At 40.5% G+C, this 234,005-nt stretch overlaps 6 protein-coding genes and 1 long non-coding RNA gene across 24 annotated transcripts; 5 read left to right on the top strand and 2 right to left on the bottom strand.

The window, feature by feature from the left end:
• Nucleotides 1–12,538: 12,538 nt before the first annotated feature.
• Nucleotides 12,539–40,938, top strand: TTLL12 (tubulin tyrosine ligase like 12). Of its 2 annotated transcripts, XM_051641756.1 has the most exons (14): nt 12,539–12,686; nt 19,225–19,400; nt 21,060–21,258; nt 23,149–23,308; nt 23,943–24,076; nt 27,200–27,276; nt 33,188–33,304; nt 33,414–33,608; nt 35,100–35,211; nt 35,997–36,148; nt 36,235–36,316; nt 36,755–36,823; nt 39,044–39,182; nt 40,408–40,938. In XM_051641756.1, the coding sequence occupies exons 1-14, from the start codon at nt 12,567–12,569 to the stop codon at nt 40,557–40,559; spliced, it is 1,884 nt and encodes a 627-aa protein (XP_051497716.1). In that variant the 5' UTR covers nt 12,539–12,566; the 3' UTR covers nt 40,560–40,938. The 2 variants fall into 2 exon arrangements, with proteins under 2 accessions (XP_051497716.1, XP_051497799.1); XM_051641839.1 differs by lacking the exon at nt 33,188–33,304.
• A 1,740-nt stretch (nt 40,939–42,678) lies between these two features.
• TSPO (translocator protein) lies at nt 42,679–55,070 on the bottom strand. 4 transcript variants are annotated; one of them, XM_051642088.1, is made up of 5 exons: nt 54,982–55,070; nt 54,298–54,469; nt 47,608–47,808; nt 44,330–44,468; nt 42,679–43,429 (listed from the first exon to the last, which is right to left on the bottom strand). In XM_051642088.1, exons 3-5 carry the CDS (start codon nt 47,793–47,795, stop codon nt 43,253–43,255), a joined length of 504 nt encoding a protein of 167 aa, XP_051498048.1. In that variant the 5' UTR covers nt 47,796–47,808; nt 54,298–54,469; nt 54,982–55,070; the 3' UTR covers nt 42,679–43,252. The 4 variants fall into 4 exon arrangements, with proteins under 4 accessions (XP_051498048.1, XP_051498330.1, XP_051498143.1 ...); XM_051642370.1 differs by having other exon boundaries at nt 54,298–54,461; nt 54,982–55,044; XM_051642183.1 differs by lacking the exon at nt 54,298–54,469 and having other exon boundaries at nt 54,982–55,059.
• Nucleotides 55,071–55,078: 8 nt separating this feature from the next.
• MCAT (malonyl-CoA-acyl carrier protein transacylase) lies at nt 55,079–57,837 on the top strand. Its single transcript, XM_051641951.1, has 4 exons — nt 55,079–55,719; nt 55,864–55,951; nt 56,330–56,547; nt 56,755–57,837. Exons 1-4 carry the CDS (start codon nt 55,264–55,266, stop codon nt 57,175–57,177), a joined length of 1,185 nt encoding a protein of 394 aa, XP_051497911.1. The 5' UTR covers nt 55,079–55,263; the 3' UTR covers nt 57,178–57,837.
• A 9,340-nt stretch (nt 57,838–67,177) lies between these two features.
• Nucleotides 67,178–98,500, top strand: TTLL1 (TTL family tubulin polyglutamylase complex subunit L1). Of its 6 annotated transcripts, XM_051621379.1 has the most exons (12): nt 67,178–67,637; nt 72,575–72,639; nt 81,499–81,616; nt 82,082–82,214; nt 83,972–84,180; nt 86,000–86,180; nt 87,897–88,031; nt 88,193–88,301; nt 92,672–92,815; nt 94,418–94,504; nt 95,689–95,852; nt 97,371–98,500. In XM_051621379.1, the coding sequence occupies exons 4-12, from the start codon at nt 82,102–82,104 to the stop codon at nt 97,498–97,500; spliced, it is 1,272 nt and encodes a 423-aa protein (XP_051477339.1). In that variant the 5' UTR covers nt 67,178–67,637; nt 72,575–72,639; nt 81,499–81,616; nt 82,082–82,101; the 3' UTR covers nt 97,501–98,500. The 6 variants fall into 6 exon arrangements, with proteins under 6 accessions (XP_051477339.1, XP_051477354.1, XP_051477363.1 ...); XM_051621360.1 differs by lacking the exon at nt 67,178–67,637 and having other exon boundaries at nt 72,477–72,639; XM_051621369.1 differs by lacking the exons at nt 67,178–67,637; nt 72,575–72,639 and adding an exon at nt 77,762–77,830.
• An 860-nt stretch (nt 98,501–99,360) lies between these two features.
• Nucleotides 99,361–106,446, bottom strand: LOC127387628 (uncharacterized). Its single transcript, XR_007890175.1, has 3 exons — nt 106,196–106,446; nt 99,726–99,819; nt 99,361–99,505 (listed from the first exon to the last, which is right to left on the bottom strand). It is a non-coding gene; the product is annotated as an uncharacterized LOC127387628 (long non-coding RNA).
• Nucleotides 106,447–107,190: 744 nt separating this feature from the next.
• On the top strand, nt 107,191–169,901 carry PACSIN2 (protein kinase C and casein kinase substrate in neurons 2). 6 transcript variants are annotated; one of them, XM_051629456.1, is made up of 11 exons: nt 107,191–107,323; nt 142,045–142,155; nt 153,775–153,931; nt 154,681–154,916; nt 155,584–155,739; nt 156,833–157,008; nt 159,696–159,816; nt 161,903–162,027; nt 162,694–162,807; nt 163,730–163,926; nt 168,065–169,901. In XM_051629456.1, exons 2-11 carry the CDS (start codon nt 142,096–142,098, stop codon nt 168,175–168,177), a joined length of 1,455 nt encoding a protein of 484 aa, XP_051485416.1. In that variant the 5' UTR covers nt 107,191–107,323; nt 142,045–142,095; the 3' UTR covers nt 168,178–169,901. The 6 variants fall into 6 exon arrangements, with proteins under 6 accessions (XP_051485416.1, XP_051485069.1, XP_051485492.1 ...); XM_051629109.1 differs by having other exon boundaries at nt 162,691–162,807; XM_051629378.1 differs by lacking the exon at nt 107,191–107,323 and adding an exon at nt 107,832–107,849 and having other exon boundaries at nt 162,691–162,807.
• Nucleotides 169,902–178,097: 8,196 nt separating this feature from the next.
• ARFGAP3 (ADP ribosylation factor GTPase activating protein 3) lies at nt 178,098–211,955 on the top strand. 4 transcript variants are annotated; one of them, XM_051628837.1, is made up of 16 exons: nt 178,098–178,330; nt 184,035–184,153; nt 185,352–185,424; nt 187,725–187,856; nt 189,769–189,852; nt 190,836–190,923; nt 191,325–191,381; nt 192,966–193,012; nt 195,179–195,324; nt 198,797–198,922; nt 200,472–200,588; nt 204,039–204,176; nt 204,886–205,009; nt 206,024–206,114; nt 210,082–210,203; nt 210,886–211,955. In XM_051628837.1, the coding sequence occupies exons 1-16, from the start codon at nt 178,262–178,264 to the stop codon at nt 210,901–210,903; spliced, it is 1,551 nt and encodes a 516-aa protein (XP_051484797.1). In that variant the 5' UTR covers nt 178,098–178,261; the 3' UTR covers nt 210,904–211,955. The 4 variants fall into 4 exon arrangements, with proteins under 4 accessions (XP_051484797.1, XP_051484709.1, XP_051484876.1 ...); XM_051628749.1 differs by having other exon boundaries at nt 198,779–198,922; XM_051628992.1 differs by lacking the exon at nt 178,098–178,330 and adding an exon at nt 178,619–178,802 and having other exon boundaries at nt 198,779–198,922.
• The last annotated feature ends 22,050 nt before the right edge of the window (nt 211,956–234,005 follow it).

Below are 234,005 nucleotides of genomic sequence, written 5' to 3'. Positions count from 1 at the left end.
ACTTCTATTTGTGGGCACATTAGTAATGTTATCTTTACTTACTGTAAATAATATTCATGCTTGAATCTTTACTCGCACAGACTCTATTTACTCATATCTATTTGTAACTTTGCTTAGTTGATTAAATAACTTCTCCAAGTGCTTGTCACTTCTGTTAACACCAAACTGAAGCCTTTTGGAGTTTTATAATACTGGATCATGGTTTATTATGGGACAATTTCTTCCAACATACATTATTCCAGAAAAAATAACATCAGTTAGGATGCAGCTGCTGTCCAGTAAAGGGTCAGCTATTGCCTCTTCCTTGGGCACTCCTCACATGCAGACCAACAGAGTTTCCCCTGAAGACAACATACCTGACAGGAGCTCACCAAGGAGGAATTTGGGTTGGACCTGCCATCTCTAAAACGCTGGGAACATACCTGTGTCACAGGCCCAGACTCTGAGGGGGGAGAGTGGGTGAACAGGAGGACATGGATTTGCAGATGAGTTGGAGGGTAGGCCCTGCAGTCTTCAGAGTTATTATCATGAATTTGCAGCCATAGTGCCCATCAACCATGAGGCCTGTATGGTCTGCAGAGGAGCATTGTTGTCGTGGTCTGGCCTTCCTCACAGAGTGACAGGTACTGGTGGGTTAAGATGATGATGAATCCTGTGTTTCCTGCTGTTTCCTGGCAGAGGAGCTAATTTCAATGACAGAGTAGCTTTTTTAATTAGTATTTCAACCTCTTTAAGTCCCTTCCTCTTGTATATCCTTTTCTCTTTTAATCCTACAAGTTTATTACAGCATCCTTTCAGAAAAAGATCACACAGTTTTGCTTGACTGCATTTTTTTGCATATCTGTTATGTAGTTTGACATACCCTTGGATGCTCTCAAAGACATACATTCATGGTGGTTATGGTTAACTTCTTACACTTTCTTTTGTCTTTGAGCAAGTACTGTTTAAATTTACCATGTTGTTTTCTCTTGGCTACAAGTGGTTGAATGTTCTTAAGTATTCATTTGAGTTTTTCTACTTAGTCATGTTGTAATTTTGCTTGTCTTCTTTCCTTTTTCTGTTAAAGAGTATCATTTTCCTTCTTTCTGTGCCTGAGCAGTTTCAAGTTAGGCCTAACACTTTTTTGTTGTTGTTCATGGATCTTAGGTTTTTGACAAGCTTTCTCTATAATATATATATTTATATATATTAATCCTCATTTGAAAATGTAACATCTCCATAAAAGTCCTTTTTTAAAGGCTGGTAATATCTAACTTCTTGTGAGGATGTTGAAACTACTTTCAATAAGTGTTCATTATGGTTTTTCTAAAGGTGAACATTCAAAGAACACATCATCAGTCACAGATTCAGTGAATGCCTAGACTAAAAAAAAAGTTACATGTATTTTTTTTCCTTAACAGGAGTTATTTGTAGGAAAAAAATTAAACCTTACAAAAGCAAAGTATTTTAGATAGTCATGTCCAAGTGTATAGCTAAAAAACGACTTCAGCCAAACAGCATTTCAAAGTCTGATAGGTTATGCAGAATGATTAGAATGGGTCAGGACTGCACCCATCCTGCTGAAAGATATGAAGGAAAAGAGGTGAAAGAGATGGAGAAAAATTAATTGCAAATAGTGACTACGAGAGGGACAGGCCCCAGGTGTAGGCACTGTTAGTGGGACTTTGGCACAACTGTGAGAGGTGGGTACAGGAGGGACTAGCTGCATTTAGTTCTGGTACAACTCGCCCTGACTTACAACCACTTTAGACAGAACAAGGCTTTTGTCTAGTTCATCCTGACAGACAACCTGAGAGCGTGTGTTAGCTCAGGTTCCCTGGAGCTGCGTCAGGGCATGGACTCCACAGTCAGGACAGGGCACTCAGGGACTTCTGTAGCAAACAAATGCAGACTTCGTGTTGCTGAAAGCAGGGAAAGAAAGAGAATAATTTGACCTTCAAAATATGCAGAGAAATGCTTCTGAATATATAGGGGTTTCATATGTCAGGTATTTAGAAAATGAGTCAAATTAGAATGTTTGCAGCTCTGCATGGAAATGCCTTCAGATACGCAAATTTCTAATTAAATAAGTATTGACAAGTGGTATCTAGGACTGACTGAACCATCTTCGGCCGATTTGTACAACAGCATAGAATTTTTACAGCAACTCTAAAAGTTAAAAGTGTTTTGATTTTCATACTAGATTTTTTGGGTACATAAACTGGCAGTCATCAAATAGAAGGTGAGCTCAGCTCTTCATTACTTAATGTAGGTATAGGATGTCTAGGAGTTAAGAGGACATATTGCTACTACACAGTAACAGTGCAGCAAGAAATGTCTCTGGCTATGGGGAAGGCCTAGACACATTTGGGAACCAAAAACCATTCACAGAAAAATACAGCTGCTGTTAAGGAAACCAACTTCATTAAATGAATCGATACATTGCAGAATATCAAATTTTGGCTTTTTCCATAAACATGATATATTGCATTTAAATATTCAATAAATACAGCCTTGTACCCGTTCTTACGGAGTTACACAGTGCACGGGGGGATAGGTGCAACAGTGTGTTTATGTGTTATTTCAGGAAGGCTGAAGAAGTGTCCCTCTGTGATTGCCCCATTCCCCATCACAAATTAAGCTTTTCTTTTCAACTTGCAAATGCCTATATGCTGAAAAGCTGCCCCTGTAGCACTTAGCATTTTAAGCCTCTCCTCCTGCTTTAAATGCTGCACTTATTTTTAGTGAGGTGGTGGTCAATCATCCCTAAACACCTTCATGTGCCACCAAATCACCACCTGCATACTTGCCACAGTTCAGGAGACTGCAACAATCAGAAGCTACTAATCAAGCCATGAAAGCACTCATTTGTGATTGCTGTGATCAGGGTGCATGTGTGTGTCATTTGAATATGGAAAGCATCAGAATTCAATGTTGAATGTATCTCCAACTGTATCTTGCCTGCAATAGCAAGATTTTTCTGCCTGAAGATTTAGCTCACTGAAACTAGATATAAAGCCACTGAAATCTTCTTTCAGCTCGTTTTCTTGCCGTGCCTTCCTTTCTCCATCATACCTTAGATTTTTACCTAAAGACCACCTTTCCAAAAGCAACTTATTTCTTCATTGTGCTTCCCTCTTAGAATAGTTAAATCACAGTGTTTTATAACTACTGACAAGTTAGAAGGATCTTTCCTACACATCAGCTTCCTACTAGGGTTACCTAGGCTTGGTTACCTAGTAAGCTAGGTTTAATTTAGTTTAAGTTTAGTTGCCTTTTAGACTAGTTTAAATAAATACAGGCCTGCTGGCAGAATTTTCAGAGAGTCAGCATTCTGAGTTGTCTGTTGGTTTTAAAAGAGCAGAGCTCACCTGAGGTCCTGTGTCTGTAAGCAGAGTGCAAGAGAAGGAGCAGTTTGCTCACATGCATTTAACATCCAAAGAGGAAAGCCAAACCCCACCCCACGTGCCTTTGAAAGCACATCCAACAGATTGACATTTCTTAGGTCAGTCTTACCTATAAACAACACAGTTTTAATCTCGCTGATAACAAGTTGGTGAACATCAGGAGCACAAGTAGAGGTATGATTCTTACATAGGAACTTGCTGACAGACCTGCAAAACCTAACTGCTCTGTGACAGTTCCCTTGCCTGGACTCCACATACCTTTGAGTGCTCTTTAAAAAGCAGCTGGAGTTAAATCTTCAACAACTGAATCCAGTGGCAAATCTCTCAGCCGTCTCAGGGGTCTGGATTTTCTCTTCTCTAATGCTGGAAATGAGCAACACATGCAGTTATTTGTACCTGTGTCATGAGTTCAGTTAGTTGCTTTTTTTTTTTTTCCATAAGTTAAAACCACTGATTGACAGAAATGGTGGTAACTGGAGAAGTTCTGCAGACTCTCAAGACTTTAATGAAATATTTTTCTAGGATGAGAGACTGTTGTAAGCACTTGGGGGAAAAAACATAATTTTGTCTCCCATAAGAATTTTTGGAAGAAGGGAAATTTCTCTAAGGTAATATAAACATACTCCTCAGTATGAGACTTAGAGAGAAGTCTCATGTTTTATCTTAGCATTTTTCATATTAATAGAAACAAACTGGAAAATAAACTCTAAATGTCAAAGAACTGTTATCTAAGTGTCTGAATATATACAATTCCAGTTCGTTATTTCATTTATTTATTCTGTTTCATCACTAAGCTTTTAATCTATGAAATTAATATGTAATATACAAGAGTAAAATGTACAGAAGTACCTTTAGATGTAATAATTTAAACCACCTGTATTCAGAAAGCATAGATAACAAGTTTAAAGAAGATAGAGAAACAATTGCAATTCAATTTTAGTTGAATTTCTCAACATCTAGAAAAAGAAGCAGCTTTACTTAATTAAACTTTATTTTAATGATTGTGAAAATATCTTTTTTAGAGGTTTTTTTTGTTACTTTTTTAATTAAAATTATTTTGTAAATATTGTTTTTGATGTTTTATACCTTAGAAAGGCCGTTAATTTGCATTGACAGCAGCAGATATTCAACATGATTGAAAAGGTACTTTAGAATCCAGGGGGGGGCATGTGGTCAGTAGTGTGATTCCTCCTTCCAGATTCCTTCTCCTGTTATTTCTGCAGTCTCACTGGAGTCACAGAAGAGTTTTCTGGGGCAATTTAACCTCCTAGTTTTCATAGAATTGACTCTCAGTTGTCATTCTGGAGTGCTTACTACCTTCAGAATATATCAAGGACATGTATTTTTAAGTTAGTGCTAGTTCTTCTGTTGTTAGGATAAGAAACAACACAAAATTCAGAAACAAAAGGGAAATTCAAAGAATTATGCTCAAATATTGTGTAAAGACAAGGAAAGGTATGGTATCTCTGTCTGCTTGGGTAGCAGCAGAAGTGATAAAACCTCATGTTAGAGGGGACCATAGAGTCTGTTTCAGGCTAAACTGCCACTGAGGTCAGTGGCAGTTTCGCCTCCATAAAGTTCACTGTGATCATGCCCATCATCTGTTAAGTGGGAATTTCTGGTAGAGTAGATTTCAGGGGGAAATACCTGTATGTGTGATACTGGTTTCTGTATCCGTTTGCTCTGTGTAAATCAGTGGGCACAGTGACATCTTGAACTAGACCCTTGTAGATGCTGCTGGGACTTCTAAGCTTTATTATCAATGTAAATTATGTACAAACAGCTATTTCCATATGAAATGTACCATGATAGTTTAGAGCAAAGATAGTGAATAACTGTAAAAAATTTGATACTTAGAAAATGAAAGACGGTGGTCTAAGCTTTACCAATATTTTAACAGTACTGTCGGATTTGTAGTAGAAAACGTTGTTGTAAATGTACCTTACAAGAAAATACATTTCCTTTTGCCTCTGTATATTAATAGCTTTGATTCCTATGTCAAAGCTCAAAATGAAGCATGTAATAAAACTTTTGTTAAAATCACTTTCGTAATAAACATAAAATGGAATGGATACACCTGCCTGCCATTTCTTTGTGTATATGGAAAAGGCTCCACGAACCAGTGTCATGCAGACAGAAATCAGAAGGTAACTTCTTCACTGTGATAGTGTTTATGTATTTCAGTCTAATGTTCAGAGAGGTTTTTCTTTCTTCTTGAGCAACTGGAAATTGTGAATGCTGGGAGTTGAGTTCCTTCCATATACACTTCAAGGAGAGTGTTTCAGAGTAAGAGGAAATCCTAGCTACGGAAAAGCACCACATCACTTTCAACCATTTCTTAAAATAACTCTGACATTACAACACATATCATGCAGGTGCCCTTCTCTATGCCCCTCTATTGAGAAACTGCTCAAACAAAAGCATGATTGAGAGATCAGAACTGTCCTTTCCCCCTCTAGCCCTGCTGTAGAAAAAGGGTGTTTGCCCAGACCCTCCGTGCTGCTGCATTTTGTGATGAGAGTTACACTTCTGCACCCCAAGATTACAAAGGAAGTAAAATTTGTATAATCTGTGGCCTAAGTGAAACTCCTGATGCTGGTAAGGATGAAAATGGACAAGAAAATACACTATCTGGTGACAACAATAGCTCAGTGCCAAGGTTTCATTCTGGGCCAGCAATTAAACAAATGACACATGCTTTCTATTAACCCCTCTCCCTTCCCAGAAAGGGAAACGGAAAGAGAATAAGAGAGAGAGATGGGTGAGCTGGTAACTAAACTACATAGCTTTAATGAATAATGATGAAAAAGAAAATAATTAATTATGTACAAATATATACAAAACCAGTATCATGCTCCCCACCCCCAGTAATGTTCACATCACCACCAAGGCTGCAGGGCAGGCCCTGGAAAGTCCCAGACTGGACTCCTGGACTCAGCGACAAGACAGGTGCTGGATGCAGGAACACACAGTTCAGGGTCAAAGGCAGAAGAATGGATGAAGTCCTCCCAGGATACCAGCCATGGACAAAGAGATCTTGACACTTATGATCCCTCAGATGTGTACTGCATATGATGCATATGGGTTGGAATACTTCATTTGGTCAATTTGGGTCACCTGTCTGGTCCACTCCTCCCCACAGGAGGGTCACAGGTGTGAACTCTTTCCTTCCTTCTTTTTCCAGTGCACAAGAAGCTTAGCAGAACCAAGCAGTGACCTTGGATCTGGATGTCATTCTCCAGCAAAAACTATAAACATAAAGCATTATCAGTCCTAGAAGCAGACACTGACTGAAAAACATGCTGTTAATTTCAGAAAGCGCAGTTAATTAGAAGAGACTTAACTGAGACATAAAATTGCTATAAAGAAATTTGGTTCTGTCCTGGCTCAAACTAGGACACTAAGATCTGAATTAAATAATCTTTTTCAGTTTAAGAAGATGTGCAAGTTGTCATTAAGGGTACATAGCACCTTTATTAATTTAACTGATAACACCTGGTAGCAGGTTTGCCACTCAGCAGTGCTGGTAAGGAGATGAGCACAGCCTGCAGAGCAGAGTTAATGCAGCAGCAGCCACCAAGCATAGAACAGATGGGAGACCTCATGTATCAGGATGGTGTGTGGTGCTCTGCTCGTATTCTCAGGTAAGCAGTTTATCTTGTTAAGAGATAGCATTTATCATTTTACATGTGTTGTAAATGAGGGTGGCTGTTGGTGTCAAGTCACTGATGAGTTTGAGAGACATAAGGGTGGTCACAGCTACATACTGACTGGCTGCAAAAAATCAATTACTGCTTTTTATCTAGTAGCAATCCACTTAGGTAACGGGAGCAGTTATCCTCATTATATTCCAAGAAGGTGCAACATCGCTTTTATCAGACTAGACATGGTATCATCAGAGGTGGTCCTTGCTGTCTGTAGCTTCAGAGCTTTAACCGAGTAATAGGAAAAGTCATCGCCTATCAAAGACAGAGAAAAGCTGAACTTGAAAGTTCCTGAAGGTCCTTGAAAGTCAAATTAATTACTTCTAATGAAGTATCTGTGTGAAAGGGTCAAAAGCTACTGAAAGTTTAGCAGTCATGACTGCACATTTGAGTATGAGATTCTTGTGCTGAAATAGACATTGCCTGGTGAGAATAGTAGAGGAATCTGGTCTCATTTCAGATATTTCCATGACTTCCCAACAAGCTCACAAAATAAAACAGCCTGATGAACAGCACTCTGGTGTGGCCCAGCAGGTAAGTGAAGACAGACTGGGCATTGATTTTTGTGGGTTTTTTTTGTTCAGTCATCAACAATGGTGTCATAGAATGGGTCTGTCCTGTACAATCATAATAAATGGCTATTTTTGCCTCTTAAAAACAACATCTAAATGGGTAGTCAGTTGTGAATCACTGGCAACAGATATCCAAATCTTAACCTAAGTTGCAAACCAGGCATCACCTAGCACATTTTTAGAAGACATTACCCTGCCCAGGAGCGTTTTCTTTCTCCCTTCATTTTAGGTAGCTGTGCTTGAACTCCAGTAGCACATGAAGCTAGCGAAGGGCTGCAGTCTGCTTTGTGCTGCCTTGGAGTGCGTTCTGCTGCTTCTGTCTGTGCCTTCTGCCCCAATCCTTCTGTCTTGTTGCTAGACAGGCAACATAAACGTATGTGCACAGTCTAGATTAGTTTTGCTAGAAAATGTTTCTGTGTTTAAAACACAAACCAAGGTAAGTACTATAAGTCTCCATCTCTGCATTTTATCCAATATGGTATTTATTTAGGAGTCAGCACTATTGTCAGCCACGGCTGTTCTGTGATCATTTGAGGAGATCCCTGGCACTGCCCAGGAGGTGGATGCTGGGCACCTGGCCTGTCAGCATCTTGAGCCACTCCAGCATGAGGGTGACACATATACCAGTCGTGACCGCCGCCGTGACTGCTAACGCATGGTGAGATACTCCACACTCCAGTGGCACTTACTAATGTGTAGAGTAACTTGTAGAATAACATCACCCCCAGGTCACTTGTACTTCAACACATACCGTACCCATGGTGTGAGGGCAGCCTCCCTCCATTCAGTTCTGCGTGAGCAGGAGAGAGCATCCTTGAAACGGTAACACCTGCACTTAAGTGTGTGTTATGTCAGCACATAACATAAATGCAGTAAATACATCTCGGGATACAATGAGTAAAAGGATTGTTTGTGCCAGACAGTTTGTTTGGCTTATTATCCTTAAGACACTGATCTCTTGTCAGACCAGAGACTGAGTCCAACCTGCTAAGATCATTCATTCACCTGCAAGCTGCCCTCCATGGTTCTTTTTCTCCAGGGCTTTTTCCAAACTCCATGCTTACACAGGCACCCATCCCAAGATCAAAACATGGGTTTCCCTGCCCACTCAGATGCCCATCCAGCCACACAACAGGACAGTGCAGCCCCACTGTCACACGGTAGCCAGGTTATGGAAGGAGACTTCGTATAAGGCCCTTGATGAACTCCAGCTGACAGGTTGGTGTTGCAAATTGAATTGCGTGCTTTTTTGAAATGTAATTTTTTATTTTGTGTTTACAGCTTTATTTATGCTCTCCTCCTTCTGACAGAGGTTCAGCTTCTAGCCATGGCATATATAGACATCTTTTCTACAGCTGTACATGCAGCATTTGTGTACAGATACATGCCAAGACATCACTGGAGTTCCAAGCCCTGAGCTGATAACCCCACATCTGTCTGAGCCTTACATGGCTCATCACAGAGTCATGTCCACAGCCTCTGCACAGGTTCCTTGCCAGGTGAGTGCAAAACACAGTCCATGTAGCAAAAGCTACACACAGTCATTGCTATTCTGATGCAGAATAATACATTTTGCTTTCTTATAACAGCATCTATGAGGTTTTAGCTCACAGATACAGTTATGATAAAGTATTTATGGCAAGTTATGGTCCTCTCATCTAAGCTCCCATTTCAGGTCTCCATGCTTAGAAGTTCTAGTTTTACTGTTGAGGAAGTTGTTTATTTGAAAGCAAATTATTTCATTGATAACAAATTACAGCATTTATTGTAAAATGCACCATAAATATGTCCCCTCATCTCTTTTTTATTATTATGTTAAGGGTCTCTTCTGCCTCTTTCATTGCTACCTCTCCTCCTGAGAAGGTTTCCATTATATGATGCCAAGGAGGAAGGTTCTCACATGGAACAACAGGAAAATCAAGTGGGGAATGCATGTGAGATTTATTGGGATCAGATAGCCATAAACATTTGGAAGAAAGCCCGAAACTGCCAGGCTCACAAAACTTTGTAAAACTCTTGTGTTTGTTGGTGGCAAATGCTGCTTCACATATGCTAATGCATGATAAATTGCTGCTACAGGTCAGGAACCAACTGAGGTAGTGATGGGTAAGTCATTGGGACTGCTGTGACAGAGAGGCACCATGGCTGCAGGGTCTGGCCCCCTAAAACAGTGCCAGAAACCTAAATCCTCTTATTTTAGACTGGGGTAGTGCTAGTAAGCTCAGCCTTGCTGAGAGTTTGTTGCATTCTCTGCAAATACCTATGTAAAGTTACCCATTAAATTTAACAAGCACTTTGCCTGAGTAAGGACTGCATTGTTCAGACACTGTAAATTAGTCACTCTTCCTAACAAAACAATAAGAATAACACACTGTGGTAACTTTTTCTTTACAAAGATTATCCACAAATACCTGCTTTCATAATGAGAGGCTGACAGTGGTATCTCTGGGTTACATCTCTAATCTATGCCATAGAGTGGGAATGATGACAGCTCCTGAAAGCCTCACTATGCAGCTGGCAGCTGAAGCAGTGAACAGAGAGTGGTGAGCTCTGGACTCAGGTTCCTGCTCCAGGAATTATTCCTGTTGTGGCAAACCATTAAAAAAAAGTGGGGTAGGCTGCCAAAGACAGCAGCTGGATAAGATCACATTAGGTAACTGTGGGACAAAGTCAGGGAATAGCCCACTAAGAGTTGCTTCAGTGTCTCAGGGTCTTAATTACTCCCAACCCCAGTGATTCTGCCTGTGTTTTATTACTCTTTGGAGTTTATCAGCAGCAGTGTAGCCTGCCCCCAGACCTGCAAGCTCACCCAAACAGCCTGGAACCAGAGACAGGTGGCTAGTGGCCAGAACTCCTACCCAAACTGAAGTGGAAGTGTAAACAAGGACTGAAAATGCACCTGCCTACACTTGAGAACACCCATTATGTAAATCTCATGTTGGAGCAGGATCATGTTCCCCTTACCTCTGGAGAGGGCATGATCAGTGTGGCACTACTGAACAAAGAAATGAAAATACATCCCACTTTTCTTACTTGGTCTGTCTAGGGGAAAAAAGACTGACTTTTTTTTTTTTTTTTAGATAATTAAAAAGTTTGACTTCACTATAAAATTATTATGTATTTTCTGGGAACTTTCTTATTTTTATGGCGTCAGCTGCCAAAAAAAGAAGCAAACAATCAACCAGTTCAAATTAGCAGCAGTAAACACTCCTGACTTCCCAACTGGAGACAACATTTAGTGTAGCGAGGAAAATCTATGCAAAAAAACAAGTTGTTTAACTTGATATCCTTGACATAGACTGCACAAAACTGTATCATGCGTGTATATATAACATGCCACCAGGTATTGAGTCAATGGCAAAAACAGAAATGAGGGAAGGGTGGCACTGGGAACCTCTTTGGTAAGCAGGATCCCCATGAGGAGTGGCAAGTGATCTGATTTCCACATTTTATAAAACTAGAGCAAGATCACCACCACAGCCTCCTTCTCCAAACCACAATATTAGCAAAAATGTCCCCGAACTCACAGTAGCATGGCAGCAACCCAGTCAAGGAACACTGGAAATACAACTATTTTTTGATCTCTGGCTATTTAATCAGGTAGGTCTCCTTAGTAAGAGCCTAGTAAAGCCTTTATGCTGGGCAAGTGTGGGAACACAGCACAGGGTGAGGCAGACACAGGCTCAGGCAAAAAAGGAAGATTTGCCTGCATTTACTATTCAGATACCCAACCTGCAGATTGTGCTAGGTCTTCAGCTGCAGAACAATGATGTGCAGCTACAGCACGTAGGCATAATTTTTATTTGTCCCTGTGCCTGGCCAAACTATTGCAGCACTTTGTAGACCCTGCCCTTGATAACTCTGATATGTTGGATAGGGCTTTGAGCAACCTGGTCCAGTGGGAGGTGTCCTTGCTCACGGCCTGGGGGTTGGATCTAGATGATCTTTAAGGTGCCTTTCCTACCCCAACCAGTCTGTGATTCTATGTGGAGAGAGGGATTGCTGCTCTGGGTAGTTATATTGGACACCAGTCCAGCAACTCCAGATAGGACAGTGAGCAAAGAGGTGTTTCTTCAACATGGCATGCATGTACGTTATCCACTGACTGCACTCTATTAATTTGAGGCTTTCTTGACCAGCTGCTGACCCTACATACCTGTTTCTAGAACCTGCCCTAGTCACTTCCAGGACTGTAGGGCCCTCCCAGCACGGTAACGTGCTGCCAGCAGGAGCAGCGTTGCTCAGATCCCAGGTTGATTTGGGAAGAGGCTGGCAGGAAAAGCAGTTGCCACAGTGCCTGGAGCAGACAATCTGGAGAAGCAGCAGTTCAGGTGCCCTCAGCAGCAGCTCTCAGCTAGCCACGGCAGCAGGCACAACAAAGCCCCAGCCTGCGCTTCAAGCAGCTGCCAGCGCCAGGTGCCTTGCTTTTGCTCTTGTAGCTTTGTGACCACACCTGAGTTGAGAACAGATCTACCAGTCATGTTCAGGGAGCCTCAGGTTAAACGGGTTTAGGCTCTTCCCTACAAAATCTGAGAAGGAATGGATTTTCTTAGAAATGTCTTCTGAGCAACCCGAGGAAAAAACCAATAACAACTGGGAAGCCACCTCCCTGCTACAGGCAGCTGCGAAGAACACACCTCCCTGTCACACTGACAGACGTTTGTGAGAGGCCTGATGCCAAGATTCACTTAGAAATTATTCAATAAAATAAAAGCTTCGACTTCGAAAAGGACCGGCAGGGACGGCGCTTCCCGCGGCGGGGCGGTGACCGGACCCCCGCCCTGCCCCTCCTGAGGGGAACGGCCGCCCCCAACCGCCTCCAACCGCCGCCCCCAACCGCCGCGCCAGGCCCCGCCCCCCACACCCGGCATCCTCCGGCCTGCGGGGAGCGGCGGGCACCGGCCATGTCGGGGGACACGGAGGAGGAACTGGCGGCCTTCCTGGCCCTGCACGGTGCTGCCCTCCGCGCCTCCAGGGTCCCGACGCTCTACTGGGAGAGCCTGTGCCGCAAGCTGCGCGGCGAGGTGGGTGGCTGTGGGCTGGTGCCGCTGGGAACGGCGCGGAGGGAAGCTCGGTTCCCCCGCCCCTGGCCTCCCGCGGTGCTTCCCGCCGTAGAGGCTTCCCTGGACATCCGTGGCAGGGCGTAGGGACCCTTCTCCTCCCTTTCTTGGGTGGGAAGCAGCCCCGCCACGGTGAGGGGAGGGTGGGGGGCTCTCCTGACGCGCTCCGGGGGAGCGGGTCCCCCTCTGGCAGCCGGGGTGAAGGAGAGAGCCAAGAGGTTGCTCTGTAGGGGAGGGTGGGAGAAGCTTCGTCCCGGTCGTGTTACTGCAGCTTGAGACTGTAAAAGAGATTAGGTGTATTGTGTGTATCTCATTTCGTCTTATTGTTGTCAGCGTAGAGCTTGAAAGCGTTTGGGGATTCTGGTAACTGGAGATCCAGTGTTGGAGAGCATTGATGGATACGTGCTAAGGCATTCAGACCTTTTTACCAAAGAGGAATTGAGAAAAGCAACAGTGGTAGTAGTAAAGTTAAGATGTTGTCATGTGTTGTTGTGTTATGGTTTGGCTTGACTTTTATCCGATCTTTTTTTTTTTCCCTCTGTTCTCATCACTTCCACATGGGTCTACCCTGTTATCAGTCATTCATAACAGTGCAGGGCTAACTCTATCAGCTCATCTTGTGTATGCATGAGTTGCTTCTCTCTGGATGTGTTCTGGAGTGGCTTTGTCCTGTTGCTTTGATTATTTATTCCCGATCTGAGGAAAAGTCGTTCATCTCTTGCAGAGACTGGTGATAGTGATAGAAAAACCTTCTGGCAATAGCTAAAACAGTCACAGTGTGAGGGCTGCCTGTAGAGCGTTTCAGAACAACAGTGCTGTATGTCTTTTTCAGGCCCAGTTTTGGGCAAGTTCTAAGCTTTTGCAGAATCCCCACTCAGATGCAGTTACATAAATTTTGGGGACATTGATCTTTGTGAGCCTTTTTGAGTTCCCCTGTCATAGCCTTGCCCTGGCAGCATAGAGACCATCCCTTTGCAGGGGCTGGGTGTGTTTCAGCTGAAGCTCATACCAGGAGTTTCTGGTCCTGGCCTTGAGCTAAAAGGAGAATGGGAGCACAGGCACACTCCAGAATGGATAATCCCTTTTCACTGATATTTTTAGCAACCATCCTCTTGATCCCTGGAGATCTGTGATGAGAAGTTGAGGAAAGGAGTCATTGTGGATAAAGAGCTTGTAAAGATACAGTCTGCATTTGGATTTTTATTTTTTTTTTCTTTTCATTTTTGCACATAGCCATCCTCAGGGGTGAGGAAAGCAGTCTTGGATTTGTTGCAGTAAAGAAACTAGAAACTGAGGCAGGAAAGAGACACAACCTGAAACTAGTTGTCTGGAGACTTGAGGGTGCTCCAGGGAGTCTGGAGGAGTTTACCTGAAGAAGGAAATAAGAATGAGGTGAACTTTCAGTCCTGGAGAGAAAAAGAGATCTGATGGGAACCTCAAGGTAGGAGGAGAAAAGAAAACTAGCCATGGGGTGCAGGAGGGTGTGATGAGCAGTGGAGAAGCAAGCAAGATGGGATAAGTTTGAGCAGGAGGTGTAGGTCAGTGGGGAAAGAGAGGGGACTGTAGTTTAACACACATGTACAAAGTAAACTAATTTCTACTTACTTTAATTATTCTTTTCCCTGTCTCAACTTTAAAGTTGGGACAACATGGAGTCATAGCAAGTCATGAAATAATCTGAGTGTTTATAGCACATACAGTCAGGAAGGGTCCAACTATGTTGCTGCTGTTTTCCAACTGTTGTGTGTCTGGTACTGCTAATAACTGGAATATGTGTGTGTAACAGAGAAAATAAATCTACGTTGACTCAAACATATCCCCAGTCACAAACTCCCTGTTGTATTATACCTCTCTCAACAAGCATGTGTGCAAGTAACTTGGAGAAGGGCATATCTTCTGCTGTACTTAAATAGGAAGGAGTGAAAAGGGATGTACTGGAACACAGTGACACAGAGGACAGTATAAAGATTATAAGGAAACTCAAAGTTGCAAGCTGTTGCATTGCTATATACCAGTGTTATGAAGCTGGAGGTAGCTGGCAAACTTTGGAATTGTCCTGTGACATAATGCAGACTTAAGGTTTGTGTTCTGTGGCTGAAACCCTTGCACGTTACCAACTTTGTTGGGGGGTGTGTGAAATTTAAAAGGTAAGATAGAGTGAGGAGACCCTAGTCCTGATCCTTTTACAGAGGCTGGGATGGAGAAAGGGTGGATGAAGAAAGCACATGCCCTAAGGTGGCAGGCAGCTCCTTCTGTTTCATTTTGCTTCCAGCAGTGGCTGGGTGTGTTCTTTTGTAATAAGTGTTCCAGTGTGTGTGGAGAGAGAGATTTAATTATTTCAATGTGCTTAGGAAGATAAATTAGACCGCTGATGGTGCTTGTCTCCACTGTTGCAGCTTCTGGCTGTTATCTAGAAGAAGGGCAGAAGGTCATGGAGAAGAAGGGACTGTCCAGAGAAAATTGCTGTGAGGAATGGGATGAGCTCTTGAGGAGGTAGAGAGCTACAGTACCTTACTTAGAACTGGATAATGTGGAGTGGCTGGAGGAGCAGCAGTAAAGAAAGCAAAGGAGGTGAAGAGAAAGGGTGACAATATTTTGGGAGTATGCATAATAAAGAATAACTGGAGAAAAAAATAAGGAAAAAAAAAAGTGCAACCTGGAGCTTGAAATGAGTTTCCTTGCTTCATGTGTGAAGGTAGGAGGATTTTTTCATTTGTCCTAACCTGTTGCAAAGATTAGAACTTTCTAACATTGAACTTGGAATATTTGCATCCATAATACAGATAAAAATCTCTTTTACATCAGTACCTCTAGAACCCAGCCCAGGCAGCTGTTTTCCACCACAGACACATGCTTCAACATACAGAATAAATGCAGTCACCCTCCTATGTGTACGTTAAAGCCTGCAAGAGAAGTGGAGGGTTGTTTTTTTCCCATTTATCTTGAGATCTGCTGGGGCACTTTTCCTTCTGAGAGCATTATGTAACCATGAATTAAATTGGTTTGCTTGTTCAAAACATGGTATCTCTATTAGATCAAGAAACCTGTTTTTATTTATTTGGTTTGCATTTGGCATACATGTCTGTTGGGAAGGAAGCTTTTCTGCATTTTTGGCAGAAACTTGAAAAACAAAACACATACATGTGTAATAATTTACTCTAAACACAAAAATTCTGATTCCAATGTAACAATTGTTTCTTCTGTTACTGGAGAAACCGTGCGTAGTCTGGTTATAAGCCTGGGAAATGCATCCAATTTTATTAATAGTATTGTTGTTTTTTTTCTCTTCCAGTCATATGCTAAGTTACGTGGCAGGCTTCTGAGTATTGCAGCATGATATATGTGGCCCCAAGATGTCGCTGGCAAAGGGCTACATAGTGTTTCATCCTGGTTAGAAATGAAGGCTTTTAATTAATGACTAGGAGGAATGCAGCATGTTCAATACTACTAGACTTAAGCTTCAGAACAGGAGAGGACAGGCTCTTGCTCAGACTCTACCTGAGGCCTTCAAAGCAGTTTGCATAGTGCCTAAAAGTAATTTGTTCAAGATCCCTGTGTGTGGTAGTTGTCATGACATGTGCCTGCTTTGCTATCACATTCTCTGGTTCATTACGTTTGTTCAGTTGGAACTGCACCTGAGTTTAAGAAGGAGTGATTTTGCCCAAGCATGTTTTACTTTCAAAGAGTTGTGCCACTGAAATGCATGTTTTTTGCTGTCTTCTAGAGTCTGTTACTCTGCTGGGGTACTTAATGCAAGCTCTACCTATTCTGTTTCAAGGAAGATGTTATACTTTTCAAATTGGTGGCATGATCTTACCCAGCTGTTTTGTTCTTAAGTAGCTAAAGATGTCTTTTATGGAGTGGCTGCATTAGTAGTTTTACAGTGTGACAGACCCTCTCAAAGGGAGGGAGAGAGGAGGACAACAGTGTTGCGTCCACCTCAACAGGCTGTGTACACACTGCAAACCAGGCACTTCTGCCAAACCTGTCAGTTCACTACTGAACTGTTTGCATTGCCAATTACAAATTTCAACGAACAACAAAAAAACTCACAAAAAAACACTGGTTAAGTTGTTCTTGAGTTGCTGTTCCAAGAAGCATGATTGCTTCAGATGAGAAATACACCCAGTTAACTTTTTAAATGTTATAAATCCTCAAGGATATTATTTATTCTTGCTTAAAATACCAAAAAGGTATTAAAAGTAGAGTTTTTGCTGACTGCAACTGCTACAGTCTCATGCAACTGATGCTGTATTGGAGGGAGAGGTCACAAGTTTGTCTTAGAAGATCTGGAGTTCCTTCATTTTTAAGTTCTGTGTTGATACTTAATAAAATATAAAGCAAACACCTTCCCTTAGTTGTAGAAAGACTTGATATTAACATTCATCATGGATGTTCGGTGAATGGGTGGAACCTGTGGCAAGTGAAGGCTAATCTCTGAGTCACTAGCTGGCTCACATCACAGAATCCCCGCTCTTACACACTCTTTCAGACAAAATGTCAAGTGTTGAAAGCATACATAGTGCTGTACGGTAGCAGGTGTGAAGTGGACTCTAGTGAATCACATTGTGGTTTTAGTTTTCTAATGACTGCTAGTCACTTAGCTGCTCTTTCTTCTGCTAGCTAATTACCTTGATGAGGACACCTCTTGATCCAGCACCACTTCAAGGAGGAGTGAAATGTGTGTGCTCTGATGCACACGCTTGTCATGGACTGAGTTTTGCACTTGTGAGGTGAGCCGTATCAGGGAGCTGATTCCAGGGTTAGCTGGGAGCTAACCTGATGAATAAAAATTGTAAGCACCATTGACAGCTGCACAAGGAGGGACTCTTCCTTTTGTTGAGACATGCCTGTGGTTACCTCAGCTTAGAATGGCTACGAATTGTCTCTGCTTGGGTTGCATGTACCTAAATAAATGGTGGTGGTTACTCATGTAAGAAACAGCAAGAGGTCATGATACTAGTTACTGTTCAGTAATGTTATCCTCTTCTAGCAAAACTGGAAAACTAAGAATAAATTAGATTTGCTATCTGTTTTGATGCCTGCTGAAGCAGATGATATTAAGTTAGTTTCTAATTTTTAAGAATAGGTGTATTTTTAATCTCCAGTGAGGTTGTTGAGAAAGTAATTTTCTTTACCTTCAGAAGAATGTCTATGGCGACTTTGCCAACACATTGTTGGCAGTGTCTTTTTCTTACCCCCAGCCCAAAGGAAAATGCCAACCCCAGATCCTGAGAAAGTAGTTTAAGGTACTTCGCTCGAATCTGGTCTATGGTATCATACTGTGGCTTAAGGTCTGAAGGAGGTGGTGTTTCCTCACTGTGTTCCTCCCTTGCTAGCTGTCGTTGGGCAGCTGTGTCATTTCTCTAGGTGGCCTTGCTTTACAGTTGTGGAGTTGATTTCTTCCCCTCCTTATTGAGGCTCAACAGAAATAATTATCCTCAAGTAATGCTCACTTGAACAAATAAAAGCTTGTCACTACCTCTGGAACTATACAGCTAATACGTTGTCAATATCTGGAAGTAATGACTTCTAATAATGTGGCATCAGAGGCTAGGTGAACCTGTGCTTGACATGTTAAATCAGTAACTCTAGAGGTCACAATTTTAGGTCTTCCTGGTACTTTCTGGTGAGATTAGATTGAGACAAAGGATTTGTTTGCTCCTGCCTGATTCATTGTCAGCGACTTAATGAAATAACCCCCTCTGAAAACATTTGAAAAGTTTTCTGAGATTTTACACATTTCTTTCTTTTTAAAAGCACCTGCTCAGTTTGAAATCTTGAAAGTTGCTAGCAGAGTTGTGGTTTTGCAAAAGATATGCAAACCAACCATTTGCCAAGTTTTTGATAGGAACCTTTTGTAGTGACCTACTTAATTTATGTAGGTTCTAGATCAAGGAGTTGTCTGGAGTAGGCAAGAATGCAAACAAATCCCTTTCAGCACATCAGTAGAGGAAAGTGTATAGACCTTAAATTGCAGCACTCTGAGGAACCTCCCAACTCATCCAGAGGTGAGTGAACATGGTCAGTTCCTTGTTGAGGGAAAGAAGAGAAGGGGGAAACATGCTGAGATTTCTTGACTTTTTCAAAACATGAGTGATAAAAGCTCTCTTTCTTCAGGGGCCTTAATGTACTTCAGTACGGTTGTGTAGTCTGGATATACTTGCTTTTGCAGGTCTTAAATTGCTGATTTTAGCAAAGATATTCTGTTTTCAGCTTCTAGAATTCTGTGTGAGATAAACTAGCAGATAAACTAGATGATCATCCAAAGAAACCAACAAAGCTTCCTGCCAATATTAACTAAAGAAACTTCCCAAACAAACATCTCTATTAGAATGTGAAAGAATAAATACCATTATTCATTTTACTGTTAAGTTTAGAATGCCAATTTTAATTGAGTTGCGGGCCAGAATTGTCTGTAAGTGCCTTCCAGTGTTGCATTATGCAAATCAGGGTACTGCCTCAACAAACTTCTTGATATTTTGTGCACTTTCAATCTCAGATATTTGATGCTGGAGACTACTTCGGTATAATGCAAGTAGAAGAGGTGGATGAGGAGGAAGAAGGTGATGAAGAAATGGAAGAAGAATTTAAAAAGAAACCAAATCCTGGAAATGAACCTTGTTTCAAAGTTATTGTAACAAATGAGAACGGGCTTCAAGCATCCAATCCCAATAGGTGAGTAGTAATTTCATAACAAGAGTTGTGGTCTTAAACCATAAATGATATGTACAGTTTGCTCTAAAACTTTTTGATCCTGTTCAAAAATCCTGTTTTCTTACTACAAGACATAGCTGCCTGTTTGAAGAAAGATTCATGCTTTGAGGCACATCTTCCAAAGGCTGAATGGGACAACTCTACATTACCAGCAAATGTTTTCAGAGGGAGTTATTTCATTAAGTCGCTCACAATGAATCAGGCAGGAGCAAACAAATCCTTTGTCTCAATCTAATCTCACCAGAAAGTATCAGGAAGACCTAGAATTGTGACCTCTAGAGTTACTGATTTAACATGTCAAGCACAGGTTACCTAGCCTCTGATGAAGATTTAAGCACAGTTTTGGTCAGTTCTACTCAACTTATTTTGCCAGAACTTTCATACTTCTTAGGTCTTAGGTAAACATACAAAGTCTAAGAATCTCAATTTAGCCTTGGTGAGTAAAAGCAACATAGAGCATAGGTAACTGCCGTTATATGCCTTCTTTAACTTGAGTAATTGCCTTTCTAAATCTGAGAACACACTTAAATTATAAAGTTTACAACTGCTCCTGTGATAATCTTGTGCTTCCCTGCAGCATTCAAAGGTGTGGGAATGTAGGAGCAGAACACCAGCGCACCTATTTTCAAACAGATTTCCAAAGACCTTGACTGTAGCATTCTCTGGAGTCTTTAATTTTAAAATTAGATGACGTTTCTACTGTATATGGAGTCTGAGATACAATAATTGTTTGAGGTTACTCAATTTACACTACAGCTGACATGTTTTTAGCATTCTGAAGTATGGTTGGTGGGGTGGTTTTGTTTTGTTGGGGTTATTTAGCAAGTATAATCCAGATTCCTCTCTGACTTGGTTCAGTAAGAGCATATTACGAAAATGTCAAGAAGCCTTCTGTTTGAATAACTATGTTTTTTGTAAAAATCATGCAGCCTAAACAAGGGTTACGTTTGTCAAGGGAAGCTGAGCCAGTTGTGTATGATTTGTTTTGGATAAGATTGGTAATTCATTTTCTTTTAAAACAATGTTTTTTTTCCAAAAGACCTGAGGGAGGATGGGTGGAGGTAAACATCCCCAAAAACACGCAATCAAGATAACTTAAAACTTAATCTTTTTTTTTTTTTAATAGCAAATTATTCAAGCCATGGATGATCAGATCTCTCCACCTAGTTTTACAGATGATGGTAGATGTCACAGAGCTTGTGTCTAACAAGATCCTTGAATACTTTTGCAAAATAATGTATTGTTTTCCTTCTTCAGGCAAGAATATCAGGTTGATGCAGTTGAGTTAATGATTAAAAGGGAAGAAACTCTTGTGTTCCTAGCCTTAAAGGGAACTAGGCTTACAGAGTGTCCTGTTCTGTTTTTGCTCCTTGTTTTTGTGGAGATACTAATGCACAATAAGCTTTCTGTCAAAAAAACAGTTTGTAAGTTAGTACTGGGAAGTTGTTCCTAACCTGTAATGTTACAATGTGTACTCTGGCAGTGAGCACTCTTGTTTGGGAGTAAGAGAAGATTTAGTTATCAAACCATCTGCAAGGAACTGTAGCTGTTATTTACAGAATGTTTGGGTATGTATGTGTAAAAATATGCTGTTGTAATGAAACCAAAATTCTCTCTAAGCATTTTCCTCATCGACCACGCCTGGACGTACCGCGTTGATCATGCCCGCCAGCAGCTGCTTCATGTACCCGGCTTACTGCACAGGATGACAAATCTCATGGGAATCGACTTTCATGGAGAGATCCCAGATGAGGGCAGTATTGAACAAGTATTACAGGAAATGTGGAAATACAATCAGACCTACCAGCTTTCTCAAGGGGTAAGTCTCTGTCACCATTTGACTCTGGTTTGACAACAACTCTCTCGATCCCCTCCCCCTCCCACCCAGGTAGGGAAGGAGAGAGAGAAAAAGAGAGAGACTTGGCTGGATTGAAAACTAAACTACACAGCTTTAATTAAACACTGATGATAAAAGAAAATATATGCAATTATATAAAAATATGTTCAGATATGTGCAAAAGCCTCTCGCTCCCCCCCACCCCCAGCAACTCCCACAGCATCTCCTGAGCTGGAACAGTCCTGAGAAATCCCAGAGCTGCTGGAGAGAGCACAGAGTGATGAGGGTCAGAAGAGCTCGAGCCTGGGGGTCGACAGGGATGGATAGATGGTGTCCTCTCTGGATGCCAGCCATGGATAGAAGAGAAGGGAAGAAGAAGCAGGAAGGAAGTTGTCTTCTGTCATCTCTGACCTTTCTCTGAGCATATGTAGATATATGGAATGGAATATCTCTGGCCAGTTTTGCTGTCTAACTCATCCTCCAATGGGGGGGTCATAGATCTCCCCGTAGTGTCTGAGCCAGCAGAGTAAAAGGTGTGACCTTGAAGACCCAGCAGTTAGAAAAAACGTTCCACTGTTATCAGTCTTAGTTGGAACACCCTGCTACTAGTTAAAAGAAAGCTTACTGAAGGAAAAAAAAAAGTAAAAGGAAAATTGGCTTCATCCTGGCTCAAACCAGGACAGTCTCTAAAGCCTTATTAGAATCCTAATAGTTCTGAGCAATCCTGAGTGAAGACATTCACATACAGCTATTAATAAAGATATGTTTTCAATACAAAAAAGGCCCTTTACAGGCATTTCAGAATGAACTTCTGTGTGGAAGAACAAGTGTTATGTAGGTCTAAGATGTATAGCAACTTGCTATAAGCTTTCTGATGAGAACTTTGAGTGGGTTTTTATAGACAAGGGAAGGGTCTGCTGCAAAAGAAAGGGGCTAGAAGGGGAGATCGGCTTGTATGGTATGTGGGTTTATTCTCTTCAAACTTTCTCATATAGAAGGAGATAATCTGTTATGAATCAACTGTCTCACATAAAGTATCAAGCCTGAAAAATCACTGAGAAAGGGATTTGTTGTGCTTGCTTTCTCTTTTTCTTTAGATAAAAGGGAGATTGAAACGGTATCTCTTGATCTTTCTACCCTATGTCTTTGTTTCCCATCTTTTTGCCATGAATGGCTTGTACGTCAGGCGGGATTATGTGTTACCACTTGAAAAGTTAATTCCTGGAAGGCAATTAATGCAACCTGTAGTTGAACTTGTCTTCTTTTCCCTTTGCTAGTACTAGTCTGCCTTAATATCTTAAGTCTGATCTCTGCTCCATTTCTGCATCTGTAAAAAGGCTACCAAGCAATTTAAAGTGTATTCATTCATTTGAGATTTTATCATAACAAGTGTTGCAGGAAGGGGTGCTTTGATGCAACCCAAACATTCTCACAGCAGCTGTTGTTGAAAGAGGCATTTATGCTCTCCTTCACTCTTAAGATGTAAACTTCAGACTCCTTTTGGAAAACTGATTCTTAGAGAAAATGAAGGAAAACTAATCCTACCAAACAGCCTTCTGCTGGTTTAGCTCCCCGAACTGGCCAATTTGGTACAGGAGAAGCAGGTCTTGTAGGCAATAGCATAAGAGAGAGGATGGGGCTGTGCTGTTGAGATGGGAACAGGCTGTTCCCAGCAGCGGCTGGATGCTAGTCTGGCTTAGTCTCAGAGTTGCCTGGATGAGAGTGTTACTCTGTACCTAGCACCTCCTCACCATCTTAGCTCGAGTAGGAAATGGAGAAATGGTGTAGGAGGTGCTTCCAGTGCCTTCTGTCTTGCGGTGCTTTTCTAGCAATTGATATGTTCAGGATGCCTCACTCTCTTTAATTGTACAGACTGCAGAGGAGAAGGTTCCTGTCTGGTACATTATGGATGAATTTGGATCACGCATTCAACATTCAGATCAGCCTAGTTTTGCAACAGCACCTCTGTTTTATATGCCTCAACAAATTGCTTACACTGTTCTCTGGCCTTTGAGAGACCTTGAAACTGGTGGTAAGTGTGTGTCAAGGTTTATTGAGTATTTTTATGCGTGCAATAGAAGATGGGTCATATTCTTACAAAATATGAGCACTTCATTGTAGAGCAAATATTTCAAACCGAAATGACTGTGTATTTTGTAGTGCTATTGAATTAAATTATGGAAGTGCCAGGCACAGAACTTTTTATGTGATAGAGGTCTTTATCAGTCAAAAAATATTGACAGACAACTTAAATCTTGCATGCTGTGTTGGAAACCACTCATTCACTCATCTGAGAATTAAAGAAAAAATGCCTTAAGTTACACATTTGTAGCTTTGAGTCAGCAAGTCAAGTGCTGGAAGTTGAGAGATGCCAGGCCAACGATTTACTCCTGGAATCCTGGTTGGGGAACTGCCTTATGCCCCCAATATGTGAAGAAGTGTCCTGCTGTCTGAGTAAACTGACATGTCAGATGGTTCTGGGCTAATTTTTGCATCCTAAATAATACCCTTTTAAGGTAGTTCTTTAATTATCTCTAATTTTACACTTAAATAACAAAAGTTGTACTGTTAATGGTTCAACTGTCATTTATGTGATATGCCATGGGTAAGATTTTCAGTGGAGAATGAGAGGCAGTTCCTGGAAGGTTCTCCTTGTTTTGCTGCAGATGAAGTGACTCGTGACTATGCTTATGGGGAAGCAGATCGCTTGATCAGGAAGTGTGTTTTGTTACCATGGGTGCCTACCGAAGTGCTGGATGTCAACTCTTTTACTCCAGAGCCATCAGATGAACACTACCAGGTAAAATTTCAACAAGTTCATCTCGTATGTTATCTCTTCTAAGAAGAGAAAGTGTCTAAAAACATTGTGGTGTTCTGATTTTGCTTCTCTTTAGACTTAAAGATTGATTAAGAGTATAGCTGTCAAATAAAAAATACAATTTCAAAGAAAGCATGGTGACACAAGAAATGTCTTAATAATATTTAATTCTTTGAAAACTGAAGAATGCTAGGGGTACTTCATATGGAGTACCTGTCTTCCAGTTAGATATTTGATACATTGTCTAATAGGCTTGCTGATTAGGTTTGTTACTGTAGCACTTCTGGTCAGTCTTGAATTATGGAAGTATTTATTTTAAGGTCTGTCTACTCATTTAATCTCATGGTTTAGAACCATTAAATATTGAAGCAGAGATCATAAGGTCATAGAAGGCCAGGTTGGAAGGGACCTCAAGGATCATCTGGTCCAGCCTTTCTAGGGTGTCTGTCTTTAACTGGAGGACACTGTTGCAAAGTACTGATCAATTTTGTTTTGAGCTCTCCTTTCTACTAATGTTTTGTGATGTTTTAAGGATGTGAAATTAATGTTGTCTGGATCATTATGGACCAAGTCTACATGAGGTTCTTTTTAAAGAAAAATGAAGGATCCTGATGCCTATGAGGGTGCTCTGCTGGCCACAAACAGCATTTCAAATGCAACTTCTAAAGATAAATCTCTACCCCAACTGTTTCTTATGATAGAAGATAGGTAGAAAATGCTGGATCAAGCTTGTAACTAGCAGTATCTAGTCAGAAATTAAGTTAACCTGCTTTTGCTGAAGAAAGGTATACATTCAAAATAGCTAGGCTGTCTCGTAACCTAAGTTAGATTGGTTGGTCAGGATTTTGCATTTTGGAAGAGGGATAGATGTATTTGCATTTACAGATGAGGAGCAACAATGCACCCAGAGTTCATGTCTTATGGGTGTTCCCTTGGCAAAAATGCCTGGATCTCAGATACGGCAAAATTTTGCCTGTGTTTTAACTCTTTTGGGATGATCAATTTGAGTTAAAGAACTATGTATGGCAAATGGGCAAACGGTATGTTTCTTTACCACTACACCTTAAAACATCTCAAAGCATCCTGTGTTTTCTTTGTGTCTCTGCCATCCAGCTGTTGAGAAAATACGACAAATATTTATTACCAACAGAGCTTTTTTTACACTTCAATGTTTAGTTCTTCACTAGGGTCTTAACTGGTGACAGAGCAGTAAAGAATAGCTTAGGGAATAGCACAGCCTTAAACACCAAAAGTGAGATATCTAGAAAGAAATATGTTGCTGACACTTCTCATTCCCATATGTTCACATAAGCAGAGGTACATGCACAAAAAGGTACAGACAACTTCAGAGATCTCTTTACAGCACTGGTATGGCAGCCACCAGTTCTGCAGGGAGATACAATTGTGTGAAAATGTTTCTAAATATTTGTGCAAGTCATACTGTTTCAAAATAATTTGTTGCTATCACTGTACAATTTCTGCAACTGCTTTGTGCAAATAATAATTTGTTGTTAAATGGGCTGTGTTATTTGTTTTTACTATAGCTAAGGCTATTAGATTTCTTATTTGAATTTTCCTTTAAAGAAACCTGAAGGCTTTAGTGTTCTATTTAAAAGAATCAAAGTTGTTACAGCAACATTGTGGCTTAACTTTTACCTGGTTTTTGTTCTGTTACCTAATTCTAGTCTCCAACCCAGACCACAAAGGCTGTAACTTAAACGGTACTATGGGTAATGACGGGGCAGGGATTGCAGAAACCAGTGTCAGGGGAGGCAACTTCTAATGACGTGTCTGGGATGGAGGGAGTATCTCTTGGTGGGACTACAGTAGTTGCTGTTCTGCAGCAGCTCCCTGCATTCAGGTTGCAGAAAAGACAGTAACCAATCCTCTGGTACTGTTCTGAAAATTGTAGTCTTCTCTTAAAAGTGCAGGCTCCCTTCCTATTCTTAGGTGACTGCAGGAAATATTTTCTGTTTGTATCTTCAATTACGATTGTGGTTTTGTTCGCGCTTTCCGGTTACGTATGATTGTATTCCCTGTAACAGCCTGAAAGCTATAGAGGTATGGCTGTGGCTGGGCAGACATTTCACCACTGCAAGTTACCAGGACAGCCTGCAGCAGCTGGAACTCAGGGAGCTGTTGCAGAACAGCAGCTACTTTATCTTCTGAAAATGCACTTCTGTCCCAGAATTTCTGGTTTCTGTGAGCTGTTTCCTTGAGCAGGGTATCAGCAATGATCCTAATGTGCATTTCCTTTTATTGGTCAGAGGTGTGAGATTTTTAAAGCATGTTTAGTGTTGAAGACTGCAAAAAGCCTTTTGTTCATTTTTTACAGGAGCAGAATTAGATTCCAGTCTCCTGTGATTTTATTTTTTTTTAGTTACTGGTAATAAAACATTATGGCTAAATGGTCAGTCTTCCATTTTGTTGGAAATGCAGTCAAGTTGTCTTTTACTGCATATGTGTTTTGGTATTTTGTTTAATGCTTTGAAGAAACATGAGTTTCTCAAGTGTGCTTTGACAGTGTTGGTAAGACCTGGTGTTGAAACTATATTTCTTTATGCTTTTTTACTAATATCCTCTTACCACTGATGCCGTTCTGCTCTAGTACTGACTTTTTTTCTGAGCAGCATATTACACAGCACAGTATGTTTCTGAAAATACAGCTTTGGTGGAATTCACTTGCACCAAAGACAACACACCGAGGAAACATGCAGATGGACTGTCATTTTTACTAAGACTACAAATGCACCTATATATACATATATATATGCATTTAAGTGCTTATATGGAAGTAAGAAATTGCAGAAAATTATCTGTAAAGGTTTACAACTTGAGAAAATTTTAACAGGCTGAACTTCAACAGGCTGTTCCTCATAGAACACTTGGGTGAACATTGGGCCATACAGAATATTTTACTTATAGGTTCTTCTTAAAGATTTTGTTGTTTTTCAGTCACATATTTTATAAGCCAGATTATGCACACTTTAAAATTCAGTTTGGTCTAAGCTGCTGTTCATATCCGCTGAATATTGCAGAGGTTGACCTAAGGCTGCTCATTCATTCTGCCTAATATTAAATATTTGTGTTTTTTTTTTTTTTTAGGCTATTTTAGCAGAAAACAAGGAAAAACTGCCTATAGCAATAAAGCCACCAGTTTATGAGAAAGACAAAGTTTTCAAGTACGTATCTACAAAATCCTTTCTCACCAAGATTAAGTATAATTATTGCAGTGTGCTGAGGTTGAACAGCTTTTTCCAGCGTTGAACAAGAGGCAAGTTGGAAGTTTGTTTAGATGTAGCCACTTGAGATTCTGACACAAGTTGTTCTTGTTGGATTCTTCGGAGTAAATGGCTTGTCACTTACAGAATTAATTGGTTTTTAAATTAGAATATTTTTTTTTTAACTTAAGTGCCACGTTCTGGATGAAGAAAAAGATGTATAATGTTGTAAGACTGTTTTCTCTAAGGAGTGTAACTCAATTATACAAGAAAGACTCCAAGATTTCTCTTCTGCATTATAGCATGTATGTCCATAGGGGTACATGTACTGCTCTGTGATTGTAACAGGCTGTTCCCCTTCAGATTGCCAAACAGGAATTTTGTCAAAACCAGGGACATTTTAAGTTGGATAAGTCAGTTGTGCCTGACTACAAAAATGGAGTGCATGGTGTTAAAATATTTAGGAAGAAAGCTGGGAGAACATGGCAAAATAAGAGCTTTTTATGAGCCAAAGTGGTGGTACTGCATGGGTAGACTGCCTTATTACTAGTTTTATTCCAGAAGAACACACTTCTATGTAGCATTTCTAAGAGTTCCACTCCACAGTGTTTGTAGTCTTGACTGTGGAATCATTCTTGCTTGCAATATTTTGCTTAAGGGATGAGATTAGGCTAAAAGGTATTTGGTAGGCATACTCGCATCCCAGCTTCTTGTGTTGAGGGGGTTTGTTATTCACCAGATTAACTTTGCTTGAGAAGAACTACTGAAAATCAGAGCCACTCTGAGTTGAGAGGCATTTGTTAACTTGCTCAGTGATAGTCTAGATTTCATTACGCAGTTGAAAACTGGTTACAAGAATGTGAGGAGAAGCAAAAGCTATTTTTTCATCCAGGGTACTTGACTCTATTTCAGATAATATATTCAAAGCTAGATGCATTATAATAAAAATGGAAAGAAACAATGAGAAAGTTGAGAAATGTCAACTTATTTTTCACTGCTACCTCTTTATTTTGCATCTTATCTTTCAAATGAATGCCATTCACATTAGGGAGGAATGGAGGGTGGGGGAAACAGATGCCAAATCCTTCCTGTCTCATGTCATCAGCACCCTGCCCATGTGCTCCTAAGGGTTTTCCTCTCTTCTTTATCCCATTCCTGTCTGGAGAAGAGAAAGTAGTGCAGGTTAGCCTCCACAGGAGGGAATTTCATTTACTAAAGTTCCTGCAGGAGCAGGGTAGTGTCTCGGGGTCCAGATGGCCTGGTAGGAGTTGCAGTCTTCTGGTGCTGTTGCCATCTTTCGGAGCTTCAGAGGTTTTAAGGCTGTCACCAGGGACAGGCAGATGAGAAATCATGAAGCTGGGTAGTTGAGTGTAGTCTGTTTGTGTATGTGCTCTGTCTTGTATATTGCCAGTGTTCTAGGGAAGTTGGAAGAAATTAAATGCCTGAGGTTGCAGTTTAAAACCTGGCACAAATTTGTAATGACCTTGTTTCCAAGTAGAATTAAACAGAGAATGGGAAGATAAACTATGTGTTTCACCTGAATCCTGAAAAGCAAATTATAGGTTTGGATAGGTCTTACAGCATAAATTGTAACTGCTGCCCTTAGGAGATTGTTCTATGCAGCTATGCTGACTGCTGGTGGATAAAAGAACTGAATGTTTCAAAGACTAATTTCATACAGAAAGTCCTTCCAGTTTGTGTTGAGCTTGATCATCTCTTTTTCTCTTGATCTTCTCTTTCATGTTTCTCTTCAACTACATCATTTTTTTGAAGATGCCCAAAGAGCTGTTATGAGATGACAACTCCTTGTTTTGATTGGTCTTGTCAGCTCTGTGCTTTGGGAGTTGATTCTCATAACTGCTTTTTAGCTTTCAATGCTTTGAATAAATTAAGTAACATCCAATATGTTTTACCTTATTTGCACAATTCCACTGAATAATATATTCTTTAATCCAAAACTTTGTATAGCATCCCTGCTAGCATTTCTGTAGGACAAGGTGGGAGGGAAGTAATTCAGGAAGTATGGTTAGCTGGTTTCATTATTTCCATGTGTCATTGATATTAGAGGGAAAGGTCCAGAATAGGTCAGCTGATACCACAGTGTGCAATGCAGTGGAAAGATTCTGTCATCTCTCAAACTCAGAATGGAACTTCGTGCATTTCTTGTCTGTCTGTATTTTTATGTATGTATGTGGATGTGTAGCGTCAGAGTAAACGTTGGAGTGCGTGCCAACTTATTTAACAAAAAAATGAGGAAATACCATAGAATATCCTATGTGCTTTTTAGGTAACAACAAAAGAATTGTCCAGTTGTTGTCAGGTCCTTGCCCTTATAGTCTCTGTTCTTCAGCGCAAAAGTGGTTATTTGAAATGTATGTGTTGATACTGTATATACTAAAGTACCTAAGGGAATCTGACCACTAAACTCCAGCGATAGGTGTTGGCAGTGAAACATTAATTTTATTTTGTGTTTCTTTGAAATCTTCATTCTCAATATTAAATTGTGTGCCTTCCAGAGCTTTGGCTTTTCCATTACTTTTATGGTAAGAGGATTGTGTATAGAATGGATGGAGTAACTTCAAAACTTGGAACAAGTGGAATGGCCTTATTTTCCCTCTAACCCTAAATTCCATCAGCTTGTTTTGATGGTCTTCCTGCACTTAGCAAGAATAAATTGAGCTCTTCTGTTTCTTTTGTGTTGCATTTTTGTGTTTGATAAGCAAGCCTTAACATACATTATTTAGAGTATTTTGGCACACGAGTTTCTTAGTAAGACTTCAAAATTAAGAAAACAGGCCTTTTACTGTTAATGAGTAGCACCTCTGTGAAATCTTGTGTATATCTTTAAGATATTGGCAGAGGGAGGGAAATCTAATAGTCCTTTAGTCTTTGGTAGCTATATATTATAGAAGATACCAAACTGTAAAGGCAGGTCAGTGTTGTAGTGGGAGTTTTTTGAAGGATAAGAAGTATTAGTTTTTTAGGAAGGGAGTTATTTATTTTTAATAGAGGAGCAAGTACTGGAATCTTTCCTTAAGCCTGCTGTTTGGAGTGACTGAATGCAGGTCACTACTTGTCTATCTGTGTGATGTAGAACTTATGTTGAGAGCTTAAGTGAATTAACACTGAGAGAAATGAATTTTTGGGTGTGCAACAGGAGGAGATCCACCTCTCAGCTGAATCCCTAACTTGTGTAAAGAACACTGCTCTTCAGCTGGGAGAGGTAGCTGGTGTCCAGCCAGCAGTGGCAGTTTATTAGTAAATGATGTATATGGAAACATGGAATAAAAAGAGAGTGGGGAGGAGGGAGCCTCTGACTGATTAAATTATATCAAGGCAATGATGTGGAATGAAATTTATTGGAGTTATCAGATGCTGCCAGGCTCTTCAGATGTCCTTCCATGCTGTGTAAGGCCAAATGCCTTAGTCTCAGGCCTGTGTTACAGTAGCATTTTTCGTACTATTGTCTCTTTCTGACAGGAGTAAGGAAATTTGCCACAGAAATTATATTTGTTTGGCCTTAAGCACCAATTCATCTGTTTTAACACCTTCAATGTGTTACCCAGTTGGAAGAACTGTGAGAACCATCAGTTGATGAAACAAAGGTTTCAAAGGTATTTGCTGTAGCTGCAACTGGAGAGGAAGGAAGCTTTACTCTTTTTGCTCCTGAAGGTCCTCTACTGAGTTACTTCCACTAATTTCAGTAAAAAACCCTTTCTTTCAACTTTACCTGTAAGTGCATTCAAGGTCTCTGATGGTTCATATGCAAAGGAGTCTCTGGCTCTTCATAGGTCCAGTGTGATGCTGATTTTGACCCAAGGTTTCACCTCTGTCCTGGCAAAGCAGCTGTAACTGGACTGTTTCTGCAGACAACTAACCAAATTATTGTACTACCTTAGCCCAACTCTAATCATTCCTTTACTCCAAATACATGACATTATGCAAGTTTTATCGAACCACATTGCATTTCAGAGAAAGTGTACCCAACTCTGTGCTTGACTGTGCTACTTTTACCTTTTTTCGTGAGCTGGAAACCAGATAATGCTCACATAACCTGGACCAGAAGCTGACAAGGCCAGCATCCCAGCACTCTGCCACAAAAAAATTATGCCGTATAGTGTCAGAATATTTCCGTGCCATGCTAAATGAGCTTAATCACAAGAAGGAAAAAAAACCCAAGCAAATAAAAACCCAATATATTGCTGCTCTCCTTTGAGTTGATTCAACAAGCAGAATAGCTCCATTTGTGTAGATCTGATGATCCTGTTGCTGGTATGATCTATTAGCTAGGTTTGGATCCAGCTACACAGGACTAGTGTCTTTGTGGGACAACAAATTGTTTTGTAGGGCATGCTTGTAATGGACTGATGTGGGCCTGTATGAGCAACTTAAATTCCAGTATTTCTTGTGTTGCATGTGTTTTTGTCTGCATGTTTTTGTGGGCATGTTGGGTGCTTGAAGACTTTGCTACAGCATTATAAGGCTTTTATTTTCATGCCACCACTTTGATTCCCTTTTGCTTCACAGAGGACTAAAAGGTGCCTCCAAACCAGTGCGTATTTGGATAGCTTGTATGTGAAATGGGTTTGACAGAGCTTGTACTGGATCCAGTAGAACAGATTTGGTATTGTACTTTCCCTCAGTGTACAGATTCATAAGGAAAACCAAGCCACATACTGCAGAACAAAATGCCAGTGGGACTGTATGGAAATACTAACTTTTGTTGCAACAGTGGGAAAAGACTGGTGACTTCTTTCAACAGGGATGCCAGGCTGACTCTCTTCATCTGCAATAAAGCATAAATAGTATAGTCATTGTAGTATGTCTGACATGAAGCTATGGAAAATATCTTACATACTTTTCTTTTTAAAGAATGTATTTCCCCTGTGACTTGGGTATTTTTACAGTTCATTTCAGAGAAGTCTCTCCCAGGGGAATGTATCTTCCAATTGGTTAGTAGCAGAGGAGGAGAGGAAAGTTACACAACTAGTAAGAATAGGTCTGGAGAGGAGGAAGAATATAGTGGCTTCTTACAGGAAATATTAGCAGTTGCTTAGTCTGTTTAAACATTCTTTCACAATGAGAAGTGTTTTCTATGACACTGTCTCATTTTGAGTCATCATGCTGAATTCTGAATTAAGTGACCTCATGTCAAGCTGTAAAATGATCAAAATAGCCTATATTTCTGTCTGCTTGTTTTAGTATGTCAGATAAACAACTTACTGATTTTATTTGAGGGGAGTTTCCTCAGATGTGCAACATTTGGCCTCATTCTTGGCTATGTTCTATAATGTGTGTGGGTTTTAATGGGGCTGGGAGAAGATTCATATTAAACTTCAAAGTTGTGTACTTTGTGCATATAGGTAATATGCATACTTCCACATGTTTTGATCATTTGGAAATGTTTCTGTTCATGTGAAGTTCTGAAAATAGTCTTTGGAAATTACTGAGTTAAAATGACAAGATTTCCTATTAATATATTTCCTGTGAATGACAACAGATTGAGTTTTAGGGCTCTTCCAGCAACACAGGCATTCACAGGGTCTCTCTCACTTACGGACTTTTCATCTAGAATAGTGAATTTATGTTAGTGCTTCACTGTCAAGGACTCAGTCACTGGCTTCTGGATTCTTACTTTTGTGAAAGTTAGAGGAGATAAACTATATTTGAGATGTCTGTCTCAAAATTCAAAATTTCAATCTGTCTCTCTTCAATTTAAAATGTTACTGTGTATTGGGGTTGTCACAGACCATGTGTATTCGTAAAGCATAATTCTGTAGGAAGCCAAGCTTAAAACTTTTTCTGTTCATGCATGAGTTGATCAGTTTCAGAAACCAAGCTGATGTGTTTTTCATATGCCTTTTTCTTCTAGGGTTTTCACAGACATTCAGCAAGTCCTCAACAACCTGACACATCCCAAATTTGTATTCACAGACAACGAGGGAGAAGCAGACATCCTCTACAACTTCTCACACTTCAAAGATTATAGGTTGCGGTCATTCCCCTGATAACACAAAATCTTTTGTTGCTATAAAAACTGAGCTCCAAAAGTCATCCCCAACCTTCCTCCCTCACCCAACAGTTTCTGTGTTTTGTAGGAAACTAAGTGAGGAAAGGCCTGAGGTAATGCTGAATCAGTTCCCATGTGAGAACCTCCTGACTGTCAAAGACTGCCTGGCATCCATCGCTAGACGAGCTGGAGGACCAGATGGGCCAAGATGGTTGCCTCGTACTTTTAACCTCCAAACAGAGTTGCCTCAGTTCATCAGCTACTTTCAGCAACGCAACAGGAGGTGGGATGTGTTTCCGCTTCCTTGCATTTTATGCTTTCTTCATCCCGCTTTACTCAGTCATCGCTAACCTGTATTTTGGGCTTGCTAGCCGTTACACCACCATGAGTTTGCTCTTGCTGCATTTGTGTTCAAGTGGATTTTGTGTGGGAAGTGTGAGCTTTTTAGGTATTTTCTTCACTGCAAGAATGGTTAAACAACACATTTTGAAACACAGACTTTGCCATGATTGAATACAGATTTGAAAGCTGTTGCTTTTTCTATAGTCAAGGTCTTGCCTCTTGTATTTAGCAGATACAGAAAACATCAAAATGTTGTTTGCAACACATTTGTTTGTGTTTTGTTTGGGTTTTTTTTCCAGGGGACCAATAGCAGTTATTCTTGCACTGAAACCAGAGTGTAAAATGTTTAGAGTTAATGTACTTGGGTTCTGTAAGACTGTGAAAGTAAAACTGAGTTTTAATGTTAGCCTAAAGCAGTTGTGGAGCTTTAGGGTTTTAAATCCACACTTTCTGCTGCTAGCATGGACTATTTTGGTTGAGAGGTTGATTTTTTGGTGACGCTTGTTTGTGGCGCCCCCTGCCAGGCGTTTCTTTTGGCCATTCTTTGCTCTACGTATTCTGTTACTGACCAGCATAACCAGGAGACAGTGCTCCTTCTATGTATCCCTACTGTGAGGTGTTTTAATTCTTTTTTATATATCAAGGATTGACCATGAATGCAGTGTGTATGTAGAGAATGTGAAGGAGGGGATAGGAATTTTCAAATAAATAAACAAAACATACCCTCTTAACACTGCTAACTTCAGCTTGGTTTATGCTGTTTATCACAGAGCTCAAGAAGTTCCTCAGGATGCTTTAATAGATTGAGGAAAGGAGGACATCCTTTACTCAGAAAGATGCGTTGAAAGACCAGCACGTTGCTTGTTTTCCTCAAGGAAATGTCAAGTAGTTTTGCCCCTTGAGGTAGCTATAAAGTGAGAAGATGATGGTGCGCTTTCACTTTCTTGCAGTAGGAATTGTTGAGATATTTTGTGATATCTTCCCAAATAGATGAGTTATGATGTTTGTGTGAATGATTTGGAGATGTTACTAGGGAATCAACTCAGAAAGTTGCATGATGCCGTGGTAGAATGTTCTCAGACTCCGGGCAGTATGATTTCTGCACCATGACCTTTGTGTATTCTTGATGATGCTGCCCTGTTGATGCATTGTTTTCCCCTTTTGAAGGAGTCAGATGCAGAAGGAAATGAATGATGAGAGCATGCTAAGCCTTAACTGAAAAGATCAGTGAAAGCTTCTGCTGCCTTTTCTCCCCTGTAAACCTACGGCTTACTGCTCCCAGCTGTCAGTCAAAAGTCCTTAGTTTTTGCACTGATGCCCACAGCTTTATAATGTATTTATTCAGGGGAACACATACATCAGTTCAAGTGGATGTTCAGACAGATTAATGAGTTGGATACTTAATCTCTCTCTCTCTCTCTTTCTCTCTCAGAGGAGAAGACAATCACTGGATATGCAAACCATGGAACTTGGCCAGAAGCCTGGATACCCACATCACCAACAACCTTAACAATATCATCAGGCATAGAGAAAGCAGCCCAAAGGTAAGAGACCCTAGTTTTGAATGTGATTTAAAGGGGACAGCTGCAAAAACCCTTCTTAGAAGTAGTTCTAAAAATACTAATTTTCTTCATATGCTGGCCACAGGCATACAGTTTCAATCAGTTCAGAATTGATTCATATGCAAATTGGTCAGCTCCACTGGTTGCAGTGATTAACTCAGAGCCTGGTGGTTTCTTATTTAAAAAATAAAATTTGCCCTGACAGCAATGAATACTCCAGTGTGCTGCTACTTTAACATGAACACACAGTAACTATGCTTAGTGTTGGTCATAAATTTTGGAACATTATTACTCTGTCTTCTGGTTGATATTGCTGAAAGTACTGGTAGGAAGTACTGTCTTTGCCAACAGTAGATGAATCATGGAGTTTTTTATAGGGAATCTGCAATTTGTGGTCATATGTCAGTGTCACTTCACCTTTATTTCTCGTGCTCTGTGGACTGCATGTTTTCTGGAATGCAAAAATGCACAGGGAATTGCTTCAGTATTCTAGTTCCCAACAACAAAGTCACTGAAATTATAAATAAAATTATATTGTGGTGGTTTTTTTTCAAGCAGTACATTCTGCCTTCGCTCTTTCCTCACCCTGATGTCAAAGAGTTTGCTAAAAGGTACCTATTTGCATAGCAACATTGTGTATTTGTGCACACTTCTAAAGAAAACCTGAAATGCATACAAGAGTAGCTTAAATAATCAAGATCCAGTGACACTTTGTTTTCACTTCAGTTGAACTGCATTTACTGTGAGTGGTTTTTGCTTTGTTGCAGGTCGTGTGCAAATACATTGAGAATCCAGTGTTGTTTCACAGAGAAGATGTGGGGATGGTTAAATTTGACATCCGTTATGTGGTGTTGCTGCGGTCCGTAAAGCCACTCAGGCTGTATATCTATGATGTATTCTGGCTACGCTTCTCAAATCGGTAATTAAGTGCCCTTCATTCATGTGGGGAGGGGCTTAAAATTCAATCTGATACCTTGGGAACTGAGGAGTTCTTTTATTCTTTAGGGCATTTTCCCTTGATGACTTGGATGACTATGAGAAGCATTTCACAGTCATGAATTATGCTCCTGGTGTGACATTAAAACAGGTAGGCAAACGGCCTAAAACATTTCCTCACCTTTCTGTTGTTAGAAAATCTTCCAGTGCCTCCTTTGTGACTGTTCCCAAATAACCTATTTCACATCCACTTAAGCAGTGAGGCTGTAAAAGTACCCTAAGCCAGTATTTTCCTAGACTCTTCCCTCTCTGGACCCATAATCATCTGTGGTTATATAAGGTGATGCAAACCTACATCCTGAATATAACTCACATTGATAAGAGATCAATAAAAGAATTATAAAAGTGATAGCTAATAACTGTCAAATATCCAGTGTGGTCTTCTATAACAAGAAATACTGGATCAAGGAAAGTATTCAGGAACTGTTTAATTCCCTAGTTTGCTGCCAGGGTTTCTACGAATGGCAACAAATATTTGATGTTTCATTCTCTTGTCATCTGATTGCTCAGTCACTCCCAACTGTTTTAGGTACACTGTGAAGAATTTATTCCTCTGTTTGAAAAACAATATCCTGAATATCCTTGGCCAACAGTACAAGTAAGTCAGCACTTCATCTTTCTCATGTAAATTATTAATTTATTAATTTTTCTACTCAGCAGACTAGCTTTTCCAAAAGTGGTACTGGCTTTTTTATTCATAAGATATATTTCATGTGTATCAGTTCCACAAAGGACAGAAAATGTTAACTTTTACTTTAGAAGCATTTGTTAACTTAATGTACTCCCTCTCAAATATTTTGTTGTTAGCATGTGTGAATTCTATTTCATGATTACGCTATGAGAATTCTTTATATTGGACTTACTAATCAAGTAGGTCCTGACTACCCATAGGATCCTGGGAGTAGAATTGTTTTTCATGTCCTTCCATCTTTTTTACAGAAGGTTGCTAATAATCTAAGCCCATGGCTGTGAAGACTTATTATTTCATGAAACATGTCAGGGAAGTTGAGAATATAAATTGTGCTGATCACTACAGATGTTGCTTGCGTGACTGTGGAAAAGTTGTTTTCAAAGCCTTCAGCAGAATATCAGCTCTGATCCTGAAAAACTGAACTACTGTGGGATTCAGGCTCTGGCTTCCTTTGTTGCAAATGGCTTCACAAAGATAAGGAGGTGTCAGAACAAGTAGGACACTAAAGGAAATAGGAAGTTACAGTATATAGTGGTCTCAGTAGAATGGCATCACAGGTTATGATCTATATCTTTCAACTAGAGCTGTCCATCTAAAGATCTATGTGTACACTTTCACGTTAGTTTGCTGTGTAGTGCACTAGAGCTCACTCACAAGATAAGGATGTGCCCAGCTGTGCCCAACTTGCTGATAGAAATAAGTTCTGCTACTGCTTCAGGGGCACTGTGCTTGAAGGGTTACACTGCCAGACTGATGGTGCAGAAGCTGCATTTGTATACTGTGGCATATTTAAAAATAAAAAAGTTAGGCTGGTCTTTGCTCTTTCCTGAAGGACTCCTCCTCCACTAATATTTTACCTCTGAGCTAGTCCGTTAGAAGCCCTGTTTGTTAAAATACATCTTGCCTTTGAGACTCCAATGCAGAATTTCCAGCTGCTGCCCCACCTTCTCTGCATTAGTGAGCTGGCCAGAGCCCTGTCACTGGTCATTGCATGAATGACTTTTCATAAGAAAACATATAGTTCCCCAATAATTGGGCATCTTTTATCGGTGAAGAGGAAGCTCCAAATACTGTAGTTCCATAAAACATACAGGAAAGCAGATGAGGGCCTCCTCATTTATTTTTTTTGCCAGTAATTTGTGCTTGAAATAAAAAGCTTAACATGAAGGGGTGGTTCAGAAACATGCACAAAACTGAATTGTTGCATTCTTACATATTTATCAGGGGGTAAAAGATGTAAGATGAGCAATAGCTGAGCATTTGTTGGTGCATATGCTTTCAAAAGTGAATACATTACCCAACTGTGGGTTGATTTCCATAAATTAATTTATATAGTTTTAACTAGGACCTTATATCCAATCAGTGATACTCAAAGTGTGACAGGTTTTGCAGCATTAGGTTAAAAATTGTCTGAATAAACTACAAGGGGTGAAAAGAGAAATGTCAGAACATTACTGTAGGTTACCCTAAGTAGTATTGTGTGCAGAATAGGAAGTATCACACCATGTTTTTATTTGCAGAAGAAATGGTTCACTGCGGGATAAACTAAATGCTAAAATTCACACCTGCATGTTCTTTCTGGTTTATTTCACTTTCACATTGGATATCTGTTTCTCAAAATACCAGTGTAGTATGTTCTTAGAGTCTCCGTGTCCCCATCACTTTTTTTAGAGGTTTTAAGTGGGTAGAAGATTTTTCATTGCAGAACAAACCAAAATGGAGCTAGAATGGAACTTAATAGGCAGGAAAAAGCCAGAACTTCACAGTTGCACTGCTGGTGTCCACAGAACTCTCCTGACACACAAACTGTATACTGTATTGCAACAGTATACAGTGCAATAGTGTTCATAATGCCTGAGAAGAGGATTAATTTTAATATTAAATGCACTGTTTCCAGGATTTCTGTAGCACTGATTTGCTCCTTAGAAAAGTCCGTAGATATTGCCAGGTGCTCAGCACTTTCACTGTAGGTCTAAATACACATTTTGAAGCTAATGCTGTGCAGTTTTTCATCTGTTGGCTAGCGTAATTTATACAAAGTCTTTTAAAAGCTGTGTGAGTGAGGTGATTAAAAACATGTTTATTGCTTTTATGGAATCTCATTCACGGAGCTTTTTCTGTTATTAGGAAAATATTTTTAAGGCATTTGCTGAATTGTTCCAAGTTGCTTCAGCTAAACCTGCACCTCTTGGCATCTGTGATTATCCATCATCAAGAGCAATATATGCCATTGACTTGATGCTAAAATGGGACACCAGCAGAGATGGTGAGAACCTCCTTTCTTTGAATGTTGAATTCTTTATATTTGTGGACATTTTCAGAAATGTATTTCTTTTGTCTGAACTCTTACTGTTTTACACGCAGTGTGAGCTGCATGCTCTGTGCCTCCCACTGACATCAAAGTGGATCTGGAGTTGGAGATCTGTGTAGTTAGCATCTGCTGTGCTGGTTAACAGTAATGATGGGAGAGTGTTAACTATGCCTGGCTGAGTCCTTGCTTCCCTTATGACCCTGCTACTGCCATTCTCTGATTAACAAAAAAACAACAAAACAAAACAAAAAACACACACACCCAAAAAAATGCAACTGTATAGCAATCTAGTCTCTCCAACAGCAACAAGTTTTCTTTCCCATTTATGGTGAGAGAATGTCTGAAATACCTGTCTCTTAATGAAAACCTTAAAAAGATAATTTTACTGTCTGTGGCTTCCAGGCTTGGCCCAGTGTCTTCAATGTGCAATTACTTTTTATAGCAGGGAAGGGACCACTTTCACCATTTCAGTGGTATTCATGTCCTCAGGACTGTCACTCAGTTGTTGCCAAGTCTCTGCAAGAACATGTATATGAAGCTGCTTCATGTTACTGCTACGCATGGCTAACAGCTACCTGGAGCCTTCCTTCTAGCCAGTTGTGGAGCACTGGTAGCAAAATCTGGGTGAATTCTTTATCTCACTAGGAGGCTCAAAAGTGTTCTGTAAGCATGCCCAACCCAGATGCATGTCTCTTCTATGTAGAAGAGCAGCAGAGGCACCAAACACAAAAAGGACTCCTGGGGGACTATTAAAGAGAATGGAGTGTACTCTTGTGCCCTTGTGGTCCTTGGGACACAGGGAAAATACACTGTGCCCAGGTTTCCTGGAAGAGTGATTAGATGTTGTATGTTGGGCAGGTGCCCCTAGCCCAGTCCTGCAGTGGCTGCAAGGGTCAAGCAAGACAGCTGTATCAGGGAGATCCTATTCAATTGCTGCAAATATTCTAAATGAGGCAATTAATTAGAACAATGATTGTAGAATCCGTTGGATTATGGTCCTCTGGTGGTGGAACAGACCTTTGTTCCTCCAGAAAAACCCAGACCCACTGAAATAAAAACACCCTGCTGGCTTGCCAGATGGGAGCGTTTTCCAGTCATTTCATATATTCTGGCTTAAAGACAGATTCAGGATCTCTAAAGAGCTTGTAGTAAGAGGCAATGTTTGTGTTCCCCTTTACAGGGAAAAGAATTATGCAGCCTCAGATCCTAGAGGTGAACTTTAATCCCGACTGTGATAGAGCCTGCAAATACCACCCTACCTTTTTTAATGATGTCTTCAGCACCCTATTTCTGGATGAAACAGACAGCTGCCATGTGACGAGCATTGTCTAGCCACACGAGGCTTATCTCTATTAATAATTTCCTTCACAGATATGCTTAACAGCAAGATTTATATTTCAGTTCTATGAGCTGCTGATGCAACTATTTTCCTATACTGGTAACCCAGGAAAAAAGAAATTCTAATCAGAAGAATATGCATATACCATATATTGTATTGATAATTTTGTCTGTATTTTCCTTGTCTTGCTTAGTTCTACAAATGATCAGTTTGTGTTGACCAAATATCTTGTTTACTGAATATGGGAGACCTCAAAATAGGACAGTAACTGGAGCAATTGACTTGTTTCTCAGGTAGCCTGATTGCTTGCTTGCTTGCTGGGAAACATTGCACAAGTTCCTCATGTCAACATTAAAACTGTAATTTACTGAATCATGTTGGAGTTTGTATATCTTTCTTATCTCTCCCTTTGTTATACAAAGATGTAAAATGTTCTGATGGGAATATGGTATTTCAGTGCAATGAACTACTAGGGTCATGAGATTAAAGACGTGATGGCTCTTTCCTTTTTTCTTATTTAAAAAGAAAATCCACAGCATTTAGGAACCCTATACTGCTGGCTGTCATGCTTAGCCTTGCCCCTTAAAGAAAGTAGATTTGTGAGAAGTGGTCAGGCAGGGATTGAGAAGGATGCAATGTCTAGAGCAGCATAGGAATACAGAAGAAGCCCAAAGGAATGAAAGGGATCTGAAAAACTCTGCTCAAAGGCCAGGCAGTCTTTGGACTTCAAAGCTTAGGCTCTAAGATAGAGATATTTGGGAATGGGGTGTCAGTTTGAAATAAATCATTCCTAATCTTTCCTCCCTTCTCAAATCAGGGTAACTTGCTGAAATTTATGAATTTGATGCTACATGTATGTTGCTTTGGCTATATGTACAAGTTGCAAAAATTCTGCTGTCAGGAAATATGTGAGTAGATTTTTTTAATCTAGTTGCAGCAATCGGGATCTGCTTGAGAGCAATGTACAGCTATAAAATTGTATAATGTAAACTTTCCTTACTCCAAGCTTTGCAAATATGCAGCATGCTATCTCTCCTGATGAGGGAGCAAGAGGGATATTTTAGGCTACCTCAGGCCGGTCTGCAGAAGCCTGCTTCTTTCCACTGACTGGAACATAGGCTGGAGAAATAAACCATCTGTCTCCTATGGAAATTTAGTCACTGCACAGGTGGAGCAGAAGGGAGAGCTGGATTGCACAGTCAGAAGTGGTGTGACAGCCTGATCACAAGTCAGAACTTTTTTGGATTCCTTACTTAAATGTGATTAAAGAAACATGGTGGAAGTGTTAACATAGATGGTGCAACTGCTTCTGATGCAGGGAAAACATTTTTCTGCAATATAGAATATAGTAATGGGTGCTTGAAGACTGGATGTAAGGGGATATGCAGTACTGTTCAGCAGATGTCACCTGTATGAGAGCAAAAGACACCTTCTGCTTTCAAAGTACCTGAAAACATGTAACAAAGGGCCTAGGGATCTAGAATAAAGGGGAACTTTTCCCTCATCACAAAGAAGAAAGTGATGTCACACTTAGCAAACCAGAAGAATGACTTAAAAAGCAGTAAGACTTGTGCAGTGGGACCATAATCTGTGGGCAAAAATAGTCTGTTGTTGTGCTGTTAGACAAAAAATGTTTTTCTCTTACAGGAAGCAACTGTTTGAACTAAGCATCCCAGATCTTACTATGTCAGCTACCGTAACTCTGAAGAGGAGAAATCCTTGTTGCTGTTTCTAAGCAGTTAAAGTGAGGAGGGGCAGGTATGAGCCCCTAGTTGCTACGGTGTATGTATTGCCCTGCTGGGTAACTGACCCACCTGTGGCTTGGCTGCCAGCTCCACTGTTAAGGTCTAAAGGTGAACTGGCATCACACTGAGGGCCAAGGTATGTTAGTGCTATTTGGGCAGTGCTGCTGGTGATGCTTCAGAAGTGTGTCCAGATATTTAGATCCTCTTAGTTTCTCTCCAGGTGTTCTGAATTTCCTGTTTTGTCTTGCCCATTGCAATGGTGAGAAGAGACAAAGGGGCAATCTTTGAGACTGCAGCATCCTGTTGCATTCAGTATTTTTCAGCTTTAAAACCATTTAAAACAATAAAAACAGATTAACAAGGTTAATAAGTTTACATGTAGTTTAATGCATTTAGCTAACAATAGATTGCACAGTGCTGCACAGTGGGAAGGCACAAATTGTGAAAAAGATCTTGAAAAACATTTCCAGAGTACAATGACCAGAAGATAAGTACCTGACAGCTGTAGTGGGACACACCATACATTAAAGCTCTGTGTCTAGTGGTAAATAAGAAAGATTAAGGCCACAATTATGCCTGTCACTGTTTGGAACAGCTTTCTGGAAGCTGTGTTAATATAAGGCTGGGTTCTTCTTCTGAACATAATGAAGTTGGAGCTTGTGTATTTCTGGTAATAGTTAAAATGCTGTAGTCATATAAAGTGTAATGCTGTAGTACAGAAAACTAGTACTTTTCAATCAGCATTATTCTCTTTGTTTGCTATAAAACCCAGTTACCCTTTGTGACTTGCCAAGTAAAGACACTTGCTTTAAACAAATACTGATTTGTCAACTTGTACTTAACAAACTAGTGGTGTAAGCAGTTCAGCTAAAAACAAAATAAGGCCGTAACTTCATTTAGAAAAATTCTTGTGGAAAAAAGTTGTCTTGGCTGAAAACCATTTATTCATATAGTTTCTTTTTGCGATTGTCCTTCCAGACACGGTAATTGAGTGCAGAAGCCATGGTTAGCCAAGCTAAATAAGGAACCATCAAATAAGCTGCTGTTTTGTTGATGTTATACCAGGAAGCAGTTGTAGCTGTTGCCATACCAGTGGTGAGCAGGAGAGTGACCAGCCCCTGAAACACAGGGAAGTGTTGTGTTATTTTCACTTGTCGAATTTTCTTGACTAGATAGTCTTTGTGTGGCTTTTTCCACTTATCTCTGGGATTTGTTGGATCCCTCCATGAGTTAATTCCTTCTCAGAAAACCAGCCAGCAAAACCGAAAAAGACATTTCTGATGAATTACAAGTTTAATTGACTCATAAAATAAGAGTCACAGAGATGGGCACTGCAGCTGGGAGCAGAAGAGGGAGAAGAAAATCCCTCTCACCGATACCCTCTTTTTTTGACAGCAGGAAGTGCTACACTGAGTACAAACCCAGTGCAACACTAAGCAAGTCACTTAGCTAAGTAAACTTACCCAGTCTTTTCATCTCATAGATGCTGCCTGAAGAGATGCCATGTAAAAGAATCAGTGATAGATTGCAAAGTTTTCCACTGTTACAGCATTGCAAATATATATTAAAAGAACCAGGGAAATATTTTCTATTTTTAATATTGTTTTTATTTCTGAGGCAAGCTGTTTCTCTTCAGACTGCAGAAAATTAGTCTTGTCTAAAAGTGCATGCTAATTACCTGAGTAATGCTATCATAAGCTTCTTCTCACTGCTGTTTGCCAGAGATACCTAGGAATTTTAGTGAGGCATAAATCTGCATTTTCTAATCACACAAAGCCCTTGTCAAGAGATGGCAGAAAGAGCTTCTTGAAATCTAAACATTTCAGGATGTTGTAGATAATGTAAATTCTCTCAAGTGGCTGCTGGGATGTATTAAAGAGAATTTAAAAAAACTTCTGCAAGCCATATTCTGTACTCAGCTCAATTTCAGGGAGAAAAGATTATGATACAAAACTTTAGTCTTTCCACCTTGCAAATGATAGCAGAAGCCTGATTGAGAAACTTGCTTTTCCACTTACCCATCCCATTTTGTGTGCTCCAAAAAATATTGGAGTCCATGCCCAGTTTAGTGCCAGCTGCCCTGCATACAGACCTAGCGGAACCATCGATTCTTCATTGAAGCCCCCCAGTTCCTCCCACACCAGGTAGGAGCCGTATCTGGAGAAAGCAAATAGAAGGTGTCATTCAGTACTTTGGTTAGAAAGCAACCACACATTCTTAATCAAATAAAATTACTTCAGTGCTAGGGTCTACATTAATTTGGAGAAGTAGATATACAGGTACTGCTTGGAACAGTAACTGCCTGCACAGAGTTGATGACCTGCTTCCTGCAGACATCAGTATGGAGGAAGAAAAATTCCCTATCCTGCCAGAATTCTCACTTCTTAGGTGCAGAGAAGCAGATGAAACACTGCACTTCAGTCTTAAAAGACACTGAAATGGAAGCAATGATAAAGGTAAAGGTCTAAAGAGTGAAGTACCTGTTAATTTTGGTACTAAGAGGTGGTGCTTTAAAAATAAACCCACAAGCCACCAACTTTAAATTAATATAGGAAAGATAAGAAGAACGACATCCTAAAGGCAAGTATGGGGATGGTTAGTGTTAGAGGAGGAACCCTATAGTCACTTCTCAAAAGGAAGGGGATAAGGCTGAGGTGAACAAAGATTTCCAGACCCTTCCTTTCTGCAGGATCCTGGATACAGAAAGATCTTCCAAAAATGTTTTGAAGATTTTGAACAGATCATCTTAATGCCATAGAAGAACAGCTCACTGGAGGGATCCCAGAACATAAGCTGCTAAAGACAGAATTCTCAGGATTTAGGAGATTTACTAATGTAAGATTTAATTTTGCCTTGAAGGAGCCTGGTTAGAACAGGGAGCATTTGACACCTAAGACTATTTCTCCTGCTCTTTGACTTTCCCTTTAAACATTAGCTAGATTTCAATCCAGATGACTGCACAGCTATTCCAAGTGACTACAGTAGAATCCCATGGATAAAATGCCAGCATCTGGAACTATACCCTTGTTTCAAAATTAGTAACAAATACTGATCCCATCCTGGTAGGCATGTAAACTGCACAGTGCACTATGCTGGACAGCAGGTGGCTCATATGTATTTCTTTGGGCAGCGGAGCCAAGATGAAGACCAACTTGTAAGCATTATTTTTTCAGGAGCAGACAAACATCCATAGGAGTAATTGCAAGGAGTTCATAGTCTTTTATAGCTCCTACAAGAAGGATTTTCTTTTTTTCTGCTTAACCCAGTTAGTGACCAAGCTTCCTTCTTGGCCATTAGTTTCATAAGGACTGAACAATGCAGCTTTCATATCTTGGCTGTTTAATTGCAGAGAGTATTTTAAAAAAAGAAAGGGGGGGCAGGGTAAGAATTAGAAAGCTTAGAAGTTTATCTTTGTAAAAGGCATTAGGACCCATATCTGTTCCTAAGTGATTTACAGAGCCAGAAAGTGGACTTACAGTTGTTTGTACATCTAACTTTGACTTCAGATCAAGATCATGATGTACAATCCGCTAGGAAGCTAAATGGCAAAGACATGTATGTAAGCTTATTAAATCTTGCTTTGAGTTATTTCTTGCTTTTAATATATTCAAGAGATCCTAAAGGCATGAGGGTTCTTTGATCTTCAAGGAATGTGTGCCCATGATAGATTACAGAAGAAAGTTCAGGTAATAAAAATGATCTTTTCTCTGAGCTAGATGTATAGTACATTACTGGGACCGTTCACCTCGGAATATACTGGTTCTGATATTATCAAAGTAAGTTATAAGCTGTCACAATTTCTATTTAAAAAAAAATCCTGATATCCAGGTTTCTTATGAGGAATCTAGAAATGGGGTTTCAAATGGTATTGTCAAATTGAAAGAAGTCCTTCATGGGAAAGCCACTCAGCTCTTGTCTCTTTGTTAAGACTTTTTTTTTTTAATTCACAGGACAGTAATGATCTGATTCAGCTGCTAATTAATTACTGGAATATACACAAGTAGAGACCAATTTTTAGAAATACTGTGTAAGAGGATGAAGAAAAAAGAATACTGATGGGAAAGGAGGGACAGTACATGAGGCTTCCAAAGCTTTTCTGGAAAGAATATTAAACCAAAATGGGGACAATGTGTGAGAGCTAGTTTAGCATTCAGATACAGTTTCAGACACCACATCATTGCTATATTTGCAACAGGTGGTGTGGTATTTAAGGTAACCTGCAAGTTGACTACGTAATGTTAACTTGGAAAAGATCTGGTCTCTTTGAAACTTCATAAAGTTAGCCAGTGCTCTCTACAGACTACAAATCACTTAAAATATGTCACAATGGAAGAAATGGGAGGGGTAAGCTATAAAAAGCATATTGCAGCCTAAAAACTATTACTATTAGATTAGCAACACTGTGTTCTTGTCAGCTAGGAAAAAACATGCTCAGTTTTAGTCTGTAGCTAGTTCTTAATGACCAAGTGCAGAAAAGACAAAGCATCACTGTTTGTGGGCTACACCAACCTTTGAGGCTCTAGGAGCAGAGTGCTACCTCTTCTCTGTGGCACAGCTCACCACAGTTGACATAAAAGTACATAATGTTGGGTGGACAGCTTTTAGAGCATTTTGTGAGGAGTATCAAAGCTACCCAAACAATCTCCTGAAACAACCTCCCTCTAGAAATATTTTTGCTACATCTTATTCAAAGCAACAGCTGCCAAAATACACTATTATTAAACTTTTAAGGTACCTGTGGGAATGGTATTTAGCCTTGTGATTCTCTGTTCATTTGACAGTAATTGCTGTGCTGCCAAGTATTTTAAACTAGTTAAACAGGAGACAGTAGATGGCTTCAAACATTTACAGTTCAACACCCTGGCAGTTTTATTCAAAAGGAAATGTGTATTTTTATTTTGGTTTCTTTTAATTGAGCTCTGTTATAACAGTTCTCTTTCAGTCCCATCATTCCCCCCTGCCTCACCCCCACCTTTCTTCTTATTTTCCTAAAACTGCTGAAGGATATAGGAAGAAGAAATCCCAGTGCTGCCTTGCTCCATCACTGCCAGCTTAACAGGTCTTCCCCTTTGAATGAATGAGGAAAGCACAGTAATGGCAGCTTTTCAAACTCCTGCTTACAAACGTATCAAACCCACACACAACTCCCCAAACATGTTTTTACCTGTTAAACAGGCAGCTTGACGCAGCTTTTTACAAACTTAGAGCCACAGGAATACAGTAGTTTTCTGGTCTAGCATTATACAATAAGCAACATTGAGATCAGGTAAGTGTTAATACAATATGAAAAACATACCCCATAGATGTATAGAGTGTTCCCCAAACAGGACCAAACACCCAGTTAGGTGGACACCAGGATGGCTTCTGTAGATATGCATACCACACTGGAATTTCTTTTCTGGTTATCCTGCCTCCTAAAAATCCTCCTACATTGGGCAGGAGTGTGAAACCCACTACTGGGGCCCAGGCTCGTACCACTTCCATTGAGACAGTCAACCTGAAACAAACCCAAATGTGGTGGTTAGCAGAGCAATTTTTAAATGAAACTACAACAATACTCCATTTTTAGCTTATTTTAGAAATATCTGTGGGTAGGATCTGATTCACAACCTAGTTCTGTCACTCAGACTGCAACCAAAATGAATGGATCTTGTACCAGGTTCACGGGACAATACTCACCCCCCACAAAGGAACGTATAATTTACAGTGAGGGGGGAGGCCTTTACTCACCTCAGCTTTGTGCACTAAGATTATTGAATTTTACCTAGATATTCTCACCCATAAGTATGGCAGAGAAATAAAGCTGTTTGGTATTTACTCCGCTTGGGAGGGAAAATATGTATGAAGGTAGGTGTATTTCTGTATTTTTTTTAAAAAAAAAGCCCATTCACTCAATGAAGTGGCATAGTCAAGAGTAAGAAAAGACTAATTTCCTGTGCTCAAGCAAAATAACTATGTGTTGCGTTGCATTTTTAGCCTCAAAAGGGTGCTGAGGATGCTCCATGGCATGAGGGATGTGCATTAGTAGCAGACACTTGAGAAGCTACCTCAGAAAATTAACACCAGGGAGGACAATGAGAGGCTAAGTACTTAAATCATGTTTTGCTAAACAAGGAAGGAGATCTCTGTGGATAAATGGGGAGTGCACCTGTGGCTACTTTATGAAGCACTCGGTAAGTTGCAGCAATTTTAGCTGCCAAGACCATGAAGTGTATTGGATTAAATTTGCCTACAGAAGTAAGACTGAACACTGCCTTGTTCTGATAGGCCACACTGCTTTAGTTAGAGTATGGGCAGCAATAAAAAAGCAAGCAAGGAAGCAGGAAAAAGCTTCATTGCAGATTTTCTGGCTAAAAGCCAAATGCTACAGAAGAGCCGTGTTTAGCTTGCAAAAATGTAAACAGATTAGAGGCATGATAAAAAAAGGGCAGAACAGAAACCCATTCTTTTTTTTCAAATACACAGTAGGCAAATACACCCAATTCCTGTTCATCTGTTATGCAGGACAGGGAGACAGGAGAAAGGAATCCTAAGAGAGGTTGCAGCAATAGGGAAAGAGCAGCGGTGGAAGCCTCAGGAGAGAAAACAAGGTTTTAGAGCAACCAGTATTTCAGAGGCTTGTCAAAGAAGTGCCTTATTGACTTGGCTGCTGTCTTGGCCTATGTTTAAAAGCTTTTATTGCCATAGTTGTGGCTGCTGGAATGAGGAGGCAGGGAGTAGGAAAGCAGAAATTCCCCTTGTAACAGATGTGTTTAAACTGGTAGAACTGTTGCACAGATTACATTGCATTGTGGCAATTCTGCTACCAGCAGATTTCTGTTTGGAGAACAGGTATAAATTTGTCCAGCAAGGGAACTCTTGCATCACAGTTTTGTCCCTGTACTCAGGGGTCTGGCCATACAGTTATGCAGATTTCATAAAAACATTTCAGTGACTGGAACTACAAGCCAGATTGCACAGGATTAAAGAAAAACTGGGGTGACAGAAGCAGAGTAGAATTGTGAAGCAAAGCAGAATTTAGAAGACAAACCAGAGCATGGAGGGTCTGGTAAAGCATGCAGGATTAGAAAGTCTGTAAGGAGTAAACAAGAAGGGGCATGCAGGCTGCTGAGCTGTGGGCATGCCTTAGGGGAGAGTCGTGGGAGGGCACTGAATAGGAAAGCACACAAAAAAGGCAGAAAAACCATACAACAGTCAAAAGTCGAAAACAGAACAAAAGAATGGAGAGTGAAAGAAAAACTTAAGCAGGGAAGAATTCAGAACTAAGGCTGTGAAGATGTGGCAGATGTGCTAGTCTGCTGGAATAGTATCAATTAGTTCTTGGGTGGAGGATGAACAACAAAGAGGGGAGGAAAAACCTGCATAGCTCATTGCTGCCGTCCTTCCTGCCTAATGGATTCTACTTGCTATTTACAAGGGAGCGTCTTAAATGGAGCAAAGGAATGACGTGTTCTCCTATGCCTAAGTGTGTATTGTTACCCTGCTGAGGGAGCAGACAGTCAACTGCAGTGTACACTGCTTGTCACCCCTACTGACAGCATGAAAGGGTCTGCTTTTACTGGGATGTGAAGGAATTGCGATGTGCCGGAGCAACAAGGTGTAATGGGAACAAGAACTCCAACCACAATGATTCTCTTTGGATGCCTTCAGATAAGTAATTCCCAAAGGTTAAAATTAGAAATTTAAAGTTATTAAGATCTCGTTAATTCTTAACTCTGTCGCTCTTGCTTTGCCTACAGAGAAAACACTAGTCTTAGTTCTCTACACAGGCTGTAAAGTGCTGATCATTGTGCAGCTCTAGTGTGGTTGTCACATGCTAATTGTATTAATTTTTTTTCAAGTGATAAGCAAGGACCCAAAGGGATTTATGCTTTATTTGGATGTAACAGTATCAGGGTGGTTTCCTGTAGGTGTTAAGCAACTAGGCCTTGTCAGGGGTTCTGACAGTTTATCTCAAGGGAAAAAAATCTGAGTGTTCTGCAAGCGGAAAGTGCTAAATGCTGTCAAATTGGAAAAGTACTGCTCTGCTGCAGTCATTAGTGAATAAATGATGTAGCTACACGTCCATCCCTCTGGGTGTTGGAGGGCAAATGCTGAAATAATTCTTAAGTGACAAAGAGAAAGAAAATCAGGCAAACAGAAACTGGGAAGGCACAAAGCAAAGAAACAGGGAAAACAAAGCCATACATGAACCAGGAAAGGGGAAGAAATAGAAATGATTGAACACACTGGCTTGAACTGAATACTAGTATTTTGACTACTGTTGCTACTATTTATATACTATGCTTTCCAATAGTATTTCTCAGGACTTCCCAAGCATGGCAAAATTCTCTGTCTTTCATAGTACCAAAGAGGGACAAAGCCATGCAGCAAGATCAGAATGTGCTGGTAGGCTCAGCCTAGTAGACCACAGCTGTCCATCAGCAGTGGGAGTTCCTGTATTTTAATTCCCAAGAAATGAAATACTAGTATCAGTTTCCCATAAAAAGCAGTAGCTAACTCAGGGAGCACCACTAGTTAATTTTGGAAGAAGCCATGTCCAGCGCAGAGCCACAAAGATGATTAAGGGAATGGAACATCTCCCTTATGAGGAAAGGCTGAGGGAGCTGGGTCTCTTTAGTTTGGAGAAAAGGAGACTGAGGGGTGACCTCATCAATGTTTACAAATACGTAAAGGGTGAGTGTCAAGAAGATGGAGTTAAGCTTTTTTCAGTGATGACCAGTGATAGGACAAGGAGTAATGGATACAAATTGGAGCATAGGAGGTTTAAGGTGAATATCAGAAAAATTTTTTTTACTGTGAGAGTGACAGAGCCCTGGAACAGGCTGCCCAGAGAGGTTGTGGAGTCTCCTTCTCTGGAGACATTCAAAACCCGCCTGGATGCCTTCCTGTGTGATGTGCTCTAGGTGACCCTGCTCTGGCAGGGGGGTTGGACTAGATGATCTTTCGAGGTCCCTTCCAACCCCTAGGATTCTATGATTCTTCTGGTCACTTGGTGCAGGTCTTTAGTGAGAGAGGAAGTAAAAGGCAGAAATGTGCTAGCAAGTGGGTACATTCAGTCAGTGCTGCAGCATTTGGTTAGGTGTGCAGCATGAGATGTGTGCGATGTTTATAGAACACCCAGGACATTTTTGAAAGTAATGTAATCACAGAGTATATAAAGGATTACAAGCCCTGGCTTCTTCTAGTATATAGCTGGTAATCCTGAAATTACTTGGTGATAAATTACATGGCACAGGTTTGCTAACACAGCCCCTCTAGCTGCACCTATATTGCACAACCTAGAAATAATTAGTACTTTCCCAATCATATCCCAGGTTCACTTCAGGGTGAGAGCTGATTGCACAACGTTCTTGCACCCTGATTTTCATACTGAAGAAACCCGGAGGTCTATGGATCGTATCTGCAGCGTGCCTGGCAGGTACCTGCCTCTAACAACCACCACAGCTGGAAATCTCTTATCCACACATATGCTGAACTTGTTTATTGCTGTTTCCACCTCTTATCTCTGTCCTGCAACATTTCCTTAATCACCCTGCCCATCTTCTGTTTAGCCCTAGCCTGACTTCAGGCAGTCACAGCAGTGCAGTGAGGGCTGCAGCAGGCCAGTTTGTTTTACAGAAGTGTTAAAATAATTTTTCTAGGTATTCAAAGCATCTAGCTTGCCCAAAGCTGGTTTCAGCTACATGAAGTAACAGGAGGAAAAACCCTGCAACTTGCTGCATAGTGGGCTTCTATCTTTCTGCAAGTTGTTCCTCTGTAGCAGTGCAACTTGCAGAGAATCAAACAGAAGCTGTCCGTGTCCTCCTCTTTCTGGAAAAAAACACTGCACACCCAAAAAAAAGGGATGGGGTGTGCTATGGGGCAGGACTAGATATATCATGATAGAGGAGCTGGTTTCCTTCAGCCTGATGAAAAATTAACTAAACCCCCTTCCCTTTGAGCAGGTCTCTGAAAGGCAGGCAGGCCCCTTCTCCAGGCACTCCCAGGGACAGCTTGGTCAGTAGGAAGGAAAGAACAACTACTTTCATTGCATATTCTTATATTCCTGTGCTGATAAACCTCTGCCTGATCCCTTTCTTGTGCAATTTAGGGCTGACTACCCAATCACATGGGGCTTAAATTATAGCTATCGCATTATAAACACAAAGGAAAATCTCTCAGCAGGGCTAAATCACCCAGGCAGTTCTGGGGCTTCTGGTCCCTGCTGTTCAGAGGGTAGGCTGACAAAACTGACCAAGCTGTGAGAGCACTGGAGGTCAGGGGTGTTCCCCCAAAGTGTACACTCTCCCTCTTGTCCTCTACAGTACATTTTTTTTGAGGGCAGGTAAGGTGCTACCTAGGTCTGACAAGCAGCAAGCAGATTTTCCCTAAGGAAACACCTTCTTCCTGAGGTAGCTGTCTGAAGAATTAAGGGGTACAAATTTCAGTTATATTGATAAACTATGCCTGTTGTGGCTTTAACTCCTGGAAAACCACAACACTGAAACTGAAGTTCTATCACAGTCTGTGACACAGAATACAGCTACCACAAAAAAGCAGTCTTATCTTTGTTGTCTTTTTAAATTGTATGTATTATATAAGTATCTAACAAATATGTGTATAGTATATGTTTATAATATGTATTTATAACTAAAATTAAAAATTACTGTATTTATGTAAGGACATAACATGAGGTGTATTCATCAGATTTAGAGACAACAAATCCCACTGCAGAGGTTATGCTTCCTTTGAAATGGCAGAGCACAAACTGTGCAAAAAAATCTATGATTTGTGGAAGATTCATGAACTGGGACCTGAAATGTACCCTAGAACAAAATCTTCCCAGGTGATAGTTTGCCATTTACTGGCAAATCTCATTTTCTTTATGTACGTTTGCATAAAATCTTCTGCACACAGTGCAGTTTAAAGGCCAAATGTCCCCTTGACTACCTTCCTTCTAAACAGGTACTTTCCAGGTATTCTTTTAACCACATCCAGGGGGTGCTTTAATAGCCACAAGAGAACGTTCATGGGGCATCGCCACCGGCAAGTCTCAAGTGCCTGACAAGCGATCTGCGCCCTGTACAGCAAACCAGAGATAGAACAAGCACCACGGTGCCCTCGCAGCCACCGTATCACTCCCTGGTCTGCTACTGTAGTTTGCAGGAACTGGGCTTTGCCTCTGAAAGCATCAAGCACGAAGGTCAGAACCACGAATCTTCCCTGGGCTTGACAGGCCTCCGGTAGGGGGAACTGTCATCTGGCTGCCTGGTGCAAAAGGGGGCAGCCCTTCCTGTCAGGCAGGTGGGGCAGCTGGGATGCCCAGGAGCTCTAGGGCACAAGCTCAACAGGAGAGCAGCAGGTACTCAGCAGTACTCACTCAGGTACTGCCTCTCAGCACAAGAGGCATTACTGCTGACATTACAGGTAGAGACAGCCACCGAATGGGATGTGGTCATGTATTTGTCATATAAATCATGTATTACTGCCCATATATTTCAGCTAACTTGACAGGCTCACAGGCTCTGCCAGGTATTTTACCTGGAGGCTGACAAAAATGGAGGAAACCACCTTATGGAGCAGCATAGGAGAGAGATCAGAGATGTGAGCTAAATCTGCTCGCTGTGATCCTTTTGAATCGGCCTGAATAAAAAGGCGACAGGATTTCTTGCTATTTTGACCCATTTTCCTTCTCCTGAGTTCAGCTAATGTAATCTCATTCATTAAGCTGCTGCTCTGGGAAGCCTGGCTGCTCAGCACTCTTTCATAACCCGAAGTGATGCAAGGGCATTGCACAACTGCAACTTCGGCATGGCAACTTTCACCGTTTTTTTGGATGCTTCAGTTAGCAAAGTGCATCTTGTGCTGATTTGTCAGTGTTACTTGGAAATTCAGGAGGGGGGGGGGGGGGGGAAACAAATAAGAACAAACAACAACAAAAAAAATCCTTTAGCTCTTAAAGAAATGTTTCATCAAAAGCAGATTCCAGCGATACTTAGAGTACCTTTTATTTCAACAGCAACCTGAAATAACCTTCACTCGAGTGCGGGGTGCGGGAAGGCTGGGCTGCGGGCCCCCGAGGGACCGGAGCCACATCTGCTGCCAGGCACCGCGTCTGGCTGAGAGCGGCAAAGCCGGCTGCCCGCACAGCTGGACAGCTGCGAACCGCTGCAGAACTCATACGCGAAAAGAAAATCACAGTCAGCTGCTGCGTCGAGTTCCCTTTTTACAACAGCAACCCCAAAAAAAACCACTTTCCATGGCGAATACCGGCACGGGAAAGCAGCCACGCTTCACCCGACCGAACCCCCTCTGCCCGGGCGGTGCCGATGGCCCGGGCGGTGCCCCCGTCCCGCGGCCTGTCCCCACACACCGCCCGGCGGGACCCGCTGGCCAGGGCTGCCGGAGCTGCCTGGCGCTCGCCACACGCCGCTTTCCTCACACTCCTCCGCCTGCCCGCGCTCCGCCCCGGGGGAGCCGCGGCGGCTGCCGTGGCCTCCGGAGCGGTGCCGCCGCCAGGACCAAAGCGGGGGCTGCCCGGGGTGAGGCGGGGCCGGCCGGGACCCGGCCGCTGCGCCGCGCCGGGCCGCGCTGCGGGGCTGCGCCGCTCGCACGGGCCCTCCCGCTCCCGTCCCGCTCCGTCCTGCGGGCAAGGCCGCGCGCGGGACGCGGGGCAGCCCCGCGTTACCTCCGCTCCCGCGCCGCCTGTCGCGCCTCCTCCGCCGCGAGCCGCCGGTGCCCGCCCCCAGCGCCGCCCGCGCCCAGCGCCGGCCGGGCCCGCCCCGCGGAGGCAGCTCCGGCGGCGGGAGGGAGGAGCGGCGTGGCGAGGCGAGGCGAGGAGCGTGGCGAGGAGCGGGCCCGGCGCGGAGGGCGCGGCTGAGGGCGGCGAGCGCCGGGGCCGCCCGAGCTGCCTGCCTCTCCCCCGCCCGGCGGGGGGGTGGCTGCCGGCGGGGGCCGCCGGGCGGCGGCCATGGGCAGCTGGGCCGCGGCGACATGGCGGCTTGGTGGCTGCAGCGGGCGCGGCGCCCTCCGCGGCGCACCTCGGCGGCGGGGCAGCTCCCGCCCCGGCGATGGGCACCGGGCGGCGAGCCTGAGCGACCTGCTGCAGAGCTCGGTGGGGGCCGAGGAGCCGGGCGCGGCGGCGGCGGCGGCGGCGTCGAGTCGGGAGCGGCCGTGCCCCCGGGAGGGCACGGTGCTGCTCTTCCCCGGGCAGGGCAGCCAGTTCGTGGGGATGGGCCGCGGGCTGCTGGGGTACCCCGGCGTGCGGGACATGTACCGCCTGGCCGAGAAGGTGCTGGGCTACGACCTGCTTTCCCTCTGCCTCGAGGGGCCGCGGGACGAGCTGGACCGCACCCAGCGCTGCCAGCCCGCCGTGTTCGTCGCCTCCCTGGCCGCCGTGGAGAAGCTCAACCACCAGCAGCCTGAAGTGAGGGGCGCGCTGCGGCGGCGGGGAGCGGGGCGGGGGGAGGCCGGCCCGGGGGGCCCGGGGGGGTCTGGGGCCTGGGCGCGGCCTGCGGGGCCTTGCCGGCAGGGCCGGGCTGATGGCGGCCGCGGGGCTGTCTCCGTGCAGGTGGTGCAGCGCTGCGTGGCGGCGGCGGGCTACAGCGTGGGGGAGTTCGCGGCGCTGGTCTTCGCTGGAGCCCTCAGCTTTGCCGAAGGTGCCCGGGAAATGTGCTGAACCCCTTCCCCCACACTCCCCCACCCCCTCCCCTCCCCTTCCAGTAGGCTCTCCCACCCCGTGCTTCTTCCAAAGCCCCGTTACCGCTGTTTCCCTCCTTTTTTCTTTATTTTTTTTCTTTCGGTGTGTTTTGTTTTGTTTTTTTTTTCCTATTATATTAGGATCGATTTCACTTTCTATTTCCCCTGTTCACTTCAATACGCGTAACTCGGCATTAAAAGCATTGACGTGTCACGAAGAGTGAACAGCCGCCCTTTCTTGCGCAGCAGCAGCCGCAGCCCGGGCGCCTTCAGCGGGGTCTCCCCCGGCTCTTGCCCTTACCCGGCATCTCTTGTTTTTTTTTCCCCCCCTCCCTCAGCGCTGTACGCGGTGAAAGTCCGCGCCGAAGCCATGCAAAAGGCGTCGGAAGCTGTCCCCAGCGGAATGCTGTCGGTTATCGGTCGGCGAGAGGCAAATTACAAATTTGCCTGCCTGGAAGCCCGTAAACACTGCGAGTCGCTGGGTATAGCCAACCCTGTGTGTGCCGTCTCAAACTATTTGTTTCCAGACTGCAGAGTCGTTGCAGGACACTTGCAGGTACTTCAGAGTCACTGGTGCCTTTTCGCTCAAGTTAACTCTTGGTTTTTCAGACCGCTTTCTTGGCGCTTGTGCCTGGAAGTTAAGTAGTTCGCCCAAGCCCAGAGTGTTTGATCGGTGGGGTTTTCTTCCGGCGTGTGTGCTCCGCGGTTGGGTGTGACTTGAGTGCTGTGGTACAAGACTCTCACTTCTCTCTCTCTTTTATAGGCTTTGGAGTTTTTGCAGGAGAATGCCCGGAAATACTATTTTACACGTACAAAAATGCTTCCGGTCAGTGGGGCTTTTCATACCAGACTTATGGAACCAGCAGTAGAGCCTTTGGCTGAAGTCCTAAAATCGATTGAGATTCAGAAACCACTGGTCTGTGTCTATTCCAATGTTGATGGCAAAAAGTACATGCATTCAAAGCACATTCAGAAGCTGTTAGTGAAGCAGGTGGTTTCACCTGTTATGTGGGAACAGACCATGCATTCTGTCTATGAAAGAAAGCAAGGAACAGAATTTCCTTACACGTATGAAGTGGGACCCGGGAAGCAGCTGGGAGCCATTCTCAAAAAATGTAATTTAAAGGCCTGGAAACAGTATAACCATGTAGATGCCCTGGAAGATGAGGAAGCAGCAGAGACCTAAGTAGCTTTTTGAGAAAAAATCCTCGCGACTTGATTTTTCTGTCCAATTTTAGAATTGTGCTCCCAAAAGAGGAAGTCTTGAACATTTTCATGGCTTCTGATGATGAAAAGGGCGCCGCGTGCGTAGGCGCAGCGAACGTTTTCCTTCCCCGGGTGCCTGAGGTGTGGAAGGGGAGAGCGAAGTCGGGCTCTTCCCGTCGGTGTCAGGACTGCGGAACGGCCAATAAATGCACCAGATTAGCCTTCTGTTGGGCTGACTCAATCCTGCAAGCAACTTCCCCTCTCTTCTTTCTTGTTTTTTTCTTGTCCTTTCTAACGTTTTTCCAGGGGTGTGGATTCAAGTTAAAGTTGGTAGCCGTGGCTATCTGGGGCAGGGTTGTTCCGCCTGGATAGAACTGGGCGGTTGGCTCTGGGTTGCGGAGGGCTCCACACGTGGGCGTGAGGGTGTGTTCAGGGGAGCTGTTTGCTTGGCACAGCTTTTGGCGCCTTGATGTTCCGGTTTTCTAACTTGTCTGACTTGTCAGGACGTTCTTCGGTGTAAAATCCTGTCTTATTTTGTCCCCATGTTGCTAGGTAGCAGCCGGGTAAGGCAGAAGATGTAATTAGGAATGTGGTTTTCTGAAGGTTAAACTGTCAATAAATGATAAAGCTTGTTTCGATATTTCTAACGCTGTGAGGTGCATCATTGCCGGCCATACACGAACGGAAGTAATTTTCCTTCTAGTTGTTGGGTGGCACGGTGGTTGTGCTCAGTTACACAACAAATGTTTCACTGAAAGAAAAAGCCTACCAGAATTGCCCAGCTTCCCCGGGCCATGGGGCTTTTGTTGTCTCTGGCCAAGCCTCTTCAGGCTGCATAGGCTGGATTGGCCTTTTGGGTGACTCTTCTTGATGGAGCAGAAAACAGCAGCACTGGAAACTTTGCAGAAAGGTCTTTTAGGGGCTGCCCTCGTACACAGCTGAATCCTGTGGTAACAAGAGTGCCAGGGAGGAGGATTTCAATGCTGGTATTTCAGTTCTCTCTGTATTCTTGGCTGTGTTTTGCCAGCCTGTATGTTTTCTGGCAGCAGGAAATGAGCTGGAGAGGTGTGGGTTGTCCCAAGCCCTCCTGGAAAGAGCTTCCTGGTTCCCTTGTTGGCACTGACTGTTGTTGGATGGGTGAGGGCTGGTAGCAGGTTCCTGGGCTGGCTGGCTGACTGCAGGGGAGCACCCGCTGCCTCCAGCACCTTCCTTAGTGCCTGCAGAGCTCTAGGTAGCACTTGTAATGGCTTTAGCACCAAATCCACGGGTTTGCATTGTGTAACCAACCCCTGGCTTATTAAAATAGGTACAGTTGTGCCACATGCTGCTGCCTGGGCAAGATATCTGCAGGGTGTGCAGAAAAGGTGTGTTTGCTTTGTGTGCTATTCATCTGCAAGAGGTACTGAAAGCTTTAGGAAGTAAGAGAGAACTGTATTTGCTGGGGGATCGTGTACAAGCGAGCAGGGAGAGGTTACAGAAAAGCTTCAGCTGAACCCTAGCTGTTCTTCTTTTTAATTTTTTGCATTTAAATGGTTTGTTTGACAGATATATAGGAAAAAAATTATGATATATTACTTAAATGACCATGCCTGTCTTCAGTAATTTATGAAATGCAGAATAACTTCCAATTGCAGTCTTAATCATTTCATAATATCACATTTCTGAAAGGTAAGGTGAATTGTAAAATACTAGCCTTAACTATGATTGCTTTGTGGAGTATATTATTAAGCAGTTCTTTTGTGGACTGAAATTGGCAGCTGAGCCCACCTTTTACAGTACAAATTCCACTTTTGGTATGTGTAAATATTAACTGTTGGTAAAATAGAAAAGAATTTCATAGAAGCTGTCAGCTCTTGGAATACTGGAGGCTGCCAGTTAAGGGCTGGGATTACTGTAAAGAAAATTGTTTCAGTGAAAGCTCCTATGTTACAGGCAAGGTGCTAATTCTTCAATAAAGCATACCAAAGTTGTCACTACGTGGTTAGAGTATCTCAAATAAATCCCATTCATCTTATTAAATGCTGAATTAGGTGCTGTGTTAGAACTTTCAGACTACATCTTGTAAGACCAAACACAATGTTATTGACTTTGAAACCAGCTTTTATGGTAGTTGGAACTGAGCATGGCATGTTGGTCGCACCGATTTTGGATTTAGTATAGTGCTTTACAGTTTCTGGACTTTTAATTATTTCTCCTTTTTGTGGAATTTTTGGAGACCTGTTTTCTATTTGTATTGTTCTTACAATATTTTTTTTTTCCACCGTCATTTCATGTTTTGCACGCTTTGCCTGGAATAAAAGGGCTTTGGGAGAACCATGGTTAAAATCTGTTTGCATATGCAGAGTATTAGATAACCTTTGCATCTTGGTCAGCTGCAGAGTGCCAAAGGGGTGTCTGGATCCCAAGAGCATCCTGCTCCTGTGGGTCCTGTTGAATTAGTGAGGAAAAGGAACCGTAGCCACTGCGTGGGTGTTTGCTTTTTTTCTGGGTGGCAGTTGAGCCTTAGCTGAGGTAGCAAAGCCTGCACTGCTGAGGCTGCTCCTCAGTGAGCCTCCTGTTTTCCAAAGCAGAAGCCAAGTGGTATCATCCTTGTGTTGTTGCTGCAGTTTATACCAGCTAAAAAAAAAGGTGGGATGGATGTCCTCATACCCCTGTCTTGAGAGCGCTCAGGGCTTGCTTTCGTGTAGCGCCTGGCAGCCTGGTGTCACGTTGGGGTATGGCTGCAAATGAGCAGGAGGGTGTCCTGTGTGTTGCAAAACTTGTCTATGGCCCTGCAGAGAGTGGCGTGCAAACTAAGATTTCTAGATCTTAGCACAGTTACCTGCCTTCCTTTTATGTGCTTACTCATGTATCCCTTCTGCTTCTGGAAACTGAACTTTTAAAATGTGTAAAGTCAGCACAGTCCCCTTCACCTAGGAACAAGCAGAAACGGGATGTAGAAAAAAAGTGCAGTAAACTGTAACATGAGGAAGTGTGCAGTTACAAAAATTAAAAAAAGGTAATTACAGTTTTGTCTCCTGAGTCACAGTGCAGAGCCTTAACTGGGAGACTCATTGTTCAGCTCCGCAGGTGAGAGGGAGCCTGGTTATTACCGCTCACTGCGGGAACTCCAGTTTGCGCAAATTGTTGTGGGTGCTGTTTGCTTTGTGTTTCACTTGCTTCATGGGTGTGATTACATTTTATAGTCCTTGAGACTGCATTTTGCTCTGTACATGCTGAACATCCCCTTTTGTGAATCATAGTATGACATTACTGACTGCAAGAGGAATTGCAGAGTCATCCCACGCGGCTCTCAGATGGAATAGGCAGTGTGGCAGTCTCCTGTTTATCACTGCTCCCCTGTGAATAAATATGATTTATCTAGAAATAACTGAAATTGTTTTGTAGTGTTAAAGTGATTCAGCTGTGAATAATCCATTTTCGGCAGCTGGTATTTCTATTGCACGTGCATTGAGTGTTTATTAGACACTCTTGATGGGAATTTTTACCCTTCACTGAAAAAACAGTAACACATTTTCTGTCACGCTGCTGTTGTGGAGTTAAACAGAGCAGTCAACTCACTGAAAACTGAAACTTTGGTCTGTTGTTTTTTGTTATATGGGCAAATCAGTTGGCCAGCTCCTGAGACTCAGGTTCCAGATGAGCTAATTGTGCTTTTTTAGAAAAAAACTTGCCTACCTGTTGCTGAATGGCAAATTGGCCCAAGAGCATTTTGAAAAGAGGTGACACCTGAATACCTACTGCTGCTCCTGCTTGAACTTCCAAGGTGTGCTGGAGCCATCCAAGGTGTGCTGGAGCCATCACCTGGTATGTACCTTCTTTGTGTACCTTCTTTTTGCTCTGAATTTCAAGTCAATCAAAAATATGTCTGAAGTATTTAACATTAAATGGTTGAGTGAAATATTCTAGTTTAACCTTTTTTTTTTTTTACTTTTTTTTTTTTCTTTTAATCCACCCCCACTGAATAATTTTTTGAGGTGGTTAGGATCATAATGGGATTTGGGCACCATTCGGAAAAAGAGAGAAAACACATTCTTCAAGCCACCCAGACTTGACTGGGTTTGGCATTTGTCTCCACTGAAGAAAATAGTGCTTCAGATTCCTTGTCTGGTGGAAAGCAGGGACTCAAAATTGAAACTCCAACCTCTCAGATAAGTGCTGAAGTCACTAGGCCACTAAATATTGTATTTTCCTGTTTCAAAATTGTGCTAACCGTAGTAGTCACTTGACTAGGCAGGAAGCAGGTATTCCCTCTGCTGAGGGGAATACCCAGACCACAGAGATGCACTTTCATTTTCTCTCACTGAGAGAGAGTCTGTCACTGTATACAGTGAAAAGTAGCTTCAAAAGCAAAGGGTAGTAGGGAAGATGCACCCAGATACAGAGAATAACTTGGTACAGGTGGGGCAGGGTGTGTTGTCAGAGAGAAGAAACCCCATTGTGTCCCAGTGGCACCCATGGGGTATGCAAGGGTGACACCCTCAGCAATCTCCATCCTGAAAGCTGTGCTCAGGTTTCCCTTAGTCATCTATTTCCCCCTAAGTACATGCCTTCTAAAAAAAAAGTGTTCTAAAAATAATCCCTTTTCCAAATTCAATCAAATTCTTGAGTTTTTTGGGGCAACTCAAAGTTTTACTTTGAAAAGAGGCAGAATATTAAGATTTCTGAAAACATTCTGGAAAAGTGGCCCTCAAGTACCAACGCAACCCACTTGCTCATTTGAAACTCTCTCCAATAAGCTATCATTTGATATGCTAATTTTACTACATAAGAATGAAATAAAGCTGTCCCATGGTCTTAGCAAAATGTACACAACAAGATACTGTTACTAATGTGTGATAGCACCATCTTGGGAAATAAAGTAGAAAACACTACAAAACATTTGAAGCAACAATTTAATTTTTAAAAAGTATAATGGTTTTAATCTTCACTATTGCTTTTACTGTGTTAAAATTCAAAGGCTGTCCAGCATGCCTTCAGTATTCCCTACATCCAGAATCTCTTTAAGAAACTTGTTTATATGAAATAGACACTTTATATCGCATGAAAACAAACACAAAAAAGACAGACTTCCTAATCGCCTGGAGTCACATTTCGAAACTAGCAAGTCAGGCAGTTATCCAGCAACAACCTCATTTTAAACATTTTTCTTTTTTAAAAAAGGTATGAAACAGCAGTGACCCAGCACTAGCCTAGGTTTTAAATATAAAAGAGATCTTTATCAGTGTAAATTTGAAAAACAAACCAGCTGCCACCACCTGGGTGTTAATGATATTGGTCAGAGTCCAGCAATGACCTCCTGTTGTAATTCTCTCTGTTAATTCTGCAGTCCATAATTCATGGCCCACCAAAAGGCAACAACAAGCAAGGCTGCAGGCACCAGCTTCTGGCAGATACACCTGAAAGGAAGCCTGCAAATCTGTGGGAAGAGAAGGGAAGGTAATTAGAAATAACAGGCAGCAAAAAGATGGTGCAGAAAAGCCAACAAGAACCCCTGCGTGTGAGGTTAGTGTGAAATGGAGAATACAGTCCTGTCCTCTAGAAATGAGCTTTGGGATCTAGGTTTGCTTGTGAGTACTGTGACTGCTGCAGTGGCAGCATCACATCCAGCCTCTAAAGAATCCTCTCTTCTTGGGGGTGACCACTGGGTAAAACTCTGCCAGGAGCAGACCCTTGCAGCTTCTTACAGTGGGAGAAATCTTCCCTCTGCATGGAACCCCTGGGAGCTGTGTGGGACTTGGGCAGCTGTTTGCAGACATTTGGCATACTCTGTCTATAACAGAGAAATTTTAGCCTAAAAAGAAAAAAAAAGGAGCAATGGGAGGACACCAACAAATGAAGGAATAAACCCAAACCTGAAGCTGCATTATATGCTTTACTCGTTGATACATACATGGGAGTAAACTGTTGCTCCTACCTACTTGACAATGAAAAGGTGGGAGAAAAGGGAAAGAGCATACCCAGCTTCCATAACCAATGATCCTCTTTGTCCAGTTATTGTTCAAAATATTTCCAGAGCTTCTTATAACACTTTTAATAATATTCCATATCTGGAAAACACTGATAGCAATGCTGATGATTTAAAGAAAGAAAAAAGAAAAAAATTAAAAAATAAAAAAATAAGCATGGGGATAGAAAATTTATTCTAAAAATTGGCAAATAAAATACCCAGGTTTAGAAAACTCCAAAAATAAACCCAAAACTCTAGTGTTATTTCCTGAAAGTCTACGTGTACTTCTATCTAAATATTTAGGACTAAGACCTGGCAACTTAGTAGAGCTTTGAGTGGTAAGGGTAATTTGGTTTCAAAATGAATTGATCACTAACATCGCACAAGGAAACATGCAGCAGACCTCCTGAACAACAGTTTTGTGCCTTTGCTCTTGTTTCAAACTTGGAACAGCACAACCCAATGGGAGCAGTTGATGTCTAGTGAATCGGAGTTTGAGGCAGCAATACAGGAGTGACACAGCAATCCCCCAGGGTCCTTGTGCAGCATGAATTCAGCTTTCCTGAGGTAGAAGTTGTATGACTCTATGCTGCATCCAGGAGTGCAGCTGTAACTGAACTGTATGCTCTGTAAGTCTGCAATATGTGACTGTCCTCTCCCTGAAGCAGGGAGAGAAGAGGTAGAGCTGCGCTTGGGGGTTCAGGCCATGAGTGCATGTCAGTTAACCTGCAGTTAATAACAATCCATGAAAACCCTGTCAACTCACAGCAGATAAGAGGCAATCCAAAGTAGCCTGGCCACGTTTTCTTTTATTGTGGGTGCGTTATTTGACATGCAGTAACATGTTAATCCCCAAAACATCACCCTTAACTAGGCTGAAGACTTCTCATCTTTCACTTGTGTTTAAGGACACTGTTTATCCTAGAAAACTATAGGGCTACTGTGAATTTAAGTACCAAGGAACTATGTACATCTTTTGACTAAATGGCTGTAGTCCATGGAGACAATTCACATTATAAAGCTACAAGACGCAGTATCAGTTTTGATTGTTTGAGGTTCTGTGTGAAGCAGCAGTAGTAGCAGTAACATTTTTTTACTTGTTGTACAGAAATACTGTTGTTTATCTAACATTACAATTTATCCATCTAACATGGTTTCTAAAAAGATGTGACAGTGCCAGGAAGGTAACTTACTGGTGTGCCAGGTGGAGCAGTGTATCTCCAAACTTCCTGTGGTATGTCCTGTTCAGTTCATCCCCTATCAGAGCAAGCTGATGGCCAACCTGGACAGCTGAGCTGTAAGGTGTATGAGGATGGGCATGTTAGAGGAAAATACTGCAACAGAAATTCTCTGAAGAGCACTCTGCAAATGTCAGGCACAGTTACTCCCCTAACAGTTGGACTAAGCTGGGCAGGTAAAAGCAAAATGTTAATGTTTTTTTTTTCCTGTTACTTACGGTTTTGTTGATTAGGCATCATACACCCATATTTATGTGTGTACAGAAGTGCTTTGTTGCTTTCAATAAAAAGCTGCATATTTGGCACTTCAGAAAAAAAATTTTGTTTTTTTAGGTGTCTTATTTCTTCATAAAAGGCAACAGAAATCTGGCTCATTGGGGTTTTTTCCCCCCACATTGTCCCAGCCCTCCTATCATACCTTTCAAAATATTTCCTCTTACAGAACTGCTGGCTTTTTCATCCAACAGATTTACTCCAATGATTTCCACAATGCAGTGCAGGTCTCCAGCTAATGGGTGGTGCCAGGGTATGAACTGACCAAATCCTAAAGCTCTTAGGGAGGTCCTGGGGGTGTGCAGAACCTTGAACTACATGGCTGATGTCAAAAACTGGGTACACTTTCCTGATTAAAATTTTAAATTAGATTTAGCTTCTCTTAGACACTCAGGTTTGGTGGGTTTTTTTGGTAGAAAAACAAATGACTACACATTTGTATTTAAACTTGTATTTCTGCTGAGATCTGTTGATGAGATCTGCTGAATACTAAGTGGGCTTAAGAGCTTAAGTCTAGAGATCTGCTTAAAAAAACTTAGGCTTGGTTTCGTCAGTCCAACAACAACAGAAAAAAAAACCCCACAGAAAGGAATTTTCACAGACGGGGAAAGGCAGGCCCTGACTCTTGAACTGGAAAAAATGTATGTATGGGATTAAGAAAAACCCAAAGCAGCACTATCAGTTTGTTGTGAGAGGCGCCTAGAGAATTATGTAAAAATGGCTTCCTCAGCTGCTTGCTATAACAGGTGGATTTCTAATGAAGCCACATCTGTGTCCCTGTGCAGGATACAAACTTGCAGACATTTAATGCAGCATAATCTTGCATGGTCAGTATTAATCACTACAGGTTATCTACACTTGCATCTATTCAATTTCCAGTATCACTCCAAATAATTCAATGATTATTTGGCTTAGCAGAGTCGTCTGAGAAGTCTGAGGGTTTGCACTGGGGGGGGAAGAGGAGGGGAAGGATGGGGAAGACAGAAGGAGTATTAATGCAGCATGATACCTGATATTAAACTCCATTTGCTGTGTGGTGTCTGGAATTGTTCGGAGGTTACTGTAGGTTTCCTCTTCTGGTGCTCCATTGGGGTAGCCAGAGGGGACAAAATGCCTGGGGCTTCTCCTTGTTTGAGACATCTTATTCTGCAACGAGTCATGAAAGACAACCCTGTGGCTCCTTGTAACACAAGATCTTTTCAGTTTAGATGGAAATTGTTTAACGTGCTTTTAACATTACCCTTTTTATTTCTCCAGTCAGAACGCGAGCGTTGCTAAAATAGCTATTTTGAGAGCAGTCAAAGGAAAGTTTCAGTGACCCAACAGATGTGCAGCAATGCAAACATGCAGCATTTAGATGGCTGCTGCTTCGTATTAGCTCAAAACAGCCTAGAAATTGGAAAAATCTAGATAAATATAGCTAATGTAGGTAAGTATAGCTTCTCAGTAGTTTCACTTAGTACAAAATGCTTTCCTGTGCTGATCACAACAGCCTGCCTGGCATTAAATCACGGCAACTGGTGGAGATCCCCAGCAACAAAGTGCCTAAAAGAGACAACTTGAACAGACTTCCCTAAGTCTTTAGTTTAGGTCCGAGTTTACACATCTTCTTCTGCTGGATGCTGCCACCATGGAAATCACAAGCTCACCATAGAAACAGAATATTAAAAAAATTTAAACAGATTAATAGCTTTCCAAATGAAAGAGTAGGCAGTAGGAACCACTAAAATCATAGGAGCTGCCTGCTCATACAATGGGAAAGTCCTTCACAACCAGCAGCCAGGCTCTAGCAGGCAAGCACCTCACAGAGGGTGGTCCTCAGCAAAATAAATGACAAAACCTAACAGGTTTCAGCGTAAGTGGCACATCTCTAATATTGCCAGTATTTGGATAACACATCTCTGAAAGCATTGAAGAGATTCAGTTCACCAGCAGCAGGGCTTGGACCAAAGCTGATGTTATTGTAGTCATTACAATTTTTCTTTTTGGCTTATCAAGAGAAAGGACATCAGAGCTGTGGACAGCGGTTATTTCAAACTACATACACGTCCCTGGGTCACACTCCTGTCCCTTGGACATTTGCTGCAGCAGAAGGCTCTGCCCATTGTCTCAAGGGAGCCTGATGATGAACTTAATTACAGTCTTGTAGAGATGCTCCATTTCTATCTGGCATGTTCTTGGCCATCTCTGTCCCCCTTTGTCAGCCAAGTGGCCTCAGACAGCAGTGAAGGAGATTCCCCCCAGCTGTAATATCTTCTCCTTTTAAGCATGCTCTCTGCAGGTCAGATGAATAAAAAACTCACATAAAATATTCTCAGAAACAGAGCTAAACCCTAAGCAAAAGGATCTGTCATAACATTGCTTGGCAGGGATTTGCTTTACCATGTTTCTGCAGTCCTGTAAACTTTAAGTTTTACACTCAGGATGAGGTTGAGGCCTTTGTGCCCCAAGTAAACCTTGATTTTCTTTCAATATTTAGATTAAATTTACAGTTTCCACAAATAAAAAATATTAGTAATTAATCTGTATGCATTATTACGTAAGCAAACACACAGAAATGTGATAATAAATTAAAATATACTTGATTCTACAGAATTGAATGCTCCCCTAACCAATGTTTAATGTGGATGGAGTAAAGCATGCTACAGACTAGTTTTGGCTGGGTAGATAGTATTGTGTGTCATACAGTTTGTAGATTTAATATTCTGGTATTTTCCTTGTATTTGTAGCATTTCTGCTTTACTCATATAAAGGTTTATAATTTAGGATTTTAAGCCCATCTGGGTTTCTGAAGAGCTGTGTAGTTTAGCAGCGACAAAGAGGAGCTGAGGTCATGCCTTCTGAATTTTATTGTGACTACTATAAGGGAATTGTGTGAACCAACTCTGTTCCAGAGGGGAAAATACCACAGTCCTTTCTTTCAAGGGGACACCTATGGATTTGTACCTAAGACCAGCAGAATCTGAACATATTTTGCAGGTGAGTTAAAACGCTTAATTAAATAAGAACATATTTTAAAAATAGATAGTAGTTTCAGATGCTATTATTTGCTGCAAGAGATGCACTGCCCTGTGTTAAAAACTTCCTTTATGCATTGCTGTATGTCTCTCTCCCCAGCCCAAACAAAAATAGTGAAAAAAAGGGTAATGTCCATTGAGGGACTCTGGGCGTTCCAGCATTACATCTGATTCCCAGGTACCCAGTCCCCCAAGGACTTGGGAGCTCTGAATCAGGTGCCAAGGTTCTGTACACACCCTGCAGTGAAGCTGTATCACTTGAACTGACTCCTCCATTTCCCAGGAGACCATCTAGATCACTGGGTTACTGGGTGTAGGGGTGATCAACAGCCGAACACATTCCCACAAGTGCATCCCTGTCTGTTTTTTGTGCAAGGTCCAGTGTGACACCGACCCAGTTGCAGTACTGACTGGGTGACTCAGGGCAGCTCCTCACTTGAAAACTGCAGCAGAGCTCAAGCAGGAGCTCTTGAAAATCCACAAGTGAGAAACTGTGAATGGCTGAGCAAGGTTTAGAGGATCCCAGGGATGCTGAAGTACTACTCACTGGGACACCCAATGTGTCAGTTCTCTGGATGCAGTTAAGTCTCAGTGGGCTGCACAGAGAAACAGTCAAAGCACACACAGTGTTGGACTTTTAGAGGTTAAACAGCCCAAGTGTGTACTCATATGTACAAAGTAAACATCTAAGTATGTAGTGATGTATTCCTGTAGCCTGTAAGCACCACAGGAAAATTTGGACAAATGGCAATGGGTTTATCGTGTTTCTTCACAGCTTATAAAGTTGTTAGAGATTTCTAGCAAAACAAGTACTATAGTGGATAAAATGTATTAAAACCCAGCATAAAAAGTCAGCTGTCTATTGCACATGTATATTAACTATTTTTAGCCATTACAACCATGCGCTGTGAAAAAAATCTAAAAAAAGGTATTTTCTTTCTGTTTTTTTGGTTTTTCATCATTTCTAGACTAGATGCTAGTTTCACATTCATGGGACCACACAATGGGAATGTCTATATCTGTGAGAGATGAAAACTGTGTTCTGAAAAAGACCTATAATAAGTCAATGCACGACAGAACTCAGTCATGTAAACAAACCATACAATACCGCGACTAAAGCCCAAAGCACAACATATGCTACCTCACACCTGTTCTGATACCTTCCTCCCACAGGCTAAAAAAGAAACTGTCATAGCTGTTATGTCATGCTCTCCACAACTCAGCTGCAGCCTGGTACGCTGGCTTTGCCCACCAGTTTGTCTCAATGTAAAGGCAATCCAACAAAGAGGGGATTTAGAATGTATTTTGCAGGACAGACAGTGTCCCTCTGGTTAGAGCTATTTTTTAAATCTAGGTATATATAGAAACACATGTAAAAACTGCATTAATATGGACCTGTTCTGTTCCTTGAGTTGGGATCCATGCAGAGCTGGGCAAGAGGAGTGTGTATTACACTTCACAGGCCCTTCTGGTTCTCCAAAGCAGGATGTGTTAATCTTCTAGCACCCATCTCATGCTTTCCTGCTTTTCTCATTTATACAGAGAGAAAAGGCAAACTGATTTTGGTTTACAGAACCCAAGAGGTTGTATGTGTGCATGTGTAACGGCTTGTCATTTAGAGAGCAAGTGACCACAACCCAGGCCTCTGAGGAGGTGGCAGCAGGCTCCCATGCCAGCAACTGAGATGGTTTCCAAAACAGCAAGCAGATCAAAAAGCTCATGCTTCTCTGTAAGGCTTTCACCAAGTAAGCTGGAAGCTTAGTTTAAATGGTGAAATGCCTTCAGCAGAATTAATAATGTATTCAAGCTAAATATATACATAACATTTTCCTGAATAGAGGCCTAGATCCAAATTTTTAAAAACAGCCCTCTGGATGCATATTTATATGATGGAAATTATGGCTCTTTATGAACACAGTTACGTTGAATAATGAACATCTTTGGTAGAAAGAGTATGATGACACTATTTTTACTCTGCATTGTCAGGTTGTTCTATTTCTGGCTTTTTTTTAATTTTACCTAGCAAAAGAGAACAGAAATTCTTCCTGAAAAAGGAACATATGTTTTAACAACATTGTTAAACCAAGTATGCCAGCAGGTGAGTTGGCAAAGATGAAAGGTCCTAACATTTATTTGTAGTCCGTTCAATTAGATTTGCTGTGGTAATACTTTTTAGGAAGACAGGCATGATGATACTTCAGTATAATGCACTGACTGCTTTAGTTACAGTTTATGAATTCTCTTTATATGTTTTATGACTTATCTATAGTGTAATTTGTGTACTTTGTGGCTTACACATACAATCTTATGTACTTTACGCAGTAAAGCTATTCATAATTACAATGGGTGGTTTATTAAGTTTTAAAGCTGTTTATGAAAGTAGAAACTACTACTGATAATCTAATTCCCAGCACCTACCTACATAAATATGGATTCCCAGATAGGACGCTCGTCCTTTACCCCCGAGGTATCAAAGTATATCTCAAACTGTTTCAGATTCTACCAGCTGCCCATGCAAACTAAATTTAAATGAAAAACAAATAGAGGCTTGGTTGTTTGCATATATACCCTCCAATCCATAGCCAGCTCTTTCAAAACATGACATCATCCTCACTGTTGCAAATACAAATCTCTATGCCATTTTACAAGGACAAGTCTTTGATAAGATGACTGAGGATTAAGAGCTAGTTGCCATTTCAGAGAAACAGGAATACTGGACACCAAGGGTGTTGCAGAGAGGACGAATACACTCTTTAAAATCCCAGGCGTTTTGTTTTGTTTTCCTGAGGTTCTGGGCTCTCCTATGACCCCTGCCAGATCAGCAGTGCTTGCCCTCGGCTGTTGACCCTCCGCCCTTGCACGTCAGAAGCTGTAAGCCCTGGGCAGCACACAGGCGGTGGGAACCACAGCTGTGGCTACAGGATATCTCTGCCTCTTTCCTCCTAGAGACACCCGGGCTCCCACTGTCCTGCCTCCTGAGCCACCACAGCTCAAGGCAAAGCTTGGCCAGGTAGCCATCAGCAACCTCAGCTTCTCTCAGAAAGATGAGGGGTTAAGTCAATGTTACTCGTTTTTGAATCAGGCAGGCTAGTTAACCCAGGTTGCTGGATTAACTCTTAAACCATTACCAGGTCAAGGAGCAAAGATAAATTAATTCTTTGTCTTATACAGTGTTCCCAGTCAGCTTAACATCAATGACCTTGGAAACTGTTTACACATAAACACCTCTTAATATTGCCTGAAACAGCTATTAAGGGCACACTTCTGTAAATCTAAAAAAATACTCAATTTCTTACATTTTATTTAATTTACATTTTTATCCTCAGTAAGTTAGTATGAGAACATGCCTTCACTGAGAACACAGGCTCTCCCACCTCAAAACAAGATAGGAATAATGTGTTTGATTATAATTAAAAATGTACTCCTTAAGCAAGTCCTGTGACCTCAGTAGTAAAATAAATGCATACAGCAGACTTTAAATGCAGAAAACCTTTTGAAGTAAAGAGCTTGCACAGGTATCTTAAATTTAAGTCTCTGCTGAAAATTTGTAAGGGGCTGTGATTGAAATTCTGAGTCAAAACTTTGAGAACTTCTCAAGATTTTTGTGTCATCAGAATTAGCATGTTGTCTCTTAGAGCACTCAGAGAGCACCAGTCCTTACTATGACTTTTAACATGACTGTACAGAATAATAGGTTTCCACCTTAAAAAGTAGATAGTACAGCCATTTTATAAGCTTACAAAGTATTATTTTCCTTGAAGAGTCTTAATGATTCCTTCAGTGCTCACAAGCCTATTTCAATGGCTTGTAAATACTCAGAGAAAAAAAAGTTCTGCTGTTTTTCAAAAGCAAGACATTACATTCCCAAAAAGTTTTATGGGAAGAACTAAGAACACTAAAGATACAAATATACTGATACCAAGCTGAAACTAACCATTTTTGTTTAAAAAAACAAACAAACCACCCAACATTTTTTTCTGCCACGCTCAGATTTTTGTTTCGTGACAGCACCACATAGCTCAGGCATGTCGCCTTTGTTCTGCTTGTTCACAAAGAGTTAAGGTTTAGATTTAGTCAGAAGGCTTCTGCTCTAACATTTACATTTCCTTTTCAAAACATCTTCTGCCCTTTGCACTTCTCAGTCTCACCAAAAGGTCAGATTCTTTTATAATAAGTAAGAATTTGTTTTAAATTGTTACTTGAATTGCATGGCCGAGTTGCAGGAGGTAAGTACAACAATGTATATAGTTCACTAATCCATAAGTGAACCATGAAGCTATGGAAAATGTTTATTTGTTCACATTTATTCTGAAATTTTGTATCTTAGATTTTTTATTTTTGAAAGCTCCTAAAATAAGCAATGCATTTAGAAGAGTTGTTATTGGTAGTCAGAAAAGTTCCTGCAATGCTCATTAACACAGTTACATAATAAATTTGGAATATTTCAATCTCACATTAACATCTGTTCGATGACATTGAAAACAGATAAATCTGATGTACTTAAGAGACCTTGTTCTACCATCCCATCCACTCCAAGGGTGAAAATTACCTGCAACGAGCCTGCTGGCATCCTCAAGCAATTACGAATTCATGCCCTGATATTAAATTCAGGATTAAAGGATGCTGATCACCAAGGTCATATAGTTTAAACAGACCAAATAATATTGTTATTTTAAAGGTGATCATTCATATTCTTAAAAAGCTGGCACATTTGGGATAGCTATGGGCTGCCATTTTCCCTTCCCTGGCTGCCCTTAGTGCTGTGCAGCACAGCACACAAGCTGTTGGGTATTGCCACCTGGCACCTGCATCTTGTCCCATTTAACAGGGACACTTTATTGGACTTGTGGTCAGAAAACTCAGCATCTTCCATGACCTTTGATGGACTTTTTCCTACAGGAGCCTGTGAGATCCCACTTACAGCTGCCAGATTGGGAAGATGAGAGCAACTGATGGATTTGCAGGTATGGTGTAACTGTAAGTCTAAGAATCCAAATTTAACTCGCTGTTTATCCTGTCTCTCTTGTTCTGCACATCTCTATAAAGCATTAAAATGCCACGCTGTTCTCAGTTTTACTTAGGCTTCCTGTATTGGTAAAATGCCAATAGTAACAGTGTTACAAACACTGTAATAATAATACTATGAATTAAAATCTAGTTCAACTACAATATTTTAGTGGTATTTTTATATACAATAAAATTACCAAGTTAACATTGGTGTGATATATTCCACACATCCTGCAGGTAGTGTAACCATAAAAATAGTGCCACTATAGTGTAACAACAAGAGTCATCTTGCTCTGATGCAGCACTGTATTTCTTCCAGCACAATGTGTTCTTCAACCCTTTTCTTTTTGTCGATTTGTAGCCCTTACTCATATACAGTTTGATTTCAGTATTTGCCTTCCTAGTTTCATTCCAGATCCATACTGCATGAGGAGGGGTTTTACTACTCCCTTTGGTAACTGTGGGATCAAGCTCACAGTCAGTACCCTGCTCCAACCAGCTCTGGCTTTGGCTGGCAGGCTGTTTACCTGCAGGAGCTGAGTGCATTCCCATTTCCTTCGTCCTCTCTAAATGGTCTTACGGCCAATGGCCTGTTGATACAGAAGTCCTTCAAAAGAACTACCACAGACACCTACAGACCAGGTGAAGCAGGCAATTTTCTTTACTTTCTCCTTTCAAAAAGACAGGGTCTCTACAGCGGTGATGTTTTGACACCAGAAGAGATCAAGTACCTTGGACAAACTGATTTTCTTCATCATTATACTCAGTCTTATCTCCCATTCAACTGTCATGCATTAATTGGCAAAAAAAAACCACCCTAAAACAAAACCAACCACAGACCCACAGTATATTAACTCAAACTTAACTCAAACTAACTGTCCATGTAGCTGTTAAGAGAAAATTGTAATGGAGACCACTGTATCTTCTTGTTAGACACACAACTTTATCCTACAGCCTAAAGAAGCAGACTCAGGCTAACACTCACTTTGTAATTTAAACACCTAGAAACGTGCTTAATCACAGAACTCACCACGCTCCTGTAATCGCTTCTTCTGAAATGACTTAACCGAGTATTTACTGCTGTATGGATTTCTTTATCCAGCTCTCCTGTTGCACATCATTCCCGTTATCAGTAGCATTGTTGTAAGCGCACACCCAGATACCAAGCGGGTTCTTCAGGAGCATTCAATATGTTTATCGGTGGCACATTTTGCTGCACATCTTCGACTTATTTTGAGGGCTTATTTCCTGCTTCGCTAAGAGTGAAAGTACACGTACTCCGCTCCTCATTTGCTTAGCAGACAGCCGCCGCGTACAAAGCACGCAGCTCCCCGCAGCATCACCCGGAGGGGCACACGCGTGGCCCCCGCGGCCGCGCCGCCGGGACAGGACGGCTCCGCAGCGCGGCGCTCCCGCCCCGGCCCAGCGCCCGCGGGCACGGCGCTGCCTGCAGCCGGCGGCTCCGCATCCGCTCACCGGGTTCACCCCCGCCCGCCGTGGTTTTTAAACGACATCCATCCCCCCACACACTCCGGAGCCCAGCGATGCTGCGGCACCAGACCCGGTGGAGGTGCCGGGGGGCGGGCTTGCCTGTGCAGCCGTGCCGGGACACCCCCGGGGGCCGGGACACCCGCCTCGGGACCGGGCGCGCAGGTGAGGCGGCAGGTCCCGGGACCTCCGCCCGCCCTCAGTCCCCCGCACCGCCCCGGGGCCGCGGTCTGGGTCTGCCCGGCGAAAGGCGGCCGGTTTCCCCGCCGCGCCGCCCCTCTCCCGCCGAGAGCCCGCCGCTCACCTCGGCCCGGCTCCTCTCGGTGCCCCGCGCTGGAAGCCACCGCCGCCCTGCGGGCACGCAGGCAGGAGTCAGGAGAGGGGGGTCCCCGGACCCCTGCCCCGCCCCGGCGCGGCCACTCGCCGCGGCGTCACTCGCAGCCTGCCCCTATTGTCCGCCCGCCCCGCCCCGGACCGCTCCGCGCCCCGCTCCGCACCGCCCTGCCCCGCACCGCCCTGCCCCGCACCGCTCCGCGCCCAGCTCCGCCCCGCAGGCTCGGAGCCGGTGGCCCGGGGCGGCCGCTGCCGGCGGGAGAAGCGCCTCGGAGGGAGCGGGGTGAGGCCGGGATGGTCCCGTGGAGGGGCGGTAGGACACCGGCCGCCGCGGTGGGATGGCCCCGCCACGGTGACGGGACGTGACGGGACACTGGGCAGCCAGCGGCGCGACCAGAGCCGGCGGGCCCCTGTTGCCAAGGGACCCCTTTGCCAAGCGGCTTCGCTGGGCTGTGTGTGCGTGGGGCCGTGTGTTTGTCGCCGCAGCCCGAGCGTGCCGGAGCCCGCAGCCCGGCTGAGGGCTTCGGCGGGGTTTTGTTCCCGGTGGCAGAGATGAGGGCTGCTCAAGAACCCCCGTGGGCTTCAAGATGTATGTCGTCCTTTAAAGATAGTCTTTAAAGCGTTGGAAATGTTGTGGCGTTGTTGGCTTTTGAACAAGGAGGATCAGGTGTTGCTTTGCGTTTGCTCAGCTCAGCAAAAGCCACTGAGACACGCACCCATCCCCAGCTGCCCCCAGGGCACCTGGGGAAGAGCTTGGGTGCGGAGCACGGGAGACGCCCTGGCGGCACAGCCAGTGCAGGGTTACTGAGGGGTTAAAGGGAGGGATGTCTGCTGAAACCCTCCTGGCCTCTCGCCCGAAAGGTTTAGGGAGGTCACGGGACTTCCAGTGTTTTCCTTTTGTGCTGTTGATAACAGCGGGGTGGGGGGTTCAGGCTGGATCACCCATCACTGGAGAGCTCGGCTCGCTGCAGAAGAGCTTTGAAGAACCAAAACCCCCTGTTGCTCCACGCTTTATTGTCATGTCAAACAGGAGACTTTATCGGGTCATGCCTGAGGGTGGACTTTGCCCTGTTTATAGTATGATTTCATCTCTGTGTGAGGGAAGGTAAACACCAGGAGAAAGAGAACGAGTGGCATAGATACTGCCCTCCGCCTGGAGCTGGGATGGCGACAGGCTTTCGCGGCTGCGTTTCCAAAGGTAGAAAAGTGCGTGTGTGCCTGTGTATACACACTTACACACACCGTTTCTTTTCGCACGACGTGTCATAACCCTCCTGGTAACAGGGATGTTTTTCCCTCATCTTCCGAGCTCCATCCATGAGGATTCCTCCTCTGTAAAAGGAACGTGGCAAGGCTTATCTGCCAACCCGTGCCAAGGACTGTGCCGCGAGGACGGTGTTTACCGTTCACATGTGCAACAGGCTAGATGGAAATTGCCTCGAAAGTACAACATCATAAAAGGGAAATTAACCTCAGGAGTAACAGTGCTTGCTGAGACCATGCCCTGTTTTTACCCATTCCGATTATTTCAACGTTCCTGTTCTGCTCCCAAAAAAACAGGGTTAATTTTGCACACACAGGTCGTCTTGCTTAACTCAGCTGAAAATAAGAGATGCCAATTTCACCGTAGGAGTGATTTCTGTCACAAAGATAGCACACCGACGTTGCTACAGCATTTCCTGATACAGTAACAGTAAGCATCACTGAGCTGCTCTCCCCCACTTCTCTCGTTGGAACAATCATGTTACAAAGTGGAGATGCATTAATATTAAAAACGGGAACATCTATTATCAGCTGTGATGTAATACTGTGGGTGTAGTTTCCAGAGAGACAGCAAAACAATAGCTTTTATACCATGGCACTACAACTTTGATTAAGGATTGCTGCATTAAGCTAAGAGACTCTTACATAAAAAAAAAAACACCCAAACAACTGCTTCTGTCCTTAATGAATTATTGAACACATTTAAAAAGTGTACTTTTTCAGCTTTCCCCTGAGGTGTGATGGATGCAGGGACACAAAAAAAAGGATTGATAGCAGGAAGATTCAGGTTCACTTCCCTTGCTGCCAGCTGTCACAGCAGACAGACCTTCTTGGTTGGAGGATGGCTGTGAAGGCTGCTCCCTGCTCTCTCCTGCTGCCAGGGGTTTTGTGGTGCCAGGAAATTCCCACTGCACGTGACCAAAGGAAGATAGACTGCATTTTGTGGCCGCTTTCGTAGTTTAACTAGGGAATATTTAATAGGTCCAGTTACATGAAGTTTCACTGTTTCTTTGTAGTTGCATCCTTGAAATGGAGCCTATTGCCATAGGATGATCTGGTAAAGCATATTTATTACACTCAGATTATTTGGGGAATTAAGGCTCTTGGGGAATATAGATTTGTATCAGTTATTTACTGTACACCAACACACTGCTCATTTCGGCTACTTTCTTGGTGGTTCGATTCTTTAGTAATTTTTCTTACAGAATGAGTAACTTATTTGACTTTTAGTTCTTTCCTCAGAGACTCTCCCAATCTCTGGAGTTCTGTGTGTAACACCTTCATGTTTTGCATCAAGCCTATCACAACACGTCAGTAACCCGTCCGGTGTCTTTAACGTCATCTCTCATTTTGCAATGAATTTTGTATGTGTAAATCAGGCTTTTTTCTACACAGGCACCATAGCTCATTCGGTGCTATTTGTCTCACTTTGTTTTTCACTGTAGATTATTGTTGTTGATACTTTTGGGGGAAAATTTGCACAGAACAGGATCGGTAGAAAAAAAAGTTACATCTATATATATTTATTCCTACAGCCATCTGGTGGTGGACCTCTTAGCACCTGATGTGTTCAAAAAGGGACGTGAGCTTTGGTTTCTGAGTGACCCTGGGATTTTTTAGGTATTCTGGTCACACCCAAGCGGGCTCTGTCACGCGACGACCTTCCACAAGCTTCCGTTTACTCACGATCAGGTGCTTGTCAGGGACTTTTTCTCTGACGACGGGGCTGGCACAGGCCTGAAGAGGCCAGTGGACGATGGCGGGGTGGCTGGGCAGGCGTCTGGACCCTCTTCTCAGACGAGCAGCGTGCGGACGGTGACAGAGAAGGGCGGGAGAGGCCCAGGCCCAGCGAAGCTTCGCAGACAAGATGGCCGCCCGCGGGGCGGGGCAGCTCTGCGTCTCCATAGCAACAGCGCTCCTCCCCCCCCCTCCCGCCGCCGCCGCGGCGGCTCCGGAAGTCCCGCCCCCGGCGCGTGGCGGTTGCTAGGGAACGCGCCGGAAAGGGCGGGGGGCGATGGCAGCGGCCTGCGGAGCGGGCAGCCGGGGCCGCCCCTGCCCCGGCAGGTGAGCGCGGGGCCCCGGGTGGGTCGTCCCGCACCGACATACACGTGTGCGGGCTGCAGCCGCCCGGCACCGCGGGAGGCGCTCGGCTTCCCTACCCCTGGGGGGTGTCGCGACAGCTGAAGGGATCTGTGGCATCGTGAGCCTCCCTGGGAAGTTGGGGAGGGGGCGGGGGGGAGGCGGTGGTCTCGCCCGGTTACCTCCTGCGGGCCGGCTCTCGGAGGGTGCCTGGGAGGAACGGGGCGGCCTCTTCGCGCGGCTGTCGCGACATGGCGCTGGTGGAGGCCTGAGCCCGGCGGTGCCCGCTGCCGTGCCCTGCGGGAGCGCGTGGCAGGCGCGCGTGGCTTCCAGGGCATCCGGCGGCCCTGCCGCTGCCCCGGCTGCTCCATCCCAGCAGCTCAGCCCCCCGGCTGCTCCTTCCCAGCAGCTCAGCCCCCCGGCTGCTTCGCTCTCCGCTGGCTCCCTTTTATCCCTGGTGTTTCGGGAGTCTCTGAGGCCGGCCTCCCGCTCGCCTCGGATGGCACAGCTGCATCGCCCAAACTGGGTTTTCCGGTAATAAGCTCGGTGATGACCCGCAGTTACGCTTTCAACTGCTAGCAGCGAACAGAAATGGCCAGGTCAGGTGCCACAGACACCGGCACCGCTGACTTATCCGTATTTTGTAGTGTGAAAGGATGGTCTGCCACCAGCACGGGTGGTTTCTGCAGCGCTGGTAGTGGCAACCAGGATGCTTTTGGATCTCGCCAGCGCCTCATGAATTTGTGACAGGGGAAGAGGCCCTCACCTTGGATTCGTCTGCTGCCCCTGGCACCAGTCTGGGCCATAAAGGCAGTGTTTGGGGAAGTCTCAGGCCTGCTGTGCCTGTGTTATTCATCTGCCTCCTGACTAGGATCGGGTGGTTTCTGAAGGCTTTGACTTACTTTACTGTTACCCTACTACATGCAGGCTGGTGCTGTGTGGTACACAGCTCCTCTATGATGTTTACCAAAGCTAAGGATCCCAGCTGACCAGAAATTTGAATGCATGGTTGTCTTGTGCCATCTCATCAGGTTATCTAGAACACCTAATTGCCAAATAGAGGATTCCTGTAAAACGTTATATTGTATTAAAATTATATTATTAAAAATAAGAAAAAAATTTGGTACAACTTAGTATAGGTTATTTTTTTATTACTTCTTTTTTTGTGGATTTCAATAATCAAATTACACAAAATCAGAAGACTTTATTTACAGGCCAGTTAAACATCATCTGAGCTTATCAAACTGTCTGCATAAACTAATGATAATTTTCAGTCTGCTGTCCTGTTGCTATAATTTCAGTCTTCCTGTAACAGGATGGATCTACCTATAAGGCCTGAAGTTTCCAAAACAGGAAAAAATAATAGAATTTATCTTTCTATTTGTGGTAGAAGTTACCTTGAATTTTAGCTTTGGTTTAGTTTTAACTTGCCTTCCTGTGGGTGAGTCTTCTGTTGAGCTGTCTTGTGGCTTTTGAAATCAAACCAGTGCAGTCTGGGAGTCAGCACAGCCAGTCATGGAGCAGTCCCACCTGCTACCACAAATCCACTTGCTGGATCAGTATGTGCAGGCTTTCAGTGTTCCTCGCTATAGGATGTGTAGCATGTGTTGCAATGTCTCATCAAGAATCCTATAGAAAGGATGCAGTGATAGCTGTTGCATCCCGGGGTAGAAATGAGGTTGCAGTGTTGTAAGTGTTGGCAAAGTAGCTCTGCTTGTGGCAGCGCAGCCGATCTCCTAATGTTTGCCAGGCAGCAGCTACATGCTTCTATAAAGACAGAGGCACAGGCAGCTGCATTTGTCTGATGCCACATTTCTGGAAGCACAGTCCCTGAAGGCAGCTGTTGCTTATGTACTAAGGATGCTGGAGTGAGGCACAATTGGTAAGTAGGGAGCAAGATCAGGAAGTCAGCTAACAGAAACGGGTATAATGTTGGATGTTGGTAAAACTAGTGGGATAGCTTCGAGTTGTGGGAGGACACGTATTAAGGTGTTTTAAAAATTTTACGTTGAGTTTGGTTAATGTTATCATAGCATTTAATGCATTTCCCTTTGAAGGGACAATTGTATTCCAAGCTGACTAATCCCTGAACTTTTATAACCACAACAAGATGCTGTGTGGTACTAGTGAGTCACTGATTGTGAATCATACGTACTTCAGTACAAATAAATGAATCCCTTTGATTTATTTTTGTTTTGGTCATATCTGGTGTTGTATATGCACACACAAATGGACAGACCTCTAGCCTTCACACCCTCTACTGCTCCCCCTGCATATCTTTTTGCTCTCTTTTACTCCCTTGCATGGCAGGTTTTGTTCCTAGGAGAAGCCCGTGCCAAAGAATCTGTTTTTTGTTTTAAGAGATTTTCTTCTGAATCAGCACTTGTCTGCAGTTGTTCTATGTGAAACATAACTATGAAAATTCAGTAGGCTGCAATTGTAAAACTGATTCATGGAATGAACTGCAGAAAGACTCAACAGCGACGCTGAAACTGCTCACCAGAGCTGTCTACCCTTGACTTTATCAGTTATTATCATTTTCTCATTAATATATATTAACTTGCTTAATAGTTGTATAATAATCAGGCCTAGATCCTGGGAGGCTGGGCTTCACCAGTTACTTAGAGATGGGGTAAATACATGGTTTGTTTTATAGTGTTCTGACCATGTCAGCTGGGCTGTAGGCTTTTGGCTCGAGACTATGTATGCATGAAGGACAATATGCTTCAATTCATGTTTCTTTGCCCCCATCTTAATTGGTATTACATTGATGCACAATATGAGACACTGTGTGAAGGGGATCTCACCAAAGAGCCCTTGTAAAGCAGAGTGCAAGCGGATGGGTGCTTGCTACTGACAGAAGGCTTCAGCCTGCCCTTCAGAGAGGTAGGAATTAATTGTGGGTGTAGGGTTTGTCCTCTCTCCTTCTTCAGTTTGTTGTGCATTCCCACCTTGCTAGGCTTGGCTGTCTTTCTCAAATGAAAAGGGCAAGGATGTAACACAATATTCCAGAGGACTGACAAAAGTAACTTGAGCCCCCCAGCACAAGACCAGCATCAATAAACTGGAGCTGAGGGTTATTACCAAGATGGTCGGGGCTGAAGCGGTTGTCTGGTGAAGAGAAGCTGGGGCAACTGAGCTTCTTCAGCCTGGAGAAGAGACGGCTCTGGGGACACCTAATATATCAGCGTGCTGCTACCTGTGAGGAGGTTATCAAAAAGATACACCTGGGCTCTTCAGTGTGGTGAATGATGGGAAGATGAGAGACAACAGGCATAAGCTGAAAGAAGAGGGGTTCAGAATATATGGAAAAATATGTGAGGATTATTTTTTTTTTCCCTGTGAGTGAGACAGGATGCCCAGAGAAGCTGTGCTGTCTCCATCTTTGGATGTTTTCAAAATGTGGCTGGATAAGGCTCTGCGCCACCTGGTCTGATCTCATAGTTAATCCTGCATTGAGCGGGAGGCTGGACAAGACACCCCCTGAGGTCCCTTTCAGCCAGAGTGATACCGTGATTCTAACAGAAAAGAACAAGTGAGAGCAGAAAGTGACACCTAGGCGTCATGAGTTGAAGTGCAGCCTGACGACCTTGGGTTTGGGGAAATCCTGCTGTTAAGGGTTTAATTATATCAGCTGATCCGTATCCCCACAGGTAGAGGGGCAGGCACAATCATGGCTACATGAAATCCAGAGAAGACAGCACAAAGTTGGTAACATGACTTTGGTTCTCTTCCTTGCGGTGTAGGAAATTGGGATTCTTGACAGAGCAGGTAAGGGATTTCTCTTGGAAGTGTTTTCTTCTCCAGTCACTAAGTGAGACATATGAACTCTTTTACTTCAAAACAAAGCAAAAAAGTACATGCATGTACAACTTGGTTTGAAATAATAAAATGCCCATGCTCTACTTTTGGTTTTGTAAACATTATCCGTCAAGTGTATGATAGTGATTTCTGTCATTAGTGTATTTAAGGGAAGATACGAGTTGTGTATCCATTCATGAAGGTGGATTCGCTGGGGAGTGGGAAAGGTCCTTGTGCCTAATGTCCTTATTTGCAGTGGTCCAGTTGACAAGTGCAGGGTTTCAGTCTGGACCCAAGATGTTATTTTCCTTGATTTTTGAATGAATTTACTTTTCTATTTTACTTATGTTAAAATGTCACTTTGCTTTGACTTTCTTGCTTTGTATTCTCCCCTGTTTTCAACTTCACATCTTTAAACTTTTGTTTTACTTACAGGTTGATTCTGCTGTAGAATAATGGCAGGAAAGGTAAAGTGGGTAACTGACATAGAAAAATCTGTTCTAATAAACAACTTTGAAAAAAGAGGCTGGATTCAGGTGGCAGAAAATGAAGACTGGAATTTTTATTGGTAAGTACATTAAAAATACCAATTGCTAAATTTGTGAAAGCGTTTTAATATCTTGTGTTAATGCATTCATAATATAACAAGATGCATATTGAAAAACGAATGATGAAGAAATGATCATTGATTTACTGCAATGCTCCTAAGGGTGTAACATTTTTTTCCTCGCTTCTGTAATTTCTTAGGCTACTGCTGGGCTTCTGCTCAGATTTGCATTGGTAGATTCCTGTATCTGTACTGGCCTGCTAAAGCCACTGGGGTTCCTTGGGGCAGAAGGTCCCATCTGCATGGAACCATTCTGATGCTACTGATCTCATGCAAAAAGTGTTGTCAGGGAGTGGGAAGTTAGTGATCTAGCAAGATATTGGTCACTTATGGGAATACCCATTGTAAAAAGCCCAGGGGAAAGGCTTTTTGTTTTGAAATGCGATACCTGATTTTACTGCATTTTTTTTGTATGCATTAAGCAGAATTTTTCCTTTAGTGTTGGAGGGGATTTGTGGCCCAAGGGCAATCTTTGAATGTATCTTTTCCCAAAATTTTCTGACAATGCAGCATAAGCAAAATAATCCAAGAGTACAGAGTTCCAGCATATGATAAAATAGTCTTTTACTAATGTAACAGAGGCTTGTCCTGTTACCAGAGGCCAGGCTCCCATAATAAAGGCCTTGAGAACTGTATTTAACTTCTCCTTCAAGATAATGATTTATATGTAGACTCGTTATTCAATATTTCAATACTGAGAGTGAACGTGAAATTAAATCAAGATAATGGTAAAATAGCTTCTTATTTGGCATTTGTCTAATATAAGACCATGAAATGCCATCCTAGAATGCAGTAATCTATTAATTGGCAGAAACAATACTCTTTAAGTAAACCAAACAATTTATATTGTCCCTTTCAAATACGACAGAATGGTGGTTTGTGCTGCCAAGTGTACCCTTTGTGAACCACTTATTTAAATGGGTAGGAATCTAGTAATCTGCTCATGCTTTTGGAATGCAGTTGGGGGAGAGCAGGGTGACAGGGCACTCTCGGAAACTGTTGTGTGACTGGTTGTTTTGTTTTGGGTTTGATTTTTTTAATTTTTTTTTTGTTCCTTAAATGATAAAGTAGCAGATTGATGGCATTCAGCAGATATTCTTAAATTTCCTATGTAAGACATGTAATGCAGAAAATTCTTCATGTCTGTGTCCCTGCACTTCTGTGAAAAGTGAAGTGGAAGATAACTGACTTGATGGCTTTGTCACTGCAGGCCTCTGATCCGGCCTTTATGGGTGTTTTTAGCAAGATCTCTGAATCACTGTCTTCAGCTCACATGAAGTGCTTTACAATCCAAATGGCAAGGTAGTCAGTAGGAAGTTGGTTTTGTGGCTTTTTATAAGAGGAAACCTGAGTTTCCAGACAGTGAACTAAAAGATTTAGAAAGATGCTTCTGTAGCATTTGGCGTACACTGCTGTAATTTTTAGTCCCTGCTAGGGGTTAACCCAACAATCAACAAGCCAGGGCCAAGCTGTCATCTTCCCTTCCTCACTTCCTACTCCAATTTGAGTGGTAGTACAGGGATAGATAAAATCTTCAAAAACCTTGGTTTTGCTTATGGAAGTTCAGGATATATTGGATTGTCACTGCAGCAAAATATAATACCATGAAGAGAAGTGAGGTTGAGAGGAGATTAAGTGAATGTAACAAAAGATTTCAACTTTGTCCCCCTGAATTGTGTTAATGGGAGAGATAATTTGGTACCTGTTTTGGCTTTCAGGATGAGTGTACAAACAATCAGAAATGTTTTCAGTGTGGAAACTGGTTACCGCCTCTCTGATGACCAAATTGTCAATCATTTCCCAAACCACTATGAACTGACCAGAAAGGATTTGATGGTAAAGAATATCAAGCGATACAGGAAAGAACTTGAGAAAGAAGGAAGTCCTCTTGCAGAAAAGGATGAAAATGGGAAATATATTTATTTGGGTATGTGATTTTCACCTTCAGCATTAATCTTTTTCCCTATGTAGTCGGTAACCTGGAATTGAGCTAGCTTTTCTGTGCATAAAGTACTGAACCTTTGAAGTATTAGAATATTGCAGCAACTGCCTTGAAACCTTCATCCCTGTCAGTTAAAGAAACTGCACTTTACCCTAAAATTGATTGCTGCACTCTGGAAACCTAACAGTCTTCCCTCTCTCTGTCTTCTCCTCTGTTTTTCTCCCCTCAAATCTGCCATTAGAGCATAAGGAAACACCAGAATGGGGGAAGTGATAAAAACAGTAGTTGTGAATATTTCATATGAGATACTATATCTTCAAAGCTTTTCACAAACCTTGCTTTGAAAGACAACGGCTAATGTTTTACAAATTGAGAGAAACAGAGGAGATGCCACTCATTCAGGAACTTAGTTGAAATTAGAGACAAAGTAGGAGTAAAATATTGAACAATTTTGTTTCCCTGTCATATTACCATAGCACTAAGGCCCAGTTTTCCCATTTTTACTTGTTAATATTTAGCAATATTCAAGGAGCAGCACAAATCCAGTTTGTGTGCATGGTCGTTATGTTTAGACTTAGTTTTGTAAGTAGTAAGGTTCTTAAAGAAGACAACTTAAAAGTGCAGCATTAGCTGAAGAAACATTGAATGAAGTAATAACGGAATAATATTTTTTAAATGTAAGTGTACAGAGATACATTTGTAACTAGGCTTTTTATGGTTGGGGGGGTTTTGGAGGAGGGGTTGGTTGGTTGTTTTTTGTTGGTTTTGTTGTTGTTTTTTTAAATTATTTTGAAGAGGGAAAATTGTGGGATTAAGGTACTTTGCAGTAAGAGTAGGGGTTAAACCAAAGGGCTCTGGAATTTCATATGAGATGGGGTTGGAGTTTCTTTAATTATAAAGTGAAAAAACCTTATCTGAAAGTCTTACACTGGAGCGAAAACTGAAATATTTTTTTGCAGAAGGGTTCTGGGCAGAACTGAATGAACAAACTCCTCAGAGGAGAAATTTGGAGGAAGTTGGAGAAAAAGTAATGACTACTAGGAAATAAAATTTTAAACAAAGAAAAGCCCTAAAACCAAACTGGGAATAGATTAAGAACGAGGAGAGCAAAGTTGTTTTGAAGGTCAGAAAGCACTGGAACGAAACACAGATGGGGATATGTTGAGCTGATTTGCATCTTGAGAAAGTGAAATGAAAGCCCTTTTCATCCATGTAAGAGAGAAGCAGCTCTGTACGGATGGAAGTGAAGATAATCTAATAGCAAAAGGCGAGAAATGCTTTTCTTTAGGTGTCAGTGAGCATGGAACACTGAGTATGGGAGCAAATAAGAATGACTTCTGAGAGTTATGTGGAAATAAAAATTACCACATCCAAAGGGTAAGCAACATCAGCATTCACCTTTTTGCGTACGCAGAGGATGATAATGTGGTTAGCCAGATAGTAAAAGCTGAGATAGGAAACTGAGGAAGTTTGGTAAATTTAAGTTGCTTAAATTTAAGTGTGCGACACTCTAATTTCACAGCATACAAACAGAAGAACAAAATGTATTTATTTGAATTAAAATGTATTAATCTGAAGTTAGCAGTATGCAATATTTTGCAATTTTTTGCTTAAGTAATGCAAAAAAACCCCTAGAATTTAAATGAGATAAAAATCAATGTAATGTCTTAATGAAGGCAGAGTTTTCCAGACTGGAAAACTGAAAATGCAGACTATTTTTTTTTTTAAATCTATATTTGTAAATAGCTTTATCAGATATAGTGTCCTTAATTGTGCACTTTTCTTTTTTTTGTCCATAACTCAGATTTTGTTCCTGTTACTTTCATGCTTCCTGCTGATTATAACCTCTTTGTTGAAGAATTCAGAAAAAATCCCTCCAGCACTTGGATTATGAAACCTTGTGGCAAAGCTCAAGGAAAAGGAATATTTCTAATCAATAAACTCTCCCAAATAAAAAAATGGTCTCGAGACAGCAAAACATCTTCGTAAGTTTTTAAAACCCAAACCCTTTCTTGTACTTTCTGAAAGAAGGTGAACCCCTTCAACATGCTAATTGCTTGATGCATGGGAAAATTATTCCATTATTATTGCTTTGTCATTATATAGTTAGTTCTACGTTTAATCTCAGTTGTTATCTGACTTCCTCCTTCAAGCAGGTTTTAATATGATTTGTTTTGGTATGAGGTGGCACAAAGAACTGTTCAATTAACTATTCTTTTAAAAAATGCTTTCAGTGTTGCTGGGGAAAAAAATTGCAGAAAAATAAATTGTTCTGCTTCATAGTATTAAATAACAGGAAACAAAAGAAAAATATTTTCCTAAGCAATTTCCATAATTATTTTCTTTAGTAAGTATTATATCACTTTTAAAATTATTACAAAAGAAAAATGCATTTATGTGGAATAAATACATTATTTGTTTGGAGCACAAAATAATACACCTTATGTTGGTGATCTACTTCCAAATGGATGAAACAGGTTAGAGATATGTTTTTCTCTGACTAGTAAAGGTTTTGGTCACACAACTAATTTTATTTTTTTGGTTTTGCTATACAGAGACTGGTTGAATATCACTGGAGTTGTTGGGGTTTTTTGCCTGTTTGGCTTGGTGTCTGAGGAATGTCACAATCTGAAAGTTATCTTAGCTTTTCACAGTGGTTTGCAATTGCACACCAAGCATAAATACAAATATTCTAGGAGTATAAGACCTTGACTAATGAAGTTAATGTAATACATAGTCCTTGCTCGTCTGAACCATGCCAAGCTCTAAGTGCTCTCCAAGGAAAAGACCAGCTTGTAGAACTGCATTCTGAATGGCTCAGTCAGCTACCCTGTAAACTTCAAAACTGAGACTGTTTCGTAATTTTAATTTATTTTGGTATCTAATGCCTAATGCCAAGTGTCACGTCCTGCAAGGCGGGCACGGCTCCCTAGAGATGGGGGCCCAAATTAAATATCACGTCCCACAAAGTGTTACCCTTATGTGGTCAGAATAAGGTTAGAAACAGAGAGAGAGAGATGAAGAAAGAGGAGACAGGAAAGCTAACACCACCCTTGGATCCAGCAGTGATCTCAGCATGACACTGTGGTCCTTGGGTGGCAGGCGCGCGCCCCGAGCGTTTCAAGTCTGCCTCTTCCATGGCACCTGGCCCTGCCTCTCCTGGTGAGGCTCAGCCCACTTTGCACAGATTCAGTGTTGGATTCGGGAATGTTTTGGAAATGAGTCAGTGGGGCCCAGGTGATCACTTGCCGCCCCCCCCCTGCCCCAATCTAGGTTGACCAAGCAATGACCTTTATTTTTACACATGGCTCTTGAACAGGACAGTGGGCTTTGGCAAGGGGGCACTGTGCCTCCACGGGGCTCCTCTTGCTGGACACTGCTCCTGATCAGATAAGGACAGTGTCCAGTTTACCAGGGTGGTTACTGAATGAGGAGCTCTCCTTGCAAGAGCAAGGTCCAAGTGGCTTATTGAATGAGGATCCCACGCAAGATCAGTGTCCAGTTTGTGAGGGCAGCTGTTTTGATACAATTACTCCTTTTGGGACTCTACACCGAGTGTGTATTATTAACCATTACAACTTTATACACTGTCTTGATTTTAGTCAATCCAAAATTAACAACCTGCTTCTAAAGAAGAAAAAGACTTACCAGATTATAGTATTGCAATCATCACATTCTGAAACATGATTTGTGTTTTTCAGGTTTGTAGCTCAGTCTTCCAAAGAAGCCTATGTGATTTCTCTCTATATCAACAATCCATTACTTATTGGTGGAAAGAAGTTTGATCTTCGTCTGTATGTTTTAGTATCTACTTACCGTCCACTGAGATGTTACATGTAAGGTTGTATGTATTTCTATTTTATTTTCAGAGAATGTTTGAGGTAGTGAAAATAATGTTGTGCTTGTTGCACAAAGAAGTTTAACTTGTATGTGGGTACTCTTCTTTCCTTGTTTCTTATTGGTGTTTAACATATTTCAATTACTTTCTGCATTTAAGGTATAAACTTGGATTTTGCCGGTTTTGCACAGTAAAATATACACCAAGTACAAGTGAATTGGATAACATGTTTGTACATCTTACAAATGTTGCCATTCAGAAACATGGGGTAAGTGTACTGAGTTCTTATGTGCTTTTTTGTAGCAAGACTTTAAATTGTCTGAAAAACATGGAATATAAAGATCTTATTTGTCATATTCTTCATCATCTTGCAATGAAAATACTTCAACTTTAATTTACAAATAAATACATTTCAGAAGACTTCAGATCAAAAGTATGCAAGATAATGAGTTGCAGCTCTGTAATAGCCTGTGATATCTTCAGTATTGACTTGCAGTAGTTGAAAGCAGGGTTGATTTTTGTTTTCTTCAAGTCTCTTGTCATTTAAATGCTAATATACTCAGTTAGCAATTGATTCTGTGAGCATTGGAATTAATGAAGCCTGGTTCCTGTGGATTTGTGTTTTATATTGGCAGTTTAATATCGCCTTCCTGATCTCCTCTTCCCGCTCTCTCTCTCTCCCATGCAGTTAATTCACCTTTCCTATTTCCAGCACTTACTCATCACACAACTTTCCAGCTTCTTCCTATGTTTCACCCCCTGTCCCCACATACCTTCTCTGAGTAAGAAAGGGAATGTGCAGTTGCAAGCTTAGGAATAGATGTTTGCTGCCTGGCTAGCTGGTGGCTTCCTCCTGAATGGACAAAGATGGAGTTCTGTCCTGTTGACATTCATAAAACATGGAAACCTGATAGCTTTGACAGCACTTCCCTGTGTTGAATAAGGCTGAAATTCACCATTGGGAGGAAAGGCTAGTGGGTCAGGGGTTACAGGAACAGATAGGCATACACTTTTGCTGCCCTAGCCTTGTTTCTTCAGGGAATCCACTTGATGATTGCTTCTGTGTTTTTGGCGGATGTCAGTGATTTATAAAACATGCTTCTGTTACAGTAATTAAAACTCTATTGTCGCACTTCCTAATTCCATAGGTTTTATTTTAAAAGCATGGAAAATAAATGCGTATGTACACACATGCACACATACACTCATGCATACATACTCGTATGTGTATGCACATACACTCACGCAAGATTCACACAATGTATCTTAAATTGCAGCCTTGCTAAATGTGCCTTGTCTATTACTGTTTTGGAAGATGTGAAGCATAGCAGAGCTGTTTTTATCTAGATATTCCTGTAACAACAATGTAAACTATAAATATAATGGTGGTAGTTATAAACTAAAGTATCAAAATGTGGTATTTTTCAGTACTACATTTTCTTGCTCAGGTGCTGATTTGTAAAGGGGTTCAAACACATTATGGTTTGATAGGGCACACTGAGAATTAGCTGAGGTGAAAACAGATCCCATACAACTTAGAGCATAAATCATGGTTGTGCTGGCAGTAACAGTGAAGAAGTGAGGCCTGTAAAATGTTGCCTGTTGCATTACTATTCACCCTTTCATCTTGTCTACCAGTTAGTGAATGGCCTTCAAGATTTCTCCAAAATAAAAGTTAAACTGAAAGTAGTGGTGAGGTCACTTGGAGAGAAGAAAGTAGAACAGAAATAGGTATAGAAGTAGCAGCTTTAAAATGTGGAGTCATTACTAGAGTATTTGAAAAACATTTTATAAATTCTGAACCACTAATATCTGTTGAGTTTTGCAGAAAGAAGTGAGAGAGGTTTGATGTAAAGCCACTCTGTCCATCCTGTCTCTTCTGTTCTAAGTGTGTCTGCAAATTTGGAGGCACTGTACAGTTTTAGAAGAAGAAGAGCCTAATTTGAACTGTCAAGTCATTTATCAAAATTATGATGAGGTCTGGAAAAGCTCTGTAAGTCCTAGCTTACAGTCTAAGCCCTATGTGAACCATAGAGTTCCTGTGTGTTTGTGCCCTAAAAGCTCATGGGAAAACATTCCTATTTTGAAAAGTGTGCAAGTCACTATCAGGGAGAAGGAAAGGGTAAAATGTAGGAAGGAAGGTATGTCAGCATAGCAATTTTAATGATCATGCTGGAAAATACAGTTCTAAGTCATTATACACTGCATGTGTAATACCAACAAGACAATGGTAATTGTTCTACTTAATTATTTTCAGTTAGTGATCTTCTATGTAGCCTGCAATGTTCTACTTCGGTTTAGTATTTTTAATTAAACGGCTGTGATTGTGTAAAGCTCTACCCAGTTGCAATCTATTTTGATTTGAGTGCTTGTTCTGAAATGCAAAGAGGGTTGAAACTTTGATCTCTGTTCTCTTGCTGGAATTTGGTCTCAAGACATTTTTTCCATGCAGCAAGGCCTGAGAACCATGTTTCAAATCTTTATATTTGTACAGTCCAGTTTTGCAAATTCACTTGAGGGGGGAGCTGTAGAAAAAGCCTAAAAATAGATGAAGGCTTCTCTGACCTTATCTTAGAGGACAACAGATTTAATTCCTCTGAGAACTTTTCTGCTCTTTGCATTCTGTGTTTTATAATTTAGCAGGCATAGAATTATTAATTCTTACAAATACTTCAAGAAGAACCTTTGTAAAGGGACAGAGCATTTGTCCTGAGAGCTATTCAAGGGCTGAACATGTGTCTTTCCATCAGTAAGAACACTCTGTTTGCTCTTGTCTTTCTGTTTGAAGAGAATATAGTGCAGAGCCTTGATAGCTTCTGAAACAACAAATATAAAGCAACTTTTTTTCCTCTGTTCTATATTAGTAGCACTTAGTATTTTTTCTATATCAAAAGACTGAACTACTTGAAAAATTAACCTTTAAAACTAATTCAGGTGTCATTTCACTGTCTTGAATGTAACTGCTGTGAGTAACACCATTAAGAAGATACCATGACTGTGTTTGCTTTTGACAAACAGACAAGTTGCATTTTAAATTAATAAGCACAGACAAGCACTTTGAAGTGCTGCATTTTAAAACAGCTAACTACAGTGAAATTTAGCTATTGCTCAATTATTTCTCCCTTATCCCCAGAGAAGGAAAAAATTGGGGTTTTTTCTTTGACATTTTAATTTTATATTTCCAAATAATGAGCCATGTTTTACTATGAAACTGTCAAAGTACTAGTTGTTTTTTCCTTCTAAGAAAGATTTATTACTTGATTTGCAACGTGTGGCATAAACTTACATAGCTATAATACGAAGTTATTTATGTAGAGGGCAGTTCAAAGTAAAGCTGAAGTCTTCATAGAGCTGTAAAATAAGAGTAAAAGCAACTTGCTGAGTTTGTTTTTAGAGCACTACTTGTATGTAAGTTTAAGTGGGCTTTTTGTGTGAATGAAACAAACCAGCTGTAGAGCTTCAGAATCTTGAACTGAATAAACTCCTTAAATCTTTTTGTAAAGCATTTGACACTGTCTCCCACGGCATCCATGTAGATAAGCAGAGGAAGTGTGCTCTTGATTATCAGGTGGTGAGGTGGATCATGAACTGGTTGAAAGAAAGAAGTCAGGGGGTTGTGGTCAATGGGATAGGATCTAGTTTGAGGTCTGTGACTAGTGGAGTCCCTCAGGGGTCAGTACTGGGACCGGTGTTGTTTAATATTTTCATCAACAACTTGGATGAGGGAACAGAGTGTGCCCTCAGCAAGTTTGTTGGTGACACTGAACTGGGAGGAGTGGCTGACACACCAGAAGGCTGTGCTGCCATGCAGGGAGACCTGGACAGGCTGGAGAGTTGGGCAGGGAGAAGCTTGATGAAATTCAACATGGGCAAGTGTAGAGTCTTGCAGCTGGGGAAGAACAAGCCCATGCACCAGTACAGGTTGGGGGCCGACCTGCTGGAGAGCAGGGTAGGAGAAAGGGACCTGGGGGTCCTGGTGGACAGGAGGATGGCCATGAGCCAGCAGTGTGCCCTTGTGGCCAAGAAGGCCAATGGCATCCTGGGGTGCATTAGAAAGGGTGTGGTTAGTAGGTCAAGGGAGGTTCTCCTCCCCCTCTATTCTGTCTTGGTGAGGCCACATCTGGAATATTGTGTCCAGTTCTGGGCCCCTCAGTTCAGGAAGGACAGGGAACTGCTTGGAAGAGTCCAGCGCAGAGCCACAAGGATGATGAAAGGAGTGGAACATCTCCCTGATGAGGAAAGGCTGAGGGAGCTGGGTCTCTAGCTTGGAAAAGAGGAGACTGAGGGGTGACCTCATCAATGTTTATAAATACGTTAAGGGCGAGTGTCAAGAGGACAGAGCCAGGCTTTTTCCAGTGATGTCCAGTGATAGGACAAGGGGCAATAGATACAAACTGGAACATAGGAGGTTCCACATAAACATCAGAAAAAACTTCTTTACTGTGAGAGTGACAGAGCACTGGAACAGGCTGCCCAGAGAGGTTGTGGAGTCTCCTTCACTGGAGACATTCAAAACCCGCCTGGACACGTTCCTGTGTGATGTGCTCTGGGTGATCCTGCTCTGGCAGGAGGGTTGGACTGGATGATCTTCCGAGATCCCTTCCAACCCCTAAGATTCTGTGATTCTGTGATCTTCAGGATGATTACAATCATATCCATGGAGGCAAGTGGACAGTGAGTAACTTACGCCTGTATCTGGAGAGCACCCGTGGAAAAGAAGTCACAAACAAATTATTTGATGAGATTCACTGGATCATTGTGCAGTCACTGAAGGCTGTTGCGGTAAGTACCGTTCCTGGAATGTTGTCAGCAACAGCGTTACGGCTGCGGACTTCTCAGCTCAGGTGGGTGGGTGAGCTGTCTGTGCATAGTGAAGAAGGGAATTAATCTCTTTCCTTGAGGGCTCTGTGAACTGTTTAATATCACTTGATACTGCCCTTTGTGAGTAGTATTAAGCCCTGCCAAGGCGTGTGACGTCATTTCAGCAATAACAAATGTGTCAAAGAAAAAATAGCTCTGGAGGACAATTTATCAAGGAAAACATAAGGCAGACTTACATAACTTACTTTCACCTCTTTTATACATGAGTCACTTAGTGATAATGACCTCTTATTTAATTAAAAAAGTAGCAACCTGTTCTCAAGTGATTTTCTAGTGTTTGGGTAATATCCTGAGATTACATTAGAGAGCAGGTACCGCTCTATGGGTCAGCTGGGATAACTGAAGAGCTTACTGGTGCCAAGGACTGCCTTGTTTCCAAGTACATGGTCCTGTCATCTCTTTGGGTTGGTCCTGGCACTGTGGTGAGCTGAATCAGCTCATTCACCCAACTGACAATTACTGTCTTGCTTTATTGATGAGTTAGTATTCTGCCAGGGTAATAAGCTGAATCACATCAACAAAGGACCAGATGAACACCAGAATCGGCATGAGGAAGAGGGACAAGGTTATGAAGTGGGAATGGGGAAGCATGGCTCAACTCAGCCTCTGCTGTGCAATCAGATTTGAAACCAGATGTGAAAAGAAAAGGGATTTAATCCAGGTGTTAGAACCTGAGAAGAGAAAAAGTGTTGAGAAAATTTGGTGTGAAATATTTTGGTTCTCTGTCCTTCTGACAGTGTAAATGTAATGTGAGATGCTTCTTCCTCCTTCCTTCTTTCACTCCCTGAAGAACTGAAAAGCTTTCATGATTAGTCTAGGGGAAAACATCTCACTAAACTGTTATGAAGGTTTCTTTAAAAGATCTGATGAGATTTGCATAGAAGAAAAGTCTTGCCATGCATACTGCAGATGTTTAGCAGATGCTGGCAAAGTACATATTCTCTAGAGGATGTTCATCTAAGCATATCTTGGTCCTTGGTCTCTTGGCTTTCAGGATCATAGTTGACTTGAGCTAATTATAATTTTTAAATGTATCTGGTAATTGTTTGACCTCAGGTTTCTGCATAGTTATAGCAGCATAATAAAATAAATGTATTTGAGTAAATCTTCCTTTTCTGAAGTTTAAAGAATTCACAATTATGTGAAGCTGTGTTATATAAATTTTAAAGCTTCCTGATTTCTTATTGATGCATACAGGCTTTAAATGTTTACTACTTTTGCAAAATATGAAAACACTTTTATTTTTACGCTGGAAACATAATGGAAAATTAATGTAACTTAGTACTTGGCATTAATGCAATCATCATTACTGAAATATTTACTTACAGCTTGGAAAAAAAAGGCAATATTGAGCTTACTAGTTAGCAAGCTTATATTGAGTTATAACACTAAAAACTGTTGTATAAGACTGATAATGTAATTGCATGTGGTTCCTAGCAAAGCATGTAATCAACTTATTGAATTGTTTATCGTAATACATATTGTATTTATTTTTTGTTTTAGCCTGTAATGAATAATGATAAACACTGCTTTGAGTGTTATGGATATGACATTATCATTGATGACAAGCTTAAACCGTGGCTAATTGAGGTAAATTTACATAAAATACAGGGGAAAAAAAATCCTTCTCATTTCACAGAATAAAACTTCAGTAGATTTCAATGTAGTCTTTCCTATTTTGAAACAGTATTTTTGTTCCTCAGGTAAGTGCATTCAGAAAAATGTTGGAAAGTTAAGGAGGCCATGTGATGACTAAGACAGCATATGCTTTTGTTTCCTATTTGTTTGGTGTTTCTGTTTCTGGCTTTCTGTTTTATCTTATAAATCCAGTGCATCCATACAATTGGACTTCAGAAGCAGTCTGAATGTTAGCAGCCCTGTATTAGTAGCTGGAAAATTGCCATTGGCTTGATGAAGCATAATGTCAAACTTAAGTTTTAAATGCTCTCATGGCCTTACTGTTGCAGGTTAAGAGGAAAGAAAAGGGGCACACAAAGGATTACTGGGATATTTAGAAGGCTTTCCCCCCTCCCCCAATAAATTTTTCTTCAGTGTATTAACTTTGGATCTGTATCCTCAATGTAAATTTTATCCAGCCTTCCTTCTCAGTCTTCTCAAATTGAAAGTGAAATTTCAAAGGTAATTGTAGTTTATAAAAATAAATAAAACAATCTGTTTATTGTTCTGATACCACTTCTCCATAATAAATGTGGAACACAAGAGATATGCTAAATGAAGCTCGGTTTTATTTACAGCAAGATGCAATGTAGTTCTTTGAATAGACAGTACATATGTTTTTCTCCAGCTCACAATTGAACAATTGAGAACTCAGATAAGGAATATAAATAAAAGCTGCTTACCTAGAAGAAACCCACAGATTCCTGTATGTAACAGCTGTTAGAGTGAGCCAAGAAAATTGTAAGCACTGAAATATATGGGGTTTGTATCCACATAAACTTAGAAAATTCAATATTTTTTTAGAAAATTCTTTAGAAAATTAAAGAATTCTTGTCTGGTTAACCTTGGTGAATCTAGTCTCAACAAAAGTCTTCAAGCTGACACTAAGGACTCTTAGCAGTGTGGTGCTTTTGGTTTTTAAGTAAAAAGAAAAATGCCCAGTGGGGGGATTCCTTCCAGTGTCTGAGGAACTGAAAGATGTGCTTTGAGACGCTGAGTGCTAATTTCCCAAATAGTACCCATAGTCATCACACATGCAGTTTAGAGAACTATATACCACTCAAAAAATTGATGCTGACTTTTGTTTTCTTTTGTAGGTTAATGCTTCCCCTTCTCTTACTTCTAGTACTGCAAATGATCGCATCTTGAAGTATAATCTTATTAATGACACCCTTAACATTGCTGTGCCCAATGGGGAAATTCCGGACTGTAAATGGAATAAGTCTCCACCAAAAGAGGTTCTTGGCAATTATGAAGTCTTGTAAGTTTTATATAAATGCAAATGTTTTTCGGTCACCTCACCTTTTTAATGTGTAATATAGACCACAGAGATAAGCTGAACTTAATTTTGATGTGAAAAATGGACACAAGGTATGGCTTCATTTTTTTGGAGCTGCAGTAGCAGCCTTGGAAGTGGGAGTGCATTAAAGAAGAGTTGCCTCACCTCCTCTCTGGGGGCAATGTTGCTTATCTGATAAGCCCCTTCCTGCACCCTCTGATCTTCCAGCAGCTAGATTTTGAAGGATAGAGGCAAAGAGAGTATCTTCTACATGTATAGAACTTTAATTGTATTGAGTGTAATATATAGGTAGTAGTTGAATAGATATATAATATTTGATACAAGTTTTCTCTCAGTTCAAAGAACTGATGCCAGTTCACTCCTGTAGTTCATGGATGTAATAATAATGAGTTGTCAGATATTTTTTAAATTCCCCAATCTGTATTGCAAAGAGGGAAATGAAGGAGGCAGAGATCCTTATATTGGAGTGTTTGAAGGATTTATCTAGGATTTCTTAGTCTTATGCAGAGGAATATTGATTTAAATACCCTACTGATGATACAGTTTCTTATGTTTTGTGAGAAAATGTTCAGATAGGTTCTCTAGTAGGAGTGATACAATAGATAGATATTAAGATAGATAGATATTAAGAATGTTGTTATGTACACAGTTGATTCACTAGTTCTCACTGATTTTAAATACTTTCTATGTACTAGTAAAGACAGTTAAATATGTACATGTGGATGAATTGTGCATTAAACTTTAATGAATGTTATATACATAGTAGCTGCAAACACCTATACAGTAGTGTAACTAAGTATATATTATGACTGTTCTACAAAATATTATGCTATTATTCTTTTTTGATAGTTACACTTAGGCTCTTATAGCCTATTTCTGCTCAGAATGTGCGTAGCAGCTGAGAGGTGAGTGTATACTGAGGTTATCTGAGGCCATAAGGACTTAGATATTTAAAGAACTACTCAGTGAAGTGGTTACTGTTACAAAATACATGTCATCAGATGCATTTAATTTAAGCACAGTGTTGTTTGTCCACCTCATTCTTTCTCTACTCACTTTCTGATGCAACAGTGGAGTTTTTTAACACAGCAGCCAACAGTCAACTGTTTGAAGCAATAGCTTAAGACTATTAAAACTGTCAGCTCTCTGATGTTCCTGCTTAACCACAAACCTATATAGTGAGGAGAAATACAGAAGTACATGTGAAATTGCACAAGTGTAAAATTTCACAAACTCAGAAGTTTATCCAAAGCTGCCAGATTCTTTCAAAAAGTAGCTGAAGATAGTTCCCTTGGTCTGTATTTTAACATCATGTGGTAGTTTATTTCCTTGAATAATAGCTGCACATCAAACTATGCATATATAAACCTATGTGTAGAGCAGCTTGTATTAAACTTGGGTGGCAGAATACAGAGGACCCACTCTTGTTTGTGTAGTGAATAGCAGGACAAGGCATTGAACAGGTTATCTTCTTTTCAGATATGATGAAGAGATGGCACAAAGTGATGGGCCTGATCGCGACTTGCGAAGTCGTTCTGGGCAATCCACTGGAGTAAAAGGAAATCGTGCAAGAGATTCAGGGAAGCCTGTACTAACCACCTGGAAGTGAGAAGAGGTAAAACAGCTGCACTCTTGGTAGGCAGACGTCATGAAGAAAAATTAAGTTTTGTAACAGGTTCCCCTATTTTGCTGCGTTGCTTGTGGGGAATACTAAAAGAGGACAATACAGCCTCTGAAAGATGTGAAACGCTCTAAAACCAGGAGCTGTACTAGATATGCACTGACTTAATGATGATTACAATAATTTATGTAGTATGTATATATAAGTTTTATACATACTTTGTATAAACTAATATTCTGTCAGTAATGATTAAGAACTTTCTTTATAAAGATGACAACTCAATATCTGCATTCTCAAAGAAACCCCTTGCTGTTCTGGATATAATTTATTTCCTATAGTAACCTGCCCCATACTCCCTGTAACAAATGAGTTGTGGATTGTGTAAAAGGGTGTTAATATTGTCACAATGATGGTTCAGGTTCTTGTGGTAAAAGAAGAGTAGCTAGAAAAAGTAGCAGTACATGGAGTTGGGGCTGTTGTCAGTTAACACAGCTGATGATTTATAAACAGTATTAAGAAATTGAAAAGCAACTTTATATGCTGAAGGTCGAGTTTTTAAATTTCTTTTAAATGTTTTCAGCTGCTAATTCTTTAAAGGTAGAAAGTTTCATGGACTGTTTCAGATGGTATATTGATGCTTTATTTCAGTAGCCATTAATTTTTATTTCAAGATAATGCATGTCTGGAAAAACAGACAGAACAACTACAGACTGTAATAAATCTCATGGCCTGAAGCTGATGATAAATCCCTATTTGCACCAGAATCTCTTTGTGTATTTATGCATGTATATAAGTACAACATCTGTATATTTTTGTATATTTGGTGTACACTATAACAAAAATGTTGTTGGACATGGTAAGCTATTTCTGGTAGCTCTGATAACAAAAGTTGTGATGATTAGCTTACCAAAATTTGTAGAGCAAAAGTTAAAAATAAGTATTTCAGTCTTCTAACATCATAGCATATAAATAAACTAGTTGAGTTTGTCATTGGCTCTTGCTTCCACTTGCAATGTGCAGTTCTGGTTGTCTTTATTCTCTTTCTCCCTCCTCTCTTTTTTTTTTTTTTTTTTTTTTTTCCATGGCAGAGTACTGCAGAGAGGAAGATGAAGGAGGCTGAGAGTTACAATGTCCATGTAACCATAGTACACTCTAATCTGGATGCCACTAGTGCAGTGGCAAGAGTAGTTTGGGCTGGGGAGGGAGGGAGGATGTGGGCTGGGCTGACCAAAATCCTTACACGTGATTGGGGATTCATCCTTACAATAAGGAATGTTATACATAGACTGAATGAGTCACTCCCAATATAATCCTTATCTTGCCTAGTCTTGTATATTCCATTAAAATAGAGACCAGACTCTGGTCATCAGACTTGAGTCTTCTCACTGGGCTCCATAAAACATGTTCAAGTTGGCTCTTGAAATAAGGCTGAGAAAGTATTATTATTGCAGTACAGTAAGGCTATAGTTCCAGGCCTCATCATTTTTGGGGCTGGGGTTTTGTGTTTGTTTTTTTTCTGGGTTTTTTTTGGTTTTAGTTCCTAAGTGTCTGAGTCTTGCTTGTGTGTTTGAAACTTTACAGGTAAGCTACTCTTTAGTAGATCTGTGGTCAGATATGAAGTGTTGTTTAGTGGGCAGATATTTCCGGTTATACCCCCAACTGCCTGTTAGAGGTAAGGTAGGAAGTGGTGACAGCCTTAGGAACTATGAGGCTGTAGTAAATTGTATCCTATGGTACGGTTCTATTTCTTACAGACAGGCAACACAACAAGGATACTCTGATAGAAGGAAAATGGAGCTTTATCTCATTTTTGTTTCCACTGCTCATAATTAGTTTCTTCAGTAGCTTGGACAAAGGGGGTTGTTGTAGTCTTGTTCTATAGTAACAGTAGCACTGGCAAGGGTGGCTACAACAGAATGATTACTCCTTCCCTTCTTTGCTCTTGGTGCTGGTGAGATTTTATAGGGAAGAGATATATTGAGAAATGCAGATTCTGGTAAAAAAAAATTAACTTCACACTGTTAGCATTTTGATTATGTAAAAGTCGTAACATACTAGCTGAACTGCAGTGACTTTCAGTATCCTTTTCTGCAAGGCTTAATGTGAAAGCAAAACCAGGTCTGAGTTGCTAGGATTTATTGCTTTTTAAAACCTTTACAGGTTTTGGGGACTTAATCTAGGGGGTAGTTTTTATTCACCAAAACTGATGGTACCATCTAAATAATCTTGTTCTTCCAAGCTTCTGTGTAGGAGTACTCTGTGTTGGCAATGGTGTCTTTATAGCTGGGCTGCAAATTGAATCAGGGCCTGTAAAACACAGATTGACAAGACAGATTAGGAATGGTGCTACCTGTAATAGCACTAATATTGAATATTCTTATTTATTAGTTTGAGGGTTTTTTAATGGTTTGGAAAGTGTCAACTCATTTGAGTTTGTTGTTACTCAGTGTAATAATGTATCTCTTCCAGTCGTGACTTCTGAAAAACTCATCACTTTAAGTCAGTGGAAGTCTTATTATTGTTCTCCAAGAATAAGGATTTCTGTCCCAGCATGTAGCAGGTATATGGACAATATTTTTGTGTCAGTGCTTTCAGTCTGGAACACACAAATCTTTCTCTCTGGCCACTGTAGTATTGGGAAAGAGTATTTCAAACATTTAAGGGTGAAATATCTCTGTAAAATATCTAGTAAGTTATGATTACTACCTCAAAATAAAAACATTCAACTATTACTAATAGGAGAAAAAGACAAAAAAAAAAAAGATCTGATGGGAATCTTTGGTTATGTAGCACTTAGTCTCAGAACTAGAATTTAGATTTCAGAACTTGATGTCACATTTTACACATTTAAATTTCCAACCAGTGTATTCCTAGTAATTTATCCTGCTGACCCAAAGATGAATTCAGTAATGCAGTCTTCTTTTTTAAACAGTCAAAGAGACTGCAGATACTGTGACCCTTTCTTCCTGATCCCATTCCACTTTCTTTTTAAAAACAATAGACTAGTGATTAGATACATCAGACTCCTTTCTCCTTATTTCCTTTTCTAACAGGCTTTTTGCAGAGCTATAAGTTTGAAGGCTTAACTATGTTTTTACTTCCAAAGCATGAAAAACCTTCATGGAATTATAGATTACTAAGATTGACTTTCTGATTGTCAGTAACAAACAAACCCCCCAAAACCTGTAAGCAAGAAGTCTTCATTTTCTATAAAGAACTTGAAGCCTTATGTACATAAGTGAAAGGTTCTTGAGGCAGTAAAAATTAGGAATATCCATTGCTATGTAATATCTCTTCTTTTCCACATAAGACCTGTTGAAAAAATACTGTGCTTCTTTGAAGGAATTTTAATAAGGAAAGGGGTCATGTTCAGTGTTAGCTGTAATGAGTCTTCTCTGTGCATGAAGCAGCTTGTCTGCAGACTCAGAAACAGGAGGATGACAAGGAAACAAAAGCAGTCATAGCTAATAGTTCTGGGGGAGGGGGAGGAAGGTAGTATGTAGATATATCACCCTGCGAGATGCTTGTTTGTGCGTGGCCTTGAAAGGTAAAGGTGAAAATCTGGTAAGGAGGAAGAGAAACTGGAAACAAATGCTTTAATTGCCTACTCAGGAATAAAATCTTAAACGTTTCACTCTTTTGTCCTTAACTATTGCTGTAGTAGGACAGAACTAATGGTACAAAGTGGTGTACAAACTGATAACAGCCTGGGGTGTGCTCTGCTATCAGCTGGAACTGAGATGATTAGAGAGATGTGTACACACAACCTGGGGCATTCATCTACTATAGGAGTTAAAGGGAATTGACTGAAGGAGTAATGCTAATGTGTATAATGAAAGATGTTAAACTTCACATGGATGCTCTCATTCAACAGTAGTAACGAGTAAGGTAGCTCGTTTTCCTCTTCTCCAAAAGATTAAAGACTTTTACCTCTGACTGAGAGGGCTTAAGTGGGCTTAAACGTGAGTAACTGTGAGCAAACAAGCTCTTAGTTCTGAGTAAGTAACTGTGGCCCTTGGCCAGTCATCCTCCAAATGTATCTAACTGTAGGATAAAGAAACTGCTTTGGCTTTCAGTGGAGCAAAACAAATCAGAAATAACAGTTCTCAAAAGTTCTGACTTCAGCTAGTGTAATAACTTGCCAGGCAGAACTAAAATAAATGTGTGTCTCAGTCTTAAAACACTGCTCTTCATATGCTCAAGTGATCACTGGCATAACGACAGTATTGTATGAAGAAATAAATAGACAAGCTCTAAACAGCTATGGGAATTGTTCTAATGACAGCAGTGTAGAAGGAGCTTATTGCTAGAGTTGAATAGTGGGGCTTGCTTCCTGGGCACTAACCTTTCTCCCTATTAATTCTTTGACATGGAAGGAATTAATAGATTCTCACAGAATAGCTTCTTTATATGGCTTTAGGAACTTAATTAGAAGAAAAGAAACAGTATTACCCCTAAAGCTACTTTGTTGCTGTTGACTTTACAATAGAACTTCTGCCTGAAATGTCCCTGTCTCCTGATTCACTTCCTGCTATAAACTTAGCAAAACAATAGACATTTCACAGAAGATATATAGTCCTGCATTTCAGCAGCAGAACATGTCAGGCAGAGCTCATTTATCTGTAGTAAAGGAAGGGCTTTGCTCTGTCATTATAAACTAGTGCTGTTTCTGAAGTAGTTGCTGTTCAGTTTATTTAGGTGGAAAAAACCAAAATGCAACTTGCATTTGGTGCTTGCTTCATTAAAATGGCTCGCTCTAACCCTCAGACTGGTGGGAAGGACTCTGTGCCATCTGGTGTGTAGGTATCCAAATATAACACTGGTCTCCCAAACTAGTTATGCTAACCTGTGGGGTTCCTTAACAAAAACCAACAAAACATTTATTCCTGTATTCCCTGCAGAAAATAAATTGCCTGTAGCTGGGAAAAGCTAACTTAAGCCACAATTTTGTTAAAAATGTGATCATTAAGAGGAAATAGGAACATCAATTAGTATCTTGGAAAAACTGATTGTTTTTTACTGAATAGCAGGAAGTTGTTTGTGCTAGACTTATTTTTTACCCACTTTTTTTTAAGTTGCCATCAAAAATTAGGCAAGCTTAAACAAACTCTCCATACTTCAAGAAGTCCGTAGCCAGGACCTTCCCAGTTGTTAGGACACAGAGATATCTTCACCACTGACAGCCTTCTGTGTCTTAGCTACTCTCAAATTTTGTACCTGTTAAAAACATGTAACTCATACCTGAGATCATCTTAGACAATTGTGAAATAGAAAAGTTTGGACTGTGTAAAACACTAATCAATATTTTAAATTAGTGTGAAAAACAAGGAGGTAATCAAGAATATGTCAGATTAAAACATGTCCAATGTGTGAAAAGCTCTTTCCCAGTGAAGTTGATGGATTTGAGTGGAATTAAATTTAGTATCATAGCGTCATATTTTTAGTACCAGTGTCATTGGTTGGCATATATAATCACTACTGGCTTTATATTTGCAATCAAGATACGGTTCAGGATTTACACTTAGATTTAAAGTGTAAATAAATATATATGACACCTGGGCTTTCTGAGCTAGAAAGAAATGTTTGGAAGAGAGTGCTGAAATGTTACTGCAAGAGTCAAGAAACACCAAGAAAATTTACATGGAGTGAAGACAAGAGACACAGTTTCTTTACAGAGAAAGTACTAGTGCTTAAAAGGACACATGGGATTTCTGAGGACAACCAAAGACACAAGAAGCATATTTAAAAATAGATTGTGTTAAAAGCAAAAATAACCGTGGGATACTTACTTAAAATGAGAGAGGAATTTTTGTTTTTTTTTTAATTATTTTTCAGAAACTTCCTGTCCTGTTCCTAACAGTCTGAATCAAATGCTTGCCAGCGGGACTGCACAGAGTGTTAGCCTTTCTTCTAAGAAAAAAGTTGGAGATAATCTTTCCCAGGATGCCACATTCTGAATATAACGACTGAATTTTAATACTTAGGGGGAAAAAAAAAAATCAGAATACTAAAGTGAAAATTAGTAATGTCATCATGCTGGGAGGTTGCATGACTGATGATAGATATAATTAGACCACTAGTCTCTTTTAATTCATTACCAGAAAAACTTAGTGTTTGAATATGCATAAAGATATTTTACATTTTAAACACTGAAAAAAGTAGTACCTTATTAATCACTGAGGTATATTTCTCCAAGGAGTTTTTCAAGTGCATATATGTATTTATTCAGTGAATGTGGCCTCAAGCCTGTATATATTTATACATACATTAACTGTGTTACTGTAAGTAATGAAGTCAAATGACTGCACCAGCATGTATATTAACCCCAATGCAGACAAATTCTGCTTTCACATATAGAGGTAATTCATGGGAATATCAATAGTGGTGGCCCAAAAAGTAGAGTAAGATGACTGTAATAATATTGCTTCCATATTGTTTCAAATGGTACACTTGGAAAAGGAGCACAAGCTTTACAATTAAAAACATATTTTTTGAGATTCTGATATCTTTTGTCTCACTGACTTCCAAAGGTGTCTAAAATGTAAAAAGCATAGGAAGCACCTTGCAGCCAGAAGAGGATATTCAGCAGCTTGAAAATACTATTCCCTAAAGTGGTGCCTAGAGAAACCTTCAAATATTTAATTAAAATGTTCATATAAATTGTACTTTGGTGAACTTTCCTTTTTCCAATTAGTAGTCCTGCCTTTACATTTTTATCTTTAATTATAATTTAATTATTTAATTATAATTTCATAGCATTTTTATAGATGTTAATAGATTTATAAAGATGCCTATGTGAAAAGTTGGAGAACAATTGTTATTTCTCAAGTTGTGTTAAAATCTGAATCCAGTTGTTAGTACCAAAATATTGTGCAAATTCCTAATTTCTGATCATCCTCCATTACCTTGGAAGGCAGAACCAGTTCAAGATCCGTATGAAGTGGACTCCCAAGAGCACTGCCTTTGCACTGACACAAGGGCTAAATTTACTGTACTTATATGTATATACATATTTTAAATATGTCAATACGTACAGTAGTAAAATATATATAATGCACATATACACACAAATAATGTAATGAAAATTATTGTAATTAAAACTAATATCTAAGATAATAAATAATATATAATATGACAAATAAATTTAAATTAATAGAGTAAAATAATAAAAACTGAAAGAGGGGAGATTTAAATTAGATATTAGTGTGAAGATGGTGAGACACTGGCACAGGTTGCCCAGGGAAGCTGTGGATGCCCCATCCCTGGAAGTGTTCAAGGCCAGGCTGGATGGGGGGCTTGGAGCAACCTGGTTTAGTGGGAGGTGTCTCTGCCTGTGGCAGGGGGGTTGGAACTAGATGACCTTTAAGGTCCCTTCCAACTCAAACCGTTCTATGATTCTATTTGATACATAATGGAGAAGCAGTACAGAGGCCTAGCAAAGTCCATGCATGGGAATAACTGATTTGAAGAAAAAGACACTGTTTTTCCCGTTGTTATAAGACTTACAGGTTTTTGCAACCAGTCCCAGGGTCTGCATATGCAACTGTTGCTCCATTTACAGTAATTGCCCCTATACTGGCCTAATATAAGAATGTGAGCCCTGGTTTTCATGTGCTGTAGCATATATGTGATTGGCACTGTTTTTGTGCACAATGAAGTAATTTTGTGGGTATAGGATGGTTGGTATTCAATCAACTCTGCGTGGAATAGTTGGGGGTTTTGTGTGTCAGTCCATCAGAGGCTCCAGGTTGAACTTCTGTCCTCTGCCAGTATGGAATTCCCTTTCATCACAGTATGAACTTAGTTCTACCAAGGGAGTGCTGTGAATTCTTGTTCTGTTGCTTCAGTCTTTGAACAAGTTTGAGCATTATTTGTCTGTACTAATAGATGAATAACTGTTTTGATGTTGAGGTTGAAGAAAGTCTAAGTGTTCTAGCAGGGAGGATTTCCAGCTTTGACAATGCTCAAGGCTAAACAGAAGCTCAATTCGTGTCCGTACAGAAAGAGCTGTTATTTATTATTATATATATCACTTGTAACCTCCTGTAAAGAGAGCAAAGCTTGATATCATATTTAATGATACACACAGCGTGTAAAACTAAAGTGCATCTGCGATCAGGAGTTAGAGAAGAAACAACAGATTTTAAGATTCCTCCTCTCAAATGGAAACTTTTAACTTTCAACTTAGGAGAGAGAAGGAAAGGAGATTAAGGAAGGGAGAAATCATTTAAATTTTAGAAAGCTAACCAACTTGGGCAATTTTTCCTGTAATTATAATTAACGTAATAGCATTTAATTAAAATAAGTTTTTAAAGGATGTTTCTTCAGAAGGTAAAGTTTCCCCCAGTGCCACGGTCTCGCAGCCCTACCGAGGTAATCTGAATTCCCGGTGAATTTAAAACTCCTCAAGTTAATGAGTCACGCACTTAGTGAAAGAGTACAGGAAGACTTGGCGTCTCTGCTGATTATATGCAGACTTGCATAAGAAACATGGCCAAGAGGAAAGTACTCTTAGGACTGTTTTGCAGCCCTACCCAGTGATCCAGAACTCTCTCTGTCCTCAAACCAGGCTGTCCCCTGGGACAAGGCTGGAGGCAGATCCGTGATGAGAAGGGCAGATGGGAGGGAACTGCTGAAGCTGGTGGAGGAGAAGGCAAAGGCTGAAGGAACGAAAGAAGGTTACCGTGATGGCTGCTGCTCGGGACGTGAAATAATTCACTGCCTAAACCAAACGAAGTCTGAGAGACGGGGAAAGGCTGGAGTAACAGTTCTGCCGGCGGTGCCATCGCAGTGTCGCGTCCCTCTGCGCACAGAGGTGTAACCCCGCCGTTTGAAGGTGTCTCTGTCCTTGAGCCGCCTGGCTCTCCAGCCAAGCCCGCCGAGTCCTGCCCTGCCCGCCGCGGCAGGACGGCCCCGCAGCGGACAGACGGCGGCGGGAGCAGTGCCGCACCGGCGCTGCCGCAGCGGGAAGTTAAGAGGGCACTGCGTTACACGGCCGGGCTGCCGCGGGAGCGGAGTTAAAAGCCTTCGTTAAAAAGTCCCTGTCACTTCTCGGGATCTATCACCTCGCTCAAGTTCCGCCCGGGGAAACCAAATCCCCTGCTCCCCCGCAGCCCCCCGCGCTGGCAGCGGAACACGGGCGCAAGGTTCCGAGCCGCCTCCCGCCCTGCCTGCCACGTTCCGCAGCACTGACTGCCCGCGCCTTTCCCACCACGGACATCACGCCTCCCTACCCCTGCACAGCGCCTGCCGGGCAGGCGCGGGGCGGCACGGCCGGGCGCAGCGCCCTTACCCCGCAGCGCCCACAGCCCCCTCAGGAGGTGCTCCCCGGAGCCGGGGGCTCGGCCATGGGGGGGGGGAGTGGGGTGGGGAGGGTGGGCGCGACCCCACTAAACCGCACCGCTGGGGAGCTGGCGGGCACGCGCCCCACCCCCCCCCCCCCCCTTGCCGCCCCGCTCCCGCACCCGCTCCCGCACCGCCCGCCACCTTTGCCCCCACCGCCCCTTCCAGCCCCCGGTTAGGAAGCGGCGTGGACTGGCAGCGCGGGCAGCCAATGGGCGGCGGCGGGGCGGGAGCCTGCCCTGCGCGGCGGGCCAATCGGGAGGCGTCTGGGCGGCGGCCAGGAGGCGGGGCGGGGAGGCGGGCGGCGGCAGGAGGGCGCGGGGGGCGGCAGGAGGGCGGCGCGGCGGGGCGCGGGTGCAGCGGCGGGGGCTCCTCTCGCCTTCCTCCGCGCTCTTCCGCCCTCTCGGCAGCCCCTTTCCCTCCTCTGCCGCCGGCGGGCACGGCAGGCACGCAGCTCCCGGCGCTTCAGGTGAGGGCGCCGCCGCCGTCGCCGCCGCCTTGGGCCCCGGCTCCAGCGACGAGGCTTGCGGTGGGGAGGCCGGGTCTAGACCCCCGGCGGAGCCTCTGCTGGGAGCGCAGGATGGCGGGCGGCGGGATCCCGGCGGCTGGGCCCCTCGCCCCGGCCCAGCGGCTGCCGCTGCTCCGTGGCGGGGCGGATGGCGTGCGGTGAGGGCCCGGGGGGGCTGGGTGCCCCCCGGCGGGGCGGGGGGTGGCAGCGCCGGGGCGCTGTGACGGCGCGGGGGGCGTCGGGCGGGAGAGGAGAGCGCGCCTTGGCGGGGCGGGGGGGGTGCGGGCTTGGCGGCCCCGCCGCGGTGTCGGGGCTTCCTCGGTGGCGGGGAAGGTGAAGTTCTCCTTGCCCGGCGCCTGGCGGGGAAGGGCAGGGCTGGGGCTTGCGGGGGATGACGACACGGGCTGCGGGGAGGCTCGGTTCCTGTAGGCGGGAAGAGCTGGCTTGCTCGGGGGAGTTTCGTGACCCGCTCGGTGGTGGTCACGGCGTAAGTTGTGTAGTTTTTTGTTTTTTGTGGTTTGTTTTTTTTCGGGGGGGGGGGAAGAGAGAAGAAGGCGAGGAGGGAGACCTAAAATTGAGCCATTGGGTTTTTTTCCTTTGAAACCCTGGCTCCCTGGATGATGGCAGGTAACGATGCTGACTTGGTGGGAGGAGGTGTTTCTCCGGGGGAGAGCGAGGTCTTAAACGGCTCACAGCTTCCTCAGTGCCGCTAACGACACAGCTCAGTCAAGCTTCTTGGTCTCGCCATTGCCTTCTGCTCTCTTGGCTTTCCTTTTTTTGGCTTGTGGAAAGAGTATCCTCGTCTCCCCAAGTGAAATGCCTGTGTGAGAGACAGAAGTCTCTTTATGTGCATCGAGGCTACCTGGTTAGAGAGAGCCTGGGTATCTACAGTGACTGCCTGGCTTGCTGTACCCATCTTGCCCAGCTGCTTGGCTGTCTCTGGTTGGAGTGACTCAGAAGCTGATAGACGCAGCCTTCTGAGGCTTCATCCTTTTGCCCTAGCACTGAGGGAAGCCAGAAAGGTGCAAGTGACACCCATGCTGTCCTTGGTAAACTGCACCTTTGCAAAACTGAGTACGTGAAAACTAAATGTAGTCTTGCAGTTTGTTCAGTTTTCTAAGTAGCCATTCTTGATTAAAACCGTAGATTACTTAGGATGATTTAAAACAAGTACACCATTGCTCATATTTCCTATACCTGTTTCAGTGAGTTTGATCAGTTGTATGAGACCCAGGCGTCATAAAAAATGAGCCTTTGGAAAAGAGTGCTGAACACTTTTGCTTTCTTCTGTTGCACTGCACGACCTCACAACAGACTGCTTGAAAGGTTGCCCTAAGACTGTTTTCTCTTGCTACAGGGGGGGATTTTTTTCCCTTCTGCTAATGTGGATTTAATTCCAGAGTTTGTTCAGCCCTTCTCTAAAGACAGGACCTTTCCACTACTTAGAAAAGGTAAAAACATTAACAGTGCGTTATTACAATAGCTGTAGTGAAGGCTGCATTATGTAAGCAGCTGAGTTTTCTTTCTGGTTTTAGTGCAACAAAAAAATATCATTCTCATTTTTCTGTGGTGAGACCAGTATAAGAACCTTGCTTCGTTACTTTCTGGGGTGTGAAGGCTTGCATTTCTGCTTAAAGGTGAGAGGTAACTAAAAGAGTTCTCCAGCTGTTTTTCAGATGGGCAACACTTCTTAATTGTGTTTTTAACTGTTAAGGTTATTAGCACCATGGGCTAATGTGCTCACTCTTTCATACGTGTACCTGCCTGAAATGATATTTTGTTGAACTTGCAATTTGCCTTCAGAGATAGTAGAGTTGTATTCTGCCAGTTATGACAGAATCAGCTTATACAGTAGCAGGTTATTGGTACACGGGGCATGTCTAATTAGCACAATACAGCATCACTTTAGAGATCTCTGTTCATACTATGCCACAGCTTAGGCATGGTAAGCAGGAGAGGAGCTCAGGTGCTACCATGTCCTCTGTAGTGTTAGCCTTGGCATGGCTGTTCAGCATTCACGTGCTCTAAACTCCCCATGGTGCATAGTTTACAGTTCTAGAGTCAGTTTCTTTGGCTCAAGGTCTGTGTGTTGTGCAGTGTCATACTAGAGTAAACATTAAAGAACTGCTAGGGGGGTGGTTATGCTGCATACCACACATCAAGCAACAGTGTCAGTGTTCAAAGGAGGATACATAGCACAATTTAGTTAGCAATGAAATAGTTTTATTAATGGCTAATAGGCAAAACTGTTCTGTAATTTTTTTTTCTGACTGTTTTCTCTCATTTTGAAGATGGTGTTCTGCAAGTGGATGGAGTAGTTAATATTTAGCTGACAAATTAGATGGCATTTACAATTTCTGGGCTTGGTGTTAGCTGTATGCATCTTTGTGGATGGTCCTTAAGTGTTCTTTAACTTTCTTTTAAACTGCTATAGGTTTATTATTAACTCCACGATTAATCTCTAACAAAAACTTCATTTTACTTTACAGTGTATATTTAATTGTATTTTTCTAATTTTTCTTGTTTATTCCTTTGGTATTTGAAATACCATTACAATAACTTGTCTTTCTGACTGTGCAGTGTTATTCTGGGCAACATTTTGATCTATGACTGTTTGTAAGTAATCCTTTCCAAATTTACTTAGATGATATATTTTCCTAGTAGGTAGATATCTGCTTTCTTTTGTTTTAGTGGGACACTTGAATGTTAGTCTGAAAATTAGTGTTGTGAACCTGTTATATCTTCTTGTGGTCTGTTTATATAGCATATAGGTATCTTTTCCATCTGTTAGTGAGCTGCTCGCTTAAAGATGTCCTTATATCAGTTCTGTGCTTCCCTGATTGTGGTTAGTATGACCCTGAAGGTCACTGTAACTTGAGTTGGTAGCCTGTAAATGCAAGACAAGACACTTCTGTTCTTGTCACAGGAATGGCAAAGGATAAAACACGTAGGGGTGCTGATAGTCAAGAATTGCCTGTGGGAGTACTGCAACCTAGCCAAAACAGAGCTTTTGCTGGTTTTCTCAGTGTGGGAGTAACAGGTGCATGGAAAAAGTTGCATCTTCTTACACAATCATCCAGGAGAACAGTAGATGCAGGATGAAGGTTTTTTTTTTTTTTAAATGGATTTGTTTAAACATGCATGTAAACTAATACATTGGAGTAGTGTTTTGTTGTTTCTTGGGATCTCTGCTTTTTAAAATAAATTCTGAGATTTAATTACTTATTCATTGCCTGAGACCTGGAATGAAGTCTTTAATATTTTAATTGAAAACTAGGCTATGAGGTGAACAACTTTTTTTGTAACATAGCATTTAATTTGTTTAATCCCTGAAAACTGAAAGAAAAGACGTTCCTTTCAACGAGTCACTGATTTTTGGCTGGACTTAATGTAACGATTAATTGTTCTCAGGTCGTGAAAGGGAAGAAAGCAGGAAATAACAGTGATGTAACTATACTGAGATAAACTGAGCTAAGTATTCTGAGTCTGTGGTTGAACAAAATGTTATACTTAATATGAACGTTACCTGGATAGTTGAGTCACTGGTGTTTGGAAGAATAACCTGAAATGAATAGTAAAAAAGCTGTTGTATCCTGGGGTTGATTCCCAGTCTACAGTCATAGTTAATTCTGTCATGAGACTTGAATGACATTCCTTTATGGACTCTCCTGCAAGGTACCTTGCTTGGGGCAAGGGAATGTTCACAATTTCTCTAATGGTTTTGGTCTAGCATCTGCCTTGATGTGTGCTTCTTGAAGAGTGAGTGATTCCACTTGAGCCCCTGTGAACTGGTGTTCATTGGTAGAGTCCTGTGAATCTTGGTGGATAGGATGTGTCAATATTTGAGAAGGCACCCAGCCCTAATTAGTAAATAGGGATAAAGCTAGCAGGGATATTGTAACTGCACAGTAAGTGACCTCTGAAGCAAAAAGAAAATGTCTCTAAAAGCTTTAAGTGATGTAGTTTGGTTCAACTTTAGAATACGCAAATATTCAAAAACTGTTCTGGCTTACACAACAAGTTGTAAATATTTTAACAGTGTTGGAAACCTGTAAGTCACAGTATCTGTTTTTGGGCCAATGCATGTTAGTAACCCTTTTTGCTTCTGTAGGACTCTGCTGTAAGAGTTCCAAGCCATTTACAGCCCAGAAATTGTAAGCAAGCTTCTTTGCCTTTTATCTTACACTGTAGAGCAGTGAATAACAAACCAGACTACAAATAGCAGCAAAAATGCTGAGGGCAAGAGCAGCCTATAAAATCATATAACTGAATACTTGTTTCAAACAGTTTTACTGAAACCAAAAAGGCAAGGTTTTATGCAATCTTTTGACATAAACTTGTAGGTGCAGTACAGCAGATGCTTTGAGAATGAGTGCCATGCAGGTATTAAGTGACACTGAATTCAGAGGAATTCAGAAGTATGTGCTTTAGGTATCTTCTCATGCCTGTTGTGATGTATCACAGAATTGTGATGTATTTGATACCTCTTAGCTTTTGATTATAAAGTAGTGGGTTGTTTGCTAGTATTAAAACTGTATGACTGTGGTGTTTCTGTAATCTTCATTGTGAAGTGCCTTTTTGCATAAATATGATATTCTTTCTTCATGAATAGCAGAAATAGGACTTGTAAATCTGATTTTTATGTGTGATAATAATCTCCCCTGAGTATCAGACTATTGCATTGGCAGCTGGTGACTGTGACAACAAAAGGTGTATATCGACTGAGCTCTGAAAGGACTAGTGGAGTTCTCATGCCTAGTGTCTCAAACTCTGCTTTCTGAGCTAAGCCAAAGGCTCTGGCTTCAAAATCAACCTGCACAGAACTTCTTACTTAGCGTAGTAATGGTAGGTGAATTTTGAAATAAGAATTCTATTTGTTCTCAATAGCAGATACACAGCCATACTTCCCTGTTCTTTTCAGCTTATGTGGTTTGGGGTTGCTTTTTTTTTTGTTTGTTTGTTTTTAATATTTCTGACTTAATAGGTCAAATAAATGGTGCGGGGTGAATATGCTTAGTGCATCCTTGAAAGTGGTAATGTGAAGTACAGATGACAATAAATGGTCTGCTATTAGTCATAGGACAAATAGGACATCTTTTTAGTTTGGCTTGTGCCTCTGATCCTCTCTGTTAATAGAAGCATTCTTGGCAAATTGACAGATACCTGGATCACTGCTGAGTGGAACAATGCTGCTTTCTTGTCAGAAGAAATGATAAATCTGCAAGAAACAGGTCTAGTTATATTAAAGCAATTCTTTGTATTTAATGGAGCCACATGTATACAATGTCAACTTGTAGGTGTGCTTACTTCCACTTTCCTTGAATACAATTTTAAAAAGCATTTTTCTCTGAAAGTCTTTAGGTTCTCTCTGCCCCTTAATAGTCAGAGATAAAAGCTTCAAAATTCCTTTTTGTTTTGTTAGATTATTTAGGGTAAGCAATCTTAAGTAATCTAATATTTGGCCAACATACCATTTTCCCAATTTGTAGGAGCTACTGAGCAGCTTGGTTAAGATTTATTCCCAAGTTCTTGCTGGGTTGAGGTGATGGTTCTATTCCAGAATGTGAGCACTCTTTAACATGTGAGAACTGAAATGGAATAACTGTTTCCTTTAAACTACTTTTCTTTAATCTTTGTGTTAGAACTTCGTGTAAGAAATGCTGTCAGGCTTATGTAATTCAAATACAGTGAGAAATAAATTGAGTGTTTAGCTGATCTTCTCTTGGGCAGTTAAATTAGAAACTGTTATGCCCACAGCTGGGAGTTTTGCCATCTCATTGATTATTCGTATTGGTCTACTATTATGTTAAGCCACTAGTGGTTTCCATTGGTTTACACCAAGTTTAGTATCTTTTACTGCCATTCTCCTTTTTACTAGCAGGTGTTTTTGGCCCAGGGGAATCATTCTTGCTTTGAGCTGAGTTTTTTGTCTTTTTTGAAAGTAGGAGAAAGCAGCATGTATGGATAAAGTACGATCAAACAATAACATAATTCATAGTACCAGTTCCCAAAGCAAACTTTCATGCTGTTTTAGGTAAAGAGAGTCCTAAATGCAAAGATAAATGAAGCAAGTTGGCTGGATGTCAGGTGCCCACTGAAGCAGCATTATCACTCCCCTCCTCAACTGGATAGAGGAGATAAAAGATAACAAAAGATTAATGAGTTGAGATAAGGACAGAGAGCAGTCACTCTCCAACTACTGTCACAGGCAAACCAGACTTGAATAGGGGAAATTAATTTATTGCCAATCAAATTACAGTAGGGTAATAAGAAATAAAACCAAATCTTAAAACACCTTCCCTCCACCTCTTCCTTCTTCCCAGGCTCAGCTTCACTCATGATTTTACTTTTATCTTCTCCCCAAGTGGCACAGGGAGACAGGGAATAGGGTTGCAGTCAGTTAACCACGTTGTCTCTGCCGCTCCTTCTTCCTCATGATCTTCCCCTGTTGTAGTGTGGGTTCCCTCCCATGGGAGACAGTCCTCCACAAACTTCAGTGTCACTCTGGTTGGAAAAGACCTTCAAGATCATCAAGTCCAACCACTACTCTAACTCTGCCATTAAACCCTGTCCCCACATCTGTCTTTTTAGCTGTCTCCAGGAATGGTGGCTCAACCACCTCCTCGGACAGCCTGGATCACCAAGTCCAACTCTCACCCCAGAACAGGACAATCCCAGAGTTCACACCATGTCCCTTAGGGCACTGTCCAAATGCTTCTTGAATATGGTCAGGTTTGGTGCCATTACTGCTTCCCTGAAGAGCCTACTCCAGTGCTCCACCACCCTCTGGGTGAAGAATCTCTTCCTAATGTCCAACCTAAACCTCCCTCTGCACATCTTCCTGCCATTCCCTTGGTCCTATGTTTGCTCACCATAGAGAAGAGGTCAGCACCTACTCCTCCTCCTTCCCTAATGAGGAAGCAGTAGCTGCGATAAGGTCTCCCCTCAGTCTCCTCCAGGCTAAAAAGACCGAGTGCCTTTAGCTGCCCATCATATGGTGTCCCTTCTAAAAGCCTCACCAACCTCATGGCCCTCCTCTGGACAGTCTCTAGTAGCTTTATATCCTTTTTGTACCATGGTGCCCCAGCCTGCACACAGTACTCAAAATGGGGCCACAATGTGAGCCTTCTGACGGGCTGCAATTCTTCACAAACTGCTGCAGTGTGGGTTCTTTACACAGAATGCAGTGCTTCAGGAACAGACTGCTCCAGTGTGGGTCTCCCACAGGGCCCTGGGCCCTGCCAGCAAACCTGCACCAGTGCAGGCTCTTCGCAGGGCTACAGCCTCCTTCAGGTGTTAAACTGCGCCGGTGTGGGATCCTCCACAGGCTGCAGGTGGTCCACCACTAACCTCCACGGGCTGCAGGGGGGGTCAGCCTGCCTCATCGAGCTGCAAGTGAATCTCTGCTACAGCACCTGGTGGACCTCATCCCCTTCCTTCACAAACCTTGCCTGCAGAGTTGTCTCTCGCACAGCAGCAGTTTTTTCCCTTTCTTAAATATGTTATCACAGAGATGATACCACCTTCTCTGGTGGCCTTGGCCAGCAGTGGGTCTGTCTTGGCGCTGATTGGCATTGGCTTTTAGCTGACATAGGGGAAGTCTAGAAGCCACCTCTGTAGCCTCACTTGCTGTGAAAAACCCAATACAAGACCTAACAAGGAATTTGATGGCAGTTGTATTATACCAGAATTTTGATTTAATACATGCAATGATTTGACTCACTTTTTTTTTTTTAAGATACTGTAATGAGATGTACCATGTTGTCTGCAGGATAGGTAAACTTATTTGCAAATTTAGAATTAACTTGTTATTCTTCTGTTTCTTCCTTATCATCTTTTCTGGTAATTTTGGATAAATCCTAGGGAGCATGTTTTACAGATTGCTTTAACAAATAGGCACCTTTTAATCTGCAGATCATGAATTGACATTCTATAGACTTCTAAAGAGGTGATCATTCATTTAAACAGATTTTAGTTGCTGCTGCTCTTGCTGTTAAAATAATTTGATTACGGACTTGCTAATAGTACACAGTATAAATGCTAAAGAATGATTAATATGTTTAAATCCAGGAAGGAGCCATTTGTAATTATTTGGTCTTACCAGAAAAAATACAAGCCTTAGGACTTTTTTGAATGAATCCCCGTTGGCATTTTATATAGCTGCAAAGAAAACCTCCCATTTGGGAAAAATGGATATAGGGTCCACCACAACCTTGTTAGTTGCCCAGTTGGCCGATTAGTCTTGCTGCCTGAAATGGGGTACTCTCTTGGATGCATAGTCAGATAACATACCCTTCTGGCTGCCTACCCCGCAGTGGTTGATATCCTTCGATTCATTGAGCACGTTCAACTGAGCATTCCTCTCCATTTCAGAATTCTTCAAATGTGATGCTTAGAATATTAGGCCATCTTTATGAGATAGGAAAATTAAACTTTGTCTTGGTCTAGCCCAACATGAATTCCAAATTAGCATCTTTAGCTTGTGCTCATTTCGACGAACAATCCAAATAGGTTTCTCAGCACTGTTTTTCCTGTTACTTACTGTTTCCTCAGGCTTTTTCTTAAATCAGATGTGCAGTAGATAAGTCATGATTCCTAATCTTTTTTGAGGTCACTGATAATAATGGTAAATAGCTCAGCAGTAGCTTGGTGGACACATCCTGCTTCATAATATTTCTTGACTCTGTAATTTGAGAGCTTACAATAAATGGAGTATCAGACTGAGCTTGTATCTCAGCAACCTAGTTCCTCAAAATAGTCATTATCACTCAGGATGGTGACCTCATAAAAAGAGGATGCTGTTAAGCAGTTGGTTGTATTGATTTTTCTTTTTTCCTAGATAATAATAGTCAACTTGTTATGCTCAATTGCCATCTTATTTGCTGTATTTTAATTGACTTGTCTGTAGTCAACCATGTCTCTTTGAAAATGCTTAGGTGATATCAGTGTTTCTCTAGCCTTCTGGAACTTCCCCATATTCAGAGCTTCTTAAATGTTTGTGACTTAGAGCCCCCCAAAAGATATTTTAATTTCTTGGACAAAAGCTAATCTGAATGTACTTTTTGGCACTTCTCAGCCCTTTGGATTTCTAATTTGGGGGCTAATAATCATATCACTCAGATACCACTATTTGTCAACATAGATATATTTTCTGCCTCTGTTACTACATTAAAATGTTGATATCTTATGAATGATAGCATTGTTGCTAACATCATTACAGTAAGGATAATAAAGGAGCTTTAAATACACTTGTGGTCTACCACTACAACTATTTCTGTTATTTTTGCTGTCTTTCATCATTCCTAGCTTTTGTTACATTTGTTGCCATGAGTTTTCCCTCTCTTCCGCTGGGTTTTGGGTTTTTTTACTTTTAATATGGTTTTTGTTGTATGATTCCCTGTGATTCTTGCATGCTAAAATAGTATTTCATCACATTGCCAAATCTGAGTCTTCTCAGCTGAAGCTGAGTCTGCTCCAGACTGGCAGGCAGCAACTCACTTCTAGTGCTGTCATGTGTTCTCTTTTCAGGTACAGCATACATGGAGTCCCTTTGTGTTGAGTGCAATGTGCCCTTTGAGTTTGGACATCATTACCTATAATGTAGGTGGAATTCCATGCCAGTTTTGGAATTGGGAAAGTGAAATATGGAACTTCGTGTGAGTTGGTCCAAAGAACCCCACAGTAATGTGATATTCTCCTTCACACAGCAACTTGCTGTAGGAGGAGCCGCCTGCCATGTTGCTGGTAGATACCAGTTAGTGCATATGTGGAGCATGAGCTATTGCGAGATGTTCCAGAATGTCTGTGGAGTGTTAGTGTATTTTATGGTTGTTAATAATTCAAATGAGTAATGAATATTAGCGTAGAAGTGTTGCCACTCCTTTCTTGACCACTTAATCCTCTCTATCTCCATTATAAGCTCTTACCAACTTTTGAGTCGTGTGATTTGCACAGTGAGGTTTCAGTGACATTACATTAGCTTGATTTATATGCTCAAATGCAAAAATCTAATCTCTTGTGTGCCTACCACTTACTCATAAGCAGTAAAAATACCTTTTTGCCTGTGATTTGGGGTTTCAGGCTTTCTGGTGAGCATCTTTCATCATGTCATATGTGTACGTGCTTATTCCTTTTGTTAGCATAACGTCTTGTAACTTGTTAAACTAGCTCAGAAGCTTGTTGCCACTTCTACTTACAGTGCTAAGGCACTGACTTCAAAACCAGTGACAGTTTGTGTTGCTACTAAAATGGGAAATCAGGTTCCTTCCATTGTTGCCAACTATTTGTTCTTGCTATGTCCTCTGCATTGGTTCTATTTATGTGTCTGTTGTGTCACCCAAGTTGGTACTCTGCTCCAGCAAGAAACTTTTTTTTTTTTTTTTTTGGCAGAGTAGTTGTCAGCTGGATAAAGCTTAGCACCTGGCTTCCTGAATAGAATTTGTGGGATAGGGATGGGTCAAGATAGTGGCTGGGGGTTTAGGAGCAAGACCAATCTTTGCCAGCAGAACAAATTTATACTGTCATAAAGCAATCAAGCTAGATCATGAAGTGAGCAGTACAGTGAATAATATCTATAAAGATGAGTTGTTTACATCCATCATTCACTCTACAGGTCTTTGTATAAGTGCTTTTGCAACCCCATGGATGCCAAAGGTGATCAAGATGTAACACAGGAAAATGTTCTGTATATAAATGGAACAGTGTTGCTCACCCTAGCAGCTGAAGCTGTGCTACCTGAGCTGCTGAAATACAACTGAGAAAGATTTAACACTTATTGCCTAGAGACTGTAACCTTAAACTACTTGTAGTTAAGGGAATTGAAGATTCATTTAAACTTATACTTCTTGATTTTTACTAATTTTAAGTCATGCCTGAATAGAAAATAAGTTTCAAATTTGCCCGAATTCATAAATTTAAATATAGACTTGTTATTTTTTCTTTAATTTTTGCTTAAAATATTTTGGTGCGGAGTGAACGTGACATAATTGAAATACTTTTCAAAGTCAGGCAAGTTTCAAGTAAAAGAGCTAAAAGTCTTTGCCTTTTGACTTCTAAAATACTCAGGTGTAAGTGACTTAGATGTTACTAATGTGTAAAGCTGTATTTACAAAAAAGTGAATGCTAAATAATTTTTGAAACTCCTAGCAGAAGATTTTAATTAATTTATTTATGCTTTATTGTTACACTAGGTTTTGAATAAAGAATTTTGAATTCCAACTCAATATTTAATTTCCAAAATTCAATTAATCTTGTGGTAAGAATCAAGTGGGTTTTTACAATGTAGTACTTACTATTTTTTTACAAGGAAAGTACAGGTGTAGACACAAATCATGCCAGCTCTTACTTCCTAGACTGGAAAAACTGCTTCCTGATCTTATAGTAACCTGTGCTGTTGTTTTTGGTTTTTTTATCTCCTGCAAAAATAATTGAACAGAATTAATTGGATCCTCCTGTAACTACTGTTCTGTGATACTGCCCAATCTGCTTTCTTAGCTATCTGCAGCAAAGTGCTGTTCTGCTTGGCATTTTTGAAACAAGTTCACAGATTGGCTAGCAGAGAACAGCTTTCCAAGCCAGCAGACTGAGCAGTATTGCAGAACACAATGTGCTTTCCTTGGTTTAATTGTTCACTGCACTGGGAAACATAAATGTTCATACTGGTTATCATGAATGTCTTGTCTGTTCATTGAGGTAGGACCCAATTTGTTACTTATGTTGCTAAATACAAATTTGAAGAGATTAAAGGGCAAGCCATATAATTTCAGAGGATCTGTAGGTGAACCTTAACATTGGTTTGAATTTGGCTAAGTAGTATTTTGTCCAAAGTAGTACATAAACAGCTGCTTCTGCTTTGGTTTGTAGTATCTCTGTACCAGAGAACAATACATGAGTCTAGTCTGTATCTAATTACTACATTTTTAGCACTTGATTTAGATCAAGCTATGATGTAGTTTCTGGTAGAATGTAAATCCTGTGAGCGGTGTGGGTATCATGAGTAAGATCCATGCTGTGCAGTTTTAATCATTGTCAAGTCAGAAGCAGTTAAATAATTGAATATAAATAAATTTAATTCTGGATATAGTTTAGGGTTATGCAAGACAACCTGTAGTGTCTTTGCTTTTCATTTTGGTCTGTCTAAAAGTATGAAGTTGTTTAATTTTTTAAAACTTTCTCTAAGGATCCAATTAACTGAGGTTTTTTTAGTAGTCTTGTAGAGAAACTGAAACTGCAATTGGGTATCTTTGGTATTTCTGCCCCTTTTTTCCCCTCCTCCCCTTTCTGGCAAAACAGGCTAGATAGGAAGCTTCTTTGCTTTTGCATGTTATTAAGTACTGCAGAAACACTTGTGTCTGTGTAATTAAGGACAAACAGTGCTAAATTTAGCATGTAGTGCCTACCAGTTTATACTTGAACAAGATTACTAGTTTTACAATAATAATTTTAGCAATTTTTATCCCATTTCCAAGGGATCTTACTACACAGCAAGGAAATATGGAAAGGAGTTGACAGGCTTTGATGTTTTCAAGTCCATCTAAAGGTATTTCCATTGTGCACATTTTATGGATTTTTTGCATTTGCAGTGTTTATTTCACACTTCATACGTATGCATAAAATACTACATTTCAGAATGAATAATGCTGTACTAGTAGAATATCTTTTGAGATTGTAAGAGTTGTGAATGCTGTTAGTAGTTTAACTGTGAAGTTTATAAAGTTTCTATGATATTAATATTTAGGGATATGTATCTAATTTGGCTAGAATATTATCTGAAACGCAGGTAGGAAAAAAAGCCATGAAAAGCTGTTGTACTAACAGGCTCTTCAAAGCTGAAGATTTTATAAACCTTCTTATCTCAAAATGTGTTTTGAATTTGTCAAGGAAAAATGTATCACATGAATCTTTGAATTAAATTTGAGCTAATTTCTCTAGTTAGGCAGCTGTGCTGGCCCATGAGAATGATTGGAATGTGTGAAGTAAAGCATATTGCACCTAGGCATTTATATTAGACTCAGTGTGCATGTTTAAATTTGGAGTACTGTGAAAAATCTCAATCTGGCTATGGTGTTGGCCCTAAAAGAGGAAGGGATGCAAGTCATGTCTTACATGTATTTCACCATTGCCCATTTTCAAGTATGTAACTGCTTTCTGTAGCTATGAATACTAAAAGGGATGCAGGAAATCTAACTAAGTAAGCTTAAAAAACCATACTTTAAAATATTTTTTCTCAGTTGGACAACTTTCTTTATGAATGTTCTTTTCTGTTTTAAGAAAAAAAAAATCTTGGATGAAAGACAAGTACAAGTAGAGATTTGGCATACATATGTTGAATGCTTAAAATGAAAGCAGAACAATGTAGTTATCCTACTGAAACTTAAATATTGAAGCATGTGAGATCTTACCTACTTGAAAATCCACTAAAAATTTGCTAGTGGTTTTTTTTTCTCTGATTTTTGTCTAGAATTTGAAACTTGTTACAGAAATACTAGTTATCTGTGTTAAGGTGAATAAATTCAGATGGTAACTTGCATCCAGATCCTGAAATTGTTGAATAGATTATTGGGATGTTACTTTTGAGATACCCTAACTAGAGGACTGTAAAAGATGATTTTTACAGACTTTCAGAATTTGAAACAGCTTTCAGTGTCTTTATCTTATTGGCAGAAGTGTTTGATTTGTACTTGCATATATTGGATGTTGAGCCAGATGTTTTTTGTGTCGATAAAAGAGCTGTTTCTGTAGAATTGTATTGCGATTATTTTGTGTCAGTTATAATAATGGGACTTTTTTCCTCCTTTCTACCTATCCTACTTGTATTGGTGCTAGCTTCTGTTGACTTAACTTTCCTAGACACTAGAAAATGGACAGTGGTGTTGTGTTTTGATTTATGTCTGTCAACCGGAACCATATGGAGTTAGTAAAACTAATTTAAATGTTAATTTTGCTAGGACTTGGTCAAAGCTGTGGGTCCGCCCTACCCCGATGCAGATGGCCTTCTTTGCTGCATTATTTTTAGGTTTTTAGAGGCTATCTTTATAAACTTCTTTACTTGATGAATACTCTAGGAATATAGTTAATATACTCTCATACATGCGATCAGGGAAAACTTAGAACAACCTTTGAACTCTTCTGGTACCACACAATACATCTTATGTTGCAATTCTGAATTGTTCCAATTAGTGCCAGCCATTGTTACTTAGAGCCTCAGACTGAAGACCAACAGAAGATTTGTGTGTCAACTACTGTACTTTGTTTTACTAAAAGCTCTTAAAGTTGAACTACAGGTGGATATGATACTCGTAACAAAGTGTTGGCTACATTTAGTCTGCTTTGGTGTCATGTAAACATTTCTGAAAGAAGAGTTGCCTTCCTTTGAAAGGAGTGTCAGCTGCCAGTGGTAGAAATAGAAGACTGAAATATTTTGGCTTTATAGCTTTATCTTTTTTTATGTAGTTGTGCGTTGCTTATTACTGAGTTTTTTTCCACATTCTTGTGATTCACATTGAGAATTGTAATGTTGAATTGCCTGTGCTCTTAAAGCAGCATTAAGTACAGGGTCAGATAATTGAATATTTAATAATTGTGTGAGGGTAATATGAGATAATAATGCAAACACTGGGGGGAGAGAGTGTAATAAAGAGAACAAACATCATGCCAATGAATGCTACAATAAAAGCATATTCATATGATAAGAAACAGATTATTATAGCAGAACATGACAGGTCCAGGACAAATACTATTTTTTTTTTAGTATATGTGTACCAAGTGAGTGGTCAAGCTATTAGTTGTTACTTGCGTATTTGCAAAATGGACTATGATGGTGTCATGATTTGGGCAGTTCTATTACCCGACCCCACCTGAAAAAGGGAATGGGGAAGAGGAAGGGAGACCTGTGGGTTGAAATAAAAGCAGATTTAATAGTAACAATGAGTTAATATGAACCCCAATGCTAATATAGTTATACTTGGCTCCAGACAGCAGCTGGGAGCTGTCTGCTTCCAGCAGGGCAGGCTGGATGCCCATGTGCCAGCACCTCAGCTGCAGCGAGAACATGATGGGCAAAGCAAGTGGAGAAGGAGGCCTCAGGCATGGAACAGCCAAAAAGGCAGACAGGACCCTCTCAGGAAGGCAGCCATGGTAGAAGAAGAAATGTCCCACCAAACTTCCCAGTACATAGTGAGGGTGACATTTATGGCATGGAATACTTGGGTTGGCCAGCTTGGGTCAGCTGCCCTGGGCATTGCCCCCCCCCAGCCCACTGCACCTACTGGTTCAGAACTGCCCTCAGCCTTGGTCACTATAGAAACCTGCATACCAAAGCTGGATATCAATGAAAACAGCACATCTTATCTCTTCTGTTCTCACAGAATTGTACTCTGCAGCCTCTGAAAACTACAGCTTGTCTGAGCAGAAAAATTAGTTTAGAACTCTTTCCCAGCAAAACCAGGACAAATGGAAAACCTGTATCATTACATTAATTACATCTAGCTTAAAATTTGTTGTACCAGAAGAATGTTGTGCTACCATGTTTTTTTCAGGTATTAAAATTCACAGTTAAAGGATTAATTAATGACTTTAGCTGCAAGGTTCAACTGTGTAGCCTTCTACTGTAGCATAAGAAAAAAAAGGTGGACTAGAATTGTGTGTGTGTGCTGGAGGTAAACAAGCAAATGAAATCTCACTGTCTGTGAGAACAGTGCTGTTGTGGTTGTGATCTAGTTGTTGTTTGGAAGTTGAATGACTGAAGATGCCTGGTGAATTGTTACTTGCCCATTGTAATGCCTCCATTACTTTAAATTTTCAAGATGTGACTGGACAGGGTGCTGGATAAATCTCATCTAGACTGCCTTTCCCACAAAAGACTGGCCCAGATGATCTTTCAAGGTCCCTTCCAACCTAGGGTGTTCTGTGATTCTAGGATCATTATAGATTGACAGATACTCAGCTAAGTATTTCTTATGGGATCTGATTACTGTAGTAAAGAGTGGCTACTGAATGCTCTTTGAAGACCATCTTAACATACTGAGTAGTCCAGCCTCATCAACTCTAAGGACTTATTAACCTTGTTTTCAGGGTCCCTATGACCCTCACTATAATCGTCATATTTTGCCAATCTAATCCATTATTCCATTGACTTCCCATAAAATCTAGTGTTAAAAATGTGAATAGATCTGATCTTAGTTGAAAATAAAGTCTGGTAGACTGCCCTCTGTGACAGTTAGCTAGCTCATTGCTTGTCTGAGCCAAGTGGAGCAAAATGTTTTTCATGCTAAAGTGTTACCAGTCTGTGAAGGGATCAGTAAACATTAGCAGCATTTGGGTTGGAATTATGGCTACAGGCTTTTTAAGATAAAGTGGCAAATGTAGACTAGGTAATAAAAGTGTTTTTCTTCCTATGAAACATACAGAATATTCAAATTCCTTATAGCAGTTATGAGGAGAATAGGTAGGCAATTTGTATGAAGGTGTCAGAGCTGAACATAAGTTCATTTTCAGTTTCATAACTTGCAAGGTACAGAATAAATGCACAGTGTCTAAGGAATCAACTTGAAGTTATTAAGGTCTTGAATACTGTGTATAGTGCATTCTTTACTAATGCTGATTTTTTTAGATGTGGTAAAATACAATTGTTTTAAGTATAACACCTATTTTTCTTTTGGATGGCTCTGATGCATGAAAGCTACAGATATTTTGCCTCAATGAAGCAGCTATGATTTTATCTCTCAGATATGGACACTTATACAAATTCTTTTTATATAAACTGGATTTCAAGATAATATTAGTATTCCTATTTCTGCTGTGAGTTTAGCCTCTTTGTTACAGAAGGAAAGAAAGACACTTTGTTACACTGTGTGTGGAGCTTTCCGATAGTTGTGCCAGGGGTTAATAATATGCAATAGCAAGAAAAGCATTAGCTGGACTCACCATCTCTTTCATGCTTTTAGCATTCTTTTTATTTTTCATTACATGTATGTCTGAAACACTCCTTTGCATGTTGTGAAATAACCTTAGTAAATCAAAGTGTACATCCCACAAAGTATATTTTTAGAATATATTTGAAATTACTTTGTTTTTCTGAGTCCTTTGTACCCATAAGCTGTAGGAGTAAGGACAGTTGGTTGCTCTTTAAAATAGCAGTGATCTGAGACCTAGCTTGATTGTGTGAATGCTACTTGTGACAATGACTCTTCAGCTATTGAGCTGCTGCTGTTTAAAACAAACAAACCTTGCCAAGAGAGTAGCTGTAGTTACTGGAAGGACTTTCTTAAGAGTGGTAGGGAAACCTTAGCTTACAGTGAATGACTGAGGAGTAATCATGTGTACTGTTTGTTAGTAGAGCTTATATGTCAGTGTCATGGGTATAGCTGGGCTTCTGTGAATCTAGAGGCTGCTAGATTTGGTACACTTTGCTATTTGGGCATATCAGTTTCCCTTTGATTTATGCTAAGAACTAAAGGGAGATTGCCTGCCCTTCCAGTAAAGCCATTGTATTTTGAAGTAATGAAAATAGAAAATTGGTGTGCGTAAACAAGAAAGAAGGAGGTTTTAGGAAATCTTCTACATGCAAGCTTATTTTTTCTACTGCTGTTTGTATTGGGTGATTACATTAAGGCTTTAAGCCTCCAGAACCAGAGGTGGAAAATGCCTGTACTTAAGTTTCACATGTGTTCTCAGCTGGTGTTCTTCATTTGAACTGTAACATTGAAGAGTATGATTATGAAAAAGATTGTTACTTGTAAATATTTTAAGCAAGATATTTTGGATGTCAATTTTTATCTCATTTTCTTCATTGCCTTTGTCTAAGCTTTTTTCTGCAGTATTTTAAAACCTTATATACCTTTTATTCTTCCCACTAACATATGGTAAAGGTAGTGAAATGTGAACTTTACTATTCATTGAGTAAGCACATAGCTTGGCTTTCTTACTCTTGGGGAATATTTGGTCAAATAGAAATATTATTTTCAGTGACACCTATAAGGCATTTCAGCATAATTGAAGCTTTCAACTCGCAGCTGTTTCAGCTGTTGAACCATTCAGTCTTTTTTTATTTCTTTGCTGCTCAGCCTCTTAACTGACAAGTCATACAGTGTTACGGCTTTATAACCATCATCATATGTAGACAGGTGACTCATTTCGGTAACCACAAACTATTCTAGAACATTGGCTGAGATATTAGCGTGACCAGGGACACAGAGCCCTGCCTTTTTTAGTGTCCTGGTGCATTTCTGTCTATATGTCATTGTCCCCCTGCCTGGTCCCTATACTTGGAAATAAGCATAGTGATACCATCCTAGCTGTCAGCTCAAATACGGTGCATTCAGATCTTGGAAGACAAATATGGTATGTAAGCTATTAAAATATTCGAGCTGTATTCATAAGCACAAGATGACTAGCTACTTAGTAAAATCCTGAGTTGAAGGTGGACCCTGGCAGCACCTTTTACAAGATTGCTGAAAATTTCCAATGTGCTAAACATAGCTTTAGGCTAAGGGCACAAAAACTCTGTAGTACTGAGGAGAACTGCTTTTCCGTTCCTGGCTGGTTTTATGTGTGTGTGCGCATATAAACTATATATAAATGTATTGTATATGCACAAAGTGCATTTTAGAGATTGGGCTTAAAACATTCCTTTTGAGTGTGTGCAAGTTTGATACTTAAATTTCAGAATTTATTCCACGGTACTAAACGTTTCTGTTCTGATTATTTCATGTTACATGCATCATGCAAAAATACCAGTGGAATTATATTTTAATTTAAAATGGGATGTTGCATGTGAATATAATGACTCCAGACTTTACGGTGTCTAATGTTACACAGTTTTTCAGTTTGATTTCAATGTGCAGAATTATTTCAATTTAAATAGCTTAGGAAATTTGATCACTTTATTCTGAAGCTATTTGTGCCTACTTTTCTCAGCTGTTTCAACTGTCATACCGCTAGTTTGCGAGTGTAGAGGTTACTGACTTATTATTTTAGATTAAGTTAATTCATAAAGTAAAAAAGGTCTGTAATTCTACCTGTAGTAAGGATTGTATTTTTGAGAATCATTGTAGAACCATTTAAAATGCTGCAGTTGCTCAGAAGTGTGTATGACAAAGAAAGCAAGTTGTGTATTACGTGTTTTTCCTAAGGTTGTGCTTCAGCACTTTGATCCACTTTGGATCATCTGCATCCGGTTCTGGGCTCCACAGTTCAAGAGAGACAGGGAGCTACTGGAGAGAGTCCAGAGGAGGGTGACAAAGATGATAGGGAGATTGGAGCATCTCTCTTATGAGGAAAGGCTGAAAGAGCTGGGACTCTAGCGTGGAGATGAGAAGGCTGAGGGGAGAGGGAGACCTTATCAATTATCTAGGTATCTAAAGGGTGGGTGCAAGGAAGATGGAGACAGGCTCTTCTCAGTAGTTCCCAGTGTTGGAACGAGGGGCAACAGGTACAAGTTGGAACACAGGAAGTTCCATTTAAATATGAGGAAAAACTTCTTTACAGTGAGGGTGACAGAGCACTGTAACAGGTTGCCCAGGGAGGTTGTGGAGTCTCCATCTCTGGAGATACTCAAAACCCACCTTAGACAGTCCTGTATAAGGTGTCCTATGTTATCCTACTTCAGTGGGAGAGTTGGACCAGGTGATCTCTAGAGGTCCCTTCCAACATCAGCCATTCTGTGATCTGAACCATATATATTTCTATAAGTAGTCTTGCATACCTGAATTTTCAACACTAGGATTTTCAGGGCTTTAATCTTGAGGGAGCACTAAATGGAACTTTGTATTATTTACCTCTCTCCTTTCTGTCTTTTATTTGTTGCTGAGGGGCAGGTTAAAGACTGCTGTTAAAATGCTCTGTAGTCAGTGATGGCACAGCCTTATTAAATGAAAAAACAATAGTAATTGCAAGTGCAAGAACTGGTATCTGATGGGGCCTCTTGTCCCAGTTTCCTTGAACTTCAGTCAAATTTAGTTTGTAGAGTAGATAGCTGACCTACTTGTACTTCAGTCAAGCATTAATTGAAAATGGCACAAAAAGCTTTCCTTTTCCTTGAAAGCGGGAGAAGGTAGAAAAGACCAGTCTTTCTGAGATTAGTTTACCAAATCAAGCATTCATTTCACATTATTGCTTTTAAGGATTCTACATTTGAGTGACTGGTATGTTTGAGGGCTATATAAGCCAAAGTAAAGTGTATCCAGTTCTCTGAAAATCATGGGGAAGACTGGCTATGCTGTTGTGTTGTTTTGGTGGTGTTTTTTTTTTTTTCTAAACCCTTAATAAGATTAGGGAAGCCATGAGAAGCAAAGAAAAATTTCCACCTTTTTTGCCTAACCTTGATCTCATCTGCCTGTTTTAAAGCTGTACCATGTTTTGCATACTGAAAACTTTAGATTTTTGTCTGTGTTAGTGTTGAAGTATACAGTATGTGATTTTAAAAAAACAAGAATACCCCACTGTTAAAAAAAAATTAAACTTCTGGCATAGCTTGTCAAATTATGTGTACAAGGAAGGCCATAAAATGAGATCTGTAACCTTAATGCTTGAGAGTGATAATTCCAGGTAGCTTAGACAATGGTAATAAGCCAGTTTGTTGTATTTATTTGGAAAGTAAGTGGTTTTAGGGAATATTTTATTATACTAGATCATCAGCCGATGTTTTGTAGATTACTAAGTGTTAACCTTGTCTTTGTTGCAGTAATTACCATTTCAGGACCAGAAAATTAAATTGCCTAGAAACATGAGGAGTCCTAGGTACTTTACTTCAGATTCACTGGCCTGAAAATCTGTTTAAACAGAATTCAAGAGTTACTTTTTTCAGTGACCATGGTAATGAAACTAAGCATTAATCAACCTTCTCCCTGACCTTAACGCAAGCAAACAATTTAAATGCTTCAGACTTTTCTTTAGAAGCTAATTCAGTTTGCTTTAAAATATTAATTAATCTTATTTAATCTGAAATATGAAATACTGTCACATGGTCTTTTATAATGTTACAATATAGCATTGAGTTTGAAACACTTGAACAGATCTTTTATTGTTCCTAAAATAATAATTGTTTCTTTAATGTACTGGAAAGAAGGATAGTCAAAGCTATGTGTGCCTGTTGGTGTTTTCTTTCTGAATTTATGAATTGCATTTTGCAGAGGTCTGTAAATTCTGTAACAGCTCAGAAATGGCACTGCTGAAGTGATGCATGAAGTTTGTATGACATTGATCACAGCTGAAAATACTGCTTTTAAGTTGTAAGGCTAGCTTCATTAGCAATTTTTACATTCATAGTGTTTTCCCCAAACACTAAGCTACCCTTGAATGTGTTTTGAGAACTGAGGAATGTTGCATGATGATTTGACCCACTTTTTGTCAGCAGGGCTATGACAGGGGATAACAGCTGCAAAAGAATTGGTAGTAATTGAAACTGCTGATTTAGAGCTGTTTCACAATTCTAAACTAAGCCAACAGTTATGGGGTGGTAATTTCATTTTTGCTTTAGCAAGGTTTCCAGGGTGCAGTTCTGTACTAGCTTATGGTGTTCCCTTGAAGAAAACTATACTAACAAAACATTTCTGATGTTATGGGTGTTATGGGATGTTTCTGTTACTCTGTGTGTGTTGAGTAGCTATCCTAGAAAGCTAGTGGTTTTGTCTAGTAGAGAATAATCTGTTCAGCCCTAAGGAGTCCTGTGTGGAAATGTGATGCCTCTGCATTGTTTTAAATTAAGTATAGTACAAGAGATTTCTGGTCTGAGAAACTTGAGTTATTTTACTAGATCTTGGAGCCCTTTCCTCTATTTAATCTTCAGTAATGTCCTTCTGATACACTAGATAGGAAGGCCTATTTTTTTTTTTTGTGCTTTCTCTTTCTCCATGGTAAGAAAACCATAATTTCCTATTTTGCTTTTTTCTTGCCTTTCTTGAACAAATACTTGAAGGTGCACAGGTTTGTCTGTGTCCACCCATGCAACTAGCTTTCTCTGCCCCTCATCAGTCTTACTAGTTTGTGTCTCTCTAACAATAATAGAAGGTAGAGTAGGCTGACGTGTTGTTAGTGTACGTGTTGACATTTTCTAACAGTGCTTTAGTCTTTGAAAACATCTGTTAGAGAGAGTCTGAGGGCTAGATTTTGTTCAAATGAGGTGTCAGAATTGGTTCTCTTCTGAAATAAGGAACAGAAGCTCATTAATGTAACCTTCAGATTCAGAGAGACTAGCTTGTTTCATCTTAAGTTAAGGGTTTAGGTACTCTTCTGCTCAATGCACGTCAGTATTTCATTAATATTGCAGCCCTGTATTTCCCGAGATGGAAAAATACCATTTTTGACTGTGCAACACTGAAACAATGCAGCTGTTTCCGAAGCAAAGCATCTGGAAAATGCCTACGTGTTTCACTGAGGTGTTTAGAAACACCATCCTCTGCTGAAGCCAGTTGTGTGATTAAAAATGCCTTCCTTTTATATGGGTTACCTGTGGTCTTTCCTAAATGTTATAGTAGACCGATATATTAAACTTTATAGCTAGACAGCACCATTAGAAATGTTTGACTGAAAACCCTTTGTTGGTTTGGGTGTTGCAGTGTGTGGAGAAAAAAAAATAAAAAAATGACCTTAGCTTGAGCTCTACGGAGTTTTCATCAGCCCACAGGAAATGATGAAGTATTGCACTGATGAGAGAATTTTGTTTGTGGAAATGAAGGTCAGGCAAAGTTGTACAGGTATTGCAGCTATCCTTGCAGTTGTGTTGCTGAGCTCCATATATGGAAAAAATGCAAGTGAATTAGGGTATGTCTTTTAAGGTAAGTATTTTGCAAAAAGTGTATAGAATGACTTACCAGACAGCTTTCATAGTTGTTTTTTTACTACCAGATTTCTACTGTACTGTGTCATAGCTAATATGAATGTATTTTTGGCCAAGTGAATGTGTTATTTTGCAATGTTTGTCTCTGTGAGAGAGTGTGTTTGATCATGTTTCTCGGCTCAGTTTGCTGTATGAAACATACCTCTTTCTACAATGGTTATTATATTGCTTTTTATTTGTGTACTTCTGTGGGGTTTTCTGTTTTTGAGTACAGCAGTGTTCATGTCTTGTGGTACTTGTGTGGTCAGATAAATACTATGGCACCTTTTTTTTATCTTCAGAAAATTTTGATGTCTGGGGCAGTGCTTCTTCTAATGTTCTAGTTTGCTTCTTAGTTTTATGCCATTTTAGAACAGCTGTATGTGTGTCACTTTTCTCTGCAGCTACTCAGTCAGTGCACCTGTAAATACTGTCTCATATTTTCTCTGGAGAATATATCAGTACTGTTCCTCTTCACTATCCCTCTTTCTGCACAGCTGTAAAATTCTGCTTTAAATATTAAGTGTTTAGTGTTTATGCTTTAGGTATTTACTGTAAGATTTTGCTAAAATACGTTTTCATAGTGAGTGTATATGACTAGCCATCTAATTTGACTAACTCAAGGGTTATTTATTAATTTTTAAAGTCTCTGGGCATTTAAAAGACTTCTTGCTAATTAAATGCTTACCAAGTATAATTTGCAAGTTGAAGTTACGTGGTGTTGTGCCCCCTTCTTGCTTCTTTGAAACAAACCTAAAGGCATATTTATTTCAGTTCTATTTATTGGGGAAGTATGCCAAAATCTTAAGGTTAATTTCATTTTAGGAAACTTTGACAAGTCATGTGAGTTAGTGGGTGATGTCACAGGCACTACAAAAATGAACATTAGAAAAGGGTGAACACTTCTAATTAAATTGAATTATTAAATATTTTAATAACTGAAACTGAAATAATTGAAACCTCTGATTTAAAAAAAAATAGTTTGAGCTTTCAAATTGCCAAAAAGTCCTGAATTCTTTAGGTGATTTTCTGACAAAATTTACTCAAAGCCAATTTTGATGTGCTTATTTTCTGCAGTGAAGAAAATGTTAAGTGTGGACTTTTCCTGGATCAGGAAGACCTGAGGCTCTTAAAGAAACAAGTCTTTAGGATTCTTTATTTAGAGGATGACCACTTGAAATTACACTATATAGCATAATACCTAGGTCTTATGACTGTAGGCATCTTACAGTCCTTTCCTGGATCTAAAGTTCAAGAAGTGTGTCTTTAGAATGGGGATCTTCTTCTGTAATTAAAAAGTGTTCCAGGGCTTAAAATCTAAGCCACAAGTGTTTAGTGACCAGAAAGTCTGCTGAGGATGTTTTACTTGTTTTCATGTTTTGTGCTTAGATTATGTACCTAATGTCAGTGATGGATACTTCCTATTTGAGTATACTTTGTCCTGTATTTTCCTTTTTTTTGCTTGAAGAATCTGCAGATAGTACTCAGTAGGACAGCACACCTCCAAAGTTTGTTTCAAAAATTAAATATTAAGGCCAGGATCAGTTAGTCTCTGTACTAAACAATTTAATACAATCTTAATCTTATCCATTACAGAACAATCTTGTGAGATACTTAAAAAAAAAAAAGAAGCTTATAGTTTAGGGCTTTTCATGTGATTTAGCAACTACTTTTTTTAGTTGTTTCTGTATCAAGGTCACCTTGATCGTTGTTTCACATGTGTTAATTTTGCCTTTTTCTTCTACAGAAGTATCCTGAAGGAAATGTTGCTAATAATTATTTAAATGGGGCATGATTAATTTGCCGAGAAGTGCTGTTGATCCAGGAAACAAGATACACTATATGGAGTTCTATCAAAACCAATCTAAATTGAAGCTACTAATTTTTAGACTATAGTGTACAAACAGATGAGGTGTTCTTGTTCTCCAGTAGGGTGAAATGAAATAGTTGAGCCTTTGACTCCAGGTAATTTCTGCAGGGAGTTCAGATTTCTCTTTAACAATTTTAAAAAATGTTAATGGTAATGCCAGAAGCCTATGTTGAATACTTTAGCCTAAAAAAACAAGTGCTAAACAAGGGTTATATCAGATCTTTTATTGAACAAATTATAATGTCTGTTTAATACATATTAATTGCACTATTCCTATTATGTCATATATGCATCACATACCCTGTTGAAGGAAATCATAGAAGAAAATTAAGGCTTTGGCTGCTAGATGCTCTAGATAAATTGACTCAGAACCCCTAATAGCTGTCTTGCAGGTTAATTTAAATGTGTATCATAGCTTGGCATTGGTGTTTGTTTTTTAACACAGAATTAAGACTGATCTCTACAACAGAGAAATACTTTAAAAATGGTATCTCTATCCTCTGAGAACTTGAGACTGTGGTTTTTAAAAAGGTACATTTCAATTTCAGTGAAGTGATATACTAGGAAGGAACTTGCAGTGTGTGTATTAACTAATTTGAGATGTATTACCTATTAAGGACACAGTGAGAATCACAATGTATTCAGACAGTATGTTGTATTTGAAGTTAAGAGCTCTGTCTTCCAAAAAATAAAAGAAAATGAACAATTTTTACTTAAGAATACATAAGGAAGTGTCTTCATGTTGAAACACTTTGACTAGTAATGTACTTTTCTTTTAATGACACTAAAATTAATGAAGCTTTCTTTAGCAACAAGAATGACTTCAGTACCAGGTTGGAAAGGCAGAAGATGACTCCTTCCCTCTGCTTAGCACTCCATGTAATCTTTGCAGGCATTTTTCTGTGAACTTGTATGATGCTTAATACTCCATAACCTAAGATTCATTGGTCAGTACAGAGAAAATGGGAGGCAGGGAAAAGAAACCCAAATCTGTACTTGAGAAATTCTAGCATGGTAAAATTTTGACTAAGGCAAATCCAAGTTTTTTTATTATTAAATGGTCATACTGTTTAGTCTGTATTTTGAAATCTGCCCTGCAGTATCTGCCACTTGTGGAACTAAATTTGCAAATCTGGAGGGTTTTTTTTCAGTGAGAGGCAGGAGAAGAAAGCTGTTTTTAATGAAAAAAAAGCTCACTTTTTTTTGTCACTGAAATAATTTTAAGAGTTCTGAACTTAATCTTCACAAGCCTGCCTGAATAAACCTTAAGGTAGCCATTTTCATTTTCCCTTGGTATGAATCTTAATTGCTCAAACTTCTCTGTAATAAATTTTTCCTTTAACTTTCAAGGCTCAAAAAAAAAAAAGAGTCTTGGAAACTTCAAATTTAACCACTTAATGTTGTTGTGTAGTGGTGGTCATTCAAAGTAAATAAAAATTTCTTGACTAAATACAACAGACGCATGTTAAACAATGAAGTCTTTTATCAGCTTTGGGTATTTTAAAGCTGAAACCTAATGAGAAGTTAATTTCCATGCAGGTTGGTACTAGGAATTCAAAGTAAAGCTTTCAGTGTTAGCATGCTCTGTCATATTTGATTGGTGTACAGTAGGAGCTTTTTAATTATGCTATCCAGCTTTGAGCAGTGTGTTGTAAATGCCAGTGCTGTTTGCATCTGCACAACTGGATATTTTTTTCTTCGCATGGTTTATTCTGGTTACCGCATCATCCCCCATACCTCCAGCTAGGCAAAAAAAGTATCTTAGCATGTTAAGGTTTGTTTTAAGTATACACAAATATTTTAAAGCTCCCCACGCAGCTGTGTATCAGCTTTGCCTTTAGCGGGTTTAGCTATGCCATTTAAAGCTCGTAGCTTGCAGTGTTAAACATTTCCTGTGGTCAGTGTCCATTTTACTTAATATCAGAAACTTCTGCAAAGCCTCTGAAGGCAATTAATAACCTTACTGGTTAGAACAAAAAAATGCACAATGAAAATAATACACCTACGTAGAGTGGCTTGTCAGGCAGCGAATTAAAAATTATTTTTCCCCAGAGGCAGTATTTTGCTATTTGAGGCATCTCCTGGCTAGCTGGAAAAATGCAGAGGGAGGTTATGCTGGCAGCATGTAGGAGCTCATAAGGACAGCTAGGTCTTGAATCTACGAAAAACCCAGCATGTCTGGTAGCAAATTAAGGGGAAGGAGATGAGAGGTAGTTCTCTGACAGCTACATTGCTCTGCCATTGCTGCTCATGCCAGCAGTAAAGGCAGGCAATTCCGAGAGAATCCCCTGAGAATCTTGAAGGGTTCAGTTATTTTGTCTTGGAATATAAACCCAGTTATAAACAGTGGCTCATAACTTGGGTTTGTCTTTGCTAGAGCATGAGAGTGAGATAATACTTGCATATATATGAAATGTAACATGCAGGTTAAGAGTCTTGTTTGACAATGTTTCAATCATTATGTTGCATTTCAGAGATGCATTTCTGTGCTGTGTTACACAAAGATGATCAAGCTTAACCTGTAATTTTAACTTTAATAAAATATTCAAATTGTGTTTAATAATGTAATGACTAAAACAGCTGTTCTTATATTATGCATTGTGAAATGTATATGTTGTAAAGTTTTAGTCACATAGTGTTGATGTGCCCAAAGGGTTTAATTTTAAATTATCTTCTCACTATGGTTGGGTGGAGTTTTTTTACATGTGCTAAGTATAAAGGAAATTTTAACTTCGTTAGTGTTCTGATGTGTGCTTGAATGTGTGTTCATTGCTTGCATATTTAGGCAGTGGATTAATGCTACATTCAGTAGTTTTCTATTGCATGTTACACCTAGAGCATTTAACAAACATGAGTGAATGTAATCCGAGGAAGTGGTTGGGAACTAATCAGCCATGACTCAGAGTTAATTGATATTTAACACCTGCTCCTGATTGCTGACTGGAGAATGGGGAAGGGGCATGACCCTGAAGAAACTGCATACCTGCAGAAGCTCTTTCTCGCTGCTGTCCTCTGGCCAGACTGAAGCCAGGTTGCTCCCTCCACTGTCGTTGCCCTGATGGCTCACACACCAACCCAGTTTCTGCCAGCTTCTGGGTGCTTCTCGCTCTTTTTCCTGCTACCTGTTGGCCACAAAAGTGCAAGGAATCTCTTGTTCCTCTTATGGTCATGAATGTCTAGTATGAACTAGTAGCTTCTTACAATTTAATGTCATTTTATGTTGTTTGCTAACTGAAAAATGTCTAGGTGGCAAAATACTCAGGTATTCAAACTCGAAAATATAAGAATAAATATTGCTTCCAGTCTCAGAGGAGTGTGCCTAATAGGAAATACGTTTACGCAGTGTGTAACAACATGCAATTCCAAGATTCCTTCCCTTAGTGCTCAGGAGGTAGCATTCGCCAGATGGGGTTGCTGTCAACTTCTTTCAGAAAATCATTTGGTGTGTAGCTCTGCTAACTAACATACCAGCTGAATTCCCAGGAAATAGTGATTTGACTTCCTTTTATGGACTTTTCTCTGGTACTTCTTGCTGTAGTTATTTTCTTGGTGGAGCCCTAGGGATTTTCTTAAATCTCTGTGAAAGCGGGTGCTGTTCTTATTTTATAGAATGAAGAATAAGAATTAGGCCAAAGTAATTGATTTGACACTCTACCTTTTGAAAGTCTAAGACCAGACTTCTATTAATAATATGCAGTCATGTCTACTAACTGTAATTAGAAGAGTTCACAGCACTAAACAGTTGTGAATAAATATGGTTTGATGCGCTTGTTCTCTGCACCCAGAGGCTAGAATTCCTTGGTGTGTAAACCAAAGTGACCCTTTTTTCTGTAGCTACTTGTCCTATTAATTTATCATTTTTCAGGGTTGATTGCTGTGATTCTTAACAGGTTTTGGTACATGATCTCACAATATTGCTAAAGAAGCTATGCCACTTTTTTTTTCCCTTCTGTGTAAATGCTAAGCAAATTGCAATCCTGAAATAGCTGAAACTCTTATAGCAATTTATTTGGACAGAGTAGAGGAGGAAGCAATATCTAAATTGCTTTATTTAACCAGGGAATACAAAAGACAGCATATTCATGGTAGCTACACTTGATAGCAAGAATAGTGACAGAACAGCGTGCACTTAAAGTATAGAATATTTGTTTCCATATAATGAAGTCCTGTTTGCTTGCTTATTCTTTGTGGAACAAAATCTGAGACTTCAGTGAGTAGCAAGGAAAAATACTGTACCTGAAAGTTTTTATGAGCAGCTAATCCAAGTTGAGTGGTGTTCTTGTATATAAGTATTTCACTCCCTAGTCATGAAACTCAGAATCCTGCTGAGTCAGATCCATAGTGCAAGTCCTGTCAGTTCAAAAGTGAATTTAAAAGGTAATATGACCAGATCCTTTTTCTCTTCTTGAGGCTGGTAGACTGTCTGAGCTTGCTTTTGTACACTCCTTTGAGACAACACAAGGATAATACTACTAGTTGAAGAAACAGTTTGGTTTAGTTTATTTTCTTCTGTGTCTCATCTTGTGAATAGTTAAACACTGAAATAGATTGCACAGAGAGGTTGTGCAGTCTCCATCCCTGGAGGTTTTCAAGACCTGACTGTATAAAGCCATGAGCAACCTGGGATGGTCCTGCTGGAATGACTGTCATTCTGTGATTCTGAGCTTTTTCTCTGTTGTGGACCTATTTGTCACCTAGAGCCATGGTACTAACCTTGCTTTAAAGCAGGCTATCATACATGAGAGAGTATTTGGAAGAGATGACTATTATGTCATGTTGGCAGTGAACTTCTGTTCATTCTTTCTGTTCTAGAAATGTTGAAGTTCTGGGAAAAGGCACAAGGAGTCATGTCTCCTGTTTGCCATCTGCAAAGGGTTTATTTGGTCTACAGGACAAGGCTGTGTGGTACTGCCTCCAGGTTTCAAGTATTTGAAATAGTGTTTTGTCCACAGGCATTCTTTGTGTTGGAATATCAGACTCTGAAGCTCTTATTTTTCATTGTAGGATTCATTAAGCCCCACTGAGACCTTAATTAGTTTCTTTTTAGTTTTTAATACTATCTTTTTGAATTATAGTGAAGTATCTAATAAATATAAACAATCTTCCATGGCAGTTCAGAATGTTAAAATCTGTCTTTCAACAAACAGCGCTACCTGTTTCACAGTAAGGGTTTGTTAAAATAATCTGTTACTGGGAGCTGAAGTGATAAACTGAACAGTGTTTTAACTGTGGGGGTTTTTTTTCCCCTCTTCCTGTTGAAAAACACCTTAAGAGAAGCTTTGGGTTTCACTGGATTATTTTAGCATCTTAGAAGTCTGGATTTGTTTCACAGATTTTTGCAAGTTGTATGTTGTGCTAATCTCTCCCACCTGACACATGAAGTAAAAGGAAGGAAAAAAAAAGTCAAGTATTCCAGTATGAATGAAGCAAGGGTTTTTGTAAATTGCTTTCAAGGTAACAGCATCAAAAACAACCTCTGGAGAGTAGAGGCAGCATAATCTATTTGGATGTTTTTGTGTGTGATATCTGAAAGTCTGCTTGCTCATTCATATTTTAGAAAATCCTCATGTATTAAGTTTTCAGGATATTTGTAGCAATTCTTTTTACATTGTAGAGCACTAGCAGTAGAGAAGAAATTCAAGGTCTTTAGCATATAGTGTTGCTAGAATGTTCTTTTAAGAGGAAGCTTTTAAAAAATCTCATTTATTTGTTAGTTGCCCTGTGTCTAAGATGAAGGTATTTACTAGAATTGCTTAAAAATCACTTTTGAAGCTTGAGCCTTGACTGTTTGCACCATTTCTGTAGCTATTACAGTGTGTACTAGCATATAGTTACTTTTTGCAGTTGGATTTAGTTGGGGATTTTTTCCCTGTGTAAGCTCTCTTAGCTAATGTGTGCTGGGACTTCTTATGACAAAAGTCAACAAGGGCTCTGAACTGGTAAGGCTTTCTCTGTGCTGCATCACATTTGGTGGTTTTATGTGCCTGTGGTGCCACGGGTAAAAACTTGGTTTAGAACCTTTGGACTTGATTAATAAAATACTGAGATTTTGGGTTTTAATGGAAATTCCGAAGTTCTTTGACATGGGGGAAGACAATATCCTAAGAAGTATGAAAGTTATGAGATGTATTTTGTGTTGGCCAAGAGCATGCTGAGGAAAAGGCACAGAAGGTGGTTTCTATTCAGTGAAGATCTTTAATCTGCATTGAGGAAAATGAGGCTTGCACCTTTGCCTTCCTTACCTTTGTGCTTCCATAATTTTTAAATCAATTGGTGAGTTTCAGACAACTGTTAGAGAAAGAGAGAGATACACATTCTTTATCAGTTTTGTGAAAGTTGGCAGTTGGATGGGAGAAACCTGAACGGATGTACCTGTTCAATAAAAATGTAGTGTGAGCTCAGTAATAATCTCTCCTGTTTGGTGAGCTGGTTTACCAATCAATGTGAAGGTTGGTGGAAACTGCTAGAGCACTGTGCTACTGCTTGCTCAGCAAGTAGGAGGACAAGAAAAAGGCCATGTAGGTGCTTCTGAAGACTTAGAATTGGGGAATGAGAAGATGAAGCCAAGCTGTTGTGTGAATATAGGAACTGGGTGCATGCACTGTGCTTTCCTATGGGGTTATTGCTCTGTTGCAATCTGCCTGACCAAAGAAGAACCCCTAACTTTTGAGAGATGCAGGTGATGACTTGTGAAGAATCTGTGCAGAACTCACCTCTTTTGCTGTCTTGATGTAATTTTTTCAGATTTTATACTGACAGCCTTAGTTGTTCATAGGTTTACTTTATATAGTGAAATGGAAGACTCTGCAAATCAAAGTGCAGTGAACTTTCATAATGAAATCTCTGCAAATTCACTTGAAGGATGGGGGAACCAAACCCTAACAAAAAATGTGCTAAAGGACTGGCTGCTATAATAATTCTATTTCATGAGGGTAGCATGACTCATACTGCTTAATGTTCCTATCTAGTATTCAGTTTATTTTTAAGTAGTCCTGTACGAATAGTGTTTTTCTGTGCCAGTTGTTGCTATGACTTCATAATATTTCCCTAAATACGCTTGCTCATACTTTCTCACAGCATAGTATTTGGCATTTAAAAACGTTAAATCCCTCAGAATTTCCTGAGTGCTGATCATTTTCATGCTTTTATGGAAAAAAAAAAAGGACAGCTCTGTGTATTATGTAGTTGTAGTTGAGGAGGAATGAAAGTTTTGTTTTTTTAAAAAAAATAAATCCCCACAACCTGTTCCCTCGTTTAAGAAAATGTTTCTCTGTTTCAGCCTTCCCAATTTTTCCATGTAGCTTTTCAGATTAAATTTCCAGCATTGGTGTAGTTTAGGCTATTTTGCTAAATGTTGGCAAATGCTTTATTACTATGTCAGAATACTTTCACTGTCTTTTCTTTTTGTAATTGGAGGGAAAAAAAATACTTTTGTGTGGCTTGAGAGGGCGGGATGGGGTGAGTTGTTGAAACTTTAGGTTTATATGTTTGCGTAAGGGTTTCTTTTTCCAAGACACTGAACTCAACCCTTGTCTGCCTGATATAGTCCAAATGGCAGTAAATGCTTTGGTTGAAAGGTCTTGGGATACTACAGAAAAACAACTATGACCCTTCCCAAGAACATTTGGAATCTTGTTCCTTCCCTGGTTGTGCATGGCATGCCTGGGCCACGTGCTTGCTTCAGTTGCTTGCTTGGTTTTAGAGTAATGTCAGTGTTAGTGCTGCCCTAATGGGAAAAATACAAGAGGACACAAACAGTTGTCAGAATCTAGCAAGCAATATTTATTGATCTAACAAGTTGTCTTTAAACTCTGAGCTTCCCTTTGATCAGATAAAATAATACCAGAAATTGTGGTTAAAGATACCACTACATAACCTTGTGAAAACTTTAAAATAAGCATAGTCTTAGAAAAAGCTGTTTAATGTCACACTGTTCTTTTGAGTTTGTCCCAGCTAGTTGCAGTGTAAGTTCCATGTAAGTTGTGCTGCTAAGAAACTGACAACTGAATAGTTTTAAGGCACTTTTCCCTCTTGTTTCCATAAAAGCACAGGTGGAAAACTGGGTTTCTTGGTAATTGCTAATGATGTGACAATTTGAAGATTGTGACACTAACATGTGGAATTATTTTGTCTCAATATATCATCTTTCTTCCTAATTGTTGCCATTTTGCAGACATCTTCCTGTGTTTTTGGCTATCTTTTAAAAATCTAAAAATTTATTTTTCTGTTGTCATTTTCAGTTCTGTATTCAGTGTTAAAGTTGTTTAGGCTTTCTGTGAATTGCATTATGGAAATGAACTGAATGAAAAACTGTTCAGGAGAAACAGCTTGTATTCCCAGCCAAAGCTGGAATTTTTGTGTAACTGTCCAAATTCATTTTGGTAGCTAGTTTTTGTTACAATCAAGTGATGTATACCTGCCTCTGTAGCACAGTTAATTTTTGAAGTATCCAAAAAAAAGTGAATTTAGTGTTGAATTCTCCTTGGCCTTTGAAGGCTTTCAAGCCTTTTTATCTCATCAGCATGTCATAACCAACTAGGTTGCCAGGTAGGCCAGGTTTCTAGGCATTTTCTACTCTTCCTTTTGCAGTGGCCCTGTTAATTTAAGGGAAGCAAAATTAACAGGGCAACAGAGAAGAAGCTTCACCTTGTAGTCTCTTGATTCACACCAGAAGGGAAGGTAAGATCTATTTACTACCCTGGCAGTAGTACCCAGGCAAACTTGATAGGAGAAATCTGTAAACAGGAGAACTTGATGAAGTATCTGTAGAGATTAGGCAGGGATTTGCATGTGTTGTGGGAGGGAGCTATTTCCTTCCTTTCCTACCTCTTGGTCTCCGCCCTGCAAACCACATTTGTGGATGTAAGTGCCTGAATTTTTGCCTCAGTACTGTGTTTGATACTTATTTATAAATGTTAGCTTATGGTAACTGTAACATTTTTCATACTTGGTGCTTTATAAACAGTCGTTTCCTTCAATGAGGGTAGGTAATTTTTTTCTTCCGTGCAGCTGTGTCTGTATAAGTGAGAATGCCTGAACTGTTGAAGTAATGACTTACTTCTAATAAAGATCAGAATTTAGAATTGGTTTTTTTGTTTGTTGAAAGAAAACAATGAATTGGTGCGGTAACATGTCACAAATAAAATGCAGTAAAAATAAGCATGGGAGTTTCAACTTCTAGGTAAAGTAGTTGTCAGCTTCAAGGAGACCTTTCATCATGGAGCCTATAACCTTTTAGTTGGTACATGTGGGACAGTAGATACGTGTGTCATAGCGTTGTTTAGAATCTGTTACCTGCTTTAAAATGTGCAAGAGTGGTGGCAAGAAAATAAATGAGTAGCCCAGGTAGTTACTAGCTCAGTAAGAGATCTAGTCACAGGTGGCTGGGTGAGATAACTGGGACTGTCTGAATATCACAAAGTGTACTAAGATTTCTGGGAAGGAGGCTGGTCTTGTCTTCTGTGTTTTACTTACATATCTGCAGTGGTCTTTGTGTTGTTTTTGCTGTATGTTGTTGCTGCGGAAGCTCTTTTATGTTATGGATGCCTTTAGCTTTCAAGTAGATGACTTGAACCTAAAATTCTTACAGAAGTAAAACTTTTAATCCTGAAAAGGTTTATTTCTTTTCCTTCGTTTTGACCTTAAATATTCCCAGTGGGTTTCATTATATAATACAGATTTCCAGTGAAAACTTAATTGGAAGCAATGCAGCTCATTCTATCAATAGCGAAGATCAATTGATTTGTCTCTTACTGAGTAAACATCATGCTGCTCAATCTTTTCTTCTAGTTATAGTAGGAAATTTTATTATTAAACAAAAATACAAGAGTTGGGTGAAACTTAATGTAGGCAGATGGATTGAACACTTCTTTACCCCTGTAGTTACCTTGGTTTTTTTTGGCGTCCCTAGGTATCAAATAATTGAAGGGTGTTACTTCACTTGTCTTTTGATAACTATTTTTATAATGCTCATAAGTGTTTTATTGTATCTTTTTACAGATTCTGAAGGTGTTTAAGCTCTGAATCCTTACAAGTTCTTCATACATAGAAATGTCTGGCTCATATGATGATTCCGTTGGAGTAGAAGTTTCTAGTGATAGCTTCTGGGAGGTAAAACAAATGTTTTATCACAATATTTTGTTCTTACTATATTAAAATCTGATTATTGTACATTGTAAGCTGTGCAGAGAGCTGCAATACAAGATGTCTTTGCTTATTGTGATCTGCAGAAAAAGCCTTCAGGGTAGGAATGACCTTTTAGATTTTGGCCTAGTTCTGTCAAGGAATTTTAGCTGGCACAAACTTTAGGGTCATCCATTCGGGTAAAATAAGCAATTAAGAATTGAACCTTTGTAAAGTTTTAGTGTTGAACAGGGGTGTGGATGCATCCATTTTCCTTTGAAAATTCCCAAGGGGGTTGAGTGATCAGTATTAAATCTAAAGTAACTGCCTAAAGGCTACTTTAAGTATACATAAATTACCAATGTAAGAGAGTGTGTAAATGTACTGCATATCTCCTGTTTCTGTCTATATATAAATATAAACTTTTTTGAGAGAAGTTACTGTATACTTATATCAAGGTAAGGGCTTACATGCCTAAAGATAATAAAAAGCACATTGGGCAACGCAAATTACTGCTATTACAAATATGAAGAAGATAATTTTCTTAAGGTTTAAAGAGAATAAACTTCATAAAGCAAAAGCATTTTACAAAAAAAATATCTTCTTGCAAGAAAAAGAAAGGTTTGACAGTGTCAACGCCAACATAAGTAGAGATAAGGACATTGTCCAGACATACTGTACTCAGTGGGCCAAATTTCCACCATGTGACTGGGAACTCTTTAGAGCTGAACTATAGCAAACATGAAAGTAGCTAGTGGGTAAATGTCTGAGTATTTCTGTTACCGGAGACTATGTGAGACAGGTTGGTTTTGGTGACATAACATTGTGCTTCCTTTTAAATGAAAGCTTTTCTAAACTAACTTGCATTCCTTGTGAAGGCATAATGCAGTTTTATGCAGATCTCCCATTGTTTTTCAGTGCACTGTCTAAAAGACCGTGAGGATCTTGTTTAGTAGACAGCTGTCATTTTTTTGAGGAGATGTATTTACTATTATCTTAAATGTGTCTATCCTATTTATAAAGAGGTGGTTTTAAAATTATTGGATTCGAAGTCTTAAGCCCTTTTGTTGTGGGGATACTTTGTAGTATGACTGCAGAGAGGATGTGGGAGCTCTACTCTCAGAGGTCTGGATATAGTCCTTAGCAACCTGATTTTATCAGACCTGCTTTGAGCAAGTATTGGACTAGGTAATCTCCAGAGGTTCCTTGCAATCCTCAATCATTCTGTGTTTTTTATTTTATGTTGAGGCAACTTCCAGGACAGGCTTCCTTAGTGGAAGTGTTTCAAAATAAGGAGGCAGTCAGCAAAAGAGGATCCTGGACCAAAGGGGATTTTTTTGGGTGTCCTATACTTAACAGGAGAACATGACTTCTGGCAGGCTATTCTGTACCAAGATGTTGTTTTCCATCAAGTAGTTACATCTGGAAGCATAAAAGGTGAATGAATGAGAATGGGAATTCTTTGAACTAGAGTGACAATTTGCAGAAATGTGAGCTCAAGTATTTAACGTTAAGGATGATAGACGATGAGAAATAGCAATTAGCCTAAGCTAGGACCTTTACTAAGCATGGCTTAAAATTTAGCATTTGACAGTTATTAGAGGTGGGCTAAAGGTGTTCTTTGTGCAATTGGTGACTTACTTTACATGATTTTGTAAACACTACATCTTAATCTTTCTAGATTGGACTTTTGGACTTTGCTATGTATTCCTTCCAAAAGCTCAGCACTGCTGTCTGTTTCATAAGCGATGTCAGTATGCTAATGTTTAATGCATGACTATATCTTCATCCTTTTATTAAAAAAGAAGTTAGACTTCAGTATTGCAATAATTTTTTTTATTTAGAGAATTAATTCTTTACTCTTTCTCATTTTTGATGTATAACCACAAGATAAGCTATGTTAAAATGGTCAAGAGAAAAATTTCAGATTGAATAATTAGCTTATTTTTTTCTGAAAGTCTGAGTACATTAGGCTGGAAAAGTAATATATTCTGAGAGTTGACAAAGGCTGACTAAAACAAGTATGCATGTTGTTTCAACAGGAAAGCTAGCATTGTTTAGGTCATATTAACTAATAATATGCTGAAATCAGTGAAAAGTAATCTTGAAGATGCAATTATATTCTCATGGAATGGATTCAGTTAATTAAAAATTTCAGGGACCATCTACACTCACTCTCCAGGGAGTGAAACAATGATTTGGCTGCAGTAAAAGATGAATCTCAATGATAAGTTGATGGTTTTGTTACTGAAGTGACTTTAACGATGTCCAAAATATTAAGTTTTTTCTGAAAGCAAAATTGGACTCATACTTTTGACCATATTAAAAAAAATAAATCCTGTATTTCCTTGTACTAAGCTTTCGACAGTTTAGCAATTAAAAAGGGAATATTTCACTGAATTTTTGAGTTTTGAATTATGCAGGGAACACTACTTGTTTTGCTGTTCCTCTGCTTTGTACTGTTTGATTCTTAGGGCAAACAGGTAAGTTCTGGGGTTTTGTGGCTAAAAACACTGATTCTTTAAAAAATAATACAGACAATGTGTTCTTAGTATGAATGTAAAGGTCTTTATTTTAGCAGTATGACTAAGGGCTTGAAATTTCAATATGTTGAAACTAAAAGGTATTTTGAGTGAAACAGAGGACGGGCTGTAAAAGTTTTATAATTGATTAGTTCTTAAATATCAACATTGACATTTCTGTTCTGGTTAAAGGAAAGTAAAAATACTGACAAAGAATAGGTTAGAGAGTTTGAAAGCAGGTTATCATGAAGTGCTGTATGTGTAGCTGAAAGACTGTAACAGGTATGCCTCAGGGTGTATGTAACTGCATGAAAAATGTGTGGTCTGATGTCTGTGGCACATGCTGCAGAGATGGAACTTTTATAGATACACTAAGGTACTTTTACACTGAACATGAAAAAAAGACTAGCCTGACTTGAATGAAAAACGATTTTATAGTAATGCTGAACTATTAACAGGAAGGATCGACATGGTAGTGAAATTTTGCCTCCATGCATCCTGTTCTTGATAAATATACAGTCTGTTTAGTTTGAGAGAACAAAGCTGTCTTAATAGAAACCACATAAACTTCCTCTCAATGGAAACAGCGCATGTTAAGCAAAGAATTTGCAGTTTCTTTGCACGCTGATACGTGTCACAGGATGACTCCGTATTACTGGGTATTAAACTACTCGGAAGACCAGTAGTCTTGGCAATACCCTATTACAGTGAGGACTGTAAATAATGTGGAACTTAAGTTTTGATTGACAGCCTTTATAGTTTGCACGTGGCTTCACGTGGCAGGGAAGGTGAGGTTTGAACATAATGCTTGGACTAAAGGACAACGTAAGGGAAAGTGGTTAAGTACCAAAAGCTGTGTGGGCCACTGCAGTGTAACCTTGCTATAGAATATTTTGAGTGATTGCTTTCGTCCAGGAATAGTTTTCTTGTGACCTCTGCTCTTGTCTTCTCTGCGTTTCGGTGATGGTAACTGCATTTTGACATGCATGCATGATACTAGCCTGGAATGTATTTTGGTTAGTATATACTCCTGATTACTTGAGTGAACAATTAAGGTATCCAGCAGTTTACTTAGGCCAAGTAATGCCTTGGAAAAATGTACTATTTGACTTCAAAGCTTGCCCTTCTACAGAGAAGTCTGACAAAACACTAAGAAATTATCCTTCTGATCAAGAGTTAAGGGGGGGAGGAGGTTTGCCAGGTTTTTGCTGTTGGTAGGACATGAACCTAAAGTAAGCTAAGTTCTTTGCAAGTCTTAAACTTGAGTAAGTCTTCAGTGTTAAGTGATACGCAGAAACTAACAGCAAACTTAATTACCAAACTCTTGATTGAGTACTTCTAGTTTAGAGCTCTATTTCCAAACTAAATTTGACTGAAGTCTAAAACTCATCCTTTTTTGGTATGCTCTGAATCAGTTATTTTGTTTCTGAAGAGGGCAACATTGAATTCTAGTCTTAATATTTATCAAAACAGACAACTAAACTGCTTTAATCAATGTGTTTTGTCTGACTGGATTAGAAAAGATGTGGTGTCTCTGGAATGCCAGCCTCAGTACTTGATGCCTCAAGTAACAAGAAATAAAGAACTCTTAATTTGGAAGTAGTATTGTTACCACAGGTTTTGTCATTTGCACCCTTTCATTGGAAATCTTTAAGATATTTGACAGGGTAGGTCATTAGAATTGGTTTTTAAGGACAGACTGCAGTTTGTTAAAAGCTACTTTGCTGCTACAGTTGAAAGCAGTGAATCTATTTAAACTCAGCCATAGCACAGAAGAGACAGTCTGGCAGGGTGAGCTTTTAAGTTTGTTCCCTCACAGTCCAAAATAGCTCAAATTTATTTACTGTTGGAGTATGCTGCAAAGCCCTTTTCATTCTTGAAAGACACTTAGGAAAGAGTGAGGTGGCTGGGTGTGGGACCTATCTGGAGGACTTACTGTGAAAACTGTTTCTTACTCACTGCCTATCTTTGAAACTTTCTTTACTGTTGATGGTTGAGCTGATAATAAAAACCTTACTTAATAAAATGCTGATAGACCAACTTCAAAGTTTTTGCTATTGATGTTGACAGAAATTTCATACAATGTTATCTTTAGGAAAGAAGACATTTGGTTCTTAATCAGTTTTCTTGCTCTAAAAGTGTTTGCTTTCTTCGGGAGTTGTCACTGCCTTTGCTAGAGTTCCTTATTACGAAGATAATTAGTAGCAGTTAGATGTGAATTTAGAGGATGTGGTTGCATGATACTAAAGTTAATGCTCTAACCTCTGTTTGCATATGCTCAGACTGTCGGAGCAATCCAATGCAGATTTTTTTTTTTTAATTAGGTTGCTATTTCAATACTGTTCATGAAAACTTTCAGTTGTGGCATCAAAAATCAAGCTCAGTACTTGAAATTGAATATGAATAGTAATGTTTCCTTAAAAGACTAGTATTTTTTTAATTACTACATAGATACTGTTATCAGGTTCAGATTTGTGGTCAGGAAGCAGTTGTCTTGTTGAAAGGGACCTGGAGAAGTTGCTGTTTGGACTTGGTTTTGGTGTTGACTTACTGTAGATATATCAGTGGGAAAAAAATAAGTAGGTAGGGCAAGGTTTAGGTATAGACTATATCTTGTATCAGAAAGCTGATATAACTGAAAAAAATAGGCTTTCAGAAATACACAACTTTCTTTAGAAATAGTGGCAGCTGTTACAATTTGAGCATTTTTTCAGTATTTATTTAACCCAAGCTACTACTGAAAGTTTTTTGTCTTTAGGAGGGTGATAAATCTTTTTCAGGAGAACAAATCTTTTATTTTTCCTCTAATTTGTTCAGATGTCTACTAAACAAAAGTACTTTAGGAGACAGAATTTTGTACATCTTTTCATGTAAGCTTGCTTAGAGAGTAAGGAGTTGCAAAAGAGTAAGAAAAGACATAGTGAAAGATTGCCACAATAACAGTGGAGGATTTAATCAAAGTTTCAGTTGTAGTAATGCCTTCATTTGCTTAAGGAATAGAAGCTTCTTTTTCATTCCTCATCTTTCTAACAAGCCTCAGTATACTTTTGTGTCTGGTTAAGCTCACAGCCCTCTGGGTGCAGCATTTTTTTAAGAGTGTGTAATCTCAGTGATATGCTCCAAGAAGGAATTCCTTCATCTGTGTTAGTTAGCTGACAAGGGTGGCATGTTTTGGGTAATCAAAAGTTATTGCTGATAGCCTAGAGCAGGAAGGCAGTGAAACCCTTTGTATTTCTTTCTCATCTGTCATAGGGACTCTCAGCATTTACGTGATTGCTGTAAATACCACTCATGTTTGTTTCATGCCACTTTCTTGCATCCAAAACCAGACTATGGCAAAACTGGTTGGTTCCAATGTTACACTGCTTTACTAAAACACAAGAAATGGACAACCCTATTGGCCTTGTTCTGCTGAAGCAGTTTTGAAATGCACATGAAAGAATTTCTTATATTATTAATAAATGGAAGGCAGATTTTATTATGAGTTTTGTTAATTAAGCTCCAACCTTAGGCTTGCTAGTCACTATTATTATGGTCATATTAAAAGGAAGATGCCTTGAGTGTGCTGAGCCCAATGTTACTGTTCGCTTAGATACCTGTGAAGGTAAGAAAGGCGATGAGTAAGTGCTTCTAAAGATCAAAGTATAGGTGTATGCATATCTTGCAAGGTAAGACATCAAAAGGAATGTCTACCCTGCTTGTGGAACCACTTACTTTTAATGAGCCATGGGTTCCTCACAGGCTGGGCCACTTGCACCCTAGATGTGAGTCTTTGACTCTCATTTTCTGCTAGCATCAGAAATACGGAGCCCCCTCTATTTATTGCAGGGGTGTTGAACTGCCCTGTGAGAACACCTATTTAAAGAAAAAAAAGTCTTTTTGAACTGCTGCTTAACCAGCAACTGGCATTAACTCTATGAACTCAGGCACGTGACTGATTCCCTTGGAGGACAGGACCTGGTGTGCATTTTGAGGGGCATTCAGAAGTGTTTGTTGAGGTATCCAGTAGCAATGTAAGATTTTCAGCTTATTCAGAAAGAGAAAGCTGGTCTCCTATGTAGTATGAGTGGATGAAATTTGGCCAACATATGCATTCCCATTGTCCCAAAAAACCCCCTCAAAGCAAGGTCCAGATGTAACACTGAATAGTGGAGGCAGCTGATCTGGCACATGCCTCCCACAAACTGCATTATAAGCCATCTTCAAGATGGTCTTGATCCTGCCTGTGTGGTACTTCTGGTACCTGTGCTTCATACCTACTACTTTTGGCCAACGTCTACACAAGGTGTCTATTGAGGTGTGTGTTTTGGATCCAGGGACTTTGAGAAAAGTTCCCAAAACTTACTCTTGAATATTAAAAACATGTTCTTATATTGAGGAATTTCTGTGACTTGTCAGTGAATGTTTTTTTGCTGATGAAGCAGAGTTTTCTGTTTTGCTTTTTCATTTAAAAAATATTTGGATGCTGCAATAGTAGATTCCTGTCATATCTCCTACATGCATTTTTTGTTTTTTTTTCTCCTTCTTAACACTGAGCGGTGTAATGTTCTCCAATTATGTTGCCAGGTGTTTACTTACTGGTATGTTTGGCCTTAGATTTTGTGGGTTTAAAAGCTTCCTCAGGATTTTTCTTGCAACCAGTGGTGAATTTATATGAGTAAACTTATAAAATTTAAATACACAGAGCTAGGGCTTAAAGGTACTTGGACTGTGTGTATGCTGATTACACATCACGATCATTCTTTTTATTTGAAGAAAACCCACAGTATTATAGCTGTTAATGCTGGTTAAAATGTTTGGAAACTTCCTGTTTGACGTAGCTGGAAAGAAATTCTACTCATGGTTGAATGGAATGCCGGAAATATTAAGTGTGTCCCCATATTGGCCATCAGTATGCGTGGGTTTGACTACAAGACTTTGAAGCTCATTATTGTGTTTCCTATCTATGAATTTTTGCCCATTAAAAACCTTGTTGTACGCTATGGTAACAGACTTTATGTCAAATACTTCCAGTTCATAAAGGCTGACTAGTTATGAACAAGCTAGGCAAGCTTAGGAAAAAAGTTGACATCAAATCTTCAGGCATCTGAAACTCCTGAAATATTTGTGGTTATAACAATTATCAGGATATACTAGAATTAACTGACTGGTGTTTAGCAATAGCTGAACATTTGCCACCTTCTGGGCTGCTAACAAAATACCCTCACTTTTCATTCAGTCTACCAGAAAAACCTGCTAAGTGTGTTTAAATTCTTATAGGCTTTTATCCTTCTCTATAAATATGCTAAAAAAAATGAAGTTTATTAGTTGAGGTAAAGGAGCCTAGATAATTTAAGACACTCTTTGTGTTTAGTGCTGTGGAATTAGAAAATAATGAGGTTGTGAGCTCTTAAATATTCCCACTAAAGATGATATCAGTGACAGTGTTTGGCTACGTTAGTACATTGACGGTCACAAAGGACTAGACTGCTGAGTGCCTCATCATAGTGTGCTCATGTGTTTTTCTTTGGTTATTACAGGTTTTCCAAATCTTAGATTTGACAGAGGTTTTAAGGTGGCATCGCTGTGATTCTGCATGAGAGGAAGTATCAAAATGAGAAGGAATGTTTTCTTGACTAAGCAAAAGGGAGATCTGAGGACCTGTAAGAGATAAATGAGGCAAAATAGGATCAACTGAGGCTTATTAAGTAGCAAAGCTCAGTATAGTTTGCAGTAGAAAAGGGGAAGCTGGTGGTGGGTCTAGAGCGATTATCCGCCACAACCAGCTCTACAACAGACACTCCTACACTGTTGACAACTGTAGGCAGATCAGCAGGTGATGCTCTTTTTATTAGTTCACGGTGCTGGATCTTGGCCATCTGCTGATCTGCATGCAGTTGTCCTGGCAGAGAGTCAGTGATGTGGAAGTGTCTGGCACACAGTTGATAGCACATAGTTGTCCCATTCCAACTGGTGATTAATTCAACTTCGAAAAGGGGGGAGAGAGGGAAGGGTGTGATACACGACTGTGAATCACAGAATTTTCACAATTCACTGGTTGCGTCAAGAAAGTGACTGTTATAATGGTATTTTTAAGAAATAAACCTTTGAGGCTATTTCCTTTTGACATGTTTTTGGCAACTAAAAGTAAACAGCAGCTGAATTTGGTGTCATGTAATAAAATGCCTTTCTCGGATGAGTGAAGTGTTGATGCTAAAATGAAAGCAGGATGTAGTTTAATATCTCTCTTCTTGAAACTGTAAGCAAGTTTATATTCTTGCAGTTTACCTTCCTGAAACAAATGCTTCATTTGAAGGACAAGGAAACTAATAACTTTGTCTTAGTTGTCTGCTGTCTGTTTAACATGAAATAGCCCAATCCTCAGAATGATCAGAAAGTTATCCTAAGTAGCAAAATTGTATGTTCATATACTGAAGAGTGCTGATCAAGGAATCTGAAGATTTGGTGGCTTTGGCTGAAACAAACATTTTGGTGTTCCTGGTCAGTTCCTACAAATAAAATAATTATTTTGAGGTTTTTTTGTTTTTGTTTTAGCTCAAATACTACTTGTGAAGGGGAGGGGAAAGGCAGAATGTTTGCAGTCTACTTCAGGAATTGGAGAAAATAGTCTTGAGTAAAAACACTGTTTTTCTTCAGAATTCAGGGTGTCTTTAGTGTGTTTATACATTTTTAATCTACTTGTTTTAACTTACCTACAGTTAACCTAGTATTTCTTTGTCTGTACAAAGACTAGAGTTCTTTTCCCTTTATTTGGCTCTGTGGTCTAAATGCCTTCTGCTCTTGTACCTTTAAGTCTGGCAGGCTGCACATTCCACTTCTCAAAATATTTGTCATTCAAGTGTATGTAACTTAAAATGTATTTTTGAAAACCTAGTTGTTTATTTTTTAAATTGTTAAAGGATATAATTATGTTCTGTGTGTCATGAAACACAGAGAAATACTGACTTCCAAAATTCTAGTATTCCTCATAAAGCATGGAATTTGAATATGATGTCTAATACCTTTTAAAAATACTGTTTCATAAATCAAGTGACCTTTTATTCCTGCTTGAAAATATTAGTTTAAAAGGCTTTATTTGGAACACAAAGATGTTATTTTCTAGTCTTGTAGGCCCGGATCTTACTTATTTTCGATTTAAACTAGGAAAATAGTTCCTTCAGCTCCTCTCTGGAGAGGGAGGTAGCATGGGGGAAAAACTACCTGTAGTCTGCATGTAGGACCATAATAGGTGAGCTAAATTTAGTTCTCTGAATACCTGCCTGAGATTTGGCAACTGCCAGGTATTACCGTGGAGTCAGTATTTGTTCAGACAACACAAAATGAAAGCATTAGGAATACCATGAGGCAGCCAGCTTCCATTCAGTATTAGCATTAAAAATGCTAATTTTAATAGTGAAAAATTATGAAAGGAAATGTTAGTGCTAAAGTCATAAATCCTCGGGCACATAACTGGAGACACAAATTGCTGCTAATACAAAGCTTCAGTAGTTGTGCCAAGCTAGCATAACCTGTTTTAACAGTCTGGCTGTGAACCTACAGCTGGAGTAATTTTGAGCAGATGAATGATTTGATCTTCCATCACAAAGGTTTTAGAAAGTAGTCTTTGAGATACTTAATTTTCTTAATGCTGTGGTTTCATATGTATATTTATTAGTGTACAATGTTAGTTTGAAACTGCCTGCCTTTCCATTTATTTATCTTCCTGAAATTAGAGGACATTTTTCATACTTTCTTGTTACTAGATGAAATCTGTTTTGACATGGAAGCATAGACTATCTTGATTTTTGGTTCAGCTTCTTATCTTCAATTATATTGTGACTTATTTTTAAAGGGAGGTGTGTGTTTGTGTACTTCGTGATTTAGCCAAATTAGCGACTGCTATCTAATGTTTTTCTTAGATGCTACCTAAATTTATTTAATCTCTTGAAATGGATCTAGTCCAAAACAAAAGAAACATACCCAAAGGAATGTTTTCAGGCACTGTCTAAAGGAATTTTTTGTCCTGTCATTTATGTCATCCCCCCCCCCCTCCAGCTTTGATGAGGAGTCCTGAAATGTCTGTGTTTATCAGCATAGTCACTTATTTTTCCTGCACTTAACACAGGCTTTTTCCCTGTTTTCAGAGTGGTTCCCCTACATACTTGGCGGATTTTATTCCTCAAACAGGTGGCTTGTATGTACAACTGCTGACAAAATTCTGAATAGATCAAAACCTAAAATTTGGATCATTTTCTGTATTTAAGACGTGAATCGGATATGATTAAAACTTCAAAGTTACAAACATGCTTTAAGTATTTGAATGTTTAAACTGCTGCCTTACTGCTAATCTTTATTTTTCAGTCAGGTGGTTAGGGCAGATAAGAAACTGACTGTGATATTTAATAGACTGTGCAAATTCTGTTAAACAAGTTCTTACGCCTGGTTTAATGTTTACAAAGGCAACTGGAGTGACCTTGAAATCATTGGAATTATTACTCTGGGAGCAATATCAACCTTTTTTTTTTTCCTCTTTCAGTCAGCTAGGTTGCTGATTCCATGTTCGTGTGTACACAAAAGTGAAAGGGGGGATGTTAATTATATAATGGATTTTCATTATATGGTGTGCTTTTTTCTCCATATCCTTATCCATTTGTAGCTTGTATGTTGACTATGTTATTTCACTTCAGAATTTGCAAGTTAATAGCATAAAAGAGCATAAAATTAAGGCATTAGGTACTTAATAATAAGCATGGAAGAAAGAAATACTGCATTTGTGTTAAGAATCTTGGTTATCTAACACATTACCAAGCAATAATAATGCAGAACAATTGTGATGACTGCTCATAATAACATTGCAGGACTAATAAAATATAATAAAGCTTTTTCACTTTTAAAATTAATAACTTTTTAACAGGAGAACTTGTGGCTTTTGTGGCACTGTTGCAGTTAGAGTTTAAGATTAATTGAAAAATATTTTATACTATAATTGATTAATTCCTGCTAGTAGATTATCTTGCTCCTAGGTAACAGTATTTCTGTTAATTAGACATTTATCTTGCTTTCAGAGCTTTCAAGCAGGAATGGTGAAGTATTTGTCTTTTTATAGGTTGGAAATTACAAGCGGACAGTAAAAAGAATTGATGATGGTCACAGACTTTGCAATGATCTTATGAATTGTATTCATGAACGGGCACGAATAGAGAAGGTCTATGCTCAGCAGCTTACAGAATGGGCAAAAAGGTGGAAACAACTTGTGGAAAAAGGTAATACATTCTGATTTTGAACTCTGAAAACTTCCTCAAATAGAAAAAAATGCTTCTGTGTATCTTTGTTTTGGTAAGTACAAAGTAGCAATTTTGTACTTTTTAGCCTATAATGGAGTCTTTGCAAAAGGGTCAGTAATGTAAGAAATTATCAAGCTTTTCTTGGTTAAAAACAAACGAGCAAAGCCCTGGTCCTTTGTTAGTTTGCTTGTTTCTTACTGAAGTAGATGAATCTTGCCTCCAGTGTTAAGGTATCCAAACAGATTCAGTTCTAGAGACCAAGTTCTGGCTGATTTCTAGGTAACTAATGGTACAGAACACAGTTTGAGAAGTGTATCTGAATAGTAAAGGGGAGATGGTTGTGGGGGAAGGACTAGTAATAAAAGAACTAGGCATTGCTGTAATGAAAGGCTAATTTGGTACCATTTTAATATATTCTGACATAGTTTGTCCTTTCCTGGTTACCTATGCTTCAAAAAGTATGTTGAGAACTTGAAGGCAGTTCAAAGAATGGCATACTGAGAATTGTGTTACAGGGAGAGGGAGACCAGACTAAATGAATGTTATGTCTTCTGATGTAAGAGTTTATAATAGTCTACATTTAACTGAAAAGAAACTGTTCCCTTTTCTAGGTTTGCTTCAATATTTTTGTTCACAAGTGAATATAAGTCAATAGTTTCAGGTAGTTTCTTGGAAATAGTTCCATGTGGGTGATGGTTACTGAGAATGACACTTTCTGTTGTGTTTAGGCCCACAGTATGGAACAGTAGAAAGGGCTTGGTGTGCTTTTATGTCAGAAGCTGAAAAAGTGAGTGAACTACATCTAGAAGTAAAAGGTTCACTGATGAATGAAGACTTTGAAAAAATCAAGAACTGGCAGAAGGAAGCCTTTCATAAGCAAATGATGGGAGGATTTAAGGAAACCAAGGAAGCAGAAGATGGATTTAGGAAAGCTCAGAAACCCTGGGCAAAAAAGCTGAAAGAGGTACAGCAGTAGATTATGTATTAGATATCCTGTGTTACAATATAGTACTGTCTCAAATCTCTATGAGGGAGTAAACTCCCTATTCTCTCTGCTGGACCCTCCTTTCTCAAAAAGATCTCTTGCTTTCTGTCCTCTTCTGAAAATTAATATTTTTCTCTTGGTCTCTCTCAATCTTGGTGACTTCAGTGAAAATCTGGGGAAAGTGGAGTTTAAGCTATCATTTTACCAGTATTTGATTTCATGCATTTCAAAGTTACGAATTTCCCAAAGAAGTGAGCAGGGAAAAAGTGCTGTTTTTTTCCCTGTCATGTAACATTATTCTTAAATAACAGGTTTGTAGAAGAAGGGGAGCAGGAGAACCTGAGCATGAGGAAAAAATGTTCTATTGGGGACTTTATGTAAACCTTTTCTTGAATCTATTCCACACTTCTCTGAGTGACATTTCTTGTATGGTGAGAGAATGCTGATTCCTAAGTACAACAATAATTTCCCTATGTTGGTTCTTGTCTATTTTTTGTTCCTAAATGAAAAAAAAAAAAGACTAAAAAAAAATCTGAAACAAAACCTTACACTTCTGTTACTGCAACATGTTTAAAAGGCTAAAAAATTTCAGTGATAGCAGTTGTATAAACTGTCCCAGATGCACATGTTCAAATCTACTTTGTAGGTGGAAGCTGCAAAGAAAGCATACCATGCAGCATGCAAAGAGGAGAAACTGGCTATATCCAGAGAAACAAACAGCAAAGCTGATCCAGCACTAAATCCTGAACAGCTTAAGAAATTACAAGACAAAGTGGAGAGAAGCAAACAAGATGTACTAAAGGTATACTGTGCACTAGCATCCTGTTCGTATGCAGCCTTTTTAACCTATAGTTTGTGCATATTTAAGCTTTTTTTAATTCCTGAAAGTGCTGTGGACTGCAGTGCAGCTCTTTCAGTTATGGTCCTATACAAAAATGTAGAGTTTTCTTGAAAGCACACATTACTGCCAAGTTCTTCTTTGAAGAATGAATAATGTATTGCCTCTATTTCATCTAAGTACTTTCAGCAGGCAACAAAGTAAGACAGCAAATTTCTAGGATAGAGTTGTACTCATTTCTTAGTGAGGACTGAGTTATTTCACTGGAGAGGCTGAGAGGGAGGCACTTCAAACTTGCTGGCAACATCTAAACTTTTAGCCATTCTTGGCTGCAGAATGCATCTGTTTAAGAAAGTGAGCTGATATAACCATTTAAATAAAAGTAAATGCACTTCTGGAAATTACATTCTGTTGCCCGGTTTGGTTTATCTCTTAAGTGAGCTGCTATTAAGAGGTTTTTCTTGTGTAACTTTCTTTAAAGGCATCTTTTTCCTTTGAGAATGCTGTCCAGTGAACTGGAAAGCTGGTGTTACATGGGGTGGGATCTTTTAATTCCTGTCTGTGGTCTGCTTCTGTAAGTCAGTGTGGAGTCTGAGGTTCTCTCCGTTAGCTGAGTTTACAGCATATACAATTTATCTTCACAGGGATGTATACAATATTTGATTTTTTTTTTTTTTTTTTTTGGTCATAGCTCTCAGTGGATTATGTAAATTATTCCTTTGAAATTATTTTGAGATCTTTTAAATAAGGGACCTGTAACTTGAAAGACTGCCTGCTCTGATTTCCTCTGTGGCTCCTTTGGTTTTTATCTTTAGTATTACATTATCATTTGTTACGGTTTCTGCTAAAAAATCAGAGAAGAGGCTTAGAGCTTTACTGTAACTGTTCTGCATTTTGTCAGATCATTCTCACTGTGACCTAACATAGGTACAGTGATCATGAAAAGAAAGTGCAGTTTAGGAACTTCTGGCCTGAATCTTGGCCATTACTATATTGATAAGTCTTATGTAGGGTAGTAGTAAAATACATTGCTAACAGTTTGTATTTCCACCCCCAGACTAAAGAAAAGTATGAAAAATCACTGAAAGAATTAGATAATTCCACTCCTCAGTATATGGAAAACATGGAGCAGGTATTTGAACAGTGTCAGCAGTTTGAGGAAAAACGCCTACGTTTCTTTCGAGAAGTGTTACTGGAAGTTCAAAAACACCTTGACTTGTCTAATGTTGCAAGGTAAAAACTGTGTAAGACTTCATAATTAATACTTTGCAGTGAAAAGTAACCCATATTTCAGGTCGATCAGAATTTGGAATCTGATTTGTTTCTAATGTATTGCTTTAATTTATTTATGAAGTGTAATCGAAAGAGGTTAATTCTTTGTTTTGTCTAATATCAGGTTAGCATCTATGCCTAATGTTTGCTAGTTTTATTTAACATGGTATTAAATGAACCAATAAACCCTAATTCTTATATTAAATATGTGCCATTTAGCATTTGAAGCTTTGAATCCAAAAATGCTAGATCAAGTATTGGGAAACGAGGGTTTTGGTGGGTTACAAGTCTTGCATGTTTGTTGGAGAACTAGCTAGAGTTTATTAGTGTAAGACAGCATGAACTTTGTAGCATAAAAACACTTATCGATAAAATATTAGAGATTAGTCTAAAGCAATTAACTAGGCCATAAATGTTAAAGATCCATTGGTTAACCATTGCTGAACTCGCCTCAGTTTCAAAGTCTGCTCTTTATACTGTAGTATGCATAAAGCATGTCTTGTACTTTGTTCTTTCTGCCTGGAACCTCCTCACTACATTCCAAGTTTAACTTCTGATAGGGGACTCAAACCAGAGCTTATGCAGCTTAGTTTGTTAGACTGTGTGACATGTCATCAACAACTACAGGCCATGTTGATCTGAAGCTACTTCAGTATGTCAGCAAGAGAGTGGTTATGATTTTTTTGGTTTTTCTGGCATTTGTAGAAGACGGATACTGGAATACTTGCAGGAAATTGTGTAACACTAGTGGAATTTTACATCCCAATTTTAAGAGCAGTGTTACCTGGACACTCTCATTGGCAATTCAATTAAAAGGAGAAAAGTATGCTCCTGGCTGGCTGCTTATTTCTGTTCTCTCTTCTGCTAGTGACAAAACTCTTATGATAGTTCAGCTGTTAGAATTAAGGAGCTGATCAAAGTAACCTGGGGCAGGAGGAATCTGGTTTGGTTTTCACCCTGATAGGTATTCCAAACTGACCTGCTCTTCAGTCAGATGAATGTTAGTGCTGGCATAAGCAAAGGGGGTGACATGGGGACAAGAACAAATACAGAGCAAGCAGTTGGTTAAGGGCAAAATGACTGTCATTTTGGGTTGCTTTGAAGTTCTTATAGAGGGGCTGTAGAAGACAGGTTATTTATACTCCCAGAGTAGATAGGTAGGATTGCTGCCCATTGGAATTTGGTTTAATTGGATTGGAAAAAACTGCAGAACAGAAATAAATGAGAAATAGTTGACTAAAGAGCAAGGCTGGGGGAAGGCTGCAGAAGATGGCCAAGCTGAGAGGCAATTATTTCCTTTCAAGGTACTTGGGAGATTCAGGAGTGATGTTTTATGGTATGTCAATAATATGCAAACAAAGAAAAAACTAGTAGCATAAGACTAGAGGTAATGCAGCTGCAGCTGTTGTTTCCATCTGTGTCTGTCTGTCTATCTTATCTATCCCTGCCTCTGAATACATAGAGATAAAAAGGGTAGAATAAACCCCTCCAAAAGGAGTCTGAATTTTAACTTTAAGACTAATAATGCTGAAGAGCATAGTCCAGGAAATAGCCCTGCCCTGTTTTCTACAGAAGTAGATTTCCAGTTTATTGTTTATTTAACTGACAGCTAGTAAGTAAATAAAATTTTTTTTATTCCCTTCCTCAGAGTATATGCCTTTCATTGCTTAAATACATTCAAAGAACCACTGATGTAGAAAACCATGCTGTATACTTGTTAAAGCAGTCAAGTACTATATAAAAATTTGGAAGTATATTTTGGGAAAATCTGACTCCTTGACAGTGTATGAATTCCAACTCTAAATTGTATGACTTGGTCTAGAAAGATTGTGGCTCTTGTGTTAATAATTCTTTATACCGAGTTCTGTGTTGCATAATATTGGGGTTTTTTTATATAAAGCAGTTGTATTTGTAGTCACAGTCTGTATAGCAAATACATCATGTCCATGGTCTAGGACCAGGAGATCAAAATAGTGTCTTCAACCTGACTTGCAACATGAGTTTAGGAGGACTCAACTTTAATAAAAAACAATTAGATGAGGAAATAAGTAGTAAGGTTCTTTTTTATAGTATTTGATATCTTGTATAAATAGCACAGATAGTAAAATCAGAGAGTACCTAAAACAATAAAAGCAGTAGCAGATATTATACCTGCACAGGAAAATGTTTAACCCATTTAACTGTGCTTCAGGCTTGACATTTTTATTTTTATAATGACTTATCATTGGATTAAGACAGGAGTTTTCACAGAATGCTATTGACTTATCACAAAAACAGTTTGTACTGTCTTGTAGACAAGTTTTTAAATTAAAACAATGTGAAGATTGGCATTCAGTGATTTAAATACTTTCCTATGTAAATCCTGCATTTACTGGTAGCCAATTAAGTTACTTACACAAGAGTCTTAGTTCTAAAATCTGGCAAATAAGGAGTTTGTGTTTTTGTGAACTTTCAGCAAGCTCATAGTTGGACTACTCTTCCTTTTTTACAGGCAGTTAATAGGTCTGTCAGAGTTTTAAAAAGTCATATCTTGCTGTAAATTTTTTCAATACTACTCTGAACTTTGAAATATATATATATTTTATTTGACTGGGGGATTTTTCCTGTTTCTAAATGTTTTACTAAATTTGAAGACATTTATTTTGCAGTTACAAAAATATCTACCGTGAACTGGAACAGAATATCAAAACAGCAGATGCTGTTGAAGATTTGCGGTGGTTTAGAGTTAATCAAGGTCCAGGGATGTCAATGAACTGGCCACAGTTTGAGGTAAGGTCAGAGTACTTTAAGCTCAGACTTGGTTTGTGTATTTTTTCCTCTTTGGTTTTGTTCTATTCCTTTCCGGTGTAACTCTTCAGGCTTCCAGCAGTGAATTTTTTTTGCTTTGAAAAGTCATAATAGTTTTCTTTGGATTTTCACTGGGCTCTCCTCATCCTCCAAGTTTTGGAGGTGATTTTACCTGACACTTACTGAAAGAGAAAAGGGGTAAATCAGAAAACTCTACAGTGTTTTTTTAATTTAATTTTTAAAATTTTAATTTAAGCTGAAGACATTAATAAAGTTATTAGTAAGTCATAGTTTAGTTGATACACCTCTGACACCTGTATATATTTTACTTCTCCCCTTTGGTGCCAGACTTCAGTTTGAATTTCCTTGCTGCTAGCAGGTAATTATAATGTAGGCAGCAAAAACTTTCAGTCAGTCCAGAGCATTGGTATTTGTAAGTCTTACCTAGTTTTTTCAATACTCTTATGTTAAGAAAAGTTCCACCTTTAACCAGTTGATAACTTGATCGCTGAATGCCATTTTCAAAAGAGCTTTTTTTTTAAAAGTAGGGTTCTGCTAACATAACCTACAAGAAGCAAGTACCAAAATGTATCAGTACATATCATACTACCAGAGTATGAAATAGCTGGAATTTGGATCAGTTTGTCTGACTAGAATTATGGATTTAGTTGAAATAACTTCTAGGCATTAAATTTATGGAGTGGAATCAACTCGGGAGTTTTCACTGTTCCTTTATTAACCATAATGGAAAATATAGCTTGTTTTTAAAAGATGAAGTAACTTTAAATTAGAAGGTTTGAGGAAGAAAACTCATCATAGTACAGCAGAATTTATTGCCTAGAAAATTGAACTAGAGTTACTTCAGTGTGGGGAAACTATAATCCTGTTTTATAAGCATTATAATTAACATTAATTACTGTTTTTCTAATCAAGTTTTTTCTCGTTTACATGCTACAAGGATGATGTAAGTAATTTTAGAAAGTAATGATCAAGTGAATATGAAATTGCATTATAAACTGCAGATATGCTTAGGTCACTGGTCTTTAAACTGTTAACTGAGAAATCCAGCATGTGTTTATACAAAGTTAAAATAATGAGCTATCTGTGAAAAGTTGGCCAAAAATCACTAAAGACTGACTGTGCTACATGTATAGACCAGTAGAATTAGCAACTTGCAAGATGTTTCCTGTTAAAAATACTTACCTCAAATGCTACCTTTTGTGTACAGCAAACCATCCCCTGACTTTTTTTTACCTTTAAGGCTTCTGAGATGAAACATGTCTCAGCATAGGATATTTGCTTGCATTCATTTTGTTCTCTGGTTCCTGCTTTATATCAGTAGGCAGCTTAGTTTGACTTGATAGGTAGAAGTTGTGTTTGGGTCTCATCATCCCTTTCTGTCTGCCTTCTGAAATATCTGAATGGTTCAAAACTTCAAGGAGGAGATACTTTACAAATGGCATCATGCGTCTTATCTAGAGTTGTGATGATATGAACCTTAACTCTTAAGAGATGGCTTCTGAGGACAATAAATTTCACTAAATCTAGAGTAAAGTGCCTTCAGGGCTCAAATCGTAGAGACAGGAGAAGTGATATACAGCAAGTTGAAAAGTGAGCTTCACAGGTCATTTTTGGAGCGCTTCTTGACAAGTAAGACCTGTCTTAGATTCTAATACCTTTTTAAATTAAATGTAAGGTTTACTTTTTAAAGTGAGATGTTTTGGCATTATTTGAAACGGAGAGTCAGCCCTCTTAGTACAAGTCTTAAAAATCTTCACTGGCCATCCCCTTTGGTTTCTCCAGTTGTCTGCCAGATGTCTGGTTTTTAAGTCTTTTTAAGGTGTTCAGAATACTAAGCAGGGAAGTACAGGTGGGATTTTGTGAGTAACAGAGACACCTGTTTGCATAGCTAGGGTAGAAATTAGATGAAAACTAAACTGAAACATTTAGAATAACTTATCTTTTTAATGATTATTTGATGTATTTTCTGTAACTCAGTCTGAAAAATTAAATGTGATAATTACTTGTTCAATTAAATGTCCCAATCATATTTTGCATCCATTAATAGGAGTGGTCTGCAGATCTGAATCGCACTCTCAGCAGAAGAGAAAAGAAGAAGGCTTCTGATGGAGTGACTCTGACTGGTATTAATCAGACAGGAGATCAAGTTTCACAGCCTAACAAACACAGCAGGTATTTTTTTTTATTTTCATAGCTAAAACAACTAATTGGAAAGGATTGTTACTTACAAGTACACTAAGCTCTACGGGATCAAAAAGTCTATGTTCAACCAAACGTTACCTATCTGTGAGCATTTCTAGTGGTGTGTTTCTGCAGCTCACAAAATATTTTGGGAATTATTCACCATTTCACAGTTTTCATTAGGAAATAAAAGAAACCAAATCTAATGAAAAACTGGACTTTCTGTAGTTAATCTGGTAGTTGACCTGTTGTCTCCCCATCTCTAGAAATTACAGTTATAGTTTGAAATCTTAGCTTGCAAAACATTTAGTCACTTCAAAATTCTGGATATGATTAATACAGAACTGGTAACATCAACTGCTTTAGCAAGGACTGAAACTGGCTGTAAAAATAGCACTGCCTTTTATTGCAGGCAGTAAGAAAAAGAAATTGTGGTCCACAAAGGATGTTCTGGTTCTGGAGGAATGTGTCATATGTGAGACATAACTTTCTTGGATCTTATGCTACACTTGATGTTTGGGGTTTTGTTTGGTTATTTTATTCTTTTTTTGGCTGGAAAAGGGGTCTCCTAAGAAACTGCTTAGTGGGACAACAGTGACAGTGTTCAACTTAAACAGATAGGGTCACCATAATGCTCTTTCTTTTCCAAATTAGCAGTCTTAGTGTCCAGAGTAACACAGTGCAGTCAGTACAATCAAGTTACAATCCCTTTGAAGATGAAGAAGATACTGGGAGTACTGTCAGTGAAAAGGAGGACAATAAGATCAAAAAGTTGGTGAAATGTTGTTTTCTTTAATTGTTTTCACACTTTTACTTTCTCTATCCAGGGTTTTCTGGTTTTAGTTTCTATAACACTGTGCCGGTCCGTGCATGAAGTTCTTTTAAGCGGTTGTGTGAGCAGCACTGTAACCTAACTTCTCTTTCCTAACAGATGCCATATCTGTTGCCTTGATCTTTGGTTTGAAGCTACTGGTGTTATTGGCAGATGCTAATAGAACTGCTGTTGCTTTACTCCTTCCTTTAACAGTCCTATAAAATGTTAAAACTGCTGGATTTTTCTAGTGAACCTGCTTCTGGAGCTGTACTGCTCTGTGTGTTCTCGCTGAACAAACCTGCTTTTACGGTTGCTTTCTTTTTATTTAGGACCTTCTCAAACAGCTGCCTGTTCAGTATGCACACTAGCACTGTCATACCACTCTCTTAAATGGCATGTGCATGCTCAACAGTGAATTTGTCTTTAAATGATCAAGTTGTTGCAGTATAGTGAAGTTTATATTGGTGGATTGCACCATATAAAAGCGTTGAAAGCTTTTGTAGAAGTGCAGAGATTTGGGAGGAAGGTTCTGTAAAGAAATGTAAATGTATCTGAAACCTTGTAATTCCTCTCATTTACTATCTGCTTACCTTTTCTAGAGTAAATAATCCTATGGATTATATAGATTTGATAGAGAAGGTTTTCAAGATTGTTGGGAGGTTGTCTTTTTACTTTTGTCTTTTTCTTTCTATTGCAAGAATGCTTTTTTTAAAAGGAGGCATTGTCAGCTCTAGATAGGTGAGAAGACAGCAGAAATAAAGTTTAAAAATGTTGGCCTTAGAGTGAAGTTTAAGCTTAATTAGGGGAACTGATATCTTAAGGGTATTTCTAGTCTCTTATTTTAAGAGCAGAAAAGAATAATTTAAAAATTGTTTTCAGTGTCAGCAGCTATGAGAAAAACCAAAGCTACCCTACAGATTGGTCTGATGAAGAGTCCAACAATCCCTTCTCTTCCACTGATGCAAATGGAGACACCAATCCATTTGATGAAGATACATCTCCTGCAATGGAGGTGAGAGTACGTGCACTCTATGACTATGAGGGCCAAGAGCAAGATGAACTCAGCTTTAAAGCTGGTAAGTTTACAGCATTCACTTAAAATATTTATAAAAAGGAGAAAGGGGGAAGTTTTTCTCTTCACTTTTTGTTTTCTGAACACCTATTTCTCTGAATGTACAACTCTATTTACAGGATCCTGTCTAACTCTCACCCCTCCTGATAGGGCTTCTTAAGGTCCCCTGTTTGGAAGTGCTGACTTCTAATCTGTTTGGAATGTGTCGGGATGCATCTGTTTGGGATATTCTTTTCTTACCATCTTGTGTTAAACAAAATGAGCTGCATAATTTCTAATCCTATCCTCCTCCCTCAGTTGGTGACAGTCACAGCTGCTGCTTTTAGCTGTCTAGAAATGCTAACCCTCCTAAGTTGTTTTATTAAAGGAAAAGACTACAGTAGCTAATCTCAAAACAATATCTAATCACCAGGTTTTTCTCTTTTAAAATGGAAGCATCCAGTTTTGTTCTCTAGCTTTCTACAGTGGTGACTTTTTATGATTGAAAACTTAGTCATGGACAGATAATTATTTTCCTCTCTTTTTCCAGCCCCCTTCAGTGCATGTGAAGCATGGTCTGTCTTTGGTCTTGCAGTATATTAGTGTATACTTACTATACATCTCCTTTCTTAGGATGTTTTATTTCCCTTGAGCCATAAACCCTGTTCCTTTTTTCCTCACTGTTCTTATATGTTGAGAGAACAGAATAGAGGCAGCTGACAGGAGAGACTCATGCCACGGTATGTTTCCACATACGAAATTGGCAGAGGGCTATGATGGCTGCACGCCATGGGTGCTGCTGCCCCCAGTTTGTCTGGGGTATTTCTTCGGCAGTTTACTCAACCCGTGAAGTAAGAGACTTACTCGAGTTTTTCACAATCTGGCCAGCCCGGAGGCAGCACCCTCTAGTGATGAACGGCGAAATCCACACTCTCAGTGCCTTTCGAGCTCTAAGTTCAGCCAACTGTTCCACTGTCTTCCTCAGAATTACAAAATTAAAAGTTTACCACCCAGGAATTCCAGAAGAAGATTGTATGGGTAGTTCAGCAAAAGCAAACACCACTTCAGTTTGTGAAAATGAGATGGGCAATCTCGTTGATCTTGTCTCTTTTTGCATTTGCTTGTCCTTTACTCCCTTCTCCTGTAATGACTGATTTAGTTGTAGAGGAAGAATAGGATTCAAGCGTTGAAAGAGAGTTTGAGAAAATTTTTGTTTCTGCTTCCCTTTCAGCTGGGGCTCATATGAAGTAATCTACTTCTATACCATCTACAGTCAATCTTAGATGGATGTTTTGGCTTAAAGTTAATACAGTAAACAGTTTGATAACATAGCAGTTCACTGATTAGCTAGACTTCCATTCTGCTTATGGAGAAAGGTTGTGCTCAGAAGAGTGTATTTCCAGCTCATATTCTAAAAGCAGTTTTTAAAGCAAAAAGCCCCACAGCTCAGGTGGGGTGCTCCCACCTTTTACTTGCCTCCTTTTTTAGTAGTGAAACACTACACATTTGACTACTCATCTTGGCAGACAAGTTTTGTAGGCTTCCAGAGAGGAGGAATGGGTTGGTTTGTCCATTAACTTTGCTGAATTGTGCCCTGACAGAAGTAACTGAACATGTGGAGCTTTCTCTGGAATGCACAACAGCTACAATTATTCTTCACTCTGTAGACTTTTAACTGTTCGTTTTTTCTCAGTGGGGGATGGATGTGTGCTAATCCTCTTGAATATGTGTTGTGCCTGTCAAGCAACAGGATGGCATTCCAGGGGTTTACAGTAATGAGCCTTTCCATGGCAAAACTATGCAATGTTTATACACACAGATGTAATGCTAAAATACAGTTAGGTGTCCTGTGCTTTAGTACCAGCTGTATGACTTGCATTTAACTCTTTGAACTAAGTGGTTCTCAGTGTGAAGTCTGTAGAAATAAAGTACAGGAAGCAAGAACTGTAAGACAAGTATGTAGGCTAACTTAAAAATAGCTTAATATCTTTGAAGAAAGAGGATTAAATTGTTTTAACACCAAATACATGATTGTATCAATTGTGGGAAAGGGATCACGTGCCAGGCTATGCATTGCTTTGCAGAAACTGAATTACAGAATGGCTACAGTCAACTTACTTAGATTTTAGGCAGAAATATTGGTGTGACGGGGTTTACACCGAACATACAAAAGAGTTAAGGAAGAAAATGACCAGGTCATGAAGGAACCAATTTAAAAAGTACTTGCTTCTGTGCTCCTCTGTAGACTATGTCTGGACTCCTAAGCAGCTGTCAGCAGAGGATTAATGCATTTCAGGGTTCTATTTAAATGTACATGGATATTCTCAGAGGGGATTTCCTTGGATATTCAAAGAATTTGCTTACAAAGCGTTTGTGATATCATCTAGGTACATGCTGTAGAGTATATCCTCTGCATAGGGTCCATTTAATGTCCCCTAATACACAAAAATCCTTTATTAGTGGAGTATTTGATACATCTGTCTGTCTTGGCAAACAACTGTGGGAGGCTTACAACAAGGAATGACTTTGTTTATTCATATCTTATCAGAACTTTTATAATTGTGTAACAGGATGGGACACAACCATCTACTGCATGTCTGGCTCACCCAACTGTGTCTGCTGTGGCTGACAATAAATACCTACAGGAAATGTAGACGATGCAATGTGTTCAAAATGTGTTATTGTATATGATATTAGCAGTTGTTAAAGACCGTTTTTGTTGTAACTGTGTGCGGATGATAATTAAGTGGTACTATTTTCATAGACCTCCAAGATCACTGAGTTTCCAAGTCCCAACTGTTGATACAAGTGCAAATGCACTTAGGGCTTACTGTTAAAGCAGTGTGACTTTGATAGTCATTGTTTTCACTCTTTATTAAAATACACTTCACAGAAGTGGCAGAAAAGCTTGAAATTGTACAGTCTCATTCTGCACTGCTAGAGATGGTGGGGAAAAAAAAGTAAAATATCTCCATAAGCCAAGTACAGTCCATAGTGCCAAACATTTGTTCATAATGTTCCTTTATTAATTATCTGGTAAACTTACTAGAAGGGATGAGGCTTTAACCTTTTTTAACTAACAGAGGAGTTACAGAAGATATCTATCTGAGAAGATTTAATATGAAGCATGTTCATTTCTGCCAAAGAATTGATAATCCCTGGGCTAGTTTTTATCTCCTAAATTATATCAAGGCTGCATATTTGTAGCCATTTGGGACTGTGTTAAGTGCATGTATTTCCTATTGCTAATTAAGATGGAACACAGATCAGTTTTATCTCGGGAAATAATTTGACACAAGGAAGTTGTACATGAGGAAATAATGATTATTTAGTCTGGCTGAGGTGTACATTTATTTACTCATATAGAGCATCTTGGAGTCTGCAAATTGTAATGTTAAAGTACATGAGGAAATAATGGTTATTTAGTCTGGCTGAGGTGTACATTTATTTGCTCATATAGAGCATCTTGGAGTCTGCAAACTCTGTAATGCTGAAGTATTTTACTGAGGATGTAGAAGTTTAGACGCAAATGATAGTCAGAATGAGGTTATGTTATAGTTCATACATTTCTGAATGAATAATCAGTGTCAGTTTTTGCTGTATAACCTAGTAAGCAAATTCTTAGTTATTTTCTCTGAAGTTAAAACATCAGCTTCTGGCAGCATAAATCTAGAGCAATAAAAGGGAAAGTTAAATCCCAGTCTTCATATTTCTTAAAAAGAGGAGGAAAGGAGAGAGAGAGATATACGTAACAAACAGGTTTAAGACTCTTCAATTTTTCTGCATCACAGCTTAGTGGTGATGCAAGTATAATTCAAGAGAATGTTACTGCTGTATCTTAATGTTTGTAGCATTTTCTTTCTATGTTCCACAAACACTTAGGAGAGTATATATTGACAGTAAGCCTGATGAAATATTTATTTCACTTGTACTGACACTGTTGGGGGCCAAAAATGTGGGATCATTCTGTTTGCTTTAAGGTAGTTGTACTATCCACAACTATGTGTCTGTTCACACCCTTTAGATAAAGGAGTCTTTCATCTTACAGTGAAATAACACTTTATATATCTCCAAAAGTTTGCATTCTTTCTTGTGCTTTAAAAAATGCAATGACCTTTTTGAAATGTTACTTAAAAGGTTAACAAGGTTCCTTCTTTTTGCAGGGGATGAGTTAACTAAAATGGAGAATGAAGATGAGCAGGGTTGGTGCAAAGGACGTCTGGACAATGGACAAGTTGGTTTATACCCAGCAAACTATGTAGAACCAATCCAGTGACAAAGGACAAAGTTACTAAAGAAGTGTTGCAAAAGCTCTGTAGGCCTGTACAGTATATATTTAAAGTGAGAAGAAGCTGAATGATGTATAGAGTGTATATATTTTAATGAAAAGGCGAGAGCTTAATGCTGAAATCGTGGTGATTTAAAAAGTAAAAGTTTGAATAGTCTGAAATTGTTTTCACAACTTGTGCACAATGCAAAGTTAAAGGGGTTAGGTTGAAAAAATAGTATGATAGGAAATATACTTTTTAAGCTTTTTCTTCCCACATGGTCTGTTATTGTGACTCCTAAAAATTTTTGCATTTTCTATGCTTGTGCCTCATCCTACCCTAGGTATGTGGCTTACGCTCACTTCTGCTTAATCAGTTATTTTAAGTGACCTTCAGTAACTTGCAACTTGAATTTTAAAGATTATTATAGTTAATTTTCTATTTGTTCTTAGCGACGTCTGAAAAATGCAGTATTTTTTTATTTAAAGGCTATGTAGTTGAGCACCTTTTTGTATGCTTGGATTTCTCAAATAATACTTAAATTATGACATAGATTTAGTCACCAGTTGACTGAATGAAAACTCTTTCCATGTTGTAGTAATCTTTCTATGTTGTCAGCATGGCTTGAAGTTGTAAAACAAATACTGTATTTAATATCTTGTTACAGAAGGTGATTTGTAGCAGAGATATCTGCAGGTGTCGTAGGTTGGGCTTCTATTATGAATGTTGTTTACGTGGTTTGACACTTAAACTACGAATTTTCCATCTAGATCTTAAATGGCACTTGAAAGAAAGATAAAATATGCATAAGCCCCAGAATAGTAGCTATTTCCAGCACACGTTTGCATGGTAAAAAGAAAAAATCTCCTTTAAATTGCTAATGATTTTGGGTGATTTGAAATGTTAAATCTGTGAAGACTAATTTTTTGAACAGAGAAGACTGTAAAATAGACTAAATGCTTTTTATTAAGAGCCTGTGTTGTGTATATGTACATATAATTTGATATTCCAAAATATGAAGAGCATGGCTATTAGTTATCAAGCCTTTTGATGTCAATAAGATTTAAACTGTTTTAAGAGTTTAAATTATAGGTATATTTAAATCTGCTTTCCTGCCATATTCATTACTACACCATAGACAAAGTATTGTGATGACATTTTCAGAAGTACAGTAAATACACAAACATACTCAAAATCAGTATTTGTGGATAAATTTGGTCAAAATATAAACTAGCTTTAGTCCTTACATGGATTCTTGTAGCACAACACTGTACAAATCTACACTTGTCTGCAGTTAAAACTTATTCATCTGTAATCATGTCAAACAGTATGCAATTGTGACTTTTAAAACTGGGTTGTAAAATTATAGCAGATTTGTGTTTAAAAAAACCCAAATCCTAAGTATCAGGTAAGTAGATATGCTATGTTAGGAAGCTACACTGTAATGAAGCTAACAAATCTGTTTTGAGGTAAATATAAAACACTGTTGGTAGTCTTGGACTTTACTGTTTGTTTTTTGAGCTTATAGCTATATTTAGCCATTGTTTCCAATGAATCAAAATGTGCAGGCTTAGAAAATGGATGTATTTATGTGTCTGTCAAGGAAAACTTATCAACATAATTGTTCATCCACAAGATGGTTACTAAAATCGTCAGGAATTACTGGTTTGGGTCTCTGTATTGTAAAATATTTTAGAAAACAATAAAATCTGTTAATCTCTTAAAAACACAATGTACCTCTTCCTATTTCAATGAATGTGCAATTAGTCCTATGAAGCAAATAATCTCTGCATTTCATTGCAATTCAGGGTGACAAAATCTGCATTGTCTGAGAGCCATAAAGAGGAGCACAACATTAGTGACGTTGTGCTGTTAACAAAAAAGGGGAGGTGCAGTGCACAGGGGTTCTTGGCCAGGCATTCCAGCCAAGTGCAGTGGAAGAAGAGGGGACCATGTCTTTTATGGGTATGCCAAATCTACTGTGTTGCTGCCTTCTGGTATAGTCAAGTCTGATATAGCTTGGGTATTTTTTTATAATGTCTGAATCTTTTCTGCCTTTTGTGAGAGTTTTCTTGTTGACTGGGAATGATGAATGTGGTGGAGTTTGCTTGTGCACTTTTAAGAGTCTGGCTCCATGTGCTCTACACTTTTGCATTAGGTAGCTTTAGTCTGCTGGCCAGGCTTGTATGCTGTGGGCTGCCTTTGCTGCAAGGTCATGCTGCTGATTCATGTTGTTCACTCGGATCCCTGGGTCTTTTTCTGCAGAGCTTCTTTTTGTCCTGTCAGCACCCAGCCTGCCCTGTTGAGATGGAGTAACTTCTGTGCAGGTACAAGATGCTGCATTTGCCTTTGGTATTCATGAGGTTGCTGTCTGCCTGTTTATCAAGAGCTGAGCTCCCTCTGAGCAACTGAGCTCCCTCTGCACTATGTTATTTGGTATCATCTGCAGGTGTGTTGAGAGTATGTTCTGTCCCATCATCCAGGTTATAAAGGCATTAAGTAACATGAGGCCTGGTATCCATCCCTCAGGATGTAATTTGAGTTTTGTGTGCCCACGCACAACCCTTTGAGCCTGGCAGTCCAGACAGTTTTCTTCCCAGTCTATTTAGTCACCAGCCTGGCTGCACTATGGGAGGCTGTGTCAAAAGCCTTGCTGCAGTTAGTCAAAGTGAGTAAGTAATGAAGCCTGTTGAGCAACAGTAGAGAAATTTCCCTTGTAATTCCTCCTGGGTTTCAAGCAGCTGTACTTCACTGTCACATAATTAAACTTACAAAGTATAAAAGGAGAATAGGATGCTTAAACTGTCATTCTCCCTATAACTGTCCTTTCTGCTTCCTTTAAAATTCTGAAGGGAAATTGTATGTTTAAAAACTTACTGGTGTATATTTGCTTGTACTGATTGAGCTACCTGAACATTACTGTAATCTTCACCACCTTTCAACCTTATAGCCCGAAAACACTTGTCATTTGCATAGCATTTCTTGAATGCTTTGAGAACACACAGTGCCTTGTTTCACAAAAGTTGTTGACTTTTTAATTGGGATGTTTGCAGTGATCACTTAACAGATTAGGTTTGTTATCTTTTTTAGTTTCATATTGGTACTTATTTCCAGTCATTGATAACGCTGAATTCACCTAGTTTAAGATGGAATATCAAGAGAATCTTTGCAGGAAAGTAACATTTCATTAGAGAAGGTGCAGAGGTAAGCAGATCTTGATGCACAATACAAAGTAATATTAAAATCGCTGTTAAGTTGTTGCTTCTGAGACTGAAATCTTGACACAAATGTTGAATGTATTTTCCCCAAATTGCTGCTTAATTTACTTATGTTCATATATAGGATATTTGCTGTACACATACAAGATACCAAAAAAGCACTATACCCTCAGTGTAATAAACCAATCCATTGGTATTATCTCTTATTAAGATGTCTGTGAAGTTTGTCTGATGTATTAATGCTGTTCTGACCGTGGCAGAGCTGATTTTTTTTGTTACTTTTCTTTTCTTCCAACTATGTCTTAATTCATAACACTTGCAAAGGAAAAATTAAGGCAGACTTCAGAGTTGGAGGTAAATAGGAATACTGAGGCTTCTAGTGGGAAACCACAGTAGACAATAAATGAGATTGTTTTGTACTAATCTGATATGATTTGGGTGATTTTAAAAATAACAAGTTTTAGCTGTGTATTATTATAAAACAAAGAAGAAACAGAGAATGGTGTACTGAAGGTTGGATATCCAGCAGCAATACCATCTGTTCTCCTAAATTTGCATCTGTTTTATAAAATAACTTCAAGATTACATAATCTTTCTGGTTTGGCAGAAAGCTTTTCATTTACCTCAAAAGAACTGGGAGCTTGCTAATGGTAGCTGGAAGCATACCTTGAAGAGCAGCAGATTCTTTTCCTGAAGTGAGAGAATACAAAATATTCCCAGTTTTACTGGAATACTTCTACTTCCTCGTTTTGTTTGAACTTAAACAGCAATTTCAGAACCCAAGAAGGGTTGTGTGGTAATTACTGCAGTAGACAATAGCATCAGTGTGTTTGACTTGTAACAGTTTGCTTGCCAATGCTCATTATGTATTATTATCATCCTGCTTTACTTGCTTTCTCTTGTTGAAAATTCACATTCCTGTGTGGTACTGTATTAATCCTTTAGCACAAGATTTCAAAAAATATTTTAGATGCTTCCTGAACCTTCCATTCAGGGGAGCGTACATCACACAAGGTCTGTGCCAGAGTTATATAGTCAGTGCCTTGGGGAGAGTGTAGGAACAGCACAACATACAGTGATCCTTCAGCTGTATTATTTTCAGCTTTCAATGATCTGTGTCTTTGGTCCTATGAAAAAAAGAAAAAAATTAATTCTTTCCTCATACTTTTGAAAACTCAGTTCACTGGTGACAACTGGACACCACACTGTTGTTCATACAGATCTAAAAGAAGTAGTTCAGAAAAGAGAACCTGTAATCAGTTTGAGAGAGAGAACCAGTAATGCTTTTTCTTAGCAATTGCTAGTTCTGACCCCATTGCAGAGGTTCAGATTGTGTTTTTATTTTGCATTTGACTTTGAAATTCCTTTGTTTCTTTCTCTGGTCAAGAATCCTGTTCAAGATCCCTTTGCAGTTGTTTTCCACTTCTGTGATCATAGAATCATTAAGGTTGGAAGGCATCAAGTTCCAACCTCCCTGCCATGAGCAGGGAACTCTACCACCCTGCCACTAGGCCAGGTTGCACAAAACCTCATCCAATAAACTGCCACCTTTCTACACACCTTTTTTTGTAGATAAATAAACAAATCTGCACGTCCAAGCATGACTCCCTGAGGGGGCACACACTGGTAACCTCCAACTTCTTTTATTATTACAGTCAGTAACATTTATTAAATCACATTTTCCTGTATTTCACAGCAGTTTGTTTTTATGAGGGACATTAGCAAGAACTTTTCAAAAATCCAAGTCACCTGTTCCTCAGCTAGATCACTTTTCTTCATGACCCATGAAATCTTTGACCCTGTAAGGTAAACAACAGTATCAGTTCTTATGTACTATGGTAGATATTTCTAGAACCCCTATGCAGAATACACTGAAACTGCATTACTATGGCATAGATTAAATGTTACATGTGGCAAATGTAGGTGGGTTTTGCACTGGGATGCTACTTCTAGTTGTAGCTTTGTAAGTCCCTGCATCGCTGATTCAAACAGGCTTAGCTAAGCACAAAGGAGTATCAAGTGTGTAGAGGAGTTGTCTGTAAATTACAGTATAATCACTTTTTTGGCTTTGGGCCATGTTGTTGAGATATAGATCACTTTCAAGGGTGAAAAGCTCCAAGAAACCTCACCTGTTTGAAGTGGTTATGCCTCTTGATGTTATCAGTACAAACAATGCATTAGTACTACAAAAAAATGTATTATTGATGTGTTGAACTGGTCTCAACTAGTTTTAATGTAATTACTAAACTTCATTTCCATATTGTGGGGGTAGGCATTTGGATGCTTGATCTTTCAGTTCTAGAGAAGATATTTTTGGTATGGATCGTCTGTGCTGGAACTATACATATCTGGGTCTTTGTCGCATTTTTGAGGATATCATTTGCAGAGGGAGGCTGGCCTAAAACTTCTGGACCTACAGCTGTCATGAGGCAATGTATTTTCATTATGCACAATATGGTTTTAAGCAGTGACAAATCTGGCTCAGTGCGACCAAGTTTTACAAAGAACATCCAGCACAATTCATATGTATCCTCTGGGTGTAAGAGCCAGCTACCATGATGTGTGACTATACCTATATTCCATCATTTCTCAGTGGGAATGTGAGAAGAAAGCAAACAATGGGAGGCTTGATAATAACTGGAAAATGGCACTAATGGAATTTTACCAAACTAAAAGCTTTGAAGGTTGGGAATGGCAGCAAATATTTTAGAACAGTGAGACAGCAGGTAGGCACTGAACCTGTAATTCCATGCAACTCCTTGCAGATGCAAATGCCTATCTCTGGTTATCAAATCAGACAAAGATCTAAAGAACAGGCAGCTCTGGAGATCATCCTGAACAGTTACCCTTCTTTATATTTGTGTGTCCTGGCAGGACTGTTGGGCAAGATCCAGGAGCCTGAGACTTTAGCTGTGACGTTTAGATAGCTCAGAGGAGGAGAAAGCATTGAACAGGTTGCTTTGCCTGTGCTGCATTCACCTCACTGAGTAGCTCTAGCACTGAAAAATTTGGTATCAACAGGGTGTTACAGGGACAATCCATTCATTTCAGGCCTAGCCTGGCTATGCAGAGAAGGGAGTAGTAGCACAAAATGATCCAGGGAGAAGAGACTTCAAGAAACCTCCAGTCCAAACTTCTGCTTCAAGAGTAGTCAAGCAGGTTGCTGAGAGCTTTGTCTGGTCGGGTCCTGAAAACTTCCAAGGGCAGAGATTTCAGTTCTTCTGGGAGAACTTTTCCAATGTTTTATTCTCTTCATTTTTATTTTTTTTAAATCTTTGTATCAAATTGGAACTGTATTCTGGGTTGTTGGTAAGAAAGAGTAAGAGCCCCTGGGTTTTGATTTGTGGAACAGCAACACCCAGTGTCATAATGTGGTATGCTGGCAATGAATTGCCCTGCATTCACACCTGATTAGAGAGTGAGCCTGTACTACAGCCCTTGTAGGGAATGCTGTACTTACCAGGCATCTGTTTCTGCGGGTACACATACAGTAGTCTTCCTGTGTCAGACCAGGTGGCATGGAAGCAATTTTTAAATGGTTCTGTGTGCCCTGGGAATAACGTATTTTGGACATTCTTGGAAACCACTAGCAAGACATGTCATTACTATACTGAAGCATAATAGGTAAAGCAGCGGTCGTGGTCCAGTTTCCCACCACTGCTGCTATTATTTTTCAGTGCCTTCCCTCTTCCTGCAATCCACTCAAACAACAAGCCTGCTGAAGAATAAGAGACCTACCTCTGTTCCCTGGAACCATTCATGACTTTTCAGGGCTTACTGTGATGGTTTCCATTATTTAGAATCTAGTTTGCTTCTCCCCTGTGACTGGGAAAGGTCACACCATCAGGTGGAGAGTAAGGGTATGGAGACTTATTTCCAAAATATCTTGAACAAATTGGCATTCTTTCTCATGGGCAAAGAAAATGACAGCACGATGTGCAGTGGATAACGGGACCGGAGAAGGAATCTGTGCTCCTTGAACATTTTTTTGTCAAGATTAAAATCTGCTAAGGATTGAGAACTAAAGCAATGTCAGACCAGGAGAGTCAGTCTTGCTCACAGTGCTGATCTGCTCCTTGGTCTGGGTAAGGACCTGCACTGCACCTAATGACTGCTTGCCAAAGTAGAGGACATTCCAGTGCCCCATCTACAGGCACCCTTGAAGGTAAGGGTTTGTTTTTTTACTTTGCTCAACCTGCAGAGCAGGCAGTGAATTACAAGCACTGCCTTTTCCCTGATGGCGATGGACCAGCTCATGCCTTTTTCCTACTGCTACCTCCATTTGCTGTATTACTGCAACTTAGAGGCTGCTCTAAGATTGCCTCCAGGACCTGCTTACCTCCCTCATGTTCATAACCATGGGCTAAATGCTTTTCTTCCATCTTGTCCAGAACTCATCTCCTAGCAGTCAGCGGAGCTTGCAGTCTGCAACAGGAATCTGTCCAGCATCCACATCCACATAGCTGCATTGCAAAGGATGGCCTTAGGACAGAGAAACTGTTGTGAGACCAGGTGGGGACAGTGCAGGATGTTTCTGAACACTGTTGAGGGCTGATACACTTCATCTTGGAGGGAGACTTGTGAGCTCAGCGTGCAGGGTGGCTCTAACAGTGAGTAGCTTTTTGACATCCCAACTCGGGGACAGAGGTACAGCTTGCTGACATAGGAGGTCAGAAAAAGACAGAAGAGCCAGACCCCCTACAGTGCTGCTGGGTTTTGCTTCCCAAATGTAGTTTGGGTCTTGTGGGTTGCTGCAGTGGCAGCAGCTAGCTGCCTTGGTGTGCCATTCCCTGGGGAGGCAGCAGTGCAGCTGGGGAAAGTATGGGATGGTGAATAAGATCATCCTTTTCAGGAATCATGCCAGACAGATCAGTCTTCAGGATGAACTTATTTTTCTGATGGTTGTTTAAGTGAACTGGCAGGATTGCACCTATCCTGTTTTTAACTGTACTTATAAAATGAATGTCATGGACTCTTTTTTTTTTTTTCCTTTATGGAAATTTCTTGGCAACTCTTTCTCCCTGTGAGGCCAGCACCCGTAGGCTAGGATGGCAGACAGATGAGATTGGCAAGTATCTCTGGAGGGGAGCACCTATGACTGTGGGTGATGTCTTCCTGAAACAGAAGCTTCACTTTGTAATGGGAGGTCTCTTGCTAGGCATTTTTGATCCCAAGGGAATGTGAATGGAGGTCATGATACTTGGTATGGAATAAGCAACAACTTCTACAGGCTCAGGTGTGTTAGGTCTAGTCCCACTGTTACTTGGCTATACGGATACAGGATTTTTGGCAGCTAGCCTGTACCTCAGTCAGGCCCCCTACCTGTGGCAGTGCCAGACTGAACAAAGTTAATCTGGAGTAGAGGTTGCTTTCACACTCTGAAAAGTCAAATGTTTGTATATTCAGCTGCCTGCCAGGATAACTAACTCGTAACTGACTCCTAGTGACCAGCGAGGCACTGGAGGGTCAGGGTGTGCTGCTGGGCTGTGGTGCAGGGACAGCACGCAGCATGTGCTCCAGCAGAAACCAGTGCTTGGTCTGTGCCTGCCTCATGCAGTGGGGCCAGGACTGAGGCAGTCATGGGTCTCACCCCAGTGGCTGGTAAGAACTGGGGGTTGTTAGCTTCTGTGGGAGACAGTGAACCTCCTGCACTTAAGGCACTGAAGGTGACATGGGTTTGAGGACAAAGCTGGATTTGCATGCGAAGCCTTGAGCTTGGCTATTCAGATAGCTAGGTATCTATGGCCCTGGTTTTAGCAGGTTAGAGCAGACCATCTCTGGAGGTCCCTTCCAACCTAGAATTTTCTGAATTTTTTTTCTGAACTCTTGTTTTCCTTATGTGGAAAACTATGCAGTCATACCTGCCTATGTGAGAAGAGTAATGGAGAAGCCTTGGTGGTCTCTGAAGAAGACGGCTAAGATACCAAGCTCTGGAGATCCTGCCACGGATCATCCTGCTGCTGCTGAGCCGAGTTCCGTGGAGCCACGGAGCAGCGTTCTTTGCACGGTGCCGCAAGGGCCACCCTTAGGGACTCGGTGCCTTTAGTTCGGTGCTGGCCAGAAGAGAGGCCTGGAGTGACTCCTGCCAGGCCTCTGAGGCGTCCTGCCTTTTTCTGGCAAAAGGGTTCGTTAGTCTGGCATCACTGCCTTTGAGCTTCGTGCCTCAAGAGGTAATGCTCCTGTAAGGTGGGGTGTGGGGGACAGAGCTGTGACAGAAGGTCTCTGCCTGCAGCCACAGGCAGAGCAGCGTGGTTCCAGCACTCCAGGCTTTTGGAGTAGGGATGCCGGTGTGTTACACAGTTCCCGATTATGTTTCTATTATGCTGTTTCCTGCTCTTGAGAGGCGCTCCGATTTCAGATTTACTTCCAAAAGCAGCTACGACCTGCCACCTTTGCGTTCTGCGGGCTGGGCACTGACCCATTCGTTCGTCCCCGGCTTGATGCCGGGGCGAAGCGAGGGGACGATGCTTTCAAACCCCACCTCTCACCCTGCTCGCTGAGCACCAGAGCAGAACCAGCTCCCTTCGCAGGCACCACGACGTGCTTTTCCCCCTGCCGGGCGGGGGACGCCGCTGCTCCAGCCTCCCCCCAGCCCGCCGGAACGCGGCGGGGGCTGCCGCTCCTCCGCCGCTCCGCCTCCCCGGGCCCCACGCTCCCCCTCGCCGCCCGCGGGGCTGGCCCCGGCGCTCCCCAGCCCTCCCACAGGCGCCCAGACACCGGCCTCCCTCCCCGCCCGGGGAGGCAGGGCGGAGGCGGGGAAGCCCCGCGCCACGCCGGCGCTCGCAGGCCGCGCCCGGGGGCGGTGCGGGGCGGTGCGGGGCGGTAGGTTCTCCCCACGCAGCCCTCCACGCCGGGCTCCCACCTGCCCGGCGCCATGGGCGAGCCCAGCCGGCAGGACATCGCCGCCATCTTCAAGCGTCTCCGCTCCGTCCCCACCAACAAGGTAGGGGCGCGGGGCGGGCCCGGGGCGGGCTGCGCTCGGCCGCGGTGACACGTCGCACGGCCGGCAGGCCGGGGGGAAGGGCCCGCCGGGGCCCCGGGGCCTCGGCCCGCTGCCGAGCGGCCCCCGGGAGGGGAGAGGAGGGCCGGGGCAGCTCCCCAGGGCGGCCCGGGCGGTTCGGCGGGTGCAGCCCCCGGTGAGGGGAGCGCAGCTCCCGCCGGCCGCCTCGGGGTTGCTGGCAGGAGGGCTGGCTCAGCTGGGAATAGAGCAGCCGGTGGACAGCTAGGCGGCTGAATGTGGTGGGGTTGTTTTGTGGGTGTTTTGTTTGTTTGTTTTGTTTGCTGTTCTTATCGATTTCCAGCACAGCCCCCTTCTGCGGCGGTAGGAGTTCGGTGTTTTCTTGTCGTCTTGGCTTCGTCCAGTGGTAACCGTGGTTCTTCAGCGTTGGTTTTCTGGCTGTCTGTTCGGCAGGAAGGTGGGCAGTGGCTGGCAGCTGCCTCAGGCTGCCTCAGGCTGCAGAGTGACATGGCCGGGGTCTGGGCTGGCAGAACTACCCTCAGCAGCTTTCTGTGCCACCTGCTCCCCTCTACTGACATCACGCTACACGCTGCGAATGTGTCTGAAAAGTACAGTAGGAAACAATTATGAAGGAACACCATGGCTTTATTTGCTGGGAACATGAGCCTGGGAGGTCTCTCTTTGTCCCAAAACTGACTTGCACACTTTGAATACAGCTCAGTACCACTGCATGGACACACATCTGGTGTCTCAGGAAGCGTAGCACAGAGATGAACAGTTGCCAGCTGTTTGCTAACATTAGCTTTCTTAAAACTAGCCTTTGCAAAGGGTATTAAGGAAAGGTCCTGGTCCCAACAGGGAGAAGATCTGTGACAGGCTTCTGAAATTCACTGTGTCTAACAGACTGAGTAGTTCTGTAATACTGGTTTGATGCGTTTTTGGTATTGGGATCACAAGATAATTTGAAGCTACTGCTTATAGCTGGTTCTGAGCTTGTTACTGTCTTAGACTTAGTAAGGTGGTTGTGGTACCTGTGGTTGCTCATGCAGACTGTCTCTCTTTGCAGTCACATCAGATGCTGTTTAGAAATATAGTGCCATTGTTCCCAAAGCGATATTGGCACAGCGTGTGCTGCCATGCACACTAGGTCAGTGTGAAAGAAGTAGCTCAGGTGCAGAGAACTGAAATTAACACTGCAGTGAAGCCTGGTCTTGTTGACCTATAAAGATAGAAAGGGAGGAGAGTGGGAAACATCAACAGCATAGATCTCAGAGCTGTCCCATGCCTAGTCTTCTTAAGTAAAAGTTGTTGCTGGCATTGGTTCATTCTCGTGTTTAATTACATCTTGTTTTGTTTCCTTTCCTTTCCGTTGTGTTCTCCTTATGCCGTCTGCCCCTTTTGTTTGTAGGGCTTTTCTGCTGGGAAAGAGAGACATGGGAAAGAAGGGCAAACATTGGAAATGTTCTGTGTTAAAAGCTTAGTAATATTCTTTAAGTGTGTTGTTTATGTTTACAGAAATAGTATCTCTTCAGTGCAGCAGCTGGGCTTACTGAACTGCTTTCTATAAGCATGCATAAATGTTTGCCATGTGGTAGGTGCTCTGCAGTAATTCTTAGTGCACATGAAGTTAGGAAAGTAGTTATCATGTAAATAATGTGCAGCTTTAATTTGTGGATTATAGTGTGTTTAAACTGATGTTTGAATCATTTGTCTTGAAATCAACATACCTGTAATGTGGGCTTAGTGTACTTTATATAGCATGAGAATTAGCTTTTTATGAGTTCTTGGTGTGTCCTTGGATATTATGTAATACCTGCATGATGACATTTAACAAACATGTTACAGTTATCAAATAGGATGTATTTTGTGCACATAGAAATGTTCATAGTCCTTAAGCTAGCTGATAATGTCAACTTGAGTGTTTGTAAAGCTCACCTGTTTTGAAGACTGGCACTCTTGAGGCTGTGCTGTGCAGTCTCTTTTAATGTGGCATAAATCTATTCCTCTGGAAGTGGTAGTTTTTCATTTCCCTTTTCTTTGGTTCTTTCTTTTGTTGATGATACTATACATTTCTCTGCTTGGACACTTAGGTCAGGGATCTAAACCACCTGAAGACAAAGTATGTGTGTTGCAGTTGTGGTTTATCAGCTGTTCAGCTGTGTTTATTACAGTCTGTGTTCTGGGTGTGGTTTGTGCCTGTGTTGGAGAGTGGAGGGGTTTTTTGCCCCAGAGTAGAGTGTACCATGTAATGTCTTGCTTAAGTCATTTTAAGACCATGACACTCCCAAAAATGGGCAGTCCTGTCATCTTCCTGTGGCAAACACTCCCCTTCCCTCCCTTATGTTGGCATTACTTACTGGTCAGGTGGCTGCGAGGTGAGTTGGACCTACCTTTGCTCTGGGTCAGAGCAGTGCAGTGCTGGTTTCCATTCGGATCAACAAGTGTGATTATTATTGCTGATGCAAGAGAAGAAGGAAAGCATAGCTGGATGTGGGGGCTGGTGACTAAGAGAGTAGCTGCTTGGATTTGGATCACCTTTGACCAAGAGTGAAAGTGCCTCCTGAGTGCCTCCCAGCTGGTTCTGTGTTGATCTTACCTTGCACACTGGGAATGGCAAGCACAAGGAGACACAGAGCTACCTTGTGGCAGTAGCCCCACTGCTAAGGGAGGATGAAAGTGTCTGTGTGACTGTGCCCTTGGGGAAAAGCTTGTTGGACCTGCTCACCTCTGCTGAAGTGCCAAAACTAACATTTCTGTAGGTTATATATGACTACATTTCCATGTCCGATAGTGATGTGTATTATGTATTTATTTCTTAACATAGGTATCTTGTGCAAGGTGGATGTTTTATGATTTAATGTCTGCTTGCTATGGATTATACCTGAGTCTTTGGGTTTACTATGGCACAAACATGTAATTTAGTGCTTCTGCTTTTTTTTCATTTTCTTCAAAGTGACTGTTACTGAATCTAGGTTGTTCTGAAGTGTATATTAACACAAAATAAGAAAAAAGAATGCAAGTATATTTAAGAATATACTTCAAACTTTTTTTTTTTGCTATTATTTTGATATCTTAGTTATACATAAATTAGTACAGAAAATACGCTTTATCTGTTTTTAAAATAGAAGCAATTTCACAGGATGGCTTGTTGAAATCTTTGTGGGAAGCACTTTAAACATGGAGAAAACTGAGCAAAGTTAGTCCAAATGCTAGTGAAACATGCTTCTATTTCTGTTGCATAGTATGATGAAAACAGCAGTTCTTACCTTAACTTCACAAGAAAATTAGATGTTCCTGCTTCCATCACAATCCTCAAAGCTGCAGTTTTTATACATATGAATAATGTTCACTGGTGTCTCGTATGCAGCTGATAAGAGTCCTGCTTGAAAATACTGAGCTATACTGCTATGTGGCAGCTAGCTTCCAAGGTGATGCAATCGACTCTAAAGATGTTGAAATTAAGAAGTGCATGTTATTTTACCAGGGAGGGGATGAGGATTTTTTATACCTGGACTTTTTAAACATGGGATATTTTTAACCACCCACTGATACTCAGGATTCTTGTTTTCCATTTGTACTTCAGGGTGTTTCTACAAGGCTGATGACTGTAAGCCTGCTTTGCTCTCCAGTGTTAGCAACAGGACCAGGGCTTTGGTTTCAAGCAGAGTCTTCTACTGTTTTGTTTTCCCCATTCTCCTTTTGGTCTTGTAAGAAAAGGGTCTACGTCCAAGATTTGAGATAATTGAGAAAACAGTAATGAGTTCTGACTGCTAAGAATGTGTGCTTTCTTAGCATATGGCATATTTTACTATATTGCATATTGGCATAGTTAGTAATTCTTGGGTTTCCATGTCTCCCTATATTTTGTTCTTCTACCTGTGCTTGTTTCAGGGACTTCCTCTAACCTCCTTTTGTTGTTCATTCTGTGTAGTTTTTATCTGTTATATGTCAGTGAATTACCCCATTTCCATATACAATAGTGGAATACATAAGTAACTAATAAAAGTTAGGTCTCTGTTGAGAGAACTGTGACTTACCTGCTTTCTGTTTGTGTTACTGGTCATTATCCTAACTGAAGCTCAGACTTAAAACATGAACGTGTTGGAAGAGCTAGTGCTGAATCTGATGGTGAACTTTGCTTGTGCTTGATAAATTTGGGCTGTATGAGCTTAAATAGACCCACGCTAAAATGACAAGTTCAGTCTCAAACTGCTCCTGGGCATGAAATTAATTTGAGGGAATGATAGGTGAATTGACTTGAGTGCAAATTCTGGTCTTGTTTGACTGGTTATGTAAAAAAAAAAAAGTGACAAAAGTTGTATGAATTGAGCTTCTAGCAAGGAGACTTCTTAACCTTTTTCTTTTGCAACCTGGTGAGGAGCTGCTGGAAGCAGTGCAGTCTGCATGTAGGGTATATCATGTCCCCAGCTGACCTGGAAGAAACTTTTCCTTTTTTCTTTCTGCATATAGCTAGAACTTCCCTTGCTATCTGAGGATGAATTAGGTTTATAGGAGAATGCTGAAGGATACAATTACAGATTGGAACTCCGTCAATCGGAGTGTAAAGCTTGCATCTCTGTGGACTTATTCATAGTAGATACCACTGAGTATGCCTATAGATGGATGCTTTTACTGTAGAAGAACTTCTTTGCAGCCTTTGAAAATCCCACTGTAAAAGCATTGATCAGATGAAGTGATTTCTTACAGAAATAGACATATGCATGTCTATTTCTAACAGCCATTAACTCAGAGTGGCTGTTTCTGTTTAAATTTGTGTTTTTCCTGGCATTTGTAAATTGATTGGGATCAGATAAATTTTTTGTTCTTGCTTTCCATGGCTAAAGAAGCACAAAAGTCAGAGTAACTGAAACAGGACTTGAAAGTTGTGGTCTGTAGACCTGCAAAGTATGTGAGGTGTAGACATAGACACCTCTTGTAGTTTTGACTGAATGTTAGGAGTCTAATGTGGTGGCAGAGGATAAGAAATTAATGGTTTTGTCTATGCAGTAATTGTGGATATATTTGCTTTTTTAACCAGTCTGTACAGACAGTCAAAAGGTTGATACAGCAATACATGTGATACATCACACAAATAGTCATGTCTGACAGAGAGTGCTTGGCTAAGCAGTACACAGCATGGATGCTTTCTTCACACAGCTGGATTTCAGTGGCTTGCTCTAAGGGCCAAGGGTTCTGTACAGGTAATAAGATAACATAGATAATTATGTCATTAGTGCTGCTGATAACTGCAGTCACATGTACATTCTGAGAAAAGCTTAGACTCAGTGGCATGTCATGAAGAGAGCCTGCCCTTGGGAAAATACTTCTTAAAGGCTTTCATATTTCAGTAGTGCCAGAAGTACTGTGTTAAATGTGTGTTTGAGCTAGCCTGATGTGGGTTCTCTGAGCTGGTTTTTCAGCCTGTGGTCCCTGTGTACACTGGTTAAAGTTGGTAACTGGCAAGGCACATACTCCTGTCTAGTTAGGGCAAAGACACAAGCGTGGGCAGACTGTGCAATGCCTTTTGTATTTATTAAGTTAGAATAATATGAAGTTGTCATGTCAACAGATGCTGTAGGGATGAGTTAATTAAGTTTGATCACTGCAAGGGTGTTAGTGTGACCCACAGCCCAAGTATAAGATGTGGTTACGCTCAAGTCCTGTCACTGATCTTTTTTTTCTCTTTAAGGTGTGCTTTGACTGTGGAGCAAAGAACCCTAGCTGGGCAAGCATAACATATGGAGTTTTCCTCTGTATTGATTGTTCAGGGACCCATCGATCTCTTGGTGTCCATTTGAGTTTCATTCGGTAAGTAGTTGGTATATTTTTATAGAAAAAATTGCATCTTTTAATGTTTTTGTTTGTCCAGATACCTGCTCAGAGAGGAAACCCTGTTCTTCTCTCAACTACTGATTCAGACCTTTTTAATGGTTGTATTGGCTTTGATGTGTCTGATAGCTGCTTGGGGATTAGTTAATAGGTAGGTTTTTGCTAGAATTTGTGCCATGCGCACGTGCCCGTTACCGTTGTTGTGTTAGCAGTGTGCACTTGTTGACAGGTCTCTTTGTAAATGAAAGATGAAAATGGAGTAAGCATGCTAGAGTGTGGTATCATTTCTCCAAATCAAAACTGAGGCAAAGGTTAGTTTAGTATCTTCAACAGTGTTACAGCGTTACCGATCATACAGATGATCTGACCCCCCAGCGAGCCAGCTGAGGGAGCTACGTGGCATCTTGTCATCTTTGCCTCCTGAAGGTAGTTCATCATAGTGTTACCTGAGTGCCAGTATGAGGGGTGAAGGGCTACCCCTTTTGGCAGCTGTTTAACTCACGCAGTTGGTACAGTAAATCTGCACCCTGAGCTTGTCACATTTCAGGTGAGTATCCTAACAGATGGTCTATGGGCCTTTTTGGGCTAATAAATACTTAGGCATGTGAAACACAAGGTCCTGTTTGAAATGAATGAGAGCAGTGCATCCAAGAATGGGTTGTAGGTAAAAGCAGCTGTTTTCCGTGAACTAAAATTCTTCCTCTGGTGCCTTTTTGCTGTATAGAACAATGTTACAGAAGGCTTCTCAAGAATCCATTCCTAATAATCACAGAATTAATCCTCCTCATACTCACTGGGCCCCAGATTTTTGTTGTGATATGACATTGGAATTGTCAGTTGATCCATTACATGTGATTGTCATCTGCTGTTGACAGTGTACAAATGTGATTCCTGAAAATCTTACTGGTACTTTGTAAAAGGGAAAATCTGTCAGCCAGAGGGTGCAGGTTTTTCAAGCTGTTACATTTTGAAAAACTGTGGCAATTCTACCTAGATTTATTAATTTATTTTGCACACTGTATTTTGTCACAGATTTATTTTTCCCTCTAAATGCATGTTTTTCACTTTACAATAAGAAAAAAGAGGGGAAAGAAACATTTTTTGAAAAAAGAAAAAAGGTTGAGATATTTTTTTATGGCTTTGGACATAACATTAAAAGTGTTTTCTTTCTGTTTAGATCTACAGAACTGGATTCCAACTGGTCTTGGTTCCAGCTGAGATGCATGCAAGTTGGAGGGAATGCGAATGCTGTATGTACTCCAGAATATTCGCATTACACAATGAAGATTGTTAGGCTTGGAAGCTATTGTCTGTGCTTATTGACTCACATCTTGGGTATTTTTTTTTTCCAGTCCTTTTATCATTTTTTTCCTCATGCTTTTAAGAATCCTTTGATTTTAAGCATCCTTCGAATGCTAATTTCATCCTCCATACTACTTGCACCTTTTCTGTCTTGCTATAGTCTGCCAGTATTTATCTTACAAGTCATTAATAAAAGTCACTGAAGAGGCTAGATCACATTACCTGTCAATAAGTATCTAATTTAACAGGGAAATATTGACATCTGCTGAAAGATGGCTTTCCAACAGCTTGTAAATGTAGCTTATGGACATCTTCCTGTGACCATGTTTCCTTATGTGGTTTATGCAAACACTTAAGTCATGATCTGACTTAGATATAAGATGAAACATGCTACACTGTCAGAGAGGAAAGAGTGTTTTGGTGTGGGCCACTTTTATGTTGGCTGTTACTTTCAACTTGATTTTTTATGTACTTACAAATAAGTTTGTTACACAGTATTTTCTTAAACTGAAGTTATGTTGACAGCTGCATTGTTCTCAATCTCCTTTTTAAAAGAGGATGTTTTCCTTTGTAGGCTCTTTCAGAATCTTGCCTGTTTTCCCATTTATTTTTTTTTTTTCAAAGATCAACCACAAATAGCTGAGATTGATTCCCTAAGTTGACGTAGCCAGTCTTGAAAACTACAGACTGTCTAAGCAATTTCTACTTTTCTTCTAATTCCTTGAATGCTTACTTCTGATCTTAATTAATTTGTGCATATTCCTTAGTGTTGTTTCTTTAAGAAACCTCACCCAAACTTGCTTTCCGTTGGCTTTTTTTTTCTTGACAATTTTCTTAACAATCTGCTTTCCTCAAGTCTAAAAGTTTAATGTTCTGTTGATTTTTCTGGTTTTTTTCCTATTTCCATACAAAAAATTTCCCTTTTTGATCTGAAATGCCAAATTTTATTTTTACTAACTACTGTTTAGAAGCACTATCAGATTAACATTAATAATTTGTATTCTATAATTGCCTGATAATGCTGAATCTTGGGTAACATCAGTCCTGAGCTTCATGGCCATGTAACAGACTGCTAGAAAATCTGGTGGGTTTAGTTCCTTTTGTTTTCAGAATAAATCTCTACGATTATTTGAATGAGGGTTTACAAAAAACTCTGATTATCAAGTTCATGGTTGTATATATTTAAATGCAAAAATGTACAGTCGTTTTGATGTCTGTGATGTCTCCATCCCTGGAGGTATTTAAAAGAGTGTAGATGTGGTGCCCAGGGACATGGTTTAGTGCTGGACTTGGCAGTGTGCTTGGTTAATGGTTGGAGTTGATGATCTTAAAGGTCTTTTTCCAACTACAACAGTTCTGTGATTCTGTGTTTCACTGTTCCTGTTGTAACCACAGAGGTTCACTGTCATTACCTCTGTCCTGCATGGTTGTTGCTCAGTTTTTCTATGAAGTCTGGTAGTTGTACACTAGATTTATGCTTTGCAATTGCAGCCTATGATGTCTTAGCCTTAGGTTATCTAGACGAGCTGATCCTATCAGCAAGTTACTGATTTGTTTACTGTAGTAGTCTGACGTGTTCTGCCATGCAAGAATGTATGGTATGATTTGTTAGTCAGTTCTAGGTACTGAAAAATTACTTGTTTGATCTTTTGACTAAATAACTTGAGAAACTCCTGTATAAATGTATTGATTTACTTTTGGTTTAAGATTCTAAATCGGAATAGCATTTTTCATTTATAATTTTATATAAATACAAAAGGATATAAATATATCTGGGTATATAACACACACTTTTCTTTTGAAGGAAGACCATTTTTGTACAATAATTTTGATTCTATTGAACATACATTGTTCCCTCTAGCATGCTAGAGATGAAGCCAAGCAATGCCTTTTAGTATATCACGAGTGTCCTTTGAAGCACAGGTATTTGCAATCAGTTTTACCTCTTCCTTTCTACACTTTAATTTCAGAGCTAGGGTTCATTATAGATGATGGCAAGTTTGGGTTTTGTACATGCTTTTAAAACATCCCATCAATGTGTTTTGTTTTGTTTTCTGTTGTGTTGTTTATACATAAAGAGGTTGCCAGAATTGAGTTTGACTTTGGAGATCTACCTAGACTTCATATTTTAAAATATTAGATATAGACAGAGGAGCAGAGTGTTTTGCTGCATTGCCATGTATTTTTATGTTAAATGGCATTAGTTTTTAAACCTGTTTCTCATAGTGTTTTCTGTTCTGCTTCATAGTCTGCTTTTTTCCATCAACATGGATGCACAACAAATGATACCAATGCAAAGTATAACAGTCGTGGTGCTCAGCTTTATAAGGAGAAGATTAAATCTCTTGCAACACAGGCAACAAGAAAACATGGGACTGATGTGAGTATAGTGTGTCCTTTGACACTAAGATTTCTGAAAAACTTTATATTCTTTCCCTCTAGAGTTATTTTAAGGCTGTAATTGGTAATGGAAAATATTACTTGTTTTCAGGTGGTACTGATACACATTGCAGTGAATAGGCAAGCTGGGCAGTGAAATTATTTGTAGCTTGTATATTTTGTTTGGAAAAAGAATACTGAGATAGAGCTCAACTAGATACTTCAGGATAGTTTTTTCATTATTAAAAACATTAATTTTAACATTTGCTGTAACTTGGAGGAGTTCTAGGCGAAAGCTGCAGGTATTCTTCAAAATGGAAACTTCTTTGTTTGCAGGTGTGCTGCAAAATTGTATTAGTGGTATTGCATGGCAAAAATGTCAGCAGTTCTCCATGAACTACACAGGGGTTGTGGTTTTCCTTGTCTGCAACTGAATTACACTTGAGAAACACAGCATGTAAAAATGTAACTGGACTTGATGATCTTAAAGGTTTTTTCCAGCCTTTGTGATTCTGTGATTCTGTAGAAGTGCTTATAGAAGTAACTGCGTAATATTTGTCATTTAAGTGGGATTTGATTTGAACTGGGAATGTATGCTTTTGCCTTTTTCCCCTACAATAATAATATATGAAAAATTAGCAAGTTATGTGTGTCCTGAACTTGCTGTTCTTCATTAAAAAGGCTGAGACAGTTCATGCATGCTGTCAAAACACTAGGTTGCGGACAGGAGGAATTTATTAGCAAAGTATGCAGAATTAGTTTGCAGAGGTGTTAGATAAGTTTGACAAGTCTTCTGCATACACAGAAAGCCTGTTAAGGTTGTTCAGTTCAGCTTGTTAAAGTCCATGGGTGATTCATTGGAACCTCCTCAGATGAATGGGAATTAAAAGAAAAGCAAGAAGGCTTGGAGTTTTTTTACAATGTTTGCATCAAATAGCATGAAATTTAATGGATGATAAGAATTCTATATTATAAAAGTTGTAGACTATATAGTTCACATCACTAACTTCAGAGACTATTTTTTACTTACTAAGCAGCTTTAGATGTAAAACACGTTCAAGTAAATATACCATGTGCATTTAAATTAATGGTAAGTTCCCCAAATGTCTTTCTAGAGAACTGTTATTTTCTTCCTTCAATTACAGTTTCCATCCAATTGTTTGAGATTGCTTATGTATTTCTTATTTTAAAAAATCAGTGAATATGGTTTTTTTAAATTATGTTCTGCAAGTTTAGGTAATTACGTGCTATCTAAATTCCTGAAGTAAATTATTCAGACAATTACATTTAGTACCAACCATACACTTCCCTGTCACACATTAAAAATACTGCTCTTTAACTTAATGATAGTCAATTGTAAATGATGAGGTAAGCTAGTTGTAAACTCAGTAACCTTTTTGACAGAGGTAATTATTTTTTATCATGATCATTATTTTTGATCCCACAATACTAGACCACACTGACACAATTCTGAAAACTGTTTCCAGTGACTGCTAGTATTATGTTTTCAGTTGTTTTTTGTTTGTTGTTTTGTTGTGTTTTTTAACTTTGGGCAAGATAAGAATATGATAAAATACCTTGTATGAGAATATGAAAAAAACTATTTGTAATAAAGCTCTAGTGATACTAAATATTGACAATATTACTGCAGCGGAGCTTATACTGAGCATTTTGTTAGGAAGGAGATGAGTAATTTAAAGAAAGACACCACAAGTACATGAAATAAAAAAAAAAAATAGGAATGTCATATATTAAAGCTCAAATAAACTTTTAAGGAAAAATAATGTGCTGGGGAAAAAAATAAATACATTTTAAAGCTGAATGATTTTTAAAAGGTAGTTTTAAGATTACTGGATTTGAAAAAAAAAATATTCTTGCACTTGTCCTTTAAAATTCCCTCTCTTTTATTCTAGCTGTGGACAGATGGATGTGGAATGCCACCTGTGTCACCTCAAAAGAAAGAGGAAGATTTCTTTGCATCCCATGTTTCTCCCAAGGTTAGATCATCTGTATTTAATTCATGTTAGCTTTCTAAATACTTAAGCTACCTCTGTGTTCTGTGATGAAGGTTAAACCCTGAAACATTTGCAAAGAAGGGGTAGATCAGTGAGTTAACATTTATCTGCTTTTCTTCACCTTCCTGGGTGTCAAAATTCTTCCTGGATGTGAACCACTTTCTGAAGTGATAATTTAGAATGACCCAAATAGAAGAAAATGTATGGGTAGGTTAAATTTTTACAGCAAACCCTTCAGGTAGCTGCAAAGGCAGGAGATGAGAGACAAGCAGTCTATGTACCTCAGGGCAAGAGATTATTTGAGTATGGATGTTTTGAGAGAGATGTCAGGAAGTTTTAAGATTGAGGTTTTAGGGAAGAATAAGCATGACCTGCAGTGGCACAGCACTGATGGGAAAGATAATACTAACCTGATATTATGACCAGGTCACAAATCTGCCTGTTGAGGAGGATGCATCTGAGGGAAGAGGGAAGACTGATCATGCAGACTTGGAAGGACAACTCACAATTAAAAGTTGTTAGAAAATTAGAAGTGCAAGAACTTAGTGTGGGTAGAAGGCTTGGTGATTATATGTAAATAAATGATCCAGGTTTCCTGTACTGTATTATGGTTATGGGTAAAGGCAATTAATACTTACAATAAATAAATCTAAAGCACAATTAAAATACATACTGGTTTTTTGAGTGGTAAATATACTGAAATTCCTTAGAGGGGAATACAGGTCCTCATCAGTGGTTTGAAAGCAGCTTGCTTTCAATAATGGTAAGTATTTCTTGTAACTTTAATAACTGTCCTTAGAGGAACAGGCTTTTCACATAGAAGCCGTAGTCGTAAGAATGCAGTATGAACTGATCAGTGATGCTTAGGCAGTCTTTGAGCTCAATGCTCATATTTATTTGCTGTGTTCTATTTTGTGTGCACTTTTGATTTGGGGTTCGTTTTTGTTTTTGTTTTTTTTTCCAAGGCAAAGAACACAGAGTGGGTGTTATCAGAGCCAGAACCAGTTTCCCTACAGCAGAAAGCTTCAGAAAATATTCCAGAGTGCTATGAAGGTACGGCTGACTCTTTGTTAACAATAAGCTGGATTTTTCTGGTAGCCTCTTTGTTTAGGGTCTGTTTACCCTAATAGTTAAACAACCTAACTATGCTAATAATGCAAGAATATTGGAGAGGAAGGACTTCTTAGGAGAGTTATGGTAGAATTTGTGGGACTGGGTGTTCCTTTAATAATGCTTAGTAGAAATCCATATAAATTAAAATTTTATTCGAAAGACTTCAGATGAATCTTTGCATGCCTGCTGCTCTTTCAATAACTGGTAAAGCTGTCATAGAAATAACACATTATGCTGTGTGTATCAAACAGCACCCTGAGTACAGTGAGTTGTGTTTTGGTATTTTAAGCATTCTCAAGAGCTTTCTGATATTCTTACCTTTGTTACTCATTATGTTCTAGGACCAGAACATGGACCGAGTGTTGATTGCCTTAGTACATCACCAAAAGCTGCATTAGGTAACGATTATAAAGAGAAGATGATAGCAGCCAGTTTTGTGTACTTAACTATTAATTGGCACAGAGAATGTATGACTGGGAAGAGATGTGGAGTTCTTACTTTGGTATCAATGTGCATGAGTTAGTTGAAACCTCTGAATTTATATAATAACTTCTTCTTGTAAACAGTCTACGGCTTCTAAGAAATGATTTTTAGTCAGGGTTTTTCTGGTTTTATCTAAGTTATCTTAGCCAACGTGATGAATTTAAATGCTACAGGATACAATGTCTTTCTATCTAGACATAGTTTTTTCTCCCTTTTCAGAAATCTGAACAGAAAAACAGCCTGGAAGAATCTTATATTTGTAGGACAATATCTTCAGTATCAAGAGTCTCAATTTACTTAACACTGAAGAGTATATCATACTATAAGTAGGTTAAAAAAAAGTTAAGGAAAGTAGAATAGAATAAAATACATCAGGGATTTATAATTTTGAGGATCTTTCTGCAGGAGCAGGTTGCCAAGAATAGAGAGTATTGACTCTCAGCAGGACAGAGGTAGTAAAGAAGTGGTGGTTAGGACTAACTCAGTACTTCAGGAAGTTATGGTATATATTAGCTTGGTTGGGTTTTTCTTTGGTTTTTTTGATGTTTATTGTGGGGTTTTTTGAGAGCTGTAAAAATAGTTTGTCACACACTTCCTGATTTTCTCAGTTGTATCTTTAGCACATATTCTCAGAAAACAAGAGCTTTTCTTGTTTGTTTTGAACCTCACGAGTTCTGTCTTATGTGAAGAATTTCCAACTGGATTTCAGTTTTTCTGTAAGTTAGGTGTTGTTAATTGAAAACGTTTAATTGTGGAAGATGTAACGTGGCTCAGGGTGGCTGTCAGGATGCCTTACAGGATGTAGTGAGTCCTACTAGAGTCTCATTAAAAAAAATCAAGCTTAGGAGTTGTGTCAGACTTTATGCAGAGCAGAATGTAGGTTCATCTCTGTGTTTTCAAGATTTAATGCAAAGCATTAAGGCTGAAAATTTCAAACTTGATGTGTAAAGCTAGACTCCCAGTACTGTATTTAGACAATTGAGCAAAGCTGTTAAAGCCAGTGATAGAGTATGTTCTGACCTCTGATAATTCTTGTGATTTTGTTTATGATGATTCAGGTATATTTTACCTGTATCATTGATGGATTTAAACACAGGAGACACCTTTCTATCCAGGAAACAATTAATCTTGGAAATGGTACAGAATCAGGTGACCCTCTAGTCTGATTGATAATAGCAAGCCCCATATTCTTTTTCTGTTTACTAGCAGGTATTTACAACTGAAAATTGAGCTGTGATGTTATTCATGTCATGTGTTTGCAAGAGGTACAATATCCTCAGTTAGGGGCAATTTCCCACATTAACTTGGAGATATTCACAGCTCTGTTTCCTGTAACTGTCAGTTTAGCATCTCAGTCTCTTTGTGTAGGAACAGTAACACTTCAAGGCATTCAAATAAATGCCCTGAACTATTTTGAGGCTGATATTCTGGAAATTATCCTTTGCAATTCTGGAAAGCATGGATTCGTATGTTAAGTAATGTACATTTAATCTTTGCAGAGAACACCACCTTCATAAAAAAGAAGCCAAATCAAGCTAAGAAGGGGGTAAGTATATATAAATGTATATTTTAACTGTATTACAGATCTATGGAAATATGTAGGTTGCAATATGGAGATTTGTCATGTAAGTTAGTACTAAGCAGTAATTGGTAAACAATTTATGAAAATAAAATTGAAATTAAAACCATTTCTATATCAAAACAGCCAATGCTCTGGTTGAAAATAGACTGTTAAGATGAACTTGCTGAACAGGTTACTGTTATTACGTAGTAAAGTGCTTCAGATCTGTGGGTTGTTTTCTTACCTCAGATAAATTCTGTTTGTGTGTATATATCTCACAACTGTCTTCCACATGTATACCTGAGTGTTGTGTTCTTTGTGCTGTCTGAACCTGAACAGCAGGTGATATTTTTTAAAAAATTAGTAAAATAAAAATGTCGAAGCATATATTGATGTCAGGGTCTGTATTCAAGGTCTCTTTTGTTCTTTTCACAACCCCTGTCCCTACAACTTCACTGATGCCCTGTAACCTTTCTTCTCACACACTGATACTGGGTTGTGGGCCTTCTTCGGCCTTTCACCTAAGTTAGCTGGCACTGACATATTTTTGTAGCAAATTCTGGAAACATTGGGAGTTCCAGCAGCACTTTTGAGTGGCTAAATACGCATGTGTGATGTAATCAGTCAATACAAGCTGAGTTTGAGACATTAAGATCTCTATTTCTGGAGCAGTCCTGATCTACCACACTGCATACGGTATTTGGTTGTATTTATAGAGAATTTGCAGCTATGGGTTATCAACTCAAGATAACATCAAGATAGTTTACAAACTTGTTTCTGGATGGGGTCTTAGCACTTTCTTAGGCATCTGGTCTCTGTAAAGAAGGCATGAGGAGCATTGAGTATAGTTTCAGGAACCTAAAAACTGTGTAAGACAGCACTAGGGAACTCAAGTTAGCTAGGAAAAGCGAGGTTTTGAATGTGTGATTCTTGAGACCCAAGAAGATAGCCCTAATATTAGGCTATTAGGGTGACAATGTGTTACAAGGAATCGCTTTTACTAAGTCTTGAGCTATCATATGGCAAAAGATTTTTGAAGGTTTACTAGAGCAGATGAATTTAGATTGAAACTTTTTCTTTCTTGCTGCCACTAGAGGGCCGTAGCATGCAAGAGGAGTTTCTTCTTTTAAGTGGTACATTCAGGTATTTTTCCTTACAGTGAGAATAAAATTGGGTTCACAGATGCACGTACTGTTTATGAACTGTAATGTCAGAGCCTAAAATTGTATGTTAGTCGGCCAGAGCTTCTACATGAAGACTTTAAAGCATTAAAAGGCTAAGATAAATATATTGTGAAAATTAATATTGCTGAGGTGAATTAAACACACGAGAGACTTAAGAACAGCAGTTTGAGTGCTGTGCCACTGTCTGAATCAGCCTAAGTGTATCTATTTATATTTGTAATATTGTTTTTTAAAAAATCTTTCATAATCAGAATGAAAGAATATGTATCCCTGTATTGAAGTCATAAGAACTAGAAATAGAGTTATTTTAAAAGAGTGTAAAACTAGAACTTCTCAAGTGATGTGTTTATCTAAAAAAAGTTTACAATGCTTTGTCACATGCAAAGGCTAATCATGCATAAGTATATGGAAAACTTGCATATTGCTCCCCTACCATAAATCAGTAAATACTTATGCAAATGTTTGTTAAAATATTAATAAATCAGTGCTTAATCTTAAGATAACACACTACCACTGGCAAGCAAGAACTAATGCAAGAATCTTTGCCACTTCTAAATGTACATTGTGAATTAAGTGAATGAGCACCAAATGGTTCCATTGCAAGAAATTTTATTACATTATCCCTATGCAACAAAATAATTATCAAGAAACTAAAGTTGTGCTATATATTGTAATATTTTTGAACGTGCAGACCTCCAAACAATTAAAACTAGAATAGTTTCATCACCCTGTGATGGGTGACTGCTGAGCTAACTAAATTTGTAAGGGTTAGTAGAAGCAGCATGTAGAGGGTCAGAAAATGGGGGAAAAAAATAATTGTGCTCCAAGTTTTCATTGTTGTTTGCATATATCCCCAAACTGAGTGTAGTATTTGCTGTTCATTTCAAAGTTGACTATTGAGTCAGTTGAGGTGGTTGTCTCAGTTATAATGTTGGGGCTTTTCTTTTTTGTTTTTCAATAAATCAAGCTTGGTGCCAAAAAAGGTGGTTTGGGAGCACAAAAAGTGAGCATCCAAAGCTTTAATGAGATTCAAAAACAAGCACAAGCTGTAGATAAAATGAAGGAACAAGACAATCTTCATAGCAGTAAGAAAACTGAGAAGGAAGAGCCGCTGTAAGTATGAATTTATATATATACAATGGTAAACCATGAATCCTAATTTCGTGTTAATGAAGTAATTGTCAACATTTTAAATGCTACCAGAGATTAACTCATGCAAATAAAACTTCAGTTTTTGCTGAAAAAAAACAACCCAAAAGTGAATGAGGTGAGCTAAACAGTATTTCTCTTGTTGCCCTTTGTTTTTTTGCCATTAACTAGGTATGTGTTTCTACAGTTAATCTACTGTATTTACTGTAGAAATAGCCCTATGCTATCTTTAAAATTAACCTCTGTTATTTAACACAGAAAATAAGGAGACATTCTACCGATACATATGAATAAAACATGAAATAAATCTAAATCTAAAATATGTTAAATATAAATATTACCACAGAATACTCTTGCCTCTTCCACTTTCATTACCCCATGCTAGTTACCTATTTTATTTTGGTGTAGTGAATTGAATGCTATTTAAAACAGTCTTTCTAAGACCGTGGGGAACATAAATAAAGCTGAATATTTTTGTACTTACTGGGTAAGAATTTCTATGCTGAAGGCAGGGGGTAGTTTATGGCTAGAATTGTTTGCTTAAGTTTCAGCCGCTTTATTCTGCAGCTGCCTTCATTTTCACCAAAATTTGAATTTTTTTGTCTGAGGCCCTGAAACTGTTAGTGCATCTTAATAAATAGTGAGTCCTAAAGCACAGAAGTTCTTTATTCCTTCCTCTACATTTATCTGCTACATGTTTTTAATTTTTTATATTTTATTTGTTGTAATCAAAATTAGACTATTACAAAGTTGGTTAGTGTAGACTTCTACTATTGTAAATCTTAACATACTCTCTTAAGTGCTGAGATGTCTAATTTTTATAACCCATTGAGAAATTTTCTGAATTAAATCGTAGTTCAATGATCACTTGAAGCTCATGGTACCAAGCTCTACACTCTGTAATCCCCCTGCTCCTTTTGCTCACTTTTATGTATCCTCTGCAGAAATGCAAGTATTGTGTACATCTAAAATTTTAATCACAAGGGCTTAATTTTTCCTGATGTATATTTACCACAAAGTCATGTTTCTCTGTCTTTGCCAAAAACTACCAGTAGAACAACTCAGGGATCAGACTGCTAAATAACTAGTAAAATTATTATTTGAAATTATTTAAATTTTTTTTAATGATACTATCTTTAATGATATAATTCAATTTGGAAGAAACTCCCAAGAAGTGCTTCATTTTTTATTTCAGTTTGTGGATCCAGTCTCAGTAGAAGCAAAATAACTGTATTTCCCTTGAGATGAACTTTTTGGACTTTTTACCTCTAGATGGCACTAGGTACCAAAATTAAAGAAGGATGAACACTTAAAATGCGTTTGCTCCCACCTAGTTTGTATAACGGTTTTAATTATAAAAGCTTGAGTAATGAGGTTTAGTAAATTCTGTCAATATGGCTTTGTTACATGGTGGGAATGGACATGATGCTTTTGTAGTCTAGTACTTTGAAGGAGAAAGAGTCCTGAGACTGAAAATGGGATTTTATAATTGGTACACAGTTTCCTTTTGTTTCTGTGGTGCACTGGCAAGAGAACAGATAACTGGAGTGACTTTAAAAAAAATAATCAGTATCCCTATTTGTTCTAATGAACAGCAAATAAGATTTTTGATGTTCTTAAAGCAGATTTACTAAGAAAGGCTGTTAGTCTTTCTACTTAAAGTACTAGGCAGATTTTTTCAGTAGCGTTTTCCAAGCATTTTGAATTTTTGAGAACATTTTCCATTTTCTGTATGAGTTGGTCCTAAACTGTAAGAATTTATTTAAAACCACGCTGAACGTACTCTGTGCTTTGAAGATGTATTTTTCTGATTTTATTGGTTTCAAAAGTCGTTCCACAAATGCATCCTATTTGTATCTGACTTTTATGAGCATCTATACGTAAGATGCAGTGATTTTGTAGTTCTGGCTTCTCTGAAAACCCCAATCAAGGGATATGTAATCATGACAAGATCAACATGGCTCCCCTCCTTTTTGAAATGCCTCATCAGTAGAGGAGTGATGTCCCATTCCCTGTAGCAGGCTGGCATCTACATCCCTTGTCTGTGAAGGAAGAAGACCAGAGGTGGTGCCCTTTGCATTCAAACAGGCTCAGCCATGCAGCTCTTGTCTTGCAGGAGGTACACTAACCAGCAGGGCATCTTTGCCCCTAACTTTGGTAGGGATATCTTGTACTCTTGGTTAAAGTTAAACCAATATGCATGGAACCAGAAAAAAATCAAGCTGGAAAGAGCCTGTTTCAATGATCAAATGGTTAGGAGGCATGCTGAGAGAAGTTACTCCTTGGTCAAAAACTTGTTTTCTTTTAATTCAGACTTGTTTCCATTTCATTCCTGCTTCTGCACAAAATGGATGGAAAGTTAAAAAGGCTTTCATACTTAAATACTTCATTTCTGCTCACAGCAAGATGTCTACCAGCAGCACCCTAATTCTCATTTACCTTTCTTCTGATAATGTTCATTTGTACTTTATGCCAGTCACAACTTATTGATTAAAATACAGCTGCATTGGTCACTAAAATTACAATTTGTATCCCTTTTAACCTAACAAATTAAATTTGAGCAGTGTTTCTGCAAGTCTGTAATCAAGATTAAAAAACCTCTGTCTCTGCTATACTGGTAATACTGGAAAGTAGTTAAGATTGTTTTGAGGTATGGGAAGGTTAATAGCATCTCATAAAGACAGTTTACTGTATCTGAACTGTAAGGATTCTTCAGATGACAAAATGTGTTGCCAGCTGTGCAGAAAATGCTCAGTTTTGGATGTGTCAGAGTTTCTCTAATACAGAATATATTCAATTTTGGGAGTACAAAGACTCTCCCCTCCCCTGAGAGGCCAGTATCCTGAGACCACTTTTTTGTGCACAGGAAAGGGCAGCATCTATAAAGAGGTGTGATCTACCTCTAGCACTTGTCTTGAGAGTGAGTGTATATATAGCGAGAGTTAAAACCACTAGGAGCATGAAGGGGGGTGGAGGGAGGGAGACATATCAGGGCCAAGCTGTGCATTAGGGGAAAACATTACTAATACTGTATCATGAATGCCACAGTACCATAGTCTGTCAGGCTGAGATAATTTTGGCAGTTATGTGGTACCGCATAGAATAAGGGCGGTGGAAAAAAGACTTGTTCAGGTTCACGTAGTGGTGGTGCAAAATTGTGTGCTGAACTTTAGCAGTAGTGTGTTTCACGTTCGTTTTGAAAAAGACTACCAGCTCACATGCAGACTGGGGTACTTTTTAGACAGTCTGCTCCACTGGCTTCCTCTCATCCTTATAGTTGGCATTGAATCTGATTGCGAATGGAAATTTTCAGTAAACACAGAACATACAAAATACAGTGCTACAGTATATATTGTTAATGATCTACCTATATTATTGGGTTGGGTGTTCAGTTTAGTGTTTCACAGTTGTATGTTAGCTGTATGTTTTGTCCTAGCGTATCCTCTTTACGGCTGGCCTACAGAGATCTTGATATTAAAATGAAAGAAGAGAAGTTAAATCTATCTGGTAAGAAGAAAGATGAGTTGGAGAGACTTGGCATAGGATTTGGGAGCAGCAGAAGGTATGTCAAGTTTTATAAACTGTATTTAAACTACTTTGTGACTTTATGCAGTTATCCTTCATTTTACTTAGGAAGTGAAAAAAAGATACTAAGGTGTTTTATAGGAACTTAAACAATATAATAAATTAATCTAGTATTTTTCAAGAGGAAGGAGCAGGATTGCTTCTGATGGATTTAAGTTCTAACCTGCCAGACAGGTATTAACCTAAATTGTTGGATGTCTGTAGGGTGTTTGACACCATTAGCTAACTGTAAGAAAGGTAGTTGGGTTAGTTTCAGGGCATGGTACTGTTGTGGTTTGTGCCTAACACTCAGCCCTGTGGCCTCACTCAAATTCCATCCCCCTCACACACACCCTGGGGTGGGGAGGACAAACCTAACTAGAAGCTCATGGGTTGAGACAAAGGACAAGGAGGGTTCTTCACCGATTAAGGTCCTGGGCAAAACAGACTCAACTTGGGGAAAAAATAATAATTTAATTTCACACTCATCACACACACCCAGGACACAGACACACACAGAGCAGGGCTTGCATATGTTGCCCCACCCCTCCCTTCTTCCCAGGCCCAAATCCCCTTGTTCCCGGTTTCTCTCCCTCCTTCCCCCCAGCGGCACGGGGGGACAGGAGATGGGGTTTAGAGTCACTTCACAGGCTGGTGGTTCCTGCTGCTCCTTCCTCCTCAGGAAGAAGGATTCCTTACAGTCCTGCCCTGCTTCCCCACGGGGTCCCTCCCATGGCAGAGAGTCCTCCACCAACCTCTCCTTCATGAGTCCTTCCCACGAGGTCGGGAGCTGCTCCAGCCTGGGCTTCCCACAGAGTCAGGGGCTGCTTTGGGAACAAAGTCCCCTGGCTCTGGGGTCTTCCACTGCTGCATCATCAGAGTCCACTGGCAGCAAATCCACTGGCCAAGTTCACCCCTCCTGGCACCTTCAGGGAATGTTGCACCACATTCCTCCATGGATGCAGGGGGACAGCTGCCATCTCGCCATGGGTTGCAGGGAAACTTCTGCTTGGGCACCTTCTTCCCCTTCGTCCTCACCAGCCACAGGCACTGCTCTCCTCCACCAGCACAGCTCTTCCTCCAGCTGCTCCCTCTGCTCAGTTCTCAGAACTCTCATCTCAGTTCTTTCGAATGTTAATCACTGAGGCCCATCTATTGTCCCTCTGATGGCTCCTTGGCGGGTTTTGGAGCAGGGGGAGCTTCTCTGCTCTTACCAAAGCCACCCCTCTGGCCCTTCACCCACCAGCAAAAAACCACCAACCCAGACCAGCACAGGTACCAACTTTAATCTGTCTTTTTCAAGCCAAAACTCTAAAAATGTAATATTGCTGTGTTTTCCAGCTCTTGGAATTGTGTGTATGCTCAGAAATCTTATTACTACTTCAGAGTACTACAGTTGAGTTTTCCAGGGCTCCTTTCTTCTTAAATGTTGGTATAGCTTGGCCTTTATCAGCGAGCTTCAGAAACTAGATTTGAGCTTTCTTTTCTTTCTTTTTAGGATGTGAGCTTTGTAATATTTTTACGTTCTTATTTTCTTCTATCCCCAGTGGCATTTCTCACTCAGTCACCTCAGATATGCAAACAATAGAGCAGGAAACACCTGCAGTTGCAAAGCCGAAGAAGAAGTATACTGATGATCTGGAAGACTCATACTTCTCTTCAAGGTAATGTATAAGCTTTTTGTTTTCAGTGAGGGTAGAAGTATACACAAAGCACTTATTTAAACACACAGAATATGTTTGGAACTTAAGAGCAAAGCAAGACAATTGGACATGTCTACACACCTATCATAGTTTCCGGGAACATCTAAGTTGTGAAGTAGTTGACCTTTTGTATTTATAGAGGAAGAGTTTCTTTTTCTCTACTCTCACTTGCCATATAAGCTTTTATTTGCTGTATACCGAATCCAGTGAATTTTTTGGCAGAATGATCTGTGGTTGTGATTTGTTTATTTGTTTTCTTATTGTCTTAAACTTTCAATTGAAAGTCGAACAACTATTGAAGTCTGATACTAGATACACTACAGTTGCATCAGTCTTTTAACTGGCCTTATGCCAAATGCAAAAACTTAAATTTTTTTGAGGTTTTGTGTGTTTGATGTATAGTGTAGATGTCTACAGTCTTATTTGATAAAAAGTCTTATTATAAAAGTAATGTATTTGAACATAAAACGTAGGCAAAAAACACCTGACAAATTTTTGTCAGATTATAAATGCAGTGCAAATTATAAAATACTGCTTTTGGGAGGGAGAAGAAAAATAATTAGTCCTACAGCACTAGCTGCAAAGAAACAGCTGTTACTGGACTGATAGATAAAATCAGGTATTGCTTTTATAAACTGCCTTTATTGGATTGGTGTCACAGAAACATGAAGAATTGTACCTAATTACTTGTAGACAGGGAAATACAAACACACAGGCTTCGGTGTCATTACTTTGTAGTGTAATCACTAGGGGCAGAAATGCAAATGTGGTACCAAGTAAACTGGCAGCAGTCTTGTAAAATACGTGTCATTTCAGTGCTTCTCTGTTCCTTGAAAAGAACTGTTACTGTTCTCAAATGATTCATAAGCCTACTAGCAGACAAAGGATAAATTATGGAAGAGGCTTTTTAATGTGTTTTGGTTCAATAATTAGAAGATAAATTGTAACCTAGCTGTTCCCAGCTCTTGTTCTTTTAGCTGTAGCAGTAGCAGAATCTAATTGGAGTTGGTAATCAAATTCATCCTCTTTAAAGAAAGTATAAAGTCAGATTGTTGGACTTGGTAAGGCTTGTAAGATGGTTATTATCCTTTGTCCCAAGCTTTGACTTTGAAATAATTTTAATAGCATCTTATTATATGGCCAAAAGCAGAATAATCATGCTGGATATTTGAGTGCTGATAAGTATCTGTCAATTAAGCAAGCTAGAAGTCTAAAGGTTTAGATATATAATTGGAGTCTCTGAAAATCCATGGATTTTTATTTTTCTTTTTGTTACAATTAATAAAATCTTTATTAATATAATGATGTAAAATTTTATTTTCTATTATATGCAATTTTTCTTTCTACTTCCATCCCTCTCTGCACTCCCCTGAATACTGAAGAACTATTTTGCAAGGCTATGAAAATCTGGGAGGGAAGGATGGAGAAAGTCAATCACTATTCAAGTCAGCCCTTGTAGCCCCTGCTCTCTCCTGTGGTTTTAATGGTCACTGTGAGATTGGATAGCTTCATATAAATATAAGCACCTTGTTTGTTATTACACATCCATATGGAATTTTTTTAAAGGTTGCTGTGGCTTCTTCATTAGATGGGCAGGAATAACAGCATTGCTTCCTTGCAGGTTGTGATCTGTGCTTCTAGTCTGCAACTGTAAGAACATATTACGTAGAAACTGAGATGTCAGGCCAAATGAAAATTACCCCAGTTGTAGGAAAGCCTTGCCATATTTCTAAGATGATGTAAGGGAGAGAGGCAGTTGAATGAAGAAATTTGGAACACTTCCTGGTGTTGTACCACTGATGTCTGGGAGTTTCTGCCTTCCCTCGATTTATTTTATGTGGGCTATTGCACTGAAAGCAACCAAAGCTCCCAGGAACAGTGAAAGACTGAACTGGTGTAGTGATGTGCCCCATACAGTTCATTCTGTGATTTTTCCTTTCTTTTCAACTTGTATCTATGACTCTTCCTTTCGATTTTCCATCTGAATCCAAAAGATGGAACGGGCAAAAAGCCTTATTTATTGGGAAAAAATACCTTCAAGAATCTGCTGAGTGTAGTATCCACTATGTGGGGTGAGTGAGATTGCAAAGATGAAGATTGCATTGCAGTGAGTCAGTTTCACTCAGAGCACTAAATGTTCTTTCCTTTGTGAGGAGAGCTTTTTGTAGAAGTTTATTTCAGATCTATCGCTGATATTTTCCATGTATAGTGGTGGGAGACTTGGCTGCTGAAGGTGTCACATGTCTTATAAATGGCAAAAACAATTGTCCAGACTATTCATAACACAAACATGGAGAATATATTTTATTTTTTTTAAGGAGTGCTTTTCACAAAACACAGTTGCAGACTTTAATATCCCATACTTGTTTTACTGAACAGTTCCATTCTGCTAGCCTCCTGTCATCTTGATCATCTTCCTATCCTGGTCATAACCAAGCTTTAAGAAAGCTTATTTAACCACATCTTTGGCATTTTAATAGGTGTTGATTTTGGTGGGGTTTTTTGAGTATTTTTCGTGTATGTTTAGATACATCTACATAATCAAAGCATAAAAGGTAAAGATTGTGTACCACCAGAATTGACAAACATGCTTAATTTTTTCCCCTCTTCATTCTGTTTTTGTTTTCCCTACAGTTTTGATATGCAAGAGAAGATTGTCTTATTCAAGCCTCACTTTTAAGAAATATGTTCTTTAGCATATTTTTAATAAAACATGTTACAAAACCCAGAGGTACTTAATATTTGTATTTTAAAAAAGGTACAGAATCAGACAGAAGTGCTTTCCTTACTGTTCTGAACTGTGTTTTTTGATGCCCCAGAAAATGGGAGCAGATTCCCTGCTTGCATAGCTTACAGACTAACTCTTACAGCAGTGTGAGATTAGCCACCATCAGCCCCTTTGTTAAGAAATTTTGCCCTGTGTGGAACCACAGCACAATCATATTCCATGGGTTACTTAGGTGCTCTTGGATCTCTGGGGTGTTTGAAGTTCCTTGAAAGTTGTGGTGGCCTTTCATAGTTGGTGTGTTAGCCTGGAGTGTCAAGAGCACCAGGCCTTTCTGAGCAGACTGTTTTGCAGGGTGCTCTTGCTCACAGGTCTACCCTGCTCTTAAACCAGCCGGGTATCTTGGCAATGTTCTTCCCAATGTTTTACCTGACACTAAAGATGATGTCATACTTGGAAGTAATGAGAACTTTGCTGCTTTTCAGTCCAATACATGTGTTGAAACCCAAAATCTATTGGATTTAACTGTACAAAGCTTCTAAGCAATATTATAACATCCAGATTATTCACTGACAGCTATCACTGTGATGAACACTTGCTTGCTAGTGAACACTTATAGCAGTATTTATTTAACAATATAAGGTTCCCACTTTTCCAAAACTTACATTTTTCTTTATTTGTTTTAGGTACTATGATTCTTCAGATTTGAGGAGCAGCACTTTCTCTAAATGGGATGACAATTCAGATTCTTTCTGGAAGAAAGAAAATAATAGTAGAGATACTGATCTAATGTTAACTTCAAAAAGTACAGGATTTTCAGACAGGTATACCAGGAAAGCCTAACTGATTTTTGCACAGAAAGCCAAAGCTTGTTAATATGATTTGAATCCTGGTCATAATAGTGATATTTTTTTTCAGTCTAGAAATTGAGCATAGCTTTCATCAGCAATTGACTGAATTTCTTTTGTGAGCTGAATTTCCTGTTTTCATTTTAAGCACTTTTCTACTTTGCTCAGTGCTGTGCAGTGTATTTACTGGAGGTAATTTTCAAAGTGTTTCAGTGAAAACAAAAGTAGACAAAAGATGTGGAGAGAAACTCAAATATTTGCACTGTTCTGACAGCATACTTGCTTTACTTGCTTTGTTTATTGCCTAGTGAACCAAAGAGAACCCAGTTACCAAATGAGTGAAGCTGTGCAGGGTGCTCAGCTTTCAAGATGAAGGTATTGAAGATACTTGCAAACAGCAGGCTTTTGTGTGCTTAGTTGGTGTTTTCTCTTTCTGTTCTTACTTAAATCTGTATTTTTCATTTACTTGAAATGCATTCATTAAAATGCAGTTTGTGCACTAAAGTACAACTTCTTTTTCTTAACACAAGCATGTTACATGTCCACTGAAGAGTGAACCAGTAATGCGTATTACAAAAATAGGGGTTTGTGTCCATAACACTATTACTTCCTTGGTTTATTTATTGCATTTTGCCTTGATGGATGTAAAAGTGATGCTCACTAACCCAGTTTGTTTTTCTTTTAGGCCTGCATCTCGTCGTAAGCCTGATTATGAACCACCTTTAAACACAGATGAAGCCCAAAAAAAATTTGGCAATGTAAAAGCCATTTCATCAGACATGTTCTTTGGGAGGCAAGATCAGGCTGATGTAAGTAGAAAGCAATGATAAATGTTTTTGAATGTTAGAATATTCTTTTCCTATAAAAAAGAGAAGAAAATTAAGAGCCAAAATTGGTAGAATTAGTAAGCTTATAGAATTATGTCCATTTGAATATTTTTTTGATAGAAATCTACAAGTCTCTGGTAACTCTGATAATTCAGTATTTAATTTTAAGGAGTTGCAGCTGAAAGTAAATCCTTACCTCAAACATCATTCTTCTCTGATAGAAGTTGTAGACTACAATTCCCAAGTCTTTATTTTTGAAAGAATCAGCCTGGTGCTGGGTAAAGCCTCACTTCCTGTGTTCCAAACACCCCAACTGATGTCAGCAAACAGCTGTTAAAACTGCTGCCCCCCTGTATTTGTTGCATGGAAATAGTATTACTATTGTAAGGTTAACTAAGCAGATAAATTGTTCAATAAATGACATGTAATGTAATAAGCCTAGAAATATAAACAGAGATGAGTAATATGTGTTAGATTTGAGGGATCATTTTTTTAAAATCAATTTTAAAGGAAAAATTAACAATGTAAAGAGTAATACAAAAATATAGTAATAAATGTATTACCATTCCCAGGGAACTCAGAAAAAGCATCATGTGATTAGAAGGGTTAACATGGTGATAACTGCAGTGCTTTTTACTTATCTTACCCAACCACTCAATTTCATGTTCTTTAGTTGTTTTTCAGTAATTTTAGGGTAGATAACACATTGAGTAGGCTTCTTGGTGTTGCAATGGTAAATGTCACCCTCTACTCAACTCAGAAATGAGTTGAGGTGATGACAAACTCAAAACCATGTAAGGGAAACCTCTGAAGTGGGAACAACTTTCAGATGGTCAACTTCAGCTGGATTTGTATGTTCTAAAACTGAATCTATAGTCTCATGAATTATCTGATATGACCTCAGAAGATGACAGCATACTGTTATAATAATACATATATATATGTATGTTAATATATGTTATATTATATAACTTTTTCTTCTTAATTGTTTTCCAGTATGAAGCAAGGGCTCGACTAGAAAGACTTTCTGGGAGCTCTTCTATAAGTTCAGCTGACCTATTTGAAGATCAGAGAAGACAATCAACAGGTACATATTGAACAGAGTGAGAAACTGTATGGTGTGGTGAATAATTCCTGTACTCTGCTTCTAGTCACACTGTGAGCTAGCTGTGTTATTTGCAAGAAATGTGCAAAGTTCAGTATGCACTGGTAGGTCAAACAAGCATAACAGGTGTAGTAATTTAAAAAAATATTTTCTTAAATTTCCAGTTCTGTATTTCCAGTTCAGTAAGTTCAATATTTTATACTGTTGTTTTTTTTTAAATGTGGTTTGTTGCAAGTAATAGACTAACTATATTGTAAAAATTTTGTCAAAGGAAAATTTTAATATTTTGCTATAAAAACAAATGAAGTAACACCTAAATTGACTATCAGGTAGTGTTTTTTATAAGTTACCCTAAGTAACTTGTATATTTATATACATGAAAATAACTGCCATAATGATGTTGAATCTAAGAAGACTCTCTAACAAAATGTTAGTGGCCTTGAAATTCCTGTGTTATCTGTTGCAGGGCATATCCATTCATCAGGATATCTGCTTCTAACATTGGTCTTCCCAAAATATTAAGGAAGCTTTTCAGTTGGTTTGTTTGTATAAAAGATTTGTTGGAACACCTTACACTAGACAGCATAGCTCATAAAATTAGAAAGGAAGAAGTATTAGATGATCTCAAAAGTAGCCCCTTAGGCTACTGAAAATGTCTCATGTCTTCTTTCCAGCATCCTTTTTGTATAGTTCAATAATGTGAAATAGAAAAGGTAGGAAATATTGGAACATTTTATTGACTTGATCAGTTGGGTTTAGTTCCTTAACTTGTGAAGAAATGGGAAAAAATAAAACTATTGAAGAACTTGAAATCTGTTAGTAAAGCTGTAAATAGGCTGGAAAGGCAAACAGTATGTAGCATCTGATTTTACTTTGGAAAAGTTGGAGGAAAAAAACAAACATGTGACTGGGTTATTTTGTTCCCCTGGAGGCAAGTTTTGAATACACTGGCTAGCAGAGGAAGAGCTGTTACCACTTACTTAAGCTGGATTTTAGTCCAGTAAGAAAAAAAATTAAAATTGAGGGCAGGAGACATAAAGCAGAAATTGCAGTAACTTCCTTTAGCTGCTTGAAAGAGAATTTGGAACGTGGTGTCATACTTGTCCTTAAAAAAGATGTGGAGCATAGGCAAAGAAATTGTTTCTTTCTGAATTTGTAACCAATATTTTCAATAATACCTGGGAATGTGATAACAAGTATTACTTTGTTATCTGTCTATTGTGGAACTTTCTTCATCCTTTTTCTTTCAATTTTCCTGCATATAAATTATTTTATGATGGAATTAATATATGTGGAATTAATATATGTGGAATATTATTTACATAGGAATGAACTAGGAAAAGGTAAATGTAAGTTAAAGATGGGGCAGATTGTGTGATGTTACATATGTATGCACACACCAATACACACACACACACGTAATATAAATGTGCTTTCCTGTGTCCTCGTGAGAAAATTCTCACCGTATTCTGGGTAAGGGTACTTACAGGCAATTCTAAAACATTTACTACATGTACATGGATTGCGTGCACACGACTATTCTCATCACTGACCACTTAGAAGGGTTCTTGGGACTTGAGGGGGAATTTACTGTGAGAGTGACAGAGCACTGGAACAGGCTGCCCAGAGAGGCTGTGGAGTCTCCTTCTCTGGAGACATTCAAAACCCGCCTGGACACGTTCCTTTGTGATGTGCTCTAGGTGACCCTGCTCTGGCAGGGGGGTTGGACTAGTTGATCTTTCAAGGTCCCTTCCAACCCCTAGGATTCTGTGATTCTGTGAATCCAGAGATTCCTCATAATGGGGTGAAAAATACCTGCCTATGACTCAAGGTTAATTACTCTCTGTGTCTGGCATGTGACACAACAGTAAATTTAAAGTTATATTACAAAGACTGAAATTCTGCTAAATGTTGTGGGTTGTTAACTGCTTGAAAATAATAGTGAGGAAAAAATACATTGGGAATTATTAGTTTCTATATTATAAATCACACTATATTTGATCTACAGAATCTTCCTTTCCTGCATGTTTCTCTGTTACACCCCCTAGCCGAAAGACTATCTTTTGTTAGAGGCCCTTACATTTTGCTGCACTTGATAGCTTGTCTGGTCTTGAATTAATGCCAAAACCATCATTAGTTGCATAAAATAAAGGTAATGAGGAGACTGAAGGCTGGCAACAAAAGTGCTGCTGAAATTCTGGGGTCCTTGCCAGAATAAAATGTCCTTTGGAGCTAGAGTTGTTTTTATCAGCATTGCTGAGATTTTAGGGTAGAACAGTTTTGGGATGCTTGCTTTTGTACAGAATGCTGTAGGAACTATCTACCAAAAACACAGGGCTGCAAGAAAACACTTTTACTTTGCACTGTTTCAGACCTGTTGCTTATGAAAAATGGAATGTCAGGTGGCCAACTTGTAGGTGCTGATTTTGAAAGAAATCTCAAGAAAAGAAGTTGCTTTCCTGTCTCATTTGTGAGAAATTTTTCAGAAAACATACCCAACCAGAAAAACATGAGAAAATTCATGTGGCTGAGAAGTGGTTAGTGATTTTCTCAGGTTATTTATAACTGCAAATTTTATTTTTGTGACTCTATGACATTAGTAACATAAAATGCTGAAGCATTTGGTAAGTGGAACCGATCATAAGGAAGCAAAAAATTACAGCTCAGAAACAGGGCTGTCTCAATGACAGTGAATTTTTGAAAATAATCTGTAAGTGTGCCCATGCATTGTAGAAACGGTTCTATAGAATGGAGTGGGAAGCTCTGTGACTATGCAATCCACCACTAGAAGCAGCTACTTAGCTTAGAAATCAGATTATCTACAGTAATGTCTTTTGCAGACTGCTCATGAGGCAGGTGCCTTTAATTTCCCATGGAAAGAAGAGCTGCAAGTTCTCTCTCTTCCTCATCAACTGCTGTTCAAAAATAAAAAAAGTGGAAAAGAAAGGGCTGGCAGTGCTAGCAGTGCCCTACACAGAGCTGCTTTCAAGAGGAGTTAGAGCTGTGCAGGTTGTGGAGTCTGCAGCTGGATGAGTTTGTTTGAGGTTCCGTAACTGCTCACAAGTCACCACTTGTGTCCTGACTGGTCATGACTAGCAGTTGGCTACGTGTCTAAATTCAGGCTAAAAATGGCAGTCTCTGTTTTGAAAACAGTGTGGTTTGGGATGCTTCCTCTCAGGAGCTTCATTTATTCCTGAGATCATGGTTTTGTGATGTTTTAGTGCCATTTGTGCCTTTTACAGGACCAGGTATTTAATCTTAAGGCATCCCAGTAATTCTTTTTGCAAATGAGTGGGTTTAACTGTTAGCATGTTAATACTTATCACGCACTGAGTTGTGAAACATCTTTGATTTTTGTTATCTGTAGGCCTATACTTTTCATAATAGCAGTAGAACTAACGCTTACTGGCTTGAATATATTTGCTTTAAGGAATGCTTGGTTGCCAGCTTTGTTTTGGAATCTTAGAACTTGCTAACTTACCTTTATTATAATTTCCTTAGAATTTTCCAAGCCTCAGATGCAGTAATGCAAAATCTGTGTGTGTATACAGCGTGCAAGACATAGCTATGCATGCACACAAATATGGTTCATCACTTCAGCCACCACTGAAGTGCATTAATCTTTAAATTGTAAGGTAATAGCAGCTTTAGTATTAAGCTTTATTAGCATTTTAGGATACAAGACAAATAACATTGCAGCAGATGGAGAGTGCAGAATAAATCATACGTTATCCAAACATTAATTGCTCAGCTGGGAATACAAAGTGTAGAAGATGACACTCTTGGTGGAATTACAAACAACTGGAAAAAGTTAAAAGGAAGATGCATTTTAAGAAATTTCAAATCTATGCCTAGTGTTTTTTACAGTATTGTACTTCGAGGGAGGAAAAAAAGGCTACTTTTAATATAATATTCTGCTTTCTTCTGTATGTATGTGTTCTCATTTTAGGAAGCTACAACATTACAAATGTCTTGCCTTCAGCTCCCGATATAGCTCAGTTTAAACAAGGAGTGAAATCAGTGGCTGGAAAACTTTCTGTACTTGCTAATGGGGTCATGACATCTATACAGGTTAGTAAAAATATGACAATATATTAACCACCAGTTAAAGTTTTTTTGCAAGGGTTTAGTATTATGGATCCTGATATTGAATCACCTTTAGGGAGAAAAGAATGAATTTAGTTTTGAACTTTGTAGACCTCTCCTGGTAAACAGTAGATCTCTATCTTTTAAAAAATAGATCTGTAGCTGATAGCTCAACTTTTTTGCCTTTTCCCTTATGAAGTTTATTTCTTTTTTTACAATTAAAACAAAAATTCCACTATGGAAGTTATTTGCTGTCACTTTATTTTTAAAGTAATAATACTTCATAACTTAGAATAGAATAGATTATTTGAAAGGGACCTGCAGCGATCATCTAGCCCAGCTCTTGTATTGGCTCTTTAATTGACTTGACAGCACTACCTCTGATCCATGTTTGTGCACAAAATTAAGACATCCTGGTCTCAACAGTGTAAAGCTTTGTGCTCCAGTGGGTTTGCATTTCCTATATGAGGTCAGCAGGAGCTTATGGGTCTTTGAAAATCAGGCTAGTTAACCTGGAGTTTAACTGTAAACTCCAGTTCTTGGAGGCACTGGTCAATTTTCTTTAAGTCTTTAAAAACTAAACTAATATTTATTTTAACAAAGTGAGTAAAAGGAATTTCTTTCAGTGGAAAACATACTCATGTCTGTCTTTTTTTTACTTTTCTAGGATCGATATGGTTCATAACATCTTTTGTATCGACATAATTAAGTACACTAAAGAAGGATTTCTCTTCAGATACACAAGTAATCACGCTGCTGATTCAAAATGAAGGTTGCCTTAAGACTGTTGATGTTTTCACTTGTTCCAGCATATTCCCTTGTGCAGCTTTCTGGCTCAGCCTCCTCTGCCTGCCATTTCATCTTTACAGAGCAGAAATCTTGTTACATTGCGTATGTTGTTTTATTCCCCTTCCTTTACAGTCTTGTATTTCTTAGTGACCTTAATGTTAGATGTTGGAAGCTTTATTTTATTACTGGTTTTGGCTGTGAGGCAGGAAAGAGAAAGTGTACGTTGGAAATGAGGTTTTCTAACAGAAACCTCAGTGCAGCTGCATCCCTTACTCACTAGACTTAACTTGTCTTGACTGTCTTACCAGCTCTGGAGAAGAAAATGTAAATGAAGCATATGCTGAGGTGGTATTTAGTGGACTGTAGCAAAATACAGAATTAAGTTAAACCCGCACTTATCAGAAAGTAGAAGCTCTTGCAGTCATAAATTGATGTGCATTAAAATGATGGGGCATTAGTGTTTTAAAACAATATTCCTGCTAGAAAATTGTATGCTTAGATGTGAGGTATGGAGAATTCAAGACACGTGGTTTATTGAATATACTGGATTTCATCTTCTGATGGGAACCATCTATTTATTCCTAGTTTTGAGAGTTACAAAAAATTGCAATATAGAACCCTTAAGTGCTTTTTAAAAATCTGCATTGTGTACAAATTGAAAAAAAATATATAAAAGGCCTAATAGAGTAGTTAATGAAATACTTGTTAAAAATTGTTAAAACAATCTTAGTTTTTTAAATTATGAAATATTGAATTAGGAAATAGTGGGGCTGTGTTTTAGACAGTCTAGAATTTATTACTGATGACATTCTATATAAAAAATTATTATGACTTAAAGAAAAAAAACCTCACAACCAAGATTGAGCTCAAGGTAATTCTGTTCTCTAACTTTGTTTCTTAATTCAAATTTGTAACCTGCTGATACCTAATAAAAACAATTGATACAAACTCATTTTTTAATTAAATTTCTATGTGCAGACACCAATATCCAGCTTTCTGAATCATGCCATCTGTACTCTGTCTATGCAATGGTCTGGTAAAATTAGCCTTTCATTTCAGTCAGTGAAACTAGCTTTCTTGTTAAATAGATATAGTGATTTAGAAATCAAAACGCTAAGGCTGGGTAGAAAAAAAGCTACTGAGTTGGAATACTTTGTTGAAATGCAGTTAACAGTGTAGCTGTGTTTTTTTAATGTCTTGCTGTATCTTAAATTCTCAGTTCTGGTAGCTTTCTCTTGTGGCTGTTGCATTTAGACGTATTAATCCAAAAAGGATAATTTGTTCTGCATAACTGTAGAGCTTTAGAGTGAAAGATTTGCTTTGTTTTCTTCTTTTCCCAGCCTATAAAGATTATTTTGCTAGTATAATAAGAAAATGTACAGGTCATGGCTTGCTTTGGTTTTCTCTAATTACAGGTAACAATTCTTAGTTTTCAAACTAGTCTTTCACTTAAATGTACATGGTGGGAGTGAATTTATTACAAGTAATAAGTGGCCTGATTATGGAGTTGCAGTATAGTAACAGCATCTAGTGACTTGCAGAAGAGCTGCTCCTTCAATAACTAGGTTGCATAGTTAGACATTTGTGTATGGATGCAGTTGCTTAAATTAAGGCAGTGAAGTATAACAAAACGTAGCTCTGTCCTCTCGTGTGTCTTCTCAAATATGACAATGTGAGATCACCTATATCAGCTGCAACTATGAGAATGTTACTTCTAATTTTAGTGGTTTAAATTTTCTCATGGTTTCTACTATTTAAAACTATCAAAGGGAGTAAAGCCATGTGGTCTCCCACACAAAGCAGTATGATCTCATGGTTCTTTTTCAACTTCCATTTCTGTAAGACTTTTCCTTCCCTTTACATCGTAAGCGGCACTGCTTTCTTCTCAAGAAGATGTGAAAACAGAGAAGTATAGTCCTGTTGAAGCAGTCCAGAGAGCCTCGTGGCTGTTTGACATGGCTGTCAATCCTGTTTGCAAACTGTGCAAGAACAGCCTCTGGTTTGCAGGCCTCTAAGGGTGCACTTTCTTCAATGACCTCCCTGTTTTTAGTCAGAAAAGAGGGAAAGGAGCAATAGAGGACTTGGCTTCAGCTTCGTACTGAAGTCTGCAACACTTCCTCCTTCATTTGTAGCTTTGTATTTTGTGTGGTTAGTGTGACCTTTCTCTTCCTTCAGTTTCGTGTCATAGCTACAGAGAGTTCAAATTAGTTGCCTGCTTACAGACATCGGTTGCTGTTAGAAAAGTCTTAGCATACCTTGCCTGATAACTGGCTGTGACATTGGAAGGTGTGGGTCTCCTAGTAGTGCTGTGTCACCAAGGGCATATGAAAGTATCTGCAGGCAGTAACCTGGATTGGGGCCTGTATAGCTGCTGTACATTGAGCAATATGGGTATCTACTCCCCACCATTTGTACTGATGCTTCATATGTTTACAGCAAGGTAGGCTGGTATGGAAGAGCTGTGGCTTACCTTGGTGGATGGTGCAGGAAATAATTATGGTGTTGCTAGGCTGGTTTGAGATGACACACAGCAGGATTGTCCATAAGACAAGGTGCAGAAGAAGATTGGGATACACAGGAGGCAGATTTGGTGATGGGAACATACAGATGTTCCCATCCCAACACTATAGAATCCTATTGCATGAAGACAAAAGATTCTGCAGTCTGAAGTTTTGTAATAAAATTATTTCTTGGTTTGTAAACTAATGAGCCAGTCAATATAAGACAGCATTTTTATCTGGATTTGTAACCTGAGGTGGTTTCCTCTTAGTTTCTGTTACTGTAATGATTAAGGGGACAAAATCCTTGGAGAGATTAACACTGTGCAGTGTTTTGTGGATGTGAAGATTGCTTGCATAACACGTTGATCAGAAATTTATATGTATTCTAGAATTGAATTATACTGATGAACATGTTCCCACTCCATTACTTACCTCCACCCACTGCTCCAGAAGTTTGGCCTATAGATAGGGGAGGTGCTGACACAGTAATGTTGCTGACAGAAACTCCTTTGTCATGGTCTGTCAAGACCAGTTGTGTGACAAAACACCTGTCCATAGCAGGGAAAAATCTAGGACCTATTACTGAAAATGATAAAAGGAAGAGGAAAATGGAGATTGCCGGTGTTTCCTCAGAGAAGGAGTTAATTTGTTACCCAAACAAATGCATCCTCTGGACTCTGTGCAATCTCTGAGCAGTCGTTCCATCCAGAGACTGCCTGCACAGCTCACAGTGCTTGGGCATGAGATTTACACTTTTAGCTTGGCACAGAAATCCCTTTTAAAAGCTGATGTAGAGCTGATTTCTGAAGTATAAAGCCAGCCATTGAGGAGGCACCCGCTTCCTTTTCCAGTTTTCTCATTATATCGTTATGAATTTCTTCATTCCTTTCTGGTGGTGCATAATGTGCTCATAATGTCTCCTGTTTGTCTGACAGCTCTTTCCTCTTTGTATCAAAAGTACTTGATGAACAATTCATGACTAATGCAATTACAAATGTGAGTGATGCTGGGAGAACCAGGAGCATGAATAGGATGCTTTGAGGAGGCACAGGCAAAAGAAGCTTGAGCAATTGGAAGGGAATGGGCTGTATTGCATTTTGTAATGGGCTGGACTGACGTGTTTTCCAATCCATGTTTTCAGTATCTGAAAATTACTTATATTCTATAAAATACTAAATACCACCCTTTTCCATCTTGGATTCAAGAACATCAGACGATAAAAGAAATGCAAGGCTATAGGTGAATTTTCTAGCTAGCATCTTAACACCCATCATCCACCAAAGAGGAACGCATTTTTGGTACCTGATTGCTTGGTGTGAAATTACTGCCTTACTAAGAAAAGGCAGATGCTGCTGCTTGCATAGTAGTAATCTAATGATGGATTTAGCAGTGGTTTTTATTGGTACATGCCCTTTTCTTGCTCCCAGGCTGTGCTTTGTTACCTGCTTTCCTTGTCCTCCTGTTAGATGAGAACAAAGATTAGAATCAATTGGGTAAGAAAAACTGAACACAGCAGGACAGCTTCTGGGATTAATTTGGTTTGGGTGCTTTGATCAGTTGGCCAAAGTAGAGGGTGGTGAACGGAGGGCACAGCTGCTGGAGTGGGCTTTCCCAGCCAGATAAAATGAAGTCATGGCTGTGTTCAGCCAGAGCTTTCCCAGTGTTTGGGGTGTGAACACTTTCACAAAGAGAGTGAAGGTAATTGCAACAACCTGGCTTCAGCCTCAGGCTGAAGCTTCAGCTCATCGAGGCTGGGTTTTTCTTAAGGGAAGGATCTCTTCCTCTCTTACCTAGTTTGGCTGAATTGAGACATAATTTCCTTTTCATTCTGATGAACACAAAATTCTTATTTTTAAAAAGAAGCCAGTGTTTGTCTCCAAATGTTTTGCCTTTACTAAATTCAGTGAGGAAAGAATGAGACCACTCACCCTCCTCAGCTGTTTTAGCTTCTTTACAAACTCAGGCCAGTTTTGGTCTGAGCTGCATTTTAAAGGTGATCCACAGACATACTGGAAACTGTTGTGGATGTGGAGACAAAATGCTGCCATCATGTCTGAGGGAAGTTTTCTGATGCCCTAGCCTGTTGGGTCAGCTCTTTATTAGGGATTAATAAATTGTGGGTACTCAAGCACAGCAGCCTGTTGTCCAGTGAATCTGAGGAAACCTGCACGTTGGTGTCCTGCTCCCATAAGTCCAGCTGAAAATAGGATTTCTCTGCACTTGGGGAGAAGTCTCTCCTGAGACATGATGAAAGCTACAGTTCATCCTTGAATTCCAGTGCTAAAGGTAAGCACCACTACCCATACCAGGTTTGTGAAGGCCAGATAAAGAACTTCCACAGGCCATCGTAGTGTTCCCAAACCCTTACGTGCTTTACACTCTCCTTGAAATGTGAAGGAGACCTGGGATTATGGATGTGAAGGGACCAAATTAAGGCACATAACAATGATAAAATGAACCCAAACATCCTGCTGCTGGGGAGGGAGCTGGGGAAAAGCATGCCTGTGAGACTATACTGAAAATGCTGCTTTTCTGCAAAGTAAGTTATATCTGAAAAGAAAATGTAGGGTAAGAAAAGAGGGTTTGGGTACTTCTGGGTAGAATAATGTTGAAAAAAATTATTATTTTTTTTTTTGAGTGGAAAGCCTTAAATCCTTCAGACCCATCTTGTCAGTTCCCAGCTGGAAGCAGAGATGAGTGTCACATGCTGCTAGGGTTGGGAGGGGTGCTTGTTCAGGGGAGTAAAAGGCCTTCCTTCACAAGCTGGTTCTGCTTTGTATGGCCTCCAGAGGCTGGGGATGGTGGTGTGGTGCTTGGTTTTCTTCTTACAATGCAGAAGTTTATTAAAATGTTTGCAGGAAACTGCCGTCTTCGGTAATCTTGCCTGTGCTTGCCTGTGTTGTAGCTTAGGGGTAAAGGCTGCTGTGGCCATTTTAAGTGCTAAGTCAATTGCCAACATAATTATTTAAATCAGCATTATTACCTACAGGTATCCAACCACATTAAAAAATTAAAGGAAGTTTTCTATTACAAAGTTATTAAGTGGTTATTTTCTGAAATGGGATAAAGATGTTAATGCCTTGCAAAGCTGTTTTCCCTCAGAACTAGATTGAGTCTTATTTCATCTTACCAAAGTAGGATTTGAGGTTATAATTTTGTTAACTATGCTAATTCATGAAAGCAACAAAATGAAACCAGTCTGCTCTTATGAACAAGCAAATTGAAAAACAAAGGAAGCAAAATACATCAACAGCATGCAAATAGCTAGGATGTTTCTTTTTCTTTGAGTTGTGAGGCATTGTGAGTGAAAATGGGGAAAATTGATTTAAAATACATAGTAGTAAATGTTGGTTTGGTTTTATGTGGTTTGTTTGGGTTTGTTGTTTGTTTTTTTTTTGAGTTTTTCTTTTTTGCCCTACAAGGTGCAGCTTATTTGTGCCTTTCATCCTACTGGCATTTCTGCCAAATGAATGCCAACCAGTTCAGCTGGCCAGCGTGGGGTGATACTTGATTAGGAAGGTGTGCATGATAGCTGGCCCTGACCCTGGCATCCTGTTTGTGCTTGGTGAAGGTCTTGTTTCCTTGCACAGTGTTCTTCCTTCCCAAGGGACTTCTCTGTCACCAAATAGCATTGCCAGCATCTGCCTCACATTCCTTCCCTGGCAGGTGAGAGTCTTGTGAAGCCTCTGTTGTTTTTGTTGGGTTTTTGGCAGCTGCTGTTTTTCTAAATCCAAATGCCAGGAAGTGATGGCCACGGCAGGAGGGGGCTGCACTTCTGGGGGCAGCTGGGTGGCTCTGGGCTGCCGGGACTGGAGGGAAGAAAATCACTCCTTAGAGGGAGGCACCTTGTTCTCCTTGCTCCTGGCTGGAGTGGTGATGGGGTTGGCTGTTACAGGAGCTCCCCAGAGGAGCTTTTAGCTTGGTGCCAGGCGATGGGAGGACCTTGCAGATAAGGTCCAAAGACTGTGCTCTGGCAGTCATTTGCAGCTGTTCTGGCAGCTCCTGCCCAGCCACCCTGGACTTTGTGTCCTCCTGCCTTCCTGCCCTGGGCTTTCTGTCACAGCAAGAAGATAGACCATGACTGGATACCCAAGACAGGGTGTCAAGGCAGGAAAGGACCATCCCAACCTGGGTAACACAGAAAATAAGAGCTCAGGAGCCTTCAGACTTGATCCAACTTCTGCCAGAAGTTGCTGGAGGGATGATAGAGCAGAAACCCAGAATGTGCAAGGATGGGCAGAAACCAGCAGCAGACATCAACCCACCAAACTGAACTCTTATCTCCAGAAGCAGAAGATCCGGAAGCAGCATCATGGGCAAAAACCAGCTTCCACAAAATTCCCTGGTCATCCTCTTTGCATTACAATGTCTTTATCCTTTCTAACAGGACAGTTTTAACTATGTCCTGTGTCCCTCCCTCAGATCTTTTACCTTCTCTGCTATGCTTGCTCAGATCGCCTTCTCCTCCTCTCCAACCAGGTCTGTTTTCTATCTAGAGCTATCTGTGCTCATCTCTTAGTAATCATTTTTTCCAGTAAGGGGATGCCAGTTTTGTAGCCTCTGACCTCCTGTTCTCAGCACTTCCATCCCTCATCCTTTTCTGTTTTGTTTCTTTGCTCTCCAGTGATCTGCGTTGCAGTTATTTTTAAACATTATGAACCAAACTCTTTAAGGCTCTGTGTGTATTTATGGTGGTTTGATTTCTCCCATTCTTTAATGACATTAATACCACTTACTAATACCAGTTTCAGTTCTGTGCTATGTTTCTCTTCGTTTTCTGAGACCTAATAGGCGAGTGCAAAATTTCTGTATGAAAATTGTTGTCTACAAGCTTTCAGAAGTACCAGAGCTGTTTCCACAGCGGCAGCAGGAAGCCTCCAGCACAAATTAGTCATAGGGACTTCCCTCCTTGTTTCCAGAATTACAGAGATGTGCTCCTGTCACATGCATGGCCATCATGAGGAGAGATGCTGGATGAGGCTGGTGCCTCCTCCGATGGCGTGGATTGCAGGTAAAACCTGACACAGAAACCAGCTCCCCCCTCACTCACACCCTTTGGCAGCTATTTTAATGTTACAGTGCTAGTCCTGCTGGCAGCACCAACTAACCCACATTTATTCTCCCAGATGACCACTTCCAGCTTTTCCACCTGCTGGGAATGCATGGAATGCTGAGGCACTTGGACACCATGGCTGTAGGTCTCTTTCATATGGATGTGCGCCATGGATTGGGCATTGCTGTTGAGATTTGGTTTGAGATCGATGCCTCAGGTTGGTCTCTGAGCTCCCTTTGCAGCTGGCAGAGACCAAGGTGCTGGGAACGTGGGAGGAGCTGGTTGGCAAACCGTGGGACATTGGCATTTGGTCGGTGTTGCCTGGGGCTTTTCCAGCTGGAGAGGGAGCGGGGCACTGCTGCCCCAAGTCTCTCTCCCCAGACTCCTTAGTTTCTTCCTGTATGACCTTGCACTTGTGCTGCTTTGAATAGTAAATATTTCCACAATGAATTAACGATGCAGACATATGGGGTGCCTGGGACTGACCTGTCTTTAGCCACGGTGAGACTGAATGTGGGCCTGCTGCAGCGGGGGCATCCTGCAGCTCCCCAGACCGCTGCTGGCTGCACCCCCTCTCCCAAAATCAGCTTATCCTTGCTGCTCCTGGCTTCCTCCTGCTTCTGTTCCTTCTGCCTCGTTGACAATTGCTTTTATGATACGTACCCTGGTGCTGGCTTCTGTCTGAGGCTGTCTGAGCTTTGCTTTATGGCCGCTGCAACACGCAGGAGCATCAGGTGTGAGGGCTTTCTTGGCTGAATGGGGCAGGGAACGAGCCGCCCGGCTTCCGGATCCTGTTTCCTCAGCTTTGAGGGAGAACAATGGTGGTTTCTGGAAGCTATTACAAACCCAGTCTGCAGGCTTCGAATGCAAATGAAATGTACTTGCTTGAAGGCCAGGGAGGTGGGAGAGTACACAGCTGAGGCTTGAGAAAATGGGCAGAAACGTGAAGGCATTATTTAAACGTGTAAGTGATAGATGGCTGCATACCTGAGGTAAAACTGCTGTTCTGAACAAGTGTGGCTAATAGAGGAGAGCTGACACAGCAAATCCATAGCAAGTATTTACAGCAGCAGCTCTTTGCCTCATCTCAAACATCACTCCTTCTGGCTTTTCTTCTCTCTCTCTCTCCCTTTTTTTTTTTTTTTTAAGTTTTCTGAGCATCTGCGGAAATACAGTTTATTAGCTACTTCTCCCCCTTTCTCTGTGGCCCTCCAGCTTTTTCAGGATCCCTGAGAGAGCTGAGCACCTCCCCAGGTTGCAGTGGGTTTCTGCAGCCTGGGCGGTGGATTTGGGCAGCAGTGGAAGGCAGCAAGAGAGCGGGAGGGCAGAGTTACTCATCTTTGCCAGGCAGAGCAAGCAGGCCCGGGCTGCAGCCTGGTTTTCTTCAGTCTTGGCTCCTGCGGTGCCCCAGATGAATACACTTTCTGTTCCTCCTAAAGGAAAAGGTTAGTGTGAAGTCCAGACACCTCAGGGAGTGAAAAAACGGTGTCTGCTCTGACTCATCTCCTGGACACAGTGGCCCATCTTCATCAATGAGAGAGGAAAAGCTACCTCAGTGACTTCAGAGAGCTGCTGAGGTGCCACGAGTGCGTGGGAGAAGAGGCACAGTCCCCATCGCCCCGCTGGAGGCAGAGGAGTGGCACAGAGAGAGGTCCCAGGCTATAGGGGAAGTCCCTCTTCAGTGAGGGGGAACATACAAGTGGTTTAACTCCAGCTGCAGCCTTTCCTAGGGCAGATTTAATAGCAGAAATACTGAGGGGGAAGGGAGGAGGAACTTTCTGAAACCTTGCACAATTTCAAGCAAAACGGTGCGTCGTTTTTGGGAAGCATCAAAACCATTATGTAAATGCTACTTATTATGAGTACAGGCTCTTGTAGAGACCAGTGGGCCCATCATGCAGAGCAGCGATATGAATAATTCCCTTAGTTTTGAAAAAAGCTCGAGGAGGTATGTTTTGTTCTGACTCAAAGCAACTGAAGATATCGGATGAAAAGCAACAAGTAAATTCAATGTTTTAGGTCAAGCTAATTGTTTGACCTGAGAGGCAATGCTCTCTTTCAAGTCTGAGATCTTTCAGTTGAAGGACATCTTAATGCTCTTAAATGAAAACCAAAAACACTGATCAAAAATGCCAGGAAAAACTTATCTTTTTTTCTGACTCTTTCCTTTTATTTCCTTGTTTCTCTTTTTGGCATCAACAGTCTGGAATCCACAAAATGTTTTGTTGGCATCCAATCTGTACTTTGTGTTGGAAAAAGCTTTTTCTGGGTCTGGTGGGGATTTTTGTTTGTTTGTTTTTCTTTCCAATTTTGGGTGGTGGTGGTGGTGTTTTTTTTTCTTGGCCTTTCCCTCTGCGCGCAGGGCAAGTTACAGCCAATTTCCCAAATTGCTTCAAGTCTTTCTCCTCCACTGGTACTGGAGAGGAGAGATTCCTTTGCTAGGGGTGCGTGGGGTGAAGGGGAGGCTGCAACCCTGGTGCATGGTGGGGGGAAGAGCCTGGTATCCCCATGGATATACTTGGATATACATGGATAAACTTGGAGCTGTAGCTAAAAGACATCTGGACTGGGCTCCTGTGCTCAATTCCTTCCTGCTTGGGTCAGGACAGAAACCCACACCCTGCTCCAAAAAAATATTTTACTTAATTAAAATGGAGCCTCATAGATGGGTGGGCGAGGAAAGAAATAATTGGGATGCCTCAGCTGTGCACTGGGCACCCAAAAAAGGGGGGGTGGCAGCTTCTGCTCTGCATCTGCAGCAGAGGGGGCTGCTGTGGGCTAGGCAGCAGAGCCAGGAGGAGGAGGAAGGGCACGGGGCTAAGGTGTGGCTAGCAGGGGGTGCCTGAGCAGGCAGCCCCACAGGCACACTGGTGAGGGTGGGGTTGTTTTTTCCCTGGCCGGAGCAGCCGGGCTAGCTGGAGATCCCCCAGCCGCGCATGCTTCCTGTGGCACCCAGCCACCCATTTAGCAATTCCCCCAGAATGAGATAAAAATCCCATCTCTCCATCTAGATGCAGGGCTGACACGAGGCCTTGAGCAGGTCCACGGCCTCAGAGGTGGCCTGGGCAGGAGGCACAGGAACAGCGTGGGATCCCTGTGCCGAGGTGCGGCCGCTGTGTGCGCGCACCTGCCTGCTAGAGCCTGCTTTCATCTGCACCTGTCAGCAGAGTCTGCAGTTTCTGTTTCTTTTCAGCTGAGGCCAAACAGTGTCCACAGCCTGCCCAGGTGAGCTGGTAGTCCTGTGGGTATAAGGAGTTCACCACACCTGGGCTTGGAAGGGCTGCTCCAGCTCCAGCAGCCACCACACTGGCGGCCTTTCCACACTTTGCCCCCTTAAGGCTTTTAGTCTGTATTCGAGTTTAATTGCCAGAAAATTCAGCAGGGTATTTGGAGAGAAGAGAGTGATAAAGAAAAGCTAACTTAAAAGAATATTTTAGCTGACGATAAAGGTAATGTCACTTCTTCAGTGTGTTTTTGTTTTTTGTTTTGCCAAAGTCCGATTTTTGACAACAAAAATGAATGGTGAAGAAATTCAGACTAGGGGGATATAACGAAGCTACACAACAAAAACAGTACACTGAGTGAGATTTCTGTCATAAGAGTATTTACATTATGTAAAATCTAAATTTTCACTACAAATGAGTTAAAATATTCTCACACTCATAGCTAAGGAAATAACTTAAAATTAATGGAGCTAAGGGTTTCTTCTGCTGAGCCTCTATAAAAACTGCAGTAGCAAGGTTAATGTCCTGGTTCCTCACAGCTTTTCCTACCCTTTGGTCTCCGTGTCATTCCCTCTTCTGCTATGGCCATGACTTCCCTGAGTCCCAAGTGACACAGAGAGGCGAGAGGGTTCAACTGGCTGCTGACAGAGCAGATGCCTGGTTGGGTTTTCCCTTTTTTTTTTTTTCCTTCCCCATCAGCAAATGTGGCTGGATGGAGGGCAATTTTAAGCTTCTTCCTCAGCTTCCTGGAATGAGGGTCTCCAGATAAGAGGCCAAGCAGCTCTGGCCTCCTGCCTGTGACAGTGTGTTGCAGGAACATGGACACTGTGGCTGGTTCCAACAGCAAAAGGGTGCCCTGTAATGGAGGTCTATCAATGGCACCCAGAATCCGTTTTTAGCAGAATCTACCACGGTGTACAGAGCTGTGTCCATATGCCATGAGGTGGGTGACACCTCCACCAAGGGTGGAGATGGGCAGTTTTGAGCACACCAATGCAAAAGGTGGTGGTTTGGCCAAAGCAGCATGGAGTAAGAAAGCTGTGCATGAGCTTGGGTGCCCAAAGGGGAAGGATTCCTAAAGCTGGGTGGAGTCAGAGCTGCTGGGTGGGTGTGTGGTCTGTGGGGAGAAAATAAGGTGGCTTGGGCTGCTGGGATGGGCACGAGGCTCTCAAAGGCCTCTCTGTTCACCTGGTTGGTGGTCAGTGACAGGCAGGGTCTACTGAGATGGGTTTTGCATGTGCTTGGTTTTTGGGAGCATGACTGAGAAAGTTTGTGGGCTCCTTGGGCAGTCTGCTGTGATGAGTACAACTGTAGTACCTTGTAGAAAGTGGCTTGCACTTTCAATTACAGGTGAGGTTTTTTTAGGTTTTAAAATATTTCTACAAAACTTTTTGTTCCAGCTGCAGCTTTCTGTTCCCTTCTCTGGATAACTGAAGCTGCTGGAACTTTGCATAGTAAGTGCACGTGGTATGTGGCCACAAAGAGGGGCAAAACTCAGCAGGACTTGTCTGATAAAGCAGCAGTTTTCCCCAAACCAGGCACTCTGAACAGATGGGTAACATCCCTCTACCCAGTGTGGGGCTTATCACTGTTTCTCTGCTATTGGCAAAGTACCACGTCCCAAGGACTAGCTCTTCTTCACCAGACATTCAGAGTGTTATGCCAACATTTGCATGTCTTGGAAATGTCTTACGTTTTTTGTGGAGGCATGGATATGTTTCCTCTCAGTCTGGCTACCTGTTTAGCTGGAGTACCCCTTGGTTCCTTTGCCAAATTACTCTGTTTTCTCTCCTCCCCTTGTTTTCCTCAGGACACAGAAGGGTTTGACCTAAAACCTCCCTGCCACCCCTCAGGGCTGGCAGCTGAGGGTGTCCTTCCCTGGGGCACCCATGTGTCACTGCAGGCAGGCACAGCTGTGACCCTGGCCAGGTGGGGGCCAGGGCAGGTGGCTGTGCTGCTCCAGTGCCAGGGTTTCCTCCCCCACCAACATTTAATCATTAACCTCCCTGGAGCCACACTTACCAGTGTTTTGCTGGAAGGTCACACTGGGGCTGTGATGGCAGCACATCAGTGGTTTCCTGGACCACCTTGACTGTTTGGATTGGCAAGTCCTGGCTTGCCCCAGTAACCTCCAGGTGTCTGCATGTGGGCATAACCCATCAGTGCACCTTTCCCTCCCTCAAAACCTCCCTAGGAAAGCCCCTTCTTGCCCACTTCTTTGGCTTTCCCAGCAAGGGCCATGGCAGACACTTCTTGGCAACGCTTGGCCCTGAGGTCCTTTTTTGCCTCACACAGAGGTGTCCCTGCTCTGAGGCAGATGTGCTTAGTTTGCTGGCAGCTGGTGGCTGGCTGTGTGGCACGTCTGGGGCCCTGTGAGCAGGACCTGTCCCTGGGGCTGCCCAGCATTTGCTGCAGGGGCCTGTGCCAGGACAGCAAAGGAGGTGGCACCATATTTGGCACAAGTGGCTGCTGAGTGAAGAGCAGGTATTTTGGGCTGGTTTAGACGTTTAGAGTTGATCTGGGTGCAGCCTCTACGGGGTCGAATCTTTATGACGCTTTTTAAAAGTGATGTAGGTTTTTTTCTGCTAGATTTTCCAGGGTGGGTGGCTGGTTAAGGCGACTCAAGAGGGGCATCCTGGCAGCCATGGCCCCACCACCTGTGCCTGGGCTGTGGCAACAGCTCAGCGGTGCTGCCTGGCTTTCATTTCAGGGAAACTTCCTCAAAACTGAACTCTGCCCTTCCTCCAGGGCAGGGTTGTGTCGGTATTTGCCCCCAACACCCCCTCCCTTCCCCCCAAGTCTGACTTTTATCTCCCATAAACCTGCTCAAGCAATAACCACCAGCAGTGGTCATAGTGGATGGCATCCCTCTCAAAGTGGATTTGGGATAGCTAATTTTAGCAAAGCACCCACCTAGCCACAGTGCTCACCAATGTCTGACTCAATCCAAATTTGGAAGAAACTAGTATCTGTGGTCATTACATGAACACAACTATGAGTCAGTCATCTTACCTCCAGAAATAGTGAGCAGCCTAAGAGCCCTTTGAGCTGCTTGGCACTGGGCTGCATGACAGGACCTGCCCTTGAGTAGGGATGCCACTCAAGATTAGTCCTTGAGGTTCAGATTCCTTGCTGCAACAGATTCTTGGTGATTAACAGCGTGCTAAACTTTGCAATCTTAGTGCAGTAATAAAAAGGATTGATTGTGCAGATGTAATCCTTTAGTTATAAACTGTTGACCAAGTCTGGGACTAGGTGTGGATCCAGCCAGAACTAGACTCTTCTCTGAGAAGGAATTTAGGAAGTAAGGGGGTCACAGAATCATAGAATGGTTTGAGTTGGAAGGGACCGTAAAGATCTAATCTAAACCCACTCCCAGTTGAAAACTGTTACCCCTCATACTATCACTACACGCGCTTGTAAGAAGTGCTTTCTGAACCTTGTGACTCAATGGGAGGGTCTTCCTGACAGTTTTGTCTGACCTTATCCTCTATGCAGTAAATAATCAAGTGCACTTTGCCATCAAATCTTGCCAAACCACTGTTGCATTTACTATTAAACTTTGTTAAATTGCTGCATTACATCAACAAATATTGTTGCTTCTCTCTTACAAGCCAAGTGCATAAATCCACCCGCAGCAGGGGCAGTGGGTCAAAACAGGCTGTCTTGAGTATGATTTCCTGCACTCCTGGAAATGTGGAGCTAAACCTTCAAGGTGAAGGAATTACAGGATAAAACAGACACTTGTTGATCCCCAGCCAGTGTTCAGAAAAAGAGAACTGGGCTGTGGTGGGCCAGCTGTGTGCTTTTTGTTTTGTTTCCATGACCATATCATTGCACCACGGAGCCACTCCGGGTAACACTGCAAAGCAAATGATACCAGTTAGATTTGCAATCGTAGGACATGAGACCATTTTGGAGGTGTAGATGTGCAAATACCTGCATATTTGAAGTGAATATTTAATTTCTGTGAAGAAATTTAGGAAACCTGTAACAGGAGCTGGCCTGAACTTCATGGATTGTATTTTCCTGAAGGCAACGGCAGTTTGTTTTGAAGTGGTTCATAATACTGTGAATTGCTCAGCTGAGGGAAAGGGTTTTACTTCTTGTTAGAAACTCCTTTGAAATGACCTTATTTTGTATCCAAAATATATAAACCTCTGAGCTGTATGTGCTTTTGTGTCTGCACAGCTGGCCATCCCAACTGATGCAAAGAGAGGTGAAGTGCAGCAGGTTTGGGCAAAGGGCTGAGATGCCTGGTGGCATCTCTCCTGAAGTGACTGGTTCGGGTGCTTCCATCTGCTCTTCAGAACTGACTGGCTTTTGAGATTAAAACGTGCAGTTTCTCGTCTGCTGTATGATAAGGCAGGTTTTTGGAGGCTGGGTGAGGACTGAGCGAAGCTTCCGGGTTTCTGTTATCAGCAAGCACCTTCCTGGAGGAGAGGAAACGTGGTGGTGGTGGTGTGCAGGAACCGCTGGCAGCTGCCATGGCAGCATGAGGCCGTGCTGGCTGCAGGTGGCGGTGGGGCTGTGCCTCAGCGTGTTTTGGACTTGGGTGGGGGTGGGAGGCTGGACCACCCCTGGCTGTGGTGGGGGAGCTGATGTCTCACTTGTCCTGCAGCTGGGCACGGCCTGGTCCTGCTGCAGTCCTCCATGGTGCAGCGGGGACACCCAGCTTCGGGGGGGTGGTGATGGATGCTGTGGGCATGGGGTGCTACCAGGTGTCAGCATCCTCTCATCAGGCAAAGCTGCACACAGAGATGGGGAGCAGGCACACTCTGCTCCTTGGGACATCTCCTTATTTGTTTCAATCGTGACAACATGATTTACTTTATCTATAAATATCCCTCTGGCACAGGGAATAATGCTCTGGATGACATTTTCCAGATGGTCTCATGTTCCTGGGCGAGGCAATCCCCTGCCATGATTAAGAAAGGGAGGAAAATGAAATCTGCAAACCCATACAGCATTTTGCAAGCAGCTTGAAAATAATTTGGGTTTGTTCCTTGTTCTGAGGACACAGAGGCCATTTCACCCCCTGCCTTTGATATGTGTTGCAATCCCCCGGCTAAGACCCAACAATCCTTGAACTCCACACACTGTAAAAAAGCCCTCAGGGAGACTGGAGTCAGTGGGAGAACAGTCCTGGACTTTCTCCTGCCTTTTCTCCCATAGCCTTTTCTTTTTTAATTATTTTTTTTTCCCCTGAAAAAAAGACGTTTCATTAAAGGTGTAGGGGGATTTGAGGGATGAGAAACTGAAAACTTTGCAGCTGTTCCTTTTATAGATGTTTTTTAATTTCTTAAACTTGCTGCAAGATAAAGATCTATTATTTAACAGTTCCCATCTGCATTCCAAATGCCCTGTATTTTTCCAAGGTCTTTGGTAAGAGCATCTTGACCAGACAGAGCCAGTGGACCATGCCATTGCCACCTGCCATGAAGTTGTTCAGGTGAAGGGATTTGCCTCCTACAGCTGGGAAGGCAGGATTGCCCAGGGGTGCAATGAAGCTGCTGGGCCAGGATGGTGAGAACCAGAGCTGGAGAGCCATAAGCTGCAGGAAGGGCTGAAAGGGAGAGAGCTGGGAGCAACTGGATCAGCTTCCTGAAGGTGAACATTACTCCACAGAGGAGAGACAACCTGTCAGAGTGGTGAGGAGAGAAACCTTTGGTGTCTGAAGTTAGTAAGCTAGTAACTGGGAAACAAAGATGTCCATACACCTGAAATGAATTAGGTATCCTCAAAGCCTCAGGAGGGCAAGAGGGGTTTTGATTGTTATTTTTACCTTTTACTAGAGCACATAAGATCAGAAAAAGTCGGTTCTGGCCTCAGTGACCATGACAGCTGATGACACTGGCTCCTGTGCCTGACATGCTGGCACCTGCCTTAAGGAGAGGTGACATGCAGGTTGGGAAGCCCTTTGCAGCCATTGTGGTTCACAGCCTGGCATGTTAAGAGGCTCCCCCAGATCAGCTCCTGTGTGTTTGGATACATCACTCTTTTGGGAGCTGCTTCCCAGGGGTCTGCACCTCCCTGCATGACAAATGCAAGGGCTGAGGGCAGGTGGTGTCTACTTGAGGGCAGACACCTGGACCATGCACACCAGCCATTGACAAACCCTCACCTCCCCACTGGTCTTTGCTGTTGTTTATCCCAGTGATCTCATTGCTACTGGTGCAGCAGCAGCACAGGGGTTTTTGGATGGTGTCCATTCCCAGGGAGGCTGGTGGGGCCATCCCTAGCTGTGGAAACACAGATGTTGTGGGGTTGCTGCCACCCAGGCAGGAGCACGGGCCACAGGCAGCAAACACTGCCTGGCCACGGCATCAGCCCTGGAGTTGAACAGAGCACAAGGGGTGTAAAAGACAGGACAGGCTGTGCCTGATGCCTGCAGTGCTTGTGTGTTGAGAAGAAAAGCCCTGAAAATCCATAGGGTGCAGAGAGGGTGCACCAGGAAAGATCGACCTGGCCAGGCTGCAGCTGCCTGCTGTCCACACCCCGTGTGTTGCCAGCTCATTGGTTTTGGAAAGAAACAAAGCTGCCTTTTTTAGGACCTGTGCCTTTACTTGTTGAGTAAAAGGGCTGGGAAGAGCTCAACACAGGGACCGTGCCTTCAGCAAATTATGGTTCTGGGTGAGAGATTTCAGTTGTCAGTGCTGATTTATTGCAGGAAAGTCCCTACTGCTGCTGCTCCCAGGGCCAGGTGTTGGATCAGAGCTGAGATCAGAGTTGTGGCTCCTGGTGATACAGGCATTTGCTGCCTTAGATGCTCTTGAGGAAAACCTGGGGAGGGTATGAATTTCTGCCCCCTCTGGAGGTGGAAATAACAGCTTGGGAAAGGTTCTTCAAACTTCACCTGCTAATGACACATGCAAGTGTGGCCTCTCAAGCTGACTGTCCCCAAACTGCTAATGCCGCTGTGCACAGCTAGGCTGTTTTCAGCTTCATTTTATTTTAGGTTCATTTTATTTTTGTTAACCAACTGCAGATTGGCTGGGTTTTTTTGCTCTGAAGCCAGGGAAAGCAAAACGTGCAATGCTTATGGAAGCTTCCCTGGCTGCCACAGCTCTCTGAGCAAGCTGCCTGCCGTGGGTGAGCCCTGGGTGGCAGCAGCTTTGGGGAAAGCGTGGGCATGTCCTCTTCCCAGAAACTGCAGCTTCATGGTGTGGGGGATGTCCAACGTGCAAGAGTCTCTTCAACAGTCCCTGGGGCGGCACCTGCTCTAGGCTTTTCATCCAGGAAAACGTTTTCCCAGGGCAGGGAGTGCCTGTCTTCCCAAGGCTGGGAGCCCATGGTGTCAGGAGCCCTGCAGTCACGGCAGTGTGATCAATTCCTAATCCTCCCCTGCCTTTGTAAGCAGTGGTATTTTTCCTTCTCTCTCTGTTGTTGTATCACACCAAGGGCTTGAGGCAGACCTGCCTGCTGTTACTAGTAGGTACATGTACATGAATTACCTGCTGGTCAGGAGCAAGAGCAGTGCTGGTCCTGCTGTGTTTACTGACTCCATGACTACTGCAGAAAGCTGCTCTGTTTTTCACACCCTTTCCTCCTTCCTTATCAGCCCAGAGGTGGCTAGAATAAATTATTAGAGGAAACAGCAAATATTGCTTGTGTGTTAGCAATTCTACTTTTCAAATTAAAACCAAACAAAATTAAGCCTGGCACAATGCCCTAGAAAGACATCAGGGCTGTTGAAGATCATGAAACTTTTAGGAGAGGATGAGTTGCAGAAAAGGTTCCCTAATCAACATCAGCTACCCACAGCCAGCTGTAGACCAGGAACAGCTCAATAAACATCAGCAGCTCTGTGTGTGAACAAAAGGACTCTATTTCACTGATTAAATACTTACTTCAAACTTGATAAATGCTGTGTGTTGGCATTGGTTGTCTCAGGGGGAGTGGAAACCTTCCACGACCGTGTTTTTCCCTGCCATTTCTGTGGGTTTGCTAACCCTGCTGTCATGCAGCATCCAAGAGCTGGTTAGTTTTCACTGGAGGTGAGCAAATTCTGGTTTGCCCAGGTGTTGTGGGTTTTTTGGCTTATACAGCACCTCCAGCACATGGCTGGGTCAGAGCTTAAGCACCTGCTTAAGAGCAAGCAGGTGGAGCAGCTCTGGAGCCTGGAGCTCTGCTCAGCCAAACCAACGGGGACTGAGGTGGGACCAAGAAAACCAGACATCTCCTCTGGAATTAGCCCAGACAAACATCAAACCCTTTGCAATGCACAAAGAAGCAAAAAATCCTCTTTCTTTCACCATTTTTCTGTGAGCTGGCTGACGGGCAAAATGTCCAAATGCCCAAAGCCCCAGCTCTCAGACTAGACCATCCTCTTTCTGGAAGGTGCATTAGGACCTTGTGAAAGCTGCCCAGAGCAATAACAACCCAGGCAGTTGTGGTTTGGTTTTTTTTTTATTATTTTCTTAAATTGACTTTCTACATCCACCTCTGTTTATAGTCCTAAATGTATTTTACTTCCAAATAGCCTCATGTTTAAAGTGTAACACTTAACAAATATCTTTAAAGAGCACATTGAGCAATGGAGTAACAGAGGACTTCTTAGTGAACTTCATTTGTGTAGGAACACAATAGCCAGTTGTTTTTAGGGCCGTCCTCACCCTCTTAATTATATCTACATCACATGGTAGATAAAGGTGTGAAAAACAGGAGTATTTTATCACCTGCTGCACCAAAGCTGGGAAATGCTACAGCTACTTTCCTTATGTGAGGAAAACTTTGTTATGCTCTTGGATGGTAATAATGGTCTGATAAGTGATAAACATTAACGAACATGGAAACACAGGGAGAGGGGAGAGTCAAACACTGGGTGTTTGAAGCTTATCTTGGTGAATCAGAATCACGGGATTTATGGGAACTGGCAACTCTTACTGACTCTGTAGCTTTACATGTTTGGGCCCTACAAAATTTGTCCTAGAAAATCAGTGGAGTCAGTTTGGGATTTTACAATGGTTTTGGTTTTTTCTGACATTTCTTTCAAGCTGGTCTCCTGGCAGGAAGGAGTGAATTTTAGTGAATATCAAAATTCGGAGGAAGTGTGATGCAGGGAAATGAAGGTGGACAAAAAAAAATCCAAATTTGTCACTTTCTAAGCAAACATTTTCCCTCCAACTCGAAACAATTATTCCCTTTGAATTATGACTTATTTAAAATATGATAGAAATGAAAAATATTTTATACAACCAGCACAAAATATTTTAAATATGATCCAGCCCAATTTGGTGGTGATTATTATTTCAGTACTCTTTTACTTTGGACTTGGTCTAGGGCAAGTTTTGCACTCTCCAACTCCTATAGGAAGGGACAAATATTGTTGATTTCCATGTACTCAATGTTTCTTCCTGCAGAAGATACAGATCCTGCTATAGATACATGGAGGTTGCCCTTTCCAATTCTTGTCTGGAGTGAGTTTGGCCAGGTAGAAAGCTGAAAGAAGAGTTGTGGGTGGCCCGTTTTTGTGCAAAGCAGGTGGCTCCTGGCCTTTCATCCAGCTGAGGGCTCCTACACCTGTCGTAGCACACCTCTCTCTGGGTTTAAATTATGCAGCAGCCATCCTGCCTTCTGTCTGAAGGTACCATACTGTTTCCATTTCCTTCTTTACCACCTCTTCATTTCTAATCTGGTTGCTGGATGTGGTGCTTACCATCACACTTGACTCAATTGGCAAAATGCATCAGAGTACAGCCCTCGTTGGTTTGTACTGGTCAAAAATATGATAGTGTCCTTAACAACACTGAGATATGCTTCTGAAAGGATTAATCTATATCTGCCAACTTAATAAAAAAAAAAAAAAAAAGGCACTTGGTAGTGGCTCAGCTACTTCATTTCAAGGGGTTAGCATCTGCTAGCAAAACCACTGTTTTTTTCTTCTCATTTCCTCTCACAGAAATTTTGTTGAGGAAACTCGGGAATGGATCATGCTCTAGTTTCGGTTGTTTTGTAGCTGATCAGGAATAACACCTTTTTGGCACTGTAGCACAAAAAGAAAGCAGTTGGTTTAAGGGTCTCTGGGTTTTCTCAGGAGATGAGACCAGGGCTGGTGGCTGCATCACAGGAGAGTTTGATCTGCTTATCAGAAGAGAGGGGAATACTTCTGGTTTGCTTAAAACCAAAGGCAGGGGAGACAGCAGGAGGAAGGAGAGCAGATGCAGGCATTTTTCAGCCTGGCTGCCAAGTCATTGTCCACAGTGCCCTGGGACAGGCCACCCTTATCAGGACCCCACAAGCAGCCACTGGGTGGACAGGCCAGAGCAGCACTGTACCAGATGTCTGTGTTGCCCACAGGAGGCAGCCCTCAGGCAGGGAAAACCAGCCCCAAGGGCATGACTATGTCCTTGGTTAAGCCCATGTGCCACTTTGGACCTTTCAGCTCCACAAACATCTAGCCTACAGCCTGTCCATCAAGGAAAAGGTTATCTATAGCACAGTAAAGCAGGTATAATATCTGGGAGACTGATACCACAAGGGCTTAATAACCTTACTGGCCATCTTCCTTCTCCCTGCACCGTGTGCCAGTGACCCAAAGCCTCTGGCATGTGCTTCATCTGCCCCCATGAATGGACATATGTCCTCCCTCTGCCACCTCCTCCTCTCACCTAGCTCCTGATGAGGGTCTTAATAATGTAATCACTAAGTACCAGCTGCTTTGCACCTTCCTCCCTCCTCACCTTTGGTAAGCCATTTGCTTATTCCTAGGCTAAGAGACCAGTGCTGTGGTTCCCCCTCTTTCACAGGAATAATTGTTGTGTAAGCTCTTTCCAGCACCCGCGCCCAGCAGCTGATGCACAGGCCTTTCCAGCAGCAGGACTCAGCCCTGTCTGCCACTTCACTGGCTTATTTAGAACCAGAGATGAGAATGAAGCCACCTGCAATGTCACAGCAACATAGCCCTCCTCAATGGCTCTCCCCTCCCAGTGCACTTAAAACCTGTTTGCTCATGTGATTTGCAGCTGTGAAATTAGCTCACAGGTGAAACTGCTCTTGTTCTGCCAGGTGCTTTGGAGGATTATTTGCTGGGTGCTATGCTTGTTATGGTGGCTGAGGGAAGGTCCCTTGCAGCAGCCCATCTCAGCTCCCTGAGATCCAGCGTACCCCGGTTCTGAGCTGCACGCAGGGCTGGCTGGCATCCAGCGCTCACCAGGCCATTGCCTCCCGTGCCACTTGCATCTCAATGCTTTAAGGCAGATCCCAACCAGTGGCAGGTCACACAGGGCTGTAAGATGACAGTTCAGGAACTGATGATAAAATGGCTCAGAGGCACATGTAATTCTGCTTTTGGATGCATCTCCATGTCCAGATACCAAGACCTTATAATGGCTGCCGTAGTAGCCCCAGGGGAGCTACACCTTGGCTCTGGCAATCTTTTGGGGCGATGTCTGGGTTTCACATCCTCATTCCTCACTTTGTTACCGTTCCACAGGGTGCCTGTGTACAGCAGCACTGCAGGTACCACGCCTGCCCTGTGCTTGCCCTCCTAGCTCCCTCCCATGGTGTAACCATTTACTCCTGAATGCACCCAGCCCAGGTTCACAAACCCCTTCTTGCCTCCTCCTGGGTCCGATGCCTGTTTCAACCCAGGGACCAGGTGAGTAACAGCACCCCTGGGCTCAGTGCCACTGAGGGTGCTGCCCATGCAGCTCAAGAGTGCAGAAAAACTGGGGGAGGAAGGGTTCTCAGAAGGAGAGATGCCCCAAGAAGCGCAAGCATTCACACCTTCACTAGCAACTCCGTCATTAATCTGAATTCTGCTCAGCGGGGCAGACAAAAATATTTTGAAAACCATTTTAACTTCAAATTTGATTAAGTCCTGTTCTTATTAGATAAATAGTTTAACATTATTTTGGGGGGTGGGGAGCCGTTTCAGATTACTTAATTGTGGGGAAGACTTTTTTCTTTTTTGTATGGAGCAAAGTCAACATTTATTTTGTGGATTATGTTTGTTGTAAGTACCCTGTTTTGTAACATATACCTAACAACACGGGAAACAAAAAAAACCAAGGCTGGAAGGCATCTCAAAAGAGCTCGCGTCTTACTCTGCTCCAGGTAAGATTACCTGGGTTTTTTTTTAACGAAAATTCTCCATTTATCATCTTTGCTGAGTGCTGTTAGCTTTACTATCATCTCCCTTGGCATCAAACGATGTAGGAAGCTCCTGCCCTCCCCTGCTCCTCCTTCTGTGCGCAGTTTACCAGCCCTCGGGCCCTGA

The sequence above is a fragment of the Apus apus genome, chromosome 1 (assembly GCF_020740795.1).
Source record: "Apus apus isolate bApuApu2 chromosome 1, bApuApu2.pri.cur, whole genome shotgun sequence".
Classification (NCBI taxonomy): Eukaryota; Metazoa; Chordata; class Aves; order Apodiformes; family Apodidae; genus Apus; species Apus apus.
Note: the sequence above shows the minus strand (reverse complement) of the source record. Positions and strands in the feature narration are given on the sequence as shown.

What these genes read in the sequence shown, in the direction of transcription:
- TTLL12 (XM_051641756.1), top strand. Translation starts at nt 12,567, where the DNA reads ATGTCGGGGGACACGGAGGAGGAACTGGCGGCCTTCCTGGCCCTGCAC. An exon ending in GCCGCAAGCTGCGCGGCGAG is followed by an intron (nt 12,687 to 19,224) that starts GTGGGTGGCTGT and finishes TTTCAATCTCAG; the next exon opens with ATATTTGATGCTGGAGACTA. An exon ending in ATGGGACACCAGCAGAGATG is followed by an intron (nt 39,183 to 40,407) that starts GTGAGAACCTCC and finishes TCCCCTTTACAG; the next exon opens with GGAAAAGAATTATGCAGCCT.
- TSPO (XM_051642088.1), bottom strand. Translation starts at nt 47,795, where the DNA reads ATGGAAGTGGTACGAGCCTGGGCCCCAGTAGTGGGTTTCACACTCCTG. An exon ending in ACACTCTATACATCTATGGG is followed by an intron (nt 44,469 to 47,607) that starts GTATGTTTTTCA and finishes TGCTTTCTCCAG; the next exon opens with ATACGGCTCCTACCTGGTGT. An exon ending in GAGCACACAAAATGGGATGG is followed by an intron (nt 43,430 to 44,329) that starts GTAAGTGGAAAA and finishes CCTGTGTTTCAG; the next exon opens with GGGCTGGTCACTCTCCTGCT.
- MCAT (XM_051641951.1), top strand. Translation starts at nt 55,264, where the DNA reads ATGGGCAGCTGGGCCGCGGCGACATGGCGGCTTGGTGGCTGCAGCGGG. An exon ending in AGCCCTCAGCTTTGCCGAAG is followed by an intron (nt 55,952 to 56,329) that starts GTGCCCGGGAAA and finishes CCCCTCCCTCAG; the next exon opens with CGCTGTACGCGGTGAAAGTC. An exon ending in TCGTTGCAGGACACTTGCAG is followed by an intron (nt 56,548 to 56,754) that starts GTACTTCAGAGT and finishes TCTCTTTTATAG; the next exon opens with GCTTTGGAGTTTTTGCAGGA.
- TTLL1 (XM_051621379.1), top strand. Translation starts at nt 82,102, where the DNA reads ATGGCAGGAAAGGTAAAGTGGGTAACTGACATAGAAAAATCTGTTCTA. An exon ending in CGTCCACTGAGATGTTACAT is followed by an intron (nt 88,032 to 88,192) that starts GTAAGGTTGTAT and finishes TCTGCATTTAAG; the next exon opens with GTATAAACTTGGATTTTGCC. An exon ending in TTAAACCGTGGCTAATTGAG is followed by an intron (nt 94,505 to 95,688) that starts GTAAATTTACAT and finishes TTTCTTTTGTAG; the next exon opens with GTTAATGCTTCCCCTTCTCT.
- PACSIN2 (XM_051629109.1), top strand. Translation starts at nt 142,096, where the DNA reads ATGTCTGGCTCATATGATGATTCCGTTGGAGTAGAAGTTTCTAGTGAT. An exon ending in GACTTGTCTAATGTTGCAAG is followed by an intron (nt 157,009 to 159,695) that starts GTAAAAACTGTG and finishes TTTATTTTGCAG; the next exon opens with TTACAAAAATATCTACCGTG. An exon ending in TGAACTGGCCACAGTTTGAG is followed by an intron (nt 159,817 to 161,902) that starts GTAAGGTCAGAG and finishes ATCCATTAATAG; the next exon opens with GAGTGGTCTGCAGATCTGAA.
- ARFGAP3 (XM_051628749.1), top strand. Translation starts at nt 178,262, where the DNA reads ATGGGCGAGCCCAGCCGGCAGGACATCGCCGCCATCTTCAAGCGTCTC. An exon ending in TTGGAGGGAATGCGAATGCT is followed by an intron (nt 185,425 to 187,724) that starts GTATGTACTCCA and finishes TCTGCTTCATAG; the next exon opens with TCTGCTTTTTTCCATCAACA. An exon ending in GACTCATACTTCTCTTCAAG is followed by an intron (nt 200,589 to 204,038) that starts GTAATGTATAAG and finishes TATTTGTTTTAG; the next exon opens with GTACTATGATTCTTCAGATT.